At 35.6% G+C, this 288,358-nt stretch overlaps 4 protein-coding genes across 7 annotated transcripts; all 4 read left to right on the top strand.

The window, feature by feature from the left end:
* The first annotated feature begins 41,854 nt into the window (after nt 1-41,854).
* On the top strand, nt 41,855-49,258 carry LOC138715635 (trypsin eta-like). The gene is made up of 4 exons (XM_069848710.1): nt 41,855-41,961; nt 43,166-43,273; nt 45,002-45,154; nt 49,086-49,258. The coding sequence occupies exons 2-4, from the start codon at nt 43,241-43,243 to the stop codon at nt 49,248-49,250; spliced, it is 351 nt and encodes a 116-aa protein (XP_069704811.1). The 5' UTR covers nt 41,855-41,961; nt 43,166-43,240; the 3' UTR covers nt 49,251-49,258.
* A 20,615-nt stretch (nt 49,259-69,873) lies between these two features.
* Nucleotides 69,874-137,326, top strand: LOC138715009 (trypsin beta-like). 2 transcript variants are annotated; one of them, XM_069847385.1, is made up of 8 exons: nt 69,874-69,935; nt 79,298-79,358; nt 92,404-92,477; nt 96,575-96,675; nt 104,499-104,634; nt 109,558-109,665; nt 121,854-122,006; nt 137,144-137,326. In XM_069847385.1, exons 1-8 carry the CDS (start codon nt 69,921-69,923, stop codon nt 137,288-137,290), a joined length of 795 nt encoding a protein of 264 aa, XP_069703486.1. In that variant the 5' UTR covers nt 69,874-69,920; the 3' UTR covers nt 137,291-137,326. The 2 variants fall into 2 exon arrangements, with proteins under 2 accessions (XP_069703486.1, XP_069703487.1); XM_069847386.1 differs by lacking the exon at nt 121,854-122,006.
* A 4,058-nt stretch (nt 137,327-141,384) lies between these two features.
* On the top strand, nt 141,385-197,795 carry LOC138715008 (trypsin alpha-like). The gene is made up of 8 exons (XM_069847384.1): nt 141,385-141,474; nt 154,326-154,386; nt 160,697-160,776; nt 169,013-169,113; nt 179,495-179,630; nt 180,455-180,562; nt 191,598-191,750; nt 197,613-197,795. The coding sequence occupies exons 1-8, from the start codon at nt 141,460-141,462 to the stop codon at nt 197,757-197,759; spliced, it is 801 nt and encodes a 266-aa protein (XP_069703485.1). The 5' UTR covers nt 141,385-141,459; the 3' UTR covers nt 197,760-197,795.
* A 21,934-nt stretch (nt 197,796-219,729) lies between these two features.
* LOC138715007 (trypsin epsilon-like) lies at nt 219,730-270,082 on the top strand. 3 transcript variants are annotated; one of them, XM_069847381.1, is made up of 8 exons: nt 219,734-219,874; nt 233,626-233,686; nt 241,887-241,960; nt 250,267-250,367; nt 254,464-254,599; nt 255,416-255,523; nt 265,777-265,929; nt 269,900-270,082. In XM_069847381.1, the coding sequence occupies exons 1-8, from the start codon at nt 219,749-219,751 to the stop codon at nt 270,044-270,046; spliced, it is 906 nt and encodes a 301-aa protein (XP_069703482.1). In that variant the 5' UTR covers nt 219,734-219,748; the 3' UTR covers nt 270,047-270,082. The 3 variants fall into 3 exon arrangements, with proteins under 3 accessions (XP_069703484.1, XP_069703482.1, XP_069703483.1); XM_069847382.1 differs by lacking the exon at nt 219,734-219,874 and adding an exon at nt 220,212-220,308; XM_069847383.1 differs by lacking the exon at nt 265,777-265,929 and having other exon boundaries at nt 219,730-219,874.
* Nucleotides 270,083-288,358: the final 18,276 nt, after the last annotated feature.

Raw genomic sequence — 288,358 nt, 5'->3', positions numbered from 1 at the left:
TATTTTGTATCTGTCTCACGTTTTGTTTTCCTCCTCGGTTTATTCTGGTCAGCCGTTTCGTACTCGAAGTAGGCGTCAGATACCGACATTGTACATCTCTCGTTTCTTTGATATTGAAGTTTTGTGTCGTTCGCATTTTTTCTTTCTTCCTAGCGCGCTGCCTTGACGTACGCATATTTTCACGTCACTGAACCTTCGTTTCACTGCACCTCGATTCATCTGGCTTTGCTCAATTTCAGTCCAAAACTCTGGTTTGTCACAATTCTTTTCACAGTATTCGAGAATGTAAACTTTATCATTAATTTTCGATTTATCCTCGATCATGATCGCAAAATGTCCTTTACTTCTCCGTGTTTTCAGATATGGTAACAATAATTTTCTCCTTCTTCTTACTTCGTAACTAAAATCATTTACAAAGCGCAATTTCGTTCCCCTCGCATTTTTCACTCTGTTCATAATCATTTCTTTTGCCCTTACATTTTGAAATTTCAGCAAAATTGGCCGTAATTTTCCCTTCCCCACTATATAAACTGCTTCTATATGGCCATCTATAGTCTATCTACTTCGAAAAGCTCCCAACCCACTCTTAGGACTGCATTGTAAGTTTCCTCTTCATACTCTCTTTCGTCCTCATTTATACCGAAAATGATCAAATTCTTCTTCCTCTGGCTATATTCTAAATCGCTAATCTTCTTTTACAACTGGCTATTTAACTGTTGTAACTCTTCAATTCTTTTGTTGTTGTTGAAATCCTGTAACTGTAGTTTTATTTCGTGATTAATTTGTATGAATACTAACTTCATTTCTTCCTTAATTAATGCTCTCATCTCTTCACTCTTCACACTCGTTGGCCCCGTATTCACTTCAATTCCTCCCATTATTAATATTATCACTATGACTGCTCCAATCGTACATTTTAGTTCTTTCTTCTCCCTACTCTCCCATCTTCTCTCTTCTTTAACTCTTCTTATGCTGAACCTTCCAATTCTTGATCTATACACATATAAATCCACACCCAATTTACTTTCGTATTTTATATATTTGTATATGTGATTACATGGTCTGTATTTTACTATATAGTAATATTGTTGTGCTGAATGAACATTCTTCAATTTTGTATAACTAAACTGAACTGCGCCTGACCACGAGCTTCTGCTCTTTCGAGCTGCAATGCCTAGTGTGAACGTAGTGTACTAAATATATTAATAAATACATTTGAATTTGAAATAGGAAAAACGTGTGTTTCAGGCGACGGAAATGCGATTCTGTATAAATGTCAATAAAATCTATAAATTTCAAAAACTAAAAAAAAAAAAAAAAAAAAGAAAAATAAATAAAATGAAATAAAGCTGTGTACAAAGTGCAACATTCATCTCCCCATATCCCAAAATAGAGATTTTGTCTTACTTTCTTCTGGCTTCTGAGGCAAGAGCTGTTACACGATTTAAAGGTGTCTTATGTAAGGAAATTATCTGGTTTCTTTTAAATTTTTTAATTGGTTATATTATAACGCTTTTTCAACTGCGATGATTATCTAGGTCTGAGTGAGATGAAGATGATAATGCCGGCCAGGATCCAGTGCCGAAATTTATCCAGCATTTTCTCTTAATAGGCTGTGGAAAAACCTCAACCAGGTAACTTGTCCCAAATAGGATTTGAACCAGGGCTCGCTATTTCACGGTCAGGCATGCTAACCGTTACTCCACAGCGGAGGACTTATCTGGTTTCAGAAAAATGGTTCTTAAAGGGATATTTGAGTCGCCTAGAATTAAACTGCACTTTCTTCAAATTATGAAATATGGAATTAAGGTAATATGTTTCAGAGCAGAATTGGGCAGGGACTGTGATGAACTGCTCGTTTTGAGTCAAGCTGGAATTTATCTGTTTTAGCTTTAGTAGTAAAATCACCGTTTGGAGTATAACTGCACTAGTTTTTCGTCTTTTTTGATAAATCAGATTTCTGGATGAATTGCAGTTTGATCGTAGGCGACTCATTTAAAGCAAACCATACGTCTTAATGTTGCCACCACATTAGATAGTTATCTCACCTGTCGAAGAGGGGTCTCCCCTTGATTACAATCTCCTTGCAGCCAACAAATGAGATGGTAGAGAGAAATTCTTTAATGAAATTCATGGCACCAGCAGTCTAGGGATCTCCTGAATTAACACATCGTTTATATAAATTTGACCAATTTTCAGGTCTATCTTAACAAAAGGAATCCAATTGAAAGGTTACCTTTTTAAAAATGACTGAGTAATAGGTAAAATATACGCGACGAATTTCAGTTATTTGCAACTTGTCCAATTGTCAGGGCAATATTGAACACAGAATCAGTATGGAGTGTCAAATTCTGAAAATAAGTTTAAATACCAAGACTACACGGGAACGATTGTGAACTGTGTCGTTATAGCTGAGAACAGATTTGCTTTTGCAATGTCTATTGCCACTTTCGTAGAAGGTTAATCTTATAAAAGCGTATTGCGCAATACAAGAGGGATTTTACGCAACAGAGCTCGAGCAATATTCAATTTGTTTTGAAACTAAGGATATTATCAATAATTTGAAACAGTTTACTGCCTAAGATCTTATGACTTTGACAAATTTCTATACATTCGACTACTAGGAAAAAACTGAATGAAATTAAATTATTTTGGTGAAAGAGCCCAGAATTCGCCTAATGACCCGACGTCTTCCTTGTTAGAGAAAAGTCTATCCTTCTCAGATTATGTAAGATTTATGATTTACAAGAGTAGACTTTAGCCCTGCACTTCAATGCCGTATATTATTTATGAGGCAGCGTCATAATATTCGAATGTGTCAGTTCTGCGTAACAACTTCTATGGTGATGAAACTATTATTCTGAAATTGGCACGTAAAATAACAGTACCCATATATATATTTGTATATATATATATATATATATATATATATATAACTTATTATGTTTTATTTAACGACGCTTGCAACTGCCGAGGTTATATCAGCGTCGCCGGAGTGCCGTGATTTTGTCCCACAGGAGTTTTTTTTACATGTCAGTAAATCTATTGATATGAACCTGTCGCATTTAAGCACACTTAAATACAATCGACCTGGCCCGGGATCGAACCCGCAACCTCGGGCATAGGAGGTCAACGCAATACCAACTGTGCCAACCAGGCCGACTAAAATAATGGTAATAATAATGATTGTAAAAGAAACTTCAGCGACATAGTGCCGGTTTCTGATTTCTGAAAGTTACTGCTGAAGGAGTTACATCAGTCTATTAATAGTTATATCTGGTGGAATGGAAAACGGAAAGTATAATGTCCTTCGAGTTCGAATAACCCGAAATAATGCTTTTCTTTTCAGTAAACGGCATATAAAAGATCAAGAACACAGAGAAAAATCTATATTTTGCTAGTGATCCTTGATAAGATTGTCTCCTCACATGATTGAAAATGGGCGAAATAAGATATAAACGCCATCCGTCATGTAAGTAGAGATTTCCATTACTAGTCACTCTTCTCACCATACAGGTACATGGAATAATTAGTTTTTCTCAATTATTTGATTAATATTCTAACAATTTATATTTGTTTGGCATAGATATGACAACCACGTATTGTGTCATATTTTTTTTGAGCGAAATATTTCGCACGATAGCACAGAACACGCTACATGCTGGCCAAGAAAAATACAGAAACAATTCAAACACAAGACAATAGGTATCGTCACGACACATAGTTCTTCTGATAATTTCCATTGTGAATGTTCACGTCTCCGTTACATAATATCTACTTTCCAGCTAAAGATTGAAGTAAATGTAAATAAATGCACGTGGCTTAATGGTTCCTGATTGGCTATTGGACGCACAACGCCTCCAAACTCATGCTTGTTTTCATCTTCCTCACATTAAAATAGTTCCTTCTAAAATAATAAAATGTATAATATACATGGAATACGAGTGAATTAAATATGCTTATAAGAACACTTTCTTACGATTTAAACAATATGTTTATATTAGTAGTTTCAGACATTGCGTGTTAAATTATTGTAACGTGTCTTATGGCAACGCGCATGCATTACATCCCTCCCAAGGTGACTTGCAGCTTCACAGAGCACATCAGCACAGCTGGTATAACACAGTGCGAGATTCACTGTTGCCAGCCTCAAATAAATTTCTGTAGAATTGAAGAAATTCTCCAATCTTCAAAGAATAACATTTAATCACGAATCTACAGAAAAAGAAAATCCACTATTCCCAGTAGGGAAATAATTAATATTAACCCTCTATGAGCATTTTACGGGTTAGTTCAATGAATGTGTTGAAATGTCTGTAACATATCAGACGGTGGCTGCCCTGCGTGCTCACTTGCTGAAAATAATGCGCCCTGGTGGCTGCTTTGGTAGCTAGCTTGCGATTGCGGAGTAATACATTCCGGTTTTGTTTACGTCTACTTCAATCTTTAGTTGGAAATAGTGTATGAAAAATGATAACATTTAAAATATACTTAGTTATTCCTGTACATAAATACAATATAATTCTAATATTTAAATAGAACGTAAAAGAAGAAAATAATGGAATTACTGATTTCATTTTATGGAATTCACCATTCATACATATATAAGTTATAACAACACATAATTGTTGAAAGAGTCCGTCAATGACTGACACTTTCTTCACATTTTTAATCGGTAAAAAATTAGATTTTGTAATCTGCGGATATAAAAACATAAACCATTACAAATGACAGTACAAATGGGAATTTTTTTCTACCTTGTTCTTTTCCGCCTATTTTGACTTTTTTGACATACCAGCAACAGTTCCGAAGTAACAGTTTGACAAATTAACTCTTACCTAGGAAGAAGTTCTAAGAAACTGACTTCTTTCCTTTTGGATATAACCGAATGTAGCGACATTGTAATTTGTGCAGAGATATATAAATTATGAACGTTATGTTAGAAGAAGAAGTTATCCTTTGTAGGTAAAATTACGTAAATATAAATTTATTTATCTGATATAAAGGGATTTGGAAACATACAGTCTACCTCATTTCTTTTATTGCATGATATTACTTCAGCTAAGAAATTACGAAAGCAATTTCTAGCAGCTAGTTTCAATAATTTCCTGTACATTTATTTTATTAAGAACGACATTTCATTATATAATTTCCGGACTTACAAACATCGAAAATTAAGAAAATCCGTGCATAGAGAGGCAGACAGAAATGCACACGTAATACTCTACGCTCCTTAGTGGGAACGCGCCGCAACATTATTGAAAGTAAAAGGTCTGAATATCATCATATACATGTATTTATATGTAGTATATTCACGACATTACTAGTAACTTGAGCAACGGGTGCTGCGTTTTTTCTTGTACTGGTTTCGATATTAATTAAACGATCTTTTTTAATGATTATGCTAAGATGATTCTTATCAAGCGTTGCACTACGATTATTTGAAATCACACAAGCACTAACCACTTAAACATTCCACGCAATACTATGAAATGTCACCAAACATTGAGATTCAGGCCTTAGACCAGTGATGTCAACTAATGCCCATAGGAGCAAGCGCGCGCCTTAGAGCCCAGGAGAGCCTGAGCGCTTTACAGCGGAAAGGAAAGAGACAGACGAAAGAGGTAGTATATGCCGTTTGGTCGAGCTATATTCAGGGATGGCTAGCACTGATTCAATGGATAAAGGGAAGAGAACTTATTAAAACTGTATCCATGTTAATTTTTAGATTTGTCTGAGAAGTGTAAGTGCATTATAAGAATGTAAGTTTTAATTCTAATGTTCATTTCTCACAGGTTTGCTTTTTTTATTCAAAAGGAATATTTTCTCAACTTTTTTACAGAAAAGTGTAATTTTCAGATATGTTTGTTTAGTAGCCTTACAGGTATACTAAAACAATGTTTTCGTAAATCTAATACAGAGTGCGTCAGAAAGAACGGATGGATTTCAAACTATCGATACGCAGCGAGGGGAGGGATAGAGTGAGGGGGACCACGACTGTTGGGTCAGCGAGAGAATGCAGTTTCAGTTGAGAACATGGTGTTGGTCTGGTGTACAACGTGCTTTCATCGCAGAGACATTTTTCAAAAATGAAGAATCTGTGATCGACACTGAAGACTCATTTCGACATCGGACGTCACGCTAGGATTCCAACTCGGAATACAATTTTGCAATGGGTGGCTTCATTTCGTACCACAGGTTCAACATTAAAGAAGAAATCACCTGAACGAACAAGGAGCGCGTGTACACTGCAAATGTGGAGACAGACAGTAGGTTGTCCGGCCACCTCAAAGTTCAGCCCGCAAACATGCCATTGCACTGAGATTGTCCGACGTTACGGTAAGATCTCGCGCCCTGCGAGTTCTTTCTTTGGGACCATTTGAAGGCGTAAGTAACCACATACACTGGACGAACTGAAGAAGGCGATTCGTGAAGAAATCGTGGCAATCCCACCAACTATGACTGTGAAAGTGACGGCGAACTTCAGAAAACGCCTCGATGCCTGTATCGAAAGACAAGGACATCATATGGATGATGTTATATACCATAAATAAACTGCATGTATTGGTGAATCTGTTGATAACAATACATTTTTGATTTGGTGAATCCTTACAATTTTCTTGCCCTGTGAAATCCATCTGTTTTTTTTTGACGCACCCTATATATCGTAAATACGTATTACTGAAGATAGTGTATTAAAATGTTTGAAAATATTCGCATGGAAAATGTTTGTAAGGAAATGAATTTACAAAGCAAATACTGTTACATCACAAACAAAAGATACGTGCCTATGTGTTGGTAAAATGTCAGATCTATAGCTTCAGCAGATTTCGAGATAATTTAATATTCTGATAACAGAAAGTTGCGCACCAATATCACCTAAAAGCATAATGCGACAAGAGTTTTAGTATGTAATATTAGTTACAGTTAAAACATATACCTAGGCAACTTTGCTTTGTACTATAACATTGTTTTGATTACTTTTATAAGGCTAAAGATACCACCAATATCAATTTCAACTTATCATGTCATATTCAGTGTCTTTCTTTGGGATAACACTTTCTTTATGAATTATATGTTTAATTCACTTGTAGTTGTAGTTATTGTGGAATTTGTGTGAATATTCCTTCTTTACTCTTTATTATGTCATTAACGTTTAAAACACAACTGCAATATTAGGGTAAGAAATAGGTGTTAGTACTTTTGTTTTACACACAATATAGAAAATAACAAACAGAAAGAAGCCATATAAAAATAACGACATAAAATTTCACGTTCCGTTTGAAGTTTGTGCACCACTGTTTTTTTTATTCCAACAGGCTGCTTATTCCGCCTAGCATACCTAGAGCTTAATGCCCGCGCACGACGTCAAGGTCAGAAAAATGCGCTTGCTTTGACATCACTGCCTTACACCGTTTTCCAGGTTAAGAAAAATGATCTTGTTGACTGTTATGGATTATTCAACGTTTCTTCTTTTGCACTTAGATCAATAAGATGAATGTTACTTTAATGGGGTCAGTCCGTTCCTTGAACATGTTCGTACCAATTATATTGTGTTTGATTTATTTTTTGTGTAAGATTAAATAAAAATTAAATACGTTCATACATTTTCTTATTTATTTCTAACCTACACTGCATATTCAGAGGTGGTAGTGATGGTACTAGTAGTAGTTGTAGTTGTAGCAGTTGTAGTAGTAGTTGTAGTTCTTGTTGCAGTTGTAGTTGTAGCAGTTGTAGTTCTTGTTGTAGTTATAGTAGTAGTAGTAGTAGTAGTAGTAGTAGTAGTAGTAGTAGTAGTTGTTGTTGTTGTTGTTGTAGCACTAACAATAGTAGGAGCATTACCAATAGCATAAGTAATTTTCGTACAGGTCCATTGTTTTACTTTTCTCCAAGAGAAGGCCAACCTCCAAATTTCATCGCTCTTTAAAATCTATCGCTTTCGGCAGTTGCCAACCCGCAAACTTCACATGAAAAAGGTGAAATGATAACCACTAGACCACTGAAGACGACGATAGTATATGTGACCGGATTCCTTGCATGTGTCATTGGAATGATTTGAGGGAAATACATCTCCAATCCACTTTCAAGATTTAAAATTGCATCCTCTCAATTTGCAACTCGAAAGCACTACTTCAAGTACTGAATAGGATTCTGATCTCACCGATTTATAATACTCCGTAATCTGTTTTAATGAGTTATGGTAATATACTCTGCTTTTTCTATAGAGCAGGGGTCGTCAGCACAGAGCACGCTGGGGCTAGAGTTTCTTACCCGCGGAAAACGCAATGCACTAGGGGGCACTCCGTAGTTGCTAGTGGGTATGCTATCTATCCCTGTTGCACGACGGTGCACACCAGACAGCACCGCGTACTCTTTGCACATTTCAGCGAGTGCTGACGACGACTGCTATACAGGGAAGCTTCCCGTCTGAAATTTCAAACTGTCTCACCACCTAAATACTTCGGGGCGGAATTACTACATATGACGTTTTAGAACTAAGTTGACAAAATAAAATTCAACTATAATAATACTTACTTACTTACAAATGGCTTTTGAGGAACCCGAAGGTTCATTGCCGCCCTCACATAAGCCCGCCAGCGGTCCCTATCCTGTGCAAGATTAATCCAGTCTCTATCATCATACCCCACCTCCCTCAAATCCATTTTAATATTATCCTCCCATCTATGTCTCGGCCTCCCTAAAGGTCTTTTTCCCTCCGGTCTCCCAACTAACACTCTATATGCATTTCTGGATTCGCCCATACGTGCTACATGTCCTGCCCATCTCAAACGTCTGGATTTTAAGTTCCTAATTATGTCAGGTGAAGAATACAATGCGTGCAGTTCTGTGTTGTGTAACTTTCTTCATTCTCCTGTAACTTCATCCCGCTTAGCCCCAAATATTTTCCTAAGCACCTTATTCTCAAACACCATTAACCTATGTTCCTCTCTCAAAGTGAGAGTCCAAGTTTCACAACCATATAGAAGAACCGGTAATATAACTGTTTTATAAATTCTAACTTTCAGATTTTTGGACAGCAGACTGGATGATAATAATAATAATAATAATAATAATAATAATAATAATAATAATAATAAGAAGAAGAAGAAGAAGAAGAAGAAGAAGTTCATTGCCAGAAAAATAATTATATTATAATGCAATGAAATTGTGAATATATAAAATTCTAGAACTCCTCTGATCTCTGGCTCAGGGGAGAAACATAATAAAGTAAGGCTGCAAGCATAAATTACAATAAAATAACACCTACAAATTGTTATTTACTCATAACAAATTGCTTACATATATTTTTAAATCTGAAACTTTGGAATGAAATATATGAGGATCTTTCTTTATTAATTTGTTATATTTTCTAGGGCCGATATTACTACTATTATTAAAACAGTGCTCGTTAAATACATGGATTCAAACAAACGTATTGTATCCATTCCTTTGGTTATATGTTTGTGAGTATATGATTTGAAATATGTTTGATTTTTATGTATAAAGTTTAATAATACATTGATATAAATGTGATGTATTTTCAAGACTTCAAAAAAAAAAAAATACATTTTAATTATTCTTCTCTGTAATAAATCTAGTGGATTAAGGTTAGTTTTAAATGCACTTCCCCATCCTGACATCCCGCACTGAGTTAAGGGACTGAAATAAGGCAAGGTAAACTGTACGTAGTACATCTACTGACTGGTAGGCAATTTCGTAACTGCCTCCTTCGGGTAGTTTACAAACTGTCGAAGGTAAATCACCTGTATGATATTGAAGCGGCACTGCTGAATCTGATTCCCAATTGGACGGAGTTACGCAATAAGAGACCAAGTGCCAAAAACCTGTTTCGAGATATTGGCCATTGAAATAAATGTGTTTTTTTTTATAAAGCATTTTATGCAAGAAGTATTATAACATTCATACTATTACAAAAAAAAATAGCACAACTAATACCAAAAAGGCTAAGCGATTTTTAATATGAGACCAGCAGTTGAATTAATATTTCAAAGCAAAATAAATTAATTTTATGCAATAAACGAAATTTTACTTATAAATAGCAGCAAAATTCAGATATCGCATTCTTGATTTTTTTCCGAGTTAAATTAGCCTGCCATCAACAGATTTATGCTAATATCTGTTTTTTTTTCTTCAAATTGTTGGTTGATCTATTATTGCGTAACTCCGTCCAATAATCCCCATGCTGTAGTACGAATGATGTGTTTCATCCACTTAGGATAGTACAGTTATACCTGTATGAACATTTCACTACCCCACCTCCCGAAACTTTACAAAATGACAAAACAAAGGAAGCCATCTTATATAATGCACCGACTACAATAGACACGTTATTTTACTGAAATTAACGTCACAAAACCACTAAGATAACAAAAATATACCGTTATTTTACTTTACATATTATATTACTGATATTGACGTCAGAAAATCATTAAAATGACTGATTACAATATCTACAGACGCCTGCGCACCGGACAAACCAGAAATCCGAAACGCAAGACTTCGCTCATCCAACCTTCTGTTAATACAAAAGAGCTTTTGGAAAAATATCAACTCCATGGGTTTAAGAGAACAGAAGCAGCTGGTACAGACCATTGACATATCACTTACTGATCATAATGAACATTTCACCACCCCACCTACCGAACTTTTACAAAAGAACCAAACAAAAGAAGATATCCTATCTAATGCTCCAACTATAATATAATCGCTGAGTGCTAAAACACCTTAAGTCACAGAATATAAATTCTCAGAAAACTTGAAGAAACATTATATCCGCTAAATGAATTGAAATAAAAAGTTAAAAAATTAAGTGATTATAGAGTGCATTCTTTCACACAGTATCCCGAAAGTTGAAATTGAAAATGGAATTGCAAATGTAATATATATATATATATATATATATATATATATATATATTTGTTACGTGGACTTAGGTTGTTTTTGCAACTAGTTCTAAAAAAACTGGTACTTGATCTAAAAATATATTCCGATTCTTTAAATTATAAATAAACTTCAGTGAAATCATACAAAATAGGTAGGTAAGCATTTACATTGTATGAACACTACACTTTTTATGTTTTAATATTTTCCACATTATTTTATTATTTATATGAATTTTTCTTGCAACTGACCATTAACAGAAACATGTTATTCTGTTCAAAAACCTTAGAATACACACACACACACTACAAAACGGATATTAAACAAAAATATATTCTATTATCTCTTAACACAGTACACAACAGCTGTTGGTCATGCAAGTAGGCTATTTCACTTCAGAAAGAAGATGGTGATTCATCATCAGGGACATATTGAACATACTTTCTAATGTCTCCCAGTTTCATTGCACATATTGGTACTCTTCTTTTGTTCGTAGCTCCGGTTTTCCACTGGGATCTATTTTCAAGAAAATTAGCTGTGATTTTGAAGACCATGAATGAATTCCTTAGCCACAACAACTCCTGGTGTTGACGTGTTGTAGCAGAAATAATAAAATGATATGTTCATTTGGACCTTGTTGGCTCTTGGTACATCTGTTGTTGCAGTCTTCCATAAAAGCAAGTTGCAATATATTTTTCTATTTTGGTCGTTGTTTGGGTGGTATCCACTAATTTTGAGTAAAATAATACTTTTCAATTTTACAGAGATTTATATTTTTCGAAAGGGGTTAAGTACCCTAAGAGCTCGGTAATGGGGGTCACATACAAAATTCTCGTCCAAGAGTGGGTCGCGCCTTGAAAAAGTTTGGGAGCCACTGCTACATGTTGATTGTAAAAACAACCGGAATCCAGCACTTTGGGCGTTTTTACGCTCAACGCAATATTCATCCCTTTTCTTCACTGTATTATTATTGTTTTTCTACTCAGATTGATGCATCTATATGCGAGGTAGCGATTACAGTGCATAACTAATTTGTTGATCAAAACGTGACTTAGGGTGTTTTTGCAATCAGCGATAAAATTTGTAGATAAGTTATTTAACTTTACATAGATTACCGAAATTGACGCCAGAAAATCACTAAGACGACTGAAATCTAACGCACAAGGCATAAACGGCATCAGCATATCACTGTTAAATAAAATAATTGATGTGATCGTGCAGGCAGTGACCCATATATTTAATAATAATAATAATAATAATAATAATAATAATAATAATAATAATAATAATAATTTATTTATTTATTTATTAATATTTGTGTGCTGAACAACAGCCAGAGGCCAATTATAGTTCAGCACAATACACAAACAGAAGATACAAAGGTACAAAAACAAATAAATAATATCTTAAATAAACAAAAACATACATAAATAAAATAGATAACAAGAACAGTAAATACTAATAATCAAAATGAAACTATACCTTAAAAGGATCTAAATTGTGCCCATGCAAATTGGCATATTTTATGCATCTACAGACTGGAGAAAGTGATTTAGAATTTCTGTTATAAAAAATATTTTTTGAAATCTTAAACCTTTTGTAGGAATACGAAAGCTGATGTTGTTTATGATAGATTCACAATCAATATCACCATTGATAACTTTGCAAAGAAATTGATAATCAAGATTTTGACGTCTGGAATAAAGGCTACAACAGTTAAAATATTTACAGGTAATCTCGTAGTTAAAGTCAGAGGAATTGGGTATAAATCGAAAAGCACATAAGGAAATAAATTTTCTTTGAATATTTTCCAATTTAACCGAATCTGTTGAAGTAATGGAATTCCAGGCTACAGATGCATATTCAAGTTTAGATCGAACCAAAGTAAAGTATAGAATTAACAGTGACTCTGGAGTAGAAAAAGAATAAGTTATAGACCTTATTAAACCAAGCATTCTTATTGAATGATTATAAATATATTGAACATGATCGTGAAAGTATAATTTAGAATCGAGTAGTACACCAAGATCTTTAATGGAATTTTTCCTAATAATACAGACGTTGTTAAGAGAATAGTTAAATTTTATGGAAGTAGTTTTTCGTGAGTACGAAATGACAAAAGTTTTTGTTTCATTGATTTTCATTCCATTATTGTCAGACCAAAGTTCAATAGAGTTAATATCATTTTGAAGAGTTTGGCAATCGGCAGGACTATTTATTGAGCGAAAGATTTTGAGATCATCAGCAAATAACAGGTAGTTTGAACTTATTCTTTTACGTATGTCATCTATAAATAATAAAAATAATAGAGGGCCCAATGTAGATCCTTGGGGAACTCCCCGAGAGAGAATCACCTAGACGAACACAACATTGTCTATTAGTTAAATAGTTTTCAAACCAGCTCACATAGTTAGAAGAGAGACCAAAGTTTTCTAATTTATTTATCAAAATATTGTGAGGTACAACATTAAACGCTTTGCTAAAGTCGATGTAGATTGAGTCAATTTGACCTTGCGTTTCAACAACCGGCATAACAAGATTAAGGTAGGATACTAAGTTAGTGGTTGTTGATTTACCTTTAGTAAAACCATGTTGGGCTGAATTAATTTTATTCTTAACATAAAATGAAACATGTTTGTGGATTATTTTTTCAAAAATTTTTGAGAAATTGTTTAATATTGAAATAGGTATAATAATAATAATAATAATAATAATAATATTAATAATAATAATAATAATGATTATTTATTTAACCTGGCAGAGTTAAGGCCATACAGCCTTCTCTAACACTCAACCAGGAGTAAAACTGCGTTACAAAAACATTACAAATTTACAAAGTACATTACAATTTTACACACAAAACTGAATAAGATGATAATAATAATAATATAAATATTAATATAATATAAATATTTAATGAATCTCTCATAAATAATACTTGTCCTAAAATTTGGAAAATGGCACTAGTAACACCTACACCCAAGGCGAAAACTAGGACCTCACCAAACAACTACAGGCCTATAAATATTCTCTCCTCTCTCTCAAAGAATCGGAACACATCGCACACCGACAACTGACAGACCACTTAAACATGTATTTTTATTTTATTTTATTGGGTTATTTTACGACGCTGTATCAACAACTAGGTTATTTAGCGTCTGAATGATATGAAGGTGATAATGCCGGTGAAATGAGTCCGGGGTCCAGAACCGGAAGTTACCCAGCATTTGCTCGTATTGGGTTGAGGGAAAACCCCGGAAAAACCTCAACCAGGTAACTTGCCCCAACCGGGATTCGAACCCGGGCCATCTGGTTTCGCAGCCAGACGCGCAGACCGTTACTCCACAGGTGTGGACCTTAAACATGTAAAAACTTATCAACGAACACCAATCTGGTTTCAGAACAGGATACAGTACAACTGTCCTACACAAAGTGACTGAAGACATGCGAGAAGCAATGGACAGAGGCGAGGCGACCATGTTAACTCTCCTTGACTTCAGTAAAACATTCTACTCAGTTGATCAGGACCTACTACTCGTATATTCGTGATGTCAACAATGTGTCTCAGTATAAAATCGGTTTTCTCCTTGGCGATACACGAAAGTAGGAGTACGTCAAGGTACCGTGCTTGGACAACTGCTTTTCTCCATTTATATTAATGACGTGACTACAAACTTACTCGTACACTACTGCAAGTATCACATTTAAGCAGATGACTTATAACTCTATACTCTATATACACTCCCGATTATACGAAACTGATGCAACTATTGGCAAACTTAATCATGACTTGAATCAAGTTTCTTCATGGATGAGTAATTTAGAACTTAGGTTAAATACTAGAAAGTCACAATCTGTAATAATTGGACATAAGAGACTACTGAACATAATGAACAACAGACATATCTCAATCATTACAGTAAATAATGCCACTATTCCGTACCATTCTGTCGTCAAGAACCTCGGTATTTACTTAGACGAAAATTTAAATTGGGAATGCCAAATAAAGTAAATATCCAAGAGAGTATGCTATACCATGCATTCTCTTAACGCGTTCAGAAACTTCTTCCCGCCAAAATTAAAGCAGACTTTAGTGCAAACTCTCGTATTACCACTGTTTGACTACTGCGACGTAATACTTACAGATTTCACAATTCAACTTTTGAACAAGCTGTAGCATGTGCACAATATGTGTGTCATATTGTCATATTGATCAGCAATGCTCACAAATTTGACTGTATTACACTTTCGTTAAAATATTTATCCTGGCTGCGACTCAATAACTGTAAAACACTTCATTCGCTATTTCTAGTTCTTCACACTTCTACTACTCTAAATTATCTGCGTTCCCGGTTTAACTACTTATCCTCCAAACACAATCTAAACACCAAGTCACACGAGAGCCAAATCCTAGAAAATCCTCCCCATAAAACATCCCACTATTCATCCTCTTTTACTGTCTCAGTCTCCCGTGAATGGAATTTTCTACATCAGAAGAATAGGAGCTACCAGACAATAACTACTAAAAAAAAAGGCTAAACGATTTCTTACGGACGTAGACAAATTGAAGTTATACCGGTAACTTATTTAATAAAATTTTGTGAGGTACAGCATCAAATGCTTTGCTAAAATCAAAATAAATTGAGTCAATTTGACCTTGAGTTTCAACTGCAGACATAATGAGATTGAGATAGGAAACTAGATTAGTAGTAGTAAATTTATCTTCAGTAAAACCATGTTGGGCTGAATTGAACTTATTTTTGACATAAAATGAAATGCGTTGTGAATAATTAAAAAAAAATCTTAGAAAAATTATTCAGGATAGAAATAGGTCTATAATTAGTAACACTGTTTTTATTACCATGGTTAAAAACAGGAATAATAATAATAATAATAATAATAATAATAATAATAATAATAATAATAATAATAATAATAATAATAATAATAATTCTGCCTCTTATTGAGGATCTGGCTGATATGTAGGCCTATCTATTATCAGGCATTATATCGCACTTGACGATGTGTCGGAGGAAGAACAATAACATTGATTGTTTATGCATCTGAAGTCTGAGTAGTGTAGTATGAGAAGTATGCAACGGAGGGGGAAAGGAACTGGCTATCTTACCCCGTTATCTCTTTGCTTAGTTTCCTCATATGTGACGTCTTAATGGTGTATTATAAGTTTCAAATCTGTCTTCGGACAGGTGAATAAACAACACAACAATAATAATAATAATAATAATAATAATAATAATAATAATAATTGTGACTTATATTTCCTCTGGCTTCTGAATTAGTGGGTATACTACGGAAGAGTTAAATAACACAATAACCATAACAACAATAATATTATATTACAATAGTGATAATACTATAATACTACCTCTCATTGAGGTCCTGGCTGATATGTATGTCAATTATCAGCCAGTACATCTACTTGACGATATGTGTCAGAGGAAGAACAATTGTTGTTTGTATACATCTGAAGTCTGATTAGTGGAATATATAGCTAATGGCGGAAAGTCAAGAAACGCCTTAAGGATATAGACAGGCAAATAACAGAAGGGGAATGTAGGGATAAGGTTGCTCTGGAGATCCAATCGATTATCAAAACAATGGGGAACCGAGTTATACCTCTATGGAGGAAGTAGAGAGGGCACACTGGGCTTAATCTGGTTTCGTCTAGGAGCTTGGAGGGCACTTAAAATCGTCAACGAAGAGGGTGTCGAGAATATGTCCTCTTTGCGGTAGACGCGAGACATTACAGTATATTTTATCGGAGTGTGAAGCCCCAGAAGCTCTAAGGAAACGATTCCTGCCATAGTCCTTCACTACATCTAGCACTGGGCACTTGGCAACATACGATATATTAAATAACGCTAAATTCTGTGAGAGTGTGGGAAAATTTGTGGCAAAAGTTTGACAGCTGAGGGTGGAACTGGCCGAGGGGGAGGGAGCCGAGGAAATAAGAGAAAGAGTTATTTTTTATTTTATTGGGTTATTTTACGACACTGTGTCAACATCTAGGTTATTTAGCGTGTGAATAATATGGAGGTGATAATGCCGGTGAAATGAGTCAGGGGTCCAGAACCGAAAGTTAACCAGCATTTGCTCGTATTGGGTTGAGGGAAAACCCCGGAAAAAACCTCAACCACGTAATTTGCCCCGACCGGGATTCGAACCCGGGCCACCTGGTTTCGCGGCCAGACGCGCTGACCGTTACTCCACAGGTGTGGACGGAAGGAGTTATTTGTTAGTGTTGTAATAAGTAGTATTAACACTGAGCGAATAAGATAATTAGGGTATAAAGTTCTTTTTGTATTTATTGTGTTTTTTCTATTTGTTTTTATTGCGTGTGTATGTTTTTTTATGTATTATTACCTTTATATTTAGTATTTGGATTATTTGTGCACTTTCAATAAGGAATTGAATTGAATTGTTTATATATATATTTTTTTTTTCACTGTGTTTTTTTTCCTTTCATATCTTACATTTGTTTTATTTTTTATTATTTTTATGAAATTTGGTATGAAGTTAGATTAGTTGTAATTGTGATAATTAATGATAACGGTAGTAATAATAATAATAATAACTGTTGTTTTACTATTTTATTATTAGTAGTATTATTTTTGTTTTCTTTTAAGTTTCAAACTGTGCATAGTTATACCACGAATGGCCGTACGGGCTCGTGCGATGATCTTGTGTAATGAGTTTGTATAATTTATTGTGTATCAATACATGCACTTAATTCATTCATTAATCGGCAATGTATGCATTGGAGGGGGAAAGGAACTGGCCACCTTAACCCATTATCTCCTTGCCTAGTTGCTCCATAAGTGATGCCTTATTGATGTTACTTATGACATGAAGTTCAAACCTGTCTTCGGACAGTTGACTAAACAGCTGTATACATGCGAGTAAGCGAAGAGAAAATGTTTAATTATACTATGTAGTAACACTTAAAATGGTCCACCGCCGTGGAGTAATGGTTAGCACGTATAGCCGTGAAACGAGTGGGCCTGGGTTCAAGTCCTAATTGGAACAAGTTACCTGGTTCAGGTTTCTTGCGATGTTTTCTCCTCAACCAATCGGAGCAGAATTGAAGGATAAAATTCGTCATCATAATTACACTTACACTCTATCATCATAATCTCCGTTTCTTTTCTAGATTTCGAGCTTGCTCTGATGCAGAGTTGTCTGCGGGCCGCCGCCTAACTTGGATCCCGTGGATATGTGGTCATTCGTTGTTTGTGGTAGCGCTATGCACATTGGGCTCTCCACTGGGCTCATGGTAACTAATGGGACCGCTGTGAGGCCTACGCGAAAAGGTAAAGGGATCATGTAGGCTAATTCAGAGGCGATGCGTAGGGAAACCGTAGCGGAGGGGGGGGGGGACTAAGGGCATGCACACCATTCCATCCCAGGTAATACAGTGGGCCCACTCGAGCGGCCTTCGTGCGAGAACAACCCCAGTTCGCGCCATATACTGAAGGGGAATTGGTAGAATAGAATAGAATAGAACATAACAGAACAGAAAAGAATAGAACAGAACAGAACAGAATAGAATAGAACAGAACAGAATAGAATAGAACAGAACAGAACAGAAAAGAATAGAATAGAACAGAACAGAATAGACTAGAACAGAATAGAATAGAACAGAATAGGACAGAACAGAATAGAATAGAACAGAATAGAACAGAACAGAACAGAAAAGAATAGAATAGAACAGAACATAATAGAATAGAACATAATAGAATAGAACAGAACAGAATAGAACAGAACAGAATATAATAGAACAGAATAGAATATAACAGAACAGAATAGAATAGAACAGAACAGAACAGAATAAAATAGAATAGAACAGAATAGAATAGGACAGAACAGAATAGAATAGAACAGAACAGAATAGAATAGAACAGAATAGGACAGAACAGAACAGAATAGAACAGAATAGAATAGAATAGAACAGAACAGAATAGAATAGGACAGAACAGAACAGAATAGAATAGAACAGAATAGAATAGAACAGAACAGAATAGGATAGGACAGAACAGAACAGAATAGAATAGAACAGAACACAACAGAATAGAATAGAACAGAATAGAATAGGACAGAATAGAATAGAATAGAACAGAATAGAATGGAATAGAACAGAACAGAACAAAACAGAATAGAATAGAATAGAATAGAACACTTGAAATCGTGAGGGAAAGAAAAAAAATTATAGTATTATGGTGATAAAAATTTTCGCATGGACCTTCAGATAGCAGGTTTATTATACTTCAACTTTCTATAATTATCTTTCCTCACCATTACGTAAGGACTGCGCAACATGTATAAAAATACAGATAAAATTTTTCGACCAGTTACTCTTCTCAACATTGCCTGTCTGCTCAGCAATCATGTTCCAAGTAAAGGTACGTCTAAGATTATATTGGTTTTGTCTGTACAACTATAGTATATATGCTTCATGGCAATATTGTTTCTTGTTATTATAATTTAAAAAATACTGCTTCGGGAATTAATTATACTTTACTGTGTTTTATATTAAGTTTGAACTAGTTTGTGTCCTCGATTCTTTCTATCTTCTCAACAGCAACGCGATAGACCCTCATACTATATGGAAGCCTGTTTTTGTATCTCATTCATAAAATGTAGCCATAAAACATCTAGTATAAGTATTTTTGATGACAATGTATTAAGAATATCTGTAATATCATTTTACTATGAAGACTCTATGAAGTTACATACAGAAAAATCATTATTCTACACGGGTATTTCAACACTTTGCAATTATCACATACTTACTACAATAATTACATTTAATACCGGTATCAAACAATGTCCATATTGAACTTCTTTAACGTTTTAGAACTACGTATCTTTTAGCTTTATTTATTTATGGACGCTTTAATTCCGAGGTCATACCACGACAGTCTGTAGCTTTACTGTTGCGAATGCTTGTTGCTTTGGTATTGTGCCTGCTTTTTCTTTGTAATTGGGGTAAAGTCCGATATTTTTTATTAATTTAACTGAAACTTGGTTATATTCTGTTGAGGAAAACCACTCATGGATGCAGTCTTTCTTTCTTTCTTTACATTTTTATTACGTTTCAAGTTTTACTGCCCGTGCCGTTCCGTCGTGGTCTCAGGCATCATGCCCAAGACTCTCGTTATGGAATGCGCACTGTTTAGAGTCCTCATGGAGAAGGGATATTCTCATGAAATTTTGGCCAGTGTATGGGACCGTGCTCACACAACATCCTGATGAATTTGGGAAGCTACGATAAGTTCTGCCAAGCGCGCTTCAAGGACTGCTACGCCACGGATTTGTTTATTTTATTTTTAAGTTTCGCTATTGCTGTAAGACTGTAGACAAAACACAGAACAAGATATTAAATATTATAAAAATATTTCAATGCCTGCAGTTAAAAAAAATATTTCGCGTTAATGTACTGTATTCTAAATTGCTGTCTCCTAGGATGAAGTTTTATGATAGACGACAAAAATTGGCCGTTGGCGCACTACATGTAAATGTAAACAATTATGCATTAATCTTTCTCTAACACTCTAGTTGCTTATGCCAATTCGTTTTCTACCACGATGTACTAAATCCATTTCGTATATCAAAGTCCGACAGTATGTGAATTCCACCTTTCAATGCTATTCATTTTAAGCTAGGCAAGTACAGCCCAGTTACTTTATGGCGACAGCTCGTCGAAGCGAGAGAGGAGAAGGTTCGACTGTGGGAGGGAGACCGATCCGAGACGGAGCGACGTTTTCTGAAAGGAGGAAGGGAAATACAGTCATATCAGAAATGAAGTCTCACGTTGCAGCGTCTGCATAATTTTGAGCTCCTGTCACTGTGTTCACTTCATGCTCCGGAACAATATCACTAATAAACACTAAAGAAGTGAACTAATGTGGAAATACAATGAGCAGCAGTTCGGAACAATAGTCACTAATAAACACTAAAGTAGTAAACTAATGGAAATACAATGAGCAGGAGTTCGGAACAATAATAAACAATAAAGAAGTAAACTAATGTGGAAATGTAATGAGCAGCAGTTACTAAAGAAGTAAACTAATGTGGAAATACAATGAGCAGCAGTTCGGAACAATACTCACTAATAAACACTAAAGTAGTAAACTAATGGAAATACAATGAGCAGGAGTTCGGAACAATAATAAACACTAAAGAAGTAAACTAATGTGGAAATGTAATGAGCAGCAGTTACTAAAGAAGTAAACTAATGTGGAAATACAATGAGCAGCAGTTCGGAACAATACTCACTAATAAACACTAATGTGGAATTACAATGAGCAGCAATCAAATCACTATATTTAACAGTGAATCACTAATTAACAATGAAATATAGGCTACTCATGCGGAAATACCGGTAATATTCATCAGTGCTTCACTGTTACCTTTCCCATCATCATCATCATCATCATCCTCATCATCATCATCATCATCACCTATGTAAAAGATGGAGTGGCCTTCTTCTCTGTACTTCTTTATTTTCCTCAAATACTGCAAACTTTCGGCCCTAATGCTGTGCTGCTCCATCACAATTTGGCGATTATTTTGTGTTTTTTTTTTCAATGAAATCCTAATTTCAAAATAACTTTCCTCAAAGTCAAGATACCTCCCTGAAAGTCAATAGTCTTCCAATTTCAATAATATAAATATTTTTAAGTGTGGGCCGCTATTTCTGTGAAATATAGAACTCGTGCTTTGGTTCGTCTTATGAAAGCTTCATTAAAGCTGTCCACAGTTGATTTTGGCGCCGATTATCAATGTCTTTAGTCTCCCTTATTATTTGGCTAACACAGCTCTCAGACACAATGGTAAACTCTGCTACAAGTTTTCAAACATTCGTTAGGTTTTTCCTTCCGACGCTATCTTCATAAAGCGCTACACGTTGCTCACGACTTCTCGCGACTGCGAAAGCAATACCCGACCTTTCAGTTTGCTTCTAACAGGCAGAATTTTCACAAACAGAAAATAGCAGTGAATCTAGACAATAAATGCTACATACTAAACAATACAAAATAGAAGCACTACAACTATTTAAGTAACTAAATGAAATGTACGTAACAAACACACTAAATTGCAACACACAAGACAGTGGTGGTGTAGTACGTCCTTAGCGCGACTGTACGCCCATACTAACGTTCCCGAGATGTGACCGCTAACGCAGCCAGGGGAAGACTAAAATGAACACCCCTTCGAACAAACAGTGAACTCGCCCAAACCACTGCATCGCCAGGCCAGAGCTGTCACCATAAAGTAACTGGCCTGTACGCCTACTATAATAGGCCTATGGTACAGTAGCAGGAAAGTCAGAGTCACTACCTGCCAATGTAAATGAGGAGTTCGATTAATTTACTTGTCTTTATCAGTTATTTCATTAACAACGCTAAGAGCTTAGCCATCAGGGTTTTTTACCCTACGACTCAACTAGAAAGTTATTTAAAATTCATATCTCTGATTCTTCCCCAAAATAATTAAATAACTAATAAAAGAAGAAAATAAAGTTTTTTTTTTTTCAGAATAATTTAAATCACTTAATGAGATGGCCTCCTGCCTTTAATTCATGAAGGCTCAAATTCGGGTATTATTTTAATAATGTTAGACATATTGTCATTATATCAATTTGTTTTCAGTCAGTAATGTTGAAAATTTCGAATCAATTAGAAACGTTGTTGAAAATGAGTTCAATATTGAAACAGTAAGCCTACTTCTTGTCTTATATACACTATAATATATTTAAAAGGAGACAATCCGTTCCGTAACACTCAGAATTGGATATGAAGCCTTATTTCACAATTTTTAACATCACCTTTTACACAGGTATTTCCTCACGGCACAAAAGTATCTCGGTATTTATAATTCTATTTATTGATGGTAGCAAAGATTAAAGATACATTCTTAACTAATCAAGGGATGCTGAGAATAAATATATTGGAAGAGGTCCTTATAAAAAAATCTTAAATTATTATAAATTTTATGACAGATCAAAGCATAACTATACTTAATTTTAAAATCTCTGGTTGAGATTCTGGCTGATATGTACATCTATTATCAGACAGTACATCTCACTTAACGACATGTGTCAGAGGAAGAATATTGTTTGTATGCAATCTGAAGTCTGACTAGTGTACTCGTAACATGTAGCTAGTCGGCAATGTATGTAATGTACGGGGAAGGAACTGGCGAAACTACCCCATTATTTTTTGGCTTAGTTGTCTCATAAGTGCTGCTTTCATGGTATCATTTGTGACGATCAGACCTGTCTTCGGACAGTAGACAAACAACAACAACAAACAATTTTAATTATATACATAATATGAAATAGGTAATGGAAACGAGATGGATTTTATTACATTAAATCCAATACAAAGACTTAGGACTAAGTTATATATATACAGTATATACAGTATATATATTATATATATACAAATATGTACAAGATTTAGGGACTTCTCCATTGTCAGTGCACCATGAGAATGGCTTAAACTTGCTGTAGACCCTAAACAAGTACAGTAAATCAAAAGGTTTCTGAAGTAGCTGCTGAATGAGAGTGTACCCTGAATATCAGTAAAATCTTTAGAATCAAACGGTTCGTTTAAGAATTACGGTACAGAAAAGTTAAATAAATATCTATTTGAAAACCGATCACTAAACAACTAAACAGCTAAAATCATTATTAAGTAGCCTCTTGTATACAAAGTATTACTAGATAGGCGATGGGGCACAGATCAATTTACGAAACTCTAAATCTGGTGACACTGAAGATTTGAGGCAGTAAACCTGAATATACGCTTACAATGAAATATATGTTGCTTCATGTAGACTTATTTAGCTCTCATCATTAAACCTATACTTAGAAATAATGGTCAATAGAAAAAAATTGATTGATATGAAGATAAGTATCACGAAACTTACTGGCATAATTTAAATTTAGTTTAGCCGAAACAATGATACAGTTGATGGATTTCTCAATTATGTTCAAAACCTTTACGAAGGTTTTTATGTATCAGCACCTTATCAAGCAGAGTGGTTCCTTGCCGTTAACTTTGAAGGTTCTATGTAACATTCCGTAATACTGCAGACAATGAAAATAAGTTCCACACATAATTTTCTATCGAATACAAAAATACACATCTACGTAAAACACATAATATTCAAAACACTAATATAGAAGTGGTGTACCAAAGGTTCAGTAATCAGTCTGTACTAATAAATGTTATAATATGCCGAGTCGCTTAGAGAAACACAATTCAATGAGGTTTAAAATGCTGATAACATCATTTTCCTGTATGTCCATCATACAAGGATCCAAATTTGGCGGTAGAGAATTTACAGACAGCTCTATAAAATATTTTCAGTTGGTGTAATAAATGGAATCTTTGAATTTCAGAAAACAAACTCAGTTCTTTACTTTCATCACAGGATATTCATTGAACATCTTTAACCTAACAGTACAGTAAAGCAATAAATTCACTGCATACAACGATCATCTAAAAACCGTACAACTGACACTGAAACCTAAATTGCAATGGAGCCCTCATATTATGAAAACTGAAGAGCATTTCTCGAAAAGACAACGTAATGAAAATCGTACCATGGCAAAAATGTGGAGCGGACAACGTAATAATACAATTCTGTATATCATATATTCACCCAAAAACTGATTTATGACAGTGAAGTTGGGAGTGGAGCATCCAAATTCCATTTAAAGGAATTGTCACTGAGAGAGAATGCTGCCCTTTCATTATGTTTGAGATGTCCAAAAACATTAATGCATTGGAAATTTAATTAGACATGAAACCTTTTTAAATCTATATTCACAGAAAATTTGACGAAAAGTGCTAGTTAAAAATCACTACAAATTTCATTTTCAGTACTTCGGATAACCGAAAACGTAAGACTTCCTCCCCAATTCCTCAATGACATAATCAGTTTAATCCTATCCTCACTCAAAGCCCACTATCAGCTATCCAAATTATAACCCAATTCCTCTCTGGAAATAGTCTCCCAACAAATCTGTAATCTAACAACTAAGGGCCAATAAAACAAATCGCACCCTGTACCGCTGTTGAAGTCTTGTTTTCTACAAATCTGTCTCGTAGAGTACATCCATATTTATACTGAAGGTTCCCTAAGCCAAAATGAAAATAAATTTGGTGCTAACTATATAGGATACAAACCAAGGAAAACATCGTATACCATGCAACTTTAAATAAATTTTAGACACGTAGCCATTAAATTGTCATACATACCAGCATTTCTCTACTGTCATATCTTCAAAAAACAAATCTTTTTGTCTATTTACAGACAGGATATCCCCTTGAATAAAATTGGTGAATACGAAAAAAAAGATATATTAATCTCGATATATGAACGTAACTCGGTCCTTGTTCGATAACTGTGCCATGGGGAAGAAGTTATTTTCAGTGGTTTCCTACCTATGTTGGTATACTTGGCAATGAGATTGCAGACAGACAAGTAAAACTGCAGCTATTCTGCATCCTAAATGAAGAGAAACAATTCCACTCAAACAGATACGTAATGTAATACAAAAGTCATTATCGGAAACCTTGATAGAAGTTTGGATAAAATAAAATTTAGAAACACAAAAATGACATTAACATTTATAAATATCTCCCACATCTAGCACGTATTTTTGCTGCAAGAGCTGGAATAGAATATATATATATATATATATATATATATATATATATATATATATATATATATATATATATATATATATACAACACTTTTAAAGATGCAACATCTCAGATTCGTTTACCTGCAGAGTTTACTAGAATGGAAATCAAATTCTAACTTACATTCTACTCAATTGTACTTCCACTGTAGAAAGGAAAAACAAGTTGAAAGAACAGCATTACTATACTATTTGAACCCCCTCACTTCCTTGTCAATGGCTGAACTGATTTACATGAACTTCATGATATTGGCAACAATATATTCTGGACTCAAGTAGGAAGAAGTAGGGAGTAAGCAAGTAGGCCTACATGTCAAGTGGTCAAGTGGTCGCCAATTCCATGAACAATGGTGGCACTGCCCCTTCTATCTCTCAACAGAAGGAAATACACTCATAAAGTTGACATAAATTCCTAACAGATGGCTGGTCTTACTGAAGAAATATACTTGAGATAGCCACAGAGAATGCAATTGTATAAATATTACCAACAATAAGATGCAGCTCATACTTCCATCAGGAATCACACGTTACATGTTCAAAAATCTGGGCTAATGTTACGTTAACGAAATTTGCACTCATGCTAAGATTTCTGTTCTAGAAGCAACCTGATAGCAACCTGAGATGCCTGCGGATGCTACTCTTCGTCGTCGTGGTTACAGGTACGTCAAACGGATCGAACTGTAAACACTGAACAAGCTCTACTGAATTCGAAGATAATGTAAATTAATGTTTGAATGAGGTCCATTCTATGAGTTGTTTTGTATACATCTAAAAGAAATCGTTGGCTCAGGATTAATTTATTTTATGTGGCATAAAACTTAACAAATATTTATCTTTTATGCTGCAACTTTAGCATACAAGTGGAACTGTATTAGGGCAATTTATGTTAGTCCTCAGTATCCAGCCCGACGGCCCAGTCTATATTTTTACACCGTTATGTCCTAGTCAGTTACCGAAGCTTACTCGTAGGACAGGCCTGCAGAACTCGTAAGTAGGGGAAATATGACGTCAGCCTTACTCCACTTCTATTGGGGATGATCGACTTCCGCGTAGAGTTGTTTACTTTCTCTGGCCGTCAAAGGTCCATCAGTGGCGGCATGTAATTTTCAAAAAGGATTGTAATAAATTCATTGTTTTTATAATGTGTTATCTCGTTTCAAGGTTTACAATTATGCTAGATTTCCTGTGGGTAGTTTCATTGAAATTTCTTTGCACCTAACCTGCTTTAGATTTTCGAAAACTTTCCTCCTATCATCACCTACGGAAACATAAATTTATAGCATTTAAGTAATGAACCTTGAAAGTCACTATTAATTTCATTGATCACAACGAGTGACGTCCTTAATTTTACAGTATATAAATAAATAATCAATATACAGTTCGTAATAATGAACTTACCCGAAAGTCTGTGCATTCCATAATTCTTAATATGGGCTTTGTTCAAATGTGGTTTAATATTGAAATGACGAATAGAAATAAATTAGATGGGACACAGTAAACAAGCAATTCTTTCGTCTTGAACAACAAAATAATCATATTCCCATTTCCTTTGGAAGTAGTATTTCTCCACGGGTTTAGATTTTACAATGTTCCAGTCCGCTTTAAACTGCAGTACGCGTGTTTGTTTGTCTGTCTGTCTGTTTTTCTGTGTATTTATTTATTTATTTATTTACTTATTTACTTACTCATTTATTTGGCTGGAGTGTGTTAAAATGTTGAATGACAGCATTGACATCCTGTCATATAGCTATCACTCACTTATCAACGTACATTATTTATCGTCCTATTACTAGTAGAACCAGTTAAGACCAGTAAAACAAGTTTTGTAAAGACAGGAATTAAAACTTTGTTAATGCACGAAAAATCATAATGAATTCTTCAATAAAGTACTTGGTTTGTTGCCTGCATTTTCTCCGTAAACAATAATTCTTAATTGATTTAAAAAAAAAAGAGTATTGGCAAATGGAATGTTAAGGAATTTAGCTGTTGAACCTTGGACCGAAGATGCTACTGTGATTATAAGCTAAATATATTTCGGTTTTTATGTACCAAATTCAATAAGGCATTGTTATAAATTTTATGGATATCGAATGTTTTAAATTCAGGACACAACATTTCTGAGGTATAATCAAGATGGTCATTAAGATATTTTTGTTATTCTTTTCTGTAGCAGTATTATTGGCAAGAGAGAGGTGCTAGAAGCACAACACTATCTTATAATACATAGTGTAATATAACTTGTAATAATGCTAGATAAATCAATGGTACAGCAAAGCCTCGGTTTTTGTGAACAGATGCATGCGACATGCGAGGTATGTATGTATGTATGTATGTATGTATGTATGTATGTATGTATGTATGTATGTATGTATGTATGTATGTATGTATGTATGTATGTATGTATGTATGTATTCACACTGCAATGGGTATATACCCGGTGGCAGTGGTAACTAATTACACTCAATAATGACAATAATAAACTTATTAATTAAAAATACAATTAATAATAATACTAATAATTAATACTAATAATAATAATAATAATAATAATAATAACAACAGCGAATATACTAAATTAAATGAAACGATCACTTAAAATAACATTTGAAATATTCTAATTTGTATCTTAAAACTAAGATCGAACTAAAACCCACGAGTATATGTTCATATCTGCACAAGTACCTTTCAACATTACACTCATTTCGCTGTCAACTCACTCACTGCACTGGAACTACGACACATTTCACTGATTCTATCCTGATTTCACTAACACTTCAAAAACATTTCACTGTTCAAATTCTTTGCACTGCCACTATAAACTATAAAGCTTCACTGACAGGAACACGTTTCACTTACACAGCACACTTCACTGACACGACATACTTCTTCACTGATACAACACACTTCACTGACACAACATAATTCTTCACTGATACAACACTTCAATAACAACATATCATTTACACCCTTTAAATACTGTGTATAATTACCGTCTATTAGTAAGGTCCTTAAGCCTATTTTTAAATGCATTTTTGGTTGTTGGTAAAGCCTTTAGTAAGTCTGGAGGTAAAGCATTCCAGTCCCTGATAGTACGATTGAGAAAAAAAAACTTTCCAGTGTCCGTCCTCAGCCTTCTTTCCCTCAATTTATAAGAGTGGTCGTTCCTTGAAGAGTAATTTGGCGGTTGCAACCTATTTTTTATTTCTCTCCAGGCAGGCTCACCTCTGTATGTTTTGAACAGTGCGCATAATCGAATTCGCGTTCTCCTGTCCGTGAGTGTGTCCCATTTTAATGGTGAATTTTTCCGACAACACTTAAGAGCCCGTTTTTGAATCTTTTCCAGTGTCTTAATATGTTCTAATCTGTAAGGATCCCAACATGCAGCACCATATTCCATTACTGGACGTACAGTACTAGTGATTTATATGCAATCTCTTTGGATTTATCAGAACCTTTTCTTAGTACCCTCATCACAAAGTGTAACGCTCTCCATGCCTTTCCCGCTGTGTCTGTGACGTGTTCCCCCCCGCCGAGATCGCTGCTAAATGTTATTCCAAGGTATTTACATTTGTTAACTTCCGGAATGGTTTCACACCCTAACGTATACGATGCGACTATTTTATTTCTTTTCCTTGTAAAGCTGATGGCTTTGCTCTTTAGAGAATTTATTTTCATTTTGTTGGCTATTGACCAATCGTTTATTCTATTGAGGTCATTCTGGAGAAGAGTAGTATCTTCATGACTTTTTATTTCCCTGTATACCATACAATCATCCGCGAATAAGCGAACCCTAGACAAGATATTAACTGGCAGATCATTTACAAAAGCCAAGAATAGAAGAGGCCACAAGACACTCCCCTGCGGGACCCCGGAAGTAATTTCAATTGGGTTCGATAGTTCCTCCCCTACCCGTACTCTCTGAGTGCGACAAGTTAAAAATTCCTGGATCCACTGGAGCACTCTGAAGTCAATCCCCGTTGATTGTAGTTTAACCAACAATATATCGTGTGGGACTACATCGAATGCGCGTGAAAAGTCAATAATCACTGCATCTACTTGGCTATTGGAACCTATTCCGTCTTCTAAATGCTGACATACCGTTACTAATTGACTCTCATATGAATAGCCCCCCCCCCGAAATCCATGCTGACAGTTATGTAACCAATTTGAGTCATCCAAATGCTGCCTTAGATAAGCTGAAATCAAGTGTTCCATCTGTTTGCAAACCACAGAGGTGAGGCTGACCGGTCTGTAATTTTTTGTATCTGAGCGAGACCCTGACTTATAAATTGGCACCACTATTGCATCTTTCCAATCTCGCGGGACAGTACCATTGTTAATTGATATTTCAAATATACGCACTAGATAGGGAATCATGGCTTCCCCTCACAATTTTAGTACGTCTCCGGCGATACCATCAGGTCCTACTGATTTATGAGTTTTCAATTTAGAGATCCTTCTCCTTATGTCCCTAGGCTTGACAGAAAACTGACCCGTATTTTCCACAGAAGCTAAGTGTGGTACTATTGTCCTCATCCCAAAAACAGTGGCATAATAGGAATTTAATTTTTCTGCTTTTTCGCTGTCCTGTACGATAAATTGATTGCGGTCATTTTTTAGGGGGAGGCTCGAATAGTTTTCCTTGCGTCGTCTCTTCACATATTTATAAAATTCCCCCCCACCCGTTTTTTTCACCTTTGAAAAGTTTATTTAGGTAATTTTCCTGCGCTATCTTCTTCGCATTAAGCAGTTCTTTCGATAGTTGTGTGAATTTTGTTTGTTTTGCAAGGCTTTCCTTGCGCTGTCTGTAGGATTTCCTTAGTTTTCTTTTCAGTTTCCGTATGTATTTATTATAATATTCCGGATCGGGATTGTTTGTTAAGCATTTAACCGGGATAAATTTCTGTATTCCTGTTAATATAATCTGCTTGAACTCCGCCCAGCATTTTTCTACACTACTGCACTTTACTACTCATAATGAGTACTTTTCTCTAAGATAATTTTGGAAGCCTTCTCTGTCCGCTTTGTTATATTGCAAGATATTTTTGTTCTTTTTTCCGCTTTGCTTGTACTTAGCATTCCATAATATTTCAAGAATTACCGCGTCGTGGTCACTAATACCTGGAATCACTTCAATACCTGCGACTATTTCTGAGGGTCTTAAAAGAAATATGTCTAGTAACGAACCTCCCCTTGTCGCCCTGTATGAGGCTCGCCTCGCACAAATCCGGACTACACGAGAAATAGTGAGTGGTTTCTATAACTGTGAGGTGCGCATCTCGCAACTATAGAAACCACTCACTATTACTCGTGTAGTCCGGATTTGTGCAAGGCGGGCCTCGCACCTCGCACATCGCATGTGTCGGTTCAGGAAAACCAAGGTTTAAAGGAGGCAAGACCTGTCCTATGTCCTTATCACGTGCCGTGGCCATATCACAAATGGGTATGGAGGGGGAAGATAAGTTTTAGTCTGATATGAACGTCCTTGTCGGTAGATTTGTATAATATTAACCTTCATGAAACAAACTCTCTTTCTGATAGTTCATTCTTTCCTCTCTCACACAGCTCACTTGTCAGGTCACGCCTCCTCGTCTATAGTATGGATAGTCAAGTGATTTCTTAGACTAAGAAAATAGTGAACAATTTTTCTTAATCTGATGCAAAGATAAAGAACAAGTTTATCCCAATATACTGTAAGTGTTGGTGAATTATTATTCCGAGATTCGTAACTTGAGGAGATTTATTTAGAAGAGAACAGTTACGATCATTATAAGAATAATAAAACTGGACGTATGCATTTTTAAATACAAGAGCGAATTAGGAGATTTCATACCAACAGATGTTGACGAAACTGATACAATCGAAGTTTTAGTACGATTTAATAGAAGCAGGTCAGAATCAACCCAATTTTTAATGAATCTGGTGCCATTATTTGCATTAAGGTAGGTATCATCTCAAGTTTTACCAGCAAAAAGAACAACAGTGTCGCCCGCATACGAAAATATCTCATCATTGAAATTTTCTAAATTAATTGCCAATAAATCAGTAATATACATTATAATCATTAATATATAATAATATACCTAATATATTATATATTAAAAACAAAGCAAAACAACATACGTCACTAGGCTTCGTATTCCAGCTACCTAAAGATTGAAGTTAAAGACACATTGGGTATATAGTAAGCAGAACACAGATAATGCTACGGATAGGATATAAACAAGCAGTTCGTCGCTGCGTATTCGTGGAATACAGTCAACTCCAGACATTCTGCAGCTATACTAGTAAACACATGGTTGAGCCGTGATTTTCATTTCATCGTGATCTTTTCAGTGAATAATAACGTGCATTCGTAAGTTACGGAACTTGAACATAATATGCGGATGTCACTTGAAATGATTTTATATTGCCAGAAATTCTTTCAACAGCACATGACCTTATTGGTGCATGATGTAGTACAAGATATTCCTATTGTCTGGTATTTTTTCGTGTTTCATTAGGATATTGGATGTCGCTCATCACTGAAAACCCTCTAATTTCCTACGTACTTTTTTAATTTATTAATTGGGTTGTTGGCACTTAACATCATATTAAGCTACATAAATCCATGCTAAACGTCGAGTTAAAATCTTCATAATTTTCAGATTGTACTCGTACTGGTTCTTTTGGATTATGCTCAAAACACTTTCTGTGCCTTTTGGTATCGCAGTGTCTTTCAGTGCACTGTTTTTGTCAATTTTACGTTTATTTTACACAATTTATATGTAATGTTGTCCATATTGATAGTGAAAATATTAGTTCAAATATTTTCAACTATGAACTGCAACATAATATATTGACGATGCTGTACGCACTTGGGAAGGACAGCTAATTTTTAAAAATAATATTTTACTGATGATTTTAATAAGAATAATTGTATTAAAACCTTATTCTTTGCTGATGACGAAGTTCTTATTTCAGAAAATAAAAGTACCCTCTAAAAAGGCTTGCATAAGCTTAATAAAATCATAGAAGATTACAATTTTGAAATTTCAACGGAAAAAAGTAAAGTAATAGATTTTTAGGAAAACGGCCATTCAGGTGAAAAATAATATTGAGCAATCAGCCGATTGAGCAGACTTAATGCATTTATTTTTTTAGACTGCTACATATCATATTAGGGCGAGATTGGTATAAATAACCTCTCTTGAATATTTTACAATATTACGAGGGCTTAGTGTGAAACTAACGTGTTGTAGTCTAACAATATTACGAACTCACTGCCCAATCTGAAGTCGTTCTCAAGAAGAAGCTATTCATTAAGTCCATGTATATTCGTGCAATACTACCAATTCTCACTCATATTTAAGTCTGATTAGCCTATTTGGACACTTTGAACAAGAGCAAATGATGGCCACCGTGGGTACCTCATATGCCTGCTGATACAGACCTACTCTCCGGTTCGATTCCCGCTTCCACTATTTACCGGTTTGGGATTTTTTCCGAGTTTTCCCCAACTGTAAGGCGAGTATTACGTAATACTACGGCCAATCTTAACCTATCTCGCGCAATGCAAAGTCGATACGCGTAAATGACCTAGTATCTTATAGGCCTGCATATTCGTTAAATAATGAAACTAAAATGTGGAAGAAAACTAAGCAGAACAAATTACAATTACCATTAATTAATACGTAATGCATAACGGGCGTCTCTTATTACGTCATGGGTGATCTAGATTACGTCATGAATGATACAAGTAGCATTGCAGGTCACATTTCTCACACATTCTTTCACTTGTTGCCGATAATTTCTTTTGGGCAGGATGTGAAATCTAGGCGCCCAATTGCTCTGAGGAGCATTATATGCAAACAATCAATATCGAATCCCTAACGGTCGGTTACGTGTAAACGAGCTACAATAAATACGATAACATTGCTCCAGGTCTAGATCCTATGTGTAAATAAGGAGAGAAATGATGGAGTCGAGGTCCTCTTTTTCCAATGTAGGAAGTGTTTAGATTTAAGCCTATGCGTCGCTAAAATGATCTTCGCCATGTTCGCAGGTGCACAGGTCGAAACATCAAACGTCAATAACAATGCTAGAATTGTGGGCGGTAGCGACACAACGATAGAAGAATATCCTTACCAGGTAAGGAACTCTATAATAAGGTACAATTAACAGAAGCTTGAAGAATTTGGCATAATATATGGAGTGACAGCGACTAAAAGTGGTTCAAATAGAATAATTCATGAGTAGACTTCTTGGAATTGCCAGAGAATCGTGAAGTATACTGTGCACGCGGTATAGACTGTATGAGAAGGGGACGTGCAACGGATGGAATATGGCTCTTATGTAAACACTGAGCAGTATACTGCGGTTACAATAAAACCTGTATCCTGTATTCAATAAATATAATGAATCATCATTGAAGTAGAAAATGTCTAAACATGTAAATACACAATTATTTTGTAGTGAGATATATTAACTCTTAAAATTTAGTGTAATATACTCACATCATCCTTGAATATGTGCATTGCAGTGAAGAGTTACGTATATTTAGAGCGACTGCAAAATGAACCTCCTCCGATGGTCACTCAAACAGTTTTTATATTGGGAAAATGTACGTTCAACATCGCACGATGTAATAGGCGCATATTTGAAGAACGGAAAGTCACTACTTTTTAGTACACCAACTTCAGACGTCTTGTCGTGACCTGATAGTACATCATTTATAATACGAAGTTGTGAATAGGCAGAATTTTTAGCAATAATGTTTCTCAACTTACATTTCACTTTTTCTGAAATTAGTGAATTGTTATTTTGGATAATGGTTTGTGATACTTTATACACTATATTAAGGGCTTCTGAGAGTTGTAGTTTAGACGATCACCCCAACAGGGTGATGCTTTTGGACACGATTTTAAAATTAGAATCAATGAACAGAATATCTTCCAATAGCTGTTCAGAAGGCAATGATTTTACAGCTGCAACAGCGGAACTGTTTGTGCTATCCAATGCATCAATTACCTCCATTATTTTGCCGTAATATTCTGCAACCACGTTTTCCAACGGGTCAAGACTGACTGCGGGGGTAAGGGTATTCTAAGGGTAATTGGTTGGAACAGCAACACTGCCATTGTAGTATGTTTGATTGAATTCTTGTCTGCACTGAACAAATGTTAAGCTTTGACTATTCCAACCACAGTAATGCAAAAATAAGTGCTTACATAGGTATACATTAGCTGCAGCTGCTCTATCTATTTGGACCGGTCACAACTCTTAACATGAACTGCTTATACTACGAGACCGGGAGGTCGCCCACCTCTTCTATACTACCGTACATCGGCAACCTGTTTGCTTGCTGCGTGTGGCAATTCAACGAAGTCTATTCATGAGTAACATGAATAATTTCAAGGAATTCAGAATATTACCCTCATGGATACGAGTTCTAATGGCATCATGAGATCGTTCCCTATACATTGATGAAACGGTGTTTGAGTCATTGAATTTTACACAAAATATAGGGACTATTTAATACGTAAATCGAATTAATTTTTGTAAAGAATGATATACCATAACCATTAGTTTAAACGGTAAGTTGTCATACTATGTAGGCCTATTAACAGGGAGTTTCAAATTTGGAACAAACAGCTGACGTAGAACAACAGCTCATTGTTGAACTGCACGCTAGCAGTTACTATGAGCACAGTCTAGTACAGAGGTCTCCAAAAGCGTATCGTCATTCGTGCTGTCGATGCTGCCCGCCGAACACAGTGTGCTGTAAGACTGGAGAAGGGGAAGAGACTTGTACCTCAACAGATGAGAGCGGTCAGTGGGGAATCGCGGCAGCGGTCTGCTTATGTTTACAAATAATAACATCAAAAGAATAAGAAATATCATACTTTTGTATATTATTTTGACATACCATGAAGCTGGAACCCCTTCTGTTGCTATTGATACAAGTCATTGCAAATTCAACCTCTTCTGTTCTATGGTGCCTTTCAGTGCCTGGAAAAGATCTTCTCCAGTTATATTTTGTAATTACATCTCAAAGACATTCAGACACAGTAAAATGTTCATTAGTTACTCGGATGAAAATGGCTAGATGAGTTTCGTCATTTCTATCTGTGCTTTCGTCCAATGCAAGTGAGTAGGCTACAAACTGGTTAATTGTGGTTTCGACTTCAGATTCAATTACATTTACAATCTTGAAATTCCTTCTCTGAAATGTAATTGGAAACAATTTAATTTTCTTAAACTTCGACTTTGTTCTGGACACGGTACTTTAGTAGCGTTCTGTATGCACGATTTTACAAATGATGCTTCTGTAAAGGGCTTCATTGATTTTCCAATATTCCAAGCTAGAACATAGCTAGCAAGAAGCTTTTTTGTTTAAGACTGAGAACACGTGTATGATTTGTGTTTGTATTTTCTTGTTTTATATTTATCAAAATATTTGTAGGCCTAAACATTTCACCTAAAATTAAACAAAAAACTCTAAGTATGTCATGCGGAACTGAGTGTAAACGTATTGTAATATACTTATTATTATGTATAACCAACAGTTACACAGATAGCCCCAAAATAAATTATTTTCACATGTCCAACATGCCTGTAATTGTACTATGATATTCTTTGTGAAGAGTCGAGTATTGTCGTCGCATTTTGAATTTTAACACACCCTTAAGAATTTTCGAACAAATTAAGCACTTCACATTCACATTGCCAGCGAAAATAAAACATTATTATTATTATTATTATTATTATTATTATTATTATTATTATTATTATTATTATTATTCTCCCCACTAACACAAAAAAAATTCTCTTCCTCTTCATCCTTGACTGTACTACGTCCATGATTAGAAGACATTGTGAAACGGTGGAACACTCCGACCAACACAGTGATAATGGCAGTCCACCACTGCTCTTCGTTTGCGCATAAACATTGAGTACAGTACAGGTGGAGATGGGTGAGGCAGAGCGCGCTCGTTACGTACTGGCTTCGGTTCCGTTCAGGGGCTTACTCGCGAGTACGCTTTTGGAGACGTCTGGTCTAGTATATACAGTCACGAAGCTTGAGTTGTGAGGTTGCTAGAAACAATGGACTGTGCCGGTACTATTTTGCATTGCTTGTAATGAGGCGATATTAGAGATCCAAGCGGTTAGCAACTATCTATGGATGCATATTTGCTACGTATTGAGCTTCGTGACTGTATATACTAGACTGTGCTATGAGTGTCTTTGATTCCTACAAGATACCAACTGTCGTAACGTGGCGATTAACATTATGAAGGGTCCACGGAAAGAACATGATAAGTTACTTTTCTTAAATTTTACAGGGGAGTATTTCTTAACTTCAATACACTGATAAGACATTATTAGTTTACATCTCATTTAGTTTAAGTTACCGTATTACATTGCAGGTTTTTTTTTTAATTCTGATTTACTGTAAAGATAGTTCACGTTATGAGCTGCAGTTTTTCTTCAGTCCCTTGCTCACTACTCCCTCGCCACCAATTATATCTTAAATCTAATTATATTATCTTCAAAAGGAATAAAACAGCATTCGAAAAATGTATAATAGCCTACCTGAAACATTACTTACAATTGACTGCAGAAATACGTAAAAATTGCACTTTCCATAATTAGGCAGACAACTCAAAACGCAGCAACAAACAATGGCGGCAAGCCAGTTACTGCTGACATGTGATATTAGTACCGTTCAATGCGCATTAGTAGAGGATCCAATCGCTGTTGTCATCTAGCAGATATTGCTTATACTTTCAGCATAAGAAGGGTGGGCCTTGTTAAGATCTGGGGCTTGTTTGATACACCTGCCTTACTTCAGTAAGAGTTCGGATATGATGTGTTTCCAATTAAATTGGATATATTCGTATTTTAGAGTAGATTTTAATTGGACGGGAATCGGGACCGCGCGAGGGAGCGGCTCCGGATCGGCGTGATGGCGCGCTACCGTCTGAGCTATGTCGGTGGCTTTTTGTATTGTATTTCATATATTACGTCGTACCCTCATCTTCTCCTTGTATTGCTTCTGATTCATTTTGTATTGCATTGTAATATGTCTTGGTATGTTATTTTTATTGAATAGGTGAACTGCATCCGAGCACGAGATTTTGCTCCTTCGGTATTATAATTAAAAACGTTATCTAAGCTTATACAGGGACATCATTTTATTTTTACTAACATTTTTAATATTAACCTGTCTATACCTTTAGACAACCGGAAACACCGCTTGCTCTCCCCTCCAAGACTGAAGTTCGATGATACTGGCGTAAAACACAAATCACTCTACTAGGTATAGGATGGAAGAAAAGTAGTTAATCCATTTACGTAAACTAGGAAATATCGCGATTTTGAGTTTGATAATTTTCATTAGGTTTTTCTTTAATCAAAGTACAGTACTGTATTAAGAATAAGTGTTTTTACTCACGAAGTGAGTTATCCATGCGAACGTATTCATTATGCAGTGTATATTATACTGTCTACAGCACATTAGCGTACAATATAGAGAAAGAAGTTAAATTGAAAAATAATCATAATATGAATATTTAAACACAATTTTGAAAATGGTGGCCGTTCATTTCGATACAGGCTTCAGTTCTTTTGTGCATATTATCACACTATAGACTATTGCATCTAATTCCAATTGCCAGTTTCGTCCTTCGTACTAGTAACTCATGTTGAAATAATTCTGTACCTACTCTACTTACTGTGAATTCAATCTTCACTTCTGCCCGACCCAAAAATATAAAATTACTCAGACGTGCTATCTACTGTCCGTCCAAGTAGTTATGCCGCAGGATTGTAGAAAGGGAGGAAATCACGTGACAGTTAATTACTTAACGAGGCCCTTTTATTTAAGTTAAATTAAACAGCTGTATAATATTACGTAAACGTCCAATTCCTAAGAGAAATTAATGTTTTCAGAAAAGAGCTAAGACAGCCCAGCTTTTACAGAGGGGCGAGCAGAAGCAGGTGGGGGAAATCGGGATACGACGTAGGCAAACGGACAGTACCTGTGCGAAAATATGATTCAATATTGAAAGCTCTTTCGTCACTGGAAAACGCGAACATATTTCTGGAACGTACTATACTCAGTAACTCAGTACTGCTTACTATCTGCGGTCTTGGTTCTGTGTGGAGTTGAAACTTCCTTAGTAGAGGGGGTGGGAGTGAAGTACATTCAAAAACTCAGGTACAATAAAAATTGAAGTAAAAATAAAATGATGTCCCTGTACTTCCATTCCTCTATTCAGTCATTTTCCTCTGCAGGACAGGGTGCGAATTAAGACTTCTGATTGGGGGGGACGGGACAGAATCCTAAGGTAGAGAATACCACGCTGGTGTCGGATCTCGGACTCATTTCGCCACCATTAATTCACATATCATAAATTCATCATCATGCATACAATAGCCTGGGCTAAGGACACGGTCCGGCGTGCTGAACAGTACAAGCATCCAACCATATTGTCCGAAGTAAACGTATTTACGTAGTGCATTACTCTTATCTTGGTGCACAGAAACTAATGACAAAAGCGCCACAGAGGCAACCTCAACCTCATTCGATACGGCTCAACGCTTGGTCGCACTGAGTTGCTTGTCTTGCATCTTGATCATAATAATTATATCCATGAGCAGGCTTAAGATAAGATGTGTAATTCCTAAGTTATTGGTTGTTGTCAGCTTGCCGGTGATGATAATACATCAATATTATTTTCTTTGCTTACTTTATACTTTATAAACTATTCTCGTATTAAAACAATAAATTACATTTTGTGAGGGGGATAGAAGTTATCCCTGGCAGGGATGTTAATATGAATTTATGAGCGGAGAATAACTTTCCAACAGGGGAAATCCTCCCATCCCCCCCCCCCGTTTATTCGCAGGATATCAAAATTATATTGTTTTGGCTGTTATTTTTTTGCAGTGAAGTAGTTTTATATCTAGTAACATTTTTTGAAAAGTTACATGCCTTACTTGTATGTCTACGGCCTCGTTTTCCATATTTATATTATTTATGATTTTGAAAAAAGAAAACGCGTACGTCATTATTATTACATAATATAAGTATTATGCTACGTATAAAAACTAGCTAAAACCCTCACTTCTCGCTGTTAAATACTTACATAATAGACCATGTTAAAAAAAAAAAAAACTAAAAGTCGGATGTTTATTTCAAGAGATTATCAGAGGATCTAAGGCTAACAATACACACAAATGCTCATTCTTTAAAAGTTTACCTGGGTGTATTCAGTCCTCATTCCACTAGTAACAATGAAGGTATCTATTAGTGGCGGGAAAATCATCTTACGCTCTCACTCGCTCTCTCAAACGATTACATACCACGAGAGTCACAGTCCCGAGAATGCCGTTATCGAGAATATAACGATCGACAACGAGCGAGACTCGGGAACTCCCGCTTGGAAAGTGGACAGGAAGCATCTCGTAGTCCAAGACACCAGGTTCGATTCCGACTGAATTACCAGTCACGCGATGTAAATGCGATGGTACTTACGTAAGTGTGTGAATAGATTTACTACCATATTAAAAAACCGTGTAAGACAAAATTTCAGTCAATTGTGACATCTATACATTGTATACTGAGACACAATTATTAACTACTACTGCTACTACTATCATTATCACAATGATAAAACAGTACTTACTTACTTACTTACTGGCTTTTAAGGAACCCGCAGGTTCATTGCCGCCCTCACATAAGCCCGCCATTGATCCCTATCCTGAGCAAGATTAATCCAATCTCTATCATCATATCCCACCTCTCTAAAATCCATTTTAATATTATCTTCCCACCTAAGTCTCGGCCTCCCTAAAGGTCTTTTTCCCTCCGGTCTCCCAACTAACACTCTATATGCATTTCTGGATTCGCCCATACGTGCTACATGCCCTGCCCATCTCAAAAGGTAGAAATATAATTTGTAAATTGTGTTCTATAACTTGATATGAATTATTCAGGATTTATTGTTATGTATGAATCACTAAAATGTCATTCCCACGATCGGGAATATTACTGTGTCAATCAGTAACAATAAGCCCCGCCCTGCTGAACCAAAGTAAGAGATTATTATTACACTCTGTAAGCACATCCTATCACAGAGCCTGTGATAGCAAGACACTGAATATTATTATATCTTTTCTCTTCCTACCCTACAATGATGCGAGGGTTGAAGGGAAGGGATTAGATATGTGTTCCAGCTTATGACGTCTGCCTCAATTGGAGAACATTTTGGTATTCCTGTTCTACACGTTTTTAGACCGCGTAACGTGTAATCTCTTCTAGAATCTTACAGAATGGGAGTTAATACGTATTTTTGTGCTTTCTTTAATCTTGGAAGTAATTTCATTCTCTAGCTCTGATAAAAAGGACCTTAAAAGAAACAGAAATGAATAAATTAATACAATTAATCACGAATGAAGTAGGAAGTGTGTGCAAATTGGGAAAATATTACAAAAATGATAATTTTACTCTCTCGAACTTTTGTAATGCAATATGTACCACATTAAAGACAAACGAACAATGATGGTAAGGAAAATCTGGCTTTCAGGTATAGCGCCCTGTGAAGTAGACTTGAATAATTTCAAAGGAAAAATTGTTCCGGGGTCGGATATCGACTCCGGGACCTTTGGCTTAGCGCATCAACGCTCTACCGACAGAGCTAACCAGAAACTATACCCCACATCGTCTCTCATCGCCTAGCGTCTTGTCAGCGCACTTGAAGTGTGTGGATATAAAGGGTAAAATTGAAGACGATGTGGTGTGATTTCTGGGTAGCTCAGTCGGTAGAGCGTTGGTGCGCTAAGTCAAAGGTCCCGGGGTCGATAGCCGGCCACGGAACAATTTTTTTCTTGAAATGAAGGTAATGAAGATTAGTGTGACTATAATTATTGCTATTCCCTTAATGCTTTCAGATTTCCAGTATAAAATATTAAGCCACTCCGTTGTTTTTTATTACGCATGTCAGAATAAACATGTCATTATACTTACGGCCGTAAACATTATCAGGAACGTGTAATGTATCATTTCGTTTAAAGTTGGACGAATGGTTGTGCGGGAATAAATTTGGAATTTTAATAGCAGAAGGAAACAGAATACTCAAGACGTAATCTTTCCGAAGTGATTTCGTCAAGTGATAAGGCTGTGTGTGATATTTTGCAGTCTATCTCCAAAGCGTCTGTCAGTGCGCGCGGGATCAACCTACGCTTCAAAGGGCGGCACTATACACAAAGTGAAACAGATTCATTATGACAGCTACGACAGCGATACTTATGAAAATTACATCGTCGTCATCGAGGTGAGTTTGCTTCCTTTGAATTTATTTTCTAAATATATAATTAATTTAATTTCTATACTCTTTTCGTGTGACTTAATTCATAGAGGGAGCGGCTTTTCAGCCTCCAAAAACAATACGAGCCATTCGTGCTTAAGCAACGCTGCCTAGTTGTAATGTTAAGATTCAGTCGCTGTTAGTTATGGTAAGTTAAATATTATATGCGCCTAGACAAAATAGTATAGCCACGAAGAACCTGAGACATAAGAACTAAGTTGCGTGGAAAACATTATAATTCATAAAGTCGTAAAAAGGAAAGGGTTTCGGCTCGAACAGAAATTTTTGGCTAAAAATTTATCCAGAGACTTATCTCACAATGGTGATGAAGACCGTAAAACATGCATTTGTGTAACTCTTCGTTTGGTTGGTGTTGGTCAATATATTTCTTAAAAAATGTACATGAGGTTTCATGGACCAGAGCAATAAGCACAACGCGTAAAAGAAACATCTGAACACTCAATCTTCTGCATCACACTCCATTGCTGAAAAATCAAATACCACATGAATTATATTTTTGAAGTCCGAGACTTGTTCAGGATTAACGTAACCAGTAGGCTGCCAGAGAGGATGAGAGAGGAATCTATCATACAAGTTTTTGTAAAAAATATTTACAAGGACAGCGGTTGGATTGGTTCCGATTCAAAGATCAAGAAATCTAACTGATCTCCACTTTTATGTGTCTGAATTTAACACTTGTGGTAGCTGAGTGAACAATAAATACATCTAATTCCAATAATGTGAACTAAAATCACAATAATTACATAGGCCTAATTTAGTAGAGTAATATTTTCTACCACAAAAGTCTGTCTTCTTTTTTCACAAAAAATATAAGGAATAATTACGTTAGTACATTTTAATTACCGGTATACATATGCAAGTATTTTTCAAACAAGATTTTATATAGAAACGGCAATGAAGGCATTAAATTTTATAATAGAGAATTTCGTTAAAATAGGTAAAAAGAGAAGAAAACAAGGCAAAATAACAAAACTCATGGGCTAAAATACTGACAATGACATGGATACATTTTCTTTTTAATAACAAAAGCAACCAATAAAAAAAGGCATTTTGCCAAAATTTCGGGATCTACTTATGATATTCAAGGTCTATTGTGCGTATCTTCCCACGCATTAAAATATAAATGATGATGTGAGTATTTTACGTGCAGGTGGACCCGCCTTTCGATTATAGCAATGGCGTGTAACCGATACCTTTGCCGAGCTCACCAGTAGAGGAAGGGACTATGGGAGTTGTTACTGGATGGGGCAAGCTTAAGGTCTGTACACGAAACAGAGAAAAACTGCAATTGAGGCGGTCCCTGGAATAATAATTTAACGTCCGTTACGTCGATTTCCCGTTGCCAGCATATATTGAATTCTTAATAACACATTTCCGTCCTGACAAAATATTATTTCCCTATAATAAACACGGATATCTCTACAAATATTCTGAATGTCTCCCTGTGCAATGCTGTCACGAGATCTAAAATGTCTGATGCTCTGTATCTCAAATTCGACATTTTGTAGTTACGTTCTTGTTCCATAGATCGCCTCAATTATTATTTGATACTCAATTTTAAATTTAGGTTATAATAGGCCTACGCCCAACGAGTGCATCTTTAACAATGTGTAGAAGACAGGATCATTTGTTCAAGATATGCTTGTGGATGTATGTGTAGATATTGTCATTGTGATCGTATGTTGTTTTAAGTGAAAGCCCAGCCACAATGTATAAAATATGTGGAAAGGCCAAAATGGGTCATGTATCTCTTACATGTTCTACCAACATTTCTCCTTCTAGCTGGTTTGTAGTTAGGAACTCTCTATGCAGTACGCTGGTTTAACATTCGATTTACATGCTCATAATATTTTTATTCATAGTTTTTTTGTATGGTTACGAATTTCCGTGATTCAGATCTATGTTGAGATGACAAATGTTTTATAAAGATTTAAAGTTGTGTCTGGTCTGAGCCTTCTCATTACAGTTCGTCTCGTCGTTCCAATAACCTTATGGAGCTTCTGTAATTTGTGTTCTACATTGGTACATTTGTAAGTAAGATAGATTGCAACCTAGATAATTAAAAGAACTCACTTGCTCTACGGCTTCATCTCTGTTTCTACAAATCGAACATTTTATTTTAGTGTTCAAATGTGCACGTTGTATTTGCTACTACAGTAATTTAAAAAAAATTACAGTATAAACATGATTTTAAAATCCAATTTATTTGCCCAACGCTGTGAAGTAACGGGTTTCATGTCTAACTGTGAAACGAGCGGACGTGGGTTAAAAAATCCTGATTGAGGCAAGTTACCTGGATGAGTTTTTTTTCCTGGGTTTTGCCCTCAACCCATTAAGAGCAACTGCTGGGTAACTTTCAGTGCTGGAGCCTGGACTCATTTCGCTGGCATTATCACCTTGATCTCATTCAGACGCCAAATAACTATTGCAGTTGATAAAGCGTAGTAAAATAAACCAATTTAAAAAATGAAGTAATTTGCTAATATTTTATTCTTGTCCAATTGTCTTTCGCGATGAGTTTCAATTTCTTTTTTAATTAGACACGATACGTCTGCGATTAAGATTGAGGTTTGCGCTTCACGCTCAAACAAACAAACAAACAAACAAACAGACACACAGACAGACAGACAAACAAACAAACAAACAAACAAACAAACAAAAAAGACCTTTAGGGAGGCCGAGACATAGATGGGAAGATAATATTAAAATGGATTTGAGGGAGGTGGGATATGATGATAGAGAATGGATTAATCTTGTTCAGGATAGGGACCAATGGCGGGCTTATGTGAGGGCGGAAATGAACCTGCGGGTTCCTTAAAAGCCAGTAAGTAAGTAGGTACTACACAAGAGGGGTGCTTATATAATACTTTTTGATCATCTACGTGTGTGGAATCCAACCCTGAAATTTTGCCGTGTATTTTTGAAACACACTTTATAGTAAAGTAGGTGTGGTGTAATAATGATGTTCTCTGTGATATGTTCATAGGAGAATGGGAAAGCACTGGACGTGTTGCAGCAGGTTTCGCTCTCGGTTCTGAATACCGATAAGTGCAAGAAGATTTTACAAGATAGGGGTTTCGGAATTTACAATCACGACGGTCAAATGTGCACACTGGAAGATGGGAAAGACGTCTGTCAGGTAATAGCCAAGTCATCACCTCTACAACACTGTCAGTATCCTAATCACATGTGGACATTACTCTTCCGTAATTTACGTTACAGAGAATTGCTAGGATATTGCGGAAAATATAATGAGATATTTTCAAGGAAGTAAACGGCGAAGTCAAGTTTCTTAGAATCTAGATAACGACAAGGTTTCTTTCGTCCAAAGTCTGTTTATATTTATGTCCAAGTAATGTTTCTGAAACACTACAGATCTCAATCCTTCGGAAAGTACAGTATCACACTTTTAAACTGTGAAGCAGTGATTTTCAACTTACCAATGTATGACGATGCAGCGTGTTTCCTCTACGAGAAGTGATGTGGCCCATTGGTCAAAGCGCAAAAGGACATGTAGTCTAGTACTATGTCTCAAACAACGAACTATCTGCCGATAATTAATCTTATATTTTAAGTAATTCATTGATACTATAATTCAAAGTGAAATATTTAAATATATATATTTTTTATTAAACACGAATGTGTACAACTTTGAACAAATTTTTATTTGTTCTGGAGACCTGGCTCGAGACCTCGCAGAGTGAGAGTGAATGTGAAGTATTAATGGAATGATGGAGACAATGATGAAGGGAAACAGGAGAACCCTTAGATAAGCCCTTCGCGCCCGCTTTGTCCACCACAAATTCCTTCCTAATGAGGACAGGGATCGAACACGGTTCTCCATGATGGAAAACAGACCACGAACGAATGAAAGGGAAATACTTAAATACCCTGTTAACAGACTAGTTCAAATTAACTTAAAATTAGTAACTGCAACTATTTTTTTTTGCATTAAATGCGTCCAGAACATGATAATTGTTGGGGTATATTTTGTGTCCCTGAATTATATGTAGGCTATGTCTATTTGAAAAAAAATTTTCTAATAATGGATCGAAATATTAGTATTACCTCCAATACAAATGGTTAATGCAGTTAACAAACTTAAAATACCCAGTTACAAGATTAAAAAAAGTGTGATTATTTAAAATTTGCATCGCAATTTACAGTGATATGTATATGTTACCGTTAAAACCCGACATCCTTCAAAACCAGTTTCAACTAGTAAAAACTAGTTTTAGAAATGTAGATAGATAGAAACGAGTTTACGAAAGATCTAGAATCAATAACAGGTTAGGTTTGCTTTGTTTAGGTTTTTGGTTTATTTAGGCTTTTACCAAATTAGTTTGAACTGGTTTTGACGGACTTCGGGTTTTAACGGTAACATATATGTTTTAATTCGTGAATGTGGCATTAACGAAATTTCGGATTTTGATTGTTAGAACTGCTAGACAATTTTTAATTAATAATTCATTCAGAGACGTAACTGCTACGCGAGAAGCCGCTAAGCGAGCTGAATATTGTGCAGATCAGTGCCCGATCAAAGAGAACAAGCGAAGGGAGGTGTGATATCACAAAGAATGCAGATGGAAACAGCTGCTGTAGCTGATATTCAGTGTTTATGCAATTAACGCGAATAATGAGAAAATGGTCAAATAAAATGGGTGGAGTGTGGAAGAGTAAGGAAGAAAAAAAATCACCAGAATTAGCACACGATCTGTCGCAGGACGCTGTTTTGATTGTATTAAGTTACTGCAAAACTTCTATTTCTTAATATGGCTTTGAATCCCAAAACATAATTTGGTATTCTACATGAGCATGGTGAGAAGCTGGTGACATACATAAAGCATTCCAAAGGATAGACCTCCTATAAGACTAAGCGTAAACTGAGATGTATGCAACATGAATGAAGCAGTTTAATTTTCTACAGCAGAGAATAAATATATACAGAGAATCAGGCAATATAGCCGAAACAATGTATAACAATATAGATAATAGGTTGTACAGTGGAAGAAGTGCAGTAGAGTACCCATTTCTGTAACTGAGGCTAAGCATTCTGTATGTCGTACTTGGAAATAGGCGAAATAAGCAAGATATTTCAGGGCAATACAATTTTCTAACACTAAGTTCAAGCGTATACTAAGAATCAGGTGATACAAAAAAACAGTAAGCCTACAGACAAATACCTGAACTGGTACGATAACTTTATTTAAAGCATCGGCAACATTATCGGGACAGGGCAACACATGCGTACTATGCGCTATACTTGTTTTTTTTTTTTAAAGATGGGACATGCCAGTTAAGCGGCCGAGCTTGGAACTACAGCGCCATGTTGCCAATATGGACTACCACGCTGCCAGCTGATGGAAGTTAGCAATTGTCTTTTTAATATGGCTGACGTTAAAACATTAATTGACAATTGACGCGAAGGCAAGAAAACAATACAAAAATCGACAGGGAATCTAAGACGAAACGTACCAATGCTAACATTGTGTACACAATAAATGTCGCCAAGAGAGCTATTAAGCACTCGCCACGTGCAAAGTGTAAGTTTGGCAACTCAACCGTTGTTACCATAGCAACAGGCCTACCACGCTGTGTGTCATTCAGTTGTTTTTCCGATCGCAACGCTCCTGTCATGTCCCATCTTTCAAAAAAACAAGTATAGCTACCTGTGTTACTTGGAGCTGTTCTCTATACGTGGAGTGCCGAAATAGTTGCTACAGGGAGAGCCAGAGAGGTGTTTCTATTATGCGCTGTTGAAGCTAAGAGCATTGTGTGTACCGCCCTAATGGATATTTACAACACTTGAATAGCGATCATGAATAAAAATCCAGGATGTCAATGAAGAAAGTGTACGGGAATGTCATCAAGGTTTACCTGAAGCATGTGGCAACGATTCTTTGCCATATCGGTCCTATAACTGCAGGAAAAATGGATGAGTGCTTTCGTTAGGGTCGGGATGAGTCAAACATTTAGCCCGCAAAGGTCGTTCGTCCATTCCTAGGGAGCACGTAGAGGTACCTTTCACACTAGCTCCCATGAGCTGAGCGAGTGCTGGTCGTAGAAAGGTTTGTACATTAAATTCTGCCGCTCCTAGCAATATGGATATGGATATTACATGACAGTAATCTGACAAAAAGACGGATTGCTAGTTGGAAGTGTATCGAATAACACTTCGAGCTTGATGAGCTCTATTCAGAAAGGAAGGAGTTAGGTTAGTAATTTTATTTTTATTTGTAACAGGCCTACTATTTTTGTATTTGTTTTGAACGCGTGTGACATTTACAGTAAATTAAACAACTATCTGCGCCCATGCCTAGATGAGAGCTGTGAAATTGGATTTTGCCAATCCTGGTATGCGAATTGCGTCTAATGGGAAATAAAACGTATTAATACCTAACTTTTTATATCATCACTTACTCTTAGTTCATTACAACTGGTTCCAAAAACGAAAGGATATGAAAATACGTATACCCGTAGGCTACTTTGAATTTGACTCTCCACCCGAACCAGATATTTTCCCTTCATTATCTTATTTTTAGAATAACCAAAGCCGAAGCATATGAAGAAAGTGAAAAACAACAAGGGGCCTCTATATAACTTCGACTCCCGCCCAACTCAAAAAGAAAAAGCCAAAACGGACCCTACTAATGAAGTTCTTCCTCTTTTACAAGACTAAGTTATATTAAAATAGCAAATATTCAAAACATAATCGCATTCTGAATTCATACAAAATCAGCCAACTGGCTAGAAGAGCGTAAAATGGCCTTAAGTGTAGGATGCCTTTTGTGTCAGTTATTTCTCCGTCTATAGCTACTGAAATGCATAGCATCACATGCAAACATTGTTGTCTGTTATGGTCAACTTCTCCGTATCTCATCTGTTATAACCTGTGTCTCATAGCATAGGATTTTGCTTCTTGCCCTGTTATATCCCATTAATATCTCCTAGAATGTGCTTATCTAACTATAAACATTCTAAAATAATACAAATAAAAATAAATAAATAACAAATAATTAAAGATGAATTAATAGATCGAGCGCAAATTGATTCGCATGTTTCTGTTTCAGGGCGACTCTGGAGGACCCTTCGCCGTGGACGGGAAACTCGTGGGCGTCGTATCCTGGGGAGAGGGATGTGGACGTCAAGAGATGCCCGGTGTATATCCTGCGATACCATATTTCCACAGATGGGTGGAAGATGTCACCGGTATTGGAAGTGCTGACAGAGAATAAATGACACATAGGCACATGCTTTATTGTTTTATTCCCCATGAAATTGGGAGCTCACTCCACCCTCAATCTCCTTACCCTTTACCCTCGAAAACATTGATTATCTAAAACAAAGATCCTTTTAACACAGTTTACTGGGGTCAGTTCTTACAATTATTCTTTATTGGCTTAGTGAACTGTTCCCGCTCCCTTGTTCAGTTCTTTGTTTATTCTTGCACTATCGTATAATCACCGTCACTATTAGCAAAACAATCGTAACTTACTTCGCATTATGCTTTCGTTGAAGTGATGCGACTTACTAAGTACGCTACCAGGAAAAGACTTCAATTTTTCTATATTCCCCTTTACTGTTTCCTTCTATTCCTTATCCAGTTTTCCAATTCATCAATGATGGTTGCTAAGCTTACTATCACTCATATTGTTGTTACCAACCGTACTTTTTTAACCTTTTCAAACTCATGTTCCCTATTTGAGGGCGAAACTTTAAGTCTGCGGCAACAATGTTTCAGAAATAAAGGCAATGTTCTTTTTTTTCATTCTACAAAATCTCTGACCCAGTTAACAGCATTCCATTTTCTTCACTCAATTTCTTAATTCCTCATTATTATTATTATATTAAGAGTATCATTTCAGAATAATAATGTGAGTTTCAATGTAATGAAACACGATCATTGGGCTACGATAAAGCTGATAGGAATGATGATGATGATGATAATAATAATAATAATAATAATAATAATAATAATACAATAGTAATAATATTGTCATTACTTACTTACAAATGGCTTTTAGAGAAACCGGAAATTCATTACTGCCCTCACATAAGCGCGCCATCGGTCCCTATTCTGAGAAAGATTAATCCAGTCCCTACCATTATATCCCACCTCCCTCAAATCCATTTTAAAATCATATTCCCACGTACGTCTCGGCCTCCCCAAAGGTTTTTTTTTTCCTTCAGGTCTCCTAACTGACACACTATATGCATTTCCGCATTCAACTCTACGTGCTACATGCCCTGTCTATCTCAAATATCTGGATTTAATGTTCCTAATTATGTCAGGTAAAGAATACAATGCGTGCAGTTCTGCGTTGTGTAATTTTCTCCGTTCTCCTATAACTTCATCCCTCTTAGTCCCAAATATTTTCCTAAGCACCTTAATCTCAAACACTCTTAAGCTCTGTTCTTATCTCAAAGTGAGAGTCTAAGTTTCACAACCATACAGAACAACCGGTAATATAACTGTTTTATAAATTCTAACTTTCAGGTTTTTTGATAGCAGACTGGATGACAAAAGCTTCTCAACCGTATAAAAACAGGCATTTCCCATATTTATTCTGCATTTAAGTACCTCTCGAGTGTCATTTACTGTATTTTGTTACTGTTGCTCCAAGATATTTTATTTTTTTTTTCCCCATCTCTTCTAAGGATGAATTTCCAAATTTTTATATTTCCATTTCGTACATTGTTCTGGTTACGAGACATAATCATAGGCTTTGTTTTTTCGGGATTTACTTCCAAACCTATCACTTTACTTGCATCAAGTAAACTTTCCGTGATTTCCCTAATCGTTTGTGGATTTTTCTTATATTAACGTCATCGGCATAGACAATCAGCTGATATAACCCGATTAAAAATGAATGAGCTGTAGGGAAATAAATTCTTATAAAAAAGGTATAACAATATAAATCAGCATTAGATATACTATAATCTCTACGACGAATACACAACGAACTGCTCGACAATAGCTGTTCACGTTACTTTAAATTAATTGCTAAATCGAACAAAAAGAGTTGCTGCAAGGGATATTGATGTGTGTTCCATAAACTCTCCAGTCCAAATCGCAACCTCAGCCTACTCAAGGTGCAACCTGTTTTTGCAGACGAGGCGCTGAAATCCGGTATAAAGGTACGTTTTCCTCGGTGTGACTATTGCGATGATCGTTCAACAATGATCGTGCAACGATAATCGTTGAGCACTATTTCTTTGTATTTCCTATGGAGCTGTTTTCCTCCGAGCGACTGCCGCTAGAGTCGTTAACGACGATCGTACGTCTGAAATAGTCGTTCAGGAAAAGGTTGAATATAATCGTCAGTCGCTAACGTTTATTGTGAGAAAGACGTGCATCATGACTCCTTCGTTTTCTGACGCGGATGATGAAATTCTTCTCGAGGAAGTGGCGAATCATCCGTCACTGTGACAGCTGTCACATGCGTCCTACAAAGGGTCGACAATATATGGGTTGAGTTTGTCAATAAAGTTGGAAAATTAAGTTATTTAAATTTCTGATACAGTCTCTCATCATTATTGAGCTCAAGCAGACGGTGTTTTTGGCTCTTTTCATCCCATACGTATGGAGAAATATTTCGTCGTCTTCCATCTCCTCAATCAAATGCATTTAAGTAATCTTTTACGTGTACTTATTAAACTCCTTCTGTTAAACACAATCTTCCTTTAGAACAGCCGTGGCGAAAATGTGACTCACGAGCACATTGTGGGTCGCAATGATAGCTATGCATTTCTCTTGCTTCCTACCTTCTCCAACCCCCACCTTCTCACTCACTGGAGTCAAACTCCGTTCTATTTGTATTTGTCTCTGACCTGCGAGTGGCGTGTCGTCGCAATGTCTCTTTCGAAACCATGTACCTCTATAAAAACGAAAGTTTCAAGTAGGATGGGAGGACGCATTTTTTTGCTGCCAGTATGATGAGAATATTAAATGTATGATTTGTTTACAAGTATTACGAGGAAAACGGTTATGTAACATAAAACGGCATTATACTACATATCACTCATGAAACATTAAAAGGTTAAGTATTATTATTATTATTATTATTATTATTATTATTATTATTATTATTACCTCTGTACGTCGATTATCTTTCAGCAGATGTACGAATAATACGGTTAGATCTCCAATTTAAACTCACAGATTTACAACGTAATGTTAAATAAAAGTTAGATGCAAGGACTTGAAAAATGTTAAACGTTTCAAATCTTGGCCAAAAAAAAAAATAAATATCCGAAGCTTCATTCATCCGTTTGTTCTGTTGAAGCCATGTTCGCTACAACTTACGTTTGTGAAAAATTATTTTAAACAATGAAAATAGTAAAAACCAAATTTAGATCACGACTGACAGACAAATATCTTCGTGATCAACTACGACTGGCAGTAAGTGACATAATTCCTGATTTTGAAACTCTGTCGCAGAGACATTCTGAAGACAGTTAATTTTAGGTTGTGATAATGTGTCCTGTGTTTTCTTATTCATTTCTTTCTTCGTTACACGTACTAAACATCAGTTTGTAGCCTTGTACTGTATAAAATTATATTTGAGTGCTTGACTAAGGAAAATGAAAATCCGTTAATAAGTGAGACAGTTGCTTCACTTCATCTTCGGATGTCCACCTCCCTCCATAGGGGCTATGCACGTTGCAGGTTACACAGTGACTAGGCGCACGATCACATTTTCGCCACGGCTGCTCTAGAACGATGCGATTGCGAATGAAAACACGCGACTAGTGAAAAATCAACAAATCGTAGACGCTCCGAGCAAAATGGTAACCAACCATTATCGTTCAGCAATAATCGTTGAACGATCATAGCAATAGTCGCACCGAGGAAAACGTACCTTAAGCATTCTATATCATATGTGAACGAAAATAAGTGTTATTAAGCTGGTTGAGGGCATTTGAGTCCACCACTGTGGAGGAACGGTTAGCATGTCTGACCGCGAAATGAGAGGACGCGGGCTGAAATCCTGGTTGGATGAGGCTTTCTCCCCGAGTCTTCCTTCAACCCATTAAGAGCAAATGCTGGTAACTTTGGGCCCTGCACGACGGGGAATATAACGTTGCACCGCTTACCCTTTATCTTACCCATTTCAGTGAGTGATGACGACCTCTGTGATAAAGGTGCATCCTTGTCGTACTCATGTTCCTATTTCACTTTCTTCTGACATTTCTTCTCCTATCCTGACTTCGACTCGTTGTTTCATATGAAGATTACTGAACAACCTCCGAAATACAAGCCTTTCGTTGTAATAGGGAACATGATTATTATTATTACTATTATTATTATTATTATTATTATTATTATTATTATTCAATTACGAGTTTAGGAAACTTTTCTTTCTGATTATTTATCAAGCGAGAGACGAAACATTTATTCCATAGGAGGGCACATTGTCTGTATCGATATATGCTGCGATATGCGAAGGACTTTATCCTTACTGAAGTTTATCTATGAGGTCGAATTCAGTTTCATTTTACTGTTGAGTTGCTAAAGGTCTCTTTGTAGTGATTTTAAGTATTGGTGTTATTAATAAAAGTAGGCCTACAATATCATCTGTATATTGCAGGATGTGTAACTTCTCCCCATTTACCTTAAATTGACAGTTTTTTTAATGTTAGGATGACGGGTTTAAAAAACCCAAATTTGTCACCTTCTCTGACATCTTTGTCTACACTAGTTTTATATATTTCCTTAGCTATGTTGGCATTTTTTTTTCAGTTAAATTTTAATAATATTGGAAGCTATAAATACACTCTGTTGCCTACAATATGAAACCATGTGAACTGTTGTATTTTTCGTAAGTAAAGGTATATCTCACAGTATTTCCATTCGCAGAGTGACAGCCCACGAAGGGCTAACCCCAACCAGTCGCCTGCAGGTCTCACATTCACATCCCTCAGCAAAACTGAACAATTATTCAACCAGAGTGGAGTTAAAGTGTGGGTATGAGCAGCATGATGATTTCGCAGCCGTTGTAGCTGGTTTTCGAAACCGGATTTCGCTAACTAGTGTAGCTCACCAAATTCATCACGATGCTTGATGGGCACTGGCTCCATACATTGGACGAAATTTCGTTCCAGCGCTCATTCCATAATGCGGATTCAGGCTTGATGCCTTGGACCAAGACGCTAAGGCGCGGCATATGTAACTCACAATAGAATTAATAAAATATAGCGACGTCGTTGTATTGTATTGTATTTATTTACATTCCATAGTATTCGTACATCGCTTCACAGCTACAATATGGAATATGTCAAAAAAATCTTATTGGTACTACAAAGTCTTAATTATAAGCACAGTCTATATATATATATATATATATATATATATATATATATATATATATATATATATATATAGAAGGGTTTTACAATATACTAGAACGAACAGTGGTGGGCAAAATGAACGCAACCCACAAGACAAGATTTAAATGGCAGCTGCATACTGTGGGAGGGGTTGCACTCTGAAGTGCAGTGACGGATTTACAGACAGTTGCGCCACTACACTCCTACCTACTATATATGTAATTAATCATTTTTCAAAGCAATTTCTTCGAAATTGGAATTTGTATCTGTGCATGCTATATTCAGTTGCGCAAGGAGATGAGCATCGCTTAAGCGGGATCTGTGGCTGGACTTCATAAATTTCGTTTTAGAAAACAGCTGTTCGCACTTGTATGTTGATGAATACATACCGTCATTTCCCATAATTATGGTCCTGGAACACAACTATGGTTCACGATACAACCATTCAAAGATCTTTGTAGAAGTAACATAGACCGTTCGTAGATAGCTGCAGTGACTTGAATTCAAACTACAGTACAGCAAGAATATAGATAAACGAGGTACTACGTTATGGAGTACAAAATTTGAATAGTTGTATCGTGGACAATAGTTATGTTCCAGGACCATAGTTATGTGAAATGACGGTACTCATTATTTTTTAAGCAAACTGTCGAAGCAGTGGATATGTAGTACTGGACATCTATTAAAAAAATTTAACCCCCAGCAGACCCTTCACATTCTACTTTCAAGAGGCTATCATTCTGCAAATCCAGTACCTCTAACTGCAATTCTGGGACAACATTTTCTCCATCCTTTGAAAATCACTGAATCTGTGTTCTTTGAACTCTTATAACAGGTGATTTATTTTAAGAATGTACATATTTAAGTTCGCATCCTGAATATTTGTAACTGATGCTAAACATGAGAAATGAAAGAATCCCCTTTCTTGTAAGTGTGATATCCTCTCGATTCATATGATTCTGCGAAAGAGATTGTATCACTAATGAAGCTTCGAAGTACAGCAATCAATCCGCCACGTACACGCGCAGTATTTTCGTGGACTGGAGGAAGGAGAAAGTAGGGGGTAAGTTTGATGCTTCTCTGAGGTCTGACATCACTGCGGCAATGCCGCAGGAATGCCCGCCATTGTACTAGAACAACACAAGGGATTAGTATCGTATCGATACTTAATACACGACAGAAATATTCATGAAATGCTGTTGAATGTCATAAATTCACATACAGAGAAGTTAGGTACTTCTTTAATTTGGCCCTAAATGATGATGTTTAAAGTTTGATTTTTTACATCTATAAGGAGGCTATTACAAATTTTTACTGCCATATAACGCACTCCTTTTTCATAGCACGACAGACTTGCCGATGGAGTATGAAAGTTGTTTTTGACGAGTATTTTATGCTTCGAACAGTTTCATTAGTTATAAAGTTTTCACGATTATACGAGGAAGTTTATTAACTAAAAGTATACTGACAGCCATGGGCATTATTTGTAGCTTTTTGAAAATGGTCCCTAGATTTGGCACCTACTATTATTCTAATTACTCTATTTTGTTGTAGGAATATACTGTTACTATCTGCGGAATTTCTCCAGAATATTATTCCAAAACATATTACTGAGTGGAAGTACGCAAAGTTTTTGAAGTATTGATATTTACTATCTCTTTCATAGATCTGATAGCAAAACATGCTGAATTTAGTATGGGAGTAATTTCTTTAATATGATTTTTCCATTTCAACACATTTTATCAAGTTATAAGCCAAGAAATTTGGTTGTTGTTATTGTTGTAGTAGTTTCTATGAGGGACCTATTATTAATTATTGCGTTTGAAATTTGAGATGTTGAATTTGGACAGGATTTAAATTGGATTATGTTAGGTTTGTTATAGTTTAATACTAATTTGGTAGATGAGAACCAATCGCATATTTTGAGGACAATTGTCTCTGTTGAAGAATGGAATATGTTGGAGTTATTATCTGTAATTAGTATACTTGTGTCATCTGCAAATAATAGGGGATGACTTACATCTTTTAGGGGGAGAAGATCACTAATGAGCACTAAAAATAGTTCCTCTGACAATACTCTTAAGTCATACACATTTCCATTTATCCTTATGTTATCCTTCATTAAGATCGCAAACAGACCTCTTGATCTCGTCTCTTTCATAAATGGTAGTAACATCTTTCCCTTATTCCTTGCTTCCACACTGTAGTCCTGCTCAAATTTTAAGTTCGTACCTCTCAGCATATTCAAGTGATTCAAGATAAATATTTTTGTCCTCATACTTGTAAATTTGACTAGTATGGGACGATTTTTCCCTCTTCCAATTCTGAAGACTTCTTCAAACTGATCATTGTTCAGGTAGTCTTTTTTATGTTTTATATATTCATGGATGAGTAATGTTTTCTGGTTTAATTCCTCAGTTCCAAGAATACGCTTCTGCTCGATTGTTTTACAATAGAATTACATAAGGCAACAAAAAATATGTTGTATTTGTCATGACAATCTTATCGTCCGATGAGACACAATAGTGACGTAATGTATACAACAGACAATAGGTATCCCGCAGGGAACTCCGATGTTTACTTTTCCTGATTATTTCAGTTACTGTGAAGTATTACGCCGACATGAAATAGTAACTATTTTGTTGGAAAAGTTATGACTTTAAGAAAATGCGTAGTTACCCATGAGCAAAAATAAATCCTAACATTTACATACGAAATACGGAATGTTAATTTCATTTATAGAATTTATGTTTTCTATTCTTATCGTTTAAAAACACGATTAAAAAGGTAGTCTGTCACTGGCTATCACTGTCATCATTTCTTTGGTCAGTAACAAATTCATTTATGAAATCTGCAAACAGGAGAACACAAAGTGCAGATAGAAAAAGTCTTCCTTCCCGCTCATCTGGAATATCAACAGATTCCAAATAACTGTAGGCTACGAAAAATGTATTGTAAGATGATACTGTTAATAGCGGATACGTTCTCAGATACTATCTGGCGTAACGCGCTGTTACGTATGAACTGATTGAAGGGAGTTTAGTTGTTTTAGATATGAAAAGTATGTTGTAGAACTTCTTTAAATTATGAAATTTGTTGTTGGACGAATTTATAGAGTGGAGGTATTACATATTATGTAGCACATATGGGCGAATCTAGAAATGCATATAGAATGTTAGTTTGGAGGTTGGAGGGAAAAAATCTTTGGGGAGGCCGAGACGTAGATGGGAGGACAATATTAAAATAGATTTGAGGAAGGTGGGATATGATGTTAGAGATTGGATTACTCTTGCACAGGATAGAGACCGATAGCGGGCTTATGTGAGGGTGGCAATGAACCTGCGGGTTCCTTAAAAGCCGTAAGTAAGCATATATGTAACCCTCGTTTTCAGTATAGAATAGCAAAAGATGTGGCTACAGATTAAAACACAGCTTCTCTCATAAATAAAAATTAGAAATGCAGTAATAAGAATTAACCACAAGCGGAAAACAATAATTTCATTTGATGCTTAAAAAATTAAAGGGAAAACCGATACATGTTTTTCATCGACATACACGTAGGATACAAGAAAACGACATCAGCAGAAATGTAGTGTTTAGCATTAATACACGTGATATACGCAATTCTATAAAGTGTCATGAAAATATTCATTTTGCTACATATTATACATTTCAGAGTTCCGAAACAATCAATTGTTTCACTATATTTCCAACTGCATTACCTTTTACAGTTTGTACTCGTGAAATAATAAACGTAAATGTACTCACTTACAGTATTTCCAAAACAAGGTAAGTTATGTCCATGATTGCACAAAATATTCGATTTAATGTCTCAGAAAAAGGACACCTAATTGCTCATATGATATGATATATGATATATTTGGTCACAGCACTTTTTTACACGTAATAGTGTACCTCACATTTCTGTATCCGGTGCCACCATTAACATATTACAATAACACATTATTTGCGGTTCACGTCTACACAAATACTCCCAATTACACTATGTACCTTTTTTATTACTTGTTCAATCTCCCTTTCAGTATTTCTCCTACATTCATTTGCTATTCTCTATTTGATCATTAATCCTAATATATATAAAATTATATACGCCTTTCAAACTCCCTTGTTCCTCTAACTACTATTCACTAAAATTTCAATTTCCCCTTTTCTCTATAAATTATCATATTGAATTATTTGTCCTATTTGTTCTTTGACCTTTTCTCCTATCTTTCTCTTATATTCATTTACTGTTCCAACGTTCAAATGTTAGTACTAATTTTATGCTGTCACTTGTTCACTTCTCTTAACCCTTTTTCACTATTTTCACTCAATCCTATTTGCGCTCACTTTCACTTTCTCACTATTCTGCTTACACCTAATCCATTCTCATTACTCTTAATTGCTCATATACATTTTACTGTTGCAGTAAATAAACGAACCGATTATCTAGAAAGGCTCATAGGGACATTTACATTCCAAGAACAAGAAAGAGACGAAGATGAAACGCAGATGCCTCCAGGGTGTGGAGAACGACCTGAGGAGATTGTTTTAAGGAAATGAGATAGCGGGCACAGGACAGAGACGAGTGTTTTGAGCTTATTGGAAAGGCCCAGATCCCTCATGGACTGTAGCGCTAGAAGTGAATGGATAAGTAAAGATACGTAAATAATTCCGCATAAACTCCAATTGAAATAAAATAGCAATACACAATTTGTCGTAGTTTATAATATAATATAATTTTCCTATGAAGAAAATAATTTATATTTATTAAACGTATTAAAAGATTTTAGTGTGTTACGATGAGGTTCTAAGCACTTATTTCTTTTAAGATTCAACAGTTCTGCCATTCGAACCATTGTAGGGCATGACGAAATTCACTCCCACATAAAAAGAGAATTTAAAATTAGTTTGGTAATACTTCAAGAAATAGGAACTCTTTCCTATATGAATTGCCAGAGGAGGTAAAACTTGGATCAAAAGTGAGAACCAAAAACATAAATAAATAATTATAATTTATAACTATTTCCTTTTCTTAGAAATGTTTTCTCTGGTACAAACTCTACTGTTACTACTCATGAGAAAATTAAAAATCAGATTTCGAATAATCTACCATTTGTGTTCTTGTTTCTTCTTTCTTCTTTCAAGTAAATTCATCACTAAAAATTATATATCATATTCTCTACATCATTCAAAATAAATTGACTCGTAGACAGCGGATATAAACAAAATGCATCTATAGTTTAGGAGAACTCTTTGCAGACTGATAAACAAAGAGAAATACATTAAGAAATGCAGACAACTTGTTCGAAACTGCTTTCTGTATGAAGGGTATTTTCTTAGAATGTAAATTTCCGTCAAAATATCGAAATCAATTTCTCTGCTATAACACAATACTTCATCTTTCCTTTTCGATTAATAAGAAAATAACTGGAGTTCACAAGTGCTGGTGTTGCTTTATCTATACCAGTTCACATTTCTCATACTTCAAGGATTTCAGATCTATATATGCAAAGTAATGGACCGAAATTTGTCAAACACAATATAACTTGGTTATATCAACAATTATGGAAATGCCACCAGACTTATGATCACAGGTAAGAAGTTCGTACCGAAACTGTTAAGTTGTGTGAGCTTGAACTATACAGAGTAAACAGTAAGCGTTTTTGCTTTCTTTCCAAAATAAAAATTGTTTCATATGAAACATTTCTTAGCGTGTTTTGGGAAAGCCATTGATTTAATTCTCAGTATGCTTAGTCAATTTAAGAGAGCGCTAGATTATGATAATAAATAATTTAAAGAATTTTAGTTTTTTCCTTTAAATTATCATCATGTTATAGGCTGGAAACATGAAGCTCTCCATCAATATGGAAGAGGATAAACATGTGACCATTGTACGGTATGAAAAAGTACATTTTTTTATATTCAGATTGAGGTATAACTCAACACCACCAATCTCCGACGTACGCCCTTTTTACCTTCACCATAGACAAACGCAAGCAAACACAGTGTCGTGCTTGTCGACACTGAAACCTTATCGAGCGATTACACGCAATACAGATACAATTGTATACACAGACAATAGGTATCCCGCATAGAATTGCCATGGTGGGCTCTCCTGATTATTTCAATTGTTACGTCGACATAAAAGAATACCTATTGTTGATGGAAAAATGATAAGAATTTTAGACATTGCGTAGTTGTCATTGAAGCTGAAATCAATAATATGTAAATAGATAATACATGGTCATTCGAAAATTAGTGAAAAAACTTTTATTATTAGTTATACCCGATTGACATAGTTGCAGTTCTTGGAAGTAACCTTCTCCAGCATCTCATACCCGTCGTCACACCTCTGGAAAGTGACGAATACCATCCACAGTGTCATTTTCCTCTAAGCTTCTACTGTAATTGACTACTCACCAGCTGTTGTAATGATCAGTCTATTTCTAATGCTTACCCCTGTCAGTGGTTGTTTCGTCGTAGGGAAAAGATCGTAGGTGCAGGGACTCATAATCAGAGAATACGGAGGATGCTCCAGAATTATCCAATTCCACCTGATAGTATTAAATTAATTATAATTCATTGAATTAAATTAGCTCATAAATTAAGTTACTACTTTACCTTATAGATTTATCTAAATTTAAATAAATGTGTAGTGAAGATTATTGCTGGAGAACCTTTTAAGTGTAGTGAAAATATTTGTAATTTAAATTTATGTATTGTATTGATTAAGGCTGGTTGAGTGGAAGAGAAGGCCTTATGGCCTTAACTCTGCCAGCGAAAATAAAACATTATTATTATTATTATTATTATAGTAAATTAATCACTTGAGCAGCCACGTGATAACGAGCACCATTGCGAAGGATCATGGGATGGGTATTCAAGAGAGTTAGGCGCTCCTGTCGTGTTGCTAGTAGTATATGGTGTGCCACAAAGTGACTGTAATATGCAGCATCAACGAGCATTCCAATTATGAAAACAGAATGAGTGATTAATACACATTCATAATCATAAACAACAATAAACGTAACTTTTAGTGGGTCCTGCTCCTAACTACATTTTTTGCCTTAGCGCAATCCAGATGGCACTGCATATAAACTGCCCGAAGTCAGGTCTGAACCTCACAAGTGATACCAAGAAGACACGATTTATGAGGCAACTACGCCAGAAGATAATGGGATAGGATGCCAGTTCCTTTCCCCTCCATTGCATACATATCGCCTACTAGCTACATATTACATTAGTCAGACCTCAGATGCATACAAACAATTGTTCTTCCTCTGGCACATATCGTCAAGTGAGATGTACTGCCTGATAATGGATGTACATATCAGCCAGAACCTCCATCAGAGGATACATAAAGTGAAAATGAGATTACCTTATAACTTACAGGTAACATAAGAGTAGGCCATTTCCAGAATTCTACATATCCAACATAAGCATTTCGAGGGGGAAAAAAAAAACATGCAAAAAACTTATACCCCACTTGTCTTTGGAGTATCCGACTTGGAAAAAATTGTTCATATATAGTTATTACTTATTACCTAGAGAATAAAGCAGCTATTTGCTGAAAATCAAAGATATTCGGTTCATGACTTAATTAAGAAAGAAATTATTTTGGAGACGTTGACTTATGAAACAGACACACGAAGATGTTCACTTCTGGAATACACTAAAATGGATATGTTAAGTTTCGAAGCAACTACTGTAATATTAATAAATCGTGATTCTGAACATAAAAATGTACTTGCTACAATTTAATATATGTCAACAATTTTATTCATACAATCAAAATTAATATAATAGTGTAATTCTGCACATACAGAATTAAAATACTGTTTATTTCTTTTCATTTACAAGAAACTGGCACGAGCAAAGAATTCTTTTATGTAGGCCTACTCTTCTATCACTCATAAAAACATCTTCTTCGTCCATAACTTAATTTACCCTGGTATCTTAAATTTATGCATGTTGGTAAAATGCAAACTCTGGCAAAGAATTCCTTCCCTTTATTGCCAAAATGTTTTGATAAAAGATTGGTGACAACTAATACTTTGGGCGGTTTAGATGCAAGTTGAGGAAGAATCGTGTGACGTGAATAAAATGAAAGAAGATGCGATGCCGATCAATAGGACAGACTTTCCTGCTCATAATGTACAAATGCCATCGAAGTGTCCTGTAACACCCCAGCAGTTAGATCTGTACTAAGAAGAGGTCAGCATATATCACTGTGTAGAAATCCGGGTTGTAAGGAACCCGAGACTTTGGGTCACGTACTTGGTAACTGTAAAAAGGGCGAGTTATTAAGGAATTCCCGTCATCACAAAGTTCGATTACCTAATGCTATAGTCCTTCGAAAACAAGACTGCGAGGCGTACGAAGAATTAGCCTACGTTGCCTCGATGCAGATGGAGGTAATCGCCGAGCTGATATAGCAGCCATCAACAGACCAGCAAAACGAAGTCTTCTTCTTGACCCAACAGTCCGCTTTCAAGAGAATGTTGATCAGACTCTGCGCGGGAGTGCAGAGGAGGGGACCATATTATATCGTCAATGCATTCCTCACCTTAGCGAGAGTATAACTTAACTGAAATTAGATGGGAGGTAAAGGGTCTCCTTTTTGGCGTCTGAGATACGAGCTTCGAATTCACAAATTATATTTTACGTTCTTTTTGTATTTCAAAAGAAATTATTGTTAAAATTTTTAAAAATATTTTACAAGATTCCTTGTATATGCTACATAATCATTTGCATTGTACTTAAGGTTTTTATTAAATTGTACTTTTCATCTTGTGGATTTTTCTTCTACTATTACCTTTTTAAAATCGTATATTTCAGGTATTATGTATTCTTTCTTAATAGTTATACATACTAGGTTCAAAAAGTTCCCGGAATTTGCTAGCATCATAGAAACAACGTACCTTAAACACTATTCTACAGCATTTCCTTCAAAATAGTTGCCTTCCGCAACAACACACTTTTGCCAACGCGTGTAGAGTTCCTGGAAGCAGGCCTGGAAGCCATTTTGTGAAACCCGTCTTAGTGCTCTCGTCGCGTTTGCGATAACCTCTTCAGCATTGAATCTCCGTCCTTTCAGATGACTTTTCAGACGGGGAAACAGAAAGTAATCAGGTGGTGAGAGATCAGGAGAGTATGGTGGGTGATCCAAAGCAGTTATGTTGTGCCTGGCAAGAAAATTCTTTACAATAATTGCGCGATGAGCAGGTGCATTGTCATGCATAAGGAACCAGTTGTTTTCTACCCACTTTTCTGGACGTTTCCTTCTCACTGCGTCCCAGAGGCGACGGAGGGTTTCTACGTACAATTCTTTCGTTACAGTACGACCTTCTGGATTGAACTCATGGTGCATGAGACCCTGAGAGTCGAAGAAAACTTCCAACATAACTTTGCTTTAAGTGAGCTTAAATGCGACAGGCTCATGTTAGTAGATTTACTGGCATGAAAAAGAACTCCTGCGGGACAAAATTCCGGCACATCCGGCGATGCTGATATAACCTCTGCAGTTGCGAGCGTCGTTAAATAAAACATAACATTTAAAATAACTTTGCCTTTGGAAGTGTGCCTAGGAAATTTTTGCTTCCGAGGAGATGTTTTCGATTTCCACTCAGATGACTGTCGTTTAGGGACTGGGTCGTACAAGTAGCACCAGTTTCATTTTGTTTAAGAAATCACCATCTTCATCAGCCATACTGATCATGTCCCCAGCAAAACACAGAACTTGATGTTTGTACTTTGCTCTGTGGACATAATTACAAAATGCGACGAACAAACGAAACACTATGATAAATAATTGCCTACAACTCAAAATCAATAATTGCCATTATCAACAAACTTTAAGGAAATGACATCATGAATGTTACCAACAAAACAAATGTATAATATCCCTTGTTATATATTAATACGAAAAATGGTAGTAAAATTCCGGGAACTTTTTGAACCTAGTAGTATTTTCTTTTATATATATATTTTTTCTGGATCTCTTATGGTTACCTGCGATGTCAGGAAGATAACTTTAAGTATTTCTTTCTACTTTAAAACAAAACATAACTAAAAGAGAGTCCGTCACTGACTGACAGTTTAATCATTTCTTTGGTCAGTAACAAATTCAATTACGAAATATGCAAACAGGAAGGCATAAAGTCATTCGGTAATGTTAGTAGGGATAAAAAAAATCCTCCTTCAGCCTTCAGCTGTTACACCTGCTTCTGCTTATCTGGAGTACTAAATTTCGAGAAACTGTTCCGAAATAACTATTGGAAATATGAACTGTAAGATGAAACTCTAAATAGGGAAGACTTTCCGAGACGCTATACGACGTAACACATCTGTTGGATATTGACTGAACGCAGCGATTATAGTTATGTTAAATATGGAAACTACGAGGCGCGTCCATAAAGTAACTTTCCCACTCGTCCCATAGCTAGCAAACCATAATTATGGTGTGTGGATAAGCTTCAGGGCTTCTACCGCGTTGTCTTGGTGTTAATGGCTGACGTTTCGACCGCTGTGTTGTGGTCATCTTCAGAGCAGTTCCAACAACTGTTCTGAAGATGACCACAACACAGCGGTCGAAACGTCAGCCATTAACATCAAGACAACGCGGTAGAAGCCCTGAAGCTTATCCACACACCATGTACACCAGCCGCGGAAGCCTACGCGATCACTAAACCATAATTATGTTGCGCGAAGCGACTGCGTGTACGTGATAGAGTAATGTCCTGGCATGCGCTAGCGGAACTTCCCGAGTGCTCTCAGTAGCTTCGTTTCATTGGTTGAAAATGGACTCTCCTCTTCCAGCTCCCCCGCGTGTGAAGTGCGATCAGTGATAAAGTTTTTGAATGCACAGGGCATAGCGATTGAAATTTATCGTCAGCTCTGCCAGGTATATGGCCCTAACGCCATGAGCAAGCAGATGGTGCGTTGGTCCACAAGGTCGTCTGTGATGATGATTGGCCTCCCACTGCGCTTCTCGCCATGCACATTTTGGCGTCCTGCAGCAGCAATAACGTTATGACGGAATTTTACAGAGTCCTGGGATTAAGAGGCCGATCTCGAGAACAATGAGATTAGTTTTAGATCATTGTTAATGGTCACAGAAAATACAAAATTATAATATTATAAAAGATTACTGATGAATGGGTTAATAATGAAAAATATATATTAAAAAATGCGTGATTCTGCCACATACTTTACAAAATAATAATCTATATCAAAATATAGTAAGTAAATGGCAAATCTGAAATATCTCGTAATCTAATGGAACTACGATAACGTACTTGGGATTAAAACACTCGGTATGTTACACATTATCGATTATGCCCCAATTTATTTGATTCTGCAATTTGGACTGAATCGATAATGTGTAATGTCCCGAGTGTTATAGGCTCATATACATTATCGTAGCTCAATTAGGTCTCGATTTAATTTAGTTTAAGGAAAAGGTAAAGAAATTATACCAATATTATTATCTATCTTCTATCTATATACAGTAAACACAGCTTCTTATCATCAGTGTGGGATTCAGATAATCTGATAACATTAACCGATTGATAAAAGTATTCGAAAAATTCAAAATGAAATTTGTAGTATTTACTACATATTCATAGCCTATAATTAGACCACAATCAAAAATATAGGGCCACCAAGTATTAGCTTTTAAAAGTGACATCAGCGTTTTCTAAGGCTTGTCAGTTTGCGCCCAGTACCCATTTGTCAGCTTTTTCACAAGTGCTCTGCCAGACTCTATTTTGTATCATTTGGTTTATTTCAATTTTGAATTTAAACTTTTGTAGAGACTTCAAAACTCATTTAATGATCCTATAGCGAGAGTTTATTTACTCTTCTTCCAACGTGTAGTACCTATTTTTAATTCTTTCAATTTGGTTCAGCAAAAAGAGTTACCATACATATATTCATTTTCTTTCATTTATATCACCTTTGAGGACCTTACAAAAGAACATATGATCAAGCTCATGGCATATAGGTTTCGACAATTAAAATATTCACATTTTCTCTCATAACTATACCCGAAATTAATGAGTAAAATCCTGAAAGAACATAAAGATATAAATTTTCTTCGTATATATTCTAATTTATCCGAATCTGTAGTTGTAACCGAGTTCCATGCTACGGATGCATACTGGAGTTTCGATAACAGCAATAGTATTAGTGAAGCATTAAAAGAGAATCAGGCGTGGAAAAAAATAAGTTATTGACCGTATTATTCCCAACGTCCCGATTGCATGATTGTAAATGTAATCAACATGACTGTGCAAATACAGTTCACTGTCAATGAGTATTTCCAGATCTTTTACACAATCCGTTCTGTTAATTAGAACATTACTTAAATAACTAAATTTCAGTGAAGAAGTTTTTCTAGAAAAAGTTATAACATTAGTTTTGGAGATGTTAATTTTCACACCCCTGTCTTCAGACAATTTTGTAACTAAGTTAATGTCATCTTGAAGTGATTAACAGTCAGCACTACTTTTGAATGTACGAACAATTTTTAAATCGTCGGTAAATAATAGACAGTCAGAACTTATTCGTTTACATATATCGTATATTGTCGATGAATATTAGAAATAGAAGAGGTCCTAGGACTCCACAATTTATGGTATAAGAATAAGAGTGTACATATTAAATAGTTTTACACATAAAAATCTATAACTTAAATAATTTTCGAACCAGTTTACGTAGCTTACAGGAAGGCTAACATTTCCTAACTTATGAAATAGTACATAGTGCGGAACTACATCGGAAGCTTTACTGAAATCGAAATCAATTTGCCCCTGTATTTCAATTACTGGTACAATTTGATTTACATGATGATGATGATGATGATGATGATGATGATGATGGATGATAATAATAATAATAATAATAATAATAATAATAATAATAATAATAATAATAATATTCAATCCCTGAAGAGCAAGGGCCTCCTACTTTTTAGTAGGGGTAGCTCGGCCAAACTCACAGGGTGAGCTACGAGTATTCCCTGTGAGCTTTCTTTTCCTCTGTGTGTTTTGAATGATAATAATAATAATAATAATAATAGTAATAATAATAATAATAATAATAATAATAATAATAATAATAATAATAATAATAACAATAACAATCTATATCTATATTAATAATAAATCTGTAGCCGAAATTTTTCTGGTAATTTTTTATTTTCCAAAAATAATTGGTCCTAACATATATAATTAACCGCCCTGAAACCGAAAATCGCTTTTTTTTTAATTTTTATTTGTATGTATGTCTGTCTGTCTGGATGTTTGTTACCTTTCCACGCGATAATGGCTGAACCGATTTATATGAAAATTGGAATATAAATTAAGTTCGTTGTAACTTAGAATTTAGGTTATATGGCATTGAAAATACGTAATTTAAAAGGGGGGTTATAAGGGGGCCTGAATTAAATAAATCGAAATATCTCGCTTATTATTGATTTTTGCCACAAATGTTACATAACAAAAGTTTCTTTAAAAATAATTTCCGATAAGTTTTATTCTATGCAAAATTTTGATAGGACTGATATTTAATGAGATAAATGAGTTTCAAAATTACAATAACAACGCCATCTAAGGCAGTGTAATGAAATAAAAAACAAATTACTTTGTCTATAAGGGCCCTTGGACAACAACAATCGAAAGCTATTAAACATATCCTACAGAGAATGTTTCTGTGTTTGTATGAAGTAATATCGGACGCTAAATTAACCGATTGTATAATTAATTATTAATTCACCATTTGAAAGTGCAGTTTCTCTAGATGGACATAATGCTATAATGTTATTACAGTAACTTCTGAGTGAATCGAAGACAGGTAAGATTAAAATAGCTTCTTATGCACAAAAAACTTGATAGGGTATTCTGTACATTCGTGTCCTGTATTTCCTAAAATAATTTTTATGACCAAATGAGTGGCCTCTGGATCAAAATGATCGCTTTTAATTTTTTAATACAATTTAAATTAACTAACATAATAAACGATTTATCCTTCTATCAAACACGAATGTTCCCTGGATCAAATGTCCTACTTTAATTATGTAACTACTTTATACTTATTTCTAACGGGTGCAGCGGAGCGCACGGGTACGGCTAGTAGTAATAATAATAATAATAATAATAATAATAATAACAATAATAATAATAATGACAATCCTTCACTGAAACAAGACCTGCTAACGGAGAACGTAAAACAACACAACACTATTTTGCGATACTAGGTTGGTAAGTGCTCTATATCAGAAGCGAGGGAAAGTTCGAAAAAAAATGGTGCGCTTGCGCCGAGTTTTTTAATTCACGAGACTGTTATGCACCTAACACCCATGAATTGCATATTATTTTTTGCACAATCATAATTTACATCTTTATTTTCTTTATTATATATTTTGGTTGTGTATTAAATTTAACTGACCGTTTGTCATTTTGTTAATGACAATGTGTAATTTTCTAGGTGACCATGTTTTCATATTTTTTTCTTCTATTTGTTGGATACGACTATCTTTTATGTGTATGCATTGTTCAAATAAATAAAAAGCTATTGCAATATACGAAATTGAAGTGTATGAACTATTTCTATAAATAAAGAGAATGACAGTTTTTTTACCATAACATTTAACAATAATTGTTTAAACTTCAAGTTAAATTTTAATGTTAATAAATAAAGCTACAGCTCGTTTTGTCAGAGTTCTTTTTTCTTTTAGTTTACAAGTGACCGTATGTTACGTTTGTAGAGAATTTACTTACAACACGTGTTGTTCTTTAGAGCGTTTTCATAGTAACCATTGAAGATGTATCTTCAAGTTACATAATAAATTATTTTATGCTCGACCATGCCGAAATGTAGTAATTATACACCTGGTAGTAGCCCTTTAATGCACCTCATTAAAGTACACCTATTCGTTATACTTCAGTTGTTCAGCCAATGAGAAATCACCATTGTACCATTATAAAACCGCAAGTATCGATTATTCTCGGATATGCAATCGAAAGACAATTAGCGAAACGTCACGGAGACTGGAAATTCAATACTGTCGCAGAAGGTTACGTTCTGTTACTATAATAATTAGCGTTAATTGTAAATAATATTCAAATAAATTCAATTTGTCATCTCGTTTTTCAATTCTAAATCAATTTCCAGGTTATATCAATATTAATGTTCATGTTATTCTCTAGATTATACCAAGGTCAATGACATTCGTCCCTCGGAAACTTTTTAAGTCTTAATTTTCGCTTGCGCTCGTTTCATAAACAAACATACTCACGTCTTAATTACTACCACTATAGGCTCGTTGCATAATGTACTACTATACTACTGATTATAACAACACTGTTAAAATCGTGGGGAAAAAACAAAGAAATATAGTTTTTGGATATTGAAGTTCGTCACGCAACTTCAGAAAAGACGTCATTATCAGATGTCCTTGTCTAGTTATCACTTTCGCACCATTACGTAAAGCCTAAAAAATTCGTATATTAATACACACATAGCTCCTCGAAAAGTTACTCGTCTCAACATTGCCTGTCTGCTCTGCCGTCATGTTCCAAAGAAAGGTAGGTTTTTTAGTTTTGTCTATGTAACTTTAATATGTACGCTTCTTGACAATATTTTTGTATTTTGTAGGCCTAAAAGTTTGAAAATCCTACGTTAGGAATCTGGTACATTTTACTTTGTTTTGTATTAAGAAAGCACTATAACAATCATAATTATAGTTTATGTCCTCGATTTTTGCTGTGATCTCAACAGCGCTATATTTTTCGCAACAGAAAATCCTGTATGGAAAGCTGCTTAGTACTCTGTAGTATATTTTAAGAAAATGTATGAAGAATATGTGTAAAAATCATTTCCCTATGAACAATGTATAAAGTTAACATACAGAAAAACATTATTTACACTGTTATTAGTAGACTTCGAATTTTAGGTAAAAACTTATTTTAATCATTAAATGATAAGTGCATAAACACTAGCAAGTACACGTTAGACAGAAAACTGTGCCTAAACCGATATATTTATAGACCCTGAAAATGTCTCTTTTGGAAACAGCCTAATTTTCCTATGTGGCACGTCTTGTCCCTGAAAGATGAAAACACCCACTTGTTTTCGAAAATTGTTATTGCACATTCCAAAATATATTTTTCAGTTTGTATTATTTTTAACTAAGATTGTACGTATTATATTTGGTGGCCTGGTCGGAGATTACTAAATTATTTTATAGCATTTTGGATACTGCGACACACAAAAATAACAGCCACACACACTGTTTTTGGGAAAAGAGAAAGTACACTCAACTACCCCTTCTGTCTGGTACTTAGCCCATTCATGTGTTGCAAACAAAATGTGCATTCTGTCTCAAATTCCAGAAGTGTGAAGTGTAGTGTTTGAAGAGATGAATTAAATGAATTGTGCAATGCCGAAAATTAAGACTTCAAAAGTTTCTCTAATAGACCTATATCAATGGCTGGAAAATTTTCCAAACTTGATGTCGGATGGACAGACAGTATTCTGCCAAGTCGCAGGAAACAGGTTTAAGCATTCAAACAAAAATTTTTGTTTTAATTTTTACAAGTAAAGACTGCTCATGAGCTCGAAGAAAGTTCAATTCCATTTCCTGTATTATTTTTTCGCTCCTTTCAGGGATAAATGACATAATTTTCTCCTTTCAATGTTAAACCAGTTTTGTCGTGGGACGGCATACTGACTAATGAAGCGAAAGTATTTTCTTGAGACTTCAATTTGAAATTTACATTACTAAAATCTTATTGCAAATTCGAATTTCTAAATATATACAAAGCTTTTTAAAATTATGATGAAGAATGTGTGAAAAGTCATATGATGACGCAGAATTTCTGCATGGAAATATCATATGTAGTTCAATACATCGCAATATTTTAAAATTATGTCTGGTTATTTAAAATATGGAACTATTTACATAAACTGTTAATCATCTCGTTTTCGTTTTCTGTATGAATGTAGCCTATATAGACAATAAAATGTACTTAACTCAACATGTGCATGATCCTACACATCAGAATGATGTGGAACAAAAAAATAAATTGAAATAGTTTCTACTAACCCAGAGATTAAATAATACTTAAAACAAAAATTAATTTCATGCTGAACTATGTCCAGCCATCGTCGCAGCAAATATCCTGTTTAACGGCCTTTAGAATCTTCTTTTTAAAGGATTTTTTGAAATATAGAAGTATTCCATCAGAACTAATTACGTCCTCCGGATATTGGCGATTCGCATGTCTGAGTCTCTGATAGCATGAGCTGCTGGATAACCTACTTAATTGTTAGAAAGTTGAGTTCTGATGTCCCCTCAAAAGCGTAGCACAGTTTACCAGAACCAATTCTAGTAGCAGTAGCTTGTAATTATGGTTTTGATAGTGGTGGTGGTGTCCTATTAGTATTTAATTTATTTAGTTATGTGATAAATTCATATAAATATGATATAGTTAGTTTAACATTATCATAAGCATTTAAACAAATTTAACAATTTTTAACGACTATTTAACAAAACATGTATCAGTAACTTAATTTTTTAAATAACCCCACTTTAGAGTCGATTTTTCGATTTTTAGAGCCTATTTCCTAAACTTTAAAGCTAGCATGTCCAGCGCGGTCATTTCTAGCCTTTAAACGAAGTGAAACAGTGTGGTAGAATATCTTTTATGCGTACGCCAGCATGCGATTCTGAGATTCTACGTCACTGTTGCACCTCATTTAAAGGCTAGAACTGCCCGTGCTGGACATATCTGCTTTAAAGCCTGTTTTATGCACCTGAAATCACAGATTAGCGTCCTAAAAATTAGAAGTCTAGTTATGAGAATACCTTATAATTATTAATTAATATACAGAACGTTTCTATGCAGACCGGTCCCAGGTAGTGATGTTCCGTCGGCTTAATGACGGTAGTGCGGAGCGCTCGTCCCGAGGAACCTATGCGGTAGAGGGTGAAGTGGGACCGGTCTGCATAGGAAAGCGTGTACGAACTTGTCCATATGCCGGCGTACGACCACTCGCCGCCCGGCAACAGATTTTGTTAGATAGAGATTGGGGAGGGGACTGTTTTCCATAGAAATGCTCTATACAACAATACATTTTCAATGCCGGTGCTAAAGAATTCTCACGTTAAACTTGTTAATGACTCATGGCTAGTTTCACCAACCTTTGTTATCGTTATAATGTCTCGTTAAATAATTTAATTAAACATTAGTTAGTTTTTGCGTTTCACCAAGCATCATTATTGCTAACGCATCTTTAAACTTGTCGTTAATTTATTAGGACCTATTCGTCGCGTTAAAACAGTAACGATGCGCTATGAAGTCAACAACATGGCGGACGTATTCGATGCTGAAATTCTTTATCTAGTACTTCAATATAATAGCGAACTTATATGTTGTAATAACTTTCGGAGTAATCATTTTGAAGATTAAGTGATAAAGAATTCCACGAAAGTTACACATTAAGGAAATAAGCAGTAAGAATGATTCCAGAAGAAACCGAATATAGGTTAGAATACGACAGATAGAAACACCCACTTAACGCCTATTGAACAGATTCATTTCGCTTTAAGATAATGTTACGGAAAGTTCTGAAATACTAATCGGTGATATGGACGGGGTGTCAAAAGCTGCATTGTCTAAATATGTGAATAAATTATCAGACGTACTATCAACATTACGACCACAATACAGTCATTATTTTTACAATAGGTTTATAGCTAAATTTACTGTCGTCTTTGACAACGATAGATTGTGTACATGTTCCAATCATCTCTCCTGGCATAATATGGCCAAAAGATTCTGCAATAGAAGATCTTATTTTTCATTTAATATTCAAGCAATTTCATAGGGATATGTAAAGCTCCGCATATAAAAATTGTGGCTAAACTAGCGCTGAGGTAGTTTCCTTCGTACTCTGCTTATACACCTTCCGTGACAGGTTAGGTTTGGTTAGTTTAGGTTTTTGTTAAGTCTTGCATATACGTCAACTGCATCTCCACAAAACAATATCTTATAAATTCAACGATTTTCACTTCCGAAACCAGCAGAACTACCTCAGCGCTAGTTTATTGAAATTGTAATAGGTTAGAATACGACAGATGGAATCATCCACTTAACGCCTCTTCAACAGATTCTTCTCGCTTTAAGATAATGTTATGGTTAGCACAACATTCCAAAGGAGGGTGCCTTTTTTTTAATGAAAAGGGTGCAAAGAGGTTTTCTTTTAGAAGACAATGGATAATCCTTAAAATCCAATTTAATAACGGCTGTCCTGAATTCTGCCACGTAAGCATGGCAAAATTGTCACAGATTACATAAATCTGCATGAAATACAGTGGAAAAGTAGTATGCAATTTATGGAAGAGGCGATTTCCCGTCCTAAAATTAGGTCTAAGAACAACTGCTTAGAATGCTTTATATATAATTAATTGTGACATCAATTCTGAAGCTGTCGACCTTATCGTCCGCAAAATTGTACTGCTCTACATTCCTCTTATTTACATTTGGAAACATCTGTCTTTTTGTTTTAATTACGTTATAACAACATAATGCATTTAAGAAGAATTTCAAGAACTAAGAACTTTTAGATGTTCTTAAAATTACTGCCTCTTATCCGTTTGCCTATGATGTTTCCTCATGCCAAACAAACAGCGTATTCCGAATCTCACCGGTCCGGTGGCATCAATGACGTCCGTTGCAGCGAAATAGGGAACAAAACTGCTGGAAGGATCGATGGCTGTCATGGCGACTGTACAAGTTGTTATCTGTGCTACGCTAGCAAAATTTTGCGAAATTTTCGTACTCCCATCTCGTTCAAAGAAAAGAGATAGCATAAACAATTTGTTTCTCGAACCGGTAGTAATAACGGGTCCATTGACATGTTCTCTCATAAGCCATTAACATATTGTTTTTACGTTGTGTTCATTACAAACAATACAGCAGAACTAAAGGAGAATACACCGCCATGATACAACAGTGCACGATGTTATTCGTCTGCTAATTCCCGCCCTATACAAGAACCAATCAGATTCACTTACGGCGGCTGATGGAGACTGCCACCATCTCTGCAAGTTGATGGCACCGGTGCGACCCCGGTGGAGCATCAAAGACGTCATCGGTGGAATTCGGAACACCGTGATGCCATCGGATTGCTCACCGGTGAGATTCGGAATACGCTCAAAGTCAGCCATAATTATGTAACCAATGAAATTCGTGATTTCGAAGCAATGGTCGTATGAGAAATAAAACATGCAAGATAGAAGTACAAAATCCCCACGTTAGTTAACGCATACTAATTTTAAAGAAACGAGGCTTGATGAAACAGTCAACGTTTAAAGGTCTTGTTAAAATTAAACGATCTATTTGTTGAGAAGTCGTTTGTGCTGATTTAAAGAAGCTTGGTGAAACCGGCCATTAGAGCTACATGTTTTATTATCTTTACTTAATTATATTCGCTTTAATTCCGTGGTCATATAGCGACTGCCTATAATTTTGCCGTTGAATATGTTTGTTTGCTGTTGCATTATGTCTTTTATTTCGTTGTAATTCCGGTCCAATAGGTAATTCAACTTTATTTGATTGGAATATATTTTCAGTCGAAGAAAACGACAGAAAAAAACCGGGCCGTATTCATAGACATTCTTAGCGCGGGCTTCCGATGGATGATCAGCGAACTAACGTTTCTCATATTCATAAACCAGTGTTAGCGATATGATATGATATGAATCCTATACAAGTAACCAGTCGATAGCCGGGGCTAGTTTAGCACGCTCGTAGCGCGGGCTAGCGAAATGTCTATGAAGAGCACCATAAATGTTACTATCTCGTAGGATTAAATCTGATAGATGAATCATACTGGCTATACATGTAATACATTTTGTCGAAAATTTTGCACTAATCTTTCTCTAACTCGTTATGCCACTTCATCTCCTGTAACGAAGTACGCCATTTCGTATATCAAGTTCCAAAATTATATGAATTTTAGCTTTTTATGTCATCTATTCTAAGCTAGGCAAGGACGCATAATTATATAGTTTTCCGTAAGATAGATTCATGACCTGAGAACGTAAATGAAAAGTTCGATCAGTTCATTTATCGTTCTAAGTTAACATATTAACAACAATAAGAGCTTTAATAAGAGTGAGAGAATCTCTTTCGCTTCAGACATAACAGAAGTCCGATTCTGTCCTTCTAAACCACGGATTTTTAAGATTTTTTAACTTATGAACAAATTGAAAGTTATTTAGTATTTGTATCGCCCATTCTTTCCCATAATATTTAAATAAGTTTTCAAATATATAAAAATAAACAACAAAATTAAAGGGAACTTCAGAAACAGTTTTATGATTTAATCAGATGGTCAGCTGCTTTTCATTAATGAGGTCACAAATTCCGGGGACAATTTTAGTAATGTTAGACGCATGTCATACATGCGTTAAAAATTTCGAATCATATAGAAACGCTGTTCAATACTGGAGTAGTAGTATTTCTTGCCTTATACACTACAATATTTCGAGAGGAAAAATCCATTTCATAGCGCTCAAAATCCCATACGAACAATTATTTCATATAGGCCTATTCATTACGTCAGGTTTCGATTAATATTTCCTTATTGCACACAATTTTAGTTCTAATTCCCTTTATATATAGTAAAATTCTTAGAGAAATTCTTAACTCAGTCTAAGATACAGGGTTGTTTCCGATCTGTGATAACGAATTTGAATGACATCATAGGCGTCAGGAGTCACACGACAGCTGAACTGTGGCTCGAGGTGATAGACCAGTAGTGAGTGATCTCAAAGTCAGAGTGCACGGCGACTCAAAGCAGAAATTACCAAGGAAATGGAGTTTTTTGGGAGAGGTACATTATGACCCTTTCCAATGCCAAGTGCAGTTCAGTGAAAATAAAAGAAGCGTGCAATAAACGAAAATTCGTTATTTCCAAGAAAGGCATTTTCTGTGTACTTAATAAGAATGGTAAAGCTCGAATGGAATTAATTTGTATCATCTCGTGGGGTGCGGCGACTTGTGACGGAGGTGTGGATTTGCTTGCTTTTTTCACTATGGAATTAATCCCATTCGAGCTTTGCCAGTCTTATTAGGTACACTCAAGATGCCTTTCTTAGAAATAATGAAACCACGTTTTTTGCAGGTTCTTATGATTTTCACGTAACTGTACTTGGCGTCGGAAAGGGTTGTTATTTTCTTGGGCATTGCTATTGTGATACACCGTGCACCCTGTTTATGAAATCACTCACTACTGGTCTGTCACCTCTCGCCGCAATTAAACTGTCGCGACATGTCGGTGTGATTTCTGACGCACATGACGTCATTCAAATTCGTTATCAGAGATCGGAAATACTTTTATTTTAGTAGGTTATTTTACGACGCTGTATCAACATCTTAGGTTATTTAGCGTCTGAATGAGATGAAGGTGATAATTCGGGTGAAATGAGTCCGGGGTCCAGCACCGAAATCTACCCAGCATTTGCTCATATTGGGTTGAGAGAAAACCCTGGAAAAAACCTCAACTAGGTAACTTGCCCCGACCGGAAATCGAACCCGGGCCATCTGGTTTCACGGCCAGGCGCGCTAACCGTTACTCTACAGGTGTGGACGATCGGAAATAACCCTCTGTACTAATAATAAATACATGAAAACAGATCCTTAGATTCTTTGTTAAAGATGCTAAATTAAATAGAGTATTTGTTTATTTTAATCACAGATTTGAACATTGTTACTTTTAACTTCTTCTTCTTCTTCTTCTTGCTATCACGTATTAAGCCTGGAGGCATGTTACGGTCTCATTCCATCGTTTCAGCGGGCGGCTCAAAGATCTTGTTCCTAAAGGTGATAATTTAGTGCTTGGCGTCGTATCCTTGGTCTAGGCATCCTGAGTATATGAGATTTCCATTTCTGTCCATAATTTTGAATTTTCTCCAAAGTTGGATCAATATTTAATTCTTTCAAAATATCCAAAATTTTCTTCTTGTCTAATCCAATATAGCCAACAGTTCTTCTTAAAAATTTCATTTAATTGGCAGTGATCGATGTTCATCACATTTACGTATGGTCCAAGCTTGACTTCCATACATGAAAACAGATCTCGCCAATGTTTTATAGGCTTTAATTATTGTACGTTTTTGGACAAGAAAAGGTCTGAAATGTTATTAATGGCATTCATTGAATAGTTAAAGTAAATTCAATTTTGTAGAAATATCATTTTCTTGTTCATAGCTCAAATGATAACCCAAATATTTAAAACATGAGATCTGTTTTACAGGTTTATTATAAAGGCAAATTTTCCTGCGGAGATGATATTTTTCGATGAATCTCATTACTTTAGTTTTATTTATTAACTGAAATTTCCATCCTGTATTCCTCAGAAATGAGTTGTAATTGAAAAAGAACGTTGGAGGCCATCCTCAGGATCTGCTAATAATATTACATCATCTGCAAACAGTAATATATGTAACTTTAAATTTCTATTGATGTTCTAATTCCAATGTTTGGTCTCATTATTTTCATCTCATTTATTGTATTCCACAGATCTTACAGTAGCAATGAAGCTTTAAGATGTGGCATAAGTAAAAATTTTACAAGGTTACAATTACAATTTTTACAACATTTTACAATTTCAATTCTAATTCTTTACAATTTTTTGGCGAGAATGTAGTGAGATGAGGTGAGGCCGAGGATTCCCCAACAGATTACCCTGCATTTACCTTATGATTTGGGAAAATCTCGGAAAAAAATCAACCAGGTAATCAGACCAAACGGAGATGAAGTGAAGTGAGGCCGAGGACTCGCCATAGACCGACCAGTCATGTTGCACTCATGCTATAATTCGGGTCAGCTTACTTAATACCCTAAGGGTGAAACCTCACCATTTTTCCCCTATTACTACATACGCTAATGGATTATAGTGATTTTCTAGCTCTCAGGTTGAATTTTCTTTTACCTACTTCGTTTCGAATTTTGGGTACTGACAAATACTACAACTGTTAGTTACTTTCTAACTGTTATGTTGGCATCAGTAACTTCGGTTTGCAGTAAAGTAAACTGATGAAAATGCAAGTACCTAGGCTTGTGAATTAATAATTAATTAGTAATACCTGTATTAATATAAACACACAATTCAGTTCTGTTTCGTTGTGATTCCAATTCAACTCTCTATTCAGGTAAGTGTAAAATAAGAAATAACTTATAGACTTACTTCGTGTGAAACATGCATGTAAATACATTGACATTTTAATTAAATTCTTTCGTGTTTAGATTTTTATTAAAATGTCCAAGAGAGAAAATAGCATGTTAGCGACTTCTCCATGAAAGAAAGTAAACTATGCATTTTAAAGTGGTGTTCTGTTTTCGAAATTCATACTAATCATTTCAAGTGATCAAAATACATTTTTCAGTTAGGTCTCGTGAATCGTAAACTGTTTAATTAAAGCAATGAATTTCATGTTGCCAGACAAAATATATTTTAATATTAGATCATAGGCCTACTAATCTTAATTACCAACATAATATGCGAGAATTCCAGAAGGAAAATATACTGTACTATTTCATAAATTATTCATCATGTAGAAAACACGTCGCAACATAAAGATGAGATGTGGTAAATAAATAAGACATGTAGTTATTGTTAATTACTGTATTATTATTATTATTATTATTATTATTATTATTATTATTATTATTATTATTATTATTATATCAGTACGTAGCATTGTGATTTTTCCCTCTTTGGTGATAACTGGTATTAGTTGGCAACACTGAAGAGATGACCAAATTAGACTTTTAGGAGCTACACTTACGTGATCTTCCTTCTTTTGGTGTAAGGAACCCATGCCTGAAGTTTGTACACGTATTTATTATACAACCTGTATATATAATTCCTGTTCTAGATACAACTTCGTGGCAACCTCAGATGCCTGCAGCTTCTACTCTTCGTCGTCACGGTTTCAGGTACGTCAAACAGATCGAATGGCTGACACTGAACAACATCTATTGAATTCGGAGGTAACGTAAATTTATGCTCTATACAGTGAGCAGCATACTATGCATCTAAATGGAAATTCTTATCTGAGGGTTAACTTGATGTGGCATAAACTTTAACAAATACGAGCATTTGGTTTCTATCCTGATTCTTTAAAATATAAGAAGAATCATAATAGAACAGCTTAATGTTATTTGAAAATTTCCAATCAGAGAGCCCAATCTGTATCTTTATATATCAAGTCCTATCAGTTACGGAAACTGACTCGCAGGACAGTTTTGTGTTTCCTTTGAACTGAAAATATATCAAATCACGGCCGGATGAAATGAATTCTGTTCCATATATTAGACACTCGAAAGTGATCAGTTCTATTTTGTTCATCCATATCTCTCCTTTCTCAGTAACATTGTTTTTTCTCGGAAAGTATAAAAAATTCAGTGGCGTATACTGGTTTAAGGGTCTGGGCTACCACTGACCCTATTATTACACAAAATATATTTTTAAAACCCTATAATAAAATTCCTTACCTATTTATATGTGAATTCCAGACGTCTTGATTGGGACGAAAATACTTTGATGACTTCGTCATTGAAATTACAGTTGGGCCGCTTGCGAAGTTTCTGTAGAAATGACTTTTCAATTGACATCAGTGCCAAGCCGGATAAACGTTCTTGTGTATGAGTTGATCTACAGTAGGATTTTATTCTCTTCAACGCAGAAAATGTTCTTTCTACCGATGCTGACGTAGCTGGTATTGTCACAATTAATGTTGCCAATTTAAGGACTTCAGGAATAACTTGGTTCAGCTGGTTTTCATATATGGCAGATAATATTTCATGGATAGGTTTGTTCGAAAAATCAAAGACTTCTGCTGAATATATTACACTTAATTCATTTTTCAAACGTACTTGATCAAAGTGACTGTTATAGGACTGAAATAATTTGTTTAGTGCCTCATTCGGGAAGTTTTCTCTATAAGCAGAAAATTTTTGAGAATCTAGAAGATGTGTGAACTGAAGCTTTCCATAATCAGAAAATCTGTCAGTAATTTCCATGTGCATACGATCTAGTATGCTGTAGTACAGCTGCCTGTATTTCAATTCATCATCTCCTTTTCTCCGCTTTAATGGTGGTTCCATTGTATTGTCTGAAGAATTTTCATTTTCCATATTACTCCATATGGACGGAAACCCACTACGTCTGAACTCGGATATAGTATGTTTTAACTTTGATACCTCTTGCAAGCAGTATGCTATGTCTAGACTTTTTGTCTGAAGAATATTGTAGAGCACATCTGTATGTGCGAACACTCTAGCATAGACTTCAAGAAGAAATATATTCTGAAACTGTGTGAAAAAATACAAATATCCTTGAGCCTGCACAATTACATCATCATCCCAGTTTTCTTCAGAGTCATTACAAATGATATTTTCAAAGAAAGCAGTCAGTTGTTCTCTGTATTCCTTTACTGTATTTACAAGCCGAGATGTAAAATTCCATCTAGTTGGTGCTACTTTTGGGAGTTTCTTTTTCATAAATTCCTTGAGTTTTTCTGATCTTTTAGGAGATGATGAGAAAAATGCAGCTAAACCCGACAGTGTTTTGAAAAAAATGCGGCATTCTGGAATGGATAAAGTAGTTTGTTGCAAAACTAAATTGAGAACATGGCTGTAACAATGGACAAATAGTGCTTGAGGATACTTTCCTTGAACTTTTGTTTTTAAGCCATTAATATTTCCCGCCATAACTGAAGCACCATCGTATGTCTGTGCAATTAACTTATTGCCGACATTGTATTCTGCTATAACACCTTCCACATGCTGAAACAAAGCAGCAGCAGTTTTGCCCGAACTGACATTTGTGAATCCTATAAACCGTTCTTGAACATTGGCAGTACTGTCGACGTATCTTAAAACAGTGGACAATTGACTCTGATTAGAGCAGTCACTTGTTTCATCAACAACAATGGCCACAAAAGGTGCTTCTTCTATTTCAGATTTTATGTTCTTTATCATAACCCCACTTATAGCAAATATTAAGTCATTCTGAATTGCGGGAGAAGTACCACGGAATACTGTTGAACTCTCAAGATGATTGGCCAGTAAATGGTCAAATTCACTTAAGGAACTTAAATATTCAATATAATTTCCTCTATTGTCTGATTCCACACTCTCATTATGACCCCGAAAAGCCAATTCTTGTTTTCCTAGAAAGCAGACTGCGTTAATAAGACGCAGTAAAATCTCCCGATTTTTTTTTCACAAGAGCATTGTGTTGGTTGATGTGTAGTACTTTTTGCTTATCTAGCTATAAATCAATTCTTGTCTTCCCAAAGTTTGCAAAGTTCATGCTACTATAAATATGAGCTTTTGATTTGTCGTGTTTTAGGACTGCCGTTCGAAGGGAGTTCATATTAGAAAACCCCTCTTTTGACCACACATTAGTCTCGCGGCTAAATAACAAACATGGCCAGCAAAATAGTTTAGACAGTTTAGAACTACCACACAACCAATTCCACTTACCATATGATGTTGAAGTGAAATGGCGTGTGTACTCACGCTGTTTTTCTTTTACGTTCATGGACAAATTTAACTCAGGAGTTGGTCTTTCCATTTTCACAATTTCAACTTTCTCGTTGTATGTACGACGGTTAAAAGGCACTTTTAATAAACCTTCTATCACACAGTCATTTTCAACACAAACCTCTCCAGAAACTTGTTCTGCCATATTTTTCACAATATCACTTAATTGGGAAATTAAAAACTTAATAATTCACAATTAATATAACTCTTAGACACTCGAACAAATCACAAATTTAAAATACTGCACTGCAAGAACACAATCACATTAATGAGCTAGCGTACTAAGCATATTGTTGCTTCGCGCCTTCCAAGAAACCGATCACGAGAGCGGCAACTCACCCACCTACAGTGCACGATGGAAACAGGAGGGAGCGGGGGACGGGCAGTTGTGCGACGTGAGCGGAACGGTCACAGGCTACCCTTCGCGGCAGCGGTTTCTCCAGTGATGCCGCCTTGACAACTTGTTTCTTTTCGAGAGCAGAGAGCGCATATAAATCTAACAATTACTTTAAATTTAATTACTGTGGTAAAACTAATACGGTAATACAAAATTATTACATTATGTTATATTATAAACTTTTTCTTTTGTAATTTCCTTGGGCTACCGCCGGTAGCCCCGGTAGTCCGCAAAATACGCCCCTGAAAAAATTATTTTTATATAAAAAAGAATTCGAAATTCTATTCATTCATATTAAATAATAATAATAATGATAATAATAATAATAATAATAATAATAATAATAATAATAATTTTAAGATTATTTTCATGTATTGTAATAAAATGTAAGATCGTAATTATATTACGTCCAATTCCAGTAAAGGCTTCCATATCACTTGCTAAAGATTGTTTAGCTGATTTTAATGTGACAACGATTTTTAGTTTGTGTTAGTATTCAGCAGTTCTCTATAGTTGTGAAACTTGGACTCTCGCTTTGGGAGAGGAACATAAGTTAAGGGTGTTTGAGAATAAGGTGCTTAGGAAAATATTTGGGGCTAAGAGGGATGAAATTACACGAGAATGGAGAAAGTTACACAACACAGAATTACACGCATTGTATTCTTCACTTGACATAATTAGGAACATTAAATCCAGACGTTTGAGATGGGCAGGGCTGCTCGTATGAGCGAATCCACAAATGCATATAGAGTGTTAGTTGGGAGGCCGGAGGGAAAAAGACCTTTGGGGGGCCGAGACGTAGATGGGAAGATAATATTAAAATGGATTTGAGGGAGGCGGGATATGATGGTAGAGACTGGATTAATCTTGCTCTGGATAGGGACCAATGGCGGGCTTATGTGAGGGCGGCAATGAACCTCCTTAAAAGGTTCCTTGAAAGCCAGAAAGTATTCAGCTTATTGTATGGTTTGTGTGTCCTTTTTTTTTTTAAAGAATTTTAGATAATTACGCAAATAGCTATCGTAGTTGACGCGGCCTTTCTTAACTCCAGTTGCTAAACTAATATTAATTTGATAATATTTATTGCAGTTAATTAATTTTTTAAATGGCGGATTCGCATCTGTATCAAAATTTCTCCTCTATATAATTTTTAAAGGTAGGGGAGACTGTTGTATCTTTAAACACTTCACATTTTATTTTTTTTAATTTTGGAAAATGAAATTTTTAAATGAAAAAATGCTTGAAATAATTATTGAAGATTCCTTTACAACTTCTTGTATGTATTTTCCTGTTTTACAGATCTATTAAGAATGGAAAAAATAAAATGAAGAGATATATAATGTGTTCAAAGGTACAACAGGATCATGTACCTTGGAACATACCCTCTTGTTTTTTTATTATTTTTTTATTTTATTTTATTGGGTTATTTTACGACGCTGTATCAACATCTAGTTTATTTAGCGTCTGAATGATATGAAGGTGATAATGCCGGTGAAATGAGTCCGGGATCCAGCACCGAAACATACCCTCTTGTAGGTTGGAACACATGGAATAAAGGTGTGAATATAGCTGTAAAAACTGACAATCATATCTAAAATGTATTTTCAATTATAAACCAGAGCAGGCTTCTCTGATTTAGGTTTTATTTCCTGGAGAAGCAATAACTGCTTCAACAGCTTTCTTCAAGACATCCGAATCAATTGGGGACCTCTTTAATTTCAGACTTACTTCGTGACAGGACCTTAAAATAAAAGAAAAACAAAAACCGATAGTATCGTGTACTTTGGAACATGTTCCATGGTACAAGATGCTTTGTGTTCAAAGGTACAAGAGGGTGCACGTTTAAACAAATATGGCTCCGAAAACTAGAGTGTCAAATAAATCATGGAAATTAAAATATGTTATTCCTCACCAGATGATAGGGAACACACCGTACTTGAAATATATTAACAAATGCAATCTGGTTTTGTGTTAGAAAACATACATCAATGAACGAAATGTTTACTTTTGGTACTAAAAAGCTTCTTTTGTCCACGGAACTCACATTTTGCAATAAATCAAACTCAAACTATGACCAGAGCTACTTAGCGGCTTTCTCTACAATCTACTTCATTTTGAGTCCTCCAGGTAGCAGCAAAAATTAAAAAACAAAAAATGTTCAAAGGTACACTATGCTAAAGGTACAACAGTCTCCCCTAAAGGTAGTCCCGTTACATGCCTTGAAGGCACATGGGATGCATGGAGGTAGAGCCCCATACTTTCTCGACCGTGGCACTAGAAAGAGGTGGTGTGGTCGGCTCCACGCTCCGACCGCCTTTTATCCCCGGGAAAGACCCGGTACTCAATTTGAAAGGAGGCTGAGTGGACCTCGGGACCGTTCTGGAAGTTTGGAGACGAGTAAATCCCGCCATCATCCGAGATCAGCCAACTGCTACATAGTTTTTAGTATAATTATTTAAGGAGGGAAAAGTTACTTACTTACTTACTTACTTACTTACTTACTTACTTACTTACTTACTGGCTTTTAAGAAACCCGGAGTCCACACCTGTGGAGTAACGGTCAGCGCGTCTGGCTGCGAAACCAGGTGGCCCGGGTTCGATTCCCGGTCGGGGCAAGTTACTTGGTTGAGGTTTTTTCCGGGGTTTTCCCTCAACCCAATATGAGCAAATGCTGGGTAACTTTCGGTGCTGGACCCCGGACTAATTTCACCGGCATCATCACCTTCATCTCATTCAGACGCTAAATAACCTAAGCTGTTGATAAAGCGTCGTAAAATAACCTACTAAAATAAAAAATAAAAGAAACCCGGAGGTTCATTGCCGCCCTCACATAAGCCAGCCATTGGTCCCTATCCTGAGCAAGATTAATCCATTCTCTATCATCATATCCCACCTCCCTCAAATCCATTTTAATATTATCCTCCCATCTACGTCTCGGCCTTCCCAAAGGTCTTTTTCCCTCCGGCCTCCCAACTAACAGTCAATATGCATTGAATAAGCAGTCGCGGACAGCAGATGAGGGGTGGTCCTCCAGCTTGGGGGTTGGGCGAAGGGCTAACAACCCATCACCGTAAAAAAACAGCTTGTTACGAATCCTTCAAATAAGCCTCGGAAAAAAAGTTATATATTAAAAATTTATTATTCAGCGTTACACTTAGGGCATATCGCATAAAAGTAGCTTCCGAATTTAGTACTGTTTCATGATTATATTTACTTTATTACCAAGAAGAAAAAATCACCTTCTTATTCTACCTATCATGGGTTGAGCCACAAGAATAAACTGGTCTCCCCATCTAAAGCTAGGTCTTCCTCGATCTCTCTGTCATCTTAGTCTATAGCTTACAATAAGTTTGGGTAAACGTCCTGATCGCATTCTGTCTACATGCTGTTTCCAGTGAAATCTTTTTCTTATAATAAAAAATTAACATACCCCATAATATTGTCTCAACAGACTATAACCTAGTCAGGATAGTTCTTATTCCAGCCCTATATCTAAAAAAAGTCTATGTAGATGTAGGCTTATGTATAGGCTATAAGAGGAAATGATTGAGTAGGAACACAAAATACTTATACATGGAGTTATTATCAGAGATTCCTTTCATGTACTTACAGAAATTTCTTATGCTTACAATCTCCCATCTGTAATAGAATCACAGTTCTCAGCTGCATATTAACTAGTGACTTCAAACGTCACTTGTCCAATAATATGTCATGTTATTATGAAAGATAGTGCAAGTCGACAAGCACCTTCATGTTCACACGATAATATGTGTCTGCTATTATTATTATTTACTACTACTTACGTATTTAAAAATCAGGATAACCCTACAAACGCTGGTGCAAGTTTGAAATAGAAATTATTCTCAATAGACTGAAGAGAAATCGTTCTTGGGGGTCTCCCGCTTACCATGCTAGTCATTCGATCAGACTAAAAAGGCGAAAAAAGTCCTGAGCTTGTCTTTGAAGATGTGAGTTCCATGTCGTTTATAAACAGCGGTACACAGAAGAACTCTGTCCCTGGTAGAAGGCTCCAGAACAAATATTATCATATTTTATTGCTCAGATTAACTTCAGCGCTGAATAAATTCTGAAGTTAAAAGAGTGTTTAAAGAAAGAGATAGAACTACAACAACAAAATAACAATAACCAACAAACACATCTACCGTTGCAACAACAATAACGATTACTGTAACTATTGCTGCTGCATACTAAAGAAGAAATGTAGTTCATAATAGTAAAGTTACACTAGAAAACACATTCATTATGTAGTCGAATACAGTAACCATAGATTACCAGACATAACGGCAATGAATGTATTGTTCAAACGACAGAATGTTCATAAAATGTAATCAGTCAGCTCTAAATAGGATTATTATACAGGGACATCATTTTATTTTTACTTCAATTTTTATTGTACCTGAGTTTTTGAATGTACTTCACTCCCACCCCTTCTACTAATGAAGTTCAACCGTCTTCCACACAGATCCAAGACCGCATATACAATCATAGTAGCCTTACCGTCACAGTACGTTCCAAAAATATGTTCGCGTTTTCCAATGTCGAAAGAGCTTTCAATATTGCATAATTTTCGCACAGGTACTGTCGTCCATTTACCTACGTCGCATTCCGGTTTTCCCCGCCAGCTTCTACTCGCCTCTCTGTAAAGGCTAGTGGCTGGGCTGTCTTAGCTCTTTTCTGAGAACATTAATTTCTGTTAGGAATTGGACATCTATGTAATATTATACCCATACAACTGTTTAAAATAACTTAAATAAAAGGGCCTCGTTAAGTAATTAACTGTCTCGTGATTTCCCTCCTTTCTACGATCCTGCGACGTAACCACTTGGACGGACAATAGATAGCATGTATGAGTAATTTTATCTTTTCGGATCGAGTAGAAGTGAAGATTGAATTTACAGTACGTAAGGTACTCTTTTACAGAGTAGATACAGAATTATTTCAACATGAGTTACTAGTACGAAGGACGAAACTGGTAATTGGAATTACATATATTAGAACTGAAGCCTGTATCGAAATGAACGGCCACCATTTTGAAAAATGTGTTTCAATATCCATATTATGATTATTTTTCAATTTAACTTCATTCTCTATAGTGTACGCTTATGTGCTATAGACAGTATAATATACACTGCATAATGAATACGTCCACATGGACAGCTCAGTTCGTGAGTAAAAACACTTATTGTTAATACTGTACTGTATTTTGATGAAACAAAAACCTAATGAAAATGATCAAACTTAAAAGCGTGATATTTCATAGTTTACATAAATGGATGAATTACTTTTCTTCCCTCCTATACTTAGTAAAGTGATTTGTTTGTATATTACGCCATCGAACTCCAGTCGTGGAAGGGGATAGCAACCGTTGATTCAAAGGTATAGCCAGGTTAATATCAGAAATGTTAGTAAAAATAAAATGATGTCCCTGTATAACAGGGACCGTCAAGTGACTACACCAGTTATGGGGACTATAAGCAAAGTAGGGAGGGAACGTTCCTACTCACCCCACATTCGTTTGATTGACAGGCGAGGGGTAAGGCAGTTGTTTTGCTAAGTCAAGTGCAGTGGTGGACTCGACACATCTTGCGCAACAGTAATTTCTCCGCTCTTATTTCTCGTTTTAAAATCTTTACAGTATTTTGTTTATAGGAAGTACACGTATCATACAATAATTATGACGGCCACTTACTGTCATTAGGCAAATTATATATTTTTCAATTGTATAACCATTCCTTTATCATGTGCATGAAAAATTCTTGAACTGCCTTGTGATCAATACAATAAAGTATTTCTTTTTTAAAAACAATAAAGAAAAAAGCAAAGCTCCATTGTCATTTAACTGCACAATATATTAAAAGATACAATGCTCAACATAATAGGCCTAAATTGTTTCTTTTTAAAACCAACTAAGCTCCATTGTCATTTAACTTGAAAGATTTAAACACAATATAATTATCAACAAAATGAATTGTTTCTTTTTATAAATACTACAGAAAGTAAAACTAAGCTCCACTGTCATTTAACTTTAAAAGATATTAAACAAAATATATGAGATATGAATGAAACGAAATACTACTGTAGGCCTATACTGCTGGTTTTCATTTTTTTGTTGTTGATTGCCTCGAAATTTCTTGTTATTATCTATAAAGGATATATTTGGCCCTAAATATAACAACTCAACCGTAATAATGAAACTAAGTGCATGTCTGTGATCATAAACCTGGAGATACTTTTGGTCATATTCATTTTGAAAAGAAAAACAGCTCACAACAGTAAGTTGAGCCAAACATAGATACCATACGCATTGCAAATGTGCGCAGATTAGGGAATTGCTCCTGTGGTAGGTATTTAAAGAGATCTAATCCATTTTTTACTAAACACTTTAGTGGAGTGCTCTTTTGCATCTCTATAGTGGCTCTGATGCTTGGGTAACATCAAATACAAATGGATTATTGAACAAACACATCTCCATGTCCATTGCAGTTACTTCTGAAAATATTTCCTGGAAAGAGAACGCATCAAGTAGGCCTAATATGCACTCAAAGTTTTAAATAAGTTCAGTTCCAGATACTTAATAAAATAATAAGTATCTAAATCCTGAAAATACCATAAACATATCTTGTTTTGTATCTTTTCACAAATATTACGAAAATAGCTTTTAAAACTGTAAATAAATACTTGTAAGATCACCGAAGTCCGCTTTATGCTTCCGATCAAAGTGGCGTTTAATATTGAAGCGTTTTATATGCGCAATTTTAAACCTACATATTAAGCAACAGACTTTCTTCTTTTTGTAAGTAACAAAAAATTATTTCTGCCACTCTTCCTGAAACTGACGTCCCGAAATCGAAGCCTTACCCGCCACTGAATGAAGCGTGTCTAGAGAAGCACCAGGCGGAGGAGAGGGTCGGTGGAGTGAGGTAAGGCGGCTTTGAGTGCAGTGGCCCTTCGGAGCCATTTTTCCCCATGGTTGGACTACACTCTCGGGCGTACGTACAAACCTTCAAGCCCTGACGTACGGCTGCGGGCAAGGGTAGCTGCTTCCACAGTGGCGGAGCTAAGAACTTGTATGTGAACCAAATTTGTGATAAGAATATAAATTAATTTCAGGTTTTAATTGAAGTACACTTTCAGTGTTAATTGCACTATACTCAAAACATTACGCTACATAATTTGATACAGTTAACTATTTAGGAAATAAATTTTTGCATGTTTGCACAATAATGAAACAAAACACAATATACACGTTAATACAGATTAACATACTACGAAATAAAACTGTTCACTGTTTGCCTTCTTCTCATTGCTATACAATTCAATTAACAAAATAAAACAACAGTACAAACGTTGTTATTCAAATACAATTCTGTAATGATAGTACTTTTTCTTATATATCAGAGATCCGCGGCGATTTTTGCAGTTTTTTTGTTAGTAAGCAACTTTTCAATTCGCGGAGTTTTTGTTTTAGTACCAGCCAATCGCAAACATGCTTTCAGTGTTCATCACTAGTTGGCTTCTGTGACGTGACTTTGTAAACTTCATTAAAGAAAACAGTGTTTCGCACACGTAGATTGTCCCGAACATGCACAACGTTCTTGCAGCAAGATTTTGCAGTTTAGGAAACCTTTCTCGTGGAAAACAAGTATAGAAATGGTTAATACTTTTTCTGTTTTGATAGGCCTACTTATCCTTTAGCTCAATATCGCTTTGTAAATCAAATATTTCTAATTGTAGTTCAGCAGGAATATCCAGGACACTCACTGAAAAAGGTGTTATAAATATCTGAAATTGTTGTTCAAGTTCTCTCATATCCTGAAATCTACGTTCGAAGTCTTCGCACAATTGTTGCATTATATATTCTTTCAAGGCTTCTTAAGTACCATTATAGGCGAGTTCCATACGACTTTTTATGCTCGACCATATTTCTAACTTGAAATTATTCAGATGTATACATTTTATTTGTATCTGACAAGATCGGAAGTGACCTTGTTCTAGGTGTGAGATGTGCGCAGACGCGAAAGTATTGATTTTTTCCGAGGAACAGTAATGTCATTGACCTTGTTGTAATCCCGTTAAACTTGATATAACCTTGATTATTGAATTCGACATTGAAAAACGAGGTGACAAATTGAATTTATTTGAATATTATTTACACTTAACACTAATTATTATAGTAACTGAACATAACCTTCTGCGACAGTATTGGATTTCCAGCCTCCGTGACTTTTCGCTTATTCTCTTTCGATTGCATATCCGAGAATAATCGATACTTGCGGTTTTATAACGGTACAAAGCTGAAATTTATGTTCATTTATCTTCGTCGGCATAGCGATCAGGATTCGCGTAATATTAGCTAGCACTCTTCTTATACTTGGGGAAAACGACGGATAAATTCAATTCGGTAATAAGTGTCATTGAGAATCGAACCTCAGCGTAGGCCTGGATCAGCAGGCATATGCGCTACTCTCTGAGTTACATCGGTGGCCTTTATTTCCTCTTATCCAAGTTGTCAATATGATCAGAGGAGAAGCATGTTAAGCTTGAAATATGAGTAAGAATTGCCAGTATTACACAACTACACATGGAATTAATGAATAGCTGTCATCTTGAGAACTGACTTATGATTGATCTACAAATTTGTTATAGGCTAGACTGCAATACGATGCCAGTGTTAGAGACATCCTGCATAATGATGTAACATGCTTATAGATCTCTTTAAATACCTACCACAGGAGCAATTCCCTAATCTGCGCACATTTGCAATGCGTATGGTATCTATGTTTGGCTCAACTTACTGATGATTATGGCCTGATTGAAATTAACTGTTCGTACAGCAACATCCATTACATTGCTAAGGTTCATGTTTTTAGCACATAAATATTCCTGGTGCAAAATGCAGTGCACCGGTGTCCCCAAGCGACCTCTATAGGTTCCACCACTGATAGACTGCAGTGTACAACTGTACTGCCCGCAGTGGAAGCCGTAAGCAGACCTGTGTGCCCTCTCGCTATCTTGACTCGACCTGGTCATATTCATTTTGAAAAGAAAAACAGCTCACAACAATTTTAATGAGTATCATAATAAGATTATACACAAGTTGGATACAACACTTTATGGCATCTTAGCATTATAACTTGTAGGAAATAAATTATGAAAGAAATTCGAGATCCTTAGCTGACAAAGTCTTCATATGTTCGTATTGATTAGTTGCGCCTGGCATTGACACAATAAAGAGAAATGGATGATCTTGCAGATTATGTTACAAATGTTCCTTTATTTTGTTAATATAGCTTCTCTGAACCATACAACTGTTGTATGTAATGTTACAAAATTGATACAAAATTGATAAAAATTGGAAATAAATGATACGGTACCTTCTGTCCTGCATTTCATTTCTTGTTACATCGCGCGTAGAAGCGGTAAGCAAGATGCAAGCGTTCCGGTATTACGTCATAGGGAATACGCCATTGCTATAATAAGCCGATTATGCACGATATTGAATGTAGTAACAACCTGTTTATACTGTAATGCTAGGATGGTATAAAATTATTTTTTAGTAGATCCTCTCTGAAATAATTTTTTTCGGACTGTTATCAGTCCGAAAAATTGAACTGTAATATAATGTGCCAACATTGATTCATTATGTTTATCAGACGGCGGTGAGAATATGACAACTATTGACTGACTATGCGTTTTATATTTATATTTTGGTACTTTCACTTTATTTTATTTCATATAATTTAGACAGTTTCTTTACTAAAACTATTGTATGCATCACGTACGCAAAACCTTTAGCGGACTCATCCCGTATTTTGGATGATGCTTACGCCTCGTCCAAAAACTCAGTATTCGTCCGCTAAAGCCTTATTTTGCGTAATTGATACATAAATAGCTATTGTGTACCTTAAAAGGGGAGAGAAATGATGGCATTAGAATTCTCTTTTTGCAATATTGAAGGTGTTAGATTTAGGCCTAATCTATACGTCACTGCAATGATCTTCGCCATGTTCACAGGTGCACATGTCGAAACTCCAGACAGTAGAATTGTGGCCGGTAGCGAAACAACGATTGAAGAATATCCTTACCAGGTATGAAATTATATGACATTGTACTTGAAAAATCTTTGACACAACATAGGAAGTAACAAAAACTAGAGTTGGTTAAAAGAGAGCGATGTAGGACTATAGTGCATAACATGAGTGGATTCAGAACATTACTGTGATAAGATTAGTTGTTATACTTACATACAACATAAGGTAAGGGTATCATAAGAATCGTAGTTACCGATAAGAACCAAGTTTGGAGTCTCAATCACTAAAATGTATACACAGTATACTACTAGATACGCAATTAAATTGCATTTTGTAAAGAATAAGGTATCAGGGCATGTAGCACGTATGGGCGAATTCAGAAATCATAGACTATAGAGCGTTAGTTGGAAAGACGGAGGGAAAAAGACCTTTGGGGAGGTCGAGACGTAGATGGGAAGATAACATAACAATGGATTTGAGGGAGGTGGGATATGATGGTAGAGACTGGATTAATCTTCCTCAGGACAGGGACTGATGGCGGGCTTATGTGAGGGAGGCAATGATCCTTCGAGTTCCATAAAAGCCATTTGTAAGTAAGTAAGTAAAGAATAAGGTGTCACATATCATTATTCTAAGCGGTTGTAACCAGTTTTACAGGAGTGTTTTAAATAGACGTAGAATTTCCGCTTGTGGCTGAACTGCACACTAGTTTTTATGATGAGCGTGTCTTTTTTATTCCTGCGGGATACCTGCTGTCGTAACGTACGGATTAAAATATGCGAATTAACGAAGAATTGGTCAGGAATGATTCATTACGTCGACTGACTGTCCATTAAATGTGTTTAATATGGAGACAGAACACATTCTAGCAACTTAGGAGTGTAAGAGAAAATGAGAAATACTGAGTTGTACACTAATGAACAATGAATGAGTTAATTAATTGTCAAGATGCCATTAAGTAGGCTATTACAATCCGCATGAACTCAGACGGTATTCAATTATAATTATTATTAATTTACCAAAAATAATAGCAGTATCTGGTATGAACGTACGGCTTTCAGTATTCTTCCCAATCTTGCAATTTTGGCTTGATAAAATGTGTACGTCCACGTGAATAGAAATTAAAAAAAATACTAGTGGAGCCACAAACATAACTAATTAGGGAATGAGTTATCGCTTGTTTCTAAACGATAAAATTATGTTCGATAATTCTTTAATCGTAAAATTTAATGTCGAAACTACAGTAACCTCAGGAATTAGCTCCTCATAATATGAACACTAACCAGCAATCACTGTGTGTGTTGTTGGTAAAGCAATACACGAATGTAGATTATAGAAAGGATAAACAGATTTACTGGCCTTCATATTTATAAGAAGAGAACCACCCGAATTGGTCGAGAAATACAAATAATAGTAGCTATTAATAATAATAATAATAATAATAATAATAATAATAATAATTATTATTATTATTATTATTATTATTATATTTATTATTATTATTATATTTATAATAATAATAATAATTATTATTATTATTATATTTATTATTATTATTATTATTATTAACTTCCGCTTGTGTAATGGTTTATACTGTATCATGGTACTGATAGAATAAGCACAGAGATGGTGACAAGGACAGAAGAAAGTTACTGGAGTGAGACGGATGTGGAAACAAAGAACTAAAACAGATAAGATACAATAGTACAGTAGGCAAGGACGGAATGATAGTGGATAAGTGATAAAGTGTAAAGATGAAGGGGGGGGGATAAAAAATCACTGAACAGCAAGAATTTTGCTCCGACTTAAAACAATGTGTCTCTTATGGTTTGGTGTGCGCTGAATCCGAAAATGCATCCTTTTCTTCGTAACACGTAAGGTTTTTAAGATAGAGGCCTACTATGATTTCACTTTTCGATAAGCGCGCTCCCAGGAAACATCTCCTGCGGGTTGGGTTGTAAATCAAAACAAAAGCTAAAACATTTTATGAGTTTATGACCTATTTCCGGTTTCTTATGGTTGATGGTATGTTCTTTTATACTTCTAATAAATTAACAGATATTGGTCCCTTCTATTCAGTAAATTTCGTAACAGTTCAAAGTGGAGTCTACGCAAGAAACAAATAAGGGTGTGGTTTTCAGTATTTAAAGACAATTTTACCAGTTTGAGTGAAAGCAAATTAAAAGACGGTATTTTCATCGGTCCACAAATTCGCAAAGTTATGCCTGACTCTTTGTCTGAGGAAAAACTTTTCGTTCCAGAAAAAATGGCATGACGCGCTTTCAGAGTTGTTTCCTCAAATTTCCTTAGAAATTCTAAGGCAGACAACTACAACGAACTTGTGGAAACCATGTTAAGTGCATATGAGAAAATGAGGAGTAATATGTCTCTCAAAATACATTTTTTAAATTCCCATTTGGACTCCTCTCCTCCTAACCTTGGAGCGGTAAGCGACGAGCATTGGAAAAGATTTCATCAAGAAATATCTGAAATGGACAGCCGATATAAAGGAAGATCGTCATCCAGCATGCTTGCAGACTATTGTTGGTTCCTGTTAAAAGACAACCTCGGGTCTAGTTATAAACTGAAGTCATTCAGAATATCCTTTTAAATGGTAAGTTCAAATTCCGAGATTTTTCTCATTATACACATGAAATATTTTAATTTTTTTGTGTTTTTTGTGTTTTAAACTATGTAACATTATTTTTATATCCAGTACACATTTTTAAAATATTGTGAGGCATTTTTAATCCCTAGTCTATTGTAATTTTATCCGTAGCAGTGAAAAATAAAAACAAAGAAAAAAGTTCCATTCATTTTCCCCGGGAAATGGTACGTCATGGGGCAATTTGTACTTTAAATTCAGATTTAGGGCACACATATTAGTAATATTCACGTATTTTTATTTCGGAGCAAGACGAAAAGTAAACATTTGTTGTTCAGTGAAATCAATAAAAATAGCTAAAAGCTTAGAATGGAGAATGTAATACAAGTGGTTGCTAAGAGAAATAGTGACAATAGAAAAATCAGCATATAGATATTAAATAGGAATGATAGAAAACAGTAGGCAATTGTAATAAAGCTGAAAGTATAAAATAGTATTAGAACAAAGATTAGAGATTAGAGTATAGATAAGGTTTTGAGGTTAAGAGGTATGAGTACAGAATCTCAGATGATAGCAAGGGTTAAAGTTGAGAAACTATAGGGGAAGAGGTTGGATAAAAAGTAATGGCATCACTGCTGTCACGTGACGATGGTAGAGTTGCCAGCTGTATGGACATGAACAAGGACTGTTGGATGATTTAGTGCAGCCAGCGGCGACAATACTCTGTCAATCTACTGCAATGTGTAGAACGTTGACTTTCATAGGGATAGTGCGAGCGCCCTAAGACCACGTTTACAAAACTAGAGCAACGTTCCTGGATCAAAATTGAAGTGACACGAGGTCGTAGTGCAAAAGAATGTTTTCATGGACTGCATGAAGCATATGCTGATGCAGCGTTGCCATATCGCACAGTGAAAGGATGGGTTATAGCGTTCCGGGAAGGCAGGGATGTGAAAGTGATGTTCATTGTGGCATATGACATTGATGAGGTAATACTGCACCATACTGTACTTCCAAGGCAGACGGAAAACGCGGACTATTGGAACATCCACCGTACTCACACGATATAATCCATGCGATTACGATCTTTTCACCAAAGTGAAAGAACCACTGCGAGTGACTCGGTACAATACCAAAGATGAACTTATCCGTGCTTTAGGGCGGTCAAAACGGATGGTGTACAACGCCTTCCAAACATTTGGCAAAAGGTAATAAATAAGGGGGGCGACTATATAGAAGGTACGTGAATGTTGTACCCCTGTGAATAAAGCCATGTCAGAAATATCGAACTGTTGCCATTACTTTTTATCCAACCTTAGTAAATGTAATTGGAGAAATACAAATGAAGTTTTAAAATGATAGTAATGTAAATGTAAATAAATGTGGTGATGACACCACGTACAGAAATGTGAGGACCGTCACTACATGTAGATAGATGTAACAGCGGGTGACAATAAACATTCATATTCACATCATAGTACTTCTGAGCTTCTATGCAGCAATGTCATATCTTGTGATTTGCCTTAATGTGAGTGATTTTTGTTTCCAGTTGTCGATGCAATTGCAACCGAAAGACAAATTAATCCACAACTGTGGCGCGTCCATCATCAGCGAAAAGTGGGCACTCTCGGCCGCGCACTGCGTCGAAGGGTAAGTCAACACAAGCAAGAGCGAGGATAAAAGGAATGGAAGCCAGTCGGCATGTTAGAAATAGTTTACATAGTATGAATGCAAACACACAAGTCTAGCACACATTTCACTGACAATAGATAACAAAACCTAATGCAACGAGACGGAAATTATGACGGAAGTTTATTATAATTTCAGGACATTAGTTAAGCACCGGCATTAACAAAACAAAATGTACAACTTCTAATGTTTACTTTCTCAAATCATGCAAAAAGTAAAGCTCCTGATTTTCGCGGAAATGTATGCTTTCGACATCCCCCACAACAAACCGTAGTATTCGATGTTCCGTCTGTCTATCTGTGTGTCTGCCTGCCTAAAAGTCTGTGTACAACGATTTCATCTAGCTTTATTCGAGCTATTCCTTGAATTTTTACCATATTACAATAGCCTATATACGAGAAAGGTTATTTGGAAATAATGCACAAATTACAAATTAGTGCACAATTAAAAGGCAATAGTGCGCTTAATCAATATTCGTTAGGTGATTTCCTTCCTGATAATCTGCTACTCAGAATAAGCTGACAAAAGGGATGGGTTACTTATCATTAAGGACCGGATTTTTTTCTAAAAAGGCCATTTTAAGTTTTTGGAATAGGTGAAACAGATTTTTTAGGTTTTATGTCCAACCTGTGAAAGAGGTCGCAAAAACTGCCAGGTCGTTAAAAATGTATTCTTACAGTTATTCTTAAAAAATAAATATATATTTATTAACCACGAAACTGTCCTTTTCAAGAACAACACTATTTATCGAAATTTATAAGGTTAGAAATTTTTGTTCCTTCACCTTTAACATTATTTGTAGTTTGAATAAATTATTGTAACAATTAACATTTTATCTAATATAATTTGCCTTGATATAACTACAAAAATGCAATATCCAATAGATAAAAGGTACAGTACACACAACTTTTGAATTAAATTTGTTCAAACTTGATCAAGAATTATTTTAAAAAGTAACAGACAAACAAACAAAACAACATTATTTACTGCTACTGTTACTAGTTGCAATATATGACCAAATACTTTTCAAGATTCTCGACTTAGAAGTTTTTTCTATTGTTTCTCAAAATACATATGAAGGACGAAATGGTTCTTTGACAGCACATGACGTCATAGGTGCAAATTTCATCTCTGCCACTGCAGCAGGTAACCACGGTAACTGACAATTGAAGCTTTACCCCTGGAGAATGGAGCACATATTTTTCATTTTGCAAACCCTGGATTCCTCTGCAATACTTTCTTCAGTTTTAATGTGACGGCTTCATCCACGGGTCCTCGTACTTGTTTCTGTAGAAGCGAGTCAAAGGCACCAAGTTAGTTAGTTAGTTAGTTAGTTAGTTAGTTAGTTAGTGGGGTTAAAAAAGGGTTCGTCAGCTACTATGGCTATTTGCGCCCTTGTCTAAAATCATTCACTAAACACGAACACAATACAATAACCAGAATGCTTAAAAGGACTAAAAAGCGTTGTCACGGTTAAAAGGAGGAAACAAATGCAGTTTTAACAAGGTGAAGCATAAAAACCATAAAAGTGAGAAGTTCTCAGACCCTAAGTAGTATTTAAAAAGAAACAACAAAACAATAAAACAAATGCCACCAGAAATAAATTGTCCGGAGCATTTATAAAATGCACGGATGTAAAAGGTCCGAATGTCAAATTTGTTAAAATCGTATACTAAAAATGTGACCTCCGAATAATGGCACCAATTCCATCTTTCAGTTGTAGTGACAAAGATTTCAAGTAGGCCTAATACATTTATTTTAGAAGATCACTGAAATGTGCCTTGTGGAAAGCAAGGGAGCATTGATGTTGTCACTGCAAAGTACAGATTTTGCCTTAAGGACTGAGTCAGCCTCCTCCACGTCGAGAGTGTTTCTCTGTCTCTCTCTCTTTCTGTCTCTCTCTCTTTCTCTCTTGAAATGTATTGTTATTTCTCTCAAAATAAAAACAAATCAATATATAACGCAGTAAATACAGAAAAACGCTTATCAACAATGATTTAGGTTTTTTTTTTTTTTTAGGTTTTAAGGTCCACTTAAGATTTTTTTAAGTTCCACAGAATTCACATACATGGCTCCTACAATCATGATTCGGGAAAGTATTGAAGAAATTAGGAGTTTAGAAGCAAGGAAAAAAAACAGGTAAAAACCTACAACACCTAGTTACCATGGATGGCAAAATTTCGAGATCGGGTCTGGCCAAGATTATGGAACAATTAGACCAATAATCTGGTCTCAATTCCCTACACCCAAATTTTTACGTAAACGACAATTTCCAGACAAATTTTGTCTATGGCCCATTATTAGGGATAGGTTTTTACGTACTGTACATATATGGTATAGTTTTCCCATTCCGACATCCCTCCTGACGAGGGATAAGAATTTTAACGCCTTTTAAAATCGTCCCCTACGGACGATTTGGAAAGCGCAAATATCGGATTCTACAGCTATCAGAGTTACATAGTAGTTAGTAACTACAGAAAATCTTTAGATAACAGATGTTACGATATATAATATATAAACATATACATCGGTTCCTTTACCTTACTTATGACTTTTAGAGAACCCGGAGGTTCATTGCCGCCCTCGCATAGGCCCGTCATCGGTCCCTATTCTGAGCAATGTTAATCCAGTCCCTACTATCATACCCCACCTCCCTCAAATCCATTTTAATATTATCCTCCCATCTACGTATTGGCCTCCCAATTAACACTCTACATGCACTTCTGAATTCTCCCATATGTAGTACATGCCCTGCCCAACTCAAACGTATGATTTTACTGTCCTAATTATGCCAGGTGAAGAATACAATGTAACTTTCTTCATTCTCCTGTAACTTCATCCCTCTTAGCCCCAAATACGTTCCTAAGCACCTTATTCTCAAAATCCTTAACCTCTGTTCTTCTCTCAAAATGAGAGTCCAAGTTTCACAACCACACAGAACAACCGGTACCGTAATATAACTGTTTTATAAATTCTAAATTTCAGATTTTTTTGAGAGCAGACTGAATGAATGACAAAACCTTTTGTATGGAATAATAATAATAAGCATTCGCCATATTTAATCTGTTTTTTTTTTCCCGAACAGTTTGTGCATTTTCTCCTAACATATTCACGTTATCCGCATAGACAAGTAGCTGTTGTAACCGTTCAATTCTAAACCTCTCTCTTATCCTGGACTTTCCTAATGGCATATTCTAGAGCAAAGTTAAAAAATAAAGGTGATAATTCAGCTTCTTGCTTTAGTCGGCAGTGAAATGGAAAATCATCAGACAAAATCTGGCCTATAAGGACACTGCTGTATGTTTCACTGAGATACATTTTAATTAATCGAACTAGTTTCTTCAAAATACCAAATTCAATAAGACTATTATATACAATTTCTCTCTTAACCAAGTCATATGCCTTTTTGAAATCTATAACTGATGTACTGTACCCTTATACTCCCATTGTTTCTCCAATATCTATCGAAAACAAACAAAAAAAAACTGATCAATAATCGGTCTATTATGCCTAAAACCACACTGATGATCCCCTCAACAAAGCGAAATTCCTCGAAACTTACTACAGTTACTCTTTTCCTCCTTTTGAAAGATAGGCACAATTATGGACTCCTTCCATTGTTCTGATACAATATCCTTTTCCCAGATAGCAAGTACGAACTTATAAATTTCGCTTGATTTTGCGCTTCCAATCTACTGTATTAATTCTGCTGGAATTTGATCATACCTGGAGGCTTGTACTTTTTCAGATTTTCTACCGCAATTTCGACTTCAGGAAGTGTGAGTTGGGGTATATATAGATCAGCAGTTTGTATTTGAATTTCGTCCCGATCATTCCTATTTGGTATATATAGTAGATTTAGTAGTTGTCCAAAATAGTTTTTACATCTGTTCAGGATTGAATGAGAGTCTGCAAGTAAATCACCATTTTCATCCTTGATCACGTTTACTCTTGCCTGATATCCGCTTTTAAATTCCTTTATGCCCTTATATATAAATCTCTAATGTTTTTATTCTTAGAATTTTTTCTAGCTCATTCCTTCAGGTAATATCTTTTTTTATTCCTAAGTGTACGAATTGTTTCCCGTCTCTCATTGAAATAATGATCTCTATTCGCCTCAACAGGATCCTGTAAGAACGTTGCCATTTTCCTTCTTTCTACTACTATGGAGCAATCTTAATGAAACCACGGTTTCTTTTCCTTAATGCAGTGGTTCCCAACCTTTTTTGACTGACGACACACTTTATTGAACGCCCACGATATCGCCACACACTTATTTGTTTTTATTAATAACAACATAATAACAACCTGTGATTTTCTTGTGGAGGAAAAGGTTGTGCAACTCTGTGTAGAATATATTATAGCGTACGGGGGAATGATTGCTCTTCACTGAATTTTGTCGTTTTTACCCTCCTTTTCGTCCAACTAAGACTTTCAAGGTCTAAGCGGAATTCAAAGAAAAATTAAATTAAAAACACAGTTATTCATACATATTTCGCTTACATAATGAAAAATGCAAGAAAAAAAGAGTCGGAACGCCGTTCCAGCGCGTTCCGCCAGAAAAAAAGCACTGATAACTTCTATGCAATGTCGGACATCCAGTGTTGTAGATAGGTCGATGTTAACACGCAATCGAAAATTCTAAAAAAACAAAACAAGCAACAACTTGAGTGGAATTAGAAAAAACAAATGTAGTAGGCAACGAGCTAGATATTATAGATAGGCTAAAGACTTCTGAAAGTTGAAGACAATTGAACATTGGTCCGCCATATTTTGGTATGTCAAAACAAAGGGGCGTGGCTCGGATGTTGTAGGAAAAGACTGTGATGAAGTTAGTATTATTGTGAATTGAGTTACATATTAAGACTATGTTAATAAGTAAAAAGTAAAATACACACAAAATTTACGTTTTATAACAGCTGTAGGCCTATGTTTTTATTACTTTCACTAAATATAGCCCAGATATTAAATGACAAGCTATACTCAATGCAACCAAAGCAAAGCACCTAAAGACGGATGAATGTATTCGGCAGAAGAAAAATAAATAATTTTTTGACTTCGTCACAAATTTAATGACCTTACAGCTAATCTAACCTAATATGAAATCAAGTAATTCAGTGCTCACCAGGTGATTTCAAGAGAGACGACGTATGTAACTAATAGGAATAAAATATAGGAAAGGTAGTGGCGAAAATTAAAAAAAAATTCAATAATTAAGTTTTTGAGAAAAATTCATTTTAAATTGGAATTAACACAGAGAACTTTTGAAAACAGCAATTATTAAAACTACAAATAACCACTTAGCATGCAACATAATAATTAAAGAATGACACTAATAGAAAGTTACTCGTGATCATAACTCACCACATTTATTAAAACGATAAGATACTTACAATTAACATTGTTATCAGAAACAACAGGAGCCACAGCTATCTACACTTCTTTACGCGTGATGGAGACATCGTGTACTCTAATATAATTTGAAACAAATATTGTCTCGCAACTAGGCAGAGACTTTTTTTTTTCAGAATAAAACTGTTCTTACATTATTTTGAACAATAATGACAAATTGTGTGTGATGCAAGTGCTAACTTTCCTCTTTGTTAACAAAAAGAGCCCTAAGCATTAATAAAAACAAAATTGGAGTAGGCCCTATATACATAATAAATACTAAACTCTTGATGGTACAAACTTATTAATACAGATATTTCGCTTACGCTCAGTCCGTCTTATCTTATAATTCTCTGGGGCAATGGTACTTGTATTGAGAGGAGTTAATTATCCAGCAACGAATATTATGATTTACGGTACATTTCATTTAAATCCGAGGGAATGAGACATTTTTGGAAATTTTAAAGTCTTAATTATTAATCTTTCATTTATAAATCAGCTTTTTGCAAAACCTATAGCGAAATGTTTAAATTAAATATTGATGTATCCGAAAAATATAATTTATTTTATTTTACCTGGCAGAGTTAAGGCCTGCTCTTCCACTGACCCAAGTCTACAATTAATACAAATAAATAATAATAATAATAATTAGTAATAGTAATAATAATAGTAATAATAATAGTAATAATAATAATAATAATAATAATAATGTTATGAAATATTATTATTGAAAGTGTATCATACAAGAATATGAAATGAAGTATTCATTGGAAACTACGGGACACCTTATTATTCAAAGAGGCAGTGTACTTTTGATAAGCACTCCTTGCGGAGGCTGGTGGTACTATAGACCGCCATGTTTTGTAGGGAACGATCCATAGTACTGTTGGCCTCCGCAGGGAGCGCTTATCAGAGGTCTTTAGCCTCTCTATAGTATCTAACTCGTTGGTAGTAGGCCTATATGTCAAAAATCCCAACCTATCTATGCTGGATGTCCGAAAAAAGATTTTTAGGATCGTTTTTGAAAACTCACCTAACTTATTTAGATTAATGTTAAATATGCGCTTGGTGGGTTGCAGAGAATTTCTCTATACGTGGCCTTATGGTACATAGGACACGTAAATCATCTTCAAAATGTAGCAGTCTGTTACATTGTTTAGATTTCACTATATTGATGGTAGAAAATGCTGATTTACAGAAGTATGACGTTGAGAACGGCAGTTATAAATGTCTTTTTAGTTTATTCGGCACAAACGATTGATTTGACAAAACATTTCCGCATATAAGGCACTCGAGATTTTGTTTATATTCATCTCCACGCCACGTAAAACCACATTCCAAGTATTCATCACTATATTTACGAAACGCAGTACGTTTTTGTGAATTCTGAAGAGAATTTTCGCGCACATTATTTGAATTAGCACTGCTGTTATCTAATTCTAACCCAGAGCTTGATTTCGAATTAAATTTTGTCCATGATAAAATCTAATTAAAGCACTTTACAAAAAATAGTCGCACTATCACCCGCTCAAACTGAAACTGACCAATGTGTTCTGAAGATTCTAAACTCTAGCGCCTATTTTTACTAAGTGGGAATAGTAAACGAATTACTAAGCATTGTTGCAAGTGTTCACGTTTCATTGGTAAAGTCTGTCTCAAAATAAAATGTACCGTATCAAAGACTTTCACCTAAATTGCACTGTTAATTATTGTTTTTAAATATTTGCAAAAATTAAGTAAACTCTAAATCATTACATAACCTTACCGTTTGTTTTAAGTTCGCATTTATAGACTGGGGGAAAAAAAAAGACAGACGTATATCACGGCCTGCTGGAGTATAGTAAACACAGAAAACATTTTAAAGCAACAATGTTGAAGATAGATATTTTTGTTTTGCAAATTTTCCGTCATTGAACAGAAACCAAGATGGAGATTTCATTGCAACTAAATTAGAAATTCCTCTTTCAGGTATGTAATAAACGATCTTCGCACAAAATAATGTACGATACACGAGCGGTATGTTTTCTTTCAATTCTCGGAAATTAAAAAAGCTCAACTACGTTTCGCTTTCTCAAACCTTTCCTCGAACATGAAAACTTCAACATACCGCTCTTGTAACGCATATTACTATTACGTTGCAAGGGCGAAAGTGTTTCACGTTCTCGAATTCATTTCAACACATACGTAAAACCTCACTTTCGGCCCATGTAACATAAATCACTAGGTAGGCCTATTGTTTATTGAGCTAACATAAATAAAAAAAAACAATTTGGTTGCAGGCAATAATTTTGGAATTTTAATAATTTTAATAGCAGGAGAAAACAAAGTACTCAGACATAACCTTTCCGGAGTTATGTCGTCACGTGATAAGGCTGTGTTTATGTGTTCTGCAGACTGCCCTTAGATTGGATGTCACTGCGAGCGGGCTCAACCTACGCCTCAAAGGGAGGCAGTCTGCACAAGGTGAAAAAGATTTATATGAACAACTACGACCCGGAAAATTATGAAAATGACATCTGTCTCCTCGAGGTCAGTTTGCTTCGTGTTTTCTTTTCTTATTAATTCCTAAATATTGAAGTTCTAAATAATTACCTTTACTATTTTCTAATGTATTCGGAATAATTAGTACCTTAAATAAAATTCAATAATAGTCTGTTACTATGTATCTATTATTATTATTATTATTATTATTATTATTATTATTATTATTATTATTATTATTATGCTGCTATCACTACTACTATTACAATTGCTGAGGAGTGGAAATTGTCACGAAAATGAGAGTGGTTTGGTGTTTTGCATTGAAATTCTCATGCCAGAGTTACCGGCAGAATAAAATTAGTTTCCTCCAGAAACTCTTTGCTAGGTTGCTAGCTCAGTACTGAGATGGGTTCCATCCCCGATGATGAATGACTGGCACTTGCTTTGAATAAGAATTGAGAATTTGAGTTTCTGCTGAGTTCTTCGGGTAACAATTTAAATTCTATAAATAGACTTCACTTAAAGATGTTGCACAAAATTATGTTTAAATATGGGAGATAGATGCAACTGAACATTCATTCAGATGTTCTGATTTCTCTGTACAATGTTTAAGGGGGTAGATACACCTTTGACTAGTAAAATATTAGTGATCTTAAAAATTCTGCCACCAGGTAACCTTATACTCTAATGAATTGACATTTTTTATGGTTGTTGTCCATTATGTCTACTATCTTATAGCATTTTAAATTTTTGAAAATAAATGTCACTTATTATAGTAATTATTCTTTAAAAAATACTCTGATCGCTAGGCCATGAAACAGTATTTTCATGATAAATTCCTTAAATACAAGAATTTTCACATGGTTCTTGTTTTAAATTGTTCGTAATAACCAACTGAAGAAGTTGTAGTAAAATAAATTATTTATCTTTACGGAAAATATTTTTTTTCTTGGGATACATATAGTAGAACAAAAAATTCAAATTTTAGCAATGCATATTTTTTTCCAAAAAATAAAATATAAAAGCAACTGCTAAGATTTTACTACGGCTTCTAGATCTAAACACACTGAACAAGCATGCAAAGTTCCATGCAGCTATCTTTAAAATTGTAGAAGTTATGAAGAAAACAGTCTCAAAAAATTAAAGTTATGGGAAACGAGCGACAAACTTACCAATAGGTGGAAAGCTGTGAAGTTCTTCAAAATTCTCCTGCTGCATACACTACTCCCTCCTTATCGCTAACTTTGGCTTCTATTTCTAATCTTAGTCTCTTCTTGCACTTCCTGGCTTCTTTTGTAGCTTGTACAGCCCTTTTATTTGCAGATTGTATCAGAGTTGTGTCCTGCTCCTCCAATGCTTGTAGGCAGTACTTGCCAATAACTAGACCTAACAATTTCATTACTTTTAATCTGGCCTTCATACCATTATTGAAAGTAATTTGCTGCATCATTTACAGCCACTTTCACTATTTTATGACCAGCAAAGCCTACTTTAGGACATATTTTCCATATTTTGGAATTCAGCGACTCGTTATTTTGTGTAAAACCACCAACACACCTCTTGAGTAAGTCAGTGGACACGAGATTTTTGAACACTGACTTTATTGCGTCCATGATGGCTGGAGCAAGATTATTCTTGTGTTTGTAGCTGTCCACAGTTTTTTCTTCCACTGCTCGTTGGTAAGGACACCAAGATTCCAGGCCTTTTGGACAGAAATTGTGAACTGGATTGTGATCAGATGACATCTTATGATACCAGATAGCCCAAATTGCAGTTCTCATATTGTCTACTGATCCACAATTAGCTCTAATTGCATTACCATAATATACAGTGAGTGTGTTGATCACTGCATCAGACAGTCTGTTTCTGCCACCCAATGTTTTACCATCACTCAATTTTTTCCCTTTCATTGAATCCTTCAATTTCTTGAGGTTTGTTCTCATCCTCTTCTGCACATGACCAACACACTCCTTTTTAATGATTTGCACTTCTGGTCCATAAGGTTGGCCATCTGATACAGCTTTGTAACTCTTTGTGTCCCCATCACCGATGTAGTTTATGTATCTCAGCTTGTGTTTTTCAACACTACGAGAAAAAATCTTTTTCATTCCTTCTACTTCCATGCAGCCTGGACTGCCATCATGGTTTATGCTGCAGTCATTTTCATGTGTCTCCCACCATTCTAAATACTCTATAGTATCCGTTTTATTCTTCCACACCTCACAAGCTTTACAGTGCAGCGAGAGAACATGAGTGTCTAAAACTTTCCCACAAGTGGTTCCAATTACAGTACATACACCATGTTGTGAACTGTGCCCTCTGGTAAGCCATGTACCATCGCAACTCACAGACACATCTCTACTGTTGGTTAGTCTAGCTTCTTCTTCTGCTGCCATACTTACAGATTCATTAGCCACTGCACTTGTTGCATCCAGAATTCTCTGATTGATCATATTATATGTAGTCTTTTCTACAGGTGGTGACAAATTCATAAGTGCACAGAACACCTTTATGCTTGCTAAGCCCTGACCAATGCACCTCATTGCATATATAATTCTTCTATTTACACTATATACATTATTTTGTCCTAATTTGTAACAGTTGTCAAACGATCCTATAACACCACACATTTTACAAACTATTCTAAACTTACAACATAGACCTACTATATTATGTACATTAATATTTACACTGGAACCACATACACAACGCAGGCACCTCTCTAGTTCTTTGAACATAATATTTACATTAAATAAGAAATTTACATCACTATATACACTACTGTTAACATCACAGTCATCACACAACTTCTTAGCTGAAGCACTAGGTGGGTTAGATTCACCACGTGGTTGTTCATTTCCACTTTTAGCACTTACATACTTATTGCCACGAAATTTTCGGGTCTTAGTTTTATACACTGCTGTACGTTTACCCATTATTTTACTGTTTATCCAATAAAATTAAATAAAAACATCTAAAAACACGTATTTACAAGACACACGTGTATACACTGCAAGCCTCTATTTCAAAACCACTGCCGTCTGGATATCTTCGCCTAGCGGTGTTCAAAACAAACACGAGTGAGATAACACGGCCGACTTGATGTTCCCTTCGCTTTTTTGTATACGGCCTTGACAATAGTAATATTTTCTTGAAATTGGATAATTTCTCAATTCCACCACGAGGCGCTGTCTGCCAAGCTCTGGTGTCCACAGAAGAAATACTCAATATGAATTAAAATAAATGATTGAAGAGTAATAACATTTACAAATAATAAATAAGAAAATAAAAAGTATTATTATGTTTAGTTCTGTTAATTATGGTAAAAGCGTGAGTTCAAAAGCAGAAGGTAACACATAGTAATCTGTTCAGTTTAAGTAACATGATGACAGAGGCGTAATTTTGTAGTTCATTCGCTGAGTAGCACCCCTAGGCTAAACTGCGATGTTTCAAAGTAATCACTTGGGTAATTATTTATCATAATTTTTACTGAGTTTTATAATTTCACTCACTGCACCTGATACATTCCACTTGATATTGCAGATTCAAGAATCATAGTTTCAAGATTTTGCGACTCAGTGGATTATAAGCCGCATTCTTCGAAGGAACAAACTTTTCAGTTAAAACTGCTGCAATGTTATCTAGAAGCGGCCTAACAAATTTCACAGTAATGATATTAGCAAGTCCGTTTTGGCAGTCTTCATCACAAATTGGCATTGCAAGAAAGGGCATCTATACAGTAACTGCTCAATTTCTGAACACAAATTTTCTAATATATTTTCGTTTGGTATTCTCTTTCGATGATTAAGCAGCTGATCTAGAATCAATTTTGCATGAATACTGCCTTCATCGGCCTCTTTCCATACATTTTCTTGTTCTTTATGTGACGGATCTCTTTCAATTAGTTTGAGTTTTTCGGTTGTTTTCGTTATCTCATCTTGCTTCTCTTGTAACACCTGATTAAGTTGTGTAATTTTCACATGCAATCTGTTAATTATTTCTTTTTAGCTCCACAAAGTTGACAACGTCTGTTTGCGTCGCACTATGGTCATTTTCAACTGGCAAGAAGGGAATGTCATTAACTGATGCTGAGCCACTCGGAACATCTTGTTCAAATAGTGAAAAACCAATATTACTAAAAGATTTGCGTTTCTTGGGTGGAGGGAGATCAGTTTCAGTAACTGTTCGTCATGGTCTTCTGATATGTCACTTATACCTAGGATAATGAGGGAATATTGTTGGCACAACATTTGGTTTTAATAGTCTAAATTTCCTATTATTAGAATAATCTTCTTCCCTGAAATGTAAACTACAAACGACCATGGGAGTCAGTGCCATCTGGCGGGAATTTCATATTTTCTCGATTACAGCTTTAACACGGGGATCAAAATGAATTCTCAAAGCCGGTAAAGGAGAAGCGAAGCGAGCACATCAAGTCGGCCGCGGAGATAACCAAGCCAAGAAGAAAACAGTGTCGTACATAACTTCCTGTTCCTCAGAATGTATGAGAAATTCAGCATACAGCGCCAAAGAAAAAGATTTACAGCGCTAAATTCAAATACAGCAAAATTAACTCAACATTTTCAGTGAGACGTTTGGTAGGTGTGGCAAGTCACAATTTAAAGGTACAGGGCGGATGGCATCAACATACATTTATGGGCATATCTTGGGATATATTGCAGTTATCTAAGAAATTCTTTCACTGATATAAAGCTAAAAGCTCATACTTCAACAAAAAATAATAACAGTCAGCTGTTCTGATTTCAATTGGTCCGTAAATCTGCTGGTGTCAAGGATATGTCTTTTATATGTAGGCCTACAACATTCGTGGTGCAGCCATTTCTTGAAATATTCTCCCACCTCCTACATTACTCTCTTAAGGAACGATATGGCTATGGCTCTCAAGGTCTGTCGTCCCTACCTTCCCCCACAATAAAATACAAATGATGAGATGTGTATTTTTATCTTTAGGTGGAACCGCCCTTCGAGTACAGCAAAAGCGTGCAAGCGATTCCAATGGAGAGCTCGTCAGTGGCGGGCGGGACCGTAGGAGTCGCTACTGGATGGGGCAGGGTTGAGGTCAGTGCACTAAACAAAAATAAACTACAATACTATTCGATACTGAATTTTAACACTTACGTTAAATAATATTATGCCCAACGAATGCAGCTTTAACAAAGCGTGTAAGGCATAGTCATTTGTTCAAATCACGCTTATTCCATATAAAGTATGTGTCGACACTGCCATTGTGATCTATGTTGTTTTAAACGGAGGTTCGGCCATGTATCTATCATGTGAAAAAGGTAATACCACCTCCCATGATCTTGCAAAATGTTTCCTTTCAGCTGGATTGAAGTTATCCATTCTGTATGGAATAAGCTGATCTGGCATTCGGCACACATTCTCATGCCATCTTTTTTGATAGATTTGTGTTGCGAATGTTCAAGATTCAGATGCATACGGTAATGTTGGAATGATAATTGCTTTATAAAAATTTAAACATTTGTGTGGTCTGATCTTTCGTGTTGTAGTTCTTTTCGTCGTCCCTGTAAGCTTTTTAAGATTTTGTAACTTGTTTTCTACATAGGTGCAAGTAATTCTGATTGCAGCCTAGGTACGGTAATTAAAAGAACTCACTTGGTCTATACTTTCATTATTTTTACCACTGCTGTCCGAAGATTTCCTGTTTCTATGAAACCGAAAGCTTTAGTTTTTTGTGTTGAAACTTTCAGCTTGTATTTGCTAATAACAGTAATACAGTTAAATATTAAAAATAATTTTAAAATACACATGATCTTAAAATCAAATAATTTGGCTATTTATTCTTTTCTTTGTCTTTTAAAATTACTTTTATTTATTTTATGTAATTCGACACATAATACTCCTACGATTCCATTTTTAGACATCCTTGACGTATGTGCTTCATCCTCGTATTCTTCCACCCTCCTTCCGTCATTATTTGGGTGCATGTCAAATACATTTTATTCGTCTTAAACATTTTTACACAATCTATGAAATCTTATCAGCAACTTTTCATAACTAGTGATTACTAGAGCTAGGAAGTTGGTACCGAAACTATTACATTGTGTGAAATTTGATTATATCTCTACCGAGTCGTCCACGGTAGCGTAGTTGGCCTTCTATGCTCGAGGTTGCGGTTTCGATCCCGGCCGGGTTCGATGGCATTTAAGTGTGTTTAAATGCAACAGGCTCATGTCAGTAGATTTATTGGCATGTAAAAGAAGAACTGCGGGACAAAAATTCCGGCACACCGACGACGCTGATATAACCTCTGCAATTGCGAGCGTCGTTAAATAAGCCGTAATTTAAAAATATTTCTCTACCGAATGAAGAGTAGTAACAGAACTCTAAACGTTAACTAAGCAGCACAAGAAACATGTACAGTCGGGTGGTAACCAAACTTGTCTTTTTCCCAATGTCGTAGACGGAGGAACACAAAACGCAAATTATATAGAAAGATACTAATTTTCAATTAGAATCTTCGTAATTTTCAATCTAAAATAATTTTCACATATGTATAGAGTAGAAAATTAAATTCATAGCGATATATCTAGACTTTTTATAATACATCATTATGTAACCTACATTTTCATTTATCGAAAGAAGTACTCCTATGCGTAGAAAAAACTATTCCAGTACGTTGCGTGACATTTTGACATAGGGATGCGATTTTTTAAATGGTTAAAATACAGTACTCTGTTTTCGTTATATGCGAGAGTTGCGTTCCTGGAAATAGCCGCTTATTGATGAATGTTTGAGAAATTTTCCTTATAATTTCCTTGTAGCATAAGTTATAAGGCTATTTACGGGACCGAATCCTGGCAGTGTTTACATAAAACACGAAAGACGAAAGTGCATAGAACGAGACCAACTACACTGTTGATAATACAGTAAATCAAAATAAGCTTCATTGTTTTCTTTTAGATTGAACAATATTTTTTCAGGGAGCGAATTTCCAAAAGTGATAAATTGTGTATGATCAAGCACACTCAAAAACTTCAATTTGGAATTTTCAGCAAACTTTTGAATATTATCAATTCTGATAACCTGCAGGATTTCATTGAACAACCGCCTATATACAATTTTTTATCGTCTCAAATAATTGCAACCAGCCATGATCCTTCAGACTGAGGATAACTGTCAGCAGCAAAATCATCCATGCGTTCCCAAAATTCCCCAAAGTAATTTCTCAATCCTTCCTTTACTCCCCGAAATTATGAATTTTTGTTTTACATAAAGCAACATCTCTTACTTTTGAAACAGAATATCAGAGTATGGAGACATTGCAGTCAATAATATTAGTAGAAAATAAAATCAAAATCCTTCAGTAAACTTAACAGCCCTCGTGCACAAACGACAGTTTCGTGGTCCCATTAACAATCTTCATGATCCATTATTGGTTCAAATAAGCATTTCAACTTTGACAGTTTAGAGAAAGAACTCGAAAATCCAGCAAGATTAGTGAAAATCACTTTTACTTGTTTCATAAACTTGGCAGACTGAGTTAAGACTGGGTTTAATAAATTTGTACGCATAGCGTACACAAGAATCGCCGACTTACAGTGGCTGCGAAATTTTGCATGTAAATCATTATGTTCTCCCGCCATCACATCCGCTCCATAGTAGGTTGAGCAATAAGTTTATCATTGCAATCAAAATCGTTAATGACTTCGAGAGAATGTTCAAGGAGAGCATTTGCAGACTATCCATGCTGACATCTGTTCCTTTTTAAACTCCTTCAATGTCGGCATCTTCTGTTATATATCGCAGAATTGAAGATAACAGTGATTTCATGCTATGTCAGAGCTCTCATCCAGAATTAAAGCTACGAACGGATCTTTACAATCCTCTTTCTCAATTTTATTAGGCTACCCATGACTTCGCCATTGAAAATATGAAGTCACTCTGAAATTTCTGATTTGAAAGTGAAATGAAATGAAACATAGTGCAGATTTCCAAGTATTTTTTTTTTTTCAGTAAACTGACGTGCCTTGCAATCTCATTAAAAAAATTGCCTTTATTCTTTGAGGATTTACTCTCTCATGCCCTCTAATCCAACACCTAGTTTTCCAAGACCGTTATACGAGTAGAATGGCCAAGAATAGTTCTGTTCTATCGAACAAGTTCCCTATGCTTTTCAATAGTAAGCCTATACTGATCACATAAAGCAATTTCAATACTTACGGTTTTACCAAAGAATTGCAGTTGTTTTTACACACTTTTTGTGACTTGCAAAGTCTTTGTGTCGCTTCCTGGATTTGTAAATATTATTTAAATCACTATAAGTTGTATCATTCCACACAGAATTTTCACAATAAACAAAGACGCAAAAAAAGTTTACTCATCACTACACATTTATTGCCAGTTTTATCATCATTAACAACACAGAAGTTCCCGGTTCGGCAATTACCTGCAGATGCGATTCTTAAACCACATAGGCTAGGCTATTCTATTGCTTGAAAGTTGTGGCAAAATTACACATTCAGAGCCTACAGTTATACAGAATGTTGTAGGTTAACTTAAAATGCACTACAGTATAAATAAAGCACAGAACTCACAAATATTCTTTGAAAGTATTACTATTAGTATTAACTAAATATGTTATGCAGCGGAGTTATAAAAACACAGAAAAACTGAATGTAAGGACACGCGTCGCCAAATGCGGAACCTAAATCACATCCCTCACACACGGTATAAGTGACGTTCTTCCACTCAGCAGTTGCCTGTTCACATAGGTCAACTGATGTGACGGACAGTGTCACATTTTTATCACGCAGGCGCAGGACGGTTATCCGTAATCTGCATTGCATTTTCTGCAGTCTGCACACTGGTATAAGTAACGTTCTTTCACTCAGCAGTTGAACGTTGCCTCGCTCTGACATACTCCTAACGTTGCGACATACACAGTCACATTTCTTCGGAATAAGAACTCGCCGTTAATAAATTGGCACGGGCGCGCGCTTTTGTCACTTCATGTATTGTATTTCCATTGCTGTAGCAGCGACATTTAAAATTTGAAACTAATCTTCAAATAATAATTATGTGTAACAGGTATAACACGAATCTGAAAACAATGTTTTGGTACGAATTTCCTTAAGACTGGTGATTACTGTCACTTTTATTTCTTTATTAAGGGCTTTGTTTCATTCCTTTCAAACTTAATTTTTTCTCCTCATATAAAAATCTGGTGCACGACATCATAAACTCTAGTTCCCGTATTAACATTTAAATGTGAGCTCACATTCTATTTCTTACGTCTATCGAGAGTTTTAAAGTCGGTTTCACAAAAGTATGTAGGATTTTTCTCAATAAAAATTCACATTTATAACTGCCAACTTTCCTGGGTTCTCAACATATGATTAACTACCGCTACCAGCCAGAAGATTCCTTAATTCATTAAAGACCGTGCATTATCCTGATTTCTCAGACATGCTAAGGACTTCCTGATCATCAGACACATTTTTGAAAATCAGTAAATTATTTCATTTGAAATAAAAGTGATGATTATAAAAATGATAACAAATGTTGAGAAAGGATAAATAGAGAAAATAAAATCCAAATTCGGGCCTAATGCGCAGCCATTGATAAACATTCTTACTGAAGACTAATGCAATTCAACTTGCATGGTTGTCTATATCTATTGCTATGGACTATAATATGATCCTTTCTTTTAGCTAGGATTTTATAATTTCAGTTTCACTTCGCCCAGAAATTTAATATATGACAAATGATTTTGTAATGTCTGTTTAAAACTTTCCTGTAGGTGCTATCCATCATTCCTGTCTGTAAAGAATATTCAGGTTATATTTGTCTTGCACACTGCAGTTGTAAACACCCTGGACAAAGAACTCGCATATGCTCTCAACTCTCATTATAGCTACTCTAAATTATTCCATTCAGTTGAACTTTTTCATGAACTCTATTGACAGAAGCAGTATAAATGACGGCCATAAACAATGGAGTGTCGAAGACACAAAGATTGATTGAAGCATATGAATTGGAAAGTTGTTTGCGGAATGTGTTTAACAAGAATTACAAGAATAAGGACCTTGAGAAATCAGGTATTGTCAAAATTAGCCGAGACTGTTGAGGCGTTTGAATTTGGCTTTTAGTTTTGTTAATTTATTGTAATTTGGCCGTAATTTTAGCAAGGTCTATTGTTTTAGTTGTTAATTATTTTGTGGGTTTTATTCTTGCTTATTTATTTGCTGGAGGAGGTACAGCGAAAGCTCCATAACCTCCAGTAAGTGCGAACTGCAATAATAATAATAATAATAATAATAATAATAATAATAATAATAATAATAATAATAATAATAATAATAATAATAATAATAATAATAAAACAATAGTGATATTATTATTATCATCATCACTGTTTTATTATTATTATTATTATTATTATTATTATTATTATTATTTTCACTATTATGTTGTTATTATTATTATTATTATTATTATTATTATTATTATTATTATTATTACTGTGCAATTTTTCACCATTCACTTGATGTGGAATATTTTCTATATTCCTTTAATACAGGGACATCACTTTATTTTTACTAACATTTTGAACATTAACTTGGCTATACTCGGAAACACTGTTACCCCCCTTCCATTACAGGAGTTTGGAGTTGCTAGCGCAATATGTAAACAAACCATTTTACTAGCTATAGGAGGAGAGAAAAGTAGTGTATCCATTTATGTTACAGGGAAATATAGTATTACGATTTTCAGTTTGGTCATTATATTACAGTATTTTATCAAAAAACAGTAGAATAGTAACAACTTTTTTCACAAACTCAAGTCTTCAGGCGATTATATACATTATGTAATTTCTACTTTATTCAGCATATTACTAACCTAATTTATTCCTGAGAATTTTGTGAGCACTTCCGTAAGAAACCCCAATTTCTACAGTTAACTTCTTGACCGACTTATTACGACCTCGCTGCATCCTTTCTCTAGCATATTCTACAGCATCTTCTATCACCTTTGTTGCCCCTCTTACACTTTTCTTCCTTTCTGTGCACTCTGTTGCTCTAAATTTATCTACCAGATTAATGACATTTCTACGAAAATATTCCGTAATGATAAAATCAGGAAATTGTGAAAAAAAAAAAAGAAAAGAAAAACTGTTGTTCACATTCGGTTACATTGTAATTCCAGTTTCCATCATCGTCCTCCATACCTACAAATAGTAAAACAAAACTCTTGTTTAAATAATGCTGTTAAGTACCATACCATATTATAGGGTACCGTACTTTCGGTAACTCTAATCTTCACTTGTGCAAACTCCACACAGATAAATTCAGTTGTGCTATACACCATAACTATGTGAAAATAAACTTCAATAACATAAGCTCTTTCTTCTATAGAAAACGCAACATATTTCTGAAACACACTGTACTTTGTACTGTTTACTTCACTGCTAGCAACAGCGGCAGTAAGTTTGTGTGACTGACGTTAGCAAGGACATTAGTGAAAGGGATGGGAGTCAAGTACATTCAGAAACGCAGGTACAATAAAAATTGAAGTAAAAATAAAATGATGTCCCTGTACTATTGATAATGCATCATATTAATAACAATAATGCTCACCTAGTACATTACAAACAAATCACATAACTGGTACAGTGGGGTCTGTACCGGTATCTGTTAACAAGAATATAGCTATAATTTAACAAAACGAAATAGGCACAACTATTACACACTATTAGTAAAACCATTATAAACACAATATAAGAAAGAAGATGAACAATGTTATGTGAAAAATTATTGTTTCTTTTTTTCTTTGAACACTCGGTCTCTTTTGAGGAGCTTAAACGCAATCAGTCATTTTCATCGCAAATTCTGGACACTTTTTTTTAACATTGGAGGTAAATTGGACTTTGGCCCTTGTAGCAAGAATATTTTTTTTCCTCTTTAATTTTGGGGGGCACAAAGCACATCTTCTTCTTCTTCTTCTTTTTCTTCTTCTCAAGAACCACTTCTTCAGCTGCATCCGTTGTCTTTCTTTCATCAGGAAGCCTGAAAATTTTCTTCACACAGAGTTCCTACAAAAGACCTTTCCGGTTTCGAACACATGTAATTTACGTGCTATGAATCTGAGGTGCATGAAAATAGTACCAATGGAAAGAGAAACTCCAAACGTTTCGTTTCTTGACTTAAAGATGTTCAATGTCCCCCCCCCCTTAGTAACACGGCACTCATCAAGCCTATAGTCAAGTTCCACGCAGGTACGCGGATTTTCCGATCTTCAGATTCTGAGGTTATGTCTGTTCACCTTACCAGAAAGTTGAAATGTGACGTCGTCATAAAACACCACGGAACGAATAAATTCATCATCGTTTTCAATTAAAGTCTGCATACTTGTGCAAAAATTTCTTCGTAGCACTTTGTCCTCTGGTATTAGGGCTTGCAGCAACTGTAGTAGGTATGGATGGAGTCGCAACCGCTTGCGAAGAATCGTGCCTTTAAATCTGTGTACTCTTTACGGATTTTAGATCCACTGGGTGAATCTGCACCAAACTTTGTTCGGTAATGCTTTTGTACATTAATAACCGACTGGTTCACATGAAAATTAAGCTCTTCTGTCGTCTATAGCAGCCATTTCGCCTCAACAATGAACAAATTTGTTTATATGCACTATTATGAGGCGTGTTATCAAGTAGGGAAACAATGTTAACACAACTAAACTTTTTGAGCTTCTCTTACCATTGGTACTATTTTCATGCATCTCTGATTCATAGAATGTAAATTACATGTGTGCCGACTTGAGCTATAATTTGCACATTTTTGATCAAGACTATCAACTCCGCCCTTCGTGCAATTATAGTATTCTATACGAATAAATAAATAATGACTAACCCAACAATATTAGTGACGCAAGTGCTATGCGCGGTCAGGTTACACAATTGCTGACACACTGCTCAGAAGTTAGATGGGTGATGATGTCATGAAAACGCACTGACCAGCCTATTCTTCTCTAAATGCTCTCTCTCAACACTTTCTCTCACTCTAAACTGTCTGCACCATGTAAACGGTCCGGAGAGTAACTTAGAGTTTAGAATTATATAAATCTCATGAGAGCTCGCTAATGGGTTTAGAGAAGCTATATTCTGTCACCGTGTAAACACTCCGTTAGAGAGCTCTCATGATTCTTCAGAACTTCGCTCTGAACTGTCGCCGTGCAAACGTAGCATGATTATTACTTTAGACCTGTATTTCAAGAGTTATGCGCAAGCTTGTATAATCTCGTACGCAAAAGTCGCGAGAGTTAATGAAAAAGATCAACTTAGCTGACTAATTTAGAGTAGCTATAATGAGAGCTGACAGTATACGCGAGTTCTCTGTTCAGGGTGTTTACACGGCGAGAGCAGTTTTCAAGGCCGCTCTATTTAGACTCTCTATTTAGATATTAGTGTCAACGAGATACCTGCTCTCACAACCGTTTACACGGTGATAACTCTGCTATAATCTCTAGCTCTCTTCTCTAAACTGTCGCCGTGTTAACGTAGCATTATGATATCAACATTCGTTCACAGCATCACCCCCCCCCCCTGCGTTTCATTCCGGAAAGACTTTCTCGTGGTTGGAGCACGGTACTCCCACGTAGCTACTGTCACACTGCAGAACAATTCGTGAAAATCATGCCGTATCTGTTCCGAAGCATAGCTGCCACAAGAGCATGAGTCAGAAGTAGACGTAATGTTTTACATTGTTCTTTCCAGGATTCCAATCAAAGAATTTTAAGAAACAGAGAAACATGCTATACCAGTTAATAAAATAAGGACCCACCTACTCCTGGTCATTTGTAATGGTGCATTCACACAGAACTGTGTTAATAGAGGAAGGGAAACAGATACACTTCCTGCATCAAGCACAGCTCATTCCATATGCACACTTGCTTCTCTTAACGTCTTTGACGTTCGTGAAAACATTTCTTTCGGCTAGGGTACTAATTTACTTGCGTACCATGCATGCAGCAGCATGTCTTTAAAAATTGGTGCTGACAGCTGATTATGTAAAAAGGAATGCATACTACCGAGAAGAGATATTTCGACTCCTTTCTAATAGATATGTGCATGATATAAACTGTTTAATCTGCCTGTAAAAATACACGTCACACGGCTGGCATAATGGTGTACATTTAGGAGGCATAATATTTTGAGTACATGTTGGCATGTTGTCTTCATTAACAACAGTAAGTTCAACTTGTTTTTCTCTTCTAGTAGTTAAAGTTCTTTTAACGTGCATCCAGTCTGATCGGTATTAATGACGTAATCAGGGTCGAATTGTGGATCCCTGCTTTTGGAAACGCTCTGCTGATTGCAGTATTTCCTCTGCCGAATAAGTTTCTCGCGTAGAGACCAGATTCGTTACATTTCTCTGACCTATTTTATGTCGTCTCTTAAAAGCAACGAAACAACTGTAACTTGCTGTGAAGTCGAACGAAGAACCCCGATATTGAAAGCCCACTCCTGCAGTCTCTTGGTTGTCACTTGTTCATTCCTTCCCTTGGCCTCCATAAATCTGTCATACATCCACTTGTCTAACATCACAATTTTATAGCACCGCGTAGGCCTACTGCCCGTTTCAATGTCTCTCCGCCACAATGCAAGAGGCCTGTTGTGTTTTAACAGACGGGAACCCGGATGCTGCAATGTACCTATGCAAACTCCAAAGTCGTGAGTCAAATTTACCACTTTTACTTTTGTGCCCGTGGTATCCGCTCGTATCGCGAGAGTTTACCTGGATTTGGTTGAAAGTCAGACATAGGCTATTACTCTCTTCTGTTGAGGTAGCACGAGTATTTCTGCATCCTTTTCGGGAACAGCTTCATCGAAGATAATACAATTCTTCTGTATCTTCGAACTTGAAACTTTTTGGAGCTTCCATGAATGCATTTACAGCTTCGTCACCTATAGAAAATTTACTTCTGCTCTGGAGAGGCCTTCATTCAGTTCCACTCCAGAAGCCGATCTGGTAGTTAAAATAAATAAAAAAAACTTGTAACAAATTAGTAATCTTTCAAATGTAGTTAATTTTGTTATTATTTTAATGACTGCATTTCTACTATGAATGAAAATTGATACCAAATTGTCATAGTTTTAAAAACGATTATAATGATCATGGTAATTTTAAAAAGGAGTAATACGTAATGTCTTTATAATTATTGAAAATGTCGCATCGCTCCCGTGAAAAGAGCTTTATTGACAGTTTCCGGATTTATCGGAACGTCATGCGATATATTTGTGTCCTCGTCACTCGACATTATTGAACAAGTACAATAAAATCAACAAACAATAGTTATCATAATGTAAAAAATAATAGCTAGGCTTAATGTTAAATGTTGTGATTTATTTAACGACGCTCGCAACTGCAGAGGTTATATCAGCGTCGCCGGATGTGCCGGAATTTTGTCCCGCAGGAGTTCTTTTACATGCCAGTAAATCTACTGACATGAGCCTGTCGAATTTAAGCACACTTAAATGCCATCGACCTGGCCCGGGATCGAACCCGCAACCTTGGGTATAGAAGGCCAGCCCTATACCAACTCGCCAACCAGGTCGACTAGCTAGGCTTAATAATATAAAACAAACAATAATATAATATAACTCGGTTACAGAGATCCAAGACATCAGGCTGAGCCGTATGAGCGGAGATGAATTTGCATGCAACAGCGACTCAAGAACACTTGATAGCAGGGGCGGCTTTCGAAGAGGGGCTGCGGAGCTGCAGCACCCCCAGACATTTGTGGCTCTTGTCTCGTTTTATGTTGTGAAAAACATTTATTATACAGTCTCTATTTAGCGGCTCGAATTTCTTTTTTAAATTTCGCTCTCAATGACATGCACGCAATCGTTAGTTAAAGTCACTTCCTCCCCTGGTGCTGCCAAAGCGAAACCAGAGACAAGGACTATACGGAGAAGCCATTTCCTCCCCTGGAGCTGCCAGTCTCGTCTCGGATGCTTTGCGCGTTAGTTTTACCCCTCCTCCCCGCTTCCCCTTGCCATTGAATCCAGAGTTTCCAGGCGCTGCAAAATTTGCAGCAGTTTGTCAGTAGCGCGCAGTTTTAAATACATTTTCTTTAATGTTGTGAGTATAACAAGTGCAACAGTGTTTAATTCTGTACAATATTTACAGTCTATTCAGTTCAGTACCTCAACAATTCAGGAGAAATGTGAAATCAAGTGCCATCAGTTGAATCTCATAATGGGAAGAGCCGCTAAACAAAATACAAAGGCTCGCATATTTTTTGCTAATTTATCCAGTATCCCTGCTTTCTTCTCTCGATCTCCACACAGTCTGTATTAGATTAATGTGTTTCAAAGATAAGTCCATCAGCTGAGACAACAAGATGGAGTTTTAAAATAAGAACAGTAAATGTTGTTCATGGGAAGAAGGAGCCATTGCTAGAATGTTTTCAAACCATAATGGAATCTGAAACATCTAACAACATCACAATAAATGAGGCAAGCGCCCTGGTGCGTACTCTTGAATATCCTGAATTCAATTATTATTTTTTTCATTTATTGATGTATCATGTAGATATATTATAGAACCAACCACAACATCGCCAGTTAGATGTTTTTAAGGTTCAAATCTGCATATAAAAAATTAAATTATGGTTTATTTAACGACACTCGCAACAGCAAGGGTTATATCAGCGTCGCCGGTGTGCCGGAATTTTTCCGCAGGATTCTTTTAAATGCCAGTAAATCTACTAACATGAGCCTGTCTCATTTGTAAACATAACTTACAAGATAAGGCGCATGGAACTAATCTTTAAATAAAGTTGCTTGGTTTATTTTTGTATGCAGCCCCCCTTAATTCAATATCCACAAGCCGCCACTGCTTGATAGTATTTCATACTTTATTTTTTTCGGGTAAACTAGGGCCCATGGGGCCTTTTTATTTTTTATATATTTTCACCAAACAAATCCCCATAAAAAACTATGACATCGATCAGACAACCTCTCCTTGTGAGTGTAGCTAACATTCCTATCACTGGTGCAACTTAAGTGAAATAGCACAACTACTACTTCGCCACGTACTGTATTCTTTGAATACAAGTGTCACTATTTTAGATAAAAGAACAGTGGCTCGCCTAAGTTCCCTTGGGTTTCTCTAAAACTCAATCCTCCACGACCTAATCTAATCCTGATTACTATAGTTACAATACATTATTAGTATAATAGCTGTGGCGTAATAATAACATTGTTCTCTGTGGTATGTTCATAGGAGGATGGACAATTATCGGACGTGTTGAAGCAGGTTTCGCTGCCGATTCTCAAATATGATACTTGCTCGAAGTTTTACGAAGACGAGGGATACGATTACTACCTTCACAAAGGCCAAATGTGTACTCTGGATGATAGGAAAGATACCTGTCAGGTAATAGCCAAATCATCATCTCTACAACACGTCAGTGACATGCACTGTTAACATAATTACATGTGAAGCTTTACTCTCCCGTAATTTACACCGAAGATAATTACTGGTATAGAGTATAAAACATATTTAAATATATTGAAGAAAATACACGTCCAGGTCGAGCTTTTTAGAATCTAGACGACAAGATGTCTTTGATCCAAACCCTCTTTCTTTGTTCATATAATATTCCTAAAAAATTGTTGTTCTGAGTCATTTCGGAAGTATGAGACTTTTAAACTCTAGAGCAGTCATTTTCAACTAGCCAATGCATGGCGATTTAGCGTGTTTCTTCTACGAGAATTGGCATGGACCTTGAGTTAAACCCCAGGACATACAGCCTAGTGGTCTGTCTAAGATAACAAAATATCCGATATTGTTAAACTTCTATCTTAAGGATTTCATTAATACTGTAATTGAAACAGTAGTATTAAGGTATATGATGCAAATATATGATATTTATTATATGACAGTTCACAGAAAAAGGACATACATATAATCATTTAAAATCTTACATTATACACTCTATAATTTTACACATAGATATACCATTTTTTAAATACAATTCCTACAATTTAAATATTTAATATAAGATATGTTTTGTTTTATGTTGCACTTGCGTCTAGTTTTGTGCAAGATTAAACTTTTTAGTATGTTGTTACAATTAGTATTTGTTCACTTCACGTTTCAATGTGCAATGTGCAGCTAGCATAAATCTTCCCTTATTCTAGTATCTTCCGTTCCTCTTTCGCTACAGAAATACTTATACAGTTCATATAAGCTCTCTCTCGTTGGTAAGCCTTCATGTCTTAATTTTATTTCGTACCTTAGAAACTATTAAATTTAGAAATAAAAAAGGTCGCTAAATAGTTTCTAACCAAGTCAAAAATGTTATTGTCGGTGAGTCTAGAAAACGCATACCTGCTAGAAGTGAATTTACTTGTTAATTCAGTAGGCTAACTTTACTTTAATTTAATAATTCTTTCCTTTTATTTTTTTAGCCATTTTCTCCGATATTTTAGTTTCAGTGCATTTGTTCGTTATTAAGAGATGCTGGCTATCCTCCAATTTCTCCATACTGCAACACTTGATACTTCCTTCCATGCATAATTCTACATCTATAACACAAAAGATAAGCGTATAAACTTACTTGTCTACTTACTTTTTTCATTCAATTCTAGCTATTTCATTTATTCTTTCCATTCTATTTTTAACCAAAAACAAATATATATATATATATATATATATATATATATATATATATATATATATATATATATATATACCTAATTGCTTTTGTAACTTTGTGTTGTTATTATTATTATTATTATTATTATTATTATTATTATTATTATTATTATTATTATTATTTATTCATAAGCTTTCTTATAGCTATTCCTTTATTCATTCGTAGGAACGTTCCAGTTACAAATTTCATTCGTATATCTTTTGTAGCCTATGTTGACATTCAAGAACAAGTCGACCTGGTTGGCAAGTTGGTACAGCGCTGGCCTTCTATGCCCAAGGTTGCGGGTTCGATCCCGGGCCAGGTCGATGGTATTTAAGTGTGCTTAAATGCGACAGGCTCATGTCAGTAGATTTACTGGCATGTAAAAGAACTCCTGCGGGACAAAATTCCGGCACATCCGGCGACGCTGATATAACCTCTGCAGTTGCGAGCGTCGTTAAATAAAACATAACATTTAACATTTCAAGAACAATATGAATGTCATCTTCTCTTTCTCCACATAATGGGCACATGCCTTGAGGTATATTACCTCTAAATTATTTCTTAATCTCCAAATCCCTAGTCTGAACCAGGCCAGTCCAAATCTTTCTTTCATTTTCATAAATTATCTATGTATGTACTCCGTCCCCATATTTTTTATATGTATTAAAAATATTAAGAATTTCATTGATACTACTAAAATCATTTTGTCTAGTAATGTTTTTGCATTTTGATTTAATTAAATTTAGGCTTGCCTGCCCTGTTTCTACTAGCCAAGTTATCCTATAACCATCCTAATCCTATAATGAAAATGTTATTTTTAATTTTCAAGATTGCCTTATTTGCAATTTGATTTAATAAATATTGTTTCATAAACATATTTTGGTTACTTCGGATTCTTTTAATTAAATATTTCATGTTTCTAGCTAGTATTGTACTCATGATATTATCCATTCCCATTTCTATTCTAGCTGCATTATTTAAAGAATTTAAACTAATATTTAATACTGTTTTACGATATGTGGCTCTTATTTTATTTAAATTTATCAACGCTTTTTCTTCTAAATCCCATAGCTCACATCCATATAATAATAGGCTATAGATTCAACAGTCGTGAAATAAATTCTTTTTAGCATATTAACATTCATATTGAATAATTTATATATTATTATCTTTAATTGTTACCGTTTCCTTACTTACATTATAAGATATCTTATTTATCTGATTTAAACATTCTCCTTTGTAGTTTATATTTATTCAGAGTTATTTTAAGTTAGTCGTAGTTTTTAAATTAAATTAGTTGATTAATATATTTTCTGACATTGAGCTTTTACATCCTTTTTTACAAATCAAGATTTGTTTTATCTTTATTTATTTTCAGGTCCCAGTTTACGCAATATTTTTCGATAGGATTTAACAATTGCCTCATACCCGTGACCGTTATTGACATACGTCTACGAATTGCTGTGCTGGGGTTTGCATATTCCCAAGTGTAGGCCAGTGGCCGCTGTTGCTGTCTATGTCCTCAGCTAAATCATTTACGTAACAGATATATAATAAACCGCTGAGCGCGGACCCTTGATTTATTCCGTTAGTCATGAGAATTTCAAATTCGTCATCTGCTCCAATTACCTCATTCAATATTATGCAAGCATTGTCATACATATCATTGATATTATTAAGGAAACTATTACTAAGACTGATCTTGGCTAATTTAAAATACAGTTTTTTTTTCCTATTTATAAAGTCAAAAGATTTTGATATGTTTACTAGGCAGCAGTACAATTTCCATCTCTTGTTTTTAGTGTATTTGTTTATTAATTCATTACTAATATTAAGCTATCTGTTGTTGATGTTCCTTTTTTATATCGGAATTGTAAATTGTTAATAATATTATATTTATCTAATCAATTAGCAAGTTTTCGTGTTAGCAGGCTTATATATAATTTACTTAGGCCGGATAATATAGAAATAGCACGATAATTTTCAGGGTTATTATCATCATATGTTTATTTATAAATTATAATTATTTTTCCACATGCCCATTTTGCAGGATAATAGTTAAAATTTTTATTTTATTAAATAGTTTTAATATCATTTGCTGATATTGTTTTTTGCCACCATTTTGTTTTCCAGAAAATAGTCGGTATTTCATCGTTATCCGCCCCTTTGTTCTTATTTTTTTATTACTAATTGTAGTTCGTTAATTTTAAAATCACAATCTAAGTCCTTCCTATAGTTATTCATTGGTCCTATAAGCTTTAATTCACTATTTATGCCCCCTATAATATAGAAATACTCTCTATTTATTCTCATCAATTTTTTTGTTTGGGTTTTCATATAATTTAATGCCTTTTAGATATTTTTAAACTTCTTTTATGTTGTTATTATTGATCCATTTTTTTTATTCGTTCACAAGGAAATTTTTGTTTTTTGTTCATTATCAAATATTTATAATTTTTCTTTTATTTAAACAGTCCTGTTTGTCTTCATGTTTTTTTTTTCCAACGGTTAAATTTTTCAAATAATATAATATTCTTTCCTCTTTACATTCGTCATCATACCATGTTTTTATTTTTGAAACCATATTTTTGTTTCGTATCTTATCATGTCGATAGCTGAAGTTTTAACGATTTTATATAGTAACTCCACGGCATTTTGAATCTTATTGTTATCACATAAAAGCTCAAAACCTATACTTAATATTTCATTTGTTTTGTCATTTAACTTAGTAAAGAATTTATTTTCATTATTATTTTCCCATTTATACTATTGTTTTTTATTATTTATACTCATTTTATCCAATGGATTATTTTTCATTTTGCTAATACATACTTCATTTAAAATTTCAAATTACATGATGATATTAAGACTTAGATGGTGACTAAAACTAGTGATATCTATAAAAAAAAGCATTCGATTAGTTCTAGTAGATCGTATGAGCATAGACCTAGGTCAATTACACTGCAGCCATTTTTGGAAATTTATGTGAAATATTCTGATCTACCGCTACCGAAATTTCCATTTAGAATATGTAAATTACTTTCATTACAGAAGTTTATTAATTTCCTACCTTCGTTATTTATACATATGTTTATCCATGCTTCTTATTTCTAGATTAATGCGATCTAGTATGTTGTTTAGTGGATTATAATATTTGCTGTTTAGTTCGCCGACACGCGCGTTAAAATCTCCAAAAATTAAATACTTAGTGTTCCCTTCATTTACTGATAATGATTCCATTTCTTGATTTAACTTAAAGAAATCTCATTATTATGATATTTAGAATTTTGTGGAGGACTATATACCACTCCTATCATAATGCTTAAATCAGGGCTGGGCATCGAGAGCGGAACTAGACTCTAAACGGGGACGCTTAATATTCATCCGTCCTTGAATCAACGCTGCGAGGGGTGTTCGGCGGGGAAGAAAGGGGATGAAGAGAAATCATATGGCTCCCCTTGAGAGAGTAGAATCCGCTCTTGCTGCCCACCTCTGGTTTAAATCATTCTTACAAATATTAATCTCTAACCATACCACATTTTTAATATTTGATTTTTTTTTATCGTAACAATAGTTTTCAATTCCTCAATTATTACTGTTATTCCTCCTTGCTTCCTTCCAAATTTGTAACTTCTACATCCTTCCAATAACCAGCATATGTAACTATTTATCTTTAATTCAAAATTTTGGGAAACCACGTTTCAACTAGTAATGTAATGTCCTTATTTCCTAATAAGTTTACTAATTCCTTGCTTTCAATTTTATTTCTTAATCCTTTCACGTTATTAAACAATATTTTCAAAGTATGACTTCCCCATCTAGTTATTAGTATTTCTTATTGGTGGAAAGCTTATTTGATATTGCTGCCTCTCCCTTAATTGATAGTTATGACCTGTACTTAGCACAGTATTTGTTTTTGATTGATCAGTTCAGTTTTATGGAATTCCATATTTGCCAATTTACTTCTTAAGAATGCCCCATAGCTTGCATTGCATTCTGTTCGGCTGCTGATCTACTTCTGGTTCTCCGCACTGTAGACGCCACCAGTCCTCTCGAGCTCTTCATACCGCCAAACATGCTGATTTCATTTGTTCGATGTTCGATCCTCTGCTCTTGCTCCCTCGTGTTCGTTGTGTCTGTCATCGGCTTCCACGTTAGGTCTTCTCTCTTCATTATTATTCCTTCCATCTTGATTAGTATTTTCCCCGACGTCCGTTTTACTGAAGAAGTCTCTAATACAGTGGCCGGCAGAAGCTGCAGTTATGACGTAAGAGCCAGTCAGGCCTCAAGAGCTTGGAAGAGCGAGCAGTTGAGTCGTATTACTGTTAACACGCACCAGCGCAGTGGCGTCAGTGTAGCAATGATACGACAGTTCTTGGAGATAAATTGATGGAATGACATTCCTATATTTCGCTAGGGAATAACTACTCTGCGGTCATGATGGCAACATTCTTGGCAAATTCCCCGTCATTAAAAGAACGCATGTTATTTGCAATGGCTAGTGAAATCCTATATCTTAACCCTTAAGCTTACCATTGATTCACTGACGGTGTGATCCCTAGCTTCACTTAACAATTTATCTTTCAATTGCTGCACTAGTATTTGTCGATATTCTCCCCCATATTTGCCATTATCATTTGTGTGGCAGACAGAATAATGGTATTGTATATTGATTTTGTTTACATGCTGAAACAGCTTGCCACAAATCAAACACTTCGCCATTCCTCCATACTCCATAACACAGTTTGATCTCGACAAAGCATTTGGCTTGGGCACGATAGTAACTCAAAGTGATGTGTGTTTCAAAACTTGAAATATACTTTGCATACTACTCACCAAGTTAGGGCCTAGATAGTTCAATCTGTATATTGTGTAGGAAAAGTCTGTTAAAAACACTTGAACTGTTTTCAAGTTTCCGAGTAGACAAAGTGTTGTAGTACTGCTTAAATTATTTATTTCTATATTTGTATATTTATAGCAGTTTCGGAGCCTCATTTACATAATGCGAACGCTTCTGCAGCTGGCTGCATTATGAATTTCATATTATTATAAGTATATTAAATTTGATTACAAATCAAAATATTTTGTTACATTGATTTATCACGGATGTACAGTTTTGTTTTCGTACAAATGTATTGTAATTATGCTGTTCCCATACTACCGCAGACGAATGGATCGCGCTCTGTCATTGCATAGGCGCCGTACCACCACTGTTCAGTTGAACCTTCTCTCCTCGCTGTGCTCAGTATGCAGAGTTTCCCGAGCAAAGAGCGTGGCGGCTGCGTCACAGACCACGGAACATGCCGGTCACTGCTCTAATATATCACCACCTTTGGACGGTCCAGATATTCTCCTAGAGTTGTCTTCCGATTGCTTATTCTTCTGTGTTGCACTTCCTGCTCGTTCGAACCTTTCTAAACTTTTTGATTTTCTGCCACTTGAACAACTTCTATTCCTGCTTGCCCGATGTGGTGAGGCTGATCTGTTTTCTTTTTGTCATATTTTTTCTTCGATCATATTCAGTGTTGTCACTCACTATATCTCCTATGCTGTGCCGCCGAGTAAAGAATTCCAAATCGAATATATTACCACAGTCTACTATATACAATCACGAAGCTTGAGTTTTGAGGGTGCTGGAAACAATAGACTGTGACGATACTATTTTACATTGCCTGCAATGACGCGATATTAGCGATCCTAGTGGTGAGCAACTATCTAATGTTATTTTTTATTTGATTGGGTTATTTTACGACGCTGTATCAACATCTAGGTTATTTAGCGTCTGAATGAAATGAAGATGATAATGCCGGTGAAATGAATCCGGGGTCCAGCACCGAAAGTTACCCAGCATTTACTCGTATTGGGTCGAGGGAAAACCCCGGAAAAAAACCTCAACCAGGTAACTTGTCCCGACCGGGATTCGAACCCGGGCCACCTGGTTTCGCGGCCAGACGCGCTGACCGTTACTCCACAGGTGTGGACTATGTAATGTTTGCATATTTACTATGTATTGAGCTTCGCGATTGTATATACTAGACTGTGGTATTACAATTTATCTTCAATTTATCTTTTATTAGGACTGCTCTTAGAACTTTTTTCCGTGCTTCTTTTGGTATAGGTACTAATTTCTTTCTAATGTCCCTAATTTCTTTTGTGTAGTCATTGTCAATGTTTATCTTTGATCCCCTCAGTAGATGAGCATTAGTAATAATGTGTTACTTGATAAAAAAAAATAGCTGTTGAATTTTACTACAATCGGCCGATTCCTCCCTCGGCCGACTATGTAGGCAATATTAATAACACTTTCTTCTAAATTTAGCCCAAAATACCAAACAATACATAACGATAGTTCTTTCATAATTGTATTCTTCCATTCCGTAAATGACAATGTTATTTATTTTACTTTCAGCTTCCTATCTACTAACTGAAGCCTTTAAGATGAGTTGCTCTATCACGACATTTTCAATTTGCCTTCCACTTCAGTGTGTCTGTTAATCAATGTGTCTACATTCTTAGAAGAACACTTACATTTTAGCGGTACTCTCTCATTCTTTCATATACAGTGAAACCTCTCATTTACGGAAATCGAAGGGACGTAACAATCTGTCCGCATCTGGGAAGTGTCCTTTATTGGGAGGGAGGCTCCCCAATCTAACAGTAAATTTATAATATGCATTATTTATCCCTTCACGCTTTAAATGAAATGTAATACTGTAGTTTAATTCTAAATACAGTATACTACAGTAAATTATTTGCAACTTTGAGCTACGGTAGATAAGACCGAAAGAGGAAAATACAGTACTGTGCCGTGCATTTTTATTCTAGGTCTACAGCTATGCAGTACTGTAATTTACTGTTTTCAACTTAACCTTTACGTTCAGGTGCCATGTCTCTCGAAACAGACCTAATTGAAGTGAAGAGAATAATCCTACTAACCCTATCGTGTATCGAATACAATTTCACGATCGCGAACCTTATTGTCTTCTTTCATGTTAAGGATTTTCTGCACTAAATTTTCCATTTTTATAACACATTAGGTCTTGAAATCCAAGTTATGTCCGCAGTCAGGAGGTAAGACAAGCTTTAGAACTGTGAAACAGCTTTCCGTGTTTGTGTCTGAAAGCTTCCGTAAACGAGATTTCAATTCATTATTATTTCTAGACTATTTCAGTTGGAATATAAAAATCTGTCCGTATATGAGGAGTGTCCGTATCTTGGGGGTTTCCTTAAAAAGAGGTTTCACTGTAGTCCATTTTCTTCTTGAATCCCTCATCTCCGCTGTCTCTTGATTCCATTTTGATCGGTCCCTGATTCAGTACAACATTTCCGACGATTAGTAGAAATGCTAACACTGCCGCCGCGATAACTTTGCTGTAACCTACAGCACTCACCGCATTGACACGGTTTATAAAACTACTTCGCCACCTTGCATTGAAGCAACCAATGCGTAATCTGTAGATATTAGGTTATCTCCCATTCTTCCTTAGACGGTAACCTACTTGTGAGTGCTTTTACCAACACGTCTGTCCTCTACACTTGCTCTCTGTGAACATTAAGGTATAATTATATATTATTACACACGAATGTGTACAACTTTCAGTCATCATTTTTATTTGATCTGGAGATCTGACTCGAGACCTCGAAGAGTGAGGGTAATTGTGGGGTATTGGTGGGATGATGATGACAATGCTAAGGCGAAACAAGAGAATCGGAAAATAAGTCTTTCGCGCCCACTTTGCCCACCACACATTCCTTCAGAACCAGGACAGAAATCGAACCCAGTTCGCCATGATAGAAGACAGAAGGGCTAAGGCTAAGTACTTGACCACGGGTGAATTAAAGAGAACTTTTCAAACACCCGATTAATTTAGTAGTTTAAATTTACAATAAATAGTTAATGCAACTATTTTTTGCATTAAATGTTTCTAGAACCAGAAAATTTTTGGGATGTAATTTATAACTTATGTGTTCCTGAACAACATAAAGGATATTTGTATTTGTCTGAACAATATTCTAATGATTAATCAAAATGTTTACGTTACCTCCAACATACGTGATTAATTCGATTAACACAATTATTAAAACCGCCAGTTAGGACATTGAAAAATTTGTAATAAACTAAAATTTGTATTAAAATATACAGTGATAAGTAGACTTCGTTGAATTGCCACACGCACCATGCAATCAGGTTGCCGATGTACGGTAGTATAGAGGAGGTGGGCGACCTCCCGGTCTCGTAGTATAAGCAGTTCATGTTAAGAGTTGTGACCGGTCCAAATAAATAGAGCAGCTACAGATAATGTATACCTATTAAGCAATTGGTTTTGCATTACTGTGGTTGGAATAGTCAAAGCTTAACATTTGTTCAGTGCAGACAAGAATTCAATCAAACATACTACAATGAGAGTGTTGCTGTTCCAAAAAATTGCCCCTGGAATACCCTTACCCCCGCAGCCAGCCTTGACCCGTTGGAAAACGTGGTTGGATGCTGTTCATTATTTTGAAGAACATTACGGCAAAATAATGGAGATAATTGATGCATTGGATAGCATAGACAGTTCGGCTGTTTTTTTTTTTTATTTTTTATTGGGTTATTTTACGACGCTGTATCAACATCTCAGGTTATTTAGCGTCTGAATGAAATGAAGGTGATAATGTCGGTGAATTAAGTCCGGGGTCCAGCACCGAAAGTTACCCAGCATTAGTTCGTATTGGTTTGAGGGAAAACCCCGGAAAAAACCTCAACCAAGTAACTTGCCCCGACCGGGGGAATCGAACCCGGGCCACCTGGTTTCGTGGCCAGACGCGCTGACCGTTACTCCACAGGTGTGGACGTTCCGCTGTTGCAGCTGTAAAATCATTGCCTTCTGAACAGCTATTGGAAGATATTCTGTTCATTGATTCTAATTTTAAAATCGTGTCCAAAAGCATCACCCTCTTAGAATCATCTAAACTACAACTCTCAGAAACCCCTAATATAGTGTATAAAGTATCACAAACCGTTATCCAAAATAACAATTCACTAATTTAAAAAAAAGTGAAATGTAAGTTGAGAAACATTATTCCTAAAAATTCTGCCTATTCACAACTTCGTATTATAAATGAAGTTCTATCAGATCACGACAAGACGTCTGAAGTTGGTGTACTAATAAGTAGTGACTTTCCGTTCTTCAAATATGCACCTATAACATCGTGTGATGTCGAATGTAGGGTCTACATTTTTCCAATATAATAATTGTTTAAGTGACCATCGGAGGAGGTTCACTTTGCAGTCGCTCAAAATGTGCGTAACTCTCCGCTGTAATGCACATATTCAAGGATGATGCGAGTATATTACATTAAATTTTAAGAGTTAATATATCTCACTATAAAATAATTATTGTGTATTTACATTTTTAGACATTTCCTACTTCAATGATCATTCATTATATTTCTTGAACACAGGATACATGTTTTATTGTAACCGCAGTATACTGCTCAGTGTTTACACCAGAGGCATACTCCATCCGTTGCACGCCCTCTTCTCATACAGTCTATACCGCGTGCGCAGTAAACCTTACGATTCTCGTGGCAATTCCACGAAGTCTAATGATAAGTACATAAGTTTTATTTAGTAAATATAAGATTAGTAAAACCTCAGATTATAATTTTAAAACTGATAGACAATTACGATGAAAGAGTAATGGAACGGGGTGGGTATCCAGTGTGGCTTACTGGATAAAGCATCAGCACGTAGAGCTGAAAACCCGGGTTCAAATCCCGGCGCCGGAGAGAATTTTTCTCCGTTCCATTACTCTTTCATCGTATGATGACGCAGAATATCTGCATGGAAATATGCTATGTACTTTGGTACATTAAAATAATATATATAGACAATTTCTTAATTCACAGTTCATTCAGAGACGTAACTGCTCCTCGAGAATCCGCCACACGAGCTCAAAGTTGTACAGATTAGTGCTCTATCAGAGAGAACAGGCGAAGGGTGCTGTGACATCATAAATCGTGCAGATCGAAACAGCTGCTGTAGCTGATTTTCAGTGTATTAGCGTTAATAATGAAAAAATAGTCGAATGAAATGGGTGCAGTGTGGAAGAATATCAGGCAAGAACAAAAATTAGGAATTTTACTGTGGATATTTCATTCCCTATTAAAAACGTTTGATTAATAAATGAAATTTGATGTGATCTGACGATTATAATGATTGTTAAAGTTAACATTGAATAGATTAGAAGGTAGATAATTCATATACTTTCTCCAATGTTTATAGCTACTCCACCACAACTGTCGCTCAAACTATCGACAATCGAACAGTATTTCTTAGGGAAGACGTTGTTTCGACTGTATTAAGTTATTGCAAAATGTTTATTTTTTAACGTGACTTTGGGTCTTAAAACGTAACATAATCATGCTGAAAAGCTGGTGACAGGAACAAAAGCATGCATTCAAGAGTATGGCGTGTTCTACAATTACGGTTAAGCATAAACTGGCATGCGGGCAACATAAAAGAAGCAGTGAAATTTCCTATAACAAAAAGAATAAGTACAATATAGCCTATAGGCCTAAGAGAAGTAGGCGAGATAAGAGAAACACCGTGTAGGAATACAGATTTTAGGTTGCACAGTGGAAGAAGTGCAGTGGAGCACCATTTCCGTGACTGAGATTAAGCATATACTTGGAAGCAGGCAAAATAAGCAACACAGTTCAGGGCAGTACAATTTTCTAAGGCTAAGCGTATAGTGAGAAGTAGGTGTTATACGAAACAGTATAGAGAAGTGTAGTTTCTATAAGCAAATTTAAGCTAAAAGGATTATATCGAGAAACAGACAACATAAGCAAAGTCTTGCAGACCAATGTACGATGACTATAAAGAAAGTAGCAGCAACATTATTGGGAGAAGATCATACACAAGCGAATGCGCTAGCAGGCGGTGGGCGATGTTATTTGAAGCTTATGTCGATGAGTGAGTGTCGGAAGCAGTCAGTCAGTACAGAGACAGGTGTTGTTGCTATGCCCTGTAGAGGACGCATTCCTGAAGATTATTGTGGACATTGATGATAACTGTGCACGGACCAGCGACCCAGAACTTAATTGCCGATCCAATTAATTGCATCACTAGGGACAGCCGCGTTCAAAGACATTTGGAAAGGGACAAAGTACGGTGACGATTACGCTGATAGTAACGTGCGAAAATGAAAGTATCAGCATTAGTTATGCTGTACCTGTCATGAAAATTCTTTGCTCTGCAGTAAATTTCTATGGTACCATATGACAAAGTTAAGCTAAACACTTACAAATACAAATAAACTAATACAATGAGAAGAATAACGGACAATCAATCGTCAACACAACCACTCCTAAATATAAAATTTCACTAACACAATAAGAAGAATAACACGCAATCTAACGTCAACACAACCAATCCTACAAAGAAACGGAATTATACTGTAGAGCATGCGAAAGAAGGTTTGTGGCATTCTGCATGGCCTTCGGGCCGATTGCGCGCCGCCCGGTCGACCTACAATATGAAAGTGAACGCTCTGTCCTATTTTGTCACTGCGTTATTTGCAACCCACTTATTTCTCTGCGACAATTCTTAGAATATACTGAAAATCTGTTGAAATATACAAAGCAGTGCAAAGAAGTGTGGCTTTACACAATTAAGGCTAAACGTACTCCAAAGATTAGGCTACGTAGGCGAAGTAATACAAACCAATACAGTATTATGTAAGTTCCCTTTTATAGATACATCGTATTGCTACTGGCACAAACAAGAATGCTGCATGCGTACATTTCTCCTGACTTGCGAGTACGTCGAGTACAATTTCTATGTGACGCACGAATCTGTTCACAGGATGTTTTCTTCAACTATATCTTAATGCTTTGTTACGGAATTTGAAAACTTATTAACCTGTTACTCAAATATCTTTAAACTAAAATCACAGCTAGTTTTTTCAGTTGGTATAGAATTTCGACAATTGATACTTCGTTTATAAAATTCTTATTTAATCTAGTTAAGACCTTTTCCATATTGTTGTCCATTAACCTGAAATAATTTAAAAAATAACACAAAAAATTATTCAACACAAAACTTCCAGTAAGACCCGCGTTTCTTCGTGTACAGGTTCAGAAATAAAATTTGGACTCCCTTAATGCGTAAGTTTCGCCTAACACACTGCGCATGTGCAGTAAACAAGAGCCCCTGTATATAAGCTACTTGTGAACAGTCGTGCTAAATTGTTCCTACATACAGCTGGGCTCTCATCAAGATAAGCAGCAAATCTTAATTCCGTACCTGTACTATAACTAGACTTCGTTGAATTGCCACATGCAGCATGCAATCAGGTTGCCGATGTACGGTAGTATAGAGGAGGTGAGCGACCGCCCGGTCTCGTAGTATAAGCAGTTCATGTTAAGAGTTGTGACCGATCCAAATAGATAGAGCAGCTACAGCTAATGTGTACCTATGTAAGCACTTGTTTCTGCATTACTGTGGTTGGAATAGTCAAAGCTTCACATCTGTTCAGTGCAGACAAGAATTCAATCAAACATACTACAATGAGAGTGTTGCTGTTAGAAATAATTGCCCCTTGAATACCTTACCCCCGCAGCCAGTCTTGACTCGCTGGGGAACGTGGTTGGATGCTGTTAATTATTATGCAGAACATTACGGCAAAATAATGGAGGTAATTGATGCATTGGATAGCACAAACAGTTCCACTTTTGCAGCTGTAAAATCATTGCCTTCTGAACAGCTATTGGAATATATTCTGTTCATTGATTCTAATTTTAAAATCGTGTCCAAAAGCATCATTCTGTTAGAATCGTCTAAGCTACAACTCTCAGAAGCCCTTAATAAAATGGATAAAGTATCACAAACCGTTATCCAAACTAAAACTTCATTAATTTCAGAAAAAGTGAAATGTAAGTTGAGAAACGTTATTGCTAAATATTCTGCCTATTCACAACTTCGTATTATAAATGATGTACCATAAGGTCACGACAAGACATCTGAAGTTGGTGTACTAAAAGGTAGTGACTTTCCGTTCTTCAAATATGTACGTATTACATCATGTGATGTTGAACGTACATTTTCCCAAAATAAAAACTGTTTAAGTGACCATCGGAGGAGGTTACTTTGCAGTCGCTCAAAATGTACGTAACTCTTCACTGCAATGCACATATTCAAGGATGACGTGAGTATCTTACATTAAATTTTAAGAGTTAATATATCTCACTATAAAATAATTGTGTATATACATGTTTAGACATTTCCTATTTCAATGATCATTCATTATATTTCTTGAATGCAGGATACAGGTTTTATTGTAACCGAAGTATACTGCTCAGTGCTTATATCAGAGGCATATTCCATCCGTGGCACGCCCCCTTCTCATACAGTCTATACCGTGTGCGCAGTAAACCTTGCGATTCTCGTGGCAATTCCATGAAATCTAACTATAACTATCAGTGAGTCTGCATTTTCATACTACTCCCATTCTGAATCGCGACACATTTCTTACAAAGTTCGCCCACATTGTAAAATGGTCTTAAATGTACAATACTTTTTCAGTTATTTCTTCGTATATGTCTAGTGTAATGTGTAGCACTACATTTCAGTCAGGTTATTTCCACTGATTGTTGATTTCAGTTGTGACACTTCTTTCTGTTATGGTCTGTATCCCATTTTTTACAACCTGTGTCTGACTGCACAGGACTGTGTTGTTGTACCCTGTTACATCTTACTGAAGTCTCTTAGTATGCGTTCACCAATCAGCAAATATTCTAGAATAATAAAATTATAAATAAATAGATACTAATAAGTAAATGAAATAGATCGAGTGCAAATTGACTCGCATATTTCTGTTTTCAGGGAGACTCTGGTGGACCCTTTGTCGTGAACGGGAAACTCTTGGGCGTCGTATCCTGGGGACTGGGATGTGCACGTAAAGGAATTCCCGGTGTATTATCCAACGTGTCATATTTCCGTGGATGGGTGAAAGACGTCACCGATATTTGAAGTGATGATAGAGAATAAATGAAATATAGACACATACTTCAGTGTTTTATTCCCCATGAAACTGGGACTGCACTCCTTTGAATCCCACTATCCAATATCCTCGAAGATACTGATTGTTATTAGACAGCAGAATTTAGGCAAAAACCTATTTTTTTCCGCCATACATACAAGCTTGAGATTTAATATTTACATTTTTCATGGAAGTATAGGTATAAATGAAGGGATTTTATAGTGCCCAAAAATACGTATTTCGACGTTAGTGCCTAATTTTAAATTTTTTTTTATTTATTTATTTTTGCATTTTTTTTCGTAAGTGTTTACTGTTTTTCTTAACAGCCTGTACAGAGTTTACATTCCAAGATAACTCCTTCCTAGCAGTGAACAACATAATAGGGAAGTACCTGCGAGCCACCCCTTCTCATTCTTACATTCCAAGACAGATAACAACCCCTTCCTTGTTTCTCATAATTTTTAAGTACTGCAGTGAGCGACATAATAGGGAAGTACCTGTGGGCCACCTCTTCCCTTTCAATCCTAACGTGACGACCATTTTATTGTCCTAAACACATTAAGAGATCGCCATTCCACAGCTGTTGAAACCAGAAGCGCCCTCCAGGAAATAAGACAAGTTATAACGTCAATGAGAGAACTGTAAGAAGACGTCTGGATGAATGTGGGCTGAAATCCAGAAGACCAGCTAAAAGCCCAGAATTGCTCCAGCAACATCATGTTGAACGATTACGTTTTGCTCACAATCATGCTAGTTGGAACATGGGGGGAGTGGCGACGAGTGCTCTTCACAGGTGAATCGAAATTTAGTTTACAGATGGACGTTTTTATCTTATTTATTTTATTGGGTTATTTTACGACGCTGTATCAACATCTCAGGTTATTTAGCGTCTGCATGAAATGAAGGTGTGATAATGCCAGTGAAATGAGTCCGGAGTCCAGCACCGAAAGTTACCCAGCATTTGCTCGTATTGGGTTGAGGGAAAACCCCGGAAAAAAACCTCAACCAGGTAACTTGCCCCGACGGGATTCGAACCCAGACGCGGCCAGACGCGCTGACCGTTACTCCACAGGTGTGGACCAGATGGACGTGAAAGAGTGTGGACAAGAGAAGAGAACGTTTTTCTCCATGTACCTTCAGTTCGCTTATCAGTTTCCAAGATGCATCAGTAATGGTATGGGGTGGCATTTCGTATGAAGCTCCCACAGAACTTGTTTTCATTAATGGAGGTTCTTTGACTGCTCCAAGATACATCGAAAAGGTTGTAATTCAACATGTGTAACATATGCCTCACTTGCGTGATTGTAGGCTAAATGTAATCAACGAGACTATGAAAATATAGTTTACTGTCAATGAGTATTCCCAGATCTTTTACAGAATCCGTTCTGTTAATTAGAACATTAGATAATTAAATTTCAGTGAAGAAGTTTTCCTAGAAAAAAGTTATAACATTAGTTTTGGAGACGTTAATTTTCATACCAATGTATTCCAACCATTTTGCAACTAAGTTAATGTCACCTTGAAGTGATGAACAGTCAGCACTACTTTTGATTGTACGAAAATTTTTTAAATCGTCGGAAAATAATAGTCAGCCAGAACTTATTCTTTTACATATATCGTATTTCGTCTATGAATATTATAAATAGGAGAGGTCCTAAAGTAGAGCCCTTTAGGACTCCACAATTATGGTATAAGAATAAGAGTGTATATTAAATAGTCTTACACATAAAAGTTTATGACTTAGGTAAATAATTTTGAACCAGTTTATGTAGCTTACAGGAAGGCCAATATTTCCTTATGAAGTAGTATGTAGTGCGGAAGTACATCGAAAGATTATATTGAATCAATTTGTCCCTCTGTTTCAATTAATGGTACAATATGATTTACATGATGATGATGATGATGATAATAATAATAATAATAATAATAATAATAATGATAATAGACAAGCCCGTTCAATCCCTGAAGGGCAAGGGCCTCCTACTTTTCAGTAGGGCTAGCTCGGCAAAGCTCACAGGGTGAGGTTTTTTCCTCTGTGTGTTTTGCATAATAATAATAATAATAATAATAATAATAATAATAATAATAATAATAATAATAATAATAATAATAATAGACAAGCCCGTTCAATCCCTGAAGGGCAAGGGCCTCCTACTTTTCAGTAGGGCTAGCTCGGCAAAGCTCACAGGGTGAGCTTTTTTTTCTCTGTGTGTTTTGCATAATAATAATAATAATAATAATAATAATAATAATAATAATAATAATAATAATAAACAATAATAATAATAATAATAATAATAATAATAATAATAATAATGACAATGCTTCACTTAAACATTCTCTGGCTTGTAAATCAGTAGGCATGCTAACGGAGAACGAAAAACAACACAGGTTAGTAAGTGCTTTATAACAGAAGCGAGGAAAATGGTATTTCCAAAACCCAAACAGACGGACGACCAAAATAGATACAATCAATTTCGCAGATGACCAGGTTCTATTGGCCACTTCAGAATATGATCTCCAAAAGTCAATATATTCGTTAAAAACAGTTGCAAAAGATTGTAATGTGACCATTTCTGTAGAAAAAGTCAAAAGTTATGGTGTTTAAAGGTAAATGTTCAATAAGAAGTAAAATTTGTATTGAAAACAGAATTCTAGAACAAGTGAACACTTTTAACTATTTAGGGTACCGGTACCGTCTTTCATATGAAAAAGAAAAGGAAATCGATTCTAAAATAACTAATTTTGTAAAAGTTATCGGCATTATGACTGCAGTTTTCAAATACATAAACATACAAGATTAAAGATGTACAACATTTTGGCACGACCTACTTTAGTTTATGGATGAGAAGAATGGACTTTGACAAACAAGTTGTTCAACGTATAACTACCAACGAAATGAAATTAATGAGGAAAACGGCGCGATACACACTTTGGGATAAAAAAACGAAATACAGAAATTTTGGAAGAATTGAACGGCCAACCTATATTAAATTTTCTTCAAATCTATAGAGTTAATTGGAAACAGCATGTCGAGAGAATGCCAACAGAAATATGGCCAAAGACAGTGCTACCTTACCGCCCTCCTGGACAACGATCTGTTGAAATACCATTAAAAAGATGCTTGAACTGGATGATGACGATGACGATGATGATATTTTAGTTGTGTATTAATTTTGAACTGAGCGTTTGTCATTTTGTTAATGGCAATGTGTAATTTACTAGGCGACTGTGTTTTCATATTCTTTTGTTTTATTTGTCGGATACAACTGTCTTTTATGTGCATGCATTGTTCAAATAAATAATAAGCTATTGCAATATACACGAAATTGAAGTGTCTCAATTATTTCTATAAATAAAGAGAATGACAGTCTTTATCCCATAACATTTAACAATAATTGTTTAAACTTCAAGTTCAATTTCAATTTCAATATTAATAAATAAAGTTACAGCTTGTTTTGTCAGAGTCCTTGTTTTTTTTTTTAATTCACAAGTGACCGTATGTCAAGTCGTAGACAATTTACTTACAACACGTAAGTAATTTACTTACTGCATTGTTATTTCGAGTGTTTTCATAGTAACCACTGAACATGTAAAAAAAAAAAATTAAATTGTGGTTTATTTAACGACGCTCGCAACTGCCGAGGTTATATCAGTGTCGCCGGTGTGCCGGAATTTTGTCCCGCAGGAGTTCTTTTACATGCCAGTAAATCTACTGACATGAGCATGTCGCATTTAAGCACACTTAAATGCCATCGACCTGGGCCGGGATCGAACCCGCTACCTCGAGCACAAAAGACCAGAGCTATACCAATTGCGCTACCGAAGCCGACAACGTGTTGTATCTTCAAGTTACATGGCATACAACAATGATAAGTATGAAAAAAGAGCATGATGGTGCAAAAAAAAATTACAAACTTAATACCTTTATAATACTGGTAATAAGAACACCGTTACAATCGTAGGGAAAAAACAAAGAAATGTAGTTTTAAGTTATCAAAAAAGTTCTTCAAGCAACTTCAGGGAACACGTCATTATCAGTTGTCCTTCTCTAGTTATCATTTTTGCCGCATTACGTAAAGCTTAAAAGTTCGTATATAAACATACATGAGTCCTCGAAAAGTTACTCGTCTCAACATTGCCTGTCTGCTCTGCCGCCATGTTCCAAAGCAAGGTAGGTATATTAATTTTGTTTGAGTAATTTCAATATGTATGCTTCTTCACAATATTTTTATATTTTGTATGTTTGAAAATCCTACTTTAGGATCAGTTACGTTTTACTTTGTTTATATTAAGATAGAACTATAACAATCATATAGTTTATGTCTTCGATTTTTGCTGTGGTCTCATCAGCATTATATTTTTCGCAACATGAAAATCCTGCATGGAAAGCTGCTTAGCACTCAGTGTCTCGTTGGTCAAACGTAGCAGACCTAGAATTAGTATATTTTAAGAAAATGTATGATGAATATGTGTAACATAATTATTTCACTATGAAGAATATATAACATTACACAAAGAAAAACATTATTCTACACTGTTTTTTGTAGACTTCGAATTTTAGGTAAAAAACTTATTTTAATCCTTAAATGATAAGTGCATAAACACTAGCAAGTGCAATTACATAGAAGACTGTGCCTAAACTCATACATTCATAGACCCTGAAAATGTATCTTTTGACAATAGAGACTAATTTTGCCTATGTGGCATATCTTGTCCCTGAAAGATGAAAACACCCAGTTGTTTTCGAAAAATTTTATTGCAAATTCCAAAATGTATTTTTAACTAAGATTGTACGTATCATATTTGGTGGCCAGGTCGGAGATTTCTATATTATTTTATAGCATTTTGGGTGCTGCGATGCACAAAAATAAGGGCCACACACACTGTTTTTGGGAAAAGAGAAAGTTCCATCAACTATCCCTTCTGATTGGTACCTATTTGTGTGTTGCAACAAAATGTACATTCTGTCTTAAGTTCCCGAAGTGTGAAGTGTGGTGTGTGAAGAGATGAATTAAATGAATTGTGTAATGCCGAAAATTAAGACTTACAAACTTGATGTCGGATGGACAGACAATATACTGCGAAGTCGCAGGAAACAGGTTTATACATTCAAACTATAAATTTTGTTTTAATTTATATAAGTAAAGACTGCTCTTGACTCGGAAGACAGTTCAATTCCGTTTGCTGTATTATTTTTTCGCTCCTTTCAGGGATAAATAGCATAATTTTCTCCTTTAAATTTTAAACAAGTTTTGTCGTGGGACAGCATACTAACTAATGAAGCGAAAGTCTCAAGAATGAGACTTTAATTTCAAATTTGCATTACTAAATTCTTATTGCAAATCCGAATTTCTAAATACATACAACGCTTTTAAAATTATATCTGGTTATTTAAAATATTGAACTATTTACATAAACTGTTAATCATTTCGTTTTCGTTTTCTGTGTCAATGTATACAGACAATAAAATGTCACTTAACTCAACATGTGCATGATCCTATACACCAGGACAACGTGGAACAAAAAAATAAATTGAAATGGTTTCTACTAACTCAGAGATTAAATAATATTTAAAACAAAAATGAATTTCATGTTGAACTATGCCCAGCCATCGTCGCAGCATATACCCCGTTTAACGCCCTTTAGAATCCTATTTTCAAAGGATTTTTTTTTTTAAATATTGCCATAGAAATATTCCATCAGAATTAATTATGTATTTAGTAAGAAGAGGGACTCTGTGAAGAATTCATCCGGATACTGGAGATTCACATAGCATTCTCTGATAGCATGAGGTGCTAGATAACCTACTTGATTGCTGGAAAGTTGAGTTCTGATGTCCCCTCAAAAGCGTAGCAGACAATTGACCAGAACCAATTCTAGCAGCAGTAGCTTGTAATTATAGTTGTAGTAGTGGTGGTGGTGGTGTTCTATTACTATTTAATTTATTTAATTATGTGATAAACTTAGATAAATATTATATGGTTACTTTAACATTATTATAAGCATTTAAATAAATTTAACAATTTTATATCGGTAACTTAATTTTTGAAACATAATCCTTCGTCAGAGCCGATTTTTCGATTTTTAGAGCCTCTCTCCTAAACTTTAAAGCTACCATATCCAACGCGGTCATTTCTAGCCTTTAAACGAAGTGAAACGGTGACGTAAAGTGCATGCCTGCATGCGATTCTGAGATTGTACGTTACTGTTGCACCTCGTTTAAAAGCTAGAATTACCCGCGCTGGGCGCGTCTGCTTTAAAGCCTATGTTATGCACTTAAGTCACAGATTAGCGATCTAAAAGTTCGAAGTCTAGTTATGAGAACAAGTTATAATTATTACCTACAGATGCCTCAAACTAGCTAGCTGTCTCGTTCGCGCAGGCGCATAGAGCACTTCTCCCCTACCACTGTCCGCCTACTGCTGTGCACTGTGGACTAGAACGGTACAGCTCAGTTCTAATAACAGTTGAGAAGGCTGCATAGGGAGGGTACATCTTGAATACATTGTCAAGCGGTCAACTTTTCAGATAATATGACTATACCTGGGTATCGGAGCCTAGGTGGGTCCCCTCCGTTAGCTCTACTACTTCCCCTCTCCAGGCAGCTTCCTAGTTTGAGGCATCTGTACGTACAGAACGTTTCTATGCAGACCGGGCCCAGGTCGGCTTAATGACGGTAGTGAGGAGTGCTCGTCCCGAGGAACCTATGCGGTAGAGGGTGAAGTGGGACCGGTCTGCATAGGAAAGCGTGTACGTAAACTACAACCGGCCAGTCTCCGGCTCTGACATTTCGCTTGGGAAGAGAAGGGAGAACGAGAGAGAAAGATAGTGACCAGCATTGCCAACCTATGGCGTTTGAAGTTGTGAAAAGAACCTCGAAATTCCACTGTGAATGAAACTATTCTGCTAAATTTTAACCTTAAAACACTCTGATTCGGTTTAAAGTAATGTTTTTAATTCTATTGTAATTTGCTGTTACAAGACTTGAGTTCTAATATGAGAAGATTAATTCAATCGCAGTTTGTAATGCTGGGAGAGAGGCGGGCACTAGAGGTTAAAGTTGTCTGCTAGAACCAACCAGCTATGAGCGTCTGATGTATTTAGCGCGATGTTGCCACTTCTTTTTTATGCGAAGCACGTGGCGAACGAGTCGTTAGTTCTTTGTGTTATAGTACAGGCGAAGTAGTTGTGTTGTTTTGTGCTTGAGCGATTTACGGTGCCTGTAAACCTTATTATTGATATAGTAATATGACCAGTGGTCGTCAGAATCAAAGAAGGAAAAAATCGGCTCTTTTAAGAGCTAAAGTCGTGAATTTATATACAGATTGCGTGAATATTTTGAGAAGGAGCGAGACAATGGAGAACCTCTTCTTCCTGTTACGAAAGTGGTAGATGAGTTTCTGACGCTTTGAAGGTGGGAAAAACAACCGTTAAAAGTGTGACGTCTTTCCACTTGAGTATTAACTGATTCTAAGGAAAGTAGAGTCTATTTCATTTGATACACTTTCATTATAAAGATATTCCCATAGTCTGTGGTAATATACTGAAGGCCTATGTATAACTTACATACGTGTTCGCATTAGTTTTTATTCTGTTATAATTATTTAGCTGTGTACATTAACGAAAGATGCGATCTATGTTTGTGAAAAATGATTTACATACGCGTTCGCATTAGTTTTCATTCTGTTATAATTATTTAGCTGTGTACATTAACGAAAGATGCGAGCTATGTTTGTGAAAAATGATTTACATACGCGTTCGCATTAGTTTTTATTCTGTTATAATTATTTAGCTGTGTACATTAACGAAAGATGCGAGCTATGTTTGTGAAAAATGATTTACATACGCGTTCGCATTAGTTTTTATTCTGTTATAATTATTTAGCTGTGTACATTAACGAAAGATTCGATCTATGTTTGTGAAAAATGATTTACATACGCGTTCGCATTAGTTTTTATTGTTATAATTATTTAGGTGTGTACATTAACGAAAGATGCGATCTATGTTTGTGAAAAATGATTTACATACGCGTTCGCATTAGCTTTTATTCTGTTATAATTATTTAGCTGTGTACATTAACGAAAGATGCGAGCTATGTTTGTGAAAAATGATTTACATACGCGTTCGCATTAGTTTTCATTCTGTTATAATTATTTAGCTGTGTACATTAACGAAAGATGCGAGCTATGTTTGTGAAAAATGATTTACATACGCGTTCGCATTAGTTTTTATTCTGTTATAATTATTTAGCTGTGTACATTAACGAAAGATTCGATCTATGTTTGTGAAAAATGATTTACATACGCATTCGCATTAGTTTTTATTCTGTTATAATTATTTAGCTGTGTACATTAACGAAAGATGCGATCTACGTTTGTGTAAAACTGTAATAAGATTTACATACGGGTTCGCACTAGTTTTTTTTATGATCTACGCTAGCTGTGTACATTAACGAAGGATGTGATCTAAGTTATATATAAAATGATTTATAGGCAAGCCTACTCGTTCGAATTAGTTTTTATTCCGCGCCACAAAATCGCCCGGCGAGCGCGTGACAGTTTTCATTCTGTCTATACGCATCGGCAACACTGTCTCCCTCGTTCACGAGAAACGTCAGGGCCGGAGAACGACCGGCTGTACTATACTTGTCCATGTGCCGGCGTACTACCACTCGCCGCCCGGCAACAGGTTTTGTTAGACTGAGGTTGGAGCGGGACCGGTTTCCATAGAAATGCTCTATACAGTAATACGTTTTCAATATCGGTACTGAAGAATTCTCATGTTAAACTTTTTAATGGCTTAGAGCTACATGTTTTCGTATCTTTATTTAATTACTAGCCGTACCCGTGCGTTCCGCTGCACCTGTTAGAAATAAATACAAAGTAATTACATAATTAAAATAGGACGTTTGATCCAGGGAACATTCGTGTTTGATAGAAGGATAAATCGTCTAATATGTTAGATAATTTAAATTGTATTTAAATAATTAAAATGCGATCATTTGGTCCAGAGAGCACTCAGAAGTTACTGTAATAACATTGTAACATTATGTCCATCTAGAGAAACTACACTTTCCAATGGTGAAATAATAATTAATTATATAAATCGGTTAATTTAGCTTTCGATATTACTTCATACAAACACAGAAACATCCTCTGTAGGCTATGTTTCATAGCTTTCAATTGTTGTTGTCCAAGGCCCATTATACACGTAGTCATTTGTTTTTCATTTCATTACACCGCCTTAGATGGCATTGTATTTTAATTTTAAAACTCATTTATCTCATTAAATATCAGTTCTATCAAAAATTTGCAAAGAACAAAACTTATCAGACATCATTTTTAAAGAAACTATTATTATGTAACATATTTCACAAAAATCAATAATAAGCGAGATATTTCGATTTATTTAATTCAGGCCCCCTTATAACCTCCCCTTTTAATAACGTATTTTGAATGTCATATAGCCTAAAATCTAAGTTACAACGAACTTAATTTATATTCCAATTTTCATATAAATCGGTTCAGTCATTATCGCGTGAAAAGGTAACAAACATCCAGACAGACATACAAACAAAAATTTCAAAGAAGCGATTTTCGGTTTCAGGGTGGTTAATTATATATGTTAGGACCAATTATTTTTGGAAAATCGATAATTACCAGAAAAATTTCGGCTACAAATTTATTATTAGTATAGATACTCGCTTTAATTTCGTGTTCATATAGCGACAGCCTGTAATTTTGCCGTTGAAAATGTTTGTTGCTGTTGTATTATATCTTTTATAAGGTGCTTGTGAATCCACACCACAGTCTCGTACTCAGAATGCAATGACTGTTCATGACCAACCTGCAGTTTAGCCGAACCCTATATGCGACAGTTCTGCGTATTCACTGCACCTTCCAGTGTAAAATGTGTCTCGTCAGTCCCCAGAATGTTCTCCGGCCACATGCAATACACTTACATCCGTGCCAAAAACCGAAGGGCAAAATCAAGGCATTGCTGCGGATCATGAGGTTTCAGTTCTGCACAGTCTGAATCTTGTACCAGTACCAGTGTATCTTTGTAAGAGGCTTTGTAAAACAATTTATAAATTCGTTAATCTTCGATGCTACTTACCTATTAGAGTTCTACAAAATGTTTATTTGGCCATTATTCAGTCTATCATCCAATATGGTATAATTGTTTGGGGTGGAAGTACAAAAATTAATCTTAGTCCGTTAAATTTACTACAAAAACGAATAATTAAAATTTGTTTGAAGAAACGTTTCGATTATCGAACTAAATTAATTTATTCTGAATTTAATGTACTTAATATTGAACAAATTTATAATTATACGCTGTTAAAATTTTATCATAAAAATCGTAATAAGTTTGTATTACAGACACATAATTATGACACAAGACGAAATATTAATTCAACATTAGTAGAACCTAAATGTCTCACATCTGCTGGTCTAAAGCATAGCATAAATTTTGGCCCTCGGTTGTACAATGCTTTAACTAAATTACACCCAGAACTTCTAACATGTAACCCACTAACATATAACAAGAAAATTAGAAACGTGTTAATATCTTAAATTTGATTAAATAAATTTATAGCCTATGTGTATGAATTAATCAACCTATATTATATTTGTATTCTATAATTTTGAAATATATGTTAGTCCTACTTTTCACGTGCGATATTATTCTTCTCTAGTGTTAATATTATATTATATAATTCCATTGCCGCTGTAATTATATTTTAGTTCCTATTTTATTTTACTTTATTATTATTATTATTATTATTATTATTATTATTATTATTATTATTATTATTTATTTTAATATTGTATCTGAACTGCGACCGAGCACGAGCGCTGCTCATTCGGTCTCAAATTTTGTTAATACTACTGTATCTTCTTTTTATATTGCTTGTATTATTTTATTTCTATTTCTCTTGTTTGTTTTGTAATTATATTTCTTTATTCTGTATAATTAAATTTAAATAAAAAAGTGTAAAATACACCGCAGCACTTTTCGAACTGTTGACCAAAGGATAGACAATTCACGTGACACCGCTTGAGCACTGGTTGCAGAATTTGGGACACGTGCTGCTTGGCCAGCTACAGCTATAGCAACTTCGTCAACAAGTGTAATCGGAATGGGTTGCCTTCGTCTCCCAACTCACCCGTATATCTCTACCGAATGAAATGTTAGCGCACCCCTCTATGTCAGAGAACCAGGAATACAAACATGTACACTTAACGGCAAAAAGAATGGGCAGACTCTTGGTCAATAGAAATGCTAAGTTCTATCGCGCGGTCCACTCGTGTAAACGTTCTGCTCATCAAGCCATTGCTGTGGTGTCTCTTCATTGAAAGTCGTCCGTCTACAATATACTCAACTTTATGAGCTGTGTGTGGCCCGTTCCAGACGTTGTGAGTTCGCCTCCCGTTACGGCAAAATTCTTTTATTTTTTTTTAATTTTAGTTTTTAATTAATTTATTAGTTTCTATCTGATCCTTTTCCAATTCACTGCGGGCTAAAGCATGGAGATGCACTATCACCTTTACTTTTTAACTTCGCTCTAGAATATGCCATTAGGAAAGTTCAGGATAACAGGCAGGGTTTGGAATTGAACGGGTTACATCAGCTTCTTGTCTATGCAGATGACGTGAATATGTTAGGAGAAAATCCACAAACGGTTAGGGAAAACACGGAAATTTTACTTGAAGCAAGTAAAGCGATCGGTTTGGAAGTAAATCCCGAAAAGACAAAGTATATGATTATGCCACGTGACCAGAAATGGAAATATAAAAATTGGAGATTTATCCTTCGAACAGGTGGAAAAATTCAAATATCTTGGAGCAACAGTAACAAATATAAATGACACTCGGGAGGAAATTAAACGCAGAATAAATATGGGAAATGCGTGTTATTATTCGGTTGAAAAGCTCTTATCATCCAGTCTGCTGTCCAAAAATCTGAAAGTCAGAATTTATAAAACAGTTATATTACCGGTTCTTCTGTATGGTTGTGAAACTTGGACTCTCACTCTGAGAGAGGAACATAGGTTAAGGGTGTTTGAGAATAAGGTGCTTAGGAAAATATTTGGGGCTAAGCGGGATGAAGTTACAGGAGAATGGAGAAAGTTACACAACACAGAACTGCATGCATTTATTCTTCACCTGACATAATTAGGAACATTAAATCCAGACGTTTGAGATGGGCAGGGCATGTAGCACGTATGGGCGAATCCAGAAATGCATATAGAGTGTTAGTTGGGAGACCGGAGGGAAAAAGACCTTTAGGGAGGCCGAGACGTAGATGGAAGGATAATATTAAAATGGATTTGAGGGAGGTGGGGTATGATGATAGAGACTGGATTAATCTTGCACAGGATAGGGATCGATGGCGGGCTTATGTGAGGGCGGCAATGAAGCTCCGGGTTTCTTAAAAGCCAGTAAGTAAGTATGTAAGTAAGTAAGTAAGTAATTTATTAGTTTAAATGTGAAATGGCATTTGTTAATAAGCTTCGTTATGCCTGCCTTGTAAAAATATTATTCCCCATCACTTGTTGGCTATTTTATTTTATTGGGTTATTTTACGATGCTGTATCATCATCTAGGTTATTTAGCGTCTGAATGAAATGAAGGTGATAATGCCGGTGAAATGAGTCGGGGTCCAGCACCGAAAGTTACCCAGCATTTGCTCGTATTGGGTTGAGGGAAAACCCCGGAAAAAACCTCAACCAGGTAACTTGCCCCGACCGGGATTCGAACCCGGGCCACCTGGTTTCGCGGCTAGACGCGCTGACCGTTACTCAACAGGTGTGGTCTTGTTGGCTATCAATGGGCGAGATCTCGCCTGTATAAAAAAACAAAAATACTTGTTTCACATCCTAGAAAACCGGACGCATATCAAACATAAAAAAATAATTACATAAACAAAAACAATTTGTTAATATAGTAACAAAAAAGGCCTGTGGTGGATACTACTATCTCGTCCACAAACCACCTGCGTCAACAACTGCCCTCATTCTGCGCGGCAAGGAATCTACAAGATTATGGAACAGGTCTAAATTCATGGCCACCTACTCCCACGCATCTAGAACTCTGTCCCACAATTCGTCAGCTATCCGAACGGCTGGTTGTTCTGACCAATTACAGCGTAGGATCCGTTTGACTCTAGCCCACAAATTTTCAATCGGATTCATATCTGGTGATTTTGGAGGCCAGTCGACCGGGTCGACATCACGCCTCCACGTAAACCATCTTTGAATCCGGTTGGCGGCATGTACCGGGTGATTATTCTGCTGGAAGAAAAGTGTTCGTTCTGGATATCGTTTTCGGGCGGAAGGGCTTATTACATTTTCCAAAAAATAACAGCATAGCTCACTTTGTTCAGAAACTAAAATCTATATAATTTGAACTGGTAATGGAAATTACGAGAAAACGGCTGACGGATTTTAATAAATGACCCCTCATTTTGAAGCTTGGAACTCAAATTTTTTCGGAAAAATAGTAGTTTTCAGTGAAATGTCAATTTTTCAACATAATTTTCCTATTTTCCAAAATCCATCTGTCGCCAATTTTGAGAACTAGCTAATTGCATTCACAGCCGACTTGATGTTACCTTCGCGAGCATCAAGTCGGTCGTGTTGCATTTCAGAATAAAACAAAACACACACTACAGTAAACAATATTACACGAAGGCCATGATCTGCAACAATGCTGACACGTTTAGAGTTATTAAAAACTTAACTTATTAATATAATGTACAGGTTCGATTCTGTGATGTGTAATTTCCTGGGTACAGCTGTGTATTGGATATTAAAAACTACAAAACTTGAGGTGCTTTGATGACATTATTACCATTAGAAATGCATGCTGCTTTTATTTCCCATGATGTGACTATTTTTCATTAATTATACATATTAATGCTATATTGATGATATGAAAGTGAAACGTTTTGGGGTTATATAAGTAGATGTAGAGAATAACTTAAATTAGATTTTGATTTCTATATTTTAATGAGTGGCGGCTATATAGGCCTAATATATATAGTATATGTTACTGAAAGCTATAAAACTTACGTAAGATAATAATATTATTAAAAATCAAAATTTTTTATAATTATTAATCAAGTGGGGTTGGGTCTTTTTCTTATATTTAATGGCGGTGTGGTGTAGATATTTATATGCATGGTTCTCTTCAGTATTGGCTCGAGAGAGAGTATCTTTCATTATTATGGAAGCAAATAACTTTCAGAATGTCTGGTATTCTTCATTGAAAATACATCTGAAAAATGTTTATTTGAACGTCTAATGAACTTAGTTTGCAGCATTTGCTGCACAAGCCACTAGTATCAATATAAATTAACAATATTCTTCGAACTATTCACAATTCTACATAGATCCACAGAATGCCACTATGCGTTGTTTATGTGAACATACTGTGTATCGTCTGTAGCAGGGCGAGGCGCGGGTGACATCTATACTCCTCGCTGAACTTAGCTGAAATCTATTGTTTGGTATCAACTTCCTAGCTCTGATGATAAATCTTTAGTATCACACTGTTTTTTGTTTTTTTAAGAAATATCATGATCATGCAGAAAAGACTGACTAATGGAGCGCCAATCATTTAATAACCGAAAGGCTAAAATCATCATTAGATAAAAAGTATTATTATTAAGGAGAGGAGCACATATAGTTTTACGAGACTCGAAATCTGGTATCACTAAAGATCTGAGGCAGTAAACGTGCATAAACGCTCGAGAACAGCAATAAATTAGATGTTGATTCATATATTCATATATTAAACTTATAGAAACAATTATAACAGAAGACTGACAAAGGTCTTGAGATTAGTCACTAAACCTAGTGAAGAAATTTCGATTTGGCTTTCGACGAAAGAGTGATGCGGCAGAGGGATCACTTCTCAATATCATTCAAATTTATATGAAGGCATCAATACCTATCTGCCACAGTGGTTGCGCGTTGACTTTGAAGCTGCGTTTGACTCATTCCGCCTAAGTGAATACTCCGTAATACTGCCGAAATGAAAATTAGTGTAAGGTGTAAACTGCTAAGATCCACATATAATTTCCTATCGAATACAAATAGAAATCTACATGAAACACAAACTGTCCAAAATCACTAATGTACAAATGGTATACCACATGGATTCTACTATTTAATATTATGTCCAGTGTCTTAGACAAACAAAATTCAATCAAGATAAAAATGTTTATGACATTATGGTCTCACCATACAAGGACACAAACATGACGGTAGAATACGTACTTATAGACAGCTATGGAGATTATTTCGAGTTGGGGTAATAAATGACATTTTTTTAATTTCATAAACAATTATTTTCACGAAACGATATAAATCGACCTTGTTTTAAGCTAACAGTACAACAAAGCAAAAGTCCACTATTTATAACAACAAGCTAAAATTCGTACGAATGAAACTGATCCCACAATTACAATGGAACATTTTTATTAAGCAGAACTGTAGAACAATGCTTCAAAAGACTTAACATAATGAAAATCGTGGCAAGCCGAAATTAGGGAGCGGACACCGCAATGCTATGTCAACTCTGGGTAACATATACTCACTAGAAACTGATTACGCTAGTGAAATTTCGAGTTGAGGAGCCGAAATTCAATTAAAGAAATTGTTAGCCAAATAGAACGCAGCTCTTCCATTACGTCTAGAATGCCCAAAAGCAGTAGCAATTTATGCATTGAAAATCGAACTGAACATAGAACCTCTGGAAATCCACATCCACGAAGAACTTTGCACGAGAAATACTGGTTAAAAAGCATTACAAATTTCATTTTTAGAATTTAAGATAAGAGACAACAAATACTTCCTCTCCAAAGCTTCCGACACATAATCAGTTTAACTCATCCTCACTCAACGCCCACCATCACCTATATACTACTTCTAACTTAATCCCTCCCTGGAAATGGTCCCAACAAATCGGCAAACAAACACTTAAGCGCCTAATAAATAAATCGAACCCTTTAGTGCCATTTTAGTTTTGTTTCTTACAGCTCTGATATAGCCCCATAGAGTTCATCCATATTTACACAGCAGGTTCCCTAAGCCAAGATGACAATAAACCTGGTGCAGACTACTATGTGGCACAAACCAAAGAAGAGTACCTTATGCCATGGAGCTCTAAATCAAGTCAAGACAGAGATGTAGCTTTTCAGTACTGTTAAGAAGAAACGAAAAATGTTTCTTACATTGAGAATGCTATAAATCTTCCACACCCAGTAGCAACTTTTACTGAAAAAGCAAACAGGCTATGTCGTCACAGAGGAATACCCTGAAATATTCGACATGTGAAATTCACCTATCTGCAAAGTTTGCTAGTGTTGGAAGTGAAATTGTAACTTACACTCCACTCCATTGTATTTCAATAGAAGAAAGGAAAAACAAGTCCAAAGAACACAATTAGCATATTATTTGAGCAATTCTTAGTTTCTGGTCAATGGCTGATTTATGCGGGCATCTTGATATTAGCAACAACATATTGTGGACTCACGTATGGAGAGGTAAGGAGTAAGGCCGGGATTACGATTGACGTTCGTTTGAGTTACGTTACGTTGCGTTCATCTGTACGATGAATTTCTACCGAACGTTCAGAGGCTGTTTATTATGATCGACGTAACGCAATCCCGGCCTAAGCAAATACAACTCGTCAGTACTTACCGATCTTATGCCCTTATTCTACGATGATATGCTCTTATTCTACGATGATACTGTTCTTCCTACTTTTTAACCGAAGGGAATACAATTTATTACTGAAATGAGAAGCATCCCGGAGAGATGGCTGAACTTCCTGTTGAAATATATGTCAATATTTTATCCATAGAACAAAAAATAATCGCAAAAATATCACTAAAATGCATCCCATACCTTCCAATAGGGAGTCACACGTACACGTTCAAAAATCTGGGCTAAGCTTACGTTGAAGAAGCTATTTCATGTTGCACTCAAGCTACATTTAATTCCTGTTCTAGAGACAACTTCGTGGCAACCTCAGATGCCTGCAGGTTCTACTCTTCGTCATCACAGTTTCAGGTACGTCAAACAGATCGAATGGCTGACACTGAACAACCCCTATTGATTTCAGAGGTAACGTAAATTAATGTAAATTTATGCTTATACAGTGAGTAGCATTCTATACATAAAAATGGAAATTCTTATCTCAGAATTAATTTGATGTGGCATAAACTTTAACAAATACAAGTTTCTTTAAAATGAAGAAGAATTATAATAGAACAGCTTAATGTTAGTCGAAAATTTCCAGAGAGCCCAGTCTGTATTTTTACATATCAAGTCCTAGTCAGTTACCGAAACTGACTCGCAGGACAGTTTTATGTTTCCTTTGCTCTGAAAATATATCAAATCAGGGCAGGATGAAATCAATTCTGTTCCATATATTAGACACTCGAAAGTCACCAGTTCCATTTTGTTCATCCATATCTCTTTTTCTCTGTAACATTGTTTTCTCTCAGAACGTATAATAAAATTATTTTTATATAAGAAAAAATTTAAATTCTATTCATTCATATTAAATAATAATAATAATAATAATAATAATAATAATAATAATAATAATAATAATAATAATAATAAAATACTTTTAAGATCATTTCCATGTATTGTAATAACATGTAAGACCGTAATTATATTACGTCCAATTCTAATAAAGACTTCCATATCACTTGCTAAACTAATATTAATGTGATAACATTTATTGCAATTAATTAATTTTGTGCGAGATCGTGCGTATTTGCTTGTTTTCCGCACAGAACCAATACGCGGTAAGTGTGAAATACCACATTCAGTATTCCCAAAGTAACACACATAACAATTTCCCTCTTCTTACCGCTTAAGCGCGACATTCATTTTACTGCTTTAGGCTTTTAACATATTATTTTAGAGACGTTTAACATAGTAATAATTATAAATTGGAAACTTACCACTGCAATTTCACCTAAATTTCAATGTTAATTATTGTTTTTAAATATTTGCAAAAATTAAGTAAAGTCTACTACTCCACGAAACTTATTGCATTCCTGATACAAGTAACATTAAGGAAGCCGTGAAAAATCAACAAGATTCCAGATGCCGATGTTATTACTGCAATATGTTATATAAATAATATTGTTAAAATATTAAAATGAAAAATAAATCATTACATAACCTTACCGTTTGTTTTAAGTTCGCATTTATAGACTGGGGGAAAAAAAAAGACAGACGTATATCACGGCCTGCTGGAGTATAGTAAACACAGAAAACATTTTATAGCAACAATGTTGAAGAAAGATATTTTGGTATTCCGAAGTTGCCGTCATTAAACAGAAACCAACATGGATAATTTCATTGCAACTAATTAGAAATTCGTCTTTCAGGTATGTAATAAACGATCTTCGCACAAAATAATGTACGATACACGAGCGATATGTTTGTTTTCATGTTCTCGGAAATTAAAAAAGCTCAACTATGTTTCGCTTTTTCAATCTTTTCCTCGGCCATAAAACGTGGATATGCATTTGTATCAAAATGTCTTCTCTACATAGTTTTTAAAGATAAAAAGCGGTAAAGGTAGCCCCGTTACATGCCATGAAGGCACATGGGGTGCATGGACTATTGAGCACCATGCTTTCTTGACCGCGGGACTAGGAGGAGGTGGTGTGGTCAACACCACGCTCCGAGCGACTTTTACCTCCGGGAATGATCCGGTACTCAATTTCAAAGGAGGCTGAGTGGACCTTGGGGCCGTTCTGGAAGTTCGGAGACGAGAAAATCCCGCCATCACTAGGGATCAAGCCCCGGACCTTCTAGTCCGAAAGCCAGCTGCTATTTTTAGTGTAATTATTTAAGTAGGAAAAAATGTTATATACTAAACATTTACTTTTTAGTGTTAATCTCATCGCATAAAAGTAGCTTCCTAATTTAATAGGCTTAATGTTTCACGATTATATTTACTTTATTACCAAGAAGAAAAAATTACCTTCTTTTTCTGCCTATTACGGGTTGGGCCTCAAAGATAACCTGGTCTCCCCATCTGAAGCTAGGTCATCCTCGATCTCTCTGTAATCTCAGTCTATTGTTTACAATAAGTATGGATAAACTTTCTGATCGCATTCTGTCTACATGTTCTTCCCAGTGAAATTTATTGCTTGTAATAAAAAATTAACATACCCATGGGATTCAGAATGTTCAAGTAAGAGGGCCTTAGACTAGAAATGTTTAGTTTAAATGTAGTTCTGTTTATAAGTACAGTATGCATAAGAATGCAATTATTTGACTTATTTGAACTGTTGTATCAGTGAAGCGAGGTGAGTCAGTGAAGTTATGGTTTTACAGTGCAGTGAACAGTTCCGATCAGTGATAATTTATAGCGTCAATGAAATGTGTTCTATAGTGTCAGCGAAATGTGTTACAGAGTGTCAGTGAAATGTGTGCTAAAGTGTCAGTGAAATGCGTCATAGTGCCACTACAGGGAATGAGATGAGAGTAAAGTGAAAGACTATTGAAAATTATGTAGGACCTATACATAATCATGTAGGTTGTGTTGTAAAATTAGGTGTTTTATTTTATGTTTTATTATTATTGTGTTAAATTGTATTGTGTATTCTTATTGTATTGTGTATAAAATTGTATATGTGTTGTAAATTTTATTATGTATTGTAAATTTTATTGTGTATTGCTTATCATTTTAACTGTGTATTGTTAATATTGTATATACCACTGCCACCGGGTGCTTGCCCACTTGCAGTGTAAATAAATACATACATACATACATACATAACAGTCTATAACCTAGTCAGGTTAGTTCTTAATCCAACCCTGTAGTCTATCTGAAAAAATGCATGTATATGAGAGGAAACGATTTAGTAGAAACCCAAAATACTTATACAAGAAGTTATTATCAGAGATTCTTAAGCTTACAATCTCCATCTGTAATCGAATCAAAATTCTCAGCTACATATATTCTAGTGACTTCAAATGTCACTTTCCAAAATAATATCTTATATGGTAGATAATGCAAGTCAACACCACCTTCATGTTCACACGATAATATTATATATCTGCTATGATTATTATTTACTTTCTACTAGTTACATATCTAAATATTTGGATAATCCTACAAATGTTTGTGCAAGTTTGAAACAGAAATTATTCTGAATAGACTGAAGATAAATCGACCTTGGGGCTCTCCCGCTTACAATGCTACAATGCTAGCCATTCGATCCGATTAAAAAGGCGACAAAAATCCTGAGCTTATCCTTTTACGGAAGTGAAGATATGAGTTCCATGTCGTTTATAAACAAGGTGCACAGAAGAACTCTGTCCCTGGTAGAAGGCTCCAGAACAAATTGTCATCATATTTTATTGTTCATATTAACTTCAGCGCTGAATAAATTCTGAAGTTAAAAGAGTGTTTAAAGAAAGCGATACAACAACTAAATAACAATAACTACACCAACAAACACATCTACTGTTGCAACAATACGATTATTACAACTATTGCTGCTGCTACTACCTACTAAAGAAGAAATGTAGTTCATAATAGTTTCACTAGGAAGCACATTCATTATGAAGTCGAATACAGTAACCATAGATTACGAGACATAACGAAAATGAATGTGTTCTTCATACGACAGAATACCCATAAAATGTAATCGACTCCACACATCAGCTCTAAATAAGATTATTATATAAGCGCGTTGCACCATTATGCAGGATGTCTCTAACACTGGCATCGTTTTTCAATCTAGCCTATAACTAGACAGTGGATGCGGAATGACTTAAGGAAAAGTGAAGTTGTTTCATATCAGAGTATATGACACGTGCCGCGCCATCCGTCTTTTGTGTACCTGGCGAGTACAGCAGCGTACAAAACGAAGGAACCCCGGTCCGTTCATAGTAACATTGCAACGCAATGTGTGCAGTTGTGTTATCCTGCTCAAGTATTTAGTACGAGTTGAATAATGTAGTGATGATCCATTCATAATGGCAAAACGTTAAATTCGCTCAGAGATACGAAATGAAATAAAGAAGTATGAGAGTGACACTTTATATATTAACGAAGGCAATATCGTGTGTAATGTATGTAAAATTGAAATAAAAACTAGTAAAACTCAGGCTATAGAGAAACATTGCAACAGTACATCGTGCAGGAAATGCGTTGAAATGAAATCTGAGGAACCATCTATATCATCATCATCATCATCATTTAGTTGTGCGGGTCTAACGACACGTGCAACATGATGCTCAGTACAAATATTCCTCTAAAGAAGTTGAGTGATCCCCATTTTAGAGGTTTTCTTCAGAAATTATCTCGATAGAATAACTGTTTAAGCGATAGGCGAAGACGATTCAGCTTCGACAACTTATGAGAATATATCGTCGTTTACTGCAACGCTGGTAATTGCACCAATGATGACGAGGACTGAAACTTGCAAGGTATGTACTGAAGTACGTTATTTTTCTTTTCCTTCTGACTGTACGGAGATACAGTAGCATGTTGACGTCGTCTGTTTACGTTTAAAACCTGTTGAGCCAATAGTCTGAATGAAAAAAATGTAACATATAATAAATGTGCACTTACATTCAACGATAAGTCATCCCGCATCCACTGTCTACCTATAACAAATTTGTAGGACTACTGGTCAATTATAAGTCACTTCTCAAGATGGCAGCTATTCATTAATTCCATGTATAGTCGTTTAATACTGCCAATTCTTACTCATATTTCAATCTTAACATGTTTCTCCTCTGTTCATATTGACAACTTGGGTAAGAGCAAATAAAGGCCGCCGGTGTAACTCAGGGAGTAGCGCATATGCCTGCTGATCCAGGCCTACACTCGGGTTCAATTCCCAATGGCACTAATTACCGGATTAAATGTATCCGTTGTTTTCCCCAAATGTAAAAAGAATGCTAGCTAATAATACGGCGAATCCTGATCTCTATGTCGCCGAAGAACAAATCAACATAAAGTCCATCAATGGTAAATAACCTAATATTTGATACATCGTCCTTAAATAGCCAATTAAAAAGTGGAAGTAAAAGACCCAGAACAAATTGTCAGTATTTTCAATTACGTAATTCATAACGGGCATCTCTTATTAGCCTACGTGATGAGTAATATAGGTAGCATTGCAAGTCACACTTTTCACGCATTCCTTCACTTGATGCCGATAATAATTTTAGTCGGGAAGACGTGAAATTAAAACGTCCAATTGCTCTAAAAAGCGTCTTGTATAAAACAATCAGTATTAAACTCATGACGGATGCACGTAAACGAGCCATTAATAAATGATTTAATAGTTATTTATCCAAAAATTGGATAATCTTGATGATTATGGTATGAGTGAATGTTTGTCGCACGAACAGTAGTTCGTGCGACAATTTTCACGAGTGTCATAATAAGATTATCCACGAGTTGGATACAACACTTTATGGCATCTTAGGATTATAAATTGTAGGAAATACATTATAAAATAAATTCGGGATCCATAGCTGACAAAGTCTTCGTATGTTCGTATCGATTAGTTGCGACTGGCATTGACACAATAAAGAGAAACGGATGATCTTGCAGGTTATGTTACAAATGTTCCTTTATTTTGTTAATATAGTTTCTCTGAAACACACAACTGTTTTATGTGATGTTAAAAAATTGATACAAAATTGCTAAAGATTGGAAATAAATTATACGTTATCATCTGTCCTGCATTTCATTTCTTGTTATGTCGCGTGTAGAAGCGGTGAGCAAGATAGCAAGCGTTCCGGTATTACGTCATAGCCAATACGTCATTGCTTTCATTGGCCAGTGTGCTATAATAAGCCGATTATGCCGATACTGGATGTAGTAACAACCTATTTATACTCTAATGCTAGGATGGCATAAAATCATTTTCTTAGTAGATCCTCTCTAAAATAATTGCTTTTCGGACTGTTATCAGTCCGAAAAATTGAACTTTAATATAATGTGCCAACAGTGTTTTATTATGTTTATCAGACGCGGTGAGAATATGACAATTATTGACCGACTATGCCCTTTTATATATTTGGGCACTTTCACTTTATTACATTTCATATAATTTAGAGAGTTTTTTTTTATTAGAAGCTATTGCATGCACCACGTACGCAAAACCTTTAGCGGACTCATCCAGTATTTTGGACTCAGTTTACGCCTGGTCGAAAACACTCAATTCGTCCGCTAAAGCTTTATTTTGCGTAATTGGTACATAAATAGCTATTGTGTACCTTAAATGAGGAGATAAATGATGACATTAGAATTTTCTTTCTGCAATATTGAAGGTGTGTAGATTTAACCTATACGTCACTGTAATGATCTTCGCCATGTTCACAGGTGCGCATGTCGAAACTCCAGATGATAACAGTAGAATTGTGGGCGGTAGCGAAACAACGATTGAAGAATATCCTTACCAGGTATGAATTTATATGACATTGTACTTGAAAAATTTTTGACACAACATAGGAAGTGACAAAAACTAGAGATGGTTTAAAGAGAGCGATGCATGATTAACGTGCATAACATGAGGGATTCAGAATATTACTGTGATAAGAGTAGGTCTTATACTTACATACAACATATGGTATCATAACAATCGCAGTAAAAGATAAAGGTATCCCCGTAACATGCCATGAAGGTACTTGGGGGAATGGAGATAGAGCCCCATGCTTTCCATGACCTCGGCACTAGAATGAGGTGGTGTGGTCGGCACCACGCTCTGACCGCCTTTTACCCTCGGAAAAGACCCGGTACTCAATTTTATAGGAAGCTGAGTGAACCTCGGGGCCGTTCTGAAAGTTTTACAAAGAGAAAAAACCCTGTCACCACCTGGGATCTAACCCCGGACCTTCCAGTCCGTAGCCAGCTGCTCTACCAACTGAGCTACCCGGCCGCCAACAATCGCAGTTACAGATAAAAACCAAGACTGGAGTTTGAATCACTAAAATGTATACAAAGTATGCTATTAGATACTTAAATTACAATTTGTAAAGAATAAGGTATCGGGGCATGTAGCACGTATGGGCAAATCCAGAAATGATAGACTATAGTGTGTTAGTTGGAAAGCCGAAGGAAAAAAGATCTTTGGGAAGGCTGAGACGTAGAGGAGAATATAATATAAAAATGGATTTGAGGGAGGTGGGATACGTTGGTAGAGACTGGATTAATCTTGCTGAGGATAGGAACCGATGGCGGGCTTATGTAAGGGCGGTAATGAACTTCCGGGTTCTCTAAAAGCCATTTGTAAATAAGTAAATATATAAGCCCAATTTTGCTCATAACTCTCTTTCTTTACGAATGTTTAAAATTTTTATCTGATAATTGAAAAAGAAATAATAATATAGGCATAATTCATAATAAGAATAATCTTAACAATGAATTAATCAAGTACAATAGAAGCCACCGGAGTAGCTCACAAGTAGACCTCTCCAGTTCACCTGTGCGTTTTCAAAATGAAACATAATCTGACACATTAGTATGCATTGGTAGAGTTTATTGATATACCTTTTCGCTGCTAATGACTAAACTTCGTTGAATTGCCACACGCAGCATGCAGTCAGGTTGCCGATGTGCGGTAATATAGAGGAGGTGAGCGACCGCCCGGTCTCGTAGTATAAGCAGTTCATGTTAAGAGTTGTGACCAGTCCAAATAGATAGAGCAGCTACAGCTAATGTATACCTATGTAAGCACTTGTTTTTGCATTACTGTGGTTGTTCAGTGCAGACAAGAATTCAATCAAACATACTACAATGAGAGTGTTGCTGTTCCAAACAATTGCCCCTGAAATACCCTTACCCCTGCAGCCAGTCTTGACCCGTTGGAAAACGTGGTTAGATGCTGTTAATTATTATCCAAAATATTACGGCAAAATAATGCAGGTAATTGATGCCTTGGATAGCACAGACAGTTCCACTGTTGCAGCTGTAAAATCATTGCCTTCTGAACAGCTATTGGAAGATATTGTGTTCATTGATTCTAATTTTAAAATCGTGTCCAAAAGCATAACCCTGTTAGAATCGTCTAAACTACAACTCTCAGACGCCCTTAATATAGTGGATAAAGTATCACAAACCCGTTATCCAAAATAACAATTCACTAATTTCAGAAGAAGTGAAATGTAAGTTGAGAAACATTATTGCTAAAAATTCTGCCTATTCACAACTTCGTATTATACATGATGTACTATCAGGTCACGACAAGACGTCTGAAGTTGGTGTACTAAAAAGTAGTGACTTCCCGTTCTTCAAATATGCACCTATTACATCGTGTGATGTTGAACGTACATTTTCGCAATATAAAAACTGTTTGAGTGACCATCGGAGGAGGTTCACTTTGCAGTGGCTCAAAATGTACCTAACTCTTCAATGCAATGCGCATATTCAAGGATGATGTGAGTATATTACATTAAATTTTAAGAGTTAATATATCTCACTACAAAATAATTGTATATTTATGGGTACATGTTTAGATGTTTCCTACTTCAATTATCATTCATTATATTTCTTGAATGCAGGATACAGGTTTTATTGTAACCGCAGTATACTGCTCAGTGTTTACATCAGAGGCATACTCCATCCGTTGCACGTCCTCTTCTCATACAGTCTATACCGCGTGCGTAGTAAACCTTGCGAATCTCGTGGCAATTCCACGAAGTCTACTAATGACCATGGGAAATGAAGGTACAAATTCGAAGGGTGAACTTCAAAGACATCAATATACATGAACGTATTTACTAATTTATCAGTCCTAATTAACAAAAATGCTGCAGTGGGCAAAGTGCAAGTCACCGGCATTCATAAAGTGATCAAAACACAACTTTACAGAGCTCCATGAGCACCTGATATCTAAAGAACTTCCACAAATGTCGCAAAAGTTAACTCCTGGTACGTGAAAAGCGTTCTGCTTCGCACTTCAAACCATTCAATGGGATCATTAATGTATCCTGATTTGTAAAGTGCATATCGAATCATGTCTTTGAATCGATATGTGAGGGAGGCAATCAATTACAGTCATCGCGATTCAAAGACACGATTCGATATAGATTTCATAAATCAGTTTACATTGATGATCCCACTGAATGGTTTGAAGTGCCGAAGCAGAACGCTTTTCACGTACCAGGAGTTAACTTTTGCGACATTTGTGGAGGTTCTTTCGATATCAGGTGCTCATGGTGTACTTCAAAGTTCTCTTTTGATCACTTTATGAATGCTGATGACTTGCACTTTGCCCACTGCCGCATTTTTGCCCATTGACACTGAAAAATTAGCAAATATATTAATATATATTGATGTCTTTGAAGTTCACACTTCGAATTTGTACCTCCATTTTCAATGACCATTAGCAGCTAAAAGGTATATCAATAAACTCTACCAATGCATACTATGCGTCAGTATATGTTTCACTCTGAAAACGCACAGAAGAACTGGAGAGGTCTAATTGTCAGTCGGATAAGGCGCTTGGCTTCCGAACTGGAGAGCCGCTCGAGCGCGGATAGATTACATGGTTCCCCAACCGTAAGGTGAATGCCAGGTAATCTATGGCAAATCCTCGGTCTCATCTGGCAAAATACTGTCTCACTATCACCTTCCATCGACTCTAAAAAGAATCTAATGGTTGATATAGCGTCGTTAAATAGCCAAGTAAAAACAGAATACACACAGTGAAGACTGCAGTTGTATTAAGGTAACTCTCAAGTTTGTAGTAGTGATACAGAACAGTTCACTGAAAAATAATTACGTCTCGCGCATTCAACTAATAATTAGGGACCTATTTTGCCCTAGGGTGTGCGGAGATAAGGTTAGTTGTTCATAGATTATATTGACGTGACGTCATATTTGACCGGTGCCACATCATCTTGTTTATGCTGAAGATTACGTTCTATGCAATGTTCAAAACTATACCTCATAGACTGTTTACAATGCATTACACTGCAGTTACTTATATAGACTGATACTAGGATGATGTTTCCTACAATTTAAATTATATCTTCATTTATTTAATTAATTTATTTTCACTGAACAGAGTTAAGACCAGAAAGGCCTTCTCTTCCAAGCAACCAGTATAAAAATACATAGAAAATATAAAAAACAGCAACATAGAAAACAATGTAATAATAATAATAATAATGATGATGATGATAATAATAATAATAATAATAATAATAATAATAATAATAATAATAATAATAATAACAGAAAAATGTAGATGTGTTTAGTTACATGTACTAATTTCAAGATTTAAACAATTACAATTTAGTATTCAATAAGACAATTAGTATATTAAAACTAAAAACAATATTCCACTAAAGTTATTTTTGAAGAAAGATCTTATTCTCGAAACGAAAAAGTCTTTTGACAGTCGGTTTTTGTAAATAGTCAGTCAACGAGAGCGCAGATGGTCAAAGGCCAGCAACCGTGGGTGATATTGAGAGGGAACTAAAAAAGATTTGCGAAAAACTAGATGAAACTTGTATAAAAATTCAGCGAGTTATGTGATAGTTAAAGAAACAAGGAAGTGCAAACTAAGACGTGTGAAGTGTAACAAGTGAACTAGAGGAGAGATCTGACTTAGTCTGAGGCATTAGATGCGGTCAAAAATGTGAGTATTAGATCAATTAGTGTAACTGAAGTGGAACTGTGAATAATATAGAGGGACAAGAAATTAAGTGTTAATAGAAGATGAATAGAGTAAATTAGAGAGAAGAAAAGCAATATGGTAGTGAGACTAATAAGAGTAGGAGATAGTATACAACCGTAAAAGTTATCCAATAAAGTGAAAAAGTGATAAGTGAATCGAACAAGAAATAGTAAGGAGGTATCACTAACATTTGAACATTGCAATAATAATTGAGACAAATAATATAATAAGATAAAGTAGATGAGATAGTAGAAATATTAGTGAATACTAGTCAGAGATAAAAAGGTTTCTAACGATAAACATAAAAGTAGGGATAACAATAATGAAAGATGACAATGATAGTAGTAGAGATGGAGGAGTAGATGTAGACGCGAATGCTTCTAGATAAGAGTAAGGTGGACAGTATTGCATAGCATTCTGGAATTATATTGAGGGAAGATAAAGAAGGTTAAGAGTTGTAAATACTGTACATCAGAAAGGATGGAGGAAGGAATAGACAGAAGCAGGGTTAAACTTTAGATAATTGGAAGATTTGGGGAGACATAGATGATAAGAGAAATATAAAGGATATATGATGTAATGTAAGCAAGGTAGTGGTGGACCGTATGCAGAAATGTGAGGGAAACCACTATCTGAAAGCCGTATGATGACAATAAATATGCAATATGAAATAGTTAGTGTCTGAAGTCCTTTATACACTATTATACACTAGTGGTCTTACTAATAAAAACTCTATATACAGACGTTTAACTGTCTTATACTTATACAATGAGTAGCTCGTTTATAAGTCGTGTGTAAATTCCTTACTAATAATCACTACATACGTCGTGTACATAACAGCATAACTGTTACACAGCTACGTCATAGTTTCGTCATTACTTCGTTACGAAAGGTAATAGAATATCTGAGGTTCTCTACTGGATCCGGTAGAGCGCTCTAGTGTGGCGCGTTAAATATCGATAGTACAACTGGCTCTAATCGATTACCACACTACATTTTGGTCAAAGAGTACAAGCTACAACAATATTATTCTAATAATTCTATGATCTTTGTTTTATTTTTCTGTGGTTACAAGGTAAACATCATCATAAAATGACAGTCGATACGAACAGCTGTTAAAGGGGCGGCCATTTTTTCCCTATATACAACTCTTAAACAAGGGGTTTCGTGTATATAACTACTGCAAAGCAATTCCCATTGTATAGTTACAGCCTCTTTATACGTCCATAGCTTATTCACGGTTTATTAGTAACGTTTTCTGTCTCAACTCTGCATAAGTCTCGTATAAAAACTATACACGGTTTATTAGTAAGACTGTAGGTATTTACAAAATAAGCAGACTATAGTATTATGAAATAAAATACTTTTCATTACAATACACAATACCGTACATAATAGTGTAAATAATATTTGGTCAGTTCTTTATTATAGTGTAAATAGTAAATAGTAAAAATAGCGTATTCTAGTGTACATAGTTTAAATAATATAAATTGTAATTGTGTAATTGTTAAAGTGATCTAGATTTTCTTCTGAACAAATTGACCACACAGGAGTCGCTGATCAGACACAAGTAGTACGCTTGCTACATGCACGCACTCATCCGCTACAGTAATACTTAACCTTGTAGCCTCCTGCGGCAAAGTATGGTCCCTAGTAATAGCATTAATTTTTGTACGGCAAAGAGTGGCTCTCACTAGATCACTGAGTCCATCTCTAACTCAATCTTAATTTATTATTTGTCTCTGGTAACAGCAACATTTGAAAGTGCAGGATGATGTCTCTGGGAAAAGCGTGTTTGATAGAGTTGAAATGGTATTTTCGCCACACATCTTGCCTTTCCGTAAGTTATGTGAATTTGATGGTCACAACAACAAGTAGGCTATTGTTTAATAGTGACGGTTTGCTGGTGTTTGATTTTTTTCTCAGGTGAGTTTTCAAATCCTAAACAAATTTTCGCTTTGCAAAAATACTGCAATGAACTTTTCTGCTCAGGAAACCGTTAAATTAGGATGACAAATTTAGATATTTGTATAGTGGACTGTGCTGTGTCGATTTGAGTCTAACAGCTTAAATTATTTAATAATAATAAATAATAACAATTTATTTAATCTGACAGGATTAAGGCCATAAGGCCTTCTCTTCCATCCTACCAGATAGCACATATAAATACAAAAAAGAAATAGAAACACTGATGAAAATGATACAAATTAAGTTAAAGCCCTATAGAGGGTCAACAGAGTCAAAAGTACATTATGGAGCTCTCATCGAGTTAATACAACAAAAAGAAAGAAAACAGAGATAGCAATGATATTGATAACTCACAATAATAATAATAATAATAATAATAATAATAATAATAATAATAATAATAATAATAATAATAATAATAATAATAATAGTAGTAGTACTAGTATTAATAATAATAAATACATTACATATTAATGTTCAATTTTACAACAGCATAGTTAGAATATTTACTATATGTCATGGGTTAAGGTGAAGTTGCGCAACCTGACATGTGTTCAACAAGCAATTCCATGAACTAGAATGTGATTTTTTAATTTAAATATGAATTTTGATATTGTCCGACAGTCTCTGACGTGGTCAGGGAGAGAATTCCAGAGGCGTGGAATAGATATGCTGAAAGATGATGAGTAGAAGGATGTTCTGTGCAGAGGAATAGAGAGAAGGTACATGTTCCGGGTTCGAGGTAGTGAAAGGTAAACAAAACGAGATGCTAGGTAAGAGGGTGTGGATTTGCAATCCGTTTACCACAAAATAACAAGGAAGAAATGATAGTGGATATGTGATGAAATGTAGATATGAAGAGGGAAATAAGGAATCAATAAAAATAGGTAAAGCTGAAGATGGAGAATGTAATAAAAGTGGTTGCTAAGAGAAATAATGACAATAGAAAAGTTAGTATATAGATACTGAATAGAAATGGTAGAAAGTAGTAGACAAATTGTAATAAAGTAGAAAAATGTTAAATAGTATTTTTTTTTTTTTTACTTTCTCTATGAGGACGGGAGGGGAATATCCCTGTGCACCGCTACCTGAGGTCTATTGTGCGCCCCTGGGATGAGTTGCGAGCCCACTGACAGCACTTACGCCGAACCGACCTAACCCCCAACACCCTAACGATCAGTCTCACCATCCTTCTAAGTCCGTGTACCATTCCTCCCAACAGCCCCCCCCTCCACAGTCTCCCCTCAAACGGTCTGGAGTGTACGCCACTCCTCCCGTGTGGCCAACGGTCTGAAGTGTTGGCCAACATTCTCGTCGGGAGGGGAGTGGGATGACCAACTGCACGGCGTACTCTAGAGTACAACGTGCCAACTGCCAACTTGCCAGATATCCATGGAGGCCGGCCGAGAGCGCTAGGAGTTTCGGAGGGTCGCCGCAAGCGCGATCTGAAAACCTGGAAGACAACCGGAATGATAAGGAAGGATGATAAGGAGGGGGAAGGAAGTGGCGAGAATGAGTGGGGTTCCATGCGCCTGATAAAGTTACCTGATATTCATCCATAGGAGTGAGGGAAAAACCCCGAAAAATCCTCACCCAGGCAACTCGTCCCAAGCGGGAAGTCGAACCCCAGCCCGCTGGGTTCGGGAGCGAACATGCTACCACGAGATCACAGCGGTGGACATAAAATAGTATCAGAACAAACATTAGAGAGTAGAGTAGGCCTATAGTTAAGGCTTAGAGGTTAAGGGCTGTGCGTATAGAATGTAAGATGATAGTAAGGGTTAAAGTTGAGAAACTATAAGGGTAGAGGATATAAATGTAAGAGGAGAAATAAAAATTGAGTGTTAAAATCATAGTAATGTAAATGTAAATAAATTTTGTGATGGCACCATATACAGAAATGTGAGGGTCATCACTATAGTCTATGTAGATAGATGTAACAGCTGTTCACAATAAATATTCATATTCATATCATGGTACTTGTGAATCTCTATACAGCAATGTCGTATCTTGTGATTTGGCTTAATGTTATTGATTTTTGTTTCCAGTTGTCGATACAATTGCAAACGAAGAGCGGCGTCATGCACAAATGTGGCGCGTCCATCATCGGCGAAAAGTGGGCAATCTCGGCCGCGCACTGCGTCGATGAGTAAGTCAACACCACGCAAGAGCGTGGAGGAATGGAAGCCAGCCGGCATGATTGAAATAGTTCACATAATTTGAATGCAAACATCAAGTCCAGCACACGTATCACTGACAAGAGATAATAAAATATAACGCAATGAGACGAAAATAATGACAGAAGTTTATTATAATTTCAGGACATTAGTTAAGCACCAGCATTAAACGAAACCAAGTATAGAACTTCTAATGTTTACTTTCTCAAATGCTGCAAAAAGTAACGTTCCTGATTATCGCGGAAATGCATGCTTTCGACATCCCCCACAACAAAACGTAGTATTCGACGTTCTGTCTGTATATCTGTGTGTCTGCCTGCCTAAAAATCTGTGTACAGCGATTTCATCTAGTTTTATTCGAACTATTCGTCGAATTTTGACCATATTACAATAGTCTATACATAAGAAAGGTTATTTGGATACAATGCACAAATTACAAATTAGTGTAAAATTAAAAGACTATATTGCGCTTAATCAATAGTCGTTAGGTGATTTCCGTCGTGATAATATGCTACTCAGAGTAAACTGTCAAAAGGGATGGGTCATTTATCATTAGGGACCGGATTTTTAGCTTTTTAAAATACCATTTTAGGTTTTTGGAACAGACGAAATATTTTTTTTTTTTTTTTGGTTTTATGTCCAACCTATGAAAGGGGTCGCAAAATCTACCAGACCGTTAAAAATGTATTCTTACAATTACTTACTTATGGGCTTTTAAGGAAGCCGGGGGATCATTGCCGCCCTCACATAAGCCCGCCATCGGTCCCTATCCTGAGCAAGATTAATCCAATCCCTACTATCATATCCCACCTCCCTTCAATCCATTTTAATATTAACCTCCCATCTACGTCTTGGCCTTCCCAAAGGTCTTATTCCCTCTGGTCTCTATATGCATTTCTGGATTCGCCCATACGTGCTACATGCCCTACCCATCTCAAACGTCTGAATTTAATGTTCCTAATTATGTCAGGTGAAGAATTCAATGCGTGCAGTTCTACGTTTTGTAACTTTCTCCATTCTTCTGTAACTTCATCCCTCTTAGCCCCAAATATTTTCCTACGAACCTTATTCTTAGAGTTATTCTTAAAAAAAATATATATATATTTATTAAGGTAACATGGACCACGAAACTGACCTCTTTCAGAACCAAACTATTTATCGAAACTTATAGGATTAGATATTTTTGTTCTTTCCCCTTTAACATTAATTGTAGTTTGAATAAATTATTGTAACAATTAATATTTTATCTAATATAATTTGCCTTGATATAACTACATAAATTTCAATTTTCAATAGATAAAATGTACAGTACATACACAACTTTTGAATTAAATTCGTTCAAACTCGATCAAGAATTATTTTAAAAAGTAACAAACAAACAAAACAACATTATTTACTGGTACTGTTCCTGGTTGTAATATATGACCAAATGGTTTTCAAGATTCTCGACTGAGAAGTTTCTTCTATTGTCTCTGAAAATGGATTTGAAGGATGAATTTTTTTCTTTTCACAGCACATGACGTCTTAGGTGCAAATTTCATCGCTGCCACTGCAGCAGGTAGCCTACCCTTGGTAAACGACAATTGAAGCTTTCCCCCTGGAGAATGGAGCATATATTTTTCATTTTGCAAACCCTGGATTCCTCTGCAATAGCCTACTTTCTTCAGTTTTAATGTGACGTCTTCACACACGGGTCCTGGTACTTGTTTCTGTAGAAGTCAGTCAATGACAGCAATTGCATCTTTCAGTTGTAGCGACAAAGATTCCAAGTACTCAATATATTTTGGAAAGTCTCTGAAATGTGCCTTGTGGAAAGTAAAGGAGCCATAGATGTTGTCACTGCTAAGTACAGATTTTGCTTCAGGGATTGAGGCAGCCTCCTCCACGTCGAGAGTTTTTTTCCTCTCTCTCTCTCTCTCTCTCTCTCTCTCTCTCTCTCTCTCTCTCTCTCTTTCTCGAAATGTATCGACATTTCTCTAAATTTACATAAAGAATTCAAAACATTGCTTGGAACAAGAAATACTTATAAAGGAGCTTCATTTATCTTTATTTCTTTATTTTCAATAATTATACTTAATAATTTTTAGGTCTATTTCCATATATTTTCACTAGAACAAGTCATATAGTACTAACATTATCTTTAGCACTACCACTTTGAGTTAGCTTTATATTATTTGGTTGAATCAATAATACTCAACACATATTTGCACACATTGTACCACAAGGTACTCCCCCAATTCTAATACCAAAAATCAATATATAACGCAGCAAATACAGGATAGCGCTGATCAACAATGATTTAGGTTTTTTTTTTAGGTATTAAGGCCCATTTAGGTTTTTTTATGCTCAACAGAATTCACATAAATGACTCCTACAATCATGATTCGGGAAAGTATTGAAGAAATTAGGAGTTCAGAAGCAAAAAAAAGTAAAAACCTACAAAACCTACTTATCATGGATGGCAAGGTTTCAAGGTCGGGTCTGGCTAAGATTATGGAACAATTAGACCAATAATCTGGTCTCAATTCCCTACACCCAAATCTCTACGTAAACGACAATTTGCAGACAAATTTTGTCTATGGTCCATTATCAGGGATAATTTTTACGTACTGTAAATATACGGTACGGTTTTCTCATCCCAACATCCCTCCTAACGGAAGGGATAAAGATTTTAACGCCTTTTATAATCGTCTCCTACGGACGATTTGGAAAGCGCAAATATCGGATCCTACAACTATCAGAGTTACTTAGTGCTTAGTAACTACGGAAAATCTTTAGATAACAGATGTTACGATATATTATATATATATACTGTATATATATATATATATATATATATATATATATATATATATACACACACCGATTCCTTTACTTTATTTACTTATGACTTTCAGAGAACACGGAGGTTCACTGCTGCTCTCACATAGGCCCGCCATCGGTCCCTATCCTGACCAAAATTAATCCAGTCCATACCATCATACCCCAACTCCCTCAAAACCATTTTAATATTATCCTCTCATGTAGGTCTCGGCCTCTCCACAGGTATTTTTCCTTCCGGCATCCCAACTAACACTCCATATGCATTTCTGAATTCGCCCATATGTGCTATATGCCCTGCCCAACTCAAACGTCTGGATTTACTGTTCCTAATTATGTCAGGTAAAGAATACAATGTAACTTTCTCCATTCTCCTGTAACTTCATCCCTCTTAGCCCCAAATAGGCCTACTTTCCTAAGCACCTTATTCTCAAACATCCTTAACCTCTGTTATTCTCTCAAAGTGAGAGTCTAAGTTTCACAACCATACAGAACAACCGGTACCGTAATATAACTGTTTTATAAATTCTAAATTGCAGCTTTTTTCTAGAGCAGACTGAATGACAAAAGCTTTTGTATCGAATAGTAATAAGCATTCTCCATATTCAATCTTTTTTTTCCCCCGAATAATTTGTGGATTTTCTCCTAACATATTCACGTCATCCGCATAGACAAGTAGCTGTTGTAACCGTTCAATTTCAAACCTCTCTCTTATCCTGGACTTTCATACTGGCATATTCTAGAGCGAAGTTAAAAAGTAAAGGTGATAATTCATCTTCTTATTTTAGCCAGCAGTGAAATGGAAAATCATCAGACAAAAACTGGCCTGTAAGGAAACTGCTGTATGCTTCACTGAGAGACATTTTAATTAATCGAAATAGTTTCTTGAGTGTAACAAATTCAATAAGAATATTACATAAAACTTCTCTCTTAACCAAGTCATATGCCTTTTTGAAATCTATAACTGATGGATATCCGATATCCGATACAAGATTTTTATGATCGTTTTTAAAAACTTATCTATTTAAATTAATGTGAAATATGCGCTTGGTGGGATGCACAGAATTTCTCTACACGTGGCCTTACGGGTCATAGGACATGTAAATCATTTTCAAGATGCAGCAGTCTGTTTAATTGTTCAGAGTTCACTATTTTCATGGTATAAAATGTTGCTTCACAGAAGTATCACATTCAGAACGGCAGTTCTAAATGTCATTTTAGTTTATTAGGCACCATCGACTGATTTGACAAAACATTTCCACATATAAGACACTCGGAATTTTGTTTATATTTATCTCCGCACCGCGTAACACCATATTGCAAGTATTCATCACTATATTTACGAAACGCAGTATGTTTTATGAACCCTGAAGGGAATTTTCGCGCACATCATTTGAATTAGCACTGCTTTATCTAATTTTAACCCAGAGCTTGATTTCGAATTAAAAATTTGTCAATGATAAAATCTAAATAAAGCACTTTTCATAAAATAGTCGCACTGTCACCTGCTCATACTGAAACTGACCAATGTGTTCTGACGATTCTAAACTCTAGAGCCTATTTTTACTAAGTAGGAACAGTAAACGAATTACTAGGATATTTAAGATATATAGCAGCCATTAAACAAAATTTTTCAATAGGCTTAGTCAAACATAAAACTAAAACTAAAAACTTCATAATTATTTTAAAATATAAGATCAAATTTACCAGCCATTTCAAACTCTGGCTTCGGTCACAAGCCAGTTTTTCAGTACTCTCTTAAATGTATTAATACTACAGGATGCTGCACTTGAGGGAAGTAAATTAAATAGCTTAATTTCAACAACCCTGTAACAATTTTGAACTTTTTTAATCTAATGTATTCAAAGATTTTTTTTCTAGTGTTATATTGATGTACATCTCAAGTTGAGTGTATTATAATTCTTTCTACCAAACAACAAACTGTAAAAAAATAGAAAGACAAGATACGGTACAGTCATTATTTTCAAATCTTAAAAATACCTCCTATAGGAGTCTGCTTGCTTAATACCCGTTATACATCTTACAGCCCTTTTCTGTCATAAGAAAACCTGTTTTGCCCCAGTTGAATTCCATATGTTAACTCTGAATGATAAAACGCAAAATATGCATGCAATACTACATTTGTTTGTGTCCATAATTTCAGTTTTTTTAATCAGATACAACATTCTTGATAATACCTTATTAATATGAATGTTCAAATTTAGTTTACTATCTAAATATATACCTAATAATTTTACACTTTTAACATTAATATTACATAGACTAATATTATTTCTTCTGTGTTACTTTCATTTATAGTTAATCTATTAGAATCAAACCAAGTTGCACATTATCTTATTACGTTTTCATTAAATTTTTCAAGAGTAGACCTATTCATAGATTTACTTGTAGTTAAAAAATAGTATCATCAGCATACAAAACACTCTTATCCAGGATGTAATTTGGAAGATCATTTATATAAACAATAAAAAAGAATGGGCCAAATATTAATCCTTGATGAACACCATTAGATACATTAAGCAAGTTGGAAATTTGATTGTGTATTTTAACACATTAAAACCTATTAGCAAGATATGATTTTATCAATGAAAGCGCAATATCACTTATTCCATAATATTTTAATTTCTCAACAAGAATGTCATGAGAGACTGTATCAAACGCTTTAGATAAGTCAACAAGAGAAGCAGCAGTATTTTTTTCTTCAAAACCATCAAGTATGAAAGAAACAATATTTTCAACAGCTTTAACAGTTGTTAAACCTTCTCTAAAACGATATTGAGAATTAGAAAAGAAATTATTATGTTCAAAATGGAAATTAAGTAGCTTAAAGATTAGTTTTTCCACAATTTTCGATATAATAGGAATAAGTGAGATCGACCTGCAGCTATCACGCTGTTTCGTATCACCATTTTTAAATACAGGTATTATAAGCGAAATCTTAAGACAATCAGGGAAAATACCCTAGTGCAACATCCTATTAATTAAATATGTAAAAGGATACAATTTGATAGACCATAAAAATCTTCAGACTTAGAATTTTCCAAACTATTGACAACATTCAGGACTTCATTGTTGCAGGTGTTCACGTTTCATTGGGAAAGTCTGTCTCAAAATAAAATGTACCATATCAATTACTTTGTTGTAAATGAAAAATACGTTGTAAGAAGACTTTCTGGATGGTATAAAAAAATTCTCAATTCCAAAATTTCGCGACACTCCATGGGGCTGCGCCCTGCCTTAATGTCATAATAACGTATGCTCTGCTCAGCTGAAATTTTAATATAATCTCTGGTATTTTCCATATGTCTTTTTTACCTTCTTAAAAATAATTTGTTAGAGTAATGTTGGACAAGAGATCTTTAGCTGCGGATTAGGAAAAATGGCAATTTACAATAATAATTTCTCATTGTCCTATCACTGTTAAACAAGAAAGCACTTAATTCTTTCTGTAGGCTACATATGATTTTAGATCGCGTAACATTTTCATGTTGCACGGTAAAAAGGGCGTAATTCAGAAATTGGAGGTTTTGAATTATGACCTCTATGTGAATACAAAATAATAATAATAATAATAATAATAATAATAATAATAATAATAATAATGGTTTATTTAATCTGGCAGAGTTACTGTACTTCTTCAGGTGCTATGAAGATCATTTCTATCGTCTCCCATAATGTTGTAAAATGTAGAGGATCAGAGTTTCAGCTCGTCATTATGATATTGGACCTCATTTCAAACTTTGCTTTTGCTCTATTGAATACTTGATTTAATCTCTCTAGACTCCAGCAGTGTGCGAGTCATTACGTACGTTACTATTTTCTTTAACCTTGGAAGTAATTTCATCCTGTAGCTCTGCTAGAACGCACATTAAAAGAAAGAAAAAAAATGAAGGAATAAAATATGCACGGTTGAAGCAGGAACTTAGTGTGAATGAGAAAAACCACGAGAATTTGAGAATGATAATTGTGCTCTTGTGCAAATGCACTACATTAAAGGCAAACACACGATAAATGCAATGTAGTTTAATGTGACTGTAATTGCAATTCCCTTAATGTTTTCAGATCCGCGGAAGAAAACAGTTACTTAGACACGTACCAGGCTGTTACACTGCGTCTTGTGGACGTGTTTATTATATTATGTATAATCTAGTTGTATTGAGGGATGTCCTAGTGATCTGGTTATTGACAGGGCCCCATAACGAGCGTAATGCAATTTCGATGTATATTTTGTATACAAAATAACACGTCTATTAATATTAATATACATTTCTTAATATGAAATAAACTAGCTTCTCTCGAATTAATTATCTAGTGTAAATACCGGTTTGGTTTGTAATAATTGTAATGCATAACTACAAATAGACATAAGTTTCAACACTTACCAAATCCAACACAGTCATTAGCGTAACTCAGGTGCGGTAACACGTTTGCCGGCTGATCCGAAGTTGCGCTCGAGCGTGACTTGGATTTCGTTTGAGCTGATTACCTGATTCGGTTTTTCCGAGATTTTTCCCAACCTTAAGGCGAATGTCAGGTAATCTATGGTGAATTCTAGACAACATCTCGCTCTCACCAATTCCATCCACGCTAAACACCCGAGTAGTTGATAAAGCCTCCTTAAACAACCAAGTAGAAATAAATCCAACATATAGGCTAACATAACATCTACGTTCATATTTATTCACATTATTCATTATTTTCTAAGAATAAAATTGTTCATATTCCTTTTAATATCATAATTCTGATTTCGTAGGAACCAGTTTAGTAGAATAGAAATGACGGGGAGTGACAGGAGCTAGGCAGGAGCTAGGAAACTAGGCAGGAGCGAGGGGGCGTGGCTAGTGACGTCATAGTGGGCGTGGCCAAAGTATGGCGTCAGAAGTGGGCGGGGCCAAAGTATGACGTCAGAAGTGGGCGTGGCTAAAGTATGACGTCATGGAGGGGGTGGGGGGCTTAAAGTATGACGTAGGAAAGGGGCGTAACTTAAATTATGTCATAAATGGCAATCTAAGAGTTCAAGGTTAAAGTGTGACGTCATGCACACGTGCAGGTATGTAATTGAAGTTGTGGCATGACATGTTCATACAAGTTTGGGGGGTGAAATACACAAGTTCATACATGTTTATCTCCTCAATGCAGATGTAATGTCTGCTATGTGTGCAAATATTATGCTGATTCACATCCGGCGAGTGTTCTCGAGTCAATTGTAAGGGGGGGGGTGAAAGACACAATCGCTATCTGTTATGTGTGCAAATATTATGCTGATTCACATCCGGCGATTGTTCTCGCACTGCTATCTGCTATGTATGCAAATATTATGCAAGCTCACATCCGGCGAGTGTGGAATTGCTGAGTAAAGAATTAATCTATCACACTTAAACACACACATTCTTTTTCTTATTATTATTAAGATTCTAATGTAATGGTAATTTAAAAGATGGGGAATGGAAAATGGGGGGGGGTTGGGTGTTGGATATTGGAATGTGGGACATAAATGGTTGTACTTTCCGATAAAAAATTAATCTAGCACACTTGTAAATTAAACAGAATGTGGCTGAAGTGGCGTAACTTAAAGTTTGACGTTATAAATTTGTAATCGAAGTTGGAAATGGGGGAGGGGGGTAATAATTTCAAATACATACGGCGTAACTTAAAGTGTGACGTCATAAATTTGTAATTGAAGTTGGAAATGGGGGAGGGGGTAATAATTTTAATACATACGGCGTAACTTAAAGTGTGACGTCATAAATTTGTAATCGAAGTTGGAAATGGTGGAGGAGGGGTAATAATTTGAAACACACGCGGCGTAACTTAAAGTGTGACGTCATTCACAAGTGCAGGTATGTAATTGTAGTTGGGGCGTAATGTAATAATTTGAATTACATATGTTCATACAAGTTTGTATAGTTGAAATACACAAGTTCATACATGTTTGAAATTTCATCTACACAATGATGTGATTACACGTGCAAATATTATGCAAGCTCACATCCGGTGATGCAATTGCTGAGTAATAATAAAAGCATGTTTTTGAAGCACCTGCAACGTGTCATATTACACAAATATTGCATGATGCAAATAATATGCAAGCTGTTAATTCACATCCGGCGATTGTTCTCGCAGCGTCTTATGATACGCAAATATTGTATAAGCGCTTTCTGCTATGTGTGCAAATATTATGCAAGGTTGCTAATTTTACTGGTGTAAATGGTTGTACTTTAAGCCAATTGCCGAGTAATTGATAAAAAATATTAAGATTCTAATGTACTGGTAATTGAATTGATAAATAGTAATGAGAAATGGAAATTGGAATGGGGGAATTATTGATGGCGTAAATGGTTGTATTTTAAGCCAATTGGTGAGTAATTGATAAAAAAAATAATCTAGCACATTTGTAAATTAAACACATACATTCTTCTTCTTCTCATTATTATTATTATTATTATTATTATTATTATTATTATTATTATCATTATCATTACTATTATTAGGAATCTAATTTAATACATTTTGAAGTATGTGAACGGTCTCATGCAAAGCTTATAAGACATCACTTCCGGCGATTGTTCTTGCAGCGTCTTATGTTACGCAAATATTGTATAAGCGCTTTCTGCTATGTGTGCAAATATTATGCAAGGTTGCTAATTTTACATCGGCGATGAAATTGCTGAATGATGATAAAAAAAAAATATTACACTCTATTCGTACATGATATTTGATTAAAAAACAATCGCAGAACATGGCATTATTATTATTATTATTATTATTATTATTATTATTATTATTATTATTATTATTATGGTTCCAATTTAATACATTTTGAAGTAACATTTATTGGATTTATTTTAAGTCATACATTATTACCGAAGCAGTTCGTAATACAGTAATTGTAGCAGATAAATATGTGTTATGAGATTGAAATATACAAGTTCATACATGTTTGTAATTATAGTTGGAGTGAGGGATTTGAAATATACAAGTTCATACATGTTTGTAATTACAGTTGGAGTGGGGGGTTTGAAATATACAAGTTCATACATGTTTGTAATTACAGTTGGAGTGGGGGGTTTGAAATATACAAGTTCATACATGTTTGTATGATGAGTGATATAAAAGCTGAGGATATGAAAGCATAATTGAGTGTCATGGATAGCACAATTATGGGAAACGATGTGGCGCTAGCCATTGATAATCCACTAATATTGAAAGAAGAAAGATATAAAGTACCATTTGAGGTAACGTACGCATATTTTCCAGATGTGAGAGATGAGTGGTTAAATGAACCATATGCAATAACACGAATTCATTTCAATTCATACGTAAAACCTCACTTTCGGCCCATGTAACATAAATAACTAGGTATTGTTTATTGAGCTAACATAAAGAAAAAAGCTATTTGGTTGTACTGCAATAATTTTGGAATTTTTATAGTAGGAGGAAACAAAATACTCAGACATAACCTTTCCGGAGTTATTTCGTCACGTGATAAGGCTGTGTTTATTTGTTCTACAGAATATCCGTAAGATTGTTATCACTGCGCGCGGGCTCAACCTACGCCTCAAAGGGAGGCAGTCTGCACAAGTTGAAAAAGGTTTATATGAACAACTACGACCCGGACAATTATGAAAATGACATCTGTCTCCTCGAGGTCAGTTTGCTTCCTGTTTTTTTCTTATTAATTCATAAATATTGAAGTTCTAAATAATTACCTATACTATTTTCTAATAACTTATTCGGAATAACTAGTACCTTAACTTAATTTCAATAATAATCTGTTACTACGTATCTATTATTATTATTATTATTATTATTATTATTATTATTATTATTATTATTATTATGCTATCACTACTACTATTAGGCCTACTATTGCTGAGGAGTGCAAATTTTCACGAAAATGGGATAGTTTGGTGTTTTGCATTGAAATTTTCATGCCAAGGTTACCGGCAGAATAAAATTATTGTCCTCAGGTAACTCTTTGCTAGGATGCTAGGTCAGTACTGAGTTGGGTTCCATCCCCGATGATGAATGACTGGCACTTGTTTTGAATAAGAGTTAAGAATTAAAGTTTCTGCTGGGTTCTTCAGGTAACAATTTAAATCCTATAAATAGACTTCACTTAAAGATGTTGCACAAAATTATGTATAAGTATGGCAAATAGATGCAACTAAACAGTCAGATGTTCTGATTTCTTTGTACAATGTTTAACACCGTGCTTAGATGAACAGCTCCGGGAACACTTTTCGCGAGGTCGGATTTCACAATTTCAATTACTCTGTAACTCAGCTAGTGGCAAGGATATGTCTTTATATGTAGACCTACAACATTCGTGGTGCAGCCATTCCTTGGAATATTGTCCCACCTCGTACATTACTCTCTTAAGAAACGATATGGTTATGGCTCTGAAGGTCTGTCGTCCGTACCTTCCCCTACAATAAAATACAAATGATGAGATGTGTATTTTATCTATAGGTGGAACCGCCCTTCGAGTACAGCAAAAGCGTGCAAGCGATTCCAATGGAGAGCTCGCCAGAGGCGGACGGGACCATAGGAGTTGCTACTGGATGGGGCAGGGTTAAGGTAATTAAAAGAACTCACTTGCTCTATACTTTCATTATTTTTACCACTGCTGTCCGTAGATTTCCTGTTTCTATGAAACCGAAAGCTTTAGTTGTTTTTTGTGTTGAAACTTTTATCTTGTATTTGTTAACAATATTAATACAGTTTAATATTAAAAATAATTTTAAAATACATACGATCTTAAAATCGAATAATTTGGCTATTTATTCTTTTCTTTATGTCTTTCGAAATTACTTTTAATTATTTTATGTAATTCGACACATAATACTCCTACGATTCCATTTCTAGACATCCTTGACGCATGCGCTTCATCCTCATATTCTTCCCCTCTCCTTACGTCATTATTTGGGTGTATGTCAAATAGATTTTCGTCTTAAACATTTTTATACAATATATGAAATCTTATCATACTCGGGAGGAAATTAAACACAGAATAAATATGGGAAATGCCTGTTATTATTCGGTTGAGAAGCTTTTATCATCCAGTCTGCTGTCAAAAATCTGAAAGTTAGAATTTATAAAACAGTTATATTACCGGTTGTTCTTTATGGTTGTGAAACTTCGACTCTCACTTTGAGAGAGGAACATAGGTTAAGGGTGTTTGAGAATAAGGTGCTTAGGAAAATATTTGGGGCTAAGAGGGATGAAGTTACAGGAGAATGGAGAAAGTTACACAACACAGAACTGCACACACTGTATTCTTCACCTGACATAATTAGGAACATAAAATCCAGACGTTTGGGATAGGCAGAGCATGTAGCACGTATGGGCGAATCCAGAAATGCATATAGAGTGTTAGTTGGGAGGCCGGAGGGAAAAGACCTTTAGGGAGGCCGAGACGTAGATGGGAAGATAATATTAAAATGGATTTGAGGGAGGTGGGATATGATGATAGAGAATGGATTAATCTTGCTGAGGATAGGGACCAATGGCGGGCTTATGTGAGGGCGGCAATGACCTCCGGGTTCCTTAAAAGCCAGTAAGTAAGTATGAAATCTTATCAGCAACTTTTCATAATAGTGATTACTAGAGCTAGGAAGTTGGTACCAAAACTATTAAGTTGTGTGAGCTTTGACTAAATCTCTACCGAATGAAGAGCAGTGACAGAGCTCTAAACGTCAACAAACCAGCACAAGAAACATGTACAGTCGGGTGGTAACCAAACTTGTCTTTTTGCCAAGTCATAGAAGGAGAAACACAGCACGCAAATTATATAGAAGGATAATTTTCAAATAGAATCTTCGTAATTTTCAATCTAAGATAATTTTCACATACATATAGAGTAACAAATCAAATTCATAGTGATATGTCTAAACTTTTTATAATACTTTATTACGTAACCTACATTTTAATTTATCGAAAGGCATAATCCTTCTATGAGTAGAAAAAAATATTCCAGTGCGTCGCGTGACATTTTGACATGGGGATGCGATTTTTTAAATGGTTAAAATACAGTAGTCTGCTTTCGTTATATGCGGGAGTTGCGTTCCAGAAAACAGCCGCTTATTGATGAATGTTTGAGTTAAATTTTCTAATTTTCTTTATAATTTCCTTGTAGCACAGTTATAAGGATATTTACCGGGCCGAAGCCTGGCCGTGTTTACATAAAACACGAAAGACGAAAGTGCATAGAACGAGACCGACTGCACTGTTGATAATACAGTAAATCAAAATAAGCTTCATAGTTTTCTTTTAGATTTAACAATATTTCTTCAGGGAGCGAATTTGCAAAGGTGGTAAATTGCATATGATCAAGCATACTCAAAAGCTTCAAATTGAAATTTTCAGCAAACATTTAAATATTATCAATTCTGATAACGTGCAGGATTTCATTGAACAACCGCCTATATACAATTTCCTTATCCTCTCCAGGAACTGCATCCAGCCATGATCTTTCAGATTGAGGATAATTTTCAGCAGCAAAATCATCCATGCAATCCCAAAATTCCTCAAAGTAATTTCTCGATCCTTTCTTGTACTCCTCGAAATTATGAATTTTTGTTTTAAAAAAAGCAACATATGTTACTTTTTGAAACAGAATATCAGAGTATGGAGATATTGCAGTCAATAACATTAGCAGAAAATAAAATCAAAATTCTTCAGTAAACTTAACAGCCCTCGTGCACAAACGACAATTTCATGGTCCCAGCACAATCTTCATGATCCATGAAAATGTCGCACCGCTCCCGTGAAAACAGCTTTATTGAAAGTTCCCGCATTCATCGGAACGTCATACGATGTGTTTGTGTCCTCGTCACTCGAGATTATTGAACAAGTACAATAAAATCAACAAACAATAGTTGTAATAATGTAAAAAATAATAGCTAGGCTTAATAATATAAAAGAAACGATAATGTAATATAACACGGTTCAGAGATCGAAGACATACGTCTGAGCCGTACGAGCGGTGATGAATTTGCATGCAACAGCGACTCAAGAACACTTGATAGTATTTCATACTTTATTTTTTACGGGTAAACTAGAGCCTATGGGACCTTTTTATTTTTTAAATATTTTCACAAACAAATCCTCATATAAAACTGTGACATCGATCAGACAACCTTTCCTTGTGAGTGTAGCTAACATTCCTATCGCGGGTGCAACTTACATAGTGAAATAGTACAGGGACATCATTTTATTTTTACTAACATTTTTAATATTAACCTGGCTATACCTTTACAGAACCGGAAACTCAGTTTGCTACCCCCTTCCACGACTGTAGTTCGATGATACTGGCGTAAAACACAAACAAATCACTTTACTAGGTATAGGAGAGAAGAAAAGTAGTTAATCCATTTACATAAACTGGGAAATATCGCGATTTTGAGTTCGATAATTTTCATTAGGTTTTTGTTTAATCAAAATACAGTACTGTATTAAGAATAAGTGTTTTTACTCACGAACTGAGTTATCCATGCGAACGTGTTCATTATGCAGTGTATATTATACTGTCTATAGCACATTAGCGTATAATATAGAGAAAGAAGTTAAATTGAAAACTAATCATAATACGGATATTTAAACAAATTTTTGAAAATGGTGGCCATTCATTTCGATACAGGCTTCAGTTCTTTTGTGCATATTATCGCACTATAGACTATTGCATCTAATTCCAATTGCCAGTTTCGTCCTTCGTACTAGTAACTCATGTTGAAATAATTCTGTACCTACTCTATAAAAGAGTACCGTAGGTTCCCCTAACTATGGTCCACATTTGTCACATTTTTCTTTGTACATTCAGTACTATTCATCCAGATTAAGTGAAATTTTGGCTTTGGACTCTTGTAAGTTTATATTAAATAAATATTGACATATTTGTTTGAAATTATTTAATTACAAGTGTCAAAAAATAATAAGCATTGGTACACAGGGGAGTTAGGCCTAAAATGACATACTTGAGTAAAATGACATACTATGTGTTTTGTGAAAACACTGTAAGCTGAGTTTGAATTTACAGCTCTATAGTGTACAGAAGCTGGAAACAGTGGTTACATCCAAGTTTTAGCAAGCGAAGGCGCATTTTGGTGAAGCAGGTGCAACTAAAGGAAAAAAGTGCAAGACGATATAATATTGTTGAGATATGTTACGTATTTTTTGTCATTTTAAGCTTCAGATATTAGTGAAATAATGTCCATGACTGAAAACATGAATATTTCCCTCTATAAAAAGCATTACAATATCCAAATTCATAAAGAGGTTAGGTCGTACTAGCACTACTTCTTATTCTTCTTCATTCCGGGTAAAATGACATACCACCTACTAGGCTAAAACGACATACTATGTCATTTTACCCAAGTGTATGTTTCTGACTGGAAATGAGAAGCCATATATTATTTGAATTTAACGATCATTTTACTAATGTAAGTCATGACATCGTATCTAATATAAAAAGAAAGTATTTGGTACTCATCACTATAAGCTTACTTATAATAAAAGTATATCATCTATGTTTATGTTTCCTGTAAACGAATGTGAAATCATTAATATTGTAAACAGTTTAAAAAATAATATGGCTCCTGGTATTGATGGTATTACAACAAATACCCTGAAACTTATTATCGAAGCTATTTCTAAACACTTGCCTTTATATTTAATTTGTGCATATCTCAAGGTGTATTTCCCTCAGCCCTAAAACATGCTGTGGTGATACCAATTCACAAGTCTGGTGACAAAAATAATCTTAATAATTACAGACCCATTTCACTATTACCCAGTCTCTCTAAGGTATTTGAAAAATGTATAAAAACACGGTTAATAACATTTTTAGAAAAAAATAAACTACTAAATGATAATCAATTTGGTTTCAGAAAAAAATTGTGCACTGATGATGCTATTATGGCAGTTACCTCAAAAATAATTCAACAATTAGATGTAGGAAATAAATGTCTAGGAATTTTTCTAGACTTACAAAAAGCTTTCGATACGGTCAATCACAGTATACTTGTGAATAAAATTGATAGATTAGGAATTAATGGAATTGCTTTAAAATTATTTAAATCTTACTTAAGTAACAGAACTCAAGCAACTAAAATAAATGATCACCTTAGTAAATCACGTAACATTGATATAGGTGTACCTCAGGGGACGATTTTAGGTCCTGTTTTGTTTTTAATATATCATCATCATCAACAATACGATTTGGGCCCATTGGCCCGTTTCGTCTCCACAGCAATATTAAAATTGGTCTTTCCAGCGTTTTCTAGGGCGTCCGATTCGTCTTCTCCCTTGGGGTTTATAATGGTGTAGTCGGTATGGAATGCGAGTTGGTTCCATCCTACATATATGTTCATGCCATTTATCTGTGATAGTTTCTATAATATTTGGCATATTTAGTTCCTGTCGTATGTCTTCATTTCGCTTGTGGTCCAATAAGCTATATCCTGCTATTGGCCTTAGCAGTCTCATTTCAGCTGCTTCTATTCTCTTCATTTGTTGAGCTGTCATACACCATGTTTCGGATCCATAGGTTAATGTTGGAATCGCCATTGTTTTGTAAAATTTTAAAATTGTGTCAGTCCTAACTTTCTTCTTTATATATCAACGATTTACTTAAAATTGACATTGAGAAATATTCTGGTACTCTGATTCTTATGCTGATGATACTGTGGTTATATTTAGCGGTTCGAGTTGGAATGAAACTTATCAAAATTCTAACAGTGGTATTAATATTATTAAAGAATGGCTGGATGCTCACTTACTTTCTTTGAACGTTTCTAAAACAAAATTAATACCATTTTCATTAACATCACATGGCCTCGAGCAACTAGAAATAAATAATAATATAAGTATAACTATACATGATTGTAACCTACCTACTTGCTCATGTAACGCTTTGAGTATATCCTCACAAGTTAAATATTTAGGCATTATTATTAACCAACATTTAAAATGGGACAAGCATATCTCCTTTCTGTGTAACAGATTGCGTAAAACAATCCACAAATTTTCCATTTTACGCTCTTATTTACCTGTTTATGTTCTGCGTACTGTGTACTTAGCTCTGTTTCAATCAATAATTCAGTATGGTATTTTAGGTTGGGGAGGAATGGCAAAATCGACTCTCCGTCCTTTAAATCTGCTCCAAAAAAGAATTATCAAAATTTGTCTATATAAACCTTTTGATTACCCAACGAAATTAATTTTTCAGGAATTTGGCGTATCAAATCTAGAACAAATTTATAAATAAACATTGCTGATTTACTTCCATAAAAACCACAATAAATTTAAATTTGATCCTCATGAATACCAGACGAGACAAAACTACAGTTTCTTTCTAAATACTCCCAAATGCCACACAACTGCTTGATTAAAATACAGCAGAAATTTTGGACCCAAAATATATAATACATTAATTAGACCTCACCCTGAGCTAAGTACACTTAACACACATAGATTTAAGAAACAAATCAGATTAATTATTTAATTGTTTAAGCTAATTGAGTTAAAAATTGATACTCTAATATTCATGTACTTTCGTATTTTCTGTTTGTATATAGACCCTGTTATTACATGCTGTATGTATTTTACCATTTATTAATGTGATTGTGCTCAATGAACTCTCGTAATTTTGTAATATATTTTGTATAACTGATCTGAACTGCGCCCGAGCACGAGCTTCTGCTCTTTCGGGCTGCAATGCCTAATGTAGCTCAAGTGTATAGTATTAGATAAATATTATTATTATTATTACGTTAAAAAAAATGGGCGATAGCGATTGCAAAATTGGTGTCAAATTTGTTTACAATGGCTGATTAGAGATTACTTCTGCGAAATTATGTAATATATAGTGGCATCTCTCTCATTGCTCGACTGAATTTTTCGCAAAGCTAACTGATTTTAAAATAGGTGAGATGGTGATTTCTTAAAAATATATAAAACCCTAAAGTTTCTGAAATAAATATGAATATTTATATGCATTGAATTTTGTTACTCTGATTTATCCTCTTACGAATGAGCTAGGCTTGGCGAGTGTGAAGTTTACTTGCACCTACTTCACCAAAACGCGCTTTTGTGGAAAACATTGTAAGATAAGTTTGGATTTACAGCTCTATAGTGCACAGAAGTTGGCAACAGTGATTACACGTCATGTTAGCCTTCCCTCGTCACTGCACCCTTGATGTCTCTTTCTTCGGGCCTTTGAAAACATATGATCAGGCCGTTACAAAGTGGCTGAAGAACCATCCTGGATGGGTGATTACACAGTTTCAAATTGCGGATTTATTTTCTGAAGTCTATGGAAAAGCTACAACCATCACCAATGCACTGGGTGGATTTTATTCAACAGGAATTTGTCCACTCAATTCGGACATATTTCCTGATCACTTATTTAGTCCTGCAGCGCCCACAGACAGACCTCTAACGAATGCAGTCCCTACAGACGGGCCAAGGGGTGCAACACAGAATAGCAGTTCAACAACAAGAAATGCAAAAGAACATATGATAGAGCCATCACCACTAACTGCACCAGCAGCGTAAGCGTCACAAACGAGGCCTTCAGCTCATGTGACATACCAAGAGATCTCCCCGATTCCCTCTGGCACTAGATCTGTGGCGAGAAGAAAGAGAACACGTGATGGGTCCCAAATCGAGCATCTCTTTTATTAACCAATTAAATGGGGACCAAGATGAATAGAGTGACTTCGATGGTGATGTTGAGAACGATGCATCTTGTCTGTACTGCAATGAATTTTACGGCCAATATAAACTAGAAGAAACATGGCTACAGTGCAAGAAATGTTTCTCATGTGCACACAATGAATGTGCAAGTGTATCTAAGAGAACATTTTTTTTAACTATGTAAAAATTAACTTAAGTGTGTCATTTTCAAACATACATTTCAGTTAAAGATTGTCAGTATTTTCCACTTTCTGTTTATCTTAATATATGTGTTAATGTTGTAGTATCAGTTATATATAATTGGCCAAAACAAATTTGGTAAGAATATATATATTTTTCAAGATTTCCTTAAGGTATGACATTTTAGGCCTAGTTCCCCTAGTTGTATTCTGAGTTGTCCAACTATGGTCCACTCACATATTCATGCTTGAAAGCATGAATGGACTTTATCTGGAGCTGTAATTATTCGTAAATCAATACATTGAGTTTCTAATTTAAGCGTAGAAACATAATCTAGTACAGAAGTATTAAAAATAAATGAAAAGTACATAGATTCTTTTTATTAGTACACATTAGATAAACACTCAATAAACAAATGAAATCTGAAAGTCATTTTTCTGCAATAATGAACAACTACACTCACCGGCAAAAACACCGGGCCACCTAAAGTTTCTCAATTTTTTTATGAGGTGAGAATTAGAAAATCCTTTATGAAATGAAGAAAGCATTGCTTTCCAGAAAAAAAACTTATTCATTATCATTTGCGCTATTATTTTTAACGCCAAACAATGGATATAATTAAAAGGTGTAAAAACGTACAAATTATATCAATTTTCTTCCAAATGTTCAACTGATTTTGTGGCCACCCAGATGTTGGTAATAGCGGGTATTGCCTCCCCATGACTGTATGACTGTTACCATTCGCCGATTCAACTCTTCGATCAGATTCTGGATGTCAGTCTGGTCGATTCCATTCCATTCTTTACTTAGAACATTTCGGAGCTGCTGTAAGTTGCTGTGAGGAGTTAGACGACTTCTAACTCGCTTCCCCAGCATTTCCCACATATGTTCAATAGTGTTTATATCAGGACTTTTTGCTGGCCATGTCATCCTATTCAATCCAACGTCGTGAAGGAACTCATCCACGATTCTTGCAGCATGAGGGCAAGCATTGTCATGTATTAACAGGAACTTTCCACCAATAACTGGGCCATATGGTACCACATGTTAAATTAGACCTTCTTCGATGTATCTTGGAGCAGTCAAAGCACCTCTATTAATGAAAACAAGTTCTGTGTGAGCTTCATACGAAATGCCACCCAATACCATTACTGATCCACCTTGGAAACTGACACGTGAACTGAAGGTACATGAAGAAAAACGTTCTCCTTCTCTTCTCCACACTCTTTCAAGTCCATCTGTAAATTAAATCTCGATTCACCTGTGAAGAGCACTCGTCGCCACTCCCCCAGGTTCCATTCATCCAGACGTGCCCTTACAGTTCTCTCACTCACTTTAACTTGTCTTATTTTCTTGAAGGCTCTTCTCGTCTCAATAGCTGTGGAATGGCGATTTCTTAATGTGTTTAGGACAATAAAATGGTCGTCACGAGCCGAAGTTACGCGTTTTCTCCCTGAACCGGGTCTTCTGGAATAACCTCCTGTCTCTCTAAAGCGATGGCACACTCGTTGTACGGTCGATCGAGGAATCCCAAGAACTGCAGCCACATAACGCTGACTATTCCCACCTTCTATCAAAGCAACCACTTTTGCTGAATCGGTAGGACTTAGTGACATTTGTATACAATGAAGTACTCCAATACTGCCTCCAAAGAGCTTACCAGTCTGTAGATATCTTCAGCTTAGCTCGAAATGAGTCCGAGAAGTTTACACACAATATTACAAGAAGAACGAATCTTCTTTTCAGATCATTGTTGGCTATTACGTATTCAGTAGATTTTTACGTATCACAAAATAAATGAATAACTAAATGAACCTCAGCACACCTACAATTATATAAAAAATCCTACAATTTTCAAAAATTATTATAATTAAATAATTTTAAATAATTTGGAGTTGAGTGTATATTAAAGAACAAAAGTACGGTATCAAAATAAACCAATACATTCTGAGCAAAATATTATGCAAAGAAATTCACTGATAATATTTATTTATCGTGCTGAGAACTACATTCATTAGGCTTATTTCGATTCTTTGAATCTCAACTTCTCTTGTAATTCTAAAATTGAAAATAGATCTCTCTTTTTCGAGACGCATTTGGGGTCTTCAATTTATTTTATTATGTTTTCCTTTCCATAGAATAAAATGTCTTCCATTTCTCGCCACCTCAGTAATTGCCACGTCTTACTATACATGAAACAACAGCTCCATTGTTCTTCACTTCCAAAACTTTCCCTGGCCACAATTCCTCCTCGTAAGTAACTACCATATAACTAGGTGCCTTTAACATTAATTTAACAGATTTCGTCTTCTTTTCCATATCTGACTCACTGTCTGTAAATATGGAGAGAACACCGGAAACATCATAATCTGTATCCAATTCAATTTCATTGCTCTCATAGTCACTTACAGGGACGGTTGTTTTCCTTCTACCCTGAAGTTTTCGTTTTACCGGACCATCATTCGTGCTAGTACCATTGATGCTGGAACAGCCTGTTTCTTTGTTTACTTGACTATAACGTTAAATGGTGTTTTAGAATATACTGAGATACCGTATTTGCATAAGTAAATAATCACATTGATCACATTTTATTGAAACAAATATTTCAAAATGAAATACAACTATGTTCCACGAAAAATTGTGGTACATAGTTGAGGACTTACTTCTACCATTGAGATTAAACATTTTTCACGCAGAGTCCTTAACCGCTGTCAGTGTAATTATTACGTGAAAGTAAACACTATATAGCCAGGTTTAATTGTACAAAGAATCATATATTTATAACATACCACTTCTACAGAGGAGAGCTTAATAAAACAATCACAAACTGAATGATTTCGTGTCTTCACACATCCAATAGAACGATGCACACTGACCTTGTCAAGAATCCATATCATTTCCAAGTGTAATGGTAGATAAAGCATCTATAGGGAACATAATTCCATCACAGTGGCGCCTTAAATGGCAAACACCGAACTCTTGGGGGACTAAGTAGTAAATAATGAGTTTTGGACCATAGTTTAGTGCCTGGACCATAGTTATGGGAAATTACGGTACCTTACGTACTGTAAATTCAATCTTCACTTCTGCCCGACCCGCACAGATAAAATTACTCAGACATGCTATCTACTGTCCGTCCAAGTAGTTATGCAGCAGGATCGTAGAAAGGGGGGAAATCACGTGACAGTTAATTACTTAACGAGGCCCTTTTATTTAAGTTATTTTAAACAGTTGTAAAATACTACGTAAACGTCCAATTCCTAACAGAAATTAATGTTTTCAGAAAAGAGCTAAGACAGCCCAGTTTTTACAGAGAGGAAAATATGATTCAATATTGAAAGCTTTTTCGTCACTGGAAAACGCGAACATATCTCTGGAATGTAGTATACTCACTAACTCAGTGCTGTTTACTATATGCGGCCTTGGTTCTGTGTGGAAGACAGTTAGAACTTCATTAGTAGAAGGAGTGGGAGTGAAGTACATTCAAAAACTCAGGTACAATACTAATTGAAGTAAAAATAAAATGATGTCCCTGTACAAGTACTACTTCGTCACGTATTCTTTGAACACAAGTGTCACTATTTTAGATAAAAGAACAATGGCTCGCCTAAGTTCGCTTGGGTTTCTCTAAAACTCAATCCTCCATTACCTAATCTATTCCTGTTTATTATAGTTACAATACATTTAGTATAGTGGCTGTGGCGTAATAATAACAATGTTCTCTGTGGTATGTTTATAGGAGGATGGGAAAGGATCGGACGTGTTGAAGCAGGTTTCGCTGCCGATTCTCAAATATGATACTTGCTCGAAGATATACAAAGAAATCGAATACGATTTCTTCCTTCACGACGGCCAAATGTGCACTCTGGATGATGGGGAAGGTGCTTGTCAGGTAATAGCCAAATCATCATCTCTACAACACTGTCAGTGACACGCACTGTTAACATAATTGCATGTGAAGCTTTACTCTTCCGTAATTTACACTGAAGAGAATTACTGATATAGAGCAGAAAACATATTTAAATATATTCAAGAAAATACACGTCCAGGTCGAGCTTTTTAGAATCTAGACGACAAGATGTCTTTGATCCAAACCATCTTTCTTTGTTCATGTAATATTTCTAAAAATTGTAGTTCTCAATCATTCCGGAAGTATGACACTTTTAAACTCTAGAGGAGTAATTTTCAAATGGCAAATGCATGATGATTTAGCGTGCTTCTTCTACAAGAAGTGGTATGGACCATGAGTCCATGAGTTAAACCGCAAAAGGACATACAGCCGAGTGGTATGTCTAAAAGAACAAAATATCCGCTAATGTTAATCTTCTATCTTAAGGAATTCATTGATACTCTAATTGAAATAGAAACATTAAGGTATATGATGCAAATATATGATATTTATTAACAGAAAAAGTATATACATATAATCATTTGAAACCTTACATTACACACTTTATAATTTTACACATAAATATACCATTTTTTTTTAATACAATACCTACAATTTAAATATTCAATATAAGATGTTTTTTGTTTTATCTTGCACTTGCGTCTAGTTTTGTGCAAGACTCAATTCATTTTAGTATGTTGTTACTATTAGTATTTGTTCACTTGCCTAAGTTGTACTTCACGTTTCAATGTGCAATGTGCAGCTAGCATAGGCCTATATAAATCTTCCCTTATTCTAGTATCTTCCGTTCCTCTTTCGCTACAGAAATACTTATATAGTTCGTACAAGGTCTCTCTCGTTGGTAAAACTTCATTTCGTAATTTTATTTCATAGTACTCTTTTGTCGTACCGTCGAAACTATTAAATTTAGAAATAAAACAGATAGCTAAATAGTTTCTAACCAAGTCAAAAATGTTATTGTCGGTGAGTCTAGACAATGCATACCCGCCAGAATTGAATTTATTTGTTAACTCAGTAACTTTACTTTAATTTAATAATTCTTTCCTTTTATTTTTTAGCAATAATTTTCTCCGATATTTTAGTTTTAGTGCATTTGTTCATTATTAAGAGATGCTGGCTTTCCTCCAATTTCTCCATACTGCAACACTTGATACTTTCTTCCATGCTAATTCTACATCTATAACACAAAAAAACAAGCCTATAAACTTACTTGTCTAATTATGACTTTTTTCATTAAATTCTAGCTATTTCATGTATTCTTTCCATTCTATTTTTAGCCAAAAATAGATATAGACCAAATTGCTTTTGTAACTTTGTATTATTATTATTATTATTATTATTATTATTATTATTATTATTATTATTATTATTATTATTATTCATAAGCTTTCTTATAGCTAGGTCTTTATTCATTTGTAGGAACTTTTCATTTACAACTTTTCATATCTTTTGTTTGTTGATTCAAGAACAATATGAATGTCATCTTCTCTTTGTCCACATAATGGACACATGCCTTGATGTATATAACCTCTATTATTCCTTAATCTCCAAATCCCCAGTCTGAACCAGGCCAGTCCAAATCTTTCTTTCATTTTCAAAAATTGTCCATATATGTATTCCGTCCCCATATTTTTTATACCGTACTTATTAAAAAATATTAAGAATCGCATTTCATTGATACTACTGAAATCATTTTGTCTAGTAATATTTTTACATCTTGATTTAATTAAGTTTAGGCTTGCTGCGCTGTTTCTAGTAGCCAAGTTATCCCATAACCATCCTAATCCTATATTAAAAATGTTATTTTTAATTTTCACGATTGCTTTATTTGTCGTATTTGCAATTTGATTTAATAAATATTGTTTCATAAACGTATTTTGGTCACTTGGATTCTTTTAATTACATATTTTGTGTTTCTAACTAGGATTGTACTCATGAAATTGTCCATTTCCATTTCTGTTCTAACTGCATTATTTGAAGAATTTAAACTAATATTTAATACTGTTTTACGATATGTGGCTCTTATTTTATTTAAATTTATCAATGCTTTTTCTTCTAACCCCCATAGCTCACATCCATATAATAATCTAGATTCAACAGTCGTGAAATAAATTCTATTATTAATATTGATAATATTGATATTAATATTAATATTGATATTGAGTAATTTATATATACTATTATCTATAATTTTTACTGTTTCCCTACCTACATTATACATCTTATTTATCTGATTTAACCATTCTCGTTTGTAGTTTATATTTATTCAGAGTTATTTTAAGTTCGTCGTAGTTTTTGAGTTAAATTCCTTGATAAATATATTTTCTGACATTGATCTTTCACATCCTTTTTTACAAATTAAGTTTTGTTTTATCTTTATTTAATTTCAGGTCCCAATTTATGCAATATTTTTAAATAGCATTTAACAATTGCCTCATACCCGTGGCCGTTGTTGACATTAAAAACGTGTCGTCTACGAATTGCAGTGCTGGGGTTTGCACATTCCCAAGTGTAGGCCAATGGCCGCTGTTGCTGTCTATGTCGTAACAGCTGACTTATTACTTGATATCTTACGTTCGTTATCGCACTCAGAAATCAGCTCAGATTGAAGACGCGCGCCATCTCCTACCTTTTGTTGATCGGAGTCTACACGGGTTCCCTCAATTTCATCAGCCGAATCAGTTTCAGAATTCACCGGAAGAGGTGTTGTAGCCGCCGGATTTTACTTTGCCTCTTCATGCTCCCGAGTATTATGTTCCCGATGTTGTTCAGTTGTTGACCCATTAACTCTATCCCCACGAGACTTGTTGTTTTTGTCAATTTAGTGTTCGTTTCCATAATGTCAGATGGACGTGATATGACGTCATGATTCCCATTAAGGTTATCGGACGCTTCACTTTCCTTTTGTTGACCAGAATGACTTCTGAGTGAAACTGTTGATCTCGACGTTGATTCGGCATTTTTAAACAAGTTACTCATAGTAAAGACAGTTCTAAGGGCAACAGTGACTTTCGCTTTTAAATTTCTATTAGGACATGTATTCCGCAGATTGGATAATCCGCCACAGATGCAGCATGATTGTTCCTCGTATGCAGCTACTATAATGGTGGATGGGATCGGTTTGTCAATGACTATATTAACTAGCCGTATCCCGGTATCTACATGAAATCGATATGTCGACGACCATTTTTCACTATCTACACTCAGGGACAAAAAAAACCGGACACTTCTATATTTGCTTGTATTTTGTTGCCAATTATTTCAAAATGAAACAAAACTCATTTACACAAAATAATGTTTCATTTAGCACCTTATACGACAACATTTGAAAAAAAAAATCTCTGATGAGAAAATTTACAAAAAATTACAAAGGGCGTATAACTATGGCATCGTTTGGTCTAACTGTTTTTTCATTTTATGGTGCCTTAAACATTAAAAACTCTTTTTAGTAACGGGTATTACCCCCTCTGGCTTGAATAACTGCATCCATACGTCTTGGCATGCTCTCAGTTTGGTTAGCAATGTCTTCTTGAGGAATAAGTTCCCATTCTTCGCCAAGTGCTCGCCTCAACTCTTGTAACGATTCTGGTCTCGGTCGTCTATTCTTAACACGCCGTCCCAGCATGTTCCACACGTGTTCAATTGGGTTCATGTCTGGACTCCTTGCTGGCCATGGAAGAACATGGATTCCCACTTCTTGGAGATAATCTCCAAACATTAATTTATATACCTATTAGCTGTTAGTCTTCCATTTTCAACAAAAACCAACTCTGTACGAGCATCCGTACACACTCCTGCCCAAACCATCACTCCACCACCTCCATACGGCACATTTTCGGAAATGCAACACTGTGAAAATCGTTCTCCCCTCCTTCTCCAAACTCTTTCACGTCCATCAGGTGAGCACAGATTGAAACGGGACTCATCGGTGAACAGAATACAGCTCCACTGTCCATTTCTCCAATCCCTGTGATCATTTGCAAAACGCAGTCGTTCAACTCGATGCATTCTGAGAAGTCTGGGACCAGTTGCAGGTCTACTTGATATCAGTCCACTTGCTTTCAACCTCCTTGTAACTGTTTTGGCCGAAATTGGGCGTCCATGCATGTTAACAAATTGCTGGGCTACACTAGTAGCTGGCAGGTTGCGCTCCCTAAGAACTCTCAACACCATATACCAGTCTTCATTTGGATTTGTAGCTCTTGGACGACCCGAACCTGGTCTTCTGGTATATTCTAGGGTCTCTCTATACCGTTTTATGGCATCATGGGTTGTGCTTCTAGCCATATTCATAACATTTGCAATGTAACGTACACTGCGTCCATCATCGTAAAGGGCTACAGCTCGAGCCACATCTTCAGGGCGCATCTTGTTTTAAGACAAACGTTACAACCCCACTTAAACTCAGAAAGTGTCAAAATAAAGAAATAACGAATGATAACGATAATGAAGCACAAAATGGTTGAGACAAAATTGTTATAGCTGAGACTCCGAAAGCAAAATTGGAATATTTGGCTGTAATGGCTTGTTTATAAAACAAAAAACAATCAACAATGTATACACGTCTCCATAACAACAGATGGCTACCATAATATTGTATGAGAAGATAATGTTTTCCAAATACCAGCAAATATTAAAGTGTCCGGTTTTTTTGTCCCTGAGTGTATTTGTTTTACTTTCCCAAAATTTTGGAAAACATTATGTAATCGTTCATTGGGCACCTCCGGGGGGGATATTTAACACTCTTACAGCAGTATTTTCTTCTTCCGCTGGGGAAAGAGTAACGAAAACTCTTTCTGCATTCTGTAAGGTTAAGGTTGATGACCCTCCGTATAGTTGGAGGTAATTCTCATACACTGTAGACATTTTAAATTTGAAATAAACAGCATGTTGTTTACTTACAACTTGAATTGTTTGTAGGTCGTCTTCTTGTACATTTAACTTGTCTGCTATATATGAACACACAAGATGTTTTTTTTTTTTTACTATACCTTAATGCTTTGTTACGGAATTTCGGAACTTATTAACCTGTTACTCAAACATCTTTAAACTAAAATCAGGTACCTTTTCTTCAGTTGGTATAGAATTTCAACAGTTGAAATTTCGTTTATAAGATTCTTATTTAATCTAGTTAAGAACTTTCCCATATTGTTGCCCATTAACCTGAAAGAATTAATAAACTACACACAAAAATTACTCAACACAAAACTTCCAGTAAGACTCGCGTTTCTTCATGTACAGATACAGAAATAAAATTTGGAGCTCCCTTATTGTATAAATTTCGCTTAACACACTGCACATGTGCAGCAAACAAGAGCTCCTGTATATAAGCTACTTGTGGAGAGTCGTGTAAAATTGTTCCTACATACAGCTGGGCTTCCATCAAGAATCGCAGCAAATTTTAATTCCGTATCTGTACTGTTACTATGAGTGAGGTTTTTACCCCTTTGCAAGGCTGTAATTTAATACTACTCCCATTCTGAGTCGCGACACATTTCTTACAAAGTCCGCTCGCAGTGTAAAATGGTCTTAAGTGTACAATGCTTTTTCAGTTATTTCTTCGTCTATATCTAGTGTAATGTGTAGCACTACATTTCAGTCAGGGTTAATTCTATTGGTTGTTGATTTCAGATGTGACACTTGTTTTCTGTTATGGTCTGTATCCCATCTTTTATAGACTGCACAGGACTGTGTTGTTGTACCCTGTTACATCCTACTGAAGTCTCTTAGTATGCGCTCACCTACCAGCAAACTTTCTAAAATAATAAAATTATAAATAAATAGATAATAATAAGTAAATGAAATATATCAAGTGCAAATTGACTCGCATATTTCTTTTTTCAGGACGACTCTGGTGGACCCTTTGTCGTGGACGGGAACCTCGTAGGCGTCGTATCCTGGGGATTAGGATGTGCACATAAAGAACATCCCGGTGTGTTATCCAACGTGTCATATTTCCGTGGATGGGTCAAAGATGTCACTGGTATTTGAAGTGATGATGGAGAATAAATGAAATATAGACACATACTTTAGTGTTTTATTAGCCATGAAATTGGACTGCACGCCTTTGAATCCCACTATCCAATATCCTCGAAGACACTGATTATATGGGAGAGAGATCCTTAACGCAGTTTGCTATTGTCAACACTTACCAATATTTCTCATTGGCTTAGTGAACTGTTCCCTTTCCCTTACCTTTTTCTTCGTTTATTCTTGCGCTATCGTATAATCATCGTTATTATTAGCAAAAACGTCGCAGTTCGAATGATTTTTTTCGTTGAAACAACGCGATTCATAAGTACAATTTCTGAATAGGTATCCAGAAAAGAGTATTTTTTCTGAATTCCAAACTTTGCTGTTTCCCCTCATGCACTTTTCTAATTCATCACTAATGATTTCTAAGCTTACATTTACCCAATTTGTTGACTGCCCCTTTTTTTTCTTTTTACAACTTTTTTATTCTCTGTTTGAGACTGAAACTCTTAGTCTGCATCAACATCGATTTCGAAATGAACGCACAACATTTCCAGTCCATCTTCATCTCGAAAAGTTCTGACCAAGTCAGCAGCATTCTTTCTTCTTCTTCACCCTACTTCTTAATCTTTCTTACTTAACCGATCATTGATCAAGTGATGATAGTACATAAGTGTGAGTTTCATTGTAGTGAAACACTGTCATTGAGGGTACGATAAAATGTTAGGAATAATAATAATAATAATAATAATAATAATAATAATAATAATAATAATAATAATAATAATAATAATGTTATTATCAGTACTTTAATGTACGGTATTTTACTTTAATTGCTGTTTTCCGCCTTAATTTCGGGTAACACATAAGGATTAATATGGATTTTGCTTTATCCTCTATGGACACTTTCTTGAATAAATTTTGTGATTCGCATTTATTATTTCACTGTTTCAATGGTGCTGCTTTTTGCTGAACCTACGGAATTAATTTAAACGTATGATTATCTGAATTTCCTCGGCCCTAGACCTGAATATGTATTCAACCAAAAAAGCCAGAAACTAAACACACTAGAACAATAAGAAATATATAGGCACACAAAAACACATCCAAATGAAATTCTCAACACACAACTCAATTTCAGAACACACACTCTTTGACTCCACATTACTCTACACAAACACACCCCTACAGGAAACACTAACAAAAGGCGCCAAGACCAGCACCAATAGTTCTGAAGATGGCCCATAACAGGCTGAAACATGTTAACCAGGTATGGTAGAATTTAACACGAGAAAGACATACTGTATAATACATATACAGTGTTCAAAGTTGTGTAATCAAGATGTATAATTTTTAAGTTCGTAGATGGTATTGTAAGTATGCTGGTTCTTTTTAGCGGTGAGACAGAACACAAATAGAAAAACGAACTGTCGAACAATGCCATGAATAGTGAACAATTGTATAAACTGATTTGAAACCGTCTTAAATGTCCCTTCACTGAAAATAGTGTCACTTGCTGCCAACAGTTGAATGTTACGTAATCTTGACAACATTAATATTCTATTTTCATCCTTTATGTCTGAATCATAGATTAAAAATAGGTCACCTGCCAGTGTTGTAGTGTATGGTTCTTCTATTACAGGGTAATTCCACGGTAATGGACGGGACAATCATACAAGTTGTTCAATATAATATATATATTTATTTCGTACGGAAATTATTTAATATACAAAATAAAATTCAGAATGCCTGCATCAGGTTATAAGCTGATATTATTTCTGTGAAAAAGCAAATTATAAAATATTTGACAACAGTTATAACTGTTTAAAGAAAGGTAACAGACGGGACATAAAAATTACACAGTATATACAACGAACACAAACTCCATACAATCTCTGTCCTGCTATGAAATACAAAAATACCACAATATTACAAAATATTGCGAGTGTACACAGCTATTCATGAATTGTGTAATATGAATTGTGTATTGAGAGAAACTGTCTAAAAATGGGTAACAGACGGGACATGCAGGTAACGGACGGGACATTTTCTGAATGTGTCTTGTAATGAATGGAAAGAACAACTGAATAAACAGTGAAATATTATAAAAAAAAGTCTTAAACAATTAATAGACATTATATCTGCAAATATTATTTAAGCATATCTCTTATAACAATAAAATAATACAATTGAGTAGATCTATAATGTCGCATATTGTTGTAATACCAAAACTGTTGATTGATGAAAGTACAAATAAAACAAAGAGTAAAAAAAATCAGATTGAACATACATACCATAAATGCATTTAATAGGTCTATTTTTATTTTGTACTTGAAGATTTTTTTTTTTTTATGTAAATTCATGGCCATCAGAGCTGTAAGAATAATATTTCCATTTGATTGTGTATGGAGATACTCCAATAATTATTATGGAATGCATTTTTTGTGTCTCTGGAAGGGACGATGTGTTGTTTCAACGCGCGTTCAACATATCATGATGTTTCACTGTTTCGTCTGTAATCAAAATTATCTTGACTGAAGAAGTTGCAACACATTCGACAAATAATTATGCATCTTGAACTGTGTATTTTCCTATTTTCACCCGAGTCCAAATAAGCCTTTCAATAGTTGCCCATACACCATCTACAGCTTCTTTCCCAAAGCTCGAGGAGAAAAAAAAGGCCACGACAGTTGTATCCCATAAAATTATTCTACAAATGATATGTTCATGAAATTAAATCTCTACTTGAATTGAGAGGCAGCCCCATCAGAAAATACGCGTAGGTATTTCACATTTGGGTGATTATTTAATGTGTCTAAAAATTTCGTCTAAGAAAGCAAAGACAGCATATTCATCATGCGTCAAGGCATAATTACAAGGTTTATTGCCAAACCACGCCACTGCTGTGAAAACTGTAATTTACTTCTTATTCCAATGGGCAGCCTGTATTTCATTTTGAAACATAGCGGAATAGTTCTCCGAAAAGTCCACTGGTAGCACACTTCAGATGAAGCTTGTCTTACTTCATTAAAAAATGCACTTTGTTGCCTTGTGATGAAGCAATGCATCAGGAGGGTTGGTATCTGCTTTTTCAATTATTGCACATCTTCTGCAATTTGACTACTGATTTCAGTTTCTTATACTTCTCCATTCGCATGTGCCCATTGTTTATATGTAACCTGTTTCTTTAAATTTTCCTCCTTAATTTCTAATCGTTTGTCCAAGTTATCGTAGTCTCCATATTTGTTAGTAATATTTGTACGTACATACACTTTTCGTTTGCTACATCACAAACTACTGATTCCATGTAAGCTCGAATAGTATTCATTGTAGGAAGACAAAGTTTCTGACTAAAATATTCGGCATTACAGTGATACATACACACACAGATATTGTGTGGTGTCTAGTGTATAGGAAGAACGTATTTGGGACGAAGGGGTGCAAATTTTGAAAGTCTTATTATGTTTGTCCCTTTTCCTGAAACGAATAGGTTATAAGCTTCTTTAATGGTCATCACAAGATGTTGTTTCTGCATTTTTACCTTCCCAGTATCTGTGTAAATTTTTAAACAGTCTTTCCTTCCGGAAGCCTGTCTGCTGATATCTTCCCTGCAATAAAAATTAATTGTATCATCTTCGACAGGGTTTCCTATTACATATATGTTGCTTTCCTTTATCCATAATTCACAGGTTCTCTCTAATACACCCACAACCTCATAATGACTTCTTGGACTTTGAGGCAGATTACGGAGAGCACGATGGACAACTTTAGCCCTAGTGTTAGAAACAGAATACTTGAACAAGTTGGTTCTTCACTTGGACTCAGGTTACTCAATTTTACCGGTAGACACGTTTCCGTTCACGATCACATTTTCTTTGCTTTCTCATATCCTTCGGTGTCATAGTTGTCTTCTTCAGAGTCCGTACATGTTTCTTCCTTCTTGCGTCCTTAATTTTTAGCATCTTCATAATTCTCCGAATGTTTCAGGCATTCTCTATACCGCTTCATTTTCTCGACTGGAGACATATTTGCCACATTGTTAAAGTACTATTAACCTGCAATATACACTTTAACTAACTATATGGATGACTATGATGATGATAATAGTAATAATAATAACAATAATAGCGAATTCAAGGTATGGGCTTCATGATTACGGACAAATAACGGATGGAACAGTTATTCTTGTCCCGTCTGTTACCACGATTAAAAATATTGTTTTGAATTTAATTAAGGTCTTGAAGGTTCATGGTGTTCATCATGGAATATTGGAAGAGAATATGTTTTTTCATTGGCTAGTTTGCAATAGTATGGCTTGAAACTAAATACATTCAAACATTTGGTAACGGACGGGACATAAACTTGAGCTGATTTAGATGACCTCATAACGAAAGTTAAAACTATCGAATGAGGCAATGTATTATACCTGCTTCATCCTCTTTCGCGAAGGTGTACGTTCAACCACACCACTCACTGCTAAGATTATTCACAGACTGATAAGACAAGAGAGACCAAAGTTCACTGCAGTTGCTTCGCTTGTAGGAATAATATGCTCTAATTTACCGCTCACATTCAGAACAAAATATAAACGAAAACAAGCTCTCTTCTGTGCCTCGGTCTTGTCCATTCATCACTCTCAGACGTAAAAATAATAAAGACTTTAAAACAACAACTTCGTATCTGACATCTGATGTCATGGTTTTCGTGGAATTACCCTACAATATCTTGAAGAGATGCAGGTACAGTTGGTCGATGTTTATTTTGTTGGCAGACATCATTTTAACAAGAGCATTTCTCTGAAGCATACTCACTAGAACTTCTTCATTTTTACTTCTGCAACTTCATTAAGAGCCACGCTGCTTGGAGGCATAGTTGGATTTGCTCGAGCCCTTGTTCGAACTCTGTGTAGTATTTGCCTCACTTCTACATCAACCACATTCAGAGGATGCAGGTGATCTCGAGTACCGTCTTTAGTTACAACTATAGCATACAGATCTGAATTTGTAACATCTTGCATTGCAGACATTTCTCTTATAACATCTCCAATATTTTGACGTTCTATTTCAGTTCTCTGAATGATAGTGGTATAAATTTTATCAGTACAGCAACATAGGCTTATTTTTGCGTCAGTGTCATTTCTGCCATGTTCAATTTGCCTGAAATTCCTTTAGAGCTCACTTCATGAGAATTTTGAAATTACAGTTAGTTGGTAATATCACAACAATGAAAACTTAGACTTGATCAGTTTCAAACTCAATGACTTCACCGTTGGACTTTATGTCAGCTTGTACCTTATTGATATTGGACTATATTTCTATAGAACCTTTTTTTTGCATTGGACTATAACTTAATTGAACAATATGTTTATCTGAATCATATAAGTATTGGACCATTTCGTGCTTTGAACCAATTCCTTCTGGACTTTATATCATGGGCAATGTGTTGTCTGGACAATTTGTGTTGGACCTTTTAGCTCATTGGACTATTTGCATTGGACTTTATCTCTGCTAATGGCTCGTCCCCAGAAAAGGCGGCTAGTTTGTCGATTTTGTTCTAGATCAGCTGTTACAGTGCGGTAGGTGGACGAGATAACCGTATATTCAATTGAACCACTTTGCTAGAAGTCATAACCTTGAAATGACAGACTGTAATGCTTCTTTTCATGAAATTTACAATCACACGGGATCAGTGGCGGTGCGTCAATAAGAGCACAAGAGCACGTGAATACCTTGTTTCCATTAATGCACGACTAGTTTTATTATTTAATACTGTATTGACGTAGTGGGGATGTATAATATGAGAATCGAGTATTTTAAACTTCCCGCCTCTTGCATAAACTTCTTATGTAAACTTGGCAACTTCCGTTCATGTACAAGCCGTGCTCTTTTCAAGAAGGTTACAGGAATTTCACGCATGCGCGGGAGAAAATTGTCTTTCGCTGCCCGCGTATGACTCCTCAAGAGCACAAAGCGTTAAATGAACAGTGAATCTATCCTACAGATGTCAGATGCATCGATGCCTATAGTTCACGTGCTATATCTCGAGCAGGAAATTAATAGTCTGTATTTTAGCATATAGGTGTCAGCATCTCACTGTCGGAACGTTTACTTTATGTGGATGTGTGTACAGTGCTGCTACGAGAGTGTAGTTTGTGAATTACTATACTTCAATGTCAGCATAATAGCATAGTTTGACTTTCAAACACATGCTGGCTGAATGTGATGATGGTATGAATTTAAATATCTGTATGGTGGTGTATATTATTTAAGAATGATATTTACTGGCATGTATTTATAGTAATCAATGTATGCGAATGGGATTACAGTACTGGTATAGGCTATAGTGTATCAGTGTGTTGTGAATCAAAATATATTACTGAACACATGCTTTTGTAAATAACGGCATTGTGGTATGTATTAATTTTTAACAAACGTAAACAATGAACTCTGTTCAAGTAATTTTGAACAGTAAAGAACTGGGTAAACTGGCTTACCAGGAAAAATTGGAAATGAAAAGACTGAATTTAATTATTATTATTATTATTATTATTATTATTATTATTATTATTATTATTACATGTTGTTTTGAATTTATATACGGTTTTTTCGGTAGTGAAATATTGGGATCATGACATTTCATATTAGGCTAAACGTACGATTTCAAACTCTCCTCGATTTTGGAACACAAAATTGTGAACACACACAATATTTTATCACGAGCAACCACTGCACGGGATGCATTTTAGTAAGTGAATAAAATCATGTACAACGAAGACAAGATCCTGTACGCGATCACAGACACAACGCTGTAAGATGTATTTGCCAGATCGGTCTGCTTCATCGTCGCCATTGTTGCACCCTGGCGAACTGTAACGCGTCGCCGAATCGTAGCTCTAATATTCTGTTTACATAAATTAAACCTTGCGTATCGAATTCGTCCATCTCTTCTATTGGTTCCTTTCGAAAAATCTGCAGGAGTTAGTCCGTCACTAGTATCTCGAATGGTATGAGTTACATGATAGTACGACATACGTTTATAGAATGATCTGGCTTCTTCATATCCTAAACTGATGCCAGAATCGAAAAATGTTAAAGATCATTTTGTTTCTTTTATATGTCTTTAACAGATTCGTTTAAAAATTGGAGTGCAGACAACATAACTGCACAATTATTATTATGACCACTTCAATGCTAAGTACTTTGAGCGATTTTCTATTATGTTTATGTTCACATGTCATAATATAATATTAGTTAGCATAGTATTACAAAAGATCTAAGAAAAATTCGGTAAATTATCATTCGTCGTCATTAATAACTCTCACTGTTTGAGTAACGCATAAATATAATTAATGTACCATGCAGTGACACGAATTTCTTGGTCCAAAAATCACTATTAGCAATGCTAAAAATATCCTTTTGTAATAGTCATTCGTTGCACTATGACCTACGCCAGCGAACATCAGCACAGTGCACCCTTGGGCTAGCGTCTCTTACCAGCGGATAAGAGAGGCACTAGCGTGCATCCGTGGCTGCTGGCAAGTATGCTTTCTCACTCTCCCTTCTGCGCGACAGAGCATATTTCGATACACTCCTTACCCTTTACCCATTTCAACAAGTGCTGACGACCATTGATGTACGCCTCTGCTGCATCGAATTCTCTTGCAGCCTGCCTGTCTTCAGGATAAAGTATAAACTTTTGTTTGAAGATTGCTTCATACAACACCCTTCGTTTTTTTGTCTTTCATCTCCCAATCAAGTAAGCTTACAACTCACTTTGAAGTTTTTACCGGTATTAATAACAATGTCTACAAAAATACGGAAGCGCACGAAACGAGGAAGGCTGAGGAACTATAAGCAAGAGATAACCCAAACAGATAGTGATGGAGGAAATACATGAAATACCGATATATTGATATTGCAATATATTGCAAACCTAATTTCGATAAACGATATATATCGCGGGAAATATATCGATATATCGAACGAAAAAATTACTAAAATTGTAATATTCCGTTTTACCATTACCATTACCATCGTAACAGTCAAGAGCATAAATGTAAAATTGTAACAATAAACAACACGTTTTCAATACAATATGATGTAAGTCCTAATCTAAATAAAAATTATAGTGGAGACAAGGGAGCTTAATCCCTTTACACCCACTGTTTCCAAATGGGAACATGCATAATTTACGGCGTAAATGATTTGAGAGGACCAATAATCATCTTATTTGGTTTCTTATGTGTCAATAAGTAGTAATATAAGAAACACCAAAATTTTTAATAAAAAATAATTTGGGCATAAATGGGTTAATATCAATTCTGAAATATTTATATTCCAATCATTGAAAGTGTCTTGGGATCAAATGGGTTAAATGATACAGGCCTAGTGGGAAAGAGTTAAGTGAACTCTACATGGTTGAGCATTTGATATTGGAACACGATTCAATTATTCTAATGTTATAAAGGATTCAATCAAGGACACAGATATTATAATGCTCTATTCTACCTAACAACGTAATCATTTTTAAATATAAGTAAACAGAACTTTTAATTATTTTTAAATGTAAGTAAACCGTGCTTAGAATGTTACAAGTTTTAACAAACTTCACAGTTGATTTGATACAATCCTATAGTAAGTTCCCATTGCAAGTTATTGTTGCACTCCAGCATTCCAAACAGCAATGGTGATGATTATAGGGATAGAATTTTTATGCACTAAAATATATAAGAAAACAGAATGTGAGCACTAGGTAGTGCATAGAAATCATAGACGTAAACAAATGTCACATCGGTATTAAATCCTTGTTTCTCTTTCCATTTCAGAATATAGAAATAAAAGTTTTGATACCCGTTTTGAGGTAAGATGGTTCCCTTTCAAGGTGAGAGTTGCTCCTGCCTTGGAGAACATTAATAACAATATTAAAACAGTCGTAGATAAACCTCCTGTCTGTCTCACGTTCGCACACGCTGCATTTTGAATTTGGTGCTGCATATTAAACAGTTTGAATTCGAATTCCAGTCTAGCCAACTAGAACAAGGTATTGAGTGAGGTTGCACAATTATGTAACTGTCCACCTTCATTATCGCCATCTCTCGGGATTTATTACTATCATCTCCTCTTCTGCTAACAACGCCATATCAGCAAATCTTATCCACTTTATTCTTCGTCCTCCTACCATCATCTCTCCCATATTCTAAAAACAATTCTCACTAAATCCCCTAAGTAAATGTTGAACAGGGTAGGTGATGAAGCAGCCGTCATCAGCACATAGCACCCTCGGGCTAGCGCCTCTTACCCGCGGATAAGAGACTGTACTATGGTGCATCCGTGGTTGCTGGTGGGTATGATCTCTCGCTCTTCCTGCTGCACGACGGGGCATATTATATTGCACCGCTTACCGTTTACCCATTTCAGCGAGTGCTGATGGCCACTGTAATAAAGGGCATCCTTGTCGTACTCATGTCCCTATTACATTTCCTTGTGACATTTCTTCTCCTATCGTGACTTTGATTCGTTTTATATAAAGATTACTGAACAGCCTCCAAAATACAAGCCTTGTGTCCTAATAGGGAAGAGGATGATGATGATTATTAATATTATTAGGGCTAGGATTTTGATGAAATTGCATCTTTTTTCTAGTAAGCCAGACACATAGCTGCTTTAGCATTTATATATTATGTGATAAACTGAGTGTTTTAAAACATATTTGTTAGGGCATTTTTTTTTTGCATTTTTTACCTCTTACAACTCATAAGAGCATTTTTTGTTTTATTCGGTCATTTTTGGAGTATTTTCATTTCATTTTGGCCATAAATCCCCATTATTAATGTAAAGTATTATTTATTTCCTTTGATATTTTCTCTGCATATTTTGTCCATTAATACCCATTATTTTGTACATTATTTTAATCGTTTCTCTACACAAATATTTCATTTTAACGTAGTACACCCCCATGTAATGGGTCAGTCCAACCACCCCTTCGATATAGACTCCTCTATACCTGCTAGTTACGGATAAGAGTGGCCTTGTGGTGGACTACATGGAACTACATCAGCTAAAATAATTAATTAAAGTGTACTACTTAGAAAAATTATGTAAAATTAAATAAACTTGAATGTTGGTACTAGAATATAATTTAATTACTAGTCTAATTATTAATATTCCTACTAAGCCAATTATGTAAGGTCAATTTTTAGGGCATTTTTGAAAGATTTTTAGGTCATAAATGCATTATTTTAGGACATTTTTTCATTATTTATTGGTCATCAAAATCCTAGCCCTGACGATGATGATGATGATGATGATTATTATTATTATTATTATTATTATTATTATTATTATTATTATTATTATTCAATTATGAGTTTAGGAAACTTTCTTTCCGATTATTTATCAAGCTGAAGACGCAACATTTATTCCATAAAAGGGCACATTGTCTGTATCGATATAATTATGCTGCGACATGCGATGGACTCTGTCGTTACTAAATTTTATCTATGAGGTCGAATTCAGTTTCATTTTACTGTTGAGTTGCTAAAGGTCTCTTTGTAGTGATTTTAATTATTCTTGGTGATATTATTAAAAGCAGGCATACAACATCATCTTTATATTGCAGGATGTGTAACTTCTCCTCATTTACCTTAAATTTACAGTTTTTTAATGTTAAGATGACGAGTTCAAGGAACCCAAATTTGTAGATGAGGTGTCACCTTCTTTGACATCTTTGTCTACATTGTTCTTATGACTATGTTGGCATTTTTGCTCAGTTAAATTTTAATAATATTGGAAGTTATACATATACTCTGTTGCCTACAATATGAAACCATGTGGGCTGTTCTATTTCTCGCAAGATTAAACGTGTGTCTCAAAGTATTTCCGTCCGCAGAGCGAAAGCCCACGAAGGGCTAACCCCAACCAGTCGCCTGCAGGTCTCACATTCACATCTCTTAGCAAAATTGAACAAATATCCAACCAGAGTGGAGTTAACGTGTGGATATGAACAGCACGATGATTTCGCTGGCTTTCGAAACCGGATTTCCCTAACTAGTACAGCTCCCTAGTTTCATCCCGATGCTTGTTGGGCGCTGGCTCCATACACTGGACGAAGTTTCGTTCCTCTTGAGGACTCGACCCAGCGCTCATTCCATACATAACGCGGATTCAGGCTTGATGCCTTCGACCAAGACGCTACGGCGCGGTACAATAGAATTAATAAATTATAGCGACGTCGTTGTTTTGTATTGTATTTATTTAGGCCTATATTCCATATTATTCGTACATCGCTTCACAGCTGCAATATGGAACATGTCAAAAAATTTTAATAGTGCAAAGTCTTAATTATAATCACAGTCTGGTTGAAATATACAGGGTGATTCATAAATACCTGTAAAACTTCGTGGGCGTAATGTAGAGGTAAAACTAAAACTGAAATGTTCTATACAACTTTTCCCACAAATCCTTACTTTCATGTTATGATGCAACATGTCCTATCTTTCTAGGTATCAAAAATATGAACCAGTAATGCCTTCGGATGTGTTCCTCAAGAGGAACGAAACTTCGTCCAGCGTATGGAGCCAGCGCCCAACAAGCATCGGGTTGAAACTGGGGAGCTGCACTAGTTAGGGAAATCCGGTTTCGAAAACCAGCGAAATCATCGTGCTGTTCATATCCACACGTTAACTCTACTCTGGTTGGATATTTGTTCAATTCTGCTGAGAGATGTGAATGTGAGACCTGCAGGCGACTGGTTGGGGTTAGCCCTTCGTGGGCTTTCGCTCTGCGGACGGAAATACTTTGAGACACACGTTTAATCTTGCGAGAAATAGAACAGCCCACATGGTTTCATATTGTAGGCAACAGAATATATGTATAACTTCCAATATTATTAAAATTTAACTGAGCAAAAATGCCAACATAGTCAAGGAAAGACATAAGAACAATGTAGACAAAGATGTCAAAGAAGGTGACACCTCATCTACAAATTTGGGTTCCTTGAACTCGTCATCTTAACATTAAAAAACTGTAAATTTAAGGTAAATGAGAAGAAGTTACACATCCTGCAATATAAAGATGATATTGTATGCCTGCTTTTAGTAATATCACCAAGAATAATTAAAATCAGCGACTGTGTTAGATGTTTGTTATTCGTACACTCCACTACAGTTGATTTCGACCTGATAGGACTTCGTTTACTATAGGTAGGTATGTACTGATATTAGAATTTACAGAGCCCGTTCAACTCATTCCGAACTGTTTCACAGCTGTTTTGATGTCACTGCTGTAGTTATGCTATGTTCGGAATTTGAGTGGCATAAACGAGGGCCTTCAGACGACTCCAAAGGTAGAAGTCTGGTGATCTGGCTCGCCAAGCAACTGGTGTTGCACGAACTATCGTACCGTACACAACTGAAGGCTACTGAACTAACGACAAAATGAATGTGTACCTACAGGACGTGGTGACAATAGGAACTGCAACAATGCCATACAACTAAACACACCTACGTACAGTAAACAAAGTCCTATCAGGTCGGAATCAACTGTAGTGAGGTGTAGGAATAAAAATCATCTACTGCAGTCGCAATGTACGCGAACGTGACACAGTCGAAGGCTTTACTGATCCATGTTTTTGATGCCTAGAAAGATAAAGCATTATGCATCATAACTCTGAAAGTAAGGATTTGCGGGAAACGTTGTATAGCCCATTTTAGTCTCATTTTTACCTTTACATTACATCCACAAAGTTGTTACGGGCACTTATGAATCACCCTGTATAAAGAAGAGTTTTACAATATACTAGAACAACACAAGGGTTTAGTATCGATACTTAATACACGACAGAAATATTCATGAAGCGTTGTTGAATATCATAAATTCACATACGGGATAGAAGGTGTGAGTGGTTAGGTACTTCTTTAATTTGGCCCTAAATGATCTTATGTTTACAGCTTGATTTTTTACATCCATACGGAGGCTATTACAAATTTTTACTGCCATATAACGCACTTATGAAAGTCCTTTTTGACGAGTATTTCTCCTATGAAGTATTGCATTAGTTACAAAGTTTCACGATTATATACGAGGAAATTTATTAATTTAAAAATATACCTATAGCCATGGGCATTATTTATAGCTTTTTGAAAATGGTGTTACAAGATTCCCTAAATTTGACACCTACTATTATTCTAATTACTCTATTTTGTTGTAGGAATATACTGTTACTATCTGTAGAATTTCTCCAGCATATTATTCCAAAACACATTACTGAGTGGAACTATGCAAAGTATATTGTTTTTAATGTATTGATATTTACTATCTCTTTCATAGATCTGATAGCAAAACATGCTTAATTTAGTTTGGGGGTAATTTCTTCAATATGTTTTTTCCATTTCAACACATTTTATGAAATTGTAAGCCAAGAAATTTGGTTCTTGTTGTTGTAGTTTCTATGAGCGATCTATTATTAATTATTGCGCTTGAAATTTGAGATGTTGAATTAGGACAGGATTTAAATTGGATTATGTTAGGTTTGTTAAAGTTTAATACTAATTTGGTAGCTGAGAATCAATCGTGTGTTTTGAGGACATTTGTCTCTGTTGAAGATTGGAATGTATTGGAGATATTATCTGTAATTACTATACTTGTGTCATCTGTAAATAATATGGGATGACCTACATCTTTTAGGGTGAGAAGATCACTTATGATCACTAAAAATAGTTCCTTTGACAATGCTCTAAGTCATACAGGTTTCCATTTATCTTTATTTTATCCTTCACTAAGATTGCAAACTGACCTCTTGATTTCGTCTCTTTCATAAACGGTAGTAAAATCTTTCTTTTATTCCTTCCTTCCACACTGCAGTCCTGCTCAAATTTTAAGTTCATACCTCTCAGCATATTCAAGTGAATCAAGATAAATATTTTTGTCCTCATACTTGTAAATTTGACTAGTATCGGACGGAAGTAAATCCCGGAAAGACAAAGTATATGATTTTGTCCCGTGACCAGAATATTGCACGAAATGGAAATATATAAATTGGAGATTTATCCTTCGAAGAGGTGGAAAAATTAAAATATCTTGAAGCAACAGTAACGAATATAAATGACACACGGGAGGAAATTAAACACAGAATAAATATGTGAAATGCCTGTTATTATTCGGTTGAGAAGCTTTTGTCATCGAGTCTGCTGTCAAAAAATCTGAAAGTTAGAATTTATAAACAGTTATATTACCGGTTGTTCTGTATGGTTGTAAAACTTGGAGTCTCACTTTAAAAGAGGAACAGGGATTAAGGGTGTTTGAGAATAAGGTTCTTAGCAAAATTGTATTTGCGGCTAAGAGGAATGAAGTCACAAGAGAATGGAGAAAGTTACACAACGCAGATCTGCATTCTTCACCTGACATAATTAGGAACATAAAATCCAGAGATTTAAGATGGGCAGGGCATGTAGCACGTATGGGCGAATCCAGAAATGCATATAGAGTGTTAATTTGGAGGCCGGAGGGAAAAAGACCTTGGGGGAAACCGAGACGTAGATGGGAGGACAATATTAATATGGATTTGAGAAGGTGAGACTGGATTAATCTTGCACAGGATAGAGATCGATGGCGGGCTTATGTGAGGGCGGCAATGAATCTGCGGATTCCTTAAAAACCGTAAGTAAGTATGTAACCCACGTTTTCAGTCTGGAGTAGCATAAGATGTCGCTATAGATTAAAACACAGCTTCTCTCATAAATACATTTCATAAATGCAGTAATAAGAAATAACCACAATCGGGAAACAATAATTTCATTTGATGCTCCAAAATTTAAAGGGCAAAAAACGGTACATGTTTTCCATCGATATAAATGCTGTAAGTTGCACCCACATATATGTAACAAAAGTAGGAAAACGACATTAGTAGAAATGTAATTAATACATGTGATATAAGCGATTCTAGTAAAAAGTGTATTGAAAATTATTCATTTTACTACATATTATACATTTCAGAATTCCGCAACAATCGGTTGTTTCACAATCTTACCAACTGCATTACCTTTTACAGTTTGCTCTCGTGAATTAGTATCCAGATGATAAACGTAAATGTACTCACTTACAGTACTCCCAAAAACAAGATAAATTATATCCATGATTGCACAAAAAATTCGATTTAATGTCTCAAAAAAAAAAGACGCCTAACTGCACATAAACATTTTCTTGTAGTAAATAAATGAACCGATTACCTAGAACATTTACAGTCCAAGAACAAAAAAGAGACGAAGATCAAACGCAGATGCGTCCAGGATGTAGAGAACGACCTGATGAGATTGTTTTAAGGAAATGTAGACAGTGGGCACAGGACAGAAACGAGTGTTTTGAGCTAATAGGAATGCCTAGATCCCTCATGGACTGTAGCGCCAGGGGAGAATGGATAAGTAAAGGAACGTAAATAATTCTGCAGAAATTCAAATTCAAATAAAATAGCGGTACACATTTGGTCATGGTTTATAATGTAATATTATTTTCCTATGAAGAAAAATAATTTATATTTATTAAACATATCAAAAGATTTTAGTGTTTTGCGATGAGGTTCCAAGCACTTATTGAACAGTATTGTCATTCGAACTATTGCAGAACATAACGAAATTCACTCCCACATAAAAGGAGAGTTTAAAACTAGTTTCGTTAATCCTTTAAGAAACAGAGACTCTTTCTTATATAAATTGCCAGAGGAGGTAAAACTTGGATCAAAAGCGCGAACCAAAAATATAAATAAATAAATATTATTATTATAACTGTTTATTGTTCTTCGAAATATTTTCTCTGACACAAACTGTACTGTTATTACTCATGCAAAAATAAAAAAATCATTTTGAATAACACTGTTCTACAAAAAAAATGAAATTCATTTTTCTGGGTATAACATTCTTGATTAATATGGAAATTTACCTCCTGAATTCAAATCAGTAATTAGTTTCTCTGTGTCACGCATAGTTTTCAAGTTATATGCAATTTCATTTTTTAGATATTTTTCGTTTCCACACTATGTATTTATGTAGGCAAAACATGTAAATATTAATATTTTAGTAACTTACAAAATTATTTACAAACATTTTATGCACTATAAAACAAAAAATAATACAAGCCTTAACATAATAATTATATTATATGGAAAAACATATTTAAGATTAGAAAATATGAACAAAATACACTTTTTCTTAAGAATTTAAAATTCTTATTTTTTTCTCTTTTGTTCAATTTTGCAGTCTCTAATAATGTTCCAACAGTATTCAGAAGCATCGCAGGCATCCATTTCCCTTCATACCGCTTTTCCATGGACATTATATCTTTATGGAGCCTTTCACCATGTTCGTCAGAGACATCACTGCAGCTCTCAGGAAAATAATGTATATGTGAATCTAAGAAATGCACTTTTAAAGACATGTGACATCCTAGATCCCTATATGAATTTCTCATTTGTTGAACCAATTGTTCGAAGTCGTTAGCTCTCTTTCTTCACAGAAAATTGTTGCGTTATATTTTTTAAACAAGACCACGCTCTTCTTTCTTTTGGTGCAAGGCATTGTTCAAAATCTGAGTCCTTCTGAAGTTTTCTAATTTGGGGACCCACAAACATGCCCTCTTTTATTTTTGCTTCATAAAGACGAGGAAACTTTTTTGAAAGGTACATAAATTCTCTTCCAGGTGTGTTCATGCCCTTAACAAATTGTTTAATAAGGCCTAGCTTGTTGTGAAGAGGAGGCAGCAGAACTTCTTCACTGGCTACCAATTTCTCATTCAGTATATTTTTTTCTCCAACTTTCCACTTAAGTTCAGGCCAAACCTTTCTTTTATAATGGGAATTCCTATCGCGAGTATCTCACCCACACAGAAAGCATCCATATTTGGTGTAGCCTTGTTGCATACCTAACATCATGGCAACTATTTTCAAATCACCACACAATTTCCACTTATGCTCATTATATTTGATTAATCTCAGCATATTTTTCAAAATATCATATGACTCTTTAGTCATACTTGCATAGGCAACTAGGACAGAAGGCATTATGTTCCTATTGTGGAGGAGAACTCCCTTTAGACTGTATTTTGAGGCATCTATAAAAAGTCTCCAATCCTGTGGCTCGTATTTGAAGTTCAAAGTCTTCATTAGATCACAAACATCATTGCAGAATGTCATCATTGAGTTGAATTTTGCATATGCAGAAACGATATTTCATGTAAACAAACAATATTCACTACCTCTAACAAGAATTCCAGGTTAAATTCAAGATTTCTCTCTCTCTCTTTTTCTCTCTCTCTCTCTCTCTGTTAGAATCTATTTTACTTCTATGATTTAAGAGGTTTCTGTAAAAGAGAAATATGTGAAGTTTTACATATTTTATACACCACAGATGTCGGAATATTATAGTTAATAATGAATATTTACTCGCATGATAAGGAATGTCTCCACCATCCGAATAATGCCAGATTAACATGCTATAAAATTCAATTTTAAATCCTGCAACAATGACTTGCTTATTAACATAAAATTTTACTAGCAACAGGAATGCCACAATTTGAAAATGAAAACAAATGGAGCACAAACTTAGCTGCTGGCAACTGTTAAGCAAAGTTCACCATCTTTATCACAAACTTAAAATGTCAGTTAAATGAGACGTATATTCTCGTATAACTAAAAAACTGTGCCTGATAGCGAATTTCTGTTTTCAGATTTGAATTTTCCATATGAAAATCCTTTGGAAACACATATTCATATACACATTTTCATATAAGGAAAATGACCCTTGTAGAACAGTGTAATCAGCCATTTGTGTTTTTTTTTTATTTCAAGTAAAGTCTTTACTAAAAATTATATATCATATTCTCTACATCATTCAAAATAAATTGACTCGTAGATAGTGGATATAAAATGCATCTATAGTTTAGGCCAACTCTTTGCAGACTGAAAAACAAAGAGAAAGAGATTAAGAAAGCAGACGGCTTGTTCGAAACTGCTTTTTGTGTGTGGGGTATTCTTAGAATATAAATTTCCGTCAAAATATCGAAATCAATTTCTCTGCTGTAACACAATACTTCATTTTTACATTTCAATTAATAAGAAAATAATTAGAATCCACAAGTGCTGGTGTTCCTTTGTCTATACTAGTTCACAATTCTCATACTTGAAGGATTTCAGATCCCTATATTCAAAGTAATGGATAGAAATTTGTCAAACACGATATATCTTGGTTATATCAACAATTATGGAAATGCCACTTGACTTATGATCACAGGTAAGAAGTTCGTACCGATACTGTTAAGTTGTGTGAGCTTGAACTACACAGAGTAAACCGTAAGCGTTTTTGCTTCCTTTCCGAAATAAAAATTGTTTCATACAATATGAAACATTTCATAGCATATTTTGGGAAAGCCGTTCATTTAATTCCCAGTATGCTTAGTCAATTTAAGAGAGCATTAGATTATGATAATAAATGCTTTAAAGAATTTTAGTTTTTTCCTTTAAATTATCATCATTTTATAGGCTGGAAACATGAAGCTCTGCATCAATATTTAAGAGGATGAACATGTGGCCATTATACGGTATGAAAAAGTACATTTTTTTGTATTCAGACTGAGGTTTAACTCAAAACCACCAATCTCCGATGTACGCCTTTTTTACCCTCACCATAGACAAAAGCAAGCAAACACGTGTTTGTCGACACTGAAACCTTATCGAGTGTTGATGTAATATAATACAGATACAATTGCATACAACAGACAATAGGTATCCTGCATAGAATTATCATGTTGAGCTCTCCTCATTATTTCAAGTGTTATGAAGTATTACATCGACATAGAATAATACCTATAGTTGATGGAAAAATGATAAGAATTTTAGACATTGTGTAGTTATCACTGAAGCTAAAATTCATAATATTTAAATAGATAATACATGGTCATTCGAAAATTAGTGGAAACACTTTCGTTTTTATTTATACAGGATTAACATAGTTTTTGTTCTTGCAAGTAATCTCCTCCAGTATCACGTACTCGTCGTCACACGCCTGGAAGATTACGAATACCATCATTGCCCTCTCTAGTCATGGCCCGGCCCTGGTAAATGTGGCAACGCCGCAGCCCGTCCTATCAGCTCAGCAATGTACAGGGACATCATTTTATTTTTACTAACATTTCTAATATTAACCTGGCTATACCTTTGGCTTAAAGGTTGTGAACCGGAAACACCGTTTGATACCCCCTTCCACTCACTGGAGTTCTATGATATTGGCGTAAGATACAAACAAATCACTTTTCTAGGTATAGGAGGGATGAAAAGTAGTTCATTCATTTACGTAAAGTAGGAAATATCGTGATTTTGAGGTTGATAATTTTCATTAGGTTTTTCTTTAATCAAAATACAGTAAATTATTAACAATAAGTGTTTTTACTCTCGAACTGAGCTGCCCGTTCGGCCGTATTCATTATGCAGCGCATATTATACTGTCTATAGCACATTAGCGTACAATATAGAGAATGAAGTTAAATTGAAAAATAATCATAATATGGGTATTTAAACACATATTTGAAAATGATGGCCGTTCATTTCTATACAGGTTTCAGTTCTTTTTTGCATATTATCGCACTATATACTATTGTACCTAACTCCAATTACCAGTTTCGTCTTTCGTACTACTAACTCATGTTGAAATAATTGTGTACTTACTCTATAAAAGAGTACCTTACGTACTGTATATTCAATCTTCACTTCTGCCCTATCCGAAAAGATAAAATTATTCAGACATGCTATTTATTGTCCGTTCAAGTGGTTTTGTCGAGGATCGTAGAAAGGAGGGAAATCACGTGACAGTTAATTACTTAACGAGGCCTTTTTATTTAAGTTATTTTAAACAGTTATATAATATTACGTAGACGTCCAATTCCTAACAGAAATTAATGTTTTCAGAAAAGTGCTAAGACAGCCCAGCCACAAAGGGACGGGCAGAAGTGGGTGGGGGAAACCGGGATGCGACGTAGGCAAACGGACGACAGTACCTGTGCGAGAATATGATTCAATAATGAAAGCGAACATATTTCTGGAACGTATTATACTCACTAACTCAGTACTGTTTGTGTTTACTAAGACCGTAAGGCGACTTTGACTGTATGCGCTTGGTTCTGTGTGGAGAACGGTTGGCAGTTCACAAGTAGAGGGGGTGGGAGTGAAGTACATTCAAAAACTCAGGTACAATAAAAATTGAAGTAAAAATAAAATGATGTCCCTGTACAATGTGTTTCAGTGTAAGGCGCTCTCCTCGCTTGTGCAATTGCGCCTATAGCTATTTCCATTGCTATCATGTCTGTGATAACATAAACTTTTCATAACCTTGACAGATAGATTACGTAGTCTATGTGTAGTGCCGAGCTGCTTAAGTAACTACGATAAGACAATAGAAGCAGGTTAATATTGTAAGTAGTTTCTGGTTTCCTACAGATCCCAAACTACGCAGTAATTGTATTCGTTGGGCTCCACGTGCAGACTGGCCACCAACCAACAGATCTATGGTATGAAAGGAACATTTTCAGGAAAAGTGACTTGAGCTTTGTTGAGAAATACACCGCCAAGACGAAAAGACGAATTTTCGTAAACGTAATCATTCAATTCCGAATGTTTTTCCAAATTTTCCTTCACATCTAAGCGGTGTGAGTGGAACCAAATGGAAAAATCCGTAACAGAGGAGAGAAGAAATTGACAATCGCCTTAAAAACCGAAAGGAGAGAGACAGACAAAGAAAACCGTGTGTAGTATTTTCCTATTTCTTCGGAAAATGTATCAAAGAAACTATCTAAAAAAGACGGGTCACTATTTAAAAACGAATCTTGTTGAACAGTTTATGAACTAGACGTAATATGAATAACTGATGCACTGTACACTTATACTCCCATTTTTTCTCCATTATCTGTCGAATACAAAATATCTGATCAATAGTTCATCTATCTATCTACATATGGAGTTAATCATCTCAAAAGAATATTGGACAAAATTTTGTACGACGTCAACAAAAGTGATATTCCTCGAAAGTTACTACAGTTACTCTTGTCCCCCTTCTTAAAGATAGGTACAATTATGGACTCCTTCCATTGTACAATTTCCTTTTCCCAAATAGCAAGCACAAGCTTATAAATTTCGTTAGATAATGCGCTTCCACCCTCTTGTATTAATTCTGCTGGAATTTGATCGCTACCTAGAGAATTATAATTTTTCAGATTTTCTATCGAAATTTCGATAATAATAATAATAATAATAATAATAATAATAATAATAATAATAATAATAATAATAATAATAACAATTTTAGTAGGTTATTTTACGACGCTTTACCAACATGTTAGTTTATTTAGCGTTTGAATGAGGTGAAGATGATAATGCCGGTGAAATGAGTCCGGGTCCATCACCGATAGTTAATGTGTTAAGCACTTAACGCCCGCGAATTGCATATTTTTTTGCACAATTATAATTTACGTATTTATTTTATTTATTATATGTATATTTAGTTCTTTATTAATTTTGAACTGAGCGTTTGTCATTTTGTTAATGGCAATGTGTAATTTCTAGGTGACCATGTTTTCATCTTTTTCTGTTTCATATGTTGAATACGACCAGGGGCGGCCCGTCCTTATGTGCTGCAGTGCTACAGCACAATGATAATTTTTGCTCAAATAAAGTGTTTGCAATACCATAGTATTTGATCTGTCATTTGACAATTTCCCGTTGTTATGTTCATGACGCGTTATGGAGTGTTTAGTCTTCGCTCTTCGCTCTTTGGTGCCTCAGGGGGTTCGTTGTGCTACTCAAAACTTACATGAAAATGTAGACAGTTAATGCGCATGTGCGAAGCTGAAATAACTGCTCTGATTGGCTATTTTTACGCGGGGAAGTGCTGTAGTCAGCTTCAGCACAACACAGCTTCGAGATTGCAAAAGTAAAGCGTAAGGAAAGAATGCTTGTTTGTGGAGGAACTCGGAACTATGTACAATGTATTTGGTAATTCAAATGTTCGACTGCTGCTGCCATCTACCAATTTTTTTGAGGTTCCTCCTGAATCAGTCAGCAAGCGAAGGAAAATTGAATCCCAGAAAATTGATGCCAAGGAGGTATGTAACCGTATAATTCAGGAAACTACTCATCGTTTCCAATCTTTAAGCTATCTAGACGCAACAAAATTGTTAAACAGCGAATTTTTTGACAATTTTTTGCATAATTTTCCTGAACGCGAACTTGAAGTTGCTGTCAACAGCTATACTGTAACTGAACAAAAGAATGTTAAAGACACAACTTGGAGTTCTATACGGAAGATCCGACTTCCGAAATATAGATGGCTGTTCAATTGTTACAAAACATAGTTTTTGTATTGATACGTTGACGCAATTTCAGAAAACACATCATTATCACATGTCCTTCTCTAGTTATCATTTTAGCACCATTACGTAAAGAATAAACAGTTAGTATATAAACACACAGATAGCTCCTCGAAAAGTTACTCGTCTCAACATTGCCTGTCTATTCAGCCGTCATGTTCCAAGGAAAGGTAGATATATATTAGTTTTGTCTATGTAACTTCGATATGTATGCTTCTTGACAATATTTTTAAACTTTGTGTAAGTTTGAAAATCCTACTTTAGGAATCAGTTACATTTTACTTTGTTCTATATTAAGATAGAACTACACGTATAACAATCATACAGTTTATGTCTTCGAGTTTTGCTGTGATCTCAACAGCCCTATATTTTTCGAAACACGAAAATCTTGCATGGAAAGCTGTTTTGTACCGTACTCTTTATCTCGTTGTTCAAACGTAGCAGGCCTAGAATTAGTATATTGTAAGGAAATGTATGAAGACTATGTGTAACATAATTATTTTACTATGAACAATGTATAACGTTATATACAGAAAACAATTATTCTACACTGTTATTAGTAGACTTCGAATTTTAGGTAAAAACATATTTTAATCCTTAAATGATAAGCGCATAAACACTAGCAAGTACACGTTACATAGAAAACTGTGCCTAAACTGATATATTTATAGACCCTGAAAATAACTCTTTTGACGATAGACCTAATTTTGCCTATGTGGCATGTCTTGTCCCTGAAAGACAAAAAAAAAAAAAAAAAAAAAAAAACACACACCCACTTGTTTTCGAAAATTTTTATTGAAAAATCCAAAATATATTTTTCAGTTTGTATTAATTTTTAACTAAGACTGTATATATCAGATTCGGTGGCATGGTCGAAGATTTTTATATAACTTTATAGCATTTTGAGTGCTGCGACGCACAAAAATAAGGGCCACACACGCTGTTTTGGGAAAAGAGAAAGTGCACTCAACTATCCCTTCTGTCTGGTACCTATTTATCTCTTGCAAACAAAATGTGCATTCTGTCTTAAATTCCCGAAGTGTGAAGTGTGGTGTGTGAAGAGATGAATAAAATGAATTGTGCCATGCCAAAAATTATGACTCCGAAACCTTCTCCAATATATCACTGGCTGAAAGAATTTCCAAACTTGATGTCGGATGGACAGTCGCAGAAAACAAGTTTAAGCATTCAAACAAAAATTGTTGTTTTGATTTATACCAGTAGAGACTGCTCATGAGCCAGACGAAAGTTCAATTTCATTTGTTGTATTATTTTTTCGCTCCTTTCAGGGATAAATAGCATAATTTTCTCCTTTAAATTTTAAACCAGTTTTGTCGTAGGAGAGCATACTAACTAATGAAGCGAAAGTGATTTCTTGAGATTTAATTTCAAATTTGCATTACTAAAATCTTATTGTAAATCCGAATTTTTAAATACATAAAAAGTTTTTAAAATTGTGTCTGGTTATTTAAAATATGGAACCCTTTACATAATCTGTTAATCAGTTCGTTTTTTGTTTTCTGTATGAGTGTAGGTTATCTATACTAATAATAAATCTGTAGCAGAAATTTTTCTGGTAATTTTCGATTTTCCAAAAATAATTGGTCCTAACATATATATAATTAATCGCCCTGAAACCGAAAATCGCTTTTTTGACATTTTTGTTTGTATGTCTGTCTGTCTGTCTGTCTGGATGTTTGTTACCTTTTCACGCGATAATGGCTGAACCGATTTATATGAAAATTGGAATGTAAATTAAGTTCGTTGTAACTTAGAATTTAGGCTATATGGCATTCAAAATATTTTATTTAAAAGGGCGGTTATAAGGGGGCTTGAATTAAATAAATCGAAATATCTCGCTTATTATTACTTTTCATGACAAATATTGAATAACAAAAGTTTATTTAAAAATAATTTCCGAAAGGTTTTATTCCATGCAAAATTTTGATAGGACCGATATTTAATGAGATAAATGAGTTTCAAAATTACAATAACAACGCCATCTAAGGCGGTGTAATGAAATAAAAAAACAAATGACTTCGTCTATAAGGGGCCTTGGACAGCAACAATCGAAAGCTATGAAACATAGCCTACAGAAAATGTTTCTGTGTTTGTATGAAGTAATGTCGGAAGCTAAATTAACCGATTTGTATAATTCATTATTAATTCACCATTGGAAAGTGTAGTTTCTCTAGATGGACATAATGCTATAATGTTATTACAGTAAATTCTGAGTGAATCGAGGACAGGTAAGATTAAAATAGCTTCTTATGCACAGAAAACTTGATAGGCTATTCTGTACATTCGTTTCCTGTATTTCCTGAAATAATTTTTATGACCGAATGAGTGGTCTCTGGATCAAAATGATCGCATTTTAATTTTTTAAAACAATTTAAATTAAGTAACATAATAAACAATATATCCTTCTATCAAACACGAATGTCCCCTGGATCAAATGTCCTATTTTAATTATGTAATTACTTTATATTTATTTCTAACGGGTGCAGCGGAGCGCACGGGTACGGCTAGTATAAACAATAAAATCTCACTTAACTAAACATGTGCAGATCCTACACACCAGGACAACGTGGAACAAAAAAATTAATTGAAACAGTTTCTACTAACCCAGAGATTAAATAATACGTGAAAACAAAAATTAATTTCATGCTGAACTATGTCCAGCCATCGTCGCAGCAAATAACTTGTTTAACGCCCTTTAGAATTCTCTTTTTAAAGGATTTTTTTAAATATTGCCATAGAAAAATTCCATCAAATTTAATTATGTCCTTAGTAAGTAAAGAGAGGCTCTGTGCAGAATTCATCCGGATATTGGCGATTCACATGTCTGGACGGCTCTTGACAGCATGAGATGGTAGATAACCTATTTAGGGTAGAGTAGCATAAATCGCTTCATGATATAGCTGTCTGAAATGGTTTCAACATAGAAAAATCTAAAGGCTGGGCCTCTGAGTATTATGACGAGGAAGCTGAAGCAGGAGCACACCTTTTTCCCGAGATAATCTAGCTTCTACATTTTTGGAATGGGAATGCTAGTTTATAACAAGTTACTGTAGTATTGTGGCATCTAGTGATATTGTTAAAATCTACCATATGAACTTCCACCATATCACTTGATTTCAGCCACTTCTTCGTTTCTGGAGCGTGGTGATAGTGTATCTAATATAATCGCTCAGGTGGATGTATATTTAGTTAACAATTTGTAACTAAATAACGGATTTGTATGCAAAGGAATCCATAATCTTAAGATGTTATTGGTTTAAAGAAATATTAAAGAACATTTAACTTAGTACGATTTTCAGATATGTGGTGAGTATAGGCTAGAATGTAGGAAATAACTTCAGACGTAGTTTCTCAATTCGCACCACTTTGTAGGTGCCTAATTCGCACTGGTGCGATATGAGCAACTGTAGCAATTCTAATTGTACAAAAGAAGTTCCCAAAAAATTTAACTAAACGAGGAACGCATCATCAAGTGGTTAATAATGGCGTTAGTACAACAAGTGTGTGTCGTACAAGCGCACCAGGTATTTTTTGCCACCTATGGTAATTTTTAAACGTCAAACAGTCCATCCTACATTATCAGCTGGTGCTCCTCCAGGATCGTTAGTTGTTTGCTCAGAGTCAGGTTACATCAACAGTGAACTATTTGTCGAATTGTCAAACATTTTATTTGCCTCTCAAACCTGCCATAGAAAAAAGTGCTGCTTCTGTATGTCCACCGATACGACCCATTCCAAAAATGTAGAAGCTAGATTATCTCGGGAAAAGGGTGTGCTCCTGTTTCAGCTTCCTCGTCATAATACTCAGAGGCCTAGGCTTTAGATTTTTCTATGTTCAAACCATTTCAGACAGCTATATCATGAAGCAGTTCTTAGGTGGCTTCGAGATAATCGTGGAGAAAAGGTGACGCACTACCCGGCCTCGGAACAATTTTTCCCTTGAAATTATTCAAATCTGCTTTACAGGAAGCTTTACCTGAAAAGATTAGATTTGCAAGGTGACGCAGTTTACAGTCTGAACTGCCTGGTGAAGCAAATAGCAAATGTGTAACAATAAAAAACGCATTCAGGCAGTTTAAATGTTAGGTAATTTATGCTCTATTTTTATTGCATTTGAATATGCGTTACTCTCTTTCATTAATTACAATAAACTTGTAATTTGCATTTATTACATTATTTATATTAAATACTGTTCAATATGTTCAATATTAAAAGCCTTCCTTCATCCTGTTCCCTTCAGATAAAGAGGTGTGATTTAAGAAACCGCAGGTGCTATTAATTTAGGAAACTAGTTGCCTAAATGGCACCACTGACAAGTGTTTCGAAAATGTCATTCTAATTTTAAAATATTAAATTAAATTCACATGAAAGGTAAATGTTCTGGGAAAGTATCTCTGTAAAGGAATGCAGAAAATAAAAACTGTATTCTTCAATAAAAATTATAAATGCTAAAGTGGTGCGATATAGGCAACCTTACCCTAATTGTTGGAAAGTTGAGTTCTAATGCCTGCTCAAAAGCGTAGCATACAATTCACCAGAACCAATTTCAGCAGCAGTAGCTTGTAATTATGGTTGTGGTAGTGGTGGTGGTGTCCTATTACTATTTATTTAATTATGTGGTAAATTTAAATAAATATGGTATAATCAGTTTAACATTATTATAAGCATTTGAACAAATTTAACAATTTTTAACGAATATTTAAGAAAATATGTATCGGTAAATTAATTTTTGAAACAACAAAAATAGAAAAATCGGCTCTAACGTAGGATTGTTTCAAGGCTCGCAAGAAGCTAGCTTTAACATTTAAAATAAGTAGTTTCCAAGTTATCCCTTTTCGTCATCAGTTGAAGTGTTAGTGTGCATTGTGGCTGATATAATAAATAATGAGCGAAATAACAGTTCCTGACACTAATTTACTTGAATTTTTTTAGGACAATTGTATTATCAAGACTGACTTAGGAACAAAAGTGTGATTTAAAAAACAAATGACCGACTCCCTTGCTGTCAATGAAGGACACAACCAAAAGACAGACGCATACTTACGTAACGATACTAATATTGTGATTTCTCTAAGTATGACAGGGAGTGAGCTAATGTTATACGTATAGGTATCTATTTGTTAGAGATATGTGTAAACCGTGAAATCATATTTTACTGCGTATCATTTGAGGTCATGCCTTATTGGTGTTACGATGTTCCAACCAATCTTCGACTGCTGACTTGAAATTGACTACTATTTATTTTAAGACTGTGTTTTTGTAATACGTTTTCTCATATTGCATGAAAGACAACTTGAGTTAGCTTCCCCTGCTCAAAATTTCATGCTAGCTACTGCTAAGCGTATGCCTGCATTCGATTCTCAGATTCTACGTCACTGTCGCAACTCTTTTAAAGGCTAGAACTGCCCGTGCTGGACATGTCTGCTTTAAAGCCTATTTTATGCACCTAAAATCACAGATTAGCGACCTAAAAATTCGAAGTTCAGTTATGAGAACACGTTATAATTATTACCTACGTACAGAACGTTTCTATGCAGACCGGTCCCAGGTAGTGATGTTCCGTCAATGACAGTATTGCGGAGCGCTCGTCCGGAGGAACCTTTGCGGTAGAGGGTGAAGTGGGACCGGTCTGCATAGGAAAGTGTATACGTACGCATTTCTCCACTAGCCGTACCCGTGTGCTCCGCTGCACCCGTTAGAAATAAATAAAAGTAATTACATAATTAAAATAGGACATTTGATCCAAGGAACATTCGTGTTTGATGGAAGGATATATCGTTTATTATGTTACTTAATTTAAATTGTATTAAAAAAATTAAAATGCGATCATTTTGATCCAGAGACCACTCATTCGGTCATAAAAATTATTTCAGGAAATACAGGAAACGAATGTACAGAATAGCCTATCAAGTTTTCTGTGCATAAGAAGCTATTTTAATCTTACCTGTCCTTGATTCACTCAGAAGTTACTGTAATAACATTATAGCATTATATCCATCTAGAGAAACTACACTTTCCAATGGTGAATTAATAATGACTTATACAAATCGGTTAATTTAGCTTCCGACATTACTTCATACAAACACAGAAACATTTTCTGTAGGCTATGTTTCATAGCTTTCGATTGTTGCTGACCAAAACCCCTTATAGACGAAGTCATTTGTTTTTTATTTCATTACACCGCCTTAGATGGCGTTGTTATTGTAATTTTGAAACTCATTTATCTCATTAAATATCGGTCCTATCAAAATTTTGCATAGGATAAAACTTATCGGAAATTATTTTTAAATAAACTTTTGTTATTCAATATTTGTCATGAAAAGTAATAATAAGCGAGATATTTCGATTTATTTAATTCAAGTCCCCTTATAACCGCCCTTTTAAAAAAAATATTTTGAATGCCATATAGCCTAAATTCTAAGTTACAACGAACTTACTTTATATTCCAATTTTCATATAAATCGGTTCAGCCATTATCGCGTCAAAAGGTAACAAACAGACAGACAGACATAGAAACAAAAATTTCAAAAAGCGATTTTCGGTTTCAGGGCGGTTAATTATATATGTTAGGACCAATTATTTTTGGAAAATCGAAAATTACCAGAAAAATTTCGGCTACAGATTTATTATTAGTACTAGCCGTACCCATTCGCTCCGCTGCACCCGTTAGAAATAAATATAAAGTAATTACATAATTGAAATAGGACATTTGATCCAGGGAAGATCCGTGTTTGATAGAAGGATAAATCGTTTAATATGTTACTTAATTGAAATTGTATTTAAATAATTAAAATGCGATCATTTCGGTCCAGAGAGCACTCATTTGGTGCAATGACAATTCCTTTAACATGTTTATTAATTTTTATTACATGCATCCATAATGCTTTAATGAAGACTGACATATCATTTAGATTTAATGTGTATACTTTATTTTACTGGCTATATGTTTCCATTGAATTATGATAATAACTTAATTTTAACCCTTGTTTTCTACGTATTCAGTAAATGGCGCCTGAGCCACTATGGTTCTGAACCCTTCAAATAACTTAAATAACTTTAATTATATTATATTATATTATATTATATTATATTATATTATATTATATTATATTATATTATATTATATTATATTATATTATATTATATTATATTATATAGAAATGTGTTGATAACGGATGTACACAGATAAGTAAGTTTTTAATTTGTTATGGGGGCTCTTGAATCTCAGGAGGAACAAATTTTATTTTACAACAGCGCAACATAGCCTAATCTGCTTGGCTCATTACCCAGTTTTTTTGCATTGCATTTAATGCATATGTATTTTATGTTTTTAACACGATTCAATTGAGCATAGTTAAAATTTAGATTATAAAATAATGGAATGCTAAGCTAACATATTATTACTGCATACTAAATCAATACACTCTTGCGGTTCGTTAATTCTCTGAGATAAATATTATTTTAAGAAATACAGGAAACGAGTACACAGAATAGTCTATCAAGTTGTTTGTGCATAAGAAGCTATTTTAATGTTACCTGTCCTCAATTCACTCCGAAGTTACTGTAATAACATTATAGCATTATGTCCATATAGAGAAACTACACTTTCCAATGGTGAAATAATAATTAATTACACAAATCGGTTAATTTAGCTTCCGATATTACTTCATACAAACACAGAAACATTCTCTGTAGGCTGTGATTCATAGCTTTCGATTGTTGTTGACCAAGGCCCTTTATAGACGAATTCATTTGTTTATATCATTACACCGCCTTAGATGGCAGTTATTTTAATTTTGAAACATATTTATCTCATTAAATATCAGTCCTATCAAAATTTTTCAATGAATAAAACTTATCGGAAATGATTTTAAAGAAATTTTTGTTATGTAACATTTTTCACAAAAATCAATAATAAGCGAGATATTTCGATTTATTTAATTCAGACCCCCTTATAACCCCCCTTTTAAATAATGTATTTTGAATGCCATATAGCCTTAAATCTAAGTTACAACGAACTTAATTTATATTCCAATTTTCATCTATATCGGTTCAGCCATTATCGCGTGAAAAGGTAACAAACATCCAGACAGACAGACAGACAGACATACAAACAAAATTTTCAAAAAAGCGATTTTCGGTTTCAGGGTGGTTAATTATATATGTTACGACCAATTATTTTTGGAAAATCGAAAATTACCAGAAAAATTTCGGTTACAGATTTATTATTAGTATAGATAGATATGCCGGCGTATGATCACTTGCCATCCAGCAACAGATTTTGAAGTTAGAGGTTGGGGCAGGACCGCTTTCCATAGAAATGCTCTATACAATAATTAGCCTACATTTTCAATACCGGTGCTAAAGAATTCTCATGATAAACTTTTAATGACTTGGATTTACTTGTTTTATTATTCTTATTTAATTATATTCGCTTTAATTCCATGTCCATATAGCAAATGTCTGTAATTTTATCGTTGAAAATGCTTGTTGCTGTTGTACGTTTTTTTTTATTTCGTTGTAATTTCGATCCAATGCGTAATTCAGCTTTGACTGGAAAATATATTCAGTCGAAGAAAGCGACTGAAAAAAACTCGATAGATTGGCCAGCACTGGAGACTAAACCCGGGATCGACCTCACTTACATTACTAGGCATGCCTGGAAGAAAGCTACTTTTCCAGTTGAATTTGATGCATTTGAAGGTCATCCCAATGTTATCTGGGACACTGAAGATTCGAGTTGCTCAACTCCCAACTGCAGAAATGCAATGTGCTTATTATCGTTTACATTAGTGCTTAACAGATTTCTACACCAACACCCACAAACATGTTTAAGTATATGTAAGGACAGTTAAATTAGTAGAATAATCATTGTATGATTTGAGGCTTTCTCGGCGTTGGTTCGCTAATATGTTTTCGTGGGATATCAGCCGAGTTAGGATTTTGGAATGCTCCAAGCTTTCGACTGCTATCTCTGCAGCCATCTTCAGGGAAGTGATGTCCGAACAGAAAGTCGAAGGTATCTAGATGTTAGGCTGTCTCAGGTGAAACGGGATTGGTTGGCGGATCGGCCAATCCGGGGCCGGGAATTGTCATTCCTCGTAAGTTCCGCCCCTGCCGGGATTCCTGTGTGAAGTTTGGCGGGCGGCGAGCCCTGTTCCGCCGGTTGGAGTCGGTTGCCGTCCTCGGTCCGTGATATTCATGACAGGCTTAGGCCCTCTTACAATCAAGGTCATGAAGATCACGGACCGAGGACGGCAACCGATTCCAACCGTCGGAACAGGGCTCGCCGCCCGCCAAATTTCACACAGGAATCCCGGGAGGGCGGAGCTTACGAGGAATGACAATTCCCGGCCCCGGATTGGCCGATCCCCCAACCAATCCCGTTTCACCTGAGACAACCTAACATCTATATACCTTCGACTTTCTGTTCGGACATCACTTCCGGCTTCCCCTTCAAAATATTCTAGAGCTCCTTCAGTGGAGCAGCGTAACCCGGAGTGAGACTAGTGGCCAACAGGCTTGGAGCTCACATATTTAGTTTTGTACAGCCCCAACCTCTTGCAAGGACGCGTTTTGCGTACCTTTTTAATTTGTCCTCCCAAATCTCTTTCGATTTTCGATTTTTTTCGGACATCACTTCCCTGAAGATGGCTGCAGAGACAGCAGTCGAAAGCTTGGAGCATTCCAAAATCCTAACTCGGCTGATATCCCGCGAAAACATATTAGAGAATAATCATTATTTATAGATGAGTTTCTTTCTGTATTCATTATTATACCAATATCTATCTAGGCTCATTAACATCGTATAATTACCACTATGGGCAGCTAATTGGTATCATAAACATTGATTACAGTTGAATTTTCCATCGTATTTGATTTTATACCATTATCTGTCAGGCACTTCGCGAATGTACCTTGTGAGATCTCTCGCTCGGTAAATTACATATTATTAGAAATTGCTACGCTCTTATTATGTTTAAAGTTTTGCTATTGCGATAAGACTGAAGACAGTACCGTACTACTGAATATTCATGATCGGATATTAATAGCACAAAATATCTTAAAACATCCACTTAAAAAGTAACTCGCGATAATGTACTGTATTATCACAGTCTAATATATACAGTCGCGAAGCTCAATACGCAGTAAATATGCAAATATTATATAGTTGCTCACCACTAGGATCCCTAATATCGCCTCATTACAGGCAATGCAAAATAGTACCTTCACAGTCTATTGTTTCTAGCACCCTCAAAACTCAAGCTTCGTGACTGCATATAGTAGACTGTGGTATTATTCAACGTCTTTGTCTAAAATGCCTAAATACTTTAAACACATCGATAAAATTAAATTTTATATCTTACTGTCTCGTATGATTAAAACTGATAGATGAATCATATTGGCTATACATGTAATACATTATGTGTCGAAAATTTTGCACCAATCTTTTCTTAACTTGTTATGCCACTTCATCTCCTGTAACGAAGCACGCCATTTCGTATATCAAGTTCCAAAATTATATGAATTTTAAATTTTGATGTCATCTATTATTAGCGAGGCAAGAACGCATAATTATATGGTTTTCCGCCAACGTGAATCTCTTCCGCTTCAGACATAACAGATGTCCGGATCTGTTCCTCTACACCAGGGACTTTAAAGATTTTAAAACTTGATACGAATTGAAAGTTATTTAGCATTCGTATAGCCCATTCTTTCCCAAAATATTTAAATAAGTTATCAAATATATACAAATTAAACAAAAAAATTAGAGATCTGCAGAAACAGTTTTATGATTTAATGAAATGGTCTGCTGTTTTTCATTAATTTTTTAGTAGGTTATTTCACGACGCTTTATCAACATCTTAGGTTAGTTAGAGTCTGAATGAGATGAAGGTGATAATGTCGGTGAAATGAGTCCGAGGTCCAGCACCGAAAGCCACCCAGCATTCGCTCATATTGGGTTGAGGGAAAACCCCGGAAAAAATCTCACCCAGGTAACTCGCCCCAACCGGGAATCGAACCCGGGCCACCTGGTTTCGCGGCCAGACGGGCTAACCGTTACTCCACAGGTGTGGACGCTTTTCATTAATGAAGTCACAAATTCGAGGGGCAATTTTAATAATGTTAGACGCATGTCATACCTGGTATTCAATCAATTTGTTTTCAGTTACCAGCGTTAAAAATTTCGAATCATACATGAACTCTATTCAATATTGGAGTAGTAGTAATCCTTGCCTTATATAATATAATATTTCGAGAGGAAAAATCCGTTTCAAAGAGCTCAAAATCATGTATGAACAATTATTTCAATAGGCTTATTCATTACGTCAGCTTTCGATTAATATTTCCTTATTGCACACAACTGTAATTCTAATTCCCTTTATATGATAGTAGAAGTTGAAGAGAAATTCTTAACTCAGCCTAAGATACTGATAATAGATACGGTACATGGGAACAGATTCTTAGATTCTTTGTTAAGTATGTTAAATTAGTAAAGAGAGTATTTGTTTATTTTAATCACATAGTGACACATTGTTACTTTTAACTTCTTCTTCTTTTCTTCTTCTTCTTCTTCTTCTTCTTATTACGTCTTAAGTCTGGTGGCCTTTTATGGTCTTACTCCATTGTTTCAGTAGGCGTTAATTTAGTGCTTGGCGTGCTATCCTTCTTGTAGGCATCCCGAGTATATGAGATTTTCATTTCTGTCTATAATTTTTAATTTTCTCTGAAATTGGGTCAATATTTAATCCTTTCAAAATATCCAAATTTTTCTTCTTATCTAATCTATTATAGCCAGCAGTTCTTCTTAAAACTTCATTTCATTGGTAGCGATTTGGTGTTCATGATATTTACGTATGGTCTACGCTTCACTTCCATACATGAGAACAGATCTTGCCAATGTTTTTAGGCTTTAATTATTGTATGTTTTTGGACAAGAGAAGGTTTGAAATGTTATCAATGGCATTCATTGCATAGTTAAAGTAAATTCAATTTTGTAGAAATATCTTTTGTGCGAGATCGTGCGTATTTGCTTGGTTTCCGCACAAAACCAATCCGCGGTAAGTCTAAAATTTCACATTCAGTATTCCCAACCTAACACACATAACAATTTCCCTCTTCTACCGCTTAAGTGACATATTGATTTTACTGCTTTAGGCTTCTAACATATTATTTTTAGAGACGTTCAATATAGTAATAATTATAAATTGAAAACTTACCACTGCAATTTCACCTAAATTGCACTGTTAATTATTGTTTTTAAATATTTGCAAAAATTAAGTAAACTCTACAACTCCACTAAAGTTACTGGATTCGTGATGCAAGTAACATTGAGGAAGCCGTGAAAAAATCAACAAGATTCCAGATGCCGATGTTATTACTGCAATATGTTATATAAATAAGATTGTTAAAATATTAAAATGAAAAATAAATCATTACATAATCTTACCGTTAGTTTTAAGTTCGCATTTATGGAATGGGGGGAAAAAAGAGACAGACGGATATCACGGCTTGCTGGAGTATAGTAAACACAGAAAACATTTTAAAGCAACAATGTTGAAGATAAATATTTTTGTTTTACAAATTTGCCGTCATTGAACAGAAACCAAGATGGAGATTTCATTGCAACTAATTAGAAATTCATCTTTCAGGTATGTAATAAACGATCTTCGCACAAAATAATGTACGATATACGAGCGGTATGTTTTCTTTCAATTCTCGGAAATTAAAAAAACTCAACTACGTTTCGCTTTTTCAAAGATTTCCTCGAACATGAAAACTTCAACATACCGCTCTTGTAACGCATATTACTATTCCTTGTTCATAGCTCAAATGACAACCCAAACATTTAAAACGTGAGATCTGTTTTACAGGTTTACGGTATTATAAAGACAAATTTTGCTGGAGAGATGATCTTTTCCGATGAATCTCATTACTTTAATTTCATTAACTGAAATTTCCATCCCTTATTCCTCAGAAATGAGTTGTAATTGAAAAAGAACGTTAGAGGCCATCTTCAGGATCTGCTAATAATATTACATCATCTGCAAACAGTAATATATGTACCTTTAAATTTATATTGATGTTCTAATTGAAATGTTTTGTTGTCATTTCTTTTTCAATTTTATTTATTGCATTCCACAGATCTTACATTAGAAATGAAGCTTTAAGATGTGGAACACATCAAATTTTACAAGATTACAAATACAATTTTTACAATTTTTTACAATTTCAATTTCAATTTTTTACCATTTTTTTGCGAGAATGTAGTGAGATGAAGTGAGGCCGAGGATTCGCCAACAGATTACCTTGAATTTACCTTATGGTTGGGGAAAATCTCGTAAAAAAATTACCAGGTAATCAGACCAAACAGGAATGAAGTGAAGTGAGGCCGAGGACTCGCCATAGACCGACCACCCGGCTTCTGTCACGTTGCACTCATGCTATATGTAATTCCTGTTCTAGAGACAACTTCGTGGCAACCTCAGATGCCTGCAGGTTCTACTCTTCGTCGTCACGGTTTCAGGTACGTCAAACAGATCGAATGGCTGACACTGAACAACGCCTATTAAATTCGGAGGTAACGTAAATTTATGCTCTATACAGTGAGCAGCATACTATGCATCTAAATGTAAATTCTTATCTGAGGATTAATTTGATTTGGCAAAAAATTTAACAAATATAAGTATATGGTTTCTATTCTGTTTCTTTAAAATGGAAGAAGAATTATAATAGAACAGCTTTTAATATTAGTCGAAATTTTCCAATCAGAGAGTCCAGTCTGTATTTTTACATATCAAGTCCTAGTCAGTTAACGAAGCTGACGCGCAGGACAGTTTTGTGTTTCCTTTGCACTGAAAATATGTAGAATTAGGGCCGGATGAAATCAATTCTGTTCCATATATTAGACCAGTGGTTCCCAACCGGTGTGCCCCGGCACCCTAGGGTGCCGCGTGATCGGCTAAGGCAGCTATGGGGACTATAAGCAAAGTAGGGTGGGAAGGTTCCTACTCACCCCACATTCGTTTGATTGACAGGCGAGGGGTAAGGCAGTTGTTTTGCTAAGTCAAGTGCAGTGGTGGACTCGACACATCTTGCGCAACAGTAATCTCTCCGCTCTTATTTCTTGTTTCAAAATCTTTACAATATTTTGTTTATAGGAAGTACACGTATCATACAATAATTATGACGGCCACCTACCGTCATTAGGCAAATTATATATTTTTCAATTGTATAACCATTCCTTTATCATGTGCACAAGAAATTCTTGAACTGCCTTGTGGTCGACATAATAAAGTATTCCTTTTTTAAAAACAATAAAGAAAAAACCAAAGTCATTTAACTGCACAATATATTAAAAGATACAATGCTCAACATAATAAATTGTTTCTTTTTAAAACTAATAAAGTAACTAAGCTCCATTGTCATTTAACTTGAAAACATATTAAACACAATATAATGATCAACAAAATCAATTGTTTCTTTTTATAAATACTACAGAAAGTAAAACTAAGGTCCACTGTCATTTAACTTTAAAACATATTAAACAAAATATATAAGATATGAATGAAACGAAATACTACTGTAGACCTATACTGCTGGTTTTCATTTGTTTTTTTTTATTACCCTCGAAATTTCTTGTTATTAACTAAAAAGGATATATTTGGCTTTAAAATAGAACAACTCAACCGTAGTACTGAAACTAAATGCATGTCTGTGATCCTAGACCTGGAGATACTTTTGGTCATATTCATCTTGAAAAGAAAAAACCTCACAACAGTAAGTTGAGCCAAACATAGATACCATACGCATTGCAAATGTGCGCAGATTAGGGAATTGCTCCTCTGGTAGGTAATCCATTTTTTCCTAAACACTTTAGTGGCGTGCTCTTTTGCATCTCTATAGTGGCTCTGATGCTTGGGTAACATCAAATACAAATGGATTATTGAATAGACACATCTCCATGTCCATTGCAGTTACTTCTGAAAATCTTTCTTGGAAAGAGAACGCATCTAGTAGGCCTAATATGCACTCAAAGTTTTAAATAAGTTCAGTTCCACATACTTAATAAAATAACAAGTATCTAAATCCTGAAAATACCATAAACATATCTTGTTTTGTATCTTTTCACAAATATTACGAAAATAGCTTTTAAAATTGTAAATAAATACTTGTAAGATCACCGAAGTCAGCTTTATGCCTCCGATCAAAGTGGCCTTTAATATTGAAGCGTTTTATATGCGTAATTTTAAACCCACATATTAAGCAACAGACTTTCTTCTTTTTGTAAGTAACAAAAAATTCTTTCTGCCGCTCTTCCTGAAACTGACGTCCCGAGATTGAAGCCATACCCGCCACTGAATGGTCTGAACGAAGCATGTCTAGAGAAGTACCAGGCGGAGGAGAGGGTCGGTGGAGTGAGGTAAGGCGGCTTGGAGTGCAGTGGCCCTTCGGAGCTATTTTTCCCCATGGTTGGGCTAAGGGGTGCCGCGAGATATTGAAATAAACCAAAAAAATTACTGTCTACTTAAGTATAAAGTCTTGTAAGGTCTTGAAATAAAATAAGTCAAATTAATTACTCTCATACACTACAGATCGATTAATTTCGATGATTCAATTATACTTGTATCCGGCTCCGGCAGATGGCATTACAGCCAATCCCTGCCGAACATTCCCGATTCAGTATACTACAGTAGTACTGTACTCCAACCACGAGAAAGTCTCTGGGGAATGAGACGCAGCGGGGTAATCCTGTGAATGAATGTTGATGTCATAAGATGTCATACGGTCACACACATGGGTACTCGTATCTCTATTGGCTAGCTCTCACAGCACAAACGATAACGTTGATGCACACATATTTATACTGCCCTAGTAACAAAATTAGATCACTGTTGATCTCCTGATCTTTTAATCCTTCCATACAGGAAATAACATATGCAGGAGAGCGCATGATTTTTAAACTGACGTTAAACCGGTAATATTATCTATCTACTTTGCTGTAATAGATGACGCAATAGTAAGCACATTCCTTTCACGGTTGATCTCCTGGTTGGAGAACAGTATAGACTACTCGCTTCCTCACGAACATTCCGGAGACTTCGACAGAACAATATATAAAATTGATGTATTTTTACTAAGTGATTGTAGTAAAGTTTACCGTATTATGTTATAATGTATGTTACTTATTATATCATCTTTCAATAAATGAATATATTAAACTTAATTTCTTTTTTAATTCAAGAAAGGGTGCCCCAGTTTTTAATGTTATTATCAAGGGTGCCGTGATCTTAAAAAGATTGGGAAACACTGTATTAGACACTCGAAAGTGACCAGTTCCATTTTGCTCATCCATATCTCTCTTTTCTCAGTAACATTGTTTTTTCTCAGAACATACAATAAAATTATTTTTATGTAAGGAAAGAATTCGAAATTCTATTCATTCATATTACATAATAATAATAATAATAATAATAATAATAATAATAATAATAATAATAATAATAATAATAATAATAATAATAATAATAATAATAATAATAATAATAATAATAATAATAATAATATTTTTAAAACCATTTTAATGTATTGTAATAAAATGTAAGATGGTAATTATATTACACCCAATTCTAATAAAGACTTCCATATCACTTGCTAAAGTTTGTGTAGCTGATTTTAATGTGACAACGATTTTAAATTTGTGTTAGTATCCAGCTTATTGTATGGTTTGTGTTTTGTGTTTGAAGGAATTTTAGGTAAAGGCGCAAATATCCATAGTAGCTGACGCGCCTTTTTAAACCCCACTAATCAGTAAAGCACTTGCTAAACTAATTTTAATTTGATAATATTTATTGCAATTAATTAATTTTTTAAATGGTGGATTCGCATCTGTATCAAAATTTCTCCTCTACATAGTTTTTAAAGGTAAAAAAAGGTAAAGTTAGTCCTGTTCCATGCCTTGAAGGCACATGGGGTACATGGAAGGAGAGCCCCATGCTTTCCTGACCGCGGTACTAGAAAGAGGTGGTGTGGTCGACACCACGCTCCCACCGCCTTTTACTCCCGGAAAAGACCCGGTACTCAATTTTACAGGAGACTGAGTGAACCTCGGGGCCGTTTTGAAAGTTTGGAGACGAGAAAATCCGCCACCATCCGGGATCGAACCTCGGACCTTCCAGTCCGTAGCCAGCTGCTACATAATTTTTAGTATAATTATTTAAGTAGGAAAAAAAGTTATATACTAACAATTTATTATTCAGTGTTACTCTTTTCACATAAAAGTAGCTTCCGAATTTAGTACTGCTTCATGATTATATTTGCTTTATTATCAAGAAGAAAAAATAACCTTCTTCTTCTGCCAGTCACGGGTTGAGCCTCAAGGATAAATTGGTCTCCCCATCTAAAGCTAGGTCTTCCTCGATCTCTCTGTCATCTTAGTAAATAGTTTACAAAAAGTTTGGGTAAACTTTCTGACCACATTCTGTCGACATATTGTTTCCAGTGAAATCTATTGCTTGTAATAAAAAATTACCATACCCCATAATTTATTGTCTTAACAGCCTATAACCTAGTCAGAGTAGTTCTTAATCCAGCTCTGTATCTAAAAAGAAGGCTATGTATATGTATGTATATAAGAGGAAATGATTTAGTAGAAACACAAAATACTTATATATGAAGTTATTATCAGAGATTCCTTTCATGTACCTACAGGGATTTCTTACGCTTACAATCTCCCATCAGTAATCGAATCACAGTTCTCAGCTAGATATTAACTAGCGACTTCAAATGTCACTTGTCCAATAATAATATCTCATATGATAGATAGTGCAAAACAACACCACCTTCTTGTAAACACGATAATATGTTTATGCTCGACCATGCCGAAATGTAGTAATTATACACCTGGTAGCAGTCCTTTAATGCATGTCATTAAAGTACACCTATTCATTAAAGTTCAGGTTTTCGATTATTCTCGGATATGCAATCGAAAGACGAGGGAAACGTCACGGAGGCTGGAAATCCAATACTGTCGCAGAAGGTTATGTTCTGTTACTATAATAATTAGCGTTAATTGTAAATAATACTCAAATAAATTCAATTTGTCATCTCGTTTTTCAATTCCAAATCAATTTCCAGGTTATACATTCTCTGCATTCGGTCAAGGTCAATGACATTATTGTTCCTCAGAAAAAATCAATACTTTTGCGTCTGCGCACATCTCACAATTTCGAGCTATGAACAAGATCACTTCCGATCTTCTGTCAGATACAAATAAAATGAATATTTCTGATTAATTTCAAGTTAGAAATATGGTCGAGCATAAAAAGTCGTATGAAACTTGCCTATAATGGTAATTAAGACGCTCATATGAAAATTATGAAACTCGCTTGCGCTCGTTTCATAAACAAACATGCTTGCGTCTTAATTACTATCATTATAGATGCGTTGCATAATGTACTAATCTGCTATTATTATTATTATTATTATTATTATTATTATTATTATTATTATTATTTACTTTCTACTAGTTACATATTTAAATATTTGGATAACCCTACAAACGTTGGTGCAAGTTTGAAATAGAAATTATTCTCAATAGACTGAAGGGAAATCGTCCTTGAGGGTCTCCCGCTTACAATGCTAGTTATTAAAAAGGCGATAAAAATCCTGAGCTTGTCTTTGTACGAAAGTGAAGGTGTGAATTCCATGTCGTCTATAAACAGCGGTACACAGACGAACTCTGTCCCAGGTAGAAGGCTCCAAAACAAATATTGTCATCATATTTTATTGCTCACATCAACTTCAGCGCTGAAAAAATTCTGAAGTTAAAAGAGTGTTTTAAGAAAGAGATAGAACTACAACAAAATAACAATAACCAACAAACACATCTACTATCGCAACAACATAACGATTACTGTAACTGCTGCTGCTGCATACTAAAGAAGAAGTGTAGTTCATAATAGTTACACTAGAAAGCACATTCATTATGTAGTCGAATACAGTAACTACAGATTACCAGACATAACGGCAATGAATGTATTGTTCACACGACAGAATGTCCATAAAATGTAATCCATCAGCTCTAAATAGGATTATTATATAAGCATGTTGCACCATTATGCAGGATGTCTCTAACACAGGCATGGTATTGCAGTCTAGCCTATAACAAATTTGTACAGTACGAATATTTAGTCCTAACAGGCGTCGGAGATGTGCGCGTGGGACAGGCGAGTCCATTTAGTTACGCCAAGGGGTGTTTGGTTTATTCACTCGCTTGCCTTTCCCGACCGCTCGCCTTTATCTCTACTCCGGAACTCTCCCCACTCCTCCTATTACTTCCCCTATTTCGCGTCGCTGAGCTGTCAGGACTAAATAATCGGTCTGTAGGGCTACTGGTCAATCATATGTCAGTTCTCAAGATGACAGCTATTCATCAATTCCATGTGTAGTCGCTGATCCAGCCCTACGCTCGGGTTCGATTCCCATGACACTAATTACCGGATTAAGTTTATCCGTCGTTTTTCCCCCCAACTGTAAGAAGAATGCTAGCTAATACTACGGCGAATCCTGATCCCTATGCCGCCGAAGAGCAAGTCAACATAAAGTTCATCAATGGCAAATAACTTAATATTTTATACCTCGTTCTCAAATAGCCAATTAAAACGTGGAAGTGAAAGAGCCAGAACAAATTGTCTGTATAATAACAATTACCATTAATTGATACGTAAATCATAACGGGCATCCCTTGAAGCAGTAATTAGGAAAGGGAGAGACCGATTTATTAGCGAAGTGATATCTCCATATTTCTATTACATGTATTCGCGGGGATGTTCTGGCGACTTCGTTAGAATTAGCTTCCCACACAAATGTTTCGCATCTTTTCGTCACCTGTCAGCATCGGACAGATTTAGGGCCACCTTGGGCAGGGTTTTGCATTGACACCCTTTCAAGCGTAAAATCCTAAAGTCGGACTAGACCCGTGGGAAAGATACTGCCAAGCTTGGGTTTTCCAAAGAACGGGTATTCTTGTGAGATATACAAACTAATTAGATGTTATGGGAAATCCAAAGTTTAAATTTAGAGATGACGTATTTCGCGCCCAATAAGGAGAGATCTTGGTTTGGCTTATGAGGTCACTTTGGACCAATAGAGAATAGATTTTAGGCCGGTTAAGTGACGTAGTTTTTAACCAATAGGATAGTTAGTTTTAGCGTAGGGTAGGTTTTTATAAATAAGGGTGACGGGGAGCGGAGATAAACACAAGATCTCATCGTGTCGGCGGCCCTACATACAGGGCACGATCACAATATCTCATCGTGTCGACGGCCCTACATACAGGGCAGAATAACTACTTCGTTTCGTGTCGACAGGATAACTACTTTTCTTCGTGTAGACGGCGCGACATCTTTTTCTTGTGTCGGCGGCCCAACTTAACAGTCTTTCTTCCGGCGAAGACTCGATAGATAGAACTTTGTCATCGGCGAGACCACTCGTCAACGTTTAGGAGCTTCGATCATAGTGTACTGGGCAGAGTATTGAATTTATAGTATCGGATAGAGCTTATTCAGAACTGCCATAGAGTCGATACAGTGCGACCGACGATTGAATTATAAGTCAGCCGGAAATACATACTCTAGGGTTTACCAAGTGAATACGACAATAAACTTATAGTTTTGGAGTTTACACTGCCTTTTATATAAGTAGCCGGCTTGGTATTATTCCCGACATCATCCTATACCACAACAGTACCTCGGCTACCCTGAGTGAATCTCACGCAACACCGAGACGCACCCACCCTCAAATGGCGTCCAACGTGTGGCCACAATAACGACCACTTCACCCTCACCCTTATTACGTGATTAGTAATATAGGTGGCATTACAGGTCACACTTTTCACGCATTCCTTCACTTGATCCCGATAATGATTTTATCGGAAAAACGTGAAATCTATGCGTCCAATTGCTCTAAGAAGCGTCTTGTATAAAATTTAAATTATGGTTTATTTAACGACGCTCGCAACTACAGAGGTTATATTAGCGTCTCCGGTGCGCAGGAATTTTGTCCCACAGGAGTTCTTTTATATGCCAATAAATCTACTGACATGAGTCTGACGCATTTAAACACAATTAATGCCATCGACCTGGGCAGGAAGCGAACTCGCAACCTCGAGCACAGAAGGTCAGCGCTATACCGACTACGCTACCGAGACCGACAGTCTTGTATAAAACAATCAATATTAAACCTATGACGGATCGCGTAAACCAGGCATTAATAAATAAAGTAATTTAAAATGATTTTAGTAGAGCCTCTCTAAAATAATTGCTTCTCACACTGTCATCAGTCCGAAAAATTGAACTTTAATATAATAACATCGTTTCATTACGTTTATCAGACGGCGGTGAGAATATGACAACTATTGACTGACTATGCCTTTTATATTTATATTTTGATACTTTCACTTTATTTTATTTCATATAATTTAGAGAGATTTTTTTACTAAAACTATTGTATGCACCACGTACGCAAAACCTTCAGCGGATTCATACCGTATTTTGGATTAGGCTTACGCCTCGTTCAAAAAAAACTGAATTCGTCCGCTAAAGCCTTATTTTGCGTACCTGATACATAAATAGCTATTGTGTACCTTAAATGTGGGGAGAAACGATGGCATTAGAATTCTCTCTCTAACCTATACGTCACTGCAATGATCTTCGCCATGTTCACAGGTGCGCATGTCGAAACTCCAGACAGTAGAATTGTGGGCGGTAGCGAAACAACGATTGAAGAATATCCTTACCAGGTATGAAATTATGTGACATTGTACTTGAAAAATCTTTGGCACAACATAGGAAGTGACAAAAACTAGAGATGGTTTAAAGAGAGCGATGCATGACTAACGTGCATAACATGAGGGATTCAGAACATTACTGTGATAAGAATAGTTCTTATACTTACATACAACATATGGTACGGGTATCATAACAATCGTAGTTACCGATAAAAATCAAGTCTGGAGTTTGAATCACTAAAATGTATACAAAGTATTAGATACACAAATTAAATTACATTTTGTAAAGGATACGGTATCAGGGCACGTAGCACGCATGGGCGAATCCAGAAATGATAGACTATACAGCAGCCGTGGCAAAAAATGCGACTCACGAGCACATTGTGGCTCGCAATGATAGCTGTGCATATCCTTTGCTTCCTACCTTCCTCAACCCCCACCCTCTCACTCACTGGAGTCAAACTCCGTTCTATTTGTACTTGTCTCTGACCTGCGAGTAGCGTATCATCGCAAAGTCTCTCTCAAAACCATGTAACTTACCTCTATAAAGACGAAAGTTTCAAGTAGGATAGGAGGACGAATTTTTTGCTGCCAATATGATGAGAATATTAAATGTATGATTTGTTCACAAGTTTTACGAGGAAAACGGTTGTATAACATAAAACGGCATTACAAGTTACTATATGTTACTGATGAAACATTAAAAGGTTAAGTGTTGTTGTTATTACTATTGTTACTATTATTATTATTATTGTTATTATTATTATTATTATTATTATTATTATTATTATTATTGTTATTGTTGTTGTTGTTGTTATGATCATCATCATCATCATCTCTGTACGTCGATCCTTTTTCAGCAGATGTACGAATAATGCGATTAGATCTTCAATTTAAACTCACAGATTTACAATATGATGTTAAATGAAAGCTAGATGTAAGGACTTGACAAATGTTGAACTTTTCAAATCTTTGCCAGAAAATAAATATCCGAACCTTCGTTCTTGCACTTGCTCTGTTGAAGCCATGTTCGCTACAACTTACGTTTGTGAAAAATTATTTTCTACAATGAAAATAGTAAAAACCGAATTTAGATCACGACTGACAGACAAATACCTTTGTGATTAATTACGACTGGCAGTAAGTGACATAATTCCTGATTTTGAAATTCTGTCGCAGAGACAATCTGGTTGTGATAATGTGTCCTATGTTTTCTTGTTCATTTCTTTCTTCATTACGTGTACTAAACATTAATGTGTAGTCTTGTACTATATAAAATTTTATGTAAGTGCTTGACGTAAGGAAAATGAAAAACCGTTAATAAGTCAGACAGTTGTTTCACTTCCTCTTCGGGTGTCCGCCTCCCTCCACAGGTGCTATGCACGTTGCAGGTTACACAGTGGCTCGGCGCACGATCGCATTTTCGCCACGGTTGTTATACAGTGTTAGTTGGAAAGCAAGAGGGAAAAATACTTTTGGGGAGGCCGAGACGTAGCTGGGAAGATAATATAACAATGGATTTGAGGGAAGTGGGATATGATGGTAGAGACTGGATTTATCTTGCTCAGGATAGAAACCGATGACAAGCTTATGTGAGGGAGACGATGAACCTCCGGGTTCCTTAAAAGCTATTTGTAAGTAAGTAGGTAAAGAATAAGGTATCACACATCATTATTCTACGCGGTCGTAACCAGTTTTAAATATGCAACTAACCTCTGACTTAGAGCTTTCGCTTGTGGTTGAATTGCACGCTAGTTGTTATGATGAGCGTGTCTTTTTCATTCCTGCGGGATACCTGCTGTCGAATCGTGCGGATTAAAATATGCGAGTTAGAGTAGAATTGGTCAGGAATGATTCATTACGTCGGCTGACAGTCCATTAAGTTGTTTTTTTTTTAATATGGAGACAGAATACATTCTAGCAACTTAAGAGTGTTGCTTAGAAATACTGAGGTGTACACTAATGAACAATGAATGAGTTAATGCATTGTCAACATGCAAGCATTAAGTAGGCTATTACAATCCGCTTGAACTTACAGGCAGACATTCTCACGGGGGCAGATAAAGTTATTTTTATTTCTTTCACCATGTTAATAATGTCAAAAGAAATGCTTATACAAATTTTGGCCACTCAACCGTAATTTTGAGGGCCGTAAAAAAAAATAAGTTCGCCAGGGGCCGTTAACAGAAAGAAAACACAATTTTATTGGAAAAATTTATTGGGAGAGGCACAACCATTGTTGAGCTATTTTCAACATATTCTTCACCGGAATTGAGACATTTGTCATATCATGAGATCGACAGAGAGGTACAGACGGCTGTCAAACGCTGCTTCCGATCCCAGGATACACAAGGATAAAAAAATTGATCCCATTGTATGACAAATGTCTCAGTTCCAATGGGGGATATGTTGACAAATAACGCAACAACTGCTGTATATGTTTCAATAAATCTTTCCATGGAATTACGCTTTTCCTCTATAACGACTCCAGGGAAAATCACTTTCTGGACGGCCTTGTAATTGCGGTCGAGTGGCCAAAATTTGTATAAGCACTTCTTTTGACATTATTAACATGGTAGATGAAAAAAATTTAACTATTTTATCTGCCCCCATCAGAATGTTTGCTTGTTAGATGGTATTTAATTATAATTATTATTAATGTAGCAAAACTAATAGCAGTGTTTGGTATGACCGATGGCGGGCTTATGTGAGAGCGGCAATGAACCTCCTGGTTCTCTAAAAGCCATTTGTAAGTAAATATATAAGCCCAATTTTGCTCAACTCTCTTCCTTTACGTACGTTTAACATTTTTATCTAATAATTGAAAAATAAATAATAATCTAAGTCTAATTCATAATAAGAATAAACTTAACAATGAATTAATCAACTACAATATAAGCCATCGGCGTAGCTCAGTCGGCTAAGGCGCTTGGCCGCCGATCCGGAGTTGCTCTTGGGCGCGGGTTCGATCCCCCCTTGGGTTCGATCCCCGCTTGGGTTGATCACATGGTTCGTTTCTTCCAAGGTTTTCCCCAATCGTAAGGTGAATTCCAGGTAATCTATGGCGAATCCTCAGTCTCATCTAGCCAAAAATCATCTCGCAATTACCTCCCATCGACACTAAATAACCTAGTAGTTGACACAGCGTCGTTAAATAGCTAAGTAAAAAAACTACAATAGAATATACACAGTGAAGACTGGAGTTGTATTAAGATAACCCTCAAGCTTGCAGAAGTGATACAGAACTGTTCACTGGAAAAGAATTGTCTCGCGCATTCAACTAAGAACTAGGTACCGTATTTTATCCCAGAGTGTACGGAGATAAGGTTAGCTGTTCATAAACTATGTTGACGTGACGTCATATTTTACCGGTGCCACAACATCTTGTTTATGCTGAAGTTGACGTTCTATGCAAGGTTCAATACTAGACCTCAAGGATTGTTTACAATGCATTATACTGCATTATACAATGCATTATACTGCAATGGTGTTTCCTAGAATTTAAATTATCTCTTCATTTATTTCATTCATTTATTTTCACTGTGCAGAGTTAAGACCAAAAAGGCCTTCTTTTCCACGTAACCAGTATAAAAATACATAGCAAATATAAATAACAGCGACATAGAAAACAATGAAATAATAATAATAATAATAATAATAATAATAATAATAATAATAATAATAATAATAATAATAACAGAAAAATTTAGATGTGTTTAGTTACATGTACTAATTTCAAGAGTTAAACAATTACAATTTAATGTTCAATCAGACAATTAGTATATTAAAAATAAAAACTATATTCCACAAAAGTTATTTTTGAAGAAAGATCTTATTCTCGAGACGAAAAGCAGTCTTTCGTCAATCGGCTTTTGTAAGTAGTCAGTGTCTGAGGCCCTTTATACACTAGTATAACTAGATATTTACAAAATAAGTGGGCTACAGTATTATGAAATAAAATACCTTTCATTACAATACATAATACTGTACATAATAGTGTAAATAATATTTGGTCAATGTAGGCCTATATTCTTTATTATAGTGTGAATAGTAAAAATAGCGTATTCTAGTGCACATAGTTAATAATATAAATTGTAAATATTAGTGTAATTGTTCAAGTGATCTATATTTTCATCTGACCAACTTGATCATATAGGAGTCGCTAATCATGATCAGAGACAAGTAGTACGCTTGCTACATGTACGCACTCATCCGCTGCAGTAAAAACTCCAGTAATACTTAACCTTGTAGCCTCCTGAGACAAATTATGGTCCCTAGTAATAACATTTATGTTTTTACGGCAAAGAGTGGCCCTCACTAGACCATCGATTCCATCTCTAACTCAGTTTTAATTTATTATTTCTCTCGGGTAACAACAACATTTGAAAGTGCCGGGTGACTCTGGGAAAAGCGTGTTTGATAGAGTTGAAATGGTAGGCCTACTTTCGCCATACATCTTGCCTTTCCGTAAGTTATGTGAATCTGATGATCACAACAACAAGTGTTGTTTAATGGTGACGGTTTGCTGGCGTTTGGTTTATGCTCCTGGTCTTTCTCAAGTCAGTTTCCAAACCCTACACCAATATTCGCTTTGCGAAAATATTGCAATGATCTTTCCTGCTCAGGAAACCGTTAAATTAGGATGACAAATTATTAGATATTTGTTTAGTGGACTGTGCTCTACCTATCGATTTGAGTCTTACAGCTTAAATTGTTTGCAATCCATCTACCACAAAATAACAATTTGAAACTAATATGATTAGTTAATATTTTCGAAACACATTTATTAGAGCTGAGACGAGATGTCATGGCACCAACTTGCGCAAAGTTTTAAATTGCCGGCCAGCAGGTTAGAGGAGTGGGGGTTGTTTGGGTTACGGTTCTCAAGCTCAGAGCGGCAGGCATATGCGTTTCATCTCTTTCTAAAAACATTCGTCTTATCTTAGTATCACCACTTTCCGACTCAAGAGTCCGAAGGTACTTAATGAAATTACGCCCGCTATTCCATCTTTATATTCTTATTCTCCGTCCGAATCAGACGACTGATCTGTGCTGGAATCAGATGTCCCTAAGTTTATGGAAATGTTCTCCAAAATACTGTCCATCACGTGCTCACTTTCAATGTAATTGTTCTCTACTTTCTTCACATTATCATACACTGATATCCATTCTTGGAAGAAGCGATTACAGAGTCGGCCTCTGCTAATGCGTAGCGGAGAAATGATAGAGGAGTCTTCTTAGGACTTCCTCATCAAAACTGTACACAGCTGCAACAATCTTCTTTTTCGGCTGTGATTTTTCCGGACTGGAGAAAGAATCTGCTGTTCCTGCATCAATATTTTTCCCTTCTTTCCTGATTCTTGCCAGGGTTCGCTTTGAAATACCAGTGGCAGCCAGTACTCTTGCAGACACGCTTTTGAATGGAATTGGTATTCCATTTACAGCCTATTCTGACATGTATATCCATACATTGTATGCTATTTAATGTCCTTGACTATGGACTATTCTATGATTTCACACCATAGACAATGCCATAATGAGGGCGCTCAGAAGGACAATGTTTTCAGTATTAGCAATAGCGGTAGTAGCAGAACGATGTGAACACTCGGAATGCTAGTAACCAACTAACCCAACACTCCTCCAATTGAGTCTGAGGGCGAGTCCAAGCAAACGAACTAAAATGCGTCCCTCGCGCCGGTGCCATAACTTCTCGTCCGGGCTCTACAATCATATCTCGACAATTCATATCATTCAGATTGTGTTAGAGACTCAATGGGCTCAAATCACCCTCTTTCGACGTGCTTCTAAGGAAATTGCATGTATTCTGGAGCAAATTTTGATTAAGTAACTGAAAAATTATAACGTCATAACGAAAATATTCATTATAGTAGTAATACTATATTATTTAGGAATCCCCACATATAGCCTACAACTGAAGAGATGAATACGATGTTGGTAGTGGTAGTGGCGGTGGTGGTAGCAATAGCAGCAGCAATAGTAGTTAATAATAATAATAATAATAATAATAATAATAATAATAATAATAATAATAATAATAAAGACAATATTTAACATAGCAGTAGCAACGATACTTTTTTTTATAATTTAGCCTGCAATAAAATTTTTGCCGATATTAACTTCCGCTTGTGTAATGGTTTATACTGTATCACGGTACTCATAGAATAAGTACAGAGTTGATGACAAGGAGAGAAGAAAGTTACTGGAGTGAGACGGGTATGGAAACAAAGAACTAAAACAGGTAAACTGTAATAGTAGGCAAGGAAAGAATGATAGTGGATAAGTGATGAAATGTAAAGAAGAACGGGGGGAATAAGAAGGCAATAAAAATAGGTAAAAGCTTGGGATGGAAATGTAATAAAAGTGGTTGCTGAGAGAAATAGTGACAATAGAAAAATTAGTATATAGATACTGACTAGGAATGATAGAAAGTAGTGGGAAAATTCTAATAAAGTTGGAAGTATAAAATAGTATTAGAACAAAGATTAGAGAGTAGAGTATAGGTAAGGTTTAGAGGTTAAGAGGTATGAGTATAGAAGAATCTGAGATGATAGCAGGTGTTAAAGTTGAGAAACTATAAGGGAAGAGGACAGAAATGTCAGTAGCGGCTCGCCGTAAAAAAATAGGTGAAGTGCTGTTCACATACACAAATGCATGAACAGTTTTACCAATATAATGAGTAGGCCTACTATTCGTAAACTACGTACAATTTTACTAGTTCTAGAACACATGCAAACAGGAAAATTAATTTATTTAAGGACTCACTCAATTTCTTGCATACCAAGTCAATCCTCCTACATTTTAAAGCAGCAAACCTGTCTATGATGTTTTCATAAAATGTATGAGTTTAACTGAGGGTGGACAGTATATCTCTATGCAAAGCTATGGGCTCATAATGAAAGTCTCTCCTGTGATGTAGCATTCCGAGTGAAATTTTCAGTCTTTTCAAACAGAAAAGCTTCTTTCATCGGGAGAATTTTTTAAAGTTATTTTATACAACTTCAGTATTTTCTTAGCACTTTTTAAAACAAATAACAAATGGAACTGTAGGTCGTCCAGAATTTCAAACATCATTTTTATCCTCATATTTAAGTCTACAAAATGACATTTCTAATAAATTACAAACCGTGTCATTTTCGGGATACATATTTCGCACTCATTAATCAACATTTTCTATGTACTGGTACCTAAGTATTTGTATAATAGCACTATAGTGAGTAAACATGTAATATACACTATGATGTAGGATTAATACACTATGCACACTTATCACTAATATATTTTAAATACATTAAATAATAAGTTAATATATACGTACACAGTATTAACCTACATGCGTACATTTACGCGCGCGTTAAACTTTCAAATACAAGCGTTGGAACAAAACTGGCAAGATCATGAGCTCATGAGAAAAAGTAATACACGCGGCGGAAAACAACTTTAAACTTTGCGAATGTATGTGGGGTTTATTCCTGACAAAATAAAATAGAGCCAGTTAATTTACAACTGCACGCGTGGATGCTTGGACACAAGAAATGAGGATACTATTCTCGAGCCAGGTAGTACATACTGTAAAATTTCACAGGACTTAAACAATAGCCCCCGGCCTTGGAGACCAGCTGCAACCCTTCTCTGTTATTAGTACCGTTAGATCTCCAAACTGGTTACTCCGCCTACAAGAAGTCTGACAGTTCTCCGTAACTGAAAAACTCAGAAACGCACTTCACTCATACAATCTTTCTTTAGTGCGTGACGTCACGTTACCATGGAAACCAAGTACTGTATGAGAATGGGAGCCCAAATAATTTCATCTTTACAGTATTGTAAGTTCCAATAATCACCGCCCGGCGCTCGTAACAGTTGACATTATTCTATTCAGCGGATGGTTACAGGTAGTATTTATACAACTAAACACTGGTTATAACGACTGAAAAGAAAACTTTTTTTTTATTTCAGAAATACGGAATCGGTAATAACTGGAATTAATTCTTAATATGAGACAAAATTGTGTTTTACACGTAAATACGTGCAGTGACACTTCACCTACTTCACCTGAATAACCGTCCCTGATAAAAGTAAGAGGAAAAATTCAAATGAAGTGTTAAAATGATAGTAATGTAAATGTAAACAAATGTGGTGATGGCACCGTATACAGAAATGTGACGGCCATCACTATATGTAGATAGACATAACAGCTGTTGACAATAAATATTCATATTCATATCATGGTACTTGTGAATCTCTGTACAGCAATGTCGTATCTTGTCATTTGGCTTAATGTGAGTGATTTTTGTTTTCAGTTGTCGTTACAAGTGCAACCGTCAGACGAATTCATCCACCACTGTGGCGCGTCCATCATCGGCGAAAAGTGGGCAATCTCGGCCGCGCACTGCGTCTACCGGTAAGTCAGCACCACGCAAGAGCGTGGATAAAAGACAATAGAAGCCAGCCGCCATGTTTGAAATAGTTCACATAATTTGAATGCAAACACTCAAGTCTAGCACACGTTTCACTTGCAATAGATAATAAAACATTAATGAAGTGAAAGCTATTGAGTGAATATTAAATTTGTAATTATTTTCATTACTATTGTTATCATCGTCGTTATCATTATCATTAATATTATTATTATTATTAATATAATCATCAATATTATTATTGTCACGCAATGAGATGAAAATAATGACGAAGTTTATTATAATTTCAGGACATTAGTTAATCACCGGCATTAAACAAAACCAAATGTAGAACTTCTAATGTTTACTTTCTCAAATGTTGCAAAAAGTAAAGTTCCTGATTTTCGCGGAAATGCATGCTTTCAACAACAAAACATAATATTCGACGTTCTGTCTGTCTATCTGTGTGTCTACCTGCATAAAAGCTTGTGTGCAGCGATTTCATTTAGCTTCATTCCAACTATTCGTCGGATTTTGATCATATTATAATAGCCTATATACGATAAAGGTTATTTGGAAATAACGCACAAATGACAAATTAGTGCAAAATTAAAAGACAACAGTGCGCTTAATCAATATTCGTTAGGTGATTTCCTTCCTGATAATTTGCTACTCAGAATAAGCTGACAAAAGCGATGGGTTACTTGAACAACCGGTGATATAGCTGTTTTATAAATTCTACATCTCAGCTTTTTTTTGAGACGAGACTGGATGACAAAAGCTTCTCTACCGAATAATACCAGACATTCCCCATAATTAATCTTTTTTTTTCCGAATAGTTTGTGCATTTTTTCAATTCCAAACCCTCTCTCTTAACCTGGACTTTCCTAATGGCATATTCTAGAGCGAAGTTAAAAAGCAAAGGTGATAATTCATCTTCCTGCTTTAGCAGCAGTGAAACGGAAAATCATTAGACAATAACTGGCCTATACGGAGTCTGCTGTATGTTTCACTGAGACATTTTTAATTAATCAAACTAGTTTCTTGAGAATACCAAATTCAGTAACAATATTATTATTTATAACTTCTCTCTTAACCAAGTCATATGCCTTTTTGAAATCTATAAATAATTGATGTACTGTACGCCCATTTTTTCTGCAATATTTGTCGAATACAAAACAACTGATCAATAGACTATCAATTATGCCTAAAACCACCATGATGAACCCCACTAATGTCATCAATATGTGGAGTTAATCTTGTTGAAAGAATTTTTTTTTAATTGTGGTTTATTTAACGACGCTCGCAACTGTCGAGGTTATATCAGTGTCGCCGGTGTGCCGGAATTTTGTTCCGCAGGAGTTTCTTTACATGCCACTAAATCTAGTGACTTGAGCCTGTCGCATTTAAGCACACTTAAATGTCATCGACCTGGGCCGGGATCGAACCTGCAACCTCGGGCACAGAAGGCCATCGCTATACCAACTGCGCCACTCAGGGCGACTTCTCGAAAGAATATTGGACAAAATTTTGTACATCAACAAAAGTGAAATTAATCGAAACTTACTACAGTTAGTCTTCTCCCTCTTCTTAAAGATAGGCACAATTATGGACTCCTTCCATTGCTCTGGTACAATTTCCTTTTCCCAAATAGCAAGTACAAGCTTATAAATTTCGCTAGATTATATTATGCGCTTCCACCCTATTGTATTAATTCTGCTGGAATTTGATCATACCTGGAGACTTGTACTTTTTCATCTTTTCTATCGCAATTTAGACTTCAGAAAGTGTCAGTTCGGATATATATGGCTCAGCAGTTTTTATATAGTAGACTTAGTAGTTGCCCAATAGTAATATACGTTACAAGAGCGGTATGTTGACGTTTTCATGTTCGAGGAAAAGATTGAAAAAGCGAAACGTAGTTGAGCTTTTTTAATTTCCGAGAACATGAAAACAAACATACCGCTCGTGTATCGTACATTATTTTGTGCGAAGATCGTTTATTACATACCTGAAAGACGAATTTCTAAATAGTTGCAATGAAATCTCCATGTTGGTTTCTGTTTAATGACGGCAACTTCGGAAAACCAAAATATCTTTCTTCAACATTGTTACTATGAAATGTTTTCTGTGTTTACTATACTCCAGCAGGCCGTGATATACGTCTGTCTTTTTTCCCCCCAGTCTATAAATGCGAACTTAAAACAAACGGTAAGGTTATGTAATGATTTATTTTTCATTTTAATATTTTAACAATATTATTTATATAACATATTGCAGCAATAACATCGGCATCTGGAATTTTTTTTATTTTTTCATGCCTTCCTTAATGTTACTTGTATCAGGAATGCAATAATTTTCGTGGAGTAGTAGATTTTATTTAATTTTTGCAAATATTTAAAAACAATAATTAACATTGCAATTTAGGGGAAATTGCAGTGGTAAGTTTCCAATTTATAATTATTACTATGTTAAACGTCTCTAAAAATAATATGTTAAAAGCCTAAAGCAGTAAACTGAATGTCGCGCTTAAGCGGCAAGAAGAGGGAAATTGTTATTTGTGTTACGTTGGGAATACTGAATGTGGTATTTCACACTTACCGCGTATTGGTTCTGTGCGGAAAACAAGCAAATACGCACGATCTCGCACAAAATAATTTTTCCATCTGTATAAGATTGAACGACAGTTTGCAAACACGTCACCATTCTCATCCTTGATCACGTTTACTCTTACCTGATATCCATTCTTAAATTCCTTTATGCCCTTATATAAATCTCTAATGTTTTTATTCTTAGAATTTTTTCTTCCTCATTCAGTTTTTCCTTCAGGTAATCTCTCGTTTTATTCCTAAGTGTACAAATTGTTTCCCGTCTTTCATTGAAATAATGATCTCTATTCGCCTCAAAAGGATCCTGTAAGAATTTTGTCTGTTTCCTTCTTTCTACTACTATGGAACAATCTTTATTAAATCACGTTTGTTTTCCTTATGCAGTGGGAGCAATCTTCATCAAACCACGGTTTTTTTTTCCTAATGCAGTTGTTCCCACCCTTCTTTGACTGACGACACACTTCATTGAAGGCCCACGATATCGTGACACACTTATTTGTTTGTATTAATAGCAATATAATAACAACAACCAGTGATTTTCTTGTGGAGGAAAAGGTGATCGAACTTTGTGTAGAATATTTTATAGCGTACGGAGAGATGATTACTGTTCAATGCACGAGAATTTTGTCCTTTTTGTCGGCCTTTTCATCCAACTAAGATCTTCAAGGTCTAAGCGGAATTCAAAGAAAAATTAAATTAAAAACATAGTTATTCATACATATTTCATGAAAAAAAAAACGCAAGAAAAAAGTGCCAGAACGCCAGTGAGTGGAATTAGAAAAAAAAATGATGTATGTGTCAAAAATCCCAACCTATCTATGCTATTTAAATTAATGTGAAATCTGCGCTTGTTGGGTTACACAGAATTCCTCTATACGTGACCTTATGGTTCATCTTCAAGATGCGGCAATCTGTTACTTTGTTTAGAGTTCACTATTTTCATGATAGAAAATGCTCATTCACACAAGTATTACGTTAAAAACGGCAGTTGTAAATGTCTTTTCAGTTTATTCGGCACCATCGACTGATCTGACAAAACATTTCCGCATATAAGACACTCGGGATTTTGTTTATATTCATCTCCACGCCAAGTAAAACCACATTCCAAGTATTCATCACTATATTTACGAAACGCAGTACGTTTTTGTGAACCCTGAAGGGAATTTTCGCGCACATTACTTGAATTAGCACTGCTGTTATCTAATTCTAACCCAGAGCTTGATTTCGAATTAAAAATTTGTCCATGATAAAATCTAAATAAAGCACTTTCCATAAAATAGTCGCACTATCACCCGCTCATACTGAAAGTGACCAATATGTTCTGACGATTCTAAATTCTACGGCCTATTTTTACTAACAAGAAGAGGACACGCTCTGTATATCACCGAATGAAATAAGATTGTGTGAGATGAAGGAGGAAACAAAGTACTCAGACATAACCTTCCTGGAGTTATTTCGTCACGTGATAAGGCTGTGTTTATGTTTTCTGCAGAATACCCTTAGAAAAGATGTTACTGCGCGCGGGCTCCACCTACGCCTCAAAGGGCGGCACTCTGCACAACGTGAAAAAGATTTATACGAACTACTACAACCCACGCATTAATGACAATGACATCTGTCTCATCGAGGTCAGTTTGCTTCCCGTTTCTTTCTTATTAATTCATAAATATTGAAGTTCTAAATAATTACCTTTACTATTTTCTAATGTATTCGGACGAACTAGTACCTTAAATAAATTTCAATAATAGACTCTTACAATGTATCTCTTATTATTATTATTATTATTATTATTATTATTATTATTATTATTATTACGCTGCTATCACTACTACTATTACAATTGCTGAGGAGTGCAAATTTTCACGAAAATAATAGTGGTTTGGTGTTTAGCATTGAAATTCTCATGCCAAAGTTACCAGCAGAATAAAATTATTTTCCTCCGGTAATTCTTTCCTAGGTGACTAGCTCAGTACTGAGTTGGGTTCCATCCCCGATTATGAATGACTGGCACTTGTTTTGAATAAGAGTTGAAAATTAGAGTTTCTGCTGGGTTCTTCAGGTAACAATTTAAATTCTATAAATTGACTTCAATAAAAAGATGTTGCACAAAATTAGGTATAAGTATGGGAGACAGATGCAACTAAACAGTCAGATGTTCTGATTTCTCTATGCAATGTTTAATACCATGCTCCTATGAAGAGCTTAGGGAACACTTAGCGCGAGGTCGGATTTCTCCATTTCAATTGGTCCGTAAATCTGCTGGTGTCAAGGATATGTCTTTTATATGTAGGCCTACAACATTCGTGGTGCAGCCATTTCTTGAAATATTCTCCCACCTCGTACATTACTCTCTTAAAAACGATATTTTTATGGCTCTCAAGTCTGGCGTCCGTATCTTCACCCACAATAAAATACAAATGATGAGATGTGTATTTTATCTACAGGTGGAACCGCCCTTCGAGTATAGCAAAAGCGTGCAAGCGATTCCAATGGAGAGCTCGTCAGTGGCGGACGGGACCATAGGAGTCGCTACTGGATGGGGCAGGGTTGAGGTCAGTGCACTAACAAAGATAAACTACAATACTATTCGATACTGAATTTTAACACTTAGGTTAAATAATATTATGCCTAACGAATTCAGCTTTAACAAAGCGTGTAAGGCATAGTCATTTGTTGAAATCACGCTTATCCCATATAAAGTATGTGTCGACACTGCCATTGTGATCTATGTTGTTTTAAATGGAGGCCCGGCCATGTATCCATCATGTGGAAAAGGCCAGAACTGGTAATACCACCTACCATGATCTTGCAAAGTGTTTCCTTTCTTTGGATTGAAGTTATCCATTCTGTATGGAATAAGCTGATCTGGCATTCGGCACACATTCTCATGTCATTTTTGGTCATAGATTTGTGTTGCGAATGTTCAAGATTCAGATGCATCCTACGGTAATGTTGGAATGATAATTGCTTTATAAAAATTTAAACATTTGTCTGGTCTAACCTCTCGTGTTGTAGTTCGTTTCGTCGTCTCTGTAAGCTTCTGAAACTTTTGTAATTTGTTTTCTACATAGGTGCAAGTAATTCTGATTGCAGCCTAGGTACGGTAATTAAAAGAACTCACTTGCTCTAAACTTTCATTATTTTTTACCACTGCTGTCCATAGATTTCCTGTTCCTATGAAACCGAAAGCTTTAGTTTTATGTGTTGAAACTTTCAGCTTGTATTTGCTAATAACCAGGCCTGCAGAACTCGCAAGTAGGGAACTATGACGTCAGCCTCACTCCACTTCTATTGGGATAATATGGGCGCTAATATTCGGGGGAATATGGGCAAGCATTACACTTCACAAAAATGACTCTTCAATCTTGATGAAAATGGCCTACAAATGATTACAAGAGCTAAAGATGTCATTGTACCCAAAGAACACAAAGTGGTGCATAGCATTTACTCTAAAGAAAAGGGAGAAACCATTATTCTTGTGTCCTGCTTCAATGCAGCAGGGAACTATTTTTCTCCAAGTATCATTATAAAAGGAGTGAGGACAATAATGACTGAAAGAACATCTGCTTGCCGTCAGTAAGGTGTACTTCAACAAGCAGTCTGCCTACATTAACGGAGATACGAGGTGTCATTATATTCCGAGATCTGTCCCATAAGTGGAAATAAAATTGCCTCATTTAAATTTGGCTGCGACCCCTTCAAGATAGTCCACTTGCGCAGCTATACACTGATCCCAACGTGTCTGCCATTTTTGGAATGCCTCCTGGAAGTCACGTCCTTCAAAGCTTGTCAAGCACCTTCTGCGATTCGCGTTGGATCGCCTCCACAGTGCCAAAACAGTTACCGTTTAGCTTGAATTTCATCTTCGGAAACAAAAAAAAGTCGCAGGTGGCCAAATCTGGTGAATACGGGGGTGAGGAACGACGACCATCTTCTTACAGGAGCAAAACTGAAGTGTTGCGAGAGCTCTGTGAGCTGGCGCAGTGTCGTCATGGAGCATCCATTTGTTCCTTATCCAGAGTTGTGGTCGTTCATATTCAAAATGTACGTGAGGACCATTATGCACAATTTATCGAATTTTTTTTTTCGATATTTTCGGCAGTGTTGCACGTGTGTGGTCGACCTGGTCTCTCGTCGTCCTTCAGCGATGTTCTGCCATTTCTGAAACGCGAAGGCCATTCAAAACTTCTCGCCTGACTCACTGCTTTATTCCCGTAGGCTTGCTTCAACATTCCATGGGTTACGGTTGCCGATTTATCAAAGAATTTGACGTTGGCTCTCTGTTCCACTTTCGAGTCCATCGTGATTTCGCAAATGCGCGGATGCATGTGCTAATAAAACCCTGTGTAACACAGGTCTCAATCAAGGTAGCGCTTCGAAACTTTGTGTCGCGTCTCTTCAAGGTCGTCTAGTGTCACTGCTGCGCATGCGTGTCAATCACGAGTTCCCTTCGCCCACAGCAGACACAATCTCGGAATTTAATGATCACACCTCGTATATTTTTCTCAATAATTAAGAACTTCGTTGCTTATTTCAACATCAGTAAGCATGCACCTGCAATTTTGATAGTAGATGGACGTGATTGGGCCAATTTTTCCGAAAATGTTTCCACACTTTTGCCCTCGTAGCTCAGCGGACGAACGTCGGAATTTAGATGTCAACGTCTCAGGTTCAATTCCTCGTTACTCCTTTTCATTTTATTGTGGTTCAAGATAGTATAATGTAATAATACTAAAAGAAAAACTAATACCAGTATTATGCAACTGGATTTTTCCAAACCTAATATTAAATTTATGTTATTTATATCGCTAAAGAACGATTACAATATAAATAACTTGAATATTATTTATACAGTATCACTAAAGAACGATAACAGAATATAAATGATAAATATCGGTTTGTTTAATTAATATAAGACATTATATAATACTTATTTAATTATCTAAATAAAATAACCTATTTTACAAAGAAAGATGGTTATTTGTGTTATAATAATTATTTACATAAAATACAGATTATTTATATTGCGAAAGAATAATAACAATATTAATAACTTGAATATTATTTTATAATGCTAATGAAGAAAAACAGAATATAAATTATAACTTGAATATTATCTATATCGCTAAAGAACGATAACAATATAAAAAACGTGAATATTATTCATATCGGAATTTCACAGATTTATTACAGATGTATTTAAGAAATTGTAGAAGAATAGTAATTACCAATTAGTAACAGTGTCCTATTTATTCTTCTTGGAGCCAAATTTGTAACTTTTAAAAGTGTGGTTACTATGTTGAAGTGTATGTCTTGTAACGGATGCTTGATTTGTTATGTATGTGAGTCAGTTATGTGATGCTTGATGTCGTCGCAATGTCGTAATTATAGTTTGATTGTGTTTGTGTGACTATTGTGTATTAATTTATGATGTATGGTACGGAAAGCTGCGTATTTGTGTTATAGAAGTGTTACGTATGTGTGTTGTTAATGTTTTTGTATGTTTCAAATTGATACCTGATATTTATTTTGCAATCGCAGTGAATAATTTACGGTTTGTTTATGTTTTGTTTACATCGCGTAAGCTAATTTAATTTTCTTTTCTATTTCTCTTTATGCTTATCTTTTTTGTGTATGAAACTATAGCCCTAACATACATATGTAAAATAGGGCTAACCACCATTGGAGTTACAATAATAATAATTGTTATTCATATCGTTATAAAACGATAACAGAATACAAATGATGACTTGAATTTTATTCATATCTCTAAAGAACGATAACAAAATATAAATAATGTGATATCCATAAAGAACGATAACTGGATATAAATGATAATTTGAATAGCATTTACATGGCTGAAGAACGATTAAAAAATAAAATGAAAACTTGAAGAAGGCCCGAACCCACAACCTTTGAATCATTAAACAAGCACTCTACCGCTGGTCTACGAGGCGCAGACATGGAACACTTTCATAGTTCGGGAACTGCTTGTACAAGCACATGCATCGTGTAACATAGCCGCGACCCGAAGTGGACTTTGAAAATATTCGCTGTTCACGAGTGCGGCCATATTTTTTTTTTTTTTTTGACAGCTGTACAGTAGGGTGGTAAGCAAACTTGTCTTTGTGCCAATGGTCCAAGGTCGTAGTAGGAAAAACACAGCACGCAAATTATATAGAAAGACAATGATTTTCTATTAGAAACTTCGTAATTTTCTATCTAAAATAATTTTCACATATGTATATAAAGACACTAATTTTCAATTAGAATTTTCGTAATTTTCAATCTAAAATAATTTTCACATATGTATAGAATAACAAATCAAATTCATAATGATATGTCTAGACTTTTTACAATACTTCATTATGTAATCTACATTTTCATTTATCGAAAGAAATACTCCTTCTATGCTTAGAAAACTTTGTTCGTATGTAGAAAATATTCGTTCTACGTCACAAGACGTGACTGGAGCAAGTTTGAAATAGATACAGTATTTCTTACTATGTCATCAAGTGTACATTCGCTTTGTGAATCTCATAGTGCATCTGGTACATAGCACGTCATATTAAACCCACAATTATTTTCAAGGACACTTTTCATATTTGCTTTAATGACTATTAGGCCTTATGAGATTGGTATATATGGGCTACTTGAACAATATTATATTATCCTTCCACATATCTCAAGGCTTCATTCAGTTTCACATTTCTGGACTGTAACAGAATGGTTGCTATAGACAGGCAATTCAATTGTTTGAAGGCAAGTTGCAACATACCATTGTAGGCCTACATGTACAGTGTTACTATAAATAATCATTCCGATTACAAACTTGAATGACTATCGTTAGGAGACACTTAGAAACATGATATTGGTATCAATGGAAAGAGAAACTCAAATATTTTTTGTTATGTTGGTGCACCTGTCGCATATTTATTAACGTCGTTGCTAGGAGACGATATACAGGAAAATAGCTGCAAACGAAGACAGGAGGGCATTTTGTGTGCTAGATTTTGCACATATCCCAGTTTGAGGTCACTGTACAACGCAATTTTAGAAGAAAATTTTATGTCCACCCAGTGTACCAGTATCCGTAAGTGGTACGCTGACTTCAAGACGAGGCGATGTATCTGTAAGCGGAAGTCAACCAGTCGTCCATCAGTAAGTGAGGCAACTGTGGAGCGTGTGAGATAGATTTTCACACGAAGTCTACAGAAATCCACCGTAAAAGCCAGTAGAGAATTAAACATCCCCCAACAAATTTTGTGGAAGATTCTACGGAAAAGTTTGAAGTTCCATCCATACCGTCTGCAATTGTTGCAGGCTCTGAAACCAGACGACAAAGCCAAGCGACACTTAGATGTCAGAAACGAACTGAATGCACGACTTCCAAGGAGATGGATTGGACGTGCTGGCCGTGAAGATTTAGAATATTTGCATTGGCCTCCAAGTTCCCCCGACCTCAATCCTTGTGATTTTTTTTCTGTGGGGTTTTATAAAACAACAAGTGTATCAGCCACCATTACCACCTACCATTGAGGATCTTCGTGTCGCATCACAGACGCCATTGCACTCGTGGATGGTCCAATGCTACAACGTGTATGGCAGGAAATTGACTACAAACTGGATGTGTGACACAAGGAGATCACATTGAGCACATGTGACTGACTTACGGTTGTGAACCAAATGTTTCTCTTTCTGTTTCATGTTTCATGTCTTCTAGTCAAAAATTTAAAAAAAATTTTGAAGTTTCTGTTTCTGTTGATACCAATTTCATGTTTTCTAATTTTTGCTGCTTTAAGAGTAGCACATGTGATTTAACCGAATGGATAACAAAAAATATTTGTATATATTATTTTTTTATTTTAATGTACCGAAGTACATATGATATTTCCATGCAGATTTTCTGCGTCATCATACGATGAAAGAGTAATGGAACGGAGAAAAATTCTCTCCGGCGCCGGGATTTGAATCCGGGTTTTCAGCTCTACGTGCTGATGCTTTATCCACTAAGCCACACCGGATACCCACCCCGGCGTCGGACAGAATTGCCTCAGTTTAAGTTCCAACTCTTGGGTTCCCTCTAGTGGCCGCCCTCTGCACTACGTCATAGACATCTATGAACGTAGGACTGAAGTCCATACATGTGCTGAGGTGCATTCGTTATGAGTGACTAGTTGGCCGGGATCCGACGGAATAAGCGCCGTCTTAAATCACGTAGTGATTTACGCATATCATATATATTATTTTAATGTACCGAAGTACATATGATATTTCCATGCAGATTTTCTGCGTCATCATACGATTAAAGACGGCACTTATTCCGTCGGATCCCGGCCAACTAGTCACTCATAACGAATGCACCTCAGCACATGTATGGACTTCAGTCCTACGTTCATAGATGTCTATGACGTAGTGCAGAGGGCGGCCACTAGAGGGAACACAAGAGTTGGAACTTAAACTGAGACAATTCTGTCCGACGTCAGGGTGGGTATCCGGTGTGGCTTAGTGGATAAAGCATCAGCACGTAGAGCTGAAAATCCGGGTTCAAATCCCGGCGCCGGAGATAATTTTTCTCCGTTCCATTACTCTTTCATCGTAAAAAAATATTTGAGTTTCTCTTCCCATTGATACCAATATCATGTTTCTAAGTGTCTCCTAACAATAGTTATTCAAGTTTGTAATCGGAAAGATCATTTATAGTAACACTCTTTATCGAAATACGATCATGTACATTTGACTTAGGTTTTGATGAAGACGGTTTTTGTTCATTGTTTATTTCCTAAGTAAAGAGAGGTGTTCCACGTGTTTCTCTTTCATAACACAGTGTCCCTGAATACACTACTATTCGTTGTATATATTAAATTTCCACATTACACTTTTCCAATAAAATGTTTCTCCATTTGTTACTGTGATTATCAGCAAATTCTTGAAGTATTGCATTCAACTTCTTCTGATTGGAGGATTTAAATTCTGTCACAATGAAAGCCGTTTATTAAACTGCACAACTCCAATGCGAACGTTAGTACCTAATGAAACTACTACTCTACTGTGCATATTATTGTCATGTAGTGACTGATTAAAGTCATCGACCCAGTTACGGATATATTGTGAGTTGTTTATATGCACAGAGTACAGTACGCTAGTGCAATAGATCTATACAGGGTGAATCTTCTCATCCTGCGGATTGCTAACTAGGCAAACCTGCATTTTACAGGCGACGCGAAATGCAGGTGCTCACATCGCATTCACCAGCCAGTCCGATAAGGCTACGATGTTGACCTGTGTTAATGTGCTGTGATAGCGAAACGGTTAACACGCTGGATTGTTCAGGTTCAAATCACGGCTCTGGATACATAATTTTTTTTTCCATAATCTACCCGTGTTTCGAGAACGTTCTAGAAAGCTTGTTTTCTGTCCGAATACATAGGACATTCTAGACATCGAATTTGCCTATAAATAGGTGATTTCAGCCGCTCTTGCTCAGTGCGGTACGTAGCAGTCAATTCGGCCGAAAGTTATACGACGCAAGGGACTGTGTTTACGGTATAGTCTGTAAAACGCCGGTACTGCATAATTCTTAATCCGTAGGGTGAGAAGATTCACCCGGCATATCTGGCTGCACTCACTCTGAAAACAATGTTTTGGTACGAACTTCCTTAAGACTTGTGATTACCGTCATTTTTATTTATTTATTATGGACTTTGTTTCATCCCTTTCAAACTTAATTTTTCTCCTCATATAAAAATCTGGTGCACACATCATAAACTCTATTTCTCGTAATAACATTTAAATGTGAGCTCACATACTATTTCTCACGTCTATCGAGAGTTTTAAAGTCAATTTCACAAAAGTATGTAGGATTTTTCACAATAAAAAATTCACATTTATAACTGCCAGCTTTCCTGCGTTCTCAACATATAATTAACGACCGCTACCAGCCATGCGATTCCTTAATTTATTATAGACCATGCATTATCCTGATTTCTCAGCCATGCTAAGGACTTCCTGAATATCAGACACATTTTTGAAAATCAATAAATGATTTCATTTGAAATAAAAGTGGTGATTATGAAAATGATAACATATGTTGAGAAAGAATAAATAGAGAAAATGAAATCCAAATTCAGGCCTAATGCACAGTCATTGATAAACACTTCAACAATCTTACTGAAGACTAATGCAATGCAATTTGCACGGTTGTCTATATCTACTGTTATGGACTACAGTATGATTCTTTCTTTTAGCTAGGATTTCATAATTTCACTTTCACTTCGCCCAGAAATTTAATATATGACAAATGAACCCGTAATGTTTGTTTAAAAAAACTCTCCAGTAGGTACTCTCCATCATTCCTCTCTGTAACAAATAATCAGCTTATATATATTTTGCACACTGCAGTTGTAACAAATGAATACCAAATTACGAACCAATTAAAACATAATAAGAAATATGTATAAGTATTCTGTATGGCAACTTCGTAGAACTTCTTCAACGATTTGACAATAGCTATCTCAGTTAACAGTCCGAAATATTTCTTCAGATTTGACCATCGATTCGACGAGTAACAGAAGTCACTAATGTTGAAGTGTAAATAAGCTATTTGACAATTTTATTAATGATTTAAAAGTCGTTAAATATTTATTATTTTTACCAGGAAACGGCCTTTTAATTCGTAATTCATTGACAGAATTGCAGATTTTCGAAACTCCATACTGATATGAAATTCCAAAAACCGAAGTGTTGTCAATCAATATTATCGTACTTAAAAACGATTAATGAACTACATCAGCTGCTGTTGTGACAGTACTTTCATCAAAGACTGTCAGACATCAGCTGAGAATAAGACATAAGCTGTTGTGACAGTACCTATAGTACATCGAAGACTGTCAGATACTGCTTACATTCGCTACATAAAATGTACCGTAGTTTCCCCTATGGTCCACATTTGTCACATTTTTCTTTGTATATTCAGTATTATTCATCCAGATTAAGTGAAATTTTGGCTTCGGACTCTTGTAAGTGTATATTAAATAAATATTGACATATGTGTTGGAAATTGTTTAATTACAAGTGTTGAAAAAATAATAAGCATTGGTACATAGTTGTATTCAGAGTTGCCCAACTATGGTCCACTTACATATTCATGCTTGAAAGTATTAATGGACTATAGCTGGCTCTGTAATTATTCGTAAATCAATAAATAGAGTTTCTAATTTAAGTGTAGAAACATAATCTAGCACAGAAATATTAAAAATAAATGAAAAGTACCTGGATTCTTTTTATTAGTACACATTGCATAAACACACAATAAACAAGTGAAATCTGAAAGTAATTTTCCTGCAATAATGAACAACTACACTCACCGGCAAAAATACCGGGTCACCTACAGTTTCTCAATTTTTTTTATGAGGTGAGAATCAGAAAACCCATTATGAAATGAAGAAAGCATTGCTTCCCAGAAAAAAAAAACTCTTTTTTATTATCACTTGCGCTATTATTTTCAATAGATATAATTAAAAGGTGTAAAAACTTACAAATTGTTTCAATTTTCTTCAAAATGTTCAACTGATTTTGTGGCCACCCAGATGTTACTAATAGCGGATATTGCCTCCCCTCAGTAATTGCCGCTTCTTACTATACATGAAACAACAGCTTCATTGTTCTTCACTTCCAAAACTTTTCCTGGCCACAATTCCTCCTCATAAGTAACTACCATATAACTATGTGCCTTTAGCGTTATTTTAACAGATTTCGTCTTCTTTTCCACATCTGACTCACTGTCTGTAAATAAGAAGAGTACACCGGAAACATCATAATCTGTATCCAATTCAATTTCATCGCTCTCACCTTGAAGTTTTCGTTTTACCGGACCATTATTCGTGCTAGTACCATTGATGCTGGAACAGCCTGTTTCTTTATTTACTAGACTATAATGTTAAATGGTGTTTTAGAATATACTGAGATACCGTATTTGCAGAAGTAAATAATCAAATTGTTCACATTTCATTAAAACAAATATTTCAAAATTAAATACAACTATGGTCCACGAAAAATCGTGGTACATAGTTGAGGACTGACTTGTAGCCTTAAGGTTAAACATTTTTCACGCAGAGTCCTTAACCTCTGCCAGTCTAATTATTGCGTGAAAGTAAACACTATATAGCCAGGTTTAATTGTACAAAGAATCATATATCTATAACTTACCAGTTCTACAGAGGAGAGCTTAATAAAACAGACAATCACAAACAATGATTTCGTGTCTTCACTCATTCAATAGAACGATGCACACTGACCTTGTTAAGCATCCATATCATTGCCACGTATAATGGTAGATAGAAGCATCTATGGGGAACATAATTACACCATAGTGGCGCCTTAAATGGCAAACGCCGAATTCTTTGAGGACTAAGTAGTAAATAATGCGTTTTGGACCATAGTTGGGTGCCTGGACCATAGTTAGGCCTATGGAAAATTACGGTACTACAATATAAAGTTGTGAGATGTACCTGAAAGTTGAATTATGTAGAGTGAGTGTAGCTAATATTCCTATCATTGGTGCAACTTATACTGTATTGTGAAATAGTACAAGTACTACCTCGCCACGTGTTCTTTGAACACAAGTGTCACTATTTTAGATAAAAGGACAATGGCTCGCCTAAGTTTTCTTGGGTAGCTCTAAACCTCTGTCCACCAAGACCTAATCTAATCCTGATTACTAAAGGCCTACTTACTATACATATAGTATAGTAGCTATGGCGTAATAATAGTAATAATAACACTGTTCTCTGTTGTATGTTCATAGACGTATGGGAGACAATCGGATGTGTTGCTGCAGGTTTCGCTGCCGGTTCTCAATTATGATACTTGCTCGGATAATTACTTTGATGAGGGATTTGAAGACGTCCCTCACCATGACCAAATGTGTACTCTGGATGATGGGAAAGGTACCTGTCAGGTAATAGCCAAATCATCATCTCTACAACACGTCAGTGACATGCACTGTTATCATAATTACATGTGAAGCTTTACTCTCCCGTAATTCACACCGAAGAGAATTACTGTTATAGAGCAGAAAACATATTTAAATATATTCAAGAAAACACACGTCGTTCTTTAGAATCTAGACGATAAGGTGTCTTTGATACAAACCGTCTTTTATTTATTTCTATTTACTTATTTATTTGTTGTTGAACATAACAGGCAAAGCACAATTGAGGGGTTTGCCGGAAAAAGGGCGCATACGTCAATATGGCGAATTGAGATACATGCAATCTAAGATTTTAAAACGCACCTGAATAAAATGTTATACACGCACGCAGCCCTGTCCTGCAGGTATGTACAGTACAATCAAAAAAAATTTCGCTACTATAATTATTCACTATATTTTAAACCGTTTTCCCGAAGAAGGGCGTATAGGTCTATCCGCCCTCAATTACAATGTGCAAGACTGACGAACTTTATTTGTTCCTGTAATATTTCTAAAAAAAATTGTAGTTCTCAATCATTCGGGAAATATGATATTTTTAAACTCTAGAGCAGTCATTTTCAACTAGCCAATGTATGACGATTTAACGTATTTCTGCTACGAGAAGTGGCATGAACCTTTAGTTAAAGCGCCTAGTGGTATGTCTAAAAGAACAAAATATCCGGTAATGTTATTCTTCTATCTTAAGGAATTCATTGATACTATAATTCAAACAAAAACATTACGGTATATATAGTTATTATTACACACGAATGTATACAATTTTCAACCATTTTTATTTGATCTGGAGATCTGGCTCGAGCCCTCACAGAGTGGGTAATTGTGGTGTATTGTTGGAATAATGATAACAATGGTCAGGCGAAACAGGAGAACCCCGAGATAAGCCTTTAGCAAAGTATTCGACCACGAGCGAATTAAAGAGAAAGACTTAAACACCCAATTAATGGAGTAGTTCAAATTGACATAAACATAGCTAATGCAACTATTTTCTAGAACCAGAACATTTTGGGATCTAATTTATAACTTAAGTGTTCCTGAATAATATAAAGGATATTTGTATTTATCTGAACAATATTCTAATGATTAATCAAAATGCTTACGTTGCCTCCAACAAACGTGAATAATACAATTAAAAGAATCATTAAAACCGCCAGTTACAAGATTCGAAAATATGTAATAAATTAAAATTTGCAAATCGAGCTTTCAGGTATAACTCCCTGTAACGTTGATTTGAATAATTTCGAGAGAAAAATTTATCCGCGGCCGGGCATCGAACCTCGGACCTTTGGTTAAACGGACAATTTGTCCCTGGAAGTTATTCAAATTAAAATTTTCATTAAAATGCAGTGCAATTTTCTATAGCAAAGAATAAGTACAATAAACGGAGAAGTAAGCGATATAGGCGAAACACCGTGTAGGAATACAGATTTTAGGTCCACAGTGGAAGTGCAATGGAGCACCATTTCTGTGACTGAGATTAACCAAAGGCTAAACTTGGAAGAAGGCAAAATAAGCAACACAGTTCAGGGCAGTACAATTTTCTAAGGCTAAGCGTATAGTGAGAAGTAGGTGTTATACGAAACAATACAGAGAAGTATAGTTTCTATAATCAAGTTTAAGCTTAAAGCGTTATATAGAGAAACAGGCAACATACGCAAAGCATTGCAGACCAATATACGATGACTATGTACGTAGAAAGTAGTGGGAACATTATCGGGAGAGGACCATGCACCAGCGTATGCGCTAGCAGGCAGTGGGCGATGTTATTTGGAGCTTATGCCGATGAGTGGAATGCCGGAAGCAGTCATTACAGAGAGAGGTGTTGTTGCTATGCCCTGTAGAGGACACATTCCTGAAGATTATTGTGGACATTGATGATGACTGTGAAAGGCCAGCGACCCAGAACTTATTCCGAGCCAATGAATTGTGTCACGAGGGAGAGCCGCGTCCAAAGAAATTAGGAAGAAACAGAGTAGCTACGGTGAAGAATATGCTGATAGTGATGTACGAAAATGGTGTCAACATTAGTCATGCTTTACCTGCCATGAAAATTCTTTGCTGTGAAGTAAATTTCTATTGTGCCTCATGAGCACGTTAAACTAAACATTTACAAATACAAATAAACTAATACAATCACAAGAACAACAGACTATCAAACGTCAACACAACCACTCCCAAATCTAAAATTTCACTAACACGATAAGAAGAATAACACGCAATCTAACGTCAACACAACCACTCCTACAGAGAGACGGAACTGTACTGTCAAGCGTGTGGGAGAAGGTTTGTCGCATTTTGCATGGCCTTCGGGCCGATTGCGTGCCGCCCGGTCGACCTACAATATGAAAGTGAACGCTCTGTACCTATCTTGTCACTGCTTCCTTTGTAACCCACTTATTTATCTGTGTCAATTCTTAGAATATACTGAAAATGTGTCGAAATATACAAAGCAGTGCGAAGAATTAAGGCTTTACATAATTAAGGCTAAACATACTCCAAAAATTAGGCTACGTAGGCGAAGTAATACAAACCAATACTGTATTCTGGAAGTGCTATCGTATTGCTACTGGCACAAACAAAATGCTGTACGAGTACATTTCCCCTGACTTGCGAGTACGTCGAGTACAATTTCTATGTGACGCACGAGTCTGTTCACAAGATGTTTTTTTTTTTTTAATTATACCTTAATGCTTTGTTACGGAATTTCCAAATTTCCAAACTTACTAACAAGTTACTCAAATATTTTTAAACTAAAATCACAGCTAGCTTTTCTTCAGTTGGTATAGGATTTCGACAATGAAACTTCGTTTATAAAATTCTTATTTAATCTATAGTCCCGTCGCTCTAATTTCCAGCAGCCAATCGCGTTGCAGGTCGGCTACACTTAAACGTGTGCGTCTTGTGATTCGCTTATGAAGAAGTTATTCATTTCTTAAGGCTCGATAAATATTTGATATAATCGCCCGCCATTTTGGCTCTTTCGTTGGCGTTCGCAGAAAGCACACGAAGACGTTATTTGCCGCTCAATTATTTGCTGAATTACAGTGCGTTTGATTTATTATCATAGGAGCTACGACATGATAATGTTTAACGGTGTGGCAAATAGATTCCTCGTATGGTAGCTCGGGAACGAAAGAACAGAAATGACGAACGATACTACGTACCTAGACTTTATAGAGCCTTCACTTCCTAAGACGTAAGCAAAGAGGCGGAGTCACGCCGGAAATAACAGCGTCGCGACTATAGTTAAGGACTTTCCATATTGTTGGCCAATAACCGGAAATAATTAATAAAACAACACAAAAAAACTACTCATCACAAAACGTATACTAAGACCCGCGTTTCTTCATGTACAGGCACAGAAATAAAATTTGGAGCTCCCTTATTGTATAAGTTTCGCTTAACACACTGCGCATGTGCAGTAAACAAGAGCCCCTGTATATAAGCTACTTGTGAACAGTCGTGCAAAATTGCTTCTACATACAGCTGGACTCTCATCAAGACTCGCAGCAAATTTTAATTCCGTTACTATCAGTGAGGTTTCTTACCCCTTGCAAGGGTGTGTTTTAATACCACTCCCATTCTCAGTCGCGACACATTTCTTACAAAGTCCTCTCACAGTGGAAAATGGTCTTAAGTGTACAATGCTTTTTCAGTTATTTCTTCGTCTATATCTAGTTTAATATGTAGCACTACATTTCAATCAGGGTTATTTCCATTGGTTGTTATTTCAGATGTGACACTTGTTTTCTGTCATGGTCTGTATCCCATCTTTTATAACCTGTGTCTGACTGCACAGGACTGTTACATCCTTCTGAATTCTCTTAGTATGCGCTCATCTATCAGCAAACATCTAAAATAATAAAATTAAAAATAAATAGATAATAATAAGTAAATGAATAGATCGAGTGCAAATTGACTCGCATATTTCTGTTTTCAGGGCGACTCTGGTGGACCCTTTGTCGTGGACGGGAAACTCGTGGGCATCCACTCATGGGAACCCGAATGTGGACAACGAGAATACCCCTCTATATTTTCCAACATGTCATATTTCCGTGGATGGGTGAAAGATGTCACCGGTATTTGAAGTGATGATGGAGAATGAATGAAATATAGACACATATTTCACTGTTTGATTCCCCATGAAATTGGGACTACACTCTTTTTGAATTCCACTATCCAATATCCTCGAAGACACTGATCTTATAAAACAGAGAACCTTAACACAGTTTGCTTTGTTCAACTCTTACAATTATCTCTCATTGGCTTAGTGAACTGTTCCCGCTCCCTTATCTTTTTCTTCGTTTATTCTTGCGCTATCGTATAATCATCGTCATTATTAGCAAAAACATTGAAGTTCGAATGATTTTTTCCTTGAAACGATACGATTCATAAGTACAATTTCTGGATAGGTATACGGAAGAAACTAATTTTTCTATATTCCAAACTTTGCTATTTCATTAAGTTCCTCATGCACTTTTCCAATTCATCACTAATGATTTCTAAGCTTACATTCACCGAATTTTTTTGACTGCCTTTTTTTTTTTTTTTGAGACCGAAACTTTTAGTCTGCATCAACATCGATTTCGGAATGAACGCTCAACATTTTCAGTCCATCTTCATCTTGAAAAGCTCTGACCAAGTCAGCAGCATTCCTTCTTCTTCACCCTATTTCTTAATTCTTCATCATTTAACTCATCACTGATCACTTCATGAGAGTATAGAAGTGTGAGTTGTGGTGAAACACTATCATTGGGGTACGATAAAATTTTAAGAATAATAATAATAATAATAATAATAATAATAATAATAATAATAATAATAATAATAATAATAATGCTATTATCAGTACTTTGATGTAATTTACTTCAATTGCTGTTTTCCGCCTTAATTTCGGGGAAAAATAATTCTTTATTTATACTGGCATAGTTAAGGCCATACGGCCTTCTCTTACACTCTACCAGGTCACAAAGTATACAAGCAGTTAAAATTTAACAAAAAGTTAAAGAACAGAATACTAATATATTACAAAATAATAATAATAATAATAATAATAATAATAATAATAATAAAAATAATAATAATAGCATAATAAAATCGACACTAAACAACATGAAAATAATACCATAATAGAAAAAAAAGAAAGTAAAATACATTGGAATATAGTGAAAGCAACTCATTTAGTACAAATGGTTAATATGGAAAAACTTAAGGAAGAATATATTAAAATGGAATGTAATAAAATAATAATCAAAAAGAAAAGAAATATGAAAATTAAATAAAATTCACAATAAAAAGGCTATGATAATAAATTCATCGGCTGATAAAGAGAACAAAAAGGGGAAAGGAAGGAAAAATAAATTTATAGCCTATAGGCCTATATTTTTTACAAAACTATGGCAAAGAAAAGAGCTTATAACTGAAAGGAGTCTAATTCAAAAAGTGCAATTTTAATTTATTTTTGAAACTAGACAATGTCCGACAGTCTCTGACACGTTGTGGTAGAGTGTTCCAGAGATGAGCTGCAGAGACGGTGAAAGATGAAGAGTAGAAGGATGTTCTGTGTTTAGGAATGGAGAGTGTGATATGGTGTTGTGAGCGAGTATCTATTTCGTGATATGAGGACAGATGTCGAAAACGAGAAGCTAGGTAGCTAGGGTTAGAGGTTTGTAGAATATTGAAGAGTAAAGTGAGAGAGTGAATAGTTCTTCGCTCTTTGAGACGGACCCAGAACAGCATATTTAGTGAAGGTGTGATACGGTCAGATCTACGGGCGTTGCAAATAAATCGAACGCATACATTATGAACACGCTGTAGTCTATCTGTCAGTCTCATGTTAAGGTCAGTGTAGAGTGTGTCACAGTAATCAAAATGAGGCATCAAGAGCGCCTGCACTAAATTCTTCTTGAGAAGCAACGGAAAGAAATTTCGAATTCTTTTTAGTGCGTGAATTGTCATAAAAATTATTTTATATGTGTGTGTGTGTGATTTGAGTAATCCAACTTAAATTTTTGTTCATATAAATTCCTATATTTTTACTCTATCTCTGTAAGGGATAACAGTTTCACTCATTTTAACAGGCGATAAGTCACCTGTGCTTAATTTACTTAAGAGTAGTTGATGTACCATTATAATTGCCTGTGATTTGTCTGAGTTCAGTTTCAGTCCAAACTTTTTCGTCCATGAAATAATTGATTTTAGGTCATTGTTTACTTCATTTTTTGCGTAATTTAGTGCCGATATAGGTGCAGAGGTATATATTTGTAAGTCGTCAGCAAATAGGATATGTCTACAGTGTTTAATAGATTGTGATATATCATTTATGTAGATCGTAAAAAGTAGAGGTCCAAGAACTGAGCCCTGTGGTACACCTGCACCCACATTGCGCTAGGAAGAAAAACGATCACAGTCCCGCACACATTGTTGGCGTACTTGAAGGTAGGAGGTAAACCACGACACTGAACTTTCTGATAAATTAAGGGCTCGGAGCTTGCAGAGTAACAGATCTATGTCAACTGAGTCAAAGGCTTTGCTGAAGTCAAGAAGTGTCAAAACGGTCAATTTTTGTTTATTGGAGGCTTCCGTGACTTTAAGTAATGCTGTATTTGTGCTATGTTCAGTTCTGAAGCCTGTCTGATACTCTTCAAGTAAATTGTGTTCGTTCAAGAAGTCCGTCAATTGTTTGTGAACAATGCGTTTCAATGCTTTTGACAGGGTGGGCAGGATGCTTATTGGCCGATAAATAATCGTTTAAGTTTGAAAGATTATTATTTTTAGGAAGGGGAAGTACATAAGCTTTCTTCCATAGGGTCGGATATTTCGAGGTCATAAGCGAGGTATTAAAGATGTGTATCACAGTTGGCAGTATTACGTCTATGATTTTACGCAGTAGAACAATGCTGATGCAGTCGACTCCTTCAGCTTTTGTACGTATCCGTTTTATAGCTTTCTTTACGTCTAAGTCTGTTACGTATGTGAAGTAAAATTTCTCGCTCGATTGACAGGTCGCTTGCAGTAGTTCGCGCATTGTCTGTTCTCTCTCCTTGTGGTCAATTGGTTGTGAGTGTATCGTGGAAAAATGATTATTAAGAGCGTCCAGTGAAATAGAAGAGTCGTTTACTTGGTCATTTTGTCTCCCTATGCCCATTGTTTTCAAGACTCGCCATAGTGCTGATGGATTTGAAGATGGTCCAATAATGTCATGCATTTGTTGAAGTTTCGAATTTCTTATTTCTTGGGTAACTTTGTTGAGTAATTGTTTGTACTCAGATTGTCTTCAGATCCGGTCCTTCTGGATTTACGGTAAGCTGCGTCACGTTCAGTCATCATAGTTCGTATTGGGGAAGTTAACCATGGGGCTACTAGTCTTTTCACTCATTTCGATTTCAGTGGTGCGTGTTTGTCGTAAAGTTGTGTAATATAATCATTAAAAGTCGAAACGTTGTCATCTAGAGTGGGAGTAGTCCAAATTGTGTGCCAGGGAATCATGGTTGCGTCTGACATTAAAGCTGTCTGGTCAATGCGTCTCAGGTCTCTATATGTCACTGTTTTACGAATGATTGGGGGGCATTTGAGGGAATAGGCAAGGTAGATAATATCATGCGCCGAGATTCCCGGTGCAGGTATTTGTCCGTGCGTCAGTACTTTGTCCCGGTTTGTTGTAGCTATTACGTCCAGTAAATTCTCAGTATGCGAAGTGTGGTGAGTAGGATTGAGGAGAAGGACTGTCAAGTTGCATGCTTGGAACATTGTCAACAGTTGTGTCGTGCAGTTCGATTGGGTGGCAAGCAGATTTGTATTTAGGTCGCCCATTATAATTGCGTGTTCATAATGAAGCAGATGGTTTATTAGGGGCTCTTCAATATCCATTATTCTATTGATGTTTGGGGGTTGATATATTACGCAAAGGAGACATTTTTGAAAATATGTCGTTATTTCAATAAAAAGAATTTCAGAGGCTGCAGAATACTCACTAGGAGTAGAATATATAATTTTCGGTTGTAGATCTGACCTAATATACGCTCTGACACCTCCACCACCTTTATTTTTGCGATCATTACGCAATAACGTGTAGCCGTCTATGTTGACTAGATCCGAACAAAGGGAAGGTTTTAACCAAGTCTCGGTTAACAATAAGGCATGAAGATTAAGTGGAGAAAATATGTCATAGAACTCGTCGAAGTGGGCTAATAGGCTTTGAGTGTTAATGTGGGCTAGCTGTAGTGCGCGAGGGTGAAGAGAGAGAGAGCGGATTTTAGAAGACTGGTTTGTACCTGAAAGTTATTGACTGAAGGGCATGCTCTATTTTTTGGGGGTGAACAGGTGTCGTTGTATTCCACAGTGTCAGAAACACTTAAGGACTAACATGAATTTTGTTTTATACTCTATGGACACTTTCTTGAATAAATTTTGTGATTCGCACTTATTATTCCACTGTTTCAATGGTGCTGCTTTTTGCTGAATCTATGGAATTAATTTAAACGTATGATTATCTCAATCCCTCGGCCCTAGACCTGAATATGTATTCAACCAAAAAGCCAGAAACTAAACACACTAAAACAATACGAAATATATAGGCACACAAAGGCACATCCAAATGAAATCTCAACACACAACTCAATTTAACAACACACACACTCTTTGGCTCCACATTACACTACACAAACACACCTCCACAGGAAATACAAATAAAAGGAGCCAAGACCAGCACCAGCAGTTCTGAAGATGGCCCATTACAGGCTGAAACATGTTAACCAGGTATGGTAAAATTTAACACGAGAAAGACATAATTATAATACATATTCCGTGTGATATAATGTTAAAAGTTGTGTAATCAAGATGTATAATTTTTAAGTTCTTCGTAGATGGTATTGTACGTACGATGGCTCTTTTTAGCGGCGAGACAGAACACAAATGGAAAAACGAATTGTCGAACAATGCCATGAATAGTGAACAACTGTACAAACTGATTTGAAACAGTCTTAAAATGTCCCTTCACTGAAAATAGTGTCACTTGCTGCCAACAGTTGAATGTTACGTGATTTTGAGAACATGAATATTCTATTTTCATTTATGCCTGAATCATAGATTAAAAATAGGTCACCTGCCAGTGTTGTAGTGTACGGTTCTTCTATTACAATACTTTGAAGAGACACAGGTACAGTTGGTAGATGTTTATTTTGTTGGTAAGACATCATTCAAACAAGAGCATTTCTCTGAGGCATACTCACTAGAACTTCTTCATTTTCCACTTCTGCAACTTCATTACCAGACATGCTGTTTGGAGGCATAGGCTAGTTGGATTTGCTCGAGCCCTTGTTCGAACTATGTGTAGTATTTACTCACTTCTACATCAACACATTCGAAGGATACAGGTGATCCCGAGTACCGTCTTTAGTTACAACTATAGCCTGCAGATCTGAATTTGTAACATCTTGCATTGCAGACTTTTCTGTTATAACATCTCCAATATTTTGACGTTCTATTTCAGTTCTCTGAATGAAAGTGGTATACATTTTTATCAGTACAGCAACATATGCTTTTTTGCGTCAGTATCATTTCTGCCATGTTCAATTTGCCTGAAATTCCTTTAGAGCTCACTTCATGAGAATTTTGAAACTACAGTTACCCGGTAATATCACAACAATGAAAACTTAGACTTATTCAGCTTAAAACTCAATGACTTCTCCATTGGACTTCATGTCACCTTGTACCTTATTGATATTGGACTATATTCCTATAGAAACTTTTTTGCATTGGACTATAACTTAATTGGACAATATGTTTATCTGGATCATATAAGTATTGGAACATTTCGTGCTTTGAACTAATTCCTTCTGGACTTCATATCATGGGCATTGTGTTGTCTGGACAATTTATGTTAGACCTTTTAGCTCATTGGACTATTTGCATTGGACCTTATCTCTGCTAATGGCTCGTCCCCAGAGAAGGCGGCTAGTTTGTCGATTTTGTTGTAGATCAGCTGTGGGAATATAGAATAACATATGTACAAATCAAAAAAGTGTGAAGGTCCACCATAACTATAAATTGTAAAGTTGACTGACAAACATCATATCATATATATTTAAAAAAATAAAAAAGTAATATATTTTATATGCGACATAAAACCGAACTTATGTTTTGTTGTGCGAAATAACACCGAAATTGATCACATTTTTATACCGAAATTTAATGTTTCTATTCACCGTAAAATAGGATCCCTAAGAATTTACTTTTAGGGCCAAGAAGTTGTGAAAATGTAAGAAATGAATGCACTAACCTTCACTGCATGTAGCGGGTTCGATCCCGGGCCAGGTCGATGGCATTTAAGTGTGCTTAAATGCGAAGGCTCATGTCAGTAGATTTACTGGCATGTAAAAGAACTCCTGCGGGACAAAATTCCGGCACATCCGGCGACGCTGATATAACCTCTGCAGTTGCGAGCGTCGTTAAATAAAACATAACATAACATAACTAACATTCACTGCATGTACGATCGTTCTTAAAACAAGTTGGTGAAATATTAGCATAGCAATGTAACTACTTAATTTCTGTATGGGCTAGTCTTACGCAGACTTACAATAATTTTTTTTTCCACAGAGGAAAATTCTTAAGATTATAGATTGGTGAAAATAACGGAAAAGAAAACATTAAAAAATGTAAATTTTGTTTTTAACTCTAAAAAGTCAAATAATGTTTCATTTTTGTTCCTATGACAATTTAAAGTCCCTCATAATGACTTTTAAGGGACCAACGCGGCGTGGAACTGCAGGCCTTAAACTGACGCTTAGTTGTAATTCTGATAACTTTGTTCTTGATTCTAACTAATTTTACTTTTCATTCAGTTTATATTTCGCGCTGTTATATAGGAGAAAAATGTGTATGGTAGACCTATATATGAAGGAAGAATACCGATAGTATATATCATATACATGGTGTACTTTGATACTCGTTTTTCTATTTCCCAATTTTCAACATTTTGTAACATTCAAAATGCTCTAATGCAGTGGTTCCCATACATTTTGAACCCGCGACTCATTTTCGGGCAAGACTTTCTTTAGCGACCCCCCCCCTCCGACTCCAATATCGGCACTTAACCCAATTCAACAAAATAACACTAACATACAAAAGCAAAAACACAGACAAGATCGCATCCTCATTCAGAAAACAGAAATACAACATAGGATACAGAACAGAAAACACACTACAAAAACATCTAAACACACAAACACAAACAAATAAATACAACCACACAGGCATATACAAACTCTCATGCAATAGTTGCGACAGTTTCTACATTGGACAGACAGGCAGATCATTCCAAACTCGATACAAAGAACACATTAAAGCAATAACCAGAGGACACAATACATCTACATATGCCGAACACATAACTAATGCTAACCACACATACAATAACATAAATACAGACATGGAAATCCTACACATACAACACAAAACCAAAAACTCAACATACTAGAACAAATTGAAATATACAGACACACTAAAATACACCCTAATCAAATTCTCAACACACAGATCAACTTCAGAACACACACACTATTTGACACAACTCTTCATCACACGAACCCACCCACACAACAGGCAGCGAAGTTGAGATGGCGCCGAGATAAGAAGGCTCTGAGGATGGTGTCAAGTAGCACCGAAACAGCTGTAAGCCGCACATGCTTACATAATTAACACGAGTAAGATCACTATTTAATCAATTATTAAAAAAAAATTGTTGTAAAATCCAAAATAACGACAATTTTACTCAAAATAATTCAATATCACCCAAGTAACCACCAAAATATAAGTTAGTATATAGTGCAACAGTAACACGATGTAATAAGTAAATATAATTTCTAGTAGGTTACCTACTTGAAATTATTATCACCATGGCGCTGCGGTTACAATTCAATATAAAATGGTTCATTCGATCAAAAGAAAAAGCGTTGCAAACTCGTATTTTTAGGGAAATTTGTGAATACATGGATTGGTTATATGAAAATAGGCTATTCTTTATCACACGGAAGTAAGACGGTTTTTGTTCGGTAACGTATTGAAAAGAGTTTTACAGTTAAGAACAGAACTTTTAATGTACCGCTAGCAGCAAGAGGAGATATCGGAATATGGAAACCTATTTCCATATTCTCTTTGGTTTCTTAGATTGACTTTCCTTGCTGAAATTTTCGAACACTTCACACTTTGGATGGCAGTTTGCAAGGCCAAAATGTTAACATAATAATAGACAGGGATTTATAAAGAAACTTGATTGCTAGTCAACATTTCTTGACAAATATGCATTTCATTCATTTTAGTGTATTAAATAACTCAAAGAAAATTTAACTATGCATGATAGTCATACACTCATTTTGTTTTTTGTGGACATAGCTACAATTAAATTTTCTCAATTTTAAACAATAGCTTTTTTTATATTTTCCGGAATAAACTTAAACAATTTCGACAGTCACAAAGGGATAGTGAATCCGCTTTTAGAGAGTATGTCAATAAGAATTTTTTTGTCTAGTTTTGTAAATCAACTCGTGACCCCCTACAGCTTCTTACACGACCTCCCTGGGGGTCGCGACCCCACTTTGGGAACCACTGCTCTAATGAATGCAGTTTTCCTCCAATCTCAGTGAAATTTTGCACAGAACTCCACAAAAGTATGCGACGTAAACACGTAAACTGACACATGTGTCTTCTTCTGCTATTGAAAGTATTCAAATCACCACGTGTTGAGGATGTGATACGTTTAAAAAAAATTGAAAAATTAGCAACTAAACGATAAATATTTTTTTTCTCAAAAAATAATTGGAATGGAAAACTATGAAAAGCATGTCTCATATTTCACATTCATCTGTCAGGAACTTATGGAACAATTAAAATTCAGTATTAAAAACGTATAAAAATCATTATAAGTAAACTAATTTGAATATCAAAGTGAAAATTTGTGTACTGCATGTCCACATTGTAAGAAATATAATGGTAAAGTAGATAAATTTGCGTAAAAATGTAGAAGTTACAAATTTCACAGATTCATAGCTTTTAATATTTAAATAACTGTGGAAGCAGAATGTAGGTATCTTCAACAAAGTAAAATCATATTACTATTATATTGTAAAACTATATTGTTTGCTGCTAGTCATTTAAATAGTCTGTATGTGGTAAAACTCTGAAAAGCTGTGCTGTGGACTGTAATAAATAGACAACAAACAAAGAAAATGTCTTGTTTTACGTACTATTTATTTAACCATTTATGTAAACTGCCAAAATTTTAACAGTGGGGTATATTATTTAAGTTGAAAAAATTTAATTCAACGACATAGTTCAATTGAGAAACATATAATAATGATGGTGATAATAATAATAATAATAATAATAATAATAATAATAATAATAATAATAAAAATAATAATAATAATAATATTTTTTAAATTATAATAGTGCACTTTTGGTTGGCACTCCCGATGAAGCAAAAGCCTGTGGACGAGAGTGGAGTTTACATTAAATAGCCTAATGAAAAAGTATGTTACATGCTTACGCCTACACTAAAATAAATAAAATTGTTTAATTTAATTAGTTAAGTATAGGTAAGCAAAAGTAAAAGGAAAAATACCAAAATAATACAAGAAATAATAAATACAAGAAAATATGTGTATTTGATGATGATGATGATGATGATGATGATGATGATAATGATGACGACGATGACGATGATGATAATGATGATGATGATGATGATGATGATTGAATCAATGTCATACTTGTATTTATTTCTTCTGCCGCATGGTAGGCGGTTCATATTAAGCTGAAAAAGATCAAATTTGTAATGATGGATAAAGGTTTCAACTGGATAATCAATGTTTTCGTTATCAGCGACCGTACACTACGTCACATTTCCAGCTCACTCCGAATTCTAGACGATCGTTGACGTAGAAACTTATAGCACAGTGGTAATCATTACTCGGCCTGCGTAACTAATAAGCCTAGTACTATTATTTTTTAATTTCTGTAATAATGTGCAATTAGGGAAAACTTTGGTTACCCTGCGTCATCACTGCCAGTTCAACAACGAAACGTATTTGTTTTCTTTGAAAAAGGTAGTGTCGTGTCTCGTGCTTATTACGTGTTTATATAATAATAGGTTACAAACATTTTTACCTTAACAGATAATACAATAGCGTGCATTCAAATTTTGATAACACGTATTCAAAATATTTTCAAGGATAGGAAAACTGAAAATGTAAAATATTTCCGTAACATCTGAACAGAATAGTTATTTGGGTTGGGGACAACTGGCCACAGAAAATTGGCCTCAGAGGCAACTCGCCACATAATATTGTAATTCGTATCAAAGACAATTAGCCACACATTAAAATTCAAGGCAATACTCAAATTCGCAACAATTTATAATATATTTCTATGGTAACACAATACAAATCCAGAAGCTGTAAACTAATTCGGAACTATGGCGGAAGAAATTCGCTTCACAAAATCAGAAAGAGGCTCTAGCAAATTAATATATCTTGGCTACTTGTACACGAGACTTAGAAAAATAAGAATGGAGATGTTTGGTGCTGTGACATGCGTGGCGGGTGTATACTTGGCTCGAAAACATGACGACCTTCCCTCATCCCCTTCACCATTTAACTGCAGGCACGCGCAAGGGATAAACCCTTAGCTGAGTTGCCAATTCTTGAAGTCATTGTCATATGCAAAAGTTTTACAAACGTGTTCCGTGAAACCGAGATTTTCAGCGATACCATGATCTTTGTAATATACGTTAATTTATAATTACTAAAGCAAAATCGGTATAAAAATTAACAAACTTACTTAAAAAAATGTGTACTTATATTTCCACTAATGTTTTTCCCAAATAATAAACAAAGATATTCAAAATTATATAATGTGTAAAAGGCTTATGTTATTCAAGTTTCATATTTAACTAAAGGTTTTGCGCGGGTAAAATTTTCGGAAACTTTGGTCATAAATAGTAATTTATAGTTCTGTTTACTCTCGTGTGCTATACAATATTTTATCCATTACTGGTGTCTAAATTTAATTTCAAATTGTAGGCCATTTTTTGTGATGTATTGTTTGTGAAGAAGCTATAAATTAAAGAATATGAATTCTGTTGTTGCTAGTGTATTGGTTGCCATGGAGAGAGTAACTTAAAATTTTAATTCAATGCTATGAGTTAACTTTTAAGTCACTGCTATGAATAAAGTCATTGTTAGGTTGCTAAGGACGGTGAAATAAAGACGAGTTTAGATTCTGATAATTCCGAAACTACTGGATGGAACCGAATGGAATTTTTCTGCATTCTTAACACAACGTACAATTCAGGCCAGAATCATGCACCTATCAAATTTACATTTATAACATTTTGTCTAAAAAAAATAAGCAATAAAACACCTTGAAAGTTTATTACAAATAAATTAAAAGTATAATTAATTTCGTTAGAAACATGTATATGCATGGAGCTATCTTTAAGCTTCTAAACACACAAAAAAAAATTATTTAACGACGCTCTATGAAGTATTAGGTCATTTAGCGTCGATGGGATTCGTGATAGCGAGATGGTATTTGGCAAGATGAGTCCGAGGATTCTCCATATATTGCCTGACAATCGCCTTACGGTTGGGGAAAACCTCGCAAAAAACCAAACCAGGTAATCAGCCCAATCGGGAATCGAACCAACGCCCGAGCTCAACTCCGAACCGGTAAACGAGCGCCTCAGCCGACTGAGCTATGTCGGTGGCTCACGAAAAAGTTAAACTTTGTTTGAGTTACAAGGAAATAATCAATTTGTGACATAGAAAATAAAAATGGCTATAGTATAGTATGGTCCAGCATCTTCAGGTGAATTAGAAGGCCCTGGCTGCGGATAACCTACTCCACCACTCGTTAACCACGGCCGAAAAAAATCAGACATATCGAAACGCACAACAGTATGAAACAAGACCTCGACTAATAGCTGAAACGACTGACTGTAAGTGGGTAAAAGCCATCAGGTATTAGAGGCAAAGACAGCTAGATTTGGCAATGCTGGGATCTATTGTATTTCTGCCACGCGGCTAGGGGTTGAGGAGTGGATGGGGGCTTATGAGAGTTTAACAGTTCCAAGAAAAGAGGCCGTCATGTTTCCGAGCCAAGTATAATGCAACAGTCACGTTATACTTGGCTCGGAAACATGACGGCCTCTCTTCTTGGAATTGGTAATCCCTCATAAACCCCCATCCTCTACTCAACCCCTAGCCGCGTGGCAGAAATAGGCTACAATAGATCCCAGCATTGCCAAATCTAACAGTCATTGCCTCTACCTGATGGCTTTCACCCGTTCTCAGTGTCTTTGTCGACGTGTTGTTTGATACCGTTGTGCGCCTCAATATGTCTAATTTATTCCGGCCATGATTAATGAGTGTTGGAGCAGATGATCCGCAGCTAGGCCTCCTGATACACCTGAAGATCACGACAAGAACAACAAATAACACCGTCGAAGAAAACAGAATATCTTATTTGCAGAGGAGCGTAGCTAAGAAAACAAAGTGTTAAAATTGTGTCTAACGTTAGAAATTCTATCCATAAAGTAATCGAAAGTTCAGGCAGTTTAATAAGTATACATCTTAATCACTTAACATCGGACGCAACCGGCGGAGTTGGATATATGGGCATAGAAATTAAGAATTACGGTTCACCAACTAAAGAGAAAATAAACAAATTAAAACAGAATTCGGTAAGATAGACGATTTTATACGTGATTTACTTCGCCGAACAATATGTGAACAGTACGCGAAAGAGATACCGCCAACAGCAACACCGTCCTTAGCAACCTAAATAATGACATTATTCACAGCAGTGCTTAAAAGTTTTCTAACTTACAGCAGTGAATTAAATGTTTTTAAATCACTCTCTACATGACAACCAACATATTAGCATTAATTAAAATGAATGTAAATGAACTTCTTCGCCAACAACACATTAGAAAGAAAAGCCATACAATTTAAAATTAAATTTACATACCAGTAATGAATAAAATATTGTATAGCATACTAGAGTAAACAGATTTTATGCGTTCGTGGAAATTATCACCCAAGGCGAAGCTGATAAAATCTAACTTTACTCTTTTGTACTATAAATTCTATAACTATTCAATGATCACAATGTCAGAAATTTTACCAGCGCAACATTCTTAATTAAGTATAAAATTCTGGAACTTCAATAACATGAGAATTTAACACTTATTATAGAAGTCTGCATTTTTTTGTTTATTTAGGCAAAACATGTTAGTGAAAATATTAATATAAAGTGTTTTTAAAATAAGTTTGTTCATTTTTATACCAATTTTGTTTTAGTAATTATAAATTAAGGTATATTTACAAAGATAATATAGTCTCGCTGAAAATCGCGGTTTCACGGAACACAGTTTGAAAAACGTTCGCAAATCACAATGACTTCAAGAATTGCCAACTCGGCTAAGGGTTTATCCCTTGCGCGTGCCTGCAGTTAACTGGTGAGGGGGATGAGGGAAGGTCGTCATGTTTTCGTGCGAAGTATATCAGATGATGGAAGCAGTGTCGTCAAAGAACCGTCTGAACACAAGAATCATTCTGCAGACTGGGGTAAGGATTAAGACAAAGGAATGTGTAGAGAACATGAAGGCAAGGGCGGGGACTTCCCGAGAACCAACGTCTGTCATTATTCAAAATGAGTTACAGCGTATTGCAAGCGAAGCCAATGTGAATCTACCGAAGAAACCATCTATTAAAAAAACTGTGCGCCGTGCCAGGAAGCTGCACCTACCACCTGAACCAAGGAATATTGACGAACTGAACGTTATAGCCGACAGATACACTAAGACCGTACAAGGAGAAAGGTGGTTGTTGTATTTTGAACCCGAGGACAACGTGAAAGTTATCATATTTGCCACTGATTCACATTTAAATAAATTGTTACGGTCCCATTTTTGGATAATGGACGGTGTGGCAAAGTGTCTATTTGTGGCAAATTGTCTATCTGTGGCGAATTGTCCCTATTACCAATTTTCTGTGGCCAATTGTCCCAGTTACCAATTTTCTGTGGCCAATTGTCCGGAACCGTAGTTATTTATGTAACAAGTGGATGATCTTGATTTCTTCACCTGACATAATTAGAAACATTAAATCCAGACGTTTACGATGGGCAGGGCATGTAGCACGTATAGGCGAATCCAGAAATGCATATAGAGTGCTAGTTGGGAGATCGGAGGGAAAAAGACCTTTGGGGAGGCCGAGACGTAGATGGGAGAATGATGTTAAGATGGATATGAGGGAGGTGGGATATGATGATGGAGACTGGATTGGTCTTGCACAGGATAGGGACCGATGGCGGGCTTGTGTGAGGACGGCAATGAGCCTTCGGGTTCCTTGAAAGCCATTTGTAAGTAAGTAAGTAAGTGGATGATCTTGATAATTATGGCATGAGTGAATGTTTGTCACACGAACGACAGTGAGTGCTACAATTTTCAAGGGTGTCATAATAAGATTATCCACGAGTTGGATACAACACTTTATGGCATTTTAGCAATATAAATTGTAGGAAATAAATTATTAAATAATTCGGCATCCACAGCTCACAAAGTCTTCATATGTTCGTATCGATTAGTTGCGCCTGGCTCTGGCATTGAATAAAGAGAAATGGATGACCTTGCAGGAATTACAAACTCTATTTATATCTTAGGTATCAAATTCTATGCTACAAATTTTACTTTATTTTGTTACTATAGTTTCTCTGAATCACAGAACTGTTTAATGTGATATTACAAAAGTGACACAAAATTGTTAAAGATTGAAAATAAGTGATACGTTACCTTCTGTCCTGCATTTCATTTCTTGTTACGTGGCGCGTAGAAGCGGTAAGCAAGATAGCCAGACGAGATGCATGCATCCCCACCCTAGCGTTCCGTTATTACGTTGTAACGAATACGTCAATGCTATTATTGGCACGCGTGCCATAAGCCGATTACGGACGTTATTAGATGTAGTAACAACCTGTTTATAATGCTAGGATGGCATAATAGTAATATGCGTTACAAGAGCGATATGTTGAAGTTTTCATGTTCGAGGAAAAGTTTGAAAAAGCGAAACGTAGTTGAGCTTTTTTAATTTCCGAGAATTGAAAGAAAACATACCTCTCGTGTATCGTACATTATTTTGTGCGAAGATCGTTTATTACATACCTGAAAGGGGAATTTCTAATTAGTTTCAATGAAATCTCCATCTTGGTTTCTGTTCAATGACGGAAAATTTGCAAAACATATCTATCTTCAACATTGTTGCTTTAAAATGTTTTCTGTGTTTACTATACTCCAGTAGGCCGTGATATGTCTGTCTTTTTTTTCCCCCAGTCTATGATAAGTCTGGAATCTTGTTGATTTTTTCACGGCTTACTTAATGTTACTTGCATCACGAATGGAGTAACTTTAGTGGAAGTGTGGAGTTTACTTAATTTTTGCAAATATTTAAAAACAATAATTAACAATACAATTTAGGTGAAATTGCAGTGGTAAGTTTCCAATTTATAATTATTACTATATTGAACGTCTCTAAAAATAATATGTTAAAAGCCTAAAGCAGTAAAATCAATATGTCACTTAAGCGGTAAGAAGAGGTAAATTGTTATGTGTGTTAGGTTGGGAATACTGAATGTGGAATTTTAGACTTTCCGCGGATTGGTTTTGTGCGGAAACCAAGCAAATACGCACGATTTCGCACAAAGTAATGTATTCCAACTACATAAAAACCAATTGGCAACAAAACTTCGTATCACTTACCAGAAATTAAGCCATTTACAGCTACGGAGATTGTTAACGAGTGTCTTTCAGCTATATACGACACTTCAGTTTCTAAATTTCCACATTCAAAGCAGAGTACAGGTGAAATAAAACAACAAATCAACCTGCTTGCTGCATTGATATGATTTTGCAGAGTCCGCCGTACAACTTCAAACTAAGCCTACTATTACCGGTAATATATGTCAGTTCTGTTACAAAATTTTGAAATAATAATAATAATAATAATAATAATAATAATAATAATAATAATAATAATAATACTCCAAATAAATCAATAATTAAAAATCCGTGCTTTTTGTTATGCTCGAATACTGCGAAATGCATTGTCTCTAGGCGAATTACTATTTATAACTTTTGGCTCTCCTCCTATTTCTTCTAGCGAGTATGCCTAGCACTGTTCTAGCGAGCGTAGCCCATGCGAGCTGAAGACTCGGAGGCCCCTCAGTTTCCGTGTTTGCAATTCCGCTTATCACATGAAGAAGCTCATTCCTAAAGAAGACAGGAGCAAAAGTGGACTCAATCTGAAGCGCACTCGCAAGCAAGACAGAAGTGCAGTGGACTCAATCTGAAGCGCACTCGCAAGCAAGGCAGAAGCGCAGTGGACTCAATCTGAAGCGCACTCGCAAGCAAGGCAGAAGCGCAGTGGACTCAATCTGAAGCGCACTCGCAAGCAAGGCAGAAGCGCAGTGGACTCAATCTGAAGCGCACTCGCAAGCAAGGCAGAAGCGCAGTGGACTCAATCTGAAGCGCACTCGCAAGCAAGACAGAAGCGCAGTGGACTCAATCTGAAGCGCACTCGCAAACATGACAGAAGCGCAGTGGACTCAATCTGAAGCGCAATCGCAAACATGACAGAAGTGCAGTGGACTCAATCTGAAGCACACTCGCAAGCAAGACAGAAGTGCAGTGGACTCAATCTGAAGCGCACTCGCAAGCAAGGCAGAAGCGCAGTGGACTCAATCTGAAGCGCACTCGCAAGCAAGGCAGAAGCGCAGTGGACTCAATCTGAAGCGCACTCGCAAGCAAGGCAGAAGCGCAGTGGACTCAATCTGAAGCGCACTCGCAAGCAAGACAGAAGCGCAGTGGAATCAATCTGAAGCGCACTCGCAAGCAAGGCAGAAGCGCAGTGGACTCAATCTGAAGCGCACTCGCAAGCAAGGCAGAAGCGCAGTGGACTCAATCTGAAGCGCACTCGCAAGCAAGACAGAAGCGCAGTGGACTCAATCTGAAGCGCACTCGCAAACATGACAGAAGCGCAGTGGACTCAATCTGAATCGCACTCGCAAACATGACAGAAGCGCAGTGGACTCAATCTGAAGCGCACTCGCAAGCAAGGCAGAAGCGCAGTGGACTCAATCTGAAGCGCACTCGCAAGCAAGGCAGAAGCGCAGTGGACTCAATCTGAAGCGCACTCGCAAGCAAGGCAGAAGCGCAGTGGACTCAATCTGAAGCGCACTCGCAAGCAAGGCAGAAGCGCAGTGGACTCAACCTGAAGCGCACTCGCAAGCAAGGCAGAAGCGCAGTGGACTCAATCTGAAGCGCACTCGCAAACATGACAGAAGCGCAGTGGACTCAATCTGAAGCGCACTCGCAAGCAAGGCAGAAGCGCAGTGGACTCAACCTGAAGCGCACTCGCAAGCAAGGCAGAAGCGCAGTGGACTCAATCTGAAGCGCACTCGCAAACATGACAGAAGCGCAGTGGACTCAATCTGAAGCGCACTCGCAAACATGACAGAAGCGCAGTGGACTCAATCTGAAGCGCACTCGCAAGCTAGACAGAAGCGCAGTGGACTCAATCTGAAGCGCACTCGCAAGCAAGGCAGAAGCGCAGTGGACTCAATCTGAAGCGCACTCGCAAGCAAGGCAGAAGTGCAGTGGACTCAATCTGAAGCGCACTCGCAAGCAAGGCAGAAGCGCAGTGGACTCAATCTGAAGCGCACTCGCAAGCAAGGCAGAAGCGCAGTGGACTCAATCTGAAGCGCACTCGCAAGCAAGATAGAAGCGCAGTGGACTCAATCTGAAGCGCACTCGCAAACATGACAGAAGCGCAGTGGACTCAATCTGAAGCGCACTCGCAAACATGACAGAAGCGCAGTGGACTCAATCTGAAGCGCATTCGCAAGCAAGATAGAAGCGCAGTGGACTCAATCTGAAGCGCACTCGCAAGCAAGGCAGAAGCGCAGTGGACTCAATCTGAAGCGCACTCGCAAGCAAGGCAGAAGCGCAGTGGACTCAATCTGAAGCGCACTCGCAAACATGACAGAAGCGCAGTGGACTCAATCTGAAGCGCACTCGCAAACAAGACAGAATCCCAGTGGACTCAATCTGAAGCGCACTCGCAAACATGACAGAATCCCAGTGGACTCAATCTGAAGCGCACTCGCAAACAAGACAGAATCCCAGTGGACTCAATCTGAAGCGCACTCGCAAACATGACAGAATCCCAGTGGACTCAATCTGAAGCGCACTCGCAAGCAAGGCAGAAGTGCAGTGGACTCAATCTGAAGCGCACTCGCAAGCAAGGCAGAAGCGCAGTGGACTCAATCTGAAGCGCACTCGCAA

Source organism: Periplaneta americana, chromosome 15 (genome assembly GCF_040183065.1).
Source record: "Periplaneta americana isolate PAMFEO1 chromosome 15, P.americana_PAMFEO1_priV1, whole genome shotgun sequence".
NCBI classification, from domain to species: Eukaryota; Metazoa; Arthropoda; class Insecta; order Blattodea; family Blattidae; genus Periplaneta; species Periplaneta americana.
This window is presented reverse-complemented; position numbering and strand designations above follow the sequence as displayed.

What these genes read in the sequence shown, in the direction of transcription:
- LOC138715635 (XM_069848710.1), top strand. Translation starts at nt 43,241, where the DNA reads ATGGGAGTTGTTACTGGATGGGGCAAGCTTAAG. An exon ending in CTGGATGGGGCAAGCTTAAG is followed by an intron (nt 43,274 to 45,001) that starts GTCTGTACACGA and finishes ATATGTTCATAG; the next exon opens with GAGAATGGGAAAGCACTGGA. An exon ending in ATGGGAAAGACGTCTGTCAG is followed by an intron (nt 45,155 to 49,085) that starts GTAATAGCCAAG and finishes TTTCTGTTTCAG; the next exon opens with GGCGACTCTGGAGGACCCTT.
- LOC138715008 (XM_069847384.1), top strand. An exon ending in CTTCGTCATCACAGTTTCAG is followed by an intron (nt 154,387 to 160,696) that starts GTACGTCAAACA and finishes CCATGTTCACAG; the next exon opens with GTGCGCATGTCGAAACTCCA. An exon ending in GCCGCGCACTGCGTCGATGA is followed by an intron (nt 169,114 to 179,494) that starts GTAAGTCAACAC and finishes TTTGTTCTACAG; the next exon opens with AATATCCGTAAGATTGTTAT.
- LOC138715009 (XM_069847385.1), top strand. An exon ending in GCCGCGCACTGCGTCGAAGG is followed by an intron (nt 96,676 to 104,498) that starts GTAAGTCAACAC and finishes TGTGTTCTGCAG; the next exon opens with ACTGCCCTTAGATTGGATGT. An exon ending in ATAGGAAAGATACCTGTCAG is followed by an intron (nt 122,007 to 137,143) that starts GTAATAGCCAAA and finishes TTCTGTTTTCAG; the next exon opens with GGAGACTCTGGTGGACCCTT.
- LOC138715007 (XM_069847381.1), top strand. Translation starts at nt 219,749, where the DNA reads ATGTACAATGTATTTGGTAATTCAAATGTTCGACTGCTGCTGCCATCT. An exon ending in AGAAAATTGATGCCAAGGAG is followed by an intron (nt 219,875 to 233,625) that starts GTATGTAACCGT and finishes TTCCTGTTCTAG; the next exon opens with AGACAACTTCGTGGCAACCT. An exon ending in ATGGGAAAGGTACCTGTCAG is followed by an intron (nt 265,930 to 269,899) that starts GTAATAGCCAAA and finishes TTCTGTTTTCAG; the next exon opens with GGCGACTCTGGTGGACCCTT.